A 262,831-nucleotide genomic window follows, 5' to 3' on the forward strand; every position below is an offset into this window, starting at 1 on the left:
GCAAGGGTTGCTAAAGAAGTGACCAGCTATGTTTAAGGTAGCAGGTTGTTCTGCAGCCAAATTCTCCCATTGTAAACTCATCAGGCCCTGCTGATAAGCAGATTTTAGCAATTCAGAGGCACCTCTCATTGGGTGTGTCCACACATGCAAGTGCATGCACTTGCAGCAGCTCAAACAGAAGTGGTGCAAATTTGAGCTGGGGCTTTTTGCTTCAGCGCATGTGCTCAGACATGCACTTTGTCGTGGAACAAATTGTGCCACTTGGGGCAAAATAACTGCCTGGCTCCTCCCGGATCTGCAGCCAGGGGGAGCTAGAGCCCAGGGCCAGCACCTGTGCTGTCCCCAGCAGTATTAAAAGCTGCCCTGTCCTGGTCCCATCCGTACAAAGAGCTGCCCTGGCAAGCAGCTCAGGGCTACTCGCTCTCAGGAGCTTCTGGGGCCTGGCCACTTGGTGCCTGGGGACACTACCCCTTGTGCCAGCTGGACTGCTGCAGCAGCATCCCAATTCATTTTTAAAAATACCCCAAAATATCCATGTTTTTCCACAATTAAAACAAAAGACCACTCTAGATGCCCCCCTTCCAGAGAGAGAGAGAGACAGAGAGCCACCAATCAGTTGGGCAATGCTTTAGTGGTATATTTACAATGTTAAAGCAATGTGGAAGCCTACCAGTGTCCCTATCATCATGATAAAATAAATTCTAAATACCTATGTGTGTTTGTGTACTTTTGGTTTTCTTTGCACATGATGGGTGTGTGATGGTGTGATGTGGTGTTTGCAGGCAGGGGCTGGGAAAGGGTGTGGGGGAAGGCGGGTGTGTATGTGTGGAGGGATGTGGGTTGTGTGGGTAGGTGTGGGACAATTGCTGGGGGGACTGTGGGTGTGGGTGATGTTGGGGGGCTGCTCAGGTGGGATGGCCCCCACAGGATGCAGCCCCCCCCCCACAGCACATGAAATGCCCCCGCCCCCTGCTGGGCCCCAACTCCACCCTGGAGGGCCACAGCCCCCCTACCCACTGCCCATAACTTACCTTTAGCAGCAGCAGCAGCAGGAGTGGGGCACTCTGAGCCATGGTGGCAAGACCCAGTGCAGCATGCAGGGACCAGGCCCAGCCGGGTCCTGCTGGCCCTGGGGCCTCTCTCTCACCTGGCCAGGCTGAGTCATGGTGGCAAGACTTGGCGCAGCACTTGGGGGACCATGTGCCGGACCCAACCAGGCCCTACTGGCCCTAGGGACCATCTGCCACCCAACTGAGCTTGGCCCTTGGTGCCAGGACCCAGCGCAGTCCGTGGGGACCATGTGCTGGGCCCAGCCGGGTCCTGGGGCCTCTCTGCTGCGTGCCGGGCCGGGCCTTTCGTGGCAGGACCTGCCACCCTCAGGGCCCCTCTGCTGCCTGGCTGGCCAGGCCCATGGCAGCAAGACCTGGTGCAGTGTGCAGGGACCGCGCGCTGCACCCACCAGGTCCTGCCGACCTGGCAGGAGCATCCCTAAGGCCAGCAGGACCCAGCAGGCACACCGCACCAGGTCCTGTTGTCATGGGCCCAGCCCAGCCGGGCAGGAGAGAGGTCCCAGGGCCACCAAGACCCAGCTTGGCACCGGGTCCTGCCTCTGCCCTGCTGTGCCTTGGTGGGGGGGGGGGGGTGCAGCGTGCGGCAGGACCTGGGCCAGCCCCTTGTGGGTCCTGTGCATGCCTCCCAGAGCCCTGTGACCTACTCTGGTGCAAAGCCAGACCAGCGAGCCACATGGTGCTGGGTTGGGTCCGCACCCCCCCGCAGCCCCAGAGACATCCCCCCTGCCACTCCCCAAACCCCACATCCCCCTGCCACCCCCCCACCCTTCCCCTTACCTTGGACAGCGCCTGGGGCCGAGGCAGCAGGAGAACAAAAGAGACGCTCTGGCTGACACCAGACCATCTCTTTTGGAGGACTGACTTCCTGGCACGGTCTGGGACCATGCCTTGCTCTACTCTTCTGCGGAGTGTTTTTTTAGACCCCTGGATATCCAGGTGTCTAATTTTCTCCTTGTGCTGCAAACTTGCACCACAGGGAACGAAAAAACATCTCTTGCCCTGCTTCAAAGGAGTGTGAGGCAGGGCAAGAGACATGTGCACACTCATCTGGAAGCGCCCATTAAAGGCATGCAACCAGCTAGTCACAGGTAGGCTACACTAAGTTAACACCCTTTTTATGTGTGGGATAGCACTCAGGTCTCCTGGCCCCTGAATCTAATGTTAGATGGTTTGCTTCTATGCTAGAAGCTGTAAATCCAGGTACCAGGCATGGTGTTATCTGACTTAGCTGAAGCCACTTTACTCACTAGATAACTTCAATACCAGGCTGAGCCATGGCACAGCTGAAGCTGAGGGCTTCTCTGCAGTAGAAATAAAGGTTTCCTGTCATTCAGAAGAAAGGGTTCAGTTGGCAGGATGGCTAATGGGGATGTTTTCATAAACAAGTCTCTGCACAGTGAAAAGCTCTCAAGCTTCCAACAATTAGGAAGCTAAAAAAAATACTGATTATTTTTTTTGCACCTTTCTTTCCTCTGAGCTGTCTAAGTTTCCCTACTTTGCTGTTCCTTGCAGTTTTTTACAGCACTCTATTCTTCCAGCCCCTTGGTAGCACTGGGAGGTTGGGCCTGGCATCCTAACTTTGACAGCAAGAGGGAGAAATCTAAGTGGTGTGGAAATCAAAGCAACAAGAACCAAAACTAGCAGGGAGTAGAAAGATTGAGGAGAGGAGGGTGGCAAAACAAACCCTGCTGCCAAGATCCATGTGGTTCTTAGATGGAAACAGGGTCTGTACACACAGAACTTACCTGTAATTGAACCCAGGGCAATCCCACCAGCTACAGGGATTTCCCCAAGGACTTCCACTCTGAGAGCTACAGAGAACTGGGGATTGAGTTTGAAATGAGCCACAGCTCATGGACCTTGCTTTTTGAGGGATCTTCCTCCTGTACCTTTCATTGGAACCAGGCCTCTGGAACATCCTAGAACTGGGGCTGGCAACTTAGGGCCCACGGACCAGATCTGAGAGCAATGAGATCCAGTCTTGCTCGGAGGATTGGTGGCATGAGGCTGCCCTGCACTGCTTATCTGCTCCATAGGGCCCCCCGCCACCACAGAGCCTGCTGCCCTACAGTGTCTGAGTGTACGAGTGCTGCTAAGGGGTTGGTCTGAAAGGTGGCTGATCAGAGGGGCAGAGAATAGTTTGATATGCATGAGCCTCCCAGGTGTGGCCTCCAGGGCTGTGCCCTTTGCGGGGGGCCCAAGCTCTCAGCCTGATTCCACCTTCTGCAGTAGAGTTGCCTGCTTCTGCATAACGAACACTGCCACAGGCTTGTTAGGCAGGGAGGAATCAGGGCTATAATCCCTAACGCTTCATAAAATGCCAGCCTTTTATTTATAAGTTGCTCCCTATCAGTGAGTCTTCTCCTCTAGAAAGAGCATCATGTCAAACTAATCTGACTCGAGTCTGCCGTAGGAAGAATAAACATAGTTTGACACTGAGGCTCTTTAATTCCTATGCACCAATGGCCCCAGCACGGCCAGAGGACAGAGGCTTTTCCTGTGGAGATTCTGTCTTGCAGAATTTGGGATTGCATAAGAGATCTGCGAGCACGTGCCCTGGTTGCTCAGGAGTTTGTGTCCTGCACACACACAAGCCCTCCAAGGTTGCAGGTATCTTGCTCTCTAGCACCTCATTGCGTAGGTTCAGGGACACGTTTAGGCAATGGTCTGCCCATATAGGACACCGATGATGACGGACAACACGGTAGAGATGGGACAAACTTCATGGCTGTGTGAACAGGCCCGCAGGGGCTGACCTGATCTATCATGGAAGGAGTCCCAAAAGGCCCACACCAAATCCCTGCAGTTTTAAAGACCCCAAGCTTTAGCTGCTTTGTGCCTATAGGAGGCAGACATACCCATGAGGATTGTCCAAATGCACAATGCAGCCCTCTTAAGCGATTTCTCTGCTGCCTTCACCTGTTTGTTGGAGTAACACTTTCAGCATGTGGCCAGATACATGCCCATCAGGAGCTGCAAAGAAAACACAGCATCAAAACCATTAAGACTCAAGAGTCAGATCTAGTTTGACATGTTTGTGCAGCATGCCCTGGAAGCAGAAACCTTCCCCCTGCTGCCATCGGTAATGTCACTTAGAAGAACAATGTTTTCAAAAGCCCGCTCGTGAAAGAGGAAGGAATCGCAGCTTATTTTGGGAGAGTGTCATCTCTGCTCCGTGTGACAGAAACCCCATCCTCTTTGCGCTGAGTGCAGATGCGAGTCTTAGGTGTATTTCTTTATTTAACACATTTCAGCACCGTTCTGGTGAATGATTCATTTTTTTAACCACTTGTGCACAGGCAGCAGACAGCACAACAGATCATTGGTTTTGGCTAGGTCCTACACAAACAAGGCCTTAACGAATATTGGCAAAGTGGGGGCTGTTTTAATTGATGGGGCAAAAAAAATCTACAGCTGTACTTTTAATGTGTAGCTCTTATGGATCTGTATCACCCGTGATTAGCAAAGGAAGATACAGCTGGAAGGGACATGAAGAAGGTCCCTGAAGAGGTCCAACCCCCTACCCAGACAGTTTAGATATCTCTATCTAAGCCATCGTCTGCACGTGCTTATCTAAATCTCCAGTAACAGATTCCACAACCTCATCGTGCGTCCGGAGTTAAGAAAAAAATCACTCCAGAGTAAATCATGCCGAATCACGTGTCTACATCCTTAGTTCTTGTTGTTTTCTTCTGGACTCTTCAGGTTTCCCGCATCTTTTTGAAGCATGGTGTCCAAAGCTGGACACTGCTCCAGACGACATCTCCGCGCTGCTGAGTGAGTGGCAGAACTGCTTCCTGCAACTTGTACATAACGCTCCTGTTCAAACATCCCCGTCTTAGTTTTTTCAGGCACAATAGCACCCAGTTGTCTCCTTCAGCTTGCATTCAGATCTGCCCTGAAGTGCTGGTGACAGCGTAGCCAGTCATTCCCCCATTTTGCACATATTTCTGTGTTTGGTTGCTCCTTCCTAAGTGCAGTGCTTTACACTTCCCCTTACTAAATTTCATCCAATTTATTTCAGACTATGTCCCTAATTTATCCAACTCATTTTGAACCCTAATTCTGTCTTAAAGTATCTGCTACCCTACTGAACTTGGTATCATCCGCAAGCTTACTCCATCCACTCCTGCAAGTCATTAAGTTGTGAAACAGAGCCAGACCCATGACAGACTCCTGCAAAACCCCACTTCATACCCCCCCTCCTGTTTTGACATTAAGCCAGAACTATCCAGTGGGCACGTCTACACAAGATGCTTACGGCACAGCAGCTTCATAACACTGCACAGTAGCGTGCTGATCAAAAACTACGCCAATATGCTACTGCGCAGTGTTATCAGGCTACTGTGCAGTAACCATCACAAAAAACTATGCCTGTGCTACTGCGCAGTAACTAGTTACTGCCCATTTAATTAGTACTTCATTGAATAATAAACTAAACGTGCGGCAACTACTATGCATTAGTGAACGTGTAGATGTGCCCAGTAAGCATGAACATCCAACCTGTTATATGCACATATGACCACAGTTCCATCTAAGCCATATTTCTTTAGCTTACTTAGGAGAACCTCATGGGGAGCCCATGTACAAAGCCTTATATACATTCCCATGTGTATCTTTGAAAGTATATATGTATATAACATTCAGCTGGGTCTCTAGCAAAAGATCTACAAGTTCTAGAGGCAAATACAATAGATTTAAAAAGTTATCTGGCCTGGGGAAGGACACTGGTCTGGCAGGTTCACTATGAAAGCTCTCACAGCATTTTTGTGGGGAGGAGCAGTAACAGTTTTGAACAGCGGTTTTGTTCAGTACCAAGAAATACATCTTTAGTGGAAATGTTCAGAGCTTTCTCTACAACAGACTGTTCCTCCATAGCCGGGGGTGTAACTTGTCACAGACCAGTGTGTAACCACAACTGGCTGCTAGCCTGATGAGGGGAGGAAATGAATGAGGTCCCTTGACAGAAGCATTTTGTCTGCACTACACGATTTCAAAATGCAGAATGATGGCAAAATCAGGACCTGGCTACATGCACGAGGGCTTCTGCTTTATCTATTGCACATGATTAAAGCAGGAGAACTCTGCTACCTTATCCCCAAAAGTGAAGGGTAGTTATATTGGTGCAACATCCAGTATGATACAGTTATCACTACTTCAGTAAAAAGCTACCCCGTTAACTAAGAGCCATGCTGGCCCCAAGCCTGCCTGTAGATCAGACGCAGGCCCTTAAGAAGCACATTAACAGAGCTGGGACTGGATCCCAAGCTTTAGCTGGCCACAGGATTTCACCTGTGGTAGGGCTGCCACCATTCAGTAAAGGACTTTCAGCTTTAGTGCTCAACAGGTGTGAATGACAATGACGCTGGGGACCTATTTGGATTTCCAGTCTGCAGTCTCCCTACATCTTGTGCCTAGTGATTCCAGTAGCTCCTTGTACTTTCAAAGTATACAATGGTAACGCACACGCACAAAGCAATGTTCAGTTGTCAAAAATTCCAGGAGAATCAGGAACGTAGCCATCATCGCTGTAGCGAGTTTCTTTCCCTGGGCTCAGAGCTTTAATCTGGCCTTGCGCAGTCTCTGACCGTATCAGCTCTCGATCGTTATTACCCTCCCCTCAACAGACAGCGATTCTCAGACTGTCTGTCCTCAGCCACAGATCAAAGCTGAGAGCACCCAGTCTTGCCACTGCAGGCTTCAGGGTGGGGGAGTTCGGGACTTTGCAGCGCTGCACAGCACTGGAAGCGTCTGTCGCATTCGGTCTCCTGCTACGCTTCTCACTCCCGGGCAGCCTGCAGTTTTTTCCACTTTCAGAACATTTTCCCAGCTCGCTCCCGAGTTGTGCTGACACCTGCGCGAAGGCAGTCGGACAGGCGGACAGGGTGCACCAGGATTGTGAGTTCGTTTTAAAGCACGACTTGCCCTGGCTATGCTAAAATCTTGGCAGTGTTGGCCAAGCCATTTCCCCTCTCTCGCCATGGTCTACGTGAATCCCCTCAGGCAGCAGAGCTGCAGGTGAGCCCCCGAGTCCATCCCTATCACAATCACCCTCCAGGAGCACAACGTGCAGATTACGGTTCGTCTTCATCTCGTTATCCCAGGACTCTAAAAGCTGCTTTGCAAAAATGGCTGTAGTTGCTAAGTGACAGCATCTGCAGAAACCTATCACATTCACACCCCCAAGCTCTGAAAAACAAAAGAGATGAATAGTTACAGCTGGCATAAAACTGTGCGCTGCCTGCACAGTGAAACGGTTTAGTGAGAACAAAGGAACAGTGTGTTGGCGGTGGCACGGCCACCTTAACTCTGACCCACCGGGACTGCAGTGGAAACAGGCCTATTTCCCCCCGAAATCCATGGCAGCAGAGAGCAAAGTTTGCATCACAGACTTGTTATCTTTGTTTAGTTTCACCTTTTTCCCCCCCAAAAAACGCTGCCAGGGAAGATAAGGTGGAAAGTTCAGCAGTAAAATCCACCTTCATAAAAAGAGACAAAAGTCAGTCTTTTCAGTTGGGTTCGTTTGTGTGTTTGTTTAAATTACTTGCACTTCAGTGATCCCTTCTGTCTTCAGTGTCAACCTGACAATTTTAAAACTAAACCAGTTTTCCAAGCCAAAGCTTTCAGGGCTCTAAAACAGCCTTATCATGGATGCCGACTGCAGCCTTCTCCCAGGCACTGACTTCTGCACGGTGCTCTGGGGGAGCCACGTTTAACCATCAAGATTCCTGAAATATTCAGGACCAGTGATAAATATTTCAGAGCTCGAAGCAAAAGCATTTAAACTCTTATTCTGCATGCCCTTCTCTTGGGTCTCCAGACGCTTTGAGGTGCTCAAGCCTGTTTGACACCCAACACCCACTCTCCCAGCCAACGTTTATAAAAGGATAGCAATTAAACCAAATGACGCTTGCCCCAGGGTCTGATCCAGCCCTTCAGGGACTTGAACAGAAGCTGGCTTGGACTCTTAATGCAACAAGATTTTGAAGGGAGGGAAGAAAGGGCATAAATGAGCCTCCTGACACACATGGGGCATGTGAGGGGAGGGGAGGCAAGGCCATGTGGCAAATCCTCTGCACCCAGGAAAAAATAAATCTCTTATTGCCCACCTCTGCAGCTGTGTGCTTCCAACAGTGCGTACACACACATGCCATGGGCTCCTAATATAGCTATTAGGCAATACTCAATGGCTTTGATGCTGTGGTGCAGTGTTCACCGAAACCCTTCCTTGGAATAAATAATGAACTTACAGAGGAGAGGAGGACAGCTACTCCTCAACTACAGGAGACCACCACAGCACGCTGGAGCACCGGCCGCTGGCTGGGGGCTGGACTAGGACTCAGGAGAACAGGTTTCCACTTGCATCCGTGCTGGGATGGGTTGGCTGAGGGATGCCGGGCTCAACATTTTGCTTCTCTTCCATCCTTTCCCCTCCTCTGTCTTGTCTGTCTCGACAATCTGTCCTTCAGGCCCCGGCTGCCTCTCGCTGCTCATTCTTTCAGTGTCTGGCGCAGTGCTGGGGGGGTCTCGAGGTGCCACTGCAATGCAAATATCATGTAGCGAGACTTCCCAACAGTTGGCTGCTACTGCGGGCTGCCAGGGGCCCATCTCCTCCAGCGAAGGCAGCCGCCGACCTGGAGGAAGTGGCGGTCGGTTTCCCCAGGCGCAGCAGTGCAGTTTGCCGGCAGAGACCTGCTCCACCCGAAGAGACAATGACCCGAGGAGTCATCCCCACTCTGACGGCAGCACCCCTCAGGCAGGTACCCAGGAACGCAGCGGCAGAGGCTCAGCATCAGAGGACAGAAGGCAACCTGCCCACGTGGGCGTTATGGTCCAACAGAAAACTGTGCCTGACACTAGTGGCCGGGACGAAGCACATAAGGGAGGTGAATGTATCCACAGCTGATATGAGAAAGACAGGACCTGGCCCAGGAAAGGTGCCAGCTCCAAGTCAGGCAACCTACAGACAGACTTGCCTGTGTGCAAGCCCATTGCACACATCCAAGAATCTACTGGTGTGAAACACATGTGCAGGCATTTGAACTGATACTCCAAGTAGGCCGGTAGGCCCTTATGGTCATGGTCACCTTATGGTCATGCTTTACTGGTGATCGCTCTACTCTTCAGGAAGAAAAGTAAGGATGCAGATATGCAAATGATTTCTGAGCTCACCTGTCATTGCACATGTGAGAAATACACAAGCAATGGGCACAAAATCAGATTCATATTGGGTAGAGGCCCCCGGACTGGAAAAGCCCATTATTTTCTTATGCCTAAAGGACTTCTCCTTTTTGTCAACAGGTAGAAGCAAATATTTCCATTACTAAAGGCTCCAGATCCAATCCTGCTAGCAACCGTGGAGCATGCTGGTGTATGGACCCATGTTCATTACAAATGGATGCAAGAAGTAGACCCAGGCCCTCGCTCACCCCCAAGTGATCATATGACACGTGTTAAATTCTGCCTTGCAGTAGAAGTGGACATGCTTCTACATACTACATATGAAGGCAACCACTTCCCTCCAGCCTGGAAGAAAATGAGGAAGCCGCAGAGCAGGCATCTGTGCTCTGCACAGTGTCACGAGGATCCTGCAGCACAGGATGGACAACACCCTGGGAAGCGCAGCGCATAGACCTGGCCTGCCTCCCCCATGGTAGTGCCGACTCACAGTAGCCACATGGTGTCTGCCTGCCTGAGCAAATGCCACATGTCAAAGTCTGTCTGCTCTCCCTGTCTGGTGTCGGCAGGGGGCACGTCCCAATTTAACCCCAGCTACAGGCACTGCAGAGTCCAGAAAAGATGCTTGTTTCTCTGACTCCCAACAACAAGTACTTCTGCCCTTCGGCTCTACTTTGGGACCATCTTCCCCACCCGCTGTTTATTACAATGAGATCAAAGACACATCTCCATGGAAACAGCTTAGCGATTTCAGTGCAAGAGCCTTAGATCCTGCGTCTTGTTTTTGGCTCGGATTTTCCAGCCGAAGGCTCGAGATGAGACCTATCAGCAGTTGCTTCTCTCTATACATGAATCAATTAGTAAGAGCTGATAACACGAGCGGCATGCATATGTATGATCGTGTTAATTAATATGGATGCACACATGACAGAACGGAACGGGGCTGCCGTCCAAATCCAGGGGAGTCTCAGCGCAGCTGTCTGGAGGGAGACCCAGAGGCAGACAATATGAGCAGATGTATGCAAAGGGGGAGTGGGGGGAAGAAAGGGGCATGCCCAGTGTCAAAACCTGCATGTGTTTGCATTTGGGTGTCGGGGAAGACTGCGACTGTCTCTGCTCTGCAGTGTGCATTTCCACCTCCCCATGGGAGTGGAGCACCTGCCGTTGGCATCGAGTGCAGCCGCCCACCTCTGCAGCACAGCCGCCGACACCCGGACTTGCAAGCAGTGGTGGCGATAGATAAAGCTATAGAGGGTCCAGGCACTGGGGTCTCAGGCACAGCCTGTCTCCCAGGGCTTTGCCCCACAGTGGTAATCCAGGTGAGTCTCAACAGCACTCAGGTCATGCACCAGAGGGATGAGGGTAGGACCTCTCAAGGAGGTGCCTTTCACTTACTAAACAACACCATTACATAGACGATAGCAAGCACAGACCCAGCAGAGGAGGGATGACATGGTGCTGCACCCACTACACTGGGTAGAGCAGGGACAGGCGCACACATGATCCTTCTCTCATCAGAAGCTGAACCCATCCAGCTGTACCAGGGCTGCCCAGCTGTGGACTTTCTCCTTTGCAGCCAGATGCCCTCAGATGCAGACCTTATACTGGCTGAAAGAAGTCAGTGCTGGGATCATGCCAGATACCAAGTCCTTTGTGGCTTTTGAAACCCAGGGGAGATTTTGAATTGGGTTTACACCACCAAGCTCTCCAAGACACTAAAGGCTCTGAACAAAGGGAATGAAATTCAGTAGGGAGGCTTGCGTTTTAGCATGCGCGTCCCGAGATGAGCAGGCAGGCAGGAGAGAGCAAGCTATTTAAGCAGCTGATCAGAATTCCAGGCCATGCCTAATCAACACCATTCACTACTGAATTAGATAGCATTCAAGGCAACGATTCTGCACCCGCTGAAGCCAAATGAAACCTTGCTACTGGCTTCAGCAAGAGCCGGCTTGCGACTGCCAATACAAATGCATTTGGAAGCACGGTAAGGGATTCCAGAGTACAAACCCTGCACTGTCAAATCCAGCAGCTAACACTCAGCCATATCCCAGTGCACAGGCAGAGCCTGTGAAGCATCAGTCAAGGCCACATAAGCTGCACCCTGCTGGGTCTTAGAGCTTAATTAAAAAATAGAAAGCAAAGAACCAATGGATCTGTTGGGTTAACAAATGCTTGGAGAAGACTGAGAGTGGCAGAGAGTTACAGACAGTGGAGCAGGACACAGATGGTCACAGCTGAACAGCACAATATTTTATAACTCTACGTTCTGTATTCATTCACTTCTGGTTCTGTTACTAGTCCTGGACCTATACCCTCACACCTGACACCAGGCCAGACCAAACAGGACAGTCATTCAAGCTTGTTCCAAACTAGACTGTGGCTTATTTATAAGTAAAGTCACAGCATGGCCACCGCACAGCCACGAACAAGGTCAGGTCAGACAGACAGATATGCAAACCACTGCAGACCACGGTCGTTCCTCATTGCCTTGCGTGCTGCGGGGTCACGTGTGCACGCAGAGGCAGGCGGTGTTCCCACTGCGAACACTCGAAGCGTGCCGGTTCAGTCACATCCTGCACCCGCTCTGTGTGCTGCAATGGACTGACTATGTACAAGCAAGGCTGCCCTCACCACGTCCTGCCTGAACACACACTCCCCGTCTTCTCTGCTGGACAACAGCCCGAAGTCCAAGAGTCTGCAGGCAGCTTTTCTCGCTGCTTTTCCTATCTCATTTCCCACCCAGTCTCATTTACAGACAGGTGCTCATTGAGCTCCATTTCCCATTCACAAGTCTCACTCCTTTAAAATGAGTTTTCTTTGGACCAGGGCCTTCCTGGCATGGCACCTCACCCATTCAGGCCCCGGTGCTAGAGGAAGTGTCAAGCCAGAGATGTCATTAGGCAGAACCCCTCCACTGGCAACGTACCCCTAAATGACTTTTAGACCGAATGTCAGGAGCGAACGCGGTGCAGACCTCACCGTTTATCCAAACGTGACACTAGGAAGATATTCCCAAGGGTGGCAGCGCTGTAGTGCTGATTACCAGTGGATGCTTCATGTAAAGAAACCAAAAATAAATCTCAAGCATCTGCTTGGGCTAAATAATGTATTCAGGATGAGGCAGTTTCTTTGAAGCAGCTTTTCATCCTTTAGCTTGCTACAAAGTACAGGACCCCTCTTGTAAGATCTCTGTGCAAAGATCTATCCTCAGGCCAAAGGACTTCAAACATCTAATCCCAAATGAACCACATCTGACTTAATACCCCAGGATGTGAAACGTTATAAATCTAATACATCAAGACATGAACAATGGGCATTTCAGCTGGCCGTGACAAGCAGGCATCTGGGGTTTCCATTTGCTGTGGGAAAAAAACATGGACTTTCTCCTTTAATGGAGAAAAACACAGATTTTTATCTTTTAAAGGAGAGAATCACAGTTTTTCACCTTTAAAGAAGAAAAACATGTAAAACAGTGGGTTTTCCCTCACAGGCTGGCAGACTTCCAGCCTGCAAGGGGCTGCTTGGGGCTACGGGAAGAGGGTGATCAAGCAGGGGGCACCATGCACATGCACATGGCAGACAGGAGGTCATGGAGAGCAGCTCCTGTAGCTTCCTCCAGGTAAGTCTATGGGGCCAGGGGGAGGGGCACAGGCCACACATGGGGGGAAGGGAGCACAGACCATGCATTGGGCTGGGGGTGGAAGGGGTACAGGCCATGTGTTGGGAGGCAGGGGCAGGGGGCATGTGCCCGCTGAGATTTCTGAGCCCACAGTGGGGTACAGGGCTGCAGTGGGGTAAGACCAGCTCTGGCCATGAACCATTGCCACAGCCCAGTGGGAGGACCTAGCATGGGAAGGAGACCACACCAAGGGGTACCAGCAAGACTAGAGGAGCTGTGGGTCAGGAATGAGGGGCCCTGGCAGGGCCGGGGCATATGGGTCAGGAGTGAGGGGCACCAGCAGGGCTGGGGGGCTATGGCTTGGGAGTGAGGGGCAACAGCATATCAGGGATGCTCAGCACCACAAAGCAGCGGGGGGGGGGAGGCACACGACAGAGCTGCAGCTGGACCTGCATCCTACTGAGCAAGGGGGCAGGGGAAGCCTGATTTTCCTTGATCAAAATCCCCAAATCAAATGCCAAAATTTATAGGTATCTAGAATTTATTTAATTATAGTGATTGAGGCACTGGTAGGTTTCTACATTGCTTTAAAATTGTATACACATCGATAAAACATTATATTCAATTGATACCTCTCTCTCTCTCTCTCATGTATACACACACACACACACACACACACACTTACTGGCATTTCATTTTAATTGTGGAAAAAACATGGATTTTGGAGTTTTTATCAGAGAATTTGCAATTTTTAAAAAGAGAAAACCAGGATCCCTGGTGATAAGTCACTGTTAGAGACACCACAGCTGTAAGCAAAGCAGTTTCTCAGAAAAGACATGTGCAGCTTTGCCTGGGTGTCAGGGACCATCTGCCCACCCAAAACCATTAACTCTCTTCTCCTTCCCCAGTAGGGGTTAATAATGAGGTGCAAAAGCTATCACTTCTAGGATGAGGATGCTGCCACTTCAACAGCTTGGCTGCTATAGTAACATGTATTATAAGAACCTGGGTCAACATTGGGCCAAATCCGGGGCAGCACCTCTCTCAGGGGACGCAACCCCTGCAAAATGCTGGGCCTGACTCTTGTTCATAACCTAACTTAGAGCAACCTCAGCAGCTGCTCCAATTCACAGCAGCTTCCCATGGGTGTTGTGAGTCCCACCAGCCCAAAGCAGCCAGCGAGAAGTGAGCTCTAACCACTCTCCTTCTTCCCCTCTACACAGACTACACAAGGGTCAGGACAAATGCAGACAGCACTGGCTACATATCACCTGGGAGGCCTCCAGCACTGGGGATGTTCTCAATGTGTCTTCACCAATGGTCTGGTCTCTTCACACTGCTGCACTTCAGAAGAGGGAGAATCAGGTCCCGTTGATCGTCCCATAGGTACCAGTCACTGTGGGGTAAGGGATAAGTTCCCAGCTCCAGATCAGCTCTACTCCAGACAGGACCCAAATGACTGGAGGCAAAGAAGACTGTGCACCCCTGGGCAACCCGCGCCATAGAGCTGCCAGGAGAGTTCACACCACAGCTGGAGCAAGCCCAAGGGGGCTATTCTGGTAGATGGGGATTGTGAGAACACACAACCCTTGGCCCATCTCCCATGCCCTACACCAGGGGGGCTGAGCGCAAGCTGGCTATGGTGCCTTGCTGCTCCCAGAGCAGTCCCCAGGTGACCAGTGAAGCTGCCTTCATGAACCCTCTGCATTGTCAGAGCGGCCCAGAGCAGCCAGGATCTGAGAAACCTATACAGCGAAACCTGCCATCGTCACGACCAAACTGTTCTAGCTGGCAGCCTCCGAGAGCACCACGGACTGTGATAGACTGAGCCATCCTCGACAGTGCCCCTGTCAGACAAAGGCTAAGGCCCTGGGGCAGAGCTGTGCATGGAAGTCTGTGCTGCAGCTGTGCCAGTTATGCCTTTCTCCCTCTCCCCGCGACATGCCAAACTCAGAGGGCACATCTAGATGACCGCGCACATGCTTCTTGCCCCACCCCAAACCCCGTAGAGGCGGGGCAAGAGGCACATGCAGGAATGAAAAAATGTTCCCCGTGCTGCAAACTTGCAGCATGGGGAAAAAATTAGACCCCTGGATAGCCAGGGGTCTAAAAAAAAAATGCTCCGCAGAAAAGCGGAGCAAAGCACAGTTTCAGACCAGCCAGAGCATCTCTTTTGTTCTCCTGCCGCCTCGGCCCCCCGGTGCTGTCCAAGGTAAGGGGTGTGTGGGGGCGTTCATGGGTGTGTGTGGGTGAGGGGTGGCAGAGGGATGTGGGGGTTTGGGGAGTGGCAGGGGGGATGCCCCCAGGGCTGCAGGAGCTATGGACTCTGAAGCACCTGCTCTGTCCACACAACTCACTGACAGTGGGCAGGAGAGGGCACTTGTAGTGCCAGCTGCTCTCTGCCATGCAGGCCTGCCTGCCCGGACCAGGCCAGCACAGGTTCTTTATACCCCACAGGTCTAATCAAGACACTGAAATGGGAACAAGCCCCCAGAGCTGGTTTTGTCAACAAAAAGCAAAACTTAAGAAGTTGGGTAGCTGTAAGGGACACAGAGGAACAGGCCTGGATATTGAGGGGGGCACAGCAGAGAGGGAAAATGGAGACCCCGATTCCATCTTGCACCTTTACCAAATGCTTCCCAGGTGCTTTAGGAAGATGAGGAGAGGAAGGATGACAAGGGACAGTGTGTGCAGAGAAGAAATATGACAAGGAAACCAATTATCCAATAAATACATGTGGGCCTCTGCGCTCCGTGTCTGACCTGCATTCAAGGGCACAGACTACCTGTGTTTTTGTTAGCCAAGTGAAATTCATATCCATAGCATATAAATTGACACACATATAGGCACAGCATACAGGTCAGTGTGCTAACGTATTTCATGTAGACTTTCCTGCTGCTGCTTTGTAGAGTTGCTGGGGAAAACCCATTAGGTAAAATTCATTTACGTAACATTTAAGAGGAGAAAAATGAAAAATGACTTTCAAAGGGTCAGAGTGTGCCCCTCTCTGACCTACACTAGGCTTAATCCTGGCCTCACTGATCTGGAATTTTATTTCCATGGAAGTTAGCATCTTCAGAAAGTCTTAAGGGTCCCCTAGGTTGCTGTGTCCATAGCTATGTCCCAGGTTACTGCAAAGTCTTTGAAGCAAGGTACTGACAGATGCTTTTCAAACTCATATCTGAGCTTTAGCACTCATGTCCAAGCTATATACATATCCACTGAGCACTGACTGCATTACCAAACTCCTCAGCCCCCATGCATTGGGCTCAGTCTAATGCCAGGTGTAGGTTATCTGGACAGCAGACTCTTTACTGGTCACCCCAAAGCCCTGGCCAGGAATCTAAATGGAGCACTGATAGGATTTTGCAATGGGAAAATCCAAGAGAATTGCTATGCAGCATCCCTGGATTTGAGGCAGGCAGAAGTTGTGCACTTCCTGAGGCTTCTTCCTGGGCTGCAGAGACCACGGTCTTGCTACCTCACCTGTTGTTAGGTTGCATGAGGTTCCCTGGAAGCATCACGGGCTGCACTCAGCACCCTCCAACACAGCATCGTAACGGACCCTGTCAAGGGACAGCCTGGGAGGAGCCCACAGACAATGTGACAAGGTGGCATGAGCCAAGGTTAAACAAACCCATCGGGAGTGGGTTCTCAGGGTTTAATTTTGAATCAGGTGTTGCCTGGTTTTCTGTAGGTCTCACACTTTCTCTACTTACTGTAACATCAAGGAAAAGGTCAGTGTATCCTAACCACCCCATGGCAGTACAAGGAGCTCAGCAAGATGTGGGAAGAAATGATCTGGCAATGGACCTTTATATAAATATCCTTCCTGGAGGTTTCTGGCTCAGCTTCTCCATTTTCTGTTTATAGCCTATCTCCTTCTCCATGGTCCTTCATTATCAGTTCAACCAGGTTGACTCTGGTCTTCCAACAGCCGACTGTTCTCCATAGCCCAAGGAGGGCTGCCTCTGCTCTGCTTGTTTCTTTAGCTCCGAACCACTTCAGTAACACCAGCCAGCACTGCAGCCAAATGCTTGCTTGTCATTTTGTTTTAAAGACATTTTTTGTGTTCCCAGCCAAATCCAGTCCAAATCCACGAGTTAGTCCAGAACTATAAGTGGCCCTACAGTGGGTAAAAATCCTCCACCCCCACCAGGGGCTTCAGATATTTCCAAAGTCTTTTGGCAGGCATCCTATGTGCAGGCCCAAGCCTGGAGGCTTGGAGTTTCGACGCCACCAAGTTTGCCTGCCCTCAGCCATACGACCGCAGGAACAAGCTAGGGAGAAGCCTCCTACTTCCATAAAATGGGCATTAAGCCTCAACAGCTCAGTGGGTACTAAACCACGCCAGAAGAACAGTTATCCCCAGGAGGCTTAAGGAAAATTGCCTTCTTGGCCCCAGATACATGGCGTTTCCCTTGCCAGGCAAGCTTCCTTGTCATTAGCACCGTTCCCAAGTCTGCAAATGGAGACCAGGATTATGCCAGGACTCTGGAAGAGATGGAGGGGGTTGCTGGTTTAGCTATCTTCAGAGTGAACGCGAATTGACCGAGGCATGTTAATTCCTTGCATCCACCTCCTTGCCATCACCAACCAGGAGGCTCCCACCACTCTTCCTCTTTCCGTTTCCTCAGCCTTTAACAAGGAACAATGCATTTTCTTGCTGCTGACCTGGAACTTCCACCATATACCACAAGGAAGGTGCTATGTGCAACACCCCACCTCCACGTGATCCACTTCCCTCCCAGGTCCACGGCATGCAGGACAAGTCACTCACTCACCAGGGAATATCCTGGCACACAATGCGTAAAGCCCGTGTTAGCAAGCCCAGAACAGCAGCTGTGCACACCAGAAGCCTTTCCAAGAACAAAAACAAGACACCCTGCACTTTCAAAGGCATTATTGCTCATTTCAGAGCAAGCGTAGGATATAATGAAAAGCTTCATCCCCTTTCCCATCCCTCTTCCTTTGTATCTATCAAACCAAATCAGCTCCTTTCAGCTGGAGAAGCACTAAATCTAGCAGCGTTATCTGGCACAATCCTCTAGCCGGAGGCGACAGAGCACTAAGACCAGATCCACCCACTTCAAGGAAAATTCCTGCTCTTTTAATCCTTACCTCCTGCTTCAGACTGGCTGCTGCAAATGCACCATGAGATGCTCAGCAGGCAGGAAATGCACATTCTTCCCCAGCCATCAGAGGGTTGCCCACCACTCTAACTCCTGAGACTCTTAGGAGGTGGGCATCTGACAGGTTTCCACTGAAGTAACCAGCCTGACACTGGTACAATACAAGACTGGACACAGTGCAAACCACTACAACAGCTCTAAACTGATGCTGCACAGAAATCCCTGTGGACTGAAGGGAAAGGTGGATTAGAAGATTTAATCATTTACATGATGATAGTGCTGGGAAGAACTAGCCTAGACATAGGCAGCATTTTGTCAGACACTGCATAGACCCACAGCAGGATACAGTCTCTGCTTTGAGGAGCTTTGAGCCCAAATAAATGAGGCAGACAGCAAGTGAGAGAGTAAAATGAAGCACTGAGGGTGGGACTTGCTCAAGAGCTGCAGCAGAACTAGGAAGGACCTCCAGGTACCCAGATCAGAGTCCTGCCCACTAAGCCACACTACCTCTGCAGTGAGGGACAGGTGAAACACACCGCTCCAGCTATGACCAGCGCTGTAGCTATATTGTCACCTTCCAAAGCCGCTGAGCTGTGGGCACCCAGGGTGAGCCCAACAAAAGGGCCGTGCTCCAGAAAGGCAGTTCAGCACTACAGGGAGTGATACAGGGCACTAGGCAGGACTCTGGACCAAGTGAACATCCATGGAGTTTAAGGCCAGAAGACATGATTAGGTCATTCCACCCATTATCCTGCATATCACCTGCCACCCAAAGCCACACCTTTCACCCAGCTGTTCCCACACGGGGTTTGTATAACCTGGGTTTGCAGCCTCCAGAAATGCACCTGATGTTGACTTGTAGGGATGGAGAATCTAGCACTTCCCTTGGTATCTTGCTCCAAGTCACCCTCCTGGTTAGGAATGCATGCCCCACTACCAGCCTGAATTTATCCAGGTTCAGTTTATAGCCATAGGCTCTGATTACATCTTCCTCTGATAGACTGAATAACAGGTTAGTGCCTAGCACTCCCCCCCACCCCCTGATGAAGTTACTCACATGCTGTAATCACGTCACCTTCCATGTCCTACACAAGCTGAGCTCCTTAAACCCCATGGGAAAGCGTTTCTCTCTGACTACTGAGCTTCTGAATACTGCTGTTCTTTGCATGGTCTCCAGTGTTTCAACACCTCTTAAAACAGGGACACCAGAGCTGCAGGCAGAAATGTACATTGGGTCCCATTCTTTCATCGCTTCCCTGTTTAAGATAAAAACCTCTTAGCCTCAGCCTCCCAATGCAAGCTCATGGCCAGTTACTTGTCCACTGGAACCCCCAAGTCCTTCTAAGAGGTGCCGCTTTGCAGAATGCAGTGTCCCTTTCTGCATGTAACTATGTTTTCGGCTATATTAGAAGCATTTTTCTTGGAAGGGCCTGGGATATCAAGAACCCAAATTGTTCTCTTTTCATTATTTACCACTGCCACATTTATCAGCAGTGATTTTATAATTCCTTCTAGATCATTTATGCAAAAGTTGAATAGCACCAGGCCTAGTCCTGATTCCTGCAGAACCCAACTCCAAAGCCTCCTTCAGTGATGCTTCTGGATAGACCACTACTTCCTTGGGTAATCTATCAATTAGTCTGTCCTTAAGGTAATGAATGCTTTGATATGAGATAATGCTAATTTTTTAATTAGAGAATCTTGTAAAACATTTCAAAGTCTATTACATTCACCTCTATCAATCAAACTTTTAACTGCTTCAAAGAAGGAAATCAGGTTTGACAAGCTCTGTTCTCCGTAAAGCTATGTTGACTGGCATTAATTACATTCCTATCCCTTAATTCTTTATTGACTCAGTTCCATGGCAGCTTTTCTCTGATTATGGCTTGGAGTGATGCGAGAGTAACTGTCCTAGATTTCCTCAGGCAATTCCTCTTGCCCTCTGTGAATCTTGGCACGACACCGACATGTTTCTGGTCTCCTGGGACTGCCCCCAGATTCCAAGAGTTATTAAACATGAATGTCAGTGGTTCAGAGATCTCTTCAACCAGCTCTTTTAGGACTCTTGGATGGAAATGAACCAGGTCTGCTGATTTAAAAATAGGTTTCCCCCTGGCTGATGTTGTCTGAGACCTCCTCCAACAAACTGGAAGGTGCCTCATCATCCCTACATAATCACCATCCTACTCCCAACACGGAACAGAACTGCTTCTGAAATTCTGCCTTTTCTGCAGCATTATCAGCCATTTTGCCCTCTCCAGCAAGCAGCAGGCCCATACCCCAGCTAGGGTTTCTTGGGCTCCAAACAGACTGAAAATAACTCCTTGCTGTCTATCGCCCCATCAGCCACAGAACTTCCCAAACTGTCCCTCATCCATTTGACCTTGTCTGCTCTAACCAATGCACAGCAACTTGTTCATTAAAGAAACTACAGAAACAGACTTCTCTGCTGCTCACACCTCATCTTTGGGGAAAGGATGGAGAAATAAACAGCACGTAACAAGCATTAGTCACATTACTGCACTCCGGGAAGGTGCTAAAACACTGCGTGAGGGTTGTGGTACCAGAACCTATGAAGAAAAGAACAGAATACAAGTGGAGCCGTCTCCCCCTCCCACTAGCTCCAGTCTTCAGGGTCCAACTCCTACTATCCCATTAGCTCAATGTAGGCATCTACACTCTGTCCAAGCCATCCCGTATTTACTAATTTTGATTCCTTGCTTTTCTCTCCCTGAGGCTGTGCTTATTGCTGAGGGCTTCACAAGTGTGAAGGGCGTAAGTGGAATGGATGCTGCTTTAATTACCTGAATCTACTGCAACTTGTTAACCTTTTCCCACACTGGCCTAATTTCTGCACTCCAAGCAGGGGTCCAATAAGAGCACTTAGCCATAGGAAACTGGAGACCAGGCAAGCGGTTCTTTCTTTGCTCCAGGCCTTCCCTCTTCCATTATGTTTGACTTTTAACTCGTCCGGTAGATGGAAGAAAAGGAGACAGGCCGTGAAGCTCCTGCTAAGCACACACTGCTTACATGGAGCTTCTTGGCGTTCACGCACTGACACAGCGCTCCTTCACTTGTTTCAGCACCCCCACTTCAAGGCCTGTCCATTATTCAAGACCCTGTATCCACTAGGAAACTGGAGTGCATGTAGAGGATTGAGCTAAGTGAGGCAGCATTCACTACAACACATCAGCCAAAGCAAAGGCAAGTTGTGTTTAACATCATGTCTCTGAGGGGACCCGCTTTTATTTGCAGCTGGTTCAGCGGATGCCAACACAAACATGTTATAGATCAGAGAAAACTGCCATACCCTCACCCTTCTTGAAGCCCTTTCCCTTCAGCCTCACTGCACCTCTCCCTGATATCCCCTGCTGTCTGCCCTTCTTGCTTCTCTCTTCCTTTGTCTTTCCCTTTAGTCAACTCCTCTCTTAATAATTCCCTTCCCCTCCAAACCATAGAACACACACGTTGCCTTTACGCTGACCGCTCTGCTTGGATGTCCTCTCCTTTCCCCCAGCCGTAGCTCCCTAGTTTTTTAAACTGCAGGGCCAGTCCTCCACTCTGTTTGTATGATGGAGAACTGATCCCGCTTGGCCCCCTGTATTATGATAGCAAACATGCTTCATCCTAACAGCACAACTCATCTCTGCCTACGCTGACTACTCAGCTGTGCATCAGCCAACCTGAGTGCTAAATATTGAGCTTAAAGAGGATTCAAGTTCTCAGTAAAAACAAGGCCCTGACACATGGAGTGTCTGAGCATCATTCCTTGACTAGTTTAGATGCTGGCCTCTTTGGGGCAGGAGCCAATTCTTCCTCTGCATTTTATATGGAGCTGAACACTCTGACGGTACCCAGTAAACAACTGGCAAGGAGGCAATTTATGTTAATTAATATATACAGCCAGCTTCAGTGACAAGCAGAAATGAGTTAAAGGCAGAGGCATCCTCAGTCCTTGCAATGGTGAACCAAGTGGGAAATTCTGCTACTGCAGTTCCTTTGGGACTCCCCAAGCTCTGCTACGATAGCTGTTTGCCAGGAAGCCCAAACCGCACTCTACCCACTCCATGTGGGGCCAGATGCACCACCTCTCATCTGAGTGGCAAGCAGCAGAGAGGGCAGCTTCTCACTTGCTGCACCTCAAGGAGAAAAGTGCAGCCCATGGAGAGGCAGGCTCCAGCCTGCAGTGCTTGGATCGGCTGTTCTGGCCAAGAAAAACCGCTGCATGTTGCCGTCTCTCTTTTTCCTGGGCCACCTTGCTTGGTGCAAGTGGGGAGGCTGCTTGCCAACTCCTGAATCCCTCATGGGTTACTGCCGTGGAACCGGGGGCACCATTCAGCTAGCTTGCAGGCTGGCAGCCCCCGGCTGCCTACCCACACTGCAGTGCAACCCGCAGCAGGAAAAAAGCAGGGCACAGTTGCTCCACCATGCACAGTGTCTGGAACAGCTATTGAGTGGTTCAGTCTTCCTGAGCCACTCCATTCACTGCACAGAGATGCTCCCAGACCCACAAGGGACGGAGGCTGGGGAAGGAGCTGAGCCAAGCGCACGCACCAGCACTCCCGCTCCTGGGGGAAGGCGCCTTGCCATGCTCTGAATAACTTCTCCATTTAGTGTTAAAAAGACAGGATTATAAATGGCTTTAGTCCTCCCGGGCACCATCCTGCAAGTCACGTCTGACCAACCTGACTGCCTTCTACGATAAGACGACTGGCTCTGCGGATGCAATATACCTTGACTTCAGCAGGGCTTTTGATACTTTCTCCCACCACGTTCTCACAGGCAAGCTAGGGAAGTATGGGTTGGATGAATGGACTCAAAAGGTGGACAGAAATCTGGCTGGATCATCAGGCTCAGAGAGTAGTAGTCAATGGCTTGATGTCTAGCTGGCAGCTGATATCAAGGAGCGCCCCACTTAGTTTTGTCCAATATCTTCATAAATGACCAGAAAGATGGCATAGAGCGCACCCTCAGCAAGTCTGCAGATGACACCAAGCCTCGGGGGTGTAGTAGATAGGCTGGAGGGTAGGGCTAGGATTCAGTGACCTAGACAAATTGGAGGATTGGGCCAAGAGGAATCTCATGACGTTCAATAAGGACAAGTGCTAAAACCTGCGCTTAGGAGAGAACAATCCCTTGCACCGGTGCGGGCTGGGGCTGACTGGCTGGGCAGCAGCTCTGCAGAAAGGACCTGGGGTGACAGTGGACAATACGTTGAATGTGAGCCAGCAGTGCGCCCTATTGCCGAGAAGGCTACCGGCATCCTGGGCTGCACTGGTAGGCGTGTTGCCAGCAGATTAAGGGAAGTGATCCTTCCCCTCTATTCAGCACTGGGGAGGCCACATCTGCGGTCCTGTGTTCAGTTTTGGGCCTCCCGCTATAGAAAGGATGTGGACAAATTGGAGTGAGTCCAGCGGTGGGCAATGAAAATGGTGAGGGGGCTGGGGGACATGGCTTATGAGGAGAGGCTGAGGGTCTGGGCTTATTTAGTCTGGAGAACAGAAGAGCGAGCGGGGACTTAAGAGCAGCCTTCCACTCCCTGAAGGGTTTCTCAGTGGTGACAGATGCAGAACAAGGAGCAATGGGCTCAAGTTGCAGCAAGGGTAAAGTTCGGTTAGATATTAGGAAAAACTCTCTCACTAGGAGGGTGGTGAAGCACTGGAACAGGTTACCCAGAGGTGGTGGACTCTCCCTCCTTGGAGGCTCTTAAGCCCTGGGTAGATGAAGCCTTGGGTAGGATGATCGAGCTGGGGCTGGTCCTGCTCTGAGCAGGGGCTGAACTAGATGCACAGGGATGGGGTCCCCTCCAGCCCAGTTTTCTGTGGTGCTAGGATCCCATCACCCAGCCCAAGGCTTTCAGGGGCTTGGCTTCCTAAAGGGACTCGTAGCTTCTCTGGGACCCCCTTTCCCCCTCCCCTGCCTCAGTCCTTGACCCACAAACACAGCTTCCCCGCAGGCCCGGGAAGGGAGGGCGGCGCCCAGCCAGGTCACAAAGGGCCTGGGCACGTTCTCGGAGGAAAGGGGCACGGCCTCTGACTCAGACCCGAAACGCTGGAAGCTGCCAGCGGGAGAACAGCGGAGAAAACCCGGTCACTCCCCGCCGGCCCCCCGCAACACCCGAGGCTGCCCAGGGCGGACGTAGGCTCAATCCCAGCCAGGGCGGCGCTCATGATCTTCCAGGCGGTGGTCAAGGGTGCCCCGGCCCGGGTGCTGCCCCCCAGCCCTCCCTGGGCGCGGTGCCAAGGACCAGCGCTTTGCCCTCCGGCCTCAGTTGTCCCGCCTGGAGCATGGGGAGAATGTAGGGGGTGCGAGTCTGCGCAGGGCCCCCCCCCGCGCGCCGGGGTGCGAGTCTGCGCAGGGCCCCCCCCCCCCCCGCGCCGGGGCGGGGCGGGGCGGGGCGGCGAGACCCCCCGCCCCGCCCCGCGCCGCGCCGCGCCGCGCCCCTCCCGCTCTGCGGACGCCGGCCCGGCCCGGCGCGGCCCGCCACCAGCCCGGCTGCAGCGGCGGCGGCTCCAGGTGAGTGCGGCGCGGCGGGGGGCGGCGGGCCGGGGCCGGGGCCGGGGCCGGGGCCGGGGCGTCCCGCCTGGAGCATGGGGCCGGGGCGGCGGGCTCGTGGGAGACGGAGTCTGGTCCACAAACAGGCTGCATCGCTTCACGCTCCGGCGGTGCTGCGCCTCTCGCACGCCTCCGTATATATGCACGCACTTTGCAGCCTTGCAGCATATATAGTACATCTATTTTACACACACACGTGCACGTGCACATTTACATACATACAGACACTTCACAGCATATATCGCACACATGCAGGGGGCACACGCACATAGACACACTTTGCAACCTTGCAGCATATATGTATTACACACACACGCATGGGCACATTCACATACACACTTCGAAGCATTTTGCACACATGCCTATGTACATGTACACGTGTGTACACACATGGCAACCTGCAGCATATTATATATTGCATTCAGCCATGCATATGTACTTGTACACACACACGCACGCTTTAGCTAGTCTAAAAGCTGGAAATGCACCCTGCTTTCTACTTGACTTCGGACTACCAAGGCTAACAAAGTCTCTTCGCTCTAATAGTGGCTGAGCTCAAAGGACACCGCAAACATTTGCACAGAGGCTTGTGCCTTACAACTGCAGCATTGCTTTACTGGGCAGTTTCGCTTCTTAAATCTATCTAGGCAGCTCTGAAAGTTTCACTTTAGAAAGCATAAGGCCCCTGGAGAGGAGGTGAACAAGGGGCCTCGAGCTAGGAGTAGTGGCTTGAACTTGGGGCGTCTCCAGAGAATTTTGTTGCAAGATGCTGCTTCTCTAGAGAGTGGGCAAACCCCTGCATCTCCTATAGGAATGTGGAAGGGACAAGGCAGCTGCATCCTCCCTGCATTTGCCAAAATAGGCACAGAAAATAGCATCTATTAGCGGCAAATTGTCCAGCTCTACGCAGCAGCGACAAACAAATAACTTTTCATTTAACCTACCTTCTGGAGAGATTCAAGACTTAATTCATTCAGGTCCGCAAATCACGCTGAGATGGTCAGAGGGCAGGTGCTTTAAAAGAACAGTATCTTCCATGTTTCAGGGGTGTAGGGTGTAGCCGTGTTGGTCTAAGGACATAGGCAGACCAATGTCTAATAAAAGATATCGGATTTACCCGAAGAACCATATTTGCTTAAAAGAGCAAGCTATTGTTATAATAAGGCATGCATCGTATAAAGCCCTTAGAAGAGAAGCATGAAATTAGGGAAATGGATATTCATGTGAGATTGAGCTTTGTCAGAATCCACCCTTTTCTGCTTTTCAGTACAGACAATATTAAAAAAAATCAAAGGGGATTGGGTACCTTTGTGCTTTCAAACATGCCTCTAGCTACCTACGTACCTAAAAAACTAACCCCTAATCTTGCCAGCCTTTATTTCTGCAAGTCGTTCGACTGACTTCAGTCCAACTTGCTGCATAAGAACAATTCACCTGACTAGAAGCTTGCAGGATTAGGCCTTCAGGCAGTAATAAAGCCAACAGACCAATCGCAGCTACAAACTGAAGGGTAAAATGCCTTACCCATAAGCGCATATATGTTTGCAAGTCCCTGGAGGTTTCCGCAGAGCTGGGGATGACTCCTGCCAGGGGGACTAAATGAAGCACGTTTCACAGTGACAAACATTTCCTGGAGGCATTGCAAATGAGGATGAGCAGAATCAGATGGCATTTGTGGTGACAGGACCTACAGCTTTATGGCATGAAACGCACCCAGCCTGACCAACTGCCACCTTGGACCTTACTTATCCAGTTGCTCCAGGGAACGGTGGCTTGCGTAGGTCTCCACACGCAGCCAAATCCAGCCTATTTTCTCCTTCAGCAGAGATGGATCTCGCATGCTTGGAGGAAATGGGTTTAAAGGAATGTGAAATTTGGTTTGCAGAGGGGTTCAACATCCAAGCGTCCTTCCCTCTCTCTCCCAGGTCTTGACTTTCTTCCACATTATGAGTTCAGTCTCTTAGTTGAGCAAAATCTTTCTTTAGTCTACGTCAACAGACAAATTGAGAAAATTGCCCTCAGCCTTGCATCCCTGTTTATCCTGGTAACAAGATGATCTGAAAGCAGCACTGCTTGCAGATCACTAACTGGCTAGGGCATTTCTCCATGACAAGCTAATGCTTGTTATGTGCACTTGGGGCTTTTCATTTAGGCTGACGGGCTATGAATTTTCTGCACTATGGCTGCTTATTTACAGGACAGCATCCAATTCAAGCAATTAATCAGCTTTAACAAAGTCAGCTACGGTTCCCCAGACGCACACAGCGCCCGGTTTAACGTCTCTCTCTCTCTGAATATCTCAGAAAAGTTCAGAGGTGAAGAAACAGAATCCATAGGCCTCCTTGAGGGTCTGAAGCCCACCGTTCGCATGAAGAAGGCAGCACGCAAAGACATCCAGAATTTAAGATTAGCCGGTTAGAGACAACATCGCCCAGTTTAAGGCCAGGTTGTTTTTTTAAAGCACTGAACAATGAGCATCTGCACACCCGTTTCTCCCCCTGGGACCAACACACCCTCTGCACACCCTGGGCGGCTCGTCTCCTCACCAGATTCCAGTGAACGTGGGCTGCGTTACGTCGGCAGTAATTATGCTATTGCTGTCAGGCCAATGTCACTGTAACTGAGAATAAGTGACACAACCGTGAAGTACAAAAAGAATAATTCATAGGTAATTGTCAATCACAGGGAGTCATTGATAGGTAGCTGATTTACAAAGGGAATAATTTACGAGGAACTGAATCGCATTTATGCGGAGCTGTCAGGGAGGAGTGCATTGGCTGTATTCTGCTGTGTGATAAGAGGCGGCTCCATTTTGAAAGGAAGATTTCTGGCGAAAAAAGTTAAAAGCCGTCAGAACTCCCCAGTAAAAATAGTTGCAAAGGGGACTGTCTCAGCACTTCCTCAGCCAGACAGGACAGCGCAGACCGGGTCCCTAGAGCCCCAGTCCCAAAGGCTTTGTCCTTGAAGCCCTCTGCAGCTACCTTGGGCAGCGTAGGATCGATGCCAAAGTCTTGGGGTTCTGTGTGCTACCTTGTACACAGCGTGTGCTCGTGTGTGATGGAAAAGGTGAGGACAACCTTTTTACAGGTTTCTAAATGCTGAATACATAAATCCATTGAGGGGCTGTGGGGGCACACCGGCATACTACGCCTTCAGTGCACAAATCATTTACTCCACACACTAAAGTTTAGTGACCAGACTAGGGCTTTACATTTCTTAATCTCTCCTGTAAATCTTAGGAAACTTTGCAGTACTTCAGATTACGCTTGCTCTGCAGATTTTAGGGCTTGGGGAGTTTTGGGGAAGAGTAGGGGAAGGAGGAGGAGGTACCCCCCCACACACACATATTGCCTTTACCTTTCTGCAGTTTGCTGGTATTCACAGATGTCATAGATTTTTAGGGGCAGAAGGGACCTCAGTAGGTCATTGAGTCCGACCCCCTGCTCTGGGCAGGAAAGAGCGCTGGGGTCATCTGACCCCAGCGCGGTGCTTGTCCAGTCTCCTCTTAAAGACCCCCAAGGTAGGTTGCTCCATGGGAGCAGGTGGGAATATGGATGCAGCGATTGCTACTTTTATTATTCAGGTTTTTCTTATTAAAAGAGCCTGCTGGAGTCCACAAACCAGCCCCCATTGTGATATTACATCTGAAGGTTGTACTAAGGTTTCCTTGACACAAAAGCAAAGGATTACATAGCCCTTTTTCCACCACTTCAGTTAGTGAAAGAGCATGTCCAGATATCAGAGCAGGCACAAAATGCATTTCTTATAGTTCAGGTTGTAAACCAGCTTCTGTTTTAAACTTAAGGTGCCCACGAGCCTTTCCTAGCCATTAATTTTCTCTAGTGAAGTGTTTTAGGAAAGCTTGTGAAATGGAAGCAATCAATCATGCTGGTTTTGCACAATGTAACAGGTTGTGGCCATTCTGCTATAGGCAAAAACATTGAGTGCAGGAGAACTAGGCAGGAATCACACCAGGCAAATATGGGATAACGAGTGAACTCCTGCACTGGATCCCACAAGATGCTAAGTGCCTTCAGCCAATACTGACCGCTCTGGAGTTGTGTGTGGTCAACACAACGCCCCTTTGAAAGTCTCTCAGTAGGAGGTTGATCAGGTTTGCTACAGCAGGCATTGTGCAGACTACCCACCGTACGGACAGTTTTGAGAAGCCGTATATCTGTATCCCACAGCTGTAGCATGCTCGATATCCTGTACAGGAAGCTAGGTAGCTGCACTAGAGGGCTGTGCACACAGTAGTATTCACAGTCACATGCTACAACTCTTCTCTCTTGACATGTTGATTTAAAAAAAACCCATCTTTTTCAACAAAAAACTTCCCCAACCACCCCTTGACCCTGCCTCTAATACTAGATTTACTTACCAGGGAAGTACTAATAAAAGGTAGTTCGTGCTTCTTAAAACCTTTCTTGCCAAGATTAGTTTCAACCAGGACCACAGCAAAGACACTTAGAAACCCCCTCTCCCCCATCTTTCCCGTCTCCTCTTGCCTGCCTTGGTGGGGGTGGGTATCCATGATCCCTTAATGCCTTTCACATTGCTGATAGTTTCTACATGTAGGTGCTAAGTGTGACTAAGAAACTGGTGTTTGGATTATGGTTGTGTATGATTATTACAAAATTACTGAATGGGTGAAATCTTGGCTTCCATGAAACTAATGGCCAGATTCTCATCTACTGCAATAGGGCCAGCGTGTGCAAGGAAGTCAGACTGATCTTTTAGACCAGTCTGGACCAGGGTATGGCATAGCTTTCACTATATCTGCTAACGCACAAGTGTTTGCTTTGCTAATGTAGGTTGTTTGGGGCTTCTGTGGATAGTAATTGCAGAATGGAAAGTGCCTCCATGTACAGGCTTGGATTGCCATCTGTAAAGGGAGAGAAGCAAGGGTTCTTCTGACAGTATCTTTCATTGAATCAACTGTGTATTTGGGAGAGTTGGCAGACAAGCCAGACACAAAGGGCACGTCTACATGTCGCTCTCTGTCACAGTAGTGATGTGCTACGGTGACATAGCGATCACATGAGTCTACACGTGACCAGCAGCTACTTCGCCGTAACGGCACGCTCCCCCCATTTTAACGCACTGCTACGGCAAAGTCGTGGCTAAACCAACCTGTGTGCTGCAGTACGGGCGGTTACCGTGTTGTGTTGTAGTACTTCCTTATAAGTACTAAAGCACAGCACAGTAACAACATTGCCGTAGGGTGACGTGTAGACATGCCTAAGGTGCCCTTCCTCAAGTCTGAGAAGAGAACAGGTACAGTAGAGACACAGGAAGGACAAAGAAAAGTTCCCTCCTCTTTTCGAAGACTTTCATTGTGTTGTGTGTCAGATGATGGGGAGCTATTTAAAAACAAGGCCCTGCAAACCCAGGAGAAAGGCCCACATTTGCTCTGAATGGGTACAGTATTTCCATAGCACAGACTGGAGGCCTAGTCCCATCCCAGCATGCGCTAGGCTCAGCATAAACCCAGGCTGGAAGCCCCCTCTTTCCTTCCCCAGAGTCCCAAGCAGGGATCTTCCAGAGGAACCTATGTTGTAATGGTAATCAAATGCCTAATTCCCGAGTCTGGGATTTTCCAAGTAAGGAACCTGGAGGTGCTGTTCCCAGGACACTAACAGCATTTCCTTTCAGCTGGATGCTTTGATTTGTACTAAGTTTACCTTTTTGTATCAGCTCCAGGGTTCTTGATGTTAATCCACGGTGGTACAAAGGTTACAAAGGTACTCGGGCATGACAGAGCGGGGCCATAAGTGCCTAGCTTGATGGGCAGATAGAACAAATGAACACGAGTCATTCACCACGTCCATTCACTCATCTGAGCTGGCAGTCTGCCCCGGACCCAAGTTCTGAGGCTGCTCAGATCATCCAGCAGATACTCTGAGTCAATATTGTCAAGAGCAGAGGTAGAAAGGTGCTAGGAGAAGCAGTTGGCAGTGCACAACATGTATTATTCACGTTACAAAACACAGGAACTAGGCTACCTGTTTTGAGCGTCATCTGCTGGTACATCATCAGCTACTCCTGTAAACAGAGGGAACCGGCACTTCAGCCCAGACTGCAAACTTACTCGAGAGCAAACTGTTAAGGGTTGCAGGTGCCTCACAGGTCTAAAAGACAGTGGTTGTATTCACTCTTCCTAGGCAGTATCACAGTCCCTGGCCCCATCTGCAATGCTGCAGTGCAGACATGCTCAGGAGTTCAGCTTTGGGCCCCGTGCTTTGAAGGATGCCCTCATCTCAACCAACCCTGCCCTGCAGGAGCTCTACACCAAAGCTTTCTCCAGTGCAGAGAAGCTGTTCCTCTCTGAAGCCTACAACCCCCAGAGGACGATCTTCTGCACCCTGCTCATTCGGACAGCTTTTGACTGGATCCTCAGCCACCCAGATGCCCCCGAGGACTTTGAAACCTTCTATCACTCCATGCTGAGGAGGAAGCAGAGTTTCTATCGAAAGCACATCTACCTGCAGCCTATCGGTAAGGCAGGTGCCTGCACAAGGAGGGGAGAGGGGGGAACATCTTTAAAGAGATGTGGGGGTGATTTATAAATACCAACAACTTCCTTTTCAGCCTCTTATGAGCGAAAGGCTGGGAGGGGCTCCCCAGGCCATCATGCGCAGCAACTACTTACTCAAAGACACCTAAAACCCATCTGCTCCAAACTTTCAACTTACTACAAAGCCTAAAAATCAGAAATGCCAAGAAGAGCCCACAACACGCTTCAGGTAGTAGCAGTGGAGGTGAAGGCATGGCCAGCACCCTGCTACTGCCACGGCAGTGAAGTGACAGGTTACTTAACTCTTCCATCCAAGAGCAAAGCCTGCAAATGGCCAATGCCACAGCAAGGCCCTTGTGTTCCTGTGATCAGATACTGGGATGCCAGGGCTGGCGTCTAGCTTTGATTCAAAGCCATGGGTCACTGACAACAACTGGAGGGAAGGGAGACCCTGGAGGCAGCTCATAACCCGAGGGGTCCTGTCCCGTGTGTCCTCTGATATATTTACATTCAAATACTCACAGGACCCACAGCTGTAGGGTGAAGCTTTGAGAGGCCTGCCACAAAGAACCTGCAACTAAGATTACTAAGCAAGCACCCTCTCCTAGAGACCCATCTCTCCCCACCCCCAGGCAAACCTTGATAAGCAGCCAAAAACACAGCTGCACCCCTACCTCATTCCCATTAGCTCTAAAGAAGTCCCTTCAGGTGTTTTAGCTTCTCTCTAGCTATAAGGTTTGACACTGGTGCTTTTGTTCTTAGATCTCATTGAAGGATCTTCTGAGATATCACTGCTGGATTCCCTTAGGAGCTGTGTTGAGTCTTTCTTCCTGGGCCTTCGGGTAAAGTGCCTTCCTTCCATTCCCATCTCGTCCATTCGCTGCTGCTACCGACAAAACCAGGACTCAGACAGGGTGCAGCTTCACACAGGTAAGGATGGGGGAGAGCGTGGAGTGATCTGCCAGGCACACCGGCTCCTGACGGCCTCTCGGCCCACACCCACTCCCTTGGGAAACATCCGAGTATTCATCTCCCTGCCCAAACAGGAGGAAGGAAGTGAATAGGGAAAAATCCTGTTCCAGTGGAAAACCGAGAACTTTGGGGCTGGAAAGAACAATAGAAAAAATAGACAAGGCAGCAGTTCACATCATATTTTCCCTCTGTTTTTATTTGTCAGAGATATTTCATTTAAGTTTTGCAAGATAAAATCTGCTCTGTCCTCCCTAAGGGAACAGAATACCTTTTGGCCCATGTTTCCCCATCTGCTGCTGAAAGCCAAACTAAACAAATGGCCTGGGCAGTGCAAGTGGGGTGGGTATTTGTTAGCCTCATGTTAGGAAATGGGGGTTCAGATGTCATTTTGGTCCCAAGCAAAATGGGCTTCTTGGTTGCCAAACTAGCAAAGCCACCATGCTGCCTAGTACTGCAGGCAGTACTGGAGCTATCACAGGTCAGGGCTGAGATACCCACAAGGAAGTTCTTACAGCAGCAAGAACTAGTGCATCCTTTCGTTCATCTGCCTTGGCATTGAATTCACCCACTGGCCCAACAAGAATCCACTTCTTTGTCCCTCGAGCTCTCCTTTGGTTTCATTCCGTGTCATAGCGTCATCTCCAGGACAGCAAAGTCTGAAAGTTCCCCGGGTGGAGGAGACAGACGACTGGGCAAGGAACTCTGCTAGCTTGGATTTTCATCCTTCCAAACCACAGTGGAAACTGGGACTCTTGCCTCATCTTCCAGGCTGATTTGATATTTACCCTCTCTCTACTGTTTATCCAGATGGGATCCTGAACTTCCTAAAGAACAACAAGCCCATGGATGCCCTCTGTGTCCTTGGACTCACACTCGTGGACCTGTACCCCTGTGAGACCTGGAGTTTCACTTTCAGCAAATTTCTGCCAGAACAAGGTGGGATTCACATTGTATATTCTTCCCATGTTGGGCACAAGCAAGAAGGGTTTTGTATAGTGTAGTGGGCCATGTCCACTGGGAAACTAAAATAGCCAGGTCCTTCCCGGGATTGCTGTTCATCTCCATGTTGATAGGAAATAGGACTTCTCAGTTTAAAACTTGGAAACTCAAGACTCAATGCTGCCAGCAGCTTGCTGATGTGTACAGGCGAGGCTGACATGGTACAAGCCTTTTGGGATATATGCTCCACCCCATCCAGTGCAGTGAGGCATACAGTCACTGGATTGTACTTAAGCAGCTTTCTCACTGTGATGCCTATAGGTTAGGGGCAGCTGCAGGCAGCTGATAGTAGGCCAAGAGAACATCTCTTTCTTATTTGCCTGTCTTCACAGAAGTGGGAGTCTGCAGCTTTGCCAGATTTTCTGGCGATTTCCCCCAGGCAGGCTGTAGCGCCTTAAATCCAGCCCCGCGGAGGGGAAAGCTGTGCAAGGTCACAGAGAAGACTGGAGACCGGACATTGCTGTTCAGTGTGCTGGAGATGGTCCAGTGTTGCAAGGTGCGGTAAGCAGCCTACACAGACCCAAATGTCCTGCAGCAGGAGGGTTATGTTACAGCAACCCACAGATCCTGCCTTCATGTCTCAAGAAGCAGAAGTGAGAGCGACCTAACCACTGCCAGTGAAAATGGAACAAAGCGTTTGTGTTAACACATCTTGCTCATCACTTTGCACCTTCCAATCCTGTTCAGTCATTCATTAATTCACAAGACCCCTGAGCAGAGTGAAGGGGTTTCATTTCTGTTTCACATACAGGACAGAGAGCAGCACCGTGAGAGTGCGAGACCTGCTTTTATCATCAAGTCTGGGTTTCTGCTCCCACTACTAGTCTCGTGCTCAGGGTGCCGCCTGGAGCGCTGCCTGTCAGGAGCTGGGTGGGCAGATAGGTGATCCCCTCTCTGTGCCCAGTGCTGTCACTAGAGAGTTCCCACCAGCCTAGAAAGCACTTGTCTCTAATACTTGACAGATGTAACAGGTGCATGCAATTTTAATCCCAAACCTGCAGCATAGAGGAAGGGATTTGCCAGACCCTACATGGACCCACCAAAAAGTTTGCACATTTTCAAAACTCCTTGTAACCCAATCCTCCCCCCTGCATACACATCCTCTTGCTATTTCTCCCCAAACTTCCTTCTATAGGGCTTCTTACAGGGCTTGGCTCCTTCACTGACCAGCTGTTGCAGCTTCATACTTCTCTGCATTCCCTGCTGACTGCTCAGTCTTTCCTGCAGTGCTTTGCCAGTCCCCACTGGATCTCTGACTGGGAGAGGAAGGCAGCTAGATTGGGTGGCTGGAGCATTTTCAGGTGGCTATCTAGTGTTTCTGACCTATGACTGTGTGCCACCAAAAGCGCTCTCCCCCCCACCAACTCGAGTTGCTTACAAAAACAATATCCAGACCCCCATTCTGTAGAAGCAGAAAGTCTGCATGTTGGGATAGACTGGAAGTCTGGGAACTAGGCTCACTCACGGCCACTAGCAGACCAGCCTGGAGGGAGCCTGTAGTTGAGTTGACAAGGAGCTTGGATTCCTCTTTCCCTCCAGATGTGGAAAGGCAGAGAGAAGGGAGGTTGTGGTGGGGGCTGGAGTGACCCTTTTCTTCTGTGATTTTTGCTTTCCTGGAAGGTCATGTGCCATGAGATCTGCCACCTGATCGGCCTGGGGAACTGCAGGTGGCTGCAGTGCATCATGCAAGGCGCGCTGAGTTTGGACGAAGCACTTCTAAGGCCCCTGGAGCCCTGTCCCATCTGCCTTAGGAAACTGCAGTATGTCGTGGGCTTCAAACTCGTCGAGCGTTACCGGGTGAGAGACAGACTGCTACAACTGCATTTAGGGCACTGGGGTGAAGAAGGAAGTCCAGTAGCTTGGTAGTCTATCCCTGAAACAGCATCCTGTGAACATGTTATAGGAAGGACAGGCCTAAAAATACACACAGCTCAGCCCCAGGTGTCAGTGTGAGTTACCATGGGAGAGGGGGCATAACATGACAAACTGTGACTAATACTCTGCGCTTTGTAGGCAGCCTCCAGAGCTGTGCACCAACACTAAGGTGGTAACTGCTATCCCTATTGCACTAATGAGAAGGAGGCAGAGCCAAGGTCAGAGATGTAGTCAGAATGTGAAAGCTTCTGGATCCAGTCCTCTGCTATGGGACAATATGATTTTGTCTCAAAGCAACCCCTCCTAGCACAGCTACCTTTAGACATCACTCATAGGTCATTCCAGTATTAATGACTGCTAATGCTATCTGCCACTAGTGGCTAAACAGCTAGTCTCACTAGCGCTGAGAAGAACACACTGCAGTTCTTGCAAACCGCCCATCTTGGTTTTGATTCTGTTCTCTCCAAAGGACATACATCTTGTTCAGAGACCGAGTTTTCCAGAACTGCCCATTTTCAATTCCACGCATTGTGTTTTCACCATGTCTGTAGTTAGCTGTGCAATTCCAGGGGGATTTCTAGGTTCTTTTCCTTAGTTCTTGTTTGTTCAGTTTGGAAGGAAAACCTGTTTCATACAGAAAACAGTTTTCATTGCAAATGGAGCCAGAACACACTATATCTGGTTGTGTTGCTTGTCGCTGTGAGGAGCAGCTCACCAGCCTCATCTTCTAGATCAACTGTCTGGATCTAAAACTGAGAGATCCTCACACCCAGTAGCACTAGGCTTCAATTTTTACAAGTCAAGGGGATAAGAGCTGCAATGCAGCTACTCCTTTTCAAGAATCGCTCAATTAATGTTTCTATAAATGGCTTTCTTCAACACCTGTTTCACTGCAGTGAATATTGCGATTAGTTCAGCCTCCCCAATGCCACAGCAAAAGCTGCATCAAAGAGAAGAGACAACCCTCACCACCATGCATCATGATTACCTCTGAGCCCACAAGAAAATAACTAGACGAGGTACAGGCTATGTATTATAGTTGTACTCAACTCTCTAAGAGGCTTGATGCAGGCTGCACAAAAATGTAGAAAGGCAGATGAAATAGGAGAGGGCAAAGAATGTTTGGAAGCAAAATCTGATCAGAAAGCCAAGCTGCCGGCAAAACTCATTTTGCGAGGCCACAGCAAATCAGCGCCAGGCATCTGGAGTCAGCCTTACTTTTTGCTATTGGTTCTTCCAGTTGGAGAACAACCAACCTGCCTAAATCACATAATGGCTCAGGTCCCAAGTAATAGATCTGGGGAATGCCAGGCACAAAGCTGCTCTCCCGCCTGGAGCAGACAATGCTGCCAAGGTTAATGACTGCAGCGCAGGTTACGGGCAGGGCACCCAGAGGAGGAAGATAATCTTTCTGTAAGAGGATGAACACTGCAATTAATCTGAGCTGCCCTCATAACTGTGAGTTATTTAGACATCAGGCAATTAAGAGCCTCTTGTTCCAGGGTTTAGTTTATCTTGCAACTTAGAGCAAAAAAATCCACAGGCACATAATGCAATCTGTTCCCCTTACAGCACTGGCATATCCTGCATCTCTGACCTTGATTTGTTTGTAGTATTTTTCTTCAAGGCTGCAGTGAGGAGAGCAACTGGAAAGGGACCCAGGCTTGTCTTCTCAACACATTAGTTCCATTTAGTTTCTCAATTTAGCCTAGCTCAATCCCTTACCCTAGAGATTTATTCTCCCTGCCCTTTGCAAATTGCTCTGTTCTACGTGACTGCATAGAGGAAATCCTCACTTATAACCATGTCAAACTCACCCAGGGATTTAACAGATGTGGGCAAGGGCAGGATCACCCTCTGCTACAACCCACTGGCCCTAGTGTCAAACAGCAGGCTTGATGCCATGCTCAACAGTATATTGAGCAGGCCAGGTCCCTGCTGCTTCTCCACAACCATTCATTTTGCAGTAACAAGTGTGTGCAGAGGCTCCCCTGTCTGGTTAGGCACAAAACACACAGCCAGATCTACCACCACAAAGTAAAAGAAACCCTGCAGACAGAGAGACTGGAAAGGATTCTGCTCTGTAACAGTGATTTTGGAGAGAGCTATCTCTCTAGACCTGGAAAAAAACAGCCTTGTGTGTTTGAATGTCCTGGCCTCAGCTCACTTTTGCTTGGACTCGTGCTTCCCTCAAGCACTGTGGCTTGGGCCGGGCAGCAGTTTTGGTTTCTTTGGAGTTTCATTGATGTGCTGTATTTTAAAGAGCCATTATAAAATCCCAAGCATAGCTGCAGCTCTCAGGCAGCCTCACTGTCATCACCCCCTGCTCTGGCCCCTGCCACACTAGCTGATACGTGCGCCTGTGTATGGAGGAGGATAGGGCTGGCTTTAATCATACAAGGCACTGCATCAAGGCAGGAAGGGAAGTCTTTCCTTCTGGCCAAGAAAAATAGCAAGGGATCTCAGCTGTTCAGATACAGCTGAGCTCAAAGGGACAATTTCTTCCCTGTACAAAACTCTTCTCCAAGGCTTTGCTCTCGGACTGAAACGGGAAACATGGCAGCCTTCTCCCAAACACTCAGCCCAGTCTCTTTATATCACTGGCCTGCAGTAAGGAGACAACAGGGGGAGGGAAGAGCAGGAAGAAAGGAAACCTGGGGGAAAAGCAGCTCTGCAAATTGCCCGCAGAGCTCGGAGGCTTAGCCAGAGCGTGGCACTGGTGCCCTCTGCTGGAACAAGCCCGGCACAAATCCTGCCCGGGAGCACAGTGCAGTCCCACCCTGAGCCCGCCTTAGGGGCTGTGCCGCGTGCTTGTATGTCCCGGCTGTCTCCACTGGGTGTCCTTGAGCAATTGTACAACTTTGCAAAGACACCAGCTGTGGAGTAACAGGAAATGTAAAGATAAAAGGCACTGGTATGTAAGAAGGTGGGCGCGGGGATGTGGAAAGCCAAGCAAAAGAGCACCCCACACATAGCAATGCACCGCATAAGGAGACTGTTATCAAGTGGTGACTGTCAGTTGCTACACTTCATTCCCAGCCGCCTAAGGAATCAGTGTGCCGGGAGCAATTCGTTGTTTGCCACGTTGTTTGCAGCGTTTAAATATTTAAACAGGGAATCATCTCGGGCATTTCGCTTTCCGTGACTTCTTTCCTGGAGCCCAGCTTTTCCTCATGCATATTCCAGTGCGAGAGATGAGGAACGAAATTGCATGTTAAAACAGGATTTAATAGGCTGCTGAAATGAGATTCTTCACACTTTTTCTCAGGAACATTTAATATTCATATCACTGCCTCTAGAGGGGCACGGGTTGGTATGTTGCTTTTACCCTGATCAAAGGCCCGCAGAGGTGTGCGGATGAGCACCAACTGCTCAGGAGTGGTCCAGCCCTGGCCTCCTCGTTTAACCATCAGGGCAGGGACTGGGCGGGGGCTTTGCAGGCCGCCAAGGTGCAGATACATCTTTCGCACCCAGTCCCTCCCAAAGAGGAGTTCAGTTTGCAGCTCTGCTCTTCTCTCTCTCCGCTGCACCACTGGGACTGTTAAGGGTGCTTCTGGCTGTAGGCACCCGCCTTGTACCATCTGAAAAGGGAATCTCTTTTCAGAGATGAAGTGTTCAGTACTTCCCGAAAACCTGAGCCACTTGGGTCTCAATTCTGAATGGGCCCTTTGAATATCCCGGCCCCCTGGTGTTTGCCGTTGTGCCAAGTTCTCTCTCATTCTCCAAAATGAAACCTTTCTCCTGTCTCCACAGAAACTGTATGCTTGGACACAAACTGTACTGTCAGCCTGGGCCAGTCAGGAGCCAACAGACCTGTCGGCCTCCGAGGACCTCCTGCCATTCAGCTCGGACTCGGGGATGTGCTGCGAGAACGACTCCGAAGCAGTCACTTCCCTGTCCGAGCCCCTAACCCCGGACACATGCAGCCAGGCCCTCTCCATCGGGCAGGAGCTGGAGCACGATGAGCAGTTGTGTTCTCTGGCCGACACGCACAGCGAGCAGGAACTGGACGGCACTACCAAGACCACAGACATCATCAAGGAGTACGAGCTGTGGCTGGAAATGTGCATTGCTGCCTTGGAGAGGAATGTCTCTGAGGAGGAACTGGCCCAGGTGGATGAAACTGTGGATGCTTTTGCCAGGTGGGAAATGTTTACAGGGCAGCTCCCCACCATGAAGGACTTGTCCTTGACCAGGGGCAGCGTAGGGTTAAGGAAAGTCCTCGGAGACAAATTCTCATCCTTGCGGAAGAAGCTGAGCTCCAGAAGACTGCCGAAGGGGGAATCCTCCCCTCATCGCTGGAGATGGGAAGAAAACTAACAGTGGCCTGACCTGTGTGTCCATCTCTCACTGTCCTTCTGGCTGGGAAATGGCAGCCTGATTTAAGTTTTGTTCTATTATTACCCTGCGTCAGATCTTTCCCACCAGAAGTTACATCCCACCAGAATTAAGTGTTTCTTTTTCCCCTAATGTGGAGTTCAGTCAGTCTGTCTATCTCCATCTCTAAGAGCTTGTCTGAATGAGAGAGTAACACTGGCTTAATGTAAAGTATCAATCCAAACCTATGACAAGTCCCATGTGGATGCTCCTACTTCAGTCTGGCTTACAGTGGCTTGGAACAGGTTTAAGTTAAAAGCAGCTTAAAACACGTTCATGTAAAGGTTTACACCAGTTGAGGGGAAAAAAAAGGAGCAAATTAAGCCAATGCAAAACTCCAATATAAGGAAATCGCCAATCTACTGAGAGCTTGAGCCATACAAACATGGCCATGATTTTTCATCTCACGTAATGCCAAGTATCCATTTCCAGCCAGATCTCTGATCCAGAGGTTGTAGGAGAAGAGCTGAGGCTTTCTAACCACAGACCCATAAGAGTCCAGGTAGACAGCAGCAAGCAGGGTCTGGGAAGTCAGATGGTAATGGGCACTGGGTACAGCAATAAGTAAAAACTGCCACTGCTTATCCATCACAAACGGCTTTATGTTGGCTGCCACTTGGTTGACGCACAGGGGATCTCTAGGAGCCGTACAGCCAAGATTGTAGCCATGAGCTGTAACAACTCTTATCCTCTGAGCATTGGCACAAGAGAGAAATTCCTAACACAGTCACGGCTTACTTTTGCTTGCAGAGACTTTGCTTCCAGCAGCTGACACACCAGCTTCTTCCTCTCTGGCCAAGGTCCCCAAGTCCGATATGAGTGCATTTACTAATAGGAAAACACTGCAGAACCTGCCTTTCAGTTGATAGCAACTCTCCAGCTATTTATAGCTGGCTGCTTGTGAGGCTGACAGTTTTTCAAGCCTTGTAAGAGCAGGGGCTGGCTCTCTCCATCATGGTTTCCCTCTGAATTCTGGCACTGATAATGCAGTCATCAACTTACTCTTGGTGGCCAGACTTAGTAATTTTAGATCCAAAAAATCTATTTAGTGTCCTGCTGCCCAAGACAAGCAAGCAGGTCAAACTGAGTCATGAGACTCCCCCCCTCCCCCAGCTGAAATTTTGGGCTTTAACAAGGGTACCAAAATACAGGCCCCAGCTTTCTCCATGCAGCTGAAAACTGCAAAAACCAAGGATTGCACTTTGTGGAAGAGGGCAGTGAGACAGCTTGCTCATGCAGGTGACTGGAGAAAACAGGGTGGCTTTTCCAAGAGAAGCCTGATGAAGGGCAGATGTCTAACGAACAAATTAAAGTCAGCACGGTTCATAGAAAGAGGAAAAAGGGGCCAACTTCTACAAGACTAATGAAGTCAGTGACTGGAAACGTTCCCGCCCTCTCCCCTCCCACAGCCCCTACATCTGGAATCCATGTTAGGGGAAAGCGGCTGCTGCCGCCCCCTGCCGGCTCCGTAAACCCGAATCACTGGTTAACGCTTGCTTTTCATCTCTCAGCTTTTTCAGACCTACCGAGGCTTTTGAACAAATCCTACATGGACGATAAACCCAGTTGCTGTCCACATCCTGTTCTCATCCTTTTTAGAGCACTGTTACTATTTTAAACATGAGCCGACTCGTTTTCCAGCCTGTTCATTCTTGCTTGCTCCTACAGTGAAGTCATAGGGCTAAATGTAAGGCAGTTCCCAGAAAGATCATGAACTCGAGATGATGGCATTGCTATAGAACCGAAAAGGAAGAGGGAGGTGGCAGCCCTCAGCTGTGATTAAATTGCAGAGGGAACACAGGAGAGGGGTGGCTAGCTAAAGCAGAGATGTGCTTTTAAACATCTGACTGACATGGAAGTCTCCCTTGTAGGAAGTGACAGAGGAAATGCAGGGCTATTCCCACTCACTACTTTGAAGCCAAACATTAAGGGGGGCGGGGAAGAGGGCAGGGAAATGTGGCTGTAGCTGATTTAGCTTATATATAGCTTTTTGTTAGACAATTATACCATAAAAGCAGACACTTCCTTTGAATAGCTCAGCTCCCAAACTCCTGACATGCTTGCAACATTATAATCAATAGTCACCCACTTACCAGTTCAGAGTCTAGGGCCAGTCTAGAAAAGGACGGAGGCTGCAGTGGAACTTGGAGCTTCACACACCTGGGTAGGATCCAGGATGGGATGGCACTTCAGGGAATGAAATATAAAAGGATGACTACTCTTCTAAGCTCTCAGACAGTTGTGAGATAGTCTGTACAATCCTGGTGTGCAGGTTTCTTGTGCATCAGGCTACACTTAGCACCTGCAAAGAGGTTTCCCACAAAGTCCTCTTCATCAGGCCACACAGTCTTTCATCCCCAGTCAGATAAGTGGCCAATTAATATTAGATACTACATGAATTGTGAAACAGCTTAACCAAATGCTGCACAGCCCAGGTCTGGCTCGTGGAATCAGGATGTACAGGTGACCAGAGCCAGCAGCCACCAAGTTCTGCTCAAGGTAGGTGATGGGCATGAAAGGGGCAGAATAAGTGACATCCAGTTTAGCACACTGTCAGTATATTGTTGTCCATGTTAACAATTGGGAAACATTCACATAGGAGAAAAGTACCTGGCAAAAGGTTTTGTAGATAGTGTCAGACCCAGAATCAGGGCAGATACCATTCCCACCTCTCTGCATGTATCCAAGCTCTGGAGGGGAGGAGCGCCACTGCTGGGAGAGCGAACCTGACAATTCTCAGAGGGAAGCAAGCAATTATCAACATCTGATGAAGGTGTCCCTGTAAAGAGTTAGTCTTCCCTTTTAAACAGCACCCACTGCCGTTAAGATTTGATTAACCTCGCTGCAAGACATTGCTGTAAAGGAGAGTTCACCAATAAAAACGCCGGCTACAGTGATTAGCTGCTAATAGGCAGGGCACAAGAGGCGGCCTTTGGGTTTGTTTTTAGAAGGTTAATTTGAAGGACCCATAAATCAGTGCAAAGTAGCTTAATACTCACCACGGGCTGTCAGCCAAGAGCAGTCACAAGCCCTGGTGAAGCCACGGACTGCTACATGGGGTAACGCATACAGCTGCATCGTCTATATATATTGCGCTGCAGCACCTAGGCTTCCTGTACTAGACAGTACTTTACCCTGACTTGGGGAGCCCTTGGTGCAGGATGTACACTCCAGAGCTGCACCAGCAGAAGCAGTGGTAACTAATGACCGAGAACTCTCCAGGTCATTCAGCTCCTCAGCATCTCCCTCAAGGAAAGCAGTCAGTAAACTGGGGTGGCCTGCAATCCCCAGGAGATGAGCTTCGGTGCAGGGGACAGGGGTCGGTGGGGGGGCAAACAGTGGTACAGGGTTCAGACACAGCTATGTGAAGCACTGGCGGGAGGGCAGCAGTGTCCTCAGCTGCATCAAAGCAGAACTTTGCTTCTTTTGGTGTCAGCAGCTCCCTTACCTGCTGTCTAGCTCCTAACCACTGCACAGGAGACCTACGCAGCCAAGAAGGAAACAAACGTTTAAAAGGACATAAGTAACAAGGTAGAATTTTACCCCTTGCCATAGCACAGCTCCACTTGTCTACTGTGTGTGAACTGTGGGGCACTCAAACTTGGGGGCAAGACCGGATGTTTGGAGCCAGTCATGCCCTGTTAGGAGTAAGGCCACATGCACTATGAAGTATGCTTGTGCCACAGTCTTCAGGCCACTGCTCCAGGTCTCGCCCCAGAAGGGGCCCTCTTGCATCTCCCCGAGGATCAGGAGGCATCCAGATACAGGCAGTCTGGATGGGGCTGTGCATTCCAGCTCCTAACAGGACTTCTGGCTAGCAGCCCCTCTCTGCCACCCTTGAAAGCCAATGCGCCCATCTTCTCAGAAGGCACAGAGTGAAGGGAATGTCTTGCCTTCCTGACTAGGGGGAGACCGACAATAAATGGCGATTACCAACCCATTTCCTTCATGGGAGCAATGCTAGGGAAACTCCCAACAGCAAACACAGGCAAGGAAAACAGGTAAGATAGCGGCTTTTAGTGCACTCAGAAGCTGAATGGAGAGAAGAATACTATACCACCGTTCTGGATTTGCACAGTCACTAGTCCACCTGCATCACATCCAAGGGTCCTTACTCCACTTTGCACGGGTGGGACCCAAAATGCAGCTTCCTCAAGAGTGCTGTACAACTAAATCAGCTTGGGTGAGCTCGTGCACAGGGACCATTTTCAGAGCCTTTGACTCCCAGTCTGCAAAAGCAGTAATGAGCAATCATCTCTTGTCAAGTTAGACTAATTGGAAGCAAGACCAAGCTTAGGCCTCTCTCTCTCCCTTCAATGACCAAGGAATCAGCATTGCATAGACAATTTTACCAGCTGTAGAACAGGCAGCTTCATGCTTTATAGTCCCATGCGTATGGGCGAATTTCAGCAAATAGTGCAAGAAAGGCAGAGATGTAGAGCGGGATGTGTCCTGTCCTACTCAACAAACAGTAGCTTGAGGGAAGCACTAAAAACAGTACGAAAGCATATTTAGGACAGCTTCAAGCCGAGTCAATGGGATAACTTTGCCAGGGAAAGGCAGCAAAGTGTCTTTATTTTTTGGCGGGGGGGGGCGGGAAATCAATCGACTGCCCTTTGTTTGCGTTCCCCACTATTCTATAAATTGCTCCAAATAATACAGATTTCAGCATTCTCACGAGGAAGCACTCTTCCTTCACATTCCAGTAGGAAGCCCATCCTGCTTGTTTAACATATCACCTAATGGGAGTGGGAAGTCACAAACATATTTTTGGTCCTAATTGTTCATCAGCTTGCTGGGTTTGATCAACAGAGTATTTCCACATGCTCATCTGCACACTAGTTAGGGCACAGATGAAAGGTCAAAGTTGGGTTGCACCACTCGGGTGTCTGTATCTTCTTTCTGGCTCAGAACTGAACTGATTTTTGAGGCGTCTGGCATCCACAGTGCCCAAAGAAGGTGCAGGTGCTTAGAACTTCTTTAAAAGTAAATCAAGCAAATTAACATGCATGCAGAGAGATTTTAGATATCAAATCGGAAGCAACCAACCTCTCAGCTGCTTGCCAAAATGGCTGAGACTTCTTGGTGAAGCGGTTAAAACTGTGCACAATTGCCCAGGTCGAAGTAATCAACAACGTAGTGTCAATTCAAAAGACTTGCAACAGACATGTCACCTCTCAAAGCACAAGATGAAAGGTTAAAGGTACAACAGTTAAGAACAATGCTAACAGAATCAGCTGGTGCCAAGATTGCAATACTGCAGGAAGGGGCCAGTTAGATCATCCTGGGGTCAACACTTCTACGCTGGTGATAAAAAGCAAGCAAGGCTGACAGGGGAGAAACACCACCCAGATGAGGGCACAGATGAAGGTCAGATTACTCTTACAGAAGCTAAATCAGTGGAGGGGAAAAATTACTTTTAGCAGGTGCTGTCAGCCAAACTAGTTCAAAATCTTTCTTGCTTGAGCTTAAAAATCCATGAGCACAACTGCTTCTAGCTGTCTCCCCATTAGGTTTAATACCTATACCAGCTACTAGAATTTGCCAGAATCAGAGTGGGCTTAAACTGAGCTCTAAATAGGAGAGCAGTTCACCAAAAGTCCCTCCCTGCACTGTGCTCAAAGGCTCATTCCTGGACAGAGTAGAGCTGAGGACGAAGCAAGGAACCCAGAAAGGTTACAGAACGTGGACTCCTTCACCCCAGGTCTTGTTGCATGATAACCCAGCCTCATGTGGCTCGTACGTTACTCACTCAAAGCTCAGATTTTCTCCTCTCAGGTAGAGAGCTCTTTCCCAAAATAAAAGTATCCCATTTAAGACATGGTTGAAAGATACAGCAGGCCATCCTGAACAGTATAACAAGTCAAGTTTTAATAGATTTATAAAATTCATATATACAAAACAGTAAACTAATTCACCAAAGCTATAAAATACACTTTGTACACATCACAATATAAATTTTATCTAGTACACAGTTTTCATAAAATTGAGACTATCACAGGCTGCTTCTATTGTGGATGCTGTTTTGGTGCTTTATAAAGACACTTCAATGGGCAGTCTGACACTGTGCTTTTACATTATGCAATTTTCACCTTAACTCATTTTAGTTTGTCACTGTCTTTTAAGTATGTACAAGGTGTTAGAAATTAAGGCTAAGGCCTTTCCTGCCCAAGGCAGCGAGCAGTGAGCTAGTTTAGAGTTGCATGGCATTGCATAGGATGTGTGCTACAATGCATAGGCACCGCAGTTAACTGCAGAGTAGAAGATAATACTTTGCATTGATTTCCTGGCTACATGATTGTGTCACAAGATTAACTAGTGTTTTGTCAGTTCATCTGCACATGTATCAAACCATATTAAAAAAAAGCAGCTTGTCAAACAAATGATAGAAATTGGCTGTTTGTGTTAAGCGTAGTCTTTGGAGATACCGTTTAGCAGATATTTAGTTTAATTAATAAAAAGGTGTATTAGCTCTTCTAGTCCATTGGGCAAATTCAAATAATGAAACATGCTCATTTGCAAAAATGCTCTTTATCCCATAGACTGTAAAGGCTACGAGGCAAATGCAAGTTTGAACATGCTCACGCACACAACTTGCGAAGAATTTACTGCAGTGCCTTGAGTCCTGTGGTCTGCTAAGAGATCATCCTCGCACTATTGTCTAAAGCCACCTGCCCAGCAGCTTACCATGATGCATGGTCTGACTGAAGCAATTACTGGGCAGAAATGCTAAGAGACAGTAAAGTCATTCTGAGTGAGCGAGCCCCACCCCCCCTCAGGTCTTAGTTACCAGAAGCAGTCACCCTTCTCCCATACCAGGTGTCTCGCTCATCTGGCAATCTCTGTTTATGCATCAAACCCTAGAAATAATCTTTCTTCAAGGTTTTAAACTGGCGTAAGACATGCTGCCTGTCAAAGACTTGCAGACCACATATGCAGGGATTAGGTGTCTATAGCACAATGAAGAATAGCTGAAGAGGATCTTTTGAATGGAGAAGCAGGCAGGCAGAGACGTTCCAACTTGCTGCTGTAACACACAGCCAAAAAGCTCCCAGGAGCCAGTCACCCGAGCTCAGAGTCACTGCTGCGGGCTTTTGTTTGTTCAGTACAATCAGCCTTAACACAGCAGCATTTGGGATCTGTTTAGAAACTAGAGTCCCTTTCCCCTCTACCCCCCACCCCCTTCTTTCATGTACTTTGGCATTTCACCAAAAAGCCCATCTTCACGTTGGCCAGAAGAGATGAAATGTGGACGTGTGCCAAGAAGGAAACTATAGCAATTTACAGAATACACCAAAGCAGCCCTAGATCTCCTGGCACTGGAGTCATCCAGTACCTCCCCCTCTTCCCACGGAAAGGCAGGCATGTCAACATGCAGACAAACCTAAACACTGTGTTTAGGATACCCTTTAAAAAAAGAGACAGTCAGGCAATTCATAGTTGAGGCCCAGCTGTCTGACTCAGTGGTGTGAGCAAACAGAGGTACCACCTGATTGGTTCATGGGGTACCCTGGCTCCAAATATTTTGGCTTCTCATTCTTGTTTGTGTAAAACAATGTAGTGTCCTTTAAAAAAATGAATGAAGCCAATGTAGTGTTTGTTACAAAACCATGATTCATGGCACCAAAGTGGAGATCTCTCCAGGTAGCCACAAAAATAGTCTCAGACCGGGCAGGAGCCACACAAGCACTGCAGTGCTATGTTGCCCTGTTGGAGGTCATCTCTAGGCTGGTGTGACCTTACATAGAAGTGAGCAGGCAGTGGATTCAGCCTAAGACTGGCATAGACTATCCTAGTTAAAAACATGTCCCAGGTTTGATGTTAGCTAAAAATCTGAAACATTGCTCCATTTTGTAAGTCAACTATTCTCCAGGTGATCTGCTAAAACATCCCCACTCACAATTTTTCTTGCATTACAGGAGAAGGGGCACAAACAAGAGGGGCTTAGAATGGAAGAGTTATAAAGCACCCCTCCTCCACCCCATTCATTTTGTACTTGACAACTGCTAGAGAAGGACATTGCTATTCGTTTGCAGAAATCAATACTGCCTCCATCACAGACGATGGATACTCGAGTAAACAAATGGGGGTGTTCTTCAGCCTTTAGTTTTTATTGCCCCAGGTGGGCATTAAGCAGGTTGCCTGACAGTACTAATGGCCAGCTGGACATGAACATGTGTTGATAAAGTGTCAAATCTAATTCAGGCCTCAAGGTTCATTGTTTGAAAGTTTGGGAAACATATAAAGGCTACTCTCAAACAGCACTTGGAGTTTCCCCCCTCCCCCACATACAACCCCCACCAAATTTAAGGGAAAAAAAACAACCCAAAGCCTTGCAAAAAAGGTCAAGTGTCTACAATGGCATCTAATCAAAGGCAAAGCATAGGGCATGTCCTATTACTGCAATTGTGAGCTGCCAGCTACAACCCAATTGCACAACTTACACGGTGGTTACCCAACTTACTTGCATGGTTCAGTTTCGAGCAAGAACACAAGGAGCATCGGCAGGTAAACATTTACATTTCACTGATCAGAGCAACCCAAGAGCTAAAGGACTACTGCAAACCTAGTCTGGTATGACACAATGAGAGTTTGGTTCCCATTGTCCTGCTCAGTGGTCCAATAAGAAAAGCCATACAAACATTCATTACCTGTACATTTCAAAGTGCTGTCCCTGAGCTGTCAGCTTAGGGCACAAATGAAGTGGTCCTGCGCCTTCCAGCTTGTGCCTGCTCAAGGAGAAAGGATTACTACTCTCTCCAATGGCTCCATCACCAATTTACAGTTTCTCCGATCACTGGACTTCTTTGCAGACTCCCTCTCTGCATGCACTTGTCCACCAGGACTGCTCAACACCAGGTAGTTTATCAATTCCCACTTTCCTTGGCTACAGCAATTGGCTTCAGGATAATAATTCAAAAGCAACTTTTTCCCCAAGTCAGCAGAATTCAGGACCACAGCTGAATTTTGAGGGGCAGCTGCTTGAAACACCATTTCCTACTAGCCAGTTTAAAGCAGCCTCACCCCAAAAGCGTAACAAGGACTGCCAGCAAAGATACTGAAAAGAAAGGAATGCAAAGAGAAGTTCCTCTAGACTGAGACTTGCTGAGCAAGACTCCCACTTTTGTCAGCCTTGGATAAGATACACGTATGGGAAACACAAGAGGGCTCTGAAGCACACAGAAACCAGGCCCCATGTAAACAGTGATGTTAAACATCCATTTTCTCTAGCGTTTAGACAGTCAGCATTAAACAAAGGCTAGACTGTAGAGGGAAGGGGAGGGGAAAGGAGGGGGGAAGGAAAAAGCCTGTGCACAAGACACGAACTAGAAAAATTAAAACTCCATCAAAATGTGACACCTTCTCATTGCTTGCATAGCCCCCTACAATCCTTGTGACACCCCTCCCCACCCCTCCCTGGGAAAACAGGAATTAGTGCTGCAAATGCATTGATGGGAGGCTGCTTTTCACACCAAGGACTCCGTTTCAGCTGCTGTTGGGGCTCCAGCACAGCGAAACTGTAGCCTGCATGGGCACATAATCAGCTTCCCGAGCTCCTCCCACACTCCCAGAGCTCCTTCCAAACCAGCACCTCTGAACTACAAATGCTCCCAGCTCCGGCTGAACCTCAGCCAGCAACGTTAACCCATTGTTAGCTTTGAAAAAGCTGGCAGGAGGGGCTGGCTTCAGAAGCTCCTTTGGATACGTCTGAGCCTCGCTCAAGATTTGACAGGAGACTTAAACGTGTAATTACACAAAGTCGGCACGCTCAGTTCTGCTCCGCTGTATTGTATGAAATGGGAATCAGATGTTTAACGGTGATGGGAACTAGACACATCCTAAGGAGCTGTAATTTAAAGTCGAGTGGCTGTTATGCTTAACTCCATTAAACCTTCATTGTCAAGACCTCTTGCTCCCTCCGCATCTCAGGAGTCTGGTTTAATGGGTTGTTAAAAACAGCACTGACCTATTAAATGCACTGACCTATCACTTAAATACAACTGTGAAGTAAGCTTTTAAGTAAACAATCCAACATTTAAAACCAATCCACCAAGTAAATCATTTGGTAATTCTGGAGTACTAACTGCCCCCAAAACGTGGCTGGCTCAGGGTACAACTTCCTGGTCAGCTTTTTTGAGAGTGGTAACTACCCATGACAAAGGTGTCTTGTGCCAAGCTCACCATTTTGAAGATACAGGATAATAAAGCCCTGTTTAGTACAAGCCTCTAATCTGTCACTGTTTTATTTATTGCTAGTTTACGTAAGGGTTGCCTCCTTTAATATGCTGCAAGCATTTCCTCTCTTTGTCCACATGGAACAACCCTGTCAATGATCTACAAGTGACACAAGAGGAACAGTGAAGAGATCTGTATTTTTTTTTAAGATACATTCAAATCCTCCATCTGATTATGGGTTACAGGAAAAACTGTTTCCTGCCTACTTGGATACTTGGAACAATAGCTCAACAAAAGTTCATAAAAGAGCTATCTTGCTCAGCTGTGTTTACCTGCAAGTGGTCTCCAGGATGTCAGTGGAAAATAAAGCTACTACTGGTTTCTTATAAGAGAACTGAGCAGGAGATCAAGTTTGGCTGCTTGAATTCAGCATTAGTAAATTAATTACAGACTTCTGACTTTGCTGGGCTGTAGCTCTGGATAATCCAGTACTGAAAAAGCAGGGCGTGTATCTAAGTAGTTCTTAGCCAGGTAAATATAATTTGCCAATTAAACAACATTTATTAATCCAGAATCCAGCCAGAGAAGAACCTGCTGGGGTGACTGCTGTGGTCTTCCACTGAAATTCTTCAAGCAAGTCCCATTGTATCTGGCCAAAACGTTCTGGGACAAAGTTTGCCTAAGTTACAGATCTACCCAATACAGGCTGCCTCTGTAGACTGCTTTCATAAGATATTTGAACTGTGCACCAAATGTACTAGGTTCAAAGCAAAAACAGCCATGTGCTGGACTCCCTGCAGCAGTCAGTGAAATACCATAACATCTAGGCTTACCCTATTCCAGTCTCTCTTTTTAAAACCATAACCACAAAAAAAGCAGCTAGACCAACTTTTCCACATGTGTACCCAAAGCCACTGTGATTGCTTTTGATTAAGTTAATGAATTTGTACAGCTCTTGCTATGTAGCACCTTCACAGTCAGGTCCAATATCAAGCTTGTCAACCAACTGCAGGGAGAGTCAATGATCATCAAGGATACTGGTTTTCTTTGTTAAAAAAATTCCAAAATTCTGATAAAAACCCCAAATCTACATTTTTCCATGATTAAAATGAAATGCCACCATACATATAGGTATCAGATGAATTTATTTTATTGATATATTTACAGTTTTAAAGCAATTTGGAAACCTATCAGTGCCTCAATCATTATAATAAAATAAAGTGTAAATACCTACATATTTTGGCCTTTGATTTTGGTTTTTTCATGGGGGGGGGGGGGGAAAATCAGAGCTCCCTTTACCCCCTTCATTCACCAGAATGTGGGTCCAGCTGCAGCTCCTCCCCCCCAACCTGCTTTGTGGCACCCTGCTGGTGTTCCTCGCACCCAACCCGCAGCCCCCTGCCCCACCCCAGGCCTGCCAGAGGGGGCCCCAGATGCCCCCTACCCTGACTCCTCCAGGCTCTGTTTACCCCAAAGGCTGTGGGAGGCAAAATGAGTCTGAGTAAGCTCTGGACAGGGTATGGGGTTTTGCACCCTTTAGGCAAGCAGCTCATTGCAGGCTGGAATGCTTGTCAGCCTGCAGAAGGCTGTTTGCAAAAGGGGAAAATCCACTTCTTCCCCATGCAGGAAATGGAAAACCCAGTTCCCTGATGATCATGTAGTACTGCTTGACAGAAGGCTTAATTACAGATCTATGGAGATCATTCAGATCTTAGGAAACCCAAGGGCACCGACCATGAGAACTACACCAGATCCTCTACCAAAGCTGAGAGGGATGCACTGCAATCTTGATTTGTGGAGTAAGAAAAGTTCCTTGGCAGTTCCCTGCTCTTGGACCAGCTGTGTGAAGAAATACCCCCAGATTACAGTCAAAGCAGCCCAAGGGGCTGAACAGTACCTGGGCATCAATGTCAACTAGATGCATTGGAGCTATGCCCCTCACTGCATCAGGAGGAAAGTGGGGCTGAAGTGATCCTCTTGGATCCCTACATGCTAACATAATGGTGCAAAGCAGCCACATCATGCCAGAAGGAATGGCTATTTACTAGTAAATTAAACCAGCTTGTTAGCAAACTGTCAAGATTATACGTGGGAAACCCAGGATTACACTTGTCAGGGTGCAACTATAGTAAGTTAAACGTTACCTTACAAACTATACCCTGCATTTATTTGCTTTTTAGTTCTTTTAAAGAGATAAGGAGACCAAGAATACAAAACTTTAAGCACTCATTAAATGAATAATTCAGTCTCTTAATTAAAAATTACAGTAGATTTCATATGTAAAACAAACACCTCTAGGAAAATATTAAAGGGAATGTTTTATCAAATAATTTAAGCAAGCACATTTTCCCATCTAGAATGCTTGTGAAATAGCGCAGCAGACACATACCCCCCCCAAAAAAAAATTGGGACGTGACGTTACTTCACTGCCTCCTGAAGTCCTCTGTAGAGCAGAGGTTCCTGCTGGCAAAGTCTATACTTGAATGCTAAAGCAAAAAAAACTTTACATCTAGTTTAACCAAATAATGAATGGACAAGATCAGTGAAAATACATTTCACTTGATCCCCTAGCTGCTATTTGTATCAGTTCATGTTAAAAGCATTTACCTTTCCAAAATATAACAGCTGAAGCAGTTCTCTCATCTAAACCACTGCAGAACACTCCCAATGGGACAGAGACTTGCTCCCTTTCTCAGTTAAATTGCTAATTATAGTCAAGAGAGTGGGAAAAAAAAAATTGGTCCTGGGAAATGAGACTTCTTACTAAAGCAATTAATTGCTGTTTAAATGTGCCATGTAGAAGAAGTGTAATTTTAACAGAAATAGATTTTTGTCAGCAGTTCCTTACCAGTTTACTTTACCAACACTTTATTTGCATTATACAGCACTAACGCCACCACATCCTTTCCCACTCCTGAGGCCTGCAGAAAGAAAACGACAAGTATTTTTCTGCATTAGGAAAATCTATTCACAAAACAAATCCTGATAGGAACATCTGCAAACCACAAAGGAAACAGGATTCCAGATTTTATCCAAGCTAAAAACACAACAAGACCCTGTCCTGGAGTTCTTTATAGAAAAACATTTCCCAGGAGATTTAACTGCAGCAGTTATGGTTGCTTATTCTGACATACCATTCCAGCCTAAAAGGGGATAAGACTCAAAGGGATATTGCTGACTTAGTACAGGTGGAGGCAGCCCTTAAAATGTTATTACAGAACAAATATAATGGTACCAATTGCACAGTAAACATGAGTTCGAAAGTTCCCTGAAAGACAACACTTCAGCACTGAAATAAAGGCAGATCTGAATTTTGTTCATGTACCTCATTGTAGCAGACAAGTTTGAAGTATTTGTACACAAAGAAAGGCACCTGACAGGTAACTACAAAAGTTTAGAGAGCTAGGAATTGAACAGTTCACATCAACATTATTCACAGCCTCTTGCAATTTCACTCATACACACACACACACACCATTGCCTAAAATGGGCAATTGTAGACTTGACTGCTTATTTATAAACTATATGTGCATTAAGATAGGTTAACGATCCCACTAAGAGACAGATTAAGGGCTAGTTTTACAGCAGAGTCCTGCTGCGCAAATATAATCAGTGCAGCTGTAGAACTGGGATCTCTATAGTGTGTTTGGTTTTCCTATAAAGGTAAGCTGCTAGGAACAGATCAAGCAGCTCCTGTACTACCAAAACCGTTTTTTTTTTTGCAAAGCTTAAATCAGCTGCCATACTTTGAAGAGAGATAAAGCCCTGCCATCTGAGATGGGAGCTTTACAAATACTGCTAACTGCAGGTGAGAGAAAAGTGAAATTTCTAGAAAGTCAACACTGAACTAGAGCACCCACTAAGTGCAGTTGTGTGGTCAAATATTCTAGTAGAGGCCTCAAAGCTGTACTACCGAAGTCAGTTTCCCAATAGATGTAAAACACAGTACACGTAGTGCAAAATAAAACTTGTCCACATCAGCCAGGCCTTAGTTCTTCATTTGACCCCAAACTTGCCTGCTGGGTTTCCTTTACACAGTCCTAGACTTGTGTTTTTGGATACAGATGCTAGATCTTCAGACAAGACGTGTGCATCCACCTTGGCAAAGGGACTCCAGATCCTTGGCAAATACTGCATACGCAAGCAGATCCGGTTATGTGTTTAAGGATTGGGTGTAAAATTTTGATCAACTTGCTGCTTATTTTTCAATACAACTACCAATCTTGTTATGATTTATGTCAGACCGATGAATTCAGCACCTTCTAACTACAGAGGAAGGCAGTTTGTATGGCTACTGTCCTTACAGAGTAATTTCCATTAAAAAGTGTCTTCCTTACATGGTTTGTCAAAGAAATTAGATGATTCTATAAAGGCAGAAGGTAACTGTTATTCAGTATTCCACCTGGGCATCAAACCTACAATGGCCACTTTTCAGTAGTGTCATTAGTTCAAATGATTTCAGTAGCTAAGATAGTTTGATTTCTTCTGCCTATAGCGCGTTTGGACTGGCTAATTTACAGCATTCCTGAGCCAAGTAAATAGCATGGGTCTTAAACCACACGCAAGGGCCATGAAGATAAAAACAAAAACAGAACAAAAAACCCCAACTTTGAGCTATAACTCTGGTAGACTGCAATAAAACAAGGCTGCACTCTTTCACTGCAACATGATATCCTTCAGATTCTCTTGAAGGATTGTGTCCTTCACAGCATGAAACACAAAGCGGATGTTTTCAGTGTCTATGGCAGTGGTGAAGTGATGGAAGAGTGGCTTACTGCGGTTTCGCCTTTTTCTGTCAAAACACTGCACCAGGTAACGTTGAACATCTTCTAGCCGATGAGGATCACCCCTGAAGTCCGAGAAATGCTTCTTAATGCTGACAGTCTTTACCTTCTCTACAAGAAGATCCATTTTATTGAGGAACAGGATGATAGAAACATTAAAGAACAGCTTGTTATTGACTATTGTCTCAAAGATATTCATGGACTCCACCAGTCTGTTTGTGCGCCTGTCTTCCATGAGAACTTGATCATATTCACTAGAGGAGACCATGAACAGAATTGAAGTTATACCATCAAAACACTGGAACCACTTCTGCCGCTGAGACCTTTGTCCACCCACATCCACCATCTTGAAAGGTATTTTTTTAATGATGAAGTCGTGCTCTACAATTCCCTTGGTAGCTTTCCTAGCCAGCAAAATATCTTGCTTGCTTGGTAAATAATTCTGTAAAAAAAACAAGAAGAGTGGCAAATGTCTCTGTTTACCATTTTAAAATATGAACTATTAGCTAATATTTGAAGTGTAATGACGTGTTATTTTTGTGTTATGACGACTAATAATGCTGATGTTCTAAGAGGCTCTAGTTTAAGAGCTAAATGTTCAGTGCCTAGGTAAAGAACTTGAAAATTAAGTCCAAAATAATGGACTTGTTGACCAATGAACATATACTGAGAAGCTGCTCCTGGAAGATCCTGATGAAACAAGTCTGTAGGCCCACTAAGCTCCTTCAAAATGTCATTCTTTCTGCATCCATAAATTCAACTCTAATTTCCTGACCAAAAACTTTTGCATCTTTAGGATATTCTTGCCCACAAAATGACTACCAATTAAGAATGCAGACATCCACCACCACATTAAATGCCTGTTTTAAAACTGAATCTACCAATACATTTGTTTTCAAGATGTTAAACAGTTTTGTAAGCCAAAGCATTTTCTTGAAGCGGATGCTTATTAACAAGCATTAAGCAAAATTCTGTTACACATACTGACTGGCCAGTCTCACCACTATGTACTGGGTCTGCAAATTCCTTTTTCACTGTTCTCCTTTTCAGAAGACTGCAAGTGATAAGCCAGAAGGCATTTCACTCTTCCTCTCTTTAAGCCTTACAAGAACCTAATTTTTTTTCTTTTTTTGCTACTCTAAACATTAGCAACTAATATAACAAGCCATGGTTAGGCAGCAGCAACTACATGGTGCGAGTTTCCCATGAATGTTCCAGGCACCAGAGCAGTATAAAACTGGGTGTGCTCCTGCTCCTGACATTGCGTGGGAGGAGAGAGAAAGGGAGAGAGATGTGTGTAAACACACAAGCTGTATTCCGTCTTACCATTTGTCAATGAAAAAAGTGAAGCTTAAATTTTAAAAATCAGCCAAGTTTCACAGGTCAGGGTTTAATATGCTTCAAGGTGCCATGATTTTCTAAATTAGAGCATGCAATTCTTTTATTACAGTTTTTCAACTGGGATATTAAACTATAGCATCTGCAAATTTGCATACCCTAACTTTAACCTCAGTGAGATATAAAGTTATGCCTCACCAGCTGGCCAATCCGATCCAGATTATCCAGGAAGTATTTCACCGATTCACCCTGTAGAAAAAGAGAGAGAAATCAGTCTTAATCTCATATCTAGGGTTGCAAATTAAACAGCTGAAAAGAATTATGGTTACTTATTTGCTTTTCCACAGGATGACATTTAAAAGTTAATAAATTAATGTTTAGACTACACTAGGCACGTCTACACAAGACACTCATGTTGCAGTAGAATAACTCTACTGTGTATTAGCACTGCTGGCAAAAACTGCATTAATATGCAAGAGAATTAATCTACTGCTCGTCAGCATCACATAAGAAACACTTGCCTGTGTTAATCTGCAGTAGCTCCAATTATAGTGTATTAAAGGTAGTACCTGTAATTAGAGGTACTAAATTTGATGTGCCATAATCACAGTGCATTAACGAATGTGTAGATGTGCCCACTGTGATATATTCAAAGGGGCGTAATAAAAACAGCACTGCATATTTTAACTTGAAGCAAACTTTCAGGAATGCAACTGAAGCAGTTTTAAGATGACAAGACAGTAGGCAACAGCATCACTTGTGTTATATCTCCCCTGAATACCATCCTCTACATATTACCTAAAGAAACTGAGAGACTTGGACTTGCAGGGATAATTATTTAAGTCTTGCCAAGAAGAATTCTCGAAGACCAATTTTTCCTTTAAAATGATTCCCTCTGTCAGCTCCACTGGTTTTCAAAATCTAAACAAGGCATATTATTAAAAAAGCCTAGGTTGGTATTTTGGGAAAACGCATCAACACCACTGTGGGATATTGTAAACCTCGACATATTTAAAAACACATTTCCATCCAGGAGTGGACAAGACCGTTTCAACAGGACTTCTGATGAATCACATTTAATAACAGTCAAATCAAATGTCATTTAGTGTTGAGGAATCTGCAAGGCCACTGCATTTTGTTTAATGGTGTTCAGGGGTGGAAGTGTTTCTAGTTAACAGGGAGCTTCTATTGTAGCTCAAAGAGAAAGCTGGCTTCTTTCAAGAAAATCTTCCTCTAACCTCTCTCTCTTTGCATGTTTTCAGTGTTGAGCACAAACATGATCTATAAAGTTAGCACCTATTTCTTGCTGCGTTTTATAATGTTATCCTTGGAGCTATAAAGGGATCGAAAAACTGCCCTCAAAAAAGCCCCAACTCAGACATTTCTGGAGGATGAAACGAATAACCTGGCATCATATTACCAGCACTTGTGAAGATCAGCACCAGTTGATGAACTTGCCAAGTAGTTAAATTCAGGTTCGTGGCCTCTGGAATATTACCTGGTATCTTCCATGCATAATCTCAGTCCAGGTATGTAATTCCCCTCCATTGCCACAGTCCTTGAGGGGAAAGAACCATATTCCTTTGCAGAATAAGTGAAAGGAAATACCAGGCTGGAAGCCATTTAAAGTGACTTAACAACGAGAGTGAAGACTGATGTACTCTATTATGGTACTATACTTAAATGTAAGGCACAGAGACAATGGAGTTCAAACTTGTCATTTCCCATCCTCACATACTACTGGAGGCATTTTTCATACAGGAGTTTAGCCTACGTACTGAAATAGGAAGTCACCACGTAAGTAATCCTGAGGGATTTACAGAAAACGAACAATAGAGAGAAACTGAGTATTTCCAGCAAAACATTTTCCAAGGAACAACTTGTTAAAAATGAGAGCTTCCTTACAATCCTAAACTATCAGAGTGTGACAGTAAACTTCCTGCAGTCTGATTTGTGCTAAGTAAGTAAGTAAGTAAGTAAATAAATAAATAAATTCTTGCCACGGCAACAGGAGTTGGAGCAGGAAATATAATTACACTACATGAATAAGAAAAGTCTTCCTATACATCACAAGTCATATTTAGGAAGTAGAGCAGCCTTGCAAGGGAAAGGTCACCAAAAGGAAAGAAGTCCTTTCCCTGCATCTCCTTTATTGCATAAAAGGCCTTCAGATGGTGCAGAAGACTGCAAATGAGCTGTAGCTTTCTCTCCCCACAAACACAGTGCAGGAAATAGCTGTATGTGGGTAAACGCCTGGAATATGCAAGCAAGTTTACCTGATTTATTGCTGGTTCCTCTCCTGATCTCCTCCCTGTATGAGTAATCATTTTGTTACACGTGTGTTACAGCTTTTAAGCAAAAGAATTTGAAAGGCATGGCAATCTGTTACCAAAACTTACATTAAAAAAAGATTCAGTGGAAACAGACTACCTTTAGCCTAATTTCTTATGGAGCTTTTCAAAAGATCTGTAATTAAGCAAAATGATTCATTTGAGGGATGTCCAAGAAGTACTTTTAAGCAAACTATTCTCCACATATATTCAGGGGAGGAGGCTGATTATACCAGGCTGTTTGCACATGCTGAAAGAAGTGGATGGATCAGAACATGTCTGAATAGTCTCTCCTAGTGAAATGGAGAGCTCATTACAGAAGCCAAAATTTCCATGACCCCATAGAGCTCTTAAGTGTTTAAAGCATTTAACTATAAAACACCAAGAGAAAGCTAAAGGCTGCATGTTTCACCTGAACAATATTTTGCCAGCAAAATTAACAAGTTTTTCTAAACATACATTACATATGAGAGAAACCCAAATATAAATCCAGACTAATCGCACTAACTAGATTAAACTGCTGTCAGTGTAAATTAATGTAACATAAAACTGGGCAGGAAGAATGAGTCAGTGGCTAAAGCACCAAGGGCTGCTCTACATATGCAGGTAAAGGCATGATGGTATCTAATGCATGATCCACACAGTTGCACTTCCTGCCATGCCACACTTGCATGGTGGCATAACTGTGAGATCGCAAATCAGATCCTCTCACACGTTAATGCTGGTGCAGGGAGGCTGTATACCAATACAGCAGAACACGTCTGCATACTGATGATGTAAAAAAAAGACTCTAAACATACCAGATATGTTGCATATACAACAGAGGCCCAGCTCCATGTATTATTAGTCTGTCTGGCCTGTAGCAGAGCTTAATCCCTAACTAGAGTCCAGATTCAGTCATGCCAACTTTGCATATAATTTAACAAACTAACTTTTTTTTTGCAGCATCAAGATCAACCTTAAATGACAAGTCCAAACCCTTATTTTATCACTCAGGAATAAGGAATTTGAGAGAATGAATAATATGCAGTACTTTAGAGAAAAGTATGCATGGCAGACTCCCACTGGCTTATTGCTATGAAAGAGCTCATCAAAATGAATAAATGAAGAAAAAGGTGGGCAGGCCAAGATTCCAGTGCTGAATATATCATAATAGATGCATAGACATCAGGGCTCATAGGGACCTTGGAAGATCATTGAGTCCAGCATCTCAACCCTGATTCTGAGGAAAGCTCCCATATAACAGGGTAAAACCCACCAGATTGAGAAGTGAAGCCATGCTAGAATAACAGACTGAAGGCTACAAGATTCAGAACTGTCACTTAGAAATTGATTTTTTTAAGTACTTATAGGAATTCCCAATATTTTGGTTCATTAAAAAATATATCCTGGAACACACAACTGCAAGCCAGGGAACTGATTTAAAGCAACACAATTAACCTTTTTTAATTCCAATTAATTGTGTCTACATATTTTCATCCTGCCTAACTGCAAGTTCCAAAACAGAAAATAAAATAACCAGCCTTCCTTTTACCCAATAGTATATATGAACCGGCCATCATGAAAGGTATTCCAATATGACAAATTTTAAAAACAAGAGTAATTAGATTCTCCTTTTACTTGACAAGACAATTATAGGATGAAGACATTAGGAAAATGCTTGTACCAACTGTCTCATTTGGTTTTGGGGAAAATAACATGAACCCACACATGGAAGTTTCAAAAGTTTTCTTACTCGGTAAGGGAGAAACTGGTCATCTATTTATGACAATTTAAACAAAGTTGCTTTGAACTTTTTGAAATATTCTATTACAAGCTTATTAAAGATAGCAGTATTACTCATGAGTCCTTAAAAATTAAACTTGTTTTCAGCTGGCACCATAGTACTTGGGTAATGAAGCCAGACTATGCTTGTTACAGCCAACAGTTCTGGTAACCGAAAGTGCAACACTAACAGGAATGTTGTTTCATAACAAATCCTGTGCTCTGGTTTTGCATTAAGGCATCCAGAATTAGGCAGTCAATTTTACGAACCATTGCATATTACTCTATCGCTACAGACCAGCAAACTCTGTTTTTCTTCTCTGGGAAGAAGAGACACTGTCTGAACGCTGGCTCCTCCACCATTTCATTTATTAAAAACAGTCGAATGTAAATTTATACATTTGTACTTTCTGCATCATTAGGCAACTCCCTGAGAGTTCTGTGTACAAGAATATTTTAGTCTTCCTTAAATCTTGTGTGGTGAGCTAGGAGTTATCACAAACACTTGGATGATTCATTTGAATATTGCAAATCTCTTCTCCCTCTGCAACACATATCCTCTGAGTAACAGTTTTGCCAACTGGGACCAAGTGAAGGAGTAAGAGATGCTGTTCCCATTGTTCAGCAAGCTTGATGAGTCATTGCACATCTGGGAACAGAGAGAGCAAGAAACGCAAACAGCAGGCCTAAATGAGCCACAAGTCCCACAATTCAGCATCACTCTGCGTTTCCCATGTCATTCTTCACAGATTTTGGTTTAGATTGTGAAGCAAGTTCACAGCTGTAGAAAACAGCGTATTTACCTTAAAAAGTGACCTGCAAAGGCAAAAAAATTGACCATAAAGGGGCCTATCAAAGTGAACTGAAAATATATCCTTGGGGTTGAACTAAATAATTTCTACTCCTTGCACTCCCAACTATGCTGGAAATGGAGTCTTTTCTATGCCGAGACAAAACCTCAAATTAGTCGAGAGATTCTTCTGAAACAGAAATATACATCCCTCCTTCATGAAATCTAGGGGTAACAACTGAAAAAAGAAAGGTGGGATAATCAACACAGCACTTTACTAATTCTGGGGTGACTGGACAATTGGGTTTAAAATAAATCACAAAAGACTTAAAGCTGCAGAATTTAGGTATTAATAAGAACAATTTCTATCTGCCTACAGCACCAATCCCAAATGAGTACTTGATAGGCAACAGAGGATACTGGCACAAAGGAAGGAAGCAAGCAGATAAATCAACCCCAAAACACAAGTTTGAAGGAGGCAGGGACCAACTTACTGAAGTACCACTGACTTGTGCTGTCCATGTAGCCCAGCAAAATTGGACCTAATCTTAAACAAAACAGGGCCAAGCTGCTTCAGTTCAGCTTTCACTTACTGTAGGATAAGTACAGGTATGCAGACGGTTACCATGTACCAGCAGTGCCACAGTAAGTCTCCATTCCTCTTAACTCATGGTAAGGAAGGCATTTTTTTTTCATACCTTTAAAAATCCCAAACTTCATAGCTCCTTCAGGTAAGAGTAACAGTTTACAGAACTCCTCAAAAAATCTCCAGGAAAAAAAATATATCAGGAGATGCCATCTAATTTGACAAGGCAAGTGAACTATTTTACAACCCTCGCCCCCACCTTTACTTCAAACAATTCACCTTTAAGCCAAATAAAAATAAATAGACAACAGATTCTTTATGGTCACCTTTAACTTTCCCATAAAAGCTTTATATTAAAAAAGATTTGCTACAGAAGGAAGCTCGGGCTTGCCACTTGAAACCTCGGCCTGATATTTAAAGTGATGACGAGTTGCTTAGTTCTATAATGATGGTGAAATACCAGACCCGTATCAAGCTACCTAAAATACTCTCATTCCAACTTGCTACCTCTGAAAAAACATAGTTCTACTGAACTCTGCTCTGAACCCAGAGGACTTGAAATGGGACCCTCTGTTCTAAAATAGCTGTTTTTCCTTTGCTTATCCCAGGGCCCTTTTGACACAAGATTAATTTAGCCCTTCCTGATCATTCTGTCTCTATGAAGCCTCACTGCTAAATCGAGAGCAGGCAATTTAAGGTAGATCTGTCTGTCTCTGCCTAGCTCAGATGAAAAATTAAGCCACAGGAACAGAATAAGGAAAGACTGTACTTCAATGAAGCGTATAATATGGACTCACCAACAGACTCCCACAAGTTATAGAAAAATTCTCCTCGCCATTTTGTGTTCTTTTTTAAGACAGACTGGAAGCAATAAAGACATCCAAAATAATGCTCTTAGCCTGCAGCCAATGCTGCAAAGCTCAAGGTGGATGGAAGCTATGAAAACCATGTTTATATCATGCCTTCCTTTTAAAGGGAGTCCTGAGTTGCATAGAAGGGGACACATTTGGATATTCCAGGAAACAAAAAGAAAGCCAAAAAAGCTTCAAACAAGTCTGAAAAAAATAATCTTATCCTGCAACAACGTTCAAATGTCTACACATGTGACTGCTAACCCGATGTCTGAAAGATGCTCTATGAGCCCACTGTGTCAAACTTTTGTGGGATAATCTGCCTGAAGTAACATGGTAGGCAATAGGGCTGTGCAAAGCTTCGGGTTGTGATTCGATTCAGAGGAGATCTGGCCCAATTTGGTGGTCAAATCTCCAAATCTGAAATGAATCAGGGGACCAATTTAAAGGTCTGAATCGATTCAAAGCTCTCTGAATTTTTGGAAAAGATTCGGAGAGCTTTGATGATTCAGGCAGTTCCCAGGGAGCTGCAGCCAACTCCAAGCTGGTAAGTAAGGGGCAGGGGAGGGAACCATGGGGGGACCCCTGCCAGCCCCCTGACCTCTCTCTCAGCCCCCGCCATGGCTGCCCCTGCCCACCCCAGCTCAGTACTAAAAAAAGCCCCAGTGCTCACCAGGTGCTGCCGGGCAGGGGGGCATTCCCCGCTGCCCTCCACTGCCACATGCTGCATTGGGGGGGCTCTGCATGAGCCCCCCTCTCCCCCAGCCCACCCACGAGTGCCCCGCCCAGCTCTGGCCCTTTAAGAAAAAACCCCAAGAAACACCCTGGGACTCACAGCTCCTGCAACAGCCTTGGGACTTCTGGGGGGGAGGGGCTGTGGAAGAGCCCCACCATGTGGCGTGCAGCAGCAGGGATCACCTCCACTGGCAGCAGCAGCGAGTCTGGGGTTTGTTTGTTTTTTCTTAAAAGGCCGGAGCAGTGAGGGGGGGCTCATGCAGCGTGGGGTAGTGGGGATCATCTTCCACCTGGCAGCACCTACTGAGTTAGGGCTTTTTTTTTTTTTTTTTTTTAAACAAATGCCAGGAGCTGGGGCAGGCAGGGCAGCCACTGCTGGGCTGGGAGAGCGGGTGGGGGATGGGACTGCATGATTCAGAGGTTTGGCAACAGCCGAATCTCCGAATCAGATTGGGACACAGATTCAAATCACCGAATAGAATCGCTGTCCCCCGAATCGGCTGAAACTGAATCTGAAGTGAATGCTAGCTGCTTCACATAGGCCTAGCAGGCAAAGGCGGTTGGGGGAGGTGATATTTGGTTAAATTTATTTAAGGAGAAATCTGCCAAGACAAACTTAAACAGGTCTGAAATAAGAGTCCTGTAACTGAAACACTCACTATTTCACGAGGCAGAGACACTGAAAGCTCCATTCCTCCATGATTCCCATTTCTTCCACCTTTCAAAATTAAAGCTGGATGTTATGAAAGAGTTTAAAAGCATCTGCGAAGCTGGCCATCTGACTCAGTAACCTCAAAGTGTAGACATGAGTTCTTAAGACTAGTCTCTGAGACCCAAGACACAGAGCAGATGAGTTCTTTTGTCAACTAGGATGAAAAAGAATTGCGCTTTTCCGACTTCAGCAGCTTAACATCCTACCACAAAAGTCACAATTAAGCTCTGAATAACATACAACCATACTTTCTTCTAAAGGACTACTACCCTGTTGTACTTGGAGGCAACAGCATTCTAAAGGATTGTCATTTTAAAAAGGCAAATTTGGAAGTATGGTCTTTTGAATGGATTCAGTGACCAATTAAACCAGAATGTTCATCTCCACCATGTCACACTGGTACCAGGTTTGGATCTACTGGAAAAGAAAGCTATTCAACATATCACTGTTTAAATACATGTTTGAGTGGAAGTTGATAAACTCTAAATTACTTGTCGTCTAAGGCAAGAGATAGATAAAACATTATTGCATCTACCTATTTATATTGAGTTAACTCTGAAAACTGCCAGTTATTAAATATACAGCTAAAATGTCTAAGCTGAGTTTGTATCTCTCTGCTTCAATACATCTGAGCTCCTGTCTGTGCACCAAAATGTACTAGCAAAGTTTAACCACTTGGTTTTTCAACCAACAATTAGGAGGGGGAGATTAACCATTTCTCCCTATTTAAGCTGCAGAATGCTTCAGATCTTCTGCAATGCCTTTTAGGTTTCCTCCTTAACAACCAACTACATTTTTGGCTCCCCTCCACTGGTCGCTAATACTGATCCAAGTTGCTGCTAGCTGTACCCTGAAAACAGCAATTATAAAAAGAAAGAAAGTCTGTTATGTTCCCAATTCTTCCCAAACCTAGGTCTTGTTTCCAGGGTCCAGACAGTGCACTTATCAAGCTTCAGCATCCAAATATATTAAAATGTCACATACTAAGAACTAAGAATCATTACAAATCAGCCCACAAAGCCCAGTGTGCCCTGCACAACCAGCAGGTCTGTTTGCTGATTCACCCTGGCTGTCCTGTCATTGGAGAGGCTCTGACTGATAATACTACATTCCCCATATGGATTTCAGTATAGGCTGCAAGGACACTGTTTTTTCAGTTTTGCAGTATCCAAGTTATCCTGCACAATACCCAGCAAACAGATTATGAAGGCTTTCTTCCTAGGGAGAAGGTAGATGAAAGTGGCCAGGTTGTTTCCATGGTAGCCAATTCATTTCTACAGAAAAGCAATGAAAGCAGCCTGGATGCCAAGTTTCAAGAAGGGCAGCATTTTCCTACAAATCAAGCTGAATGTCTCCAAGAAGGCAGAGAGAGCTCTCTGCAGCACTAATTAACGGAATAAGTGACAAAGGTGTCAAACAGTTAAGAGCCAATAACAAAACTATGGCCTCCACAGTTAAGCCACCAGCTGCCTATATTTTGGAAGCCTTAATGTAATAACATCTCCAACACCACCACAAACACCCCAGCTTCAACACTGTTACTGCCTACTATTGCCCAGTCTGGAAGAAAACAAGTTAAGTGCCAAAAGCAAAACAGTACAGCTGACAACCTAAAATCCTATTATATACACAATGTGAGCCCATGCTGAAAAGTTCTTTAATTTTTGTTCTAGTAAATTGAGAGCTTGTAAAATAAGTGCGTTTTTAAGTTCATGTGCTCCTCTGAGTAAAGCAGGAGCAGTTTCTATGGTGGAAAAACACCACCCCGCTCATACTGAAGGAAGAACAAGATGACATCTGATGTTACTTCACTGGATTCTTTGGCTTCTGTTGTGCTTTTAATTATTCTATTGTTAACAGATCTTTTTCCATTGTAACATCAAATGCTAAGAAAATCCTACATCTACAATTTATGCTATTCCATAAACCACAAGTGTAAAAAAATACAGCCTGTGGGCTGGATCCAGCTTGCAGAGCTGTTTTACCCAACCCACGGGGCTCCGAGAGCCAGGACAGGACTCTAGTAGGGATGTATGTTGACTATGGGGAAAGGCAGGGCTAGAGACTGCAACAAGCCCTGTGCCACTGCCATCAGTGGATCTGGATCCAACTTGCAAGGCTCATCATGGTCTGGATCCAGCCTGGGGGCCCTGGCAAGTTTGGCGCCCCTGCTAAATACAAACTGGATTCTTAGCCAAAATTAAAATCGGGCATTTTGTAGCCTGACTAGCAATGAGTAGGGATTCAAGGAGCAAGATTAGCACCTTCAGGTGGGAAGACATGACATCCTTTTACATGTCAGAAAATGTGAAAGTGTTTCAGGAGCATTAAAAGCTTCATTGCTTTAAGAGCAACTGTGCGCCCAACTCACCCTGGCACGGACTGCAGGCCTAGTCATAAATACCCCATGAAAAGATTCCTTCCTGTTGCCCTGCCAACTGTCTGAGCGAGTACATTGTCTGCAACTACTGTAAGTAGCCTTTCATGTGAAGCACCGGAGGTGCTCTGCAGAGCCGCGCCGTGCCTGCCAACGCGACTTCTGATTCTAAATGGCACCGACAAACAGCCAACGAAGCAGGGAGAGGGAACAGCCCAAAACAGCTGAAATAAAACACCCCGGATCGGTAACGTACAGGGTGGGTGTATCCTGCACGCAGGTGGATGGATGGAGAGCAAGTCTGATGTATTCCTAATGGACAGCTGCCATGGAGAGAACACATTCCACCTCCTCCTCCAGCATTTCTAAGCAATTACTTGTGCTAAATGCCCATGCATAAAGTTTACTAAATGAACTTAATTCCATGCTTTGTATCCAGTGCCCAAGAGCACAAATCTAAAGGCCACACATCGAGACACTTGGAAAGCAAGAAGAATTTAAGACAGAAAAACACTGCCATATGAACTGAGAACTGCATTACTGACATGGAGATCAAACGTAAAAAAATTATGTGAAAGCTTATAAACCAATTTCCTTTTCAAACTCATTAGGCAAAACGGGAGGGAAATATATATATAGGGTCAACTCTTTTCCTCATGGATTGAAAAAAACCCAGTTGAACACCAGTCATGAGACCTCTGAACCTTTCCATGCCAGAGCCCCAGTTCACAAGTCAGTGTTTTCAAGTTAAAAAAACAGCATGCACATCCTTCACTATTCCACACACTTCTTGCTAACACTCTACTTCACCCACTGTTAGAGGATCATCATCTCAGGCTTGACAAAGTCTGTCTGCATTTAATCTTTGTTATAGTAACCTTAAGCACAAACAGTAAAGAAAGTCTATTTTTAAACAGGACATTTTTAAAAGAAATTATTTTTACTGCTTTTTCCGTTTCTATTTGGCCTGTCTGTACACGAACGAAAAAACCTTTACAGTCCTGTCTTGTTGTTCTGAAAAGTTCACGATCTGACTGGAAGATTCAGGGTAAATGGATTTGAAATCTGTACAATTTTCATTGGGCAGTCAGCTTACAATTTTCTTTTTAACTGCTTACAGCTTACATTTTCTTCTTATCTACACCCCATTAGTCCTACTTGTGCTCAGATGCACTGTCTAAAGCTCATTTCTCTCCTTCGTGTTTACACACAATTACTTTTAGATGCAGGCAACATTTTCAAAACGTGCCCAGCTCTTTTTGGAAAGCTCTAACTTATGTTGTACAGTTACCACCTAACTAAGCTATCCCATTTCTTCTTTTCTTTAAAACCTTCTCAGGTGTAAATCCCTCCAACATATTAATCTTTTCACTGCTTTTCTTCTCCTTCCACTGACCAATATGAATGTGTTGTTGTTTTAAAGCAACCTCAAGCCTTGCTTTCTTAAACCTCAACATACATTGTTCAAATCTGTTTTCTTACTACATAGAATTCAAATACCTTTATTTCATGAGGGAGAATCGATTATAAAAATAAGAGATTTTCTGCATTTTTCCCTTCATATCACCACTATGCAAAAAATTCCCAGCCTGGGCCCTGGCCCTGGCCATCCTCCTGCTCCCGGATGCAGCTCCCCACGCAGCCACGGCCCCATCCCCATCCCCATCCCGTCCACCCGCCCGCGCAGGTTCCAACCCCAGCCATGGGTGCAGCGCCGACAGACCAGGGTGCCCAGACAGTGGGGCTAGGTCCAGCAGCGGCAGTCAGAAGGAGCCAGCACCAGGGCTAATGGGAAACAAAGTCCAGCTGCTGTCACCCCAGCCCCACTGTGTGCCCGGGGGCGGTAGGACCAGCTGCAGCACCATAGCCCAGGCTGCTCCCAGGCCAGGTGGGACCATGGGACATGCAGTGGGCCAGACAAAATGCCTTGGTGGGCCAGATTTTGCCCACCCCGGCTGTAGGAAGTACTGCATGCAAGCTTTAAGTTTAGGTGGTAAGTTACTTCAGACACTGTTTGGGGAAAACTAAGGGCTTGGGCAGGTTAATTCAGTGAACCAACCAATCATTTTAAAATACTACCTTCCAGTGATGTTCATTTACAAAGAGTTATTTATAGAGAGAGATTCGGGACAAATATTCAAATCAGAAAGCACTCATCTATTCCTTCTAAAAACCACCCATAGCACATGTCAAGAACTACTTCAAATACGAGTAGACAAGATACCATTTTGATATCTACTAAAATTATCTGAGGTTAAAATGCTTCAGCTCCTGCTGGAGGACTCCACTGACATTTGTACTTTAGACAAGCCATAGTTTGAGCAGAAAAAGATATTTAACAAAGTTTAGGTTAGCTACAGGGGAGGGAAACCTATTAAAAAATTTAAAAACCCTAGCTAAAGCCCTAATGTGGGGGTCAGCAACATATAGCCCTTGGGCCAGATCCAAACCACAGAACACTAGACCTGGCCCATGGAGCCGCAGGGCTTTGTCTGTTCTCATACCCACGCTGGGACTGAGCGGCAAGGAGCTGTGCTAGGGCCCGAGAGCTGGAAGCTGGGTTCACGCTGCTGCCACTTCTCTCCATGCCCCATTCCTCTCTCTCAAGGCTGTGGCATGGGTGTAGCATCCCACCAGGGCAGGGCAGGGCAGGGCAGGGCAGGGCTTTCCCTCCGCCCACTGCTGAAGTCGCCCGGCTCACAGTTTGAAAAAGGTTACTGGCCCCTGGCCTAACTAATCCATCTAACCAGACTGGGCTCTAACCAGCGCCAAACTACACGGAGCCAAAAAGTCTTAAAGGGACTGAATTCTGAGCTGGAACAGCACAAAAAGAAAGTGGCATTAGACACCATTTCTTCAGTTTGAGATTTTACTGAATTTCCCAAGTAGAATTAAGGGAATATCAAGAAAAATAGCCCACTGAATGAAGAGGTGGAGTGGAGAGCAGGCCTTCTTCAGACAAACAACAAGGGTTTGTTCAGGAGAGGAGCCAAGTGAAGCACAAGTCAGCCACAGTCTGCGCTGCAGCAATCTGTGTTGCACACAGAGGAGACATTTGAAAGGTGTCAATAAATTACTCCTCAAAGCAACATGTTTTCCACTTTCTCAAACAGAAAATCTTGCATGATGTTTCCAAGAGTTTTTTTTTTTAAACCCCAAATCCTGTGTAAATAATAAAGTGAATTATATGTTTACTTCACATAGTGTCATTCTCCAAGCATAAACTGCAGACTAAGGGGAAGATACAAAGTAAAGAAGAGATAGTTCATTCAGCCTTTATATTAAAGATAATTCCCCCATTTAGACACTTGAGAAGACAACCCTAAAGAAGGGAGCAGAGCTATATCACCACTTAGTCTGTGCCAATATGAATATAGATTTTTCTGAGGAATGAAAAAACTTTGTTTTTTCTGGCAGACTGGGACCGATGTCTTCAAAATAAAGAATAACCTCACAGCATTGATATCAAACACTACATGAACATTTAGCATTGGGAAGGGGTGGGGAGGAAGTGCTTTTTGTATGGCAAAGGTGGTGACTGCCTGGAGGGAGAAACAGATGGCTGAGGTTTGAAACAGGGTTATTTCCACTGCAGTCAAGCACAGGCTACTACTACATGCAACTTCCTGAAGGATATCAAAACTGAATGTGCTTGAGTGACAATAATGGGGTGGATAGAGGAGGAAAGGGAACTAAGTGAAGGCCATATTGGTAACAAGAAACTTGTAGCAAAAGATCAAAATGTGACAGTTGGCAGGAGTACAATATATACAACTGGACATGTGATTAGCTTCTTATTCTTCCGCTTGCTTTGTAGCTATAAAACACCTAGCGCACTTCCAGCACAGCTAGTCAGCACTGACCCTGACCCTACTAGTCAAATGTTTCACATATCCATTCTCATAATTAAATCAGCTTCTAAACAATAGCCATGTGATAAAGGTAGGCCTACTTGCATGGAAGATCCTTGTTGCTTACAAGTTCATCTCTGCCTGCAGGTCGTTTTTGGCTTCTCCAGTTGCAAACTCCAAGCTGGTATTTTCCAAAGGAGCTTTTCATTCCTGCATCCCAGTAGTCTATTTTCTGTACCCATCCCTCCCCCTGTCCACCTCCTGATCAGCCAGCCCTCTCAACCCCCATCCCACAAGCTACTTCAGGTGCAGCCACTTTTATCAGTGTTTGCTGCTGCTGGAGCCAAGCAAGTAAGCCCCGGTTGGAGGGGGGGAGGGGTTAGCTTTGTTAAGCAGGGGAGCCCACTCTACACCATCCAACTCACAGGCCATGCCTGCCTTCTCCATCCCTTGCAGGTCACACTTGCCCTCCCCATCCCACCCCTCGAAAGGTTGTGCCTGCCCCCTGCTACTCCACCAACAGGCTGCACTCCCCCAATCCTCCAAATGACCCCCAATCCCCTCCAGCTTGCCCCCCCCATCCTAACTTACTTTATATTGGGCAGCCATTTTGAATCAACTTAACCTCCCCTTAAGACCCCAAATGTCTGTACTTAGCCCTAGTTTCTTTAGAGAAAATGCTCAGGCTTCACCATAATATATTAGTTCAAGAAAGAGACACTAGCAAGTGGGCTAGACTTCTGAGAACTCTAACAAGGGCCTGTGAAACTAAAGGAAGCACAAAAAACTGTTTGGCTGATGCTTTGCATGTCTCTGGCCTTCTCCAAAAAGACTGCTTAAAGAAAAATGAACTACCCATCAACTCTCTGCTTCCCACAGCACGCTGTAGACCTCAGAGCCTTCATCCTTGCCACAACTGCTCCTCCAACACTCTGCTTCAGCTTCCCATTGAACAGGGCTGGCTTTCACTTTCCACCCCCTTCACATGACAGCAAGAGATAGTGGAGATGAAGAGCGACCAGTCACAAGGGAATGCTAATTTAGCTAGGTAAGTGTACAGATGACACACAAGACCTTGACTTTCTGGAATACATCAGTGGGGCTGGGTAGGCATCATGCTTAATGTTTTTGCACCCTTCCTGAAAATTACAGGGTAAAACCCCAGTAGTTACAGTTCTTTCCACTGAAGTTATAATGGTGCTTGCAAAAAGCAAAATCCAGAACTACATGCACAGTTGGACTTCAACAATTTACATACAGTTCTATAAAAAGTCATAGAAAACGGTCCTTCCAAAAAAAGGATCACACATGTAGGTAAACATGGCATTCGAGTCTTTGAAAGTCTTAAACTGCTCCATGACAAACTACAAGCAAAGTTTGGGACAAGAGAGCTTCCCAAAAAAAAATTCTGATGTAAAATACAGTGCAGGCTCTTATGGGCTAAATCACTGGAAAGCAAGAATGACTATAACAAAGTTAGTATTAGGACATTACATATCCAATTTAAAAAAAAAAAAGGCAGAGCTGGCATAACTAGGTTACTCTATGGTCCCTGAGCAACGTGTTTCTAATTGAAACTCAGTTAGTAAAGCTTGGAAATGTTACAGAGAAAACGCTTTCTGTAGGTTGGAATAAATTATAATTAACACAGTAATCTTTATGTAAATAAAATAATGGCAAAGGTGAATTGGTTTAGGAGACTCCATAGATTTTAGAGAGATCCTGCAGAACTGCATTAGGTCTAAGGTACAAAAAAGGAAAGCCTTAAAGGAACTGATGGCACAGGAGCAGCAAAAGATAGCAGCTTCCACTTGCAGACGCCAGTTTCCTAGCCAGTGCTTTGAGATTAATGTGGTCAGTCGGCAGTCTGGTTTATTTTAAAACGCCAACCTCAGCACAGTTGAACCACATTTTATCTGGATCTCTAGTGCAATTATGTGGGAAATGAATAACAAATACACATAATTAAAAACTGCTACACCATTGTTTAATGGGATTGTGTTCTGACAAGATCAAAAAGTTACTGATACCTCTGATTACATTAGGGGTGCAATGGCACCTCATGTTATCAAATATGGAGAAAGGAAGATGAACAAGGGAAGGAGAGGGAACAGAGGAAACACCACCAAAACATGAAGCTGCAACACTCCTAGATCAATGAAAAGGAATCTTCTCTTAATGAGAACTATCAATGCAACTTTTAATACCTTCTAGTACAATTCTGATTTAAATATATTTTTAAGGGCTCCTAGTCCAAAATGTGGGGACAGATCTTAAATGTTTGCCATTATAAAAGGCTTTAAAGACTTCAAAATAGAAAAAAAAATAGGAATTTTCCTTTTACATACATTTTCCTTTTCTGTCAAAGCTATGACACTAGAGTACTGTATGCTTTATGTGTGTTCACTGATTTCTGTACCACACCCATTCCCTGGATGCTTCTATTATTCTTATTTTGTCACAGTTCAGAGTGAAGCAAGAACATTACCACTATAAGTAGTAAGCCCAAATCATTCAGCTACAGCACTTCAGTTTATACTTCCCCATCTGATCAGCAAGTCTTGCTTACTATTAAAGGCTGTTTACATTGTGGTCTAAGTGTCTGTCTAGTATAGTTAATCCATGTGTGCATAAAAGGGAGACAATCCACAACTCCCATTGCATTTCAGTGGGAGAAGTGGACCTAATTCCATTAGTTACCCAGAACTCCCACCTTTAAGTTGTACTCATTACCCTGCTCCCGAATGCAGCCACATTCCCAAAACGGGAGTCTCTAGAAAAAGATAACTTGCCAATTTTGGAGCCTCCGTTTTAAATCGTTTTCCGAACAGATGCCTAACTGCTTAATCTAAGTTAAGATCTGCCCACCAAACCAGATTTCTAAATGTACAGAGTTGAGCTTCATTACACACAAGAGAAGACCAGAAACTACTCCAGTGGTTTTTAGCCACAGTTGGGTACTGGCTCACAGTCTGAGCTGAAGTTTCCTCCCTTGTTTCTCACAGCGTGTGCCAGCATTTTCTTGGTGGGAATGGGAAGATTAATTACAGCTGTAGTTGCTCAGAACAAATCCTTATATTCAAGAAAAACCTGCCAGACTTAGACTAGCATCAGTTAGGACTTAGAAAGACACTTCTGCAAAAATGGAATATAGAGTGTTCCTGTAACTGTTTTATGCCTAATAAAAATTAAACCCTGTTCTTTTTTCTTTTTTTTGGAGGGGGGCAGGGGGGAACAAGAGGGAGGGGAAGGGAAATGCAGCTACAGTCTCAAAATCCTAAGGTAGTTCTTCTGTCTCAGCAGAAGTGCTGGACCATGCGCTGCTGTGAGACTCACACTGCAGCTGCATGAAGAAAGATCCAGGACTGGTACGGTAGGTACACTTGAAGTTTATAGAGCTGTCCAGCCGGCCTTTGCAATGGTCTTTAGAAGTAAGCTACAAAGACAAACATTCTTGAAAAGGAGCAAAAGTCAGTAACAGTAAGAAGGAATACTATGACTGGAAGTACTGTTGCACACCAACACACCCCCAAACAAAACATGCAGCTTATTTTTGGAAGGCAGAATGGGACACTTGCCAGAGTCATGGCCAACTGGGTGACATATAGAGTAAATACTCCTGGGAACATATGGTGCCCAGGAAGTATGGCATCAGGAACTTCCCAGTGTGGCAGCCTCATCTCCTGCAATACCACACTTCCTGATCATGCTAGATTTCCAGGAGGACTTGTTCTAAATGTTACACAAGCTTAAACTCCAGACCTTTGCAAAGGACACTAGCAAGACTTAATTCTTTAAAGTAATTTTTTTAAATAACTGCCTGTAAATAAAGTGCTATTTCTACATCACAAGTCTCATCAAAATACTACCAATGGCTTGCTGGTTTGGGCACAAGCTACAGTGCTCAGACAATAGCTATGGCTCCAACAGGCTTAACACAAAAGACTCAGCGCTTGCAGTTTGCTGACTAGACATAAGCAGCAGCCACCTTGGCACCTGCATGACATGTGCAGTGTCCCCAAACCTGATCATTTTTCAGCAAAGAAAGAAGCTTCCCTGCTTCAAACATGCACCCTAATTTTAGGGGGCTTATTGTCAGGTAATTGCTACATGTGAGAAGATAATGGTACTTTTCAGAGAAGTGTGGCCATCAAGTTGCAAGACTCAAATCATGGCCACACATTCCCTAGGTGGTATTTTTCTGACAAACTTCACTTTCTGTTCACTTTGATCACACCAAAAAAATCAAAAGTAAAAAATTGGTGGCCCTTGGGAAGCCAGAAGCAAAAATACCCATCTACACTTCTGTGTCTGGGATCACAACTCATCAAGCCTTTTCGCCTTCAAGAACCTACAACTTAAGCAGAAGCGGCAAAGCTTTATACTTGAACCCTCTGGAAGCTACACATAAGAGTTACCATCTATCCTGAATACCGCTGAAGGATTACTGGTATCCCCCATTCCCTATGCACTATTTAAAAAAAAACAATAAAATCTCTCTGGGATGCTTTTACCCGTAAATTTACTAAGTGGCCTTTGCTAGTGCAGGGAACAGTCACACTGGCTAAGGACAGACATTCAAAAAGCCTAAGTCTGAACTGATTCAATCTTTGCTGGTTAGATTAACCTGCAAACATTGGACCAATTTGCAAGTGGACAGACATTCACTTTTGATTCAGGAAATGCAGGCACATACATGCCTGTAGTGGCTCAGGCTAGAAGCCAAGGGGTGCTAGAGCAAGCCCTCCCTTCCATTCCACAGTGCTGAGTAGAGGCAGGGTATGGATGGGCCCCAGCAGGATGCTGTGATTTGGGAGGGGTTTAAACCCCCACCCTAGTCTGCACAGTCCCCAGCCAGGGTGTGCCTTCAGGGGGAGGTGGAAGCAGCCCTCGCCAGGCTCAATTCCACCCCCGCTTCCTTCTCAAGGGGCAGGAGTGTTGCCAGACCCCAGACCCCTGCTAGCAATCTGAGACAAAGGGGGAGTTGGGAGAAGGTAGGACTGCTTGTGTGGAATGTGTGCATCCATTGATGATACTGAGCTTTTCCAATCTCCCTCTCCCTGCTTCTTCATACGGTCTGCAGCAAGCTGACTGCACTCACAGTCCCATGCATTGCAAATCAGGTCATTACTCACACCACTATGTTCCCTGTTGAACAATGTCAGATTGCGGCCTTTGAAGCTAGCCAGCAGAGAGCTTATCAGAACACAAGGCTCATCAGCCCATCAAGAAAACAAAACCTTCTCTCATTATTTTAAACTCTTCTTAAACAGCATTTTCCAAGGCATTTGTAAGGAAGAATGGTGGGACATTATCAGCTGACCTGCTGATTAATTCCAAAAAGCCCTAAGTGGACACCTTTTGGTCTGCTTTTGTTCCAATGAAATTGGACACCCCCCACCCCCAGGCGTAGCTAGCACGGGGGCAATGCGACTGTGACCAGATGCCAGCTGGGGTCCACACCACTGAGGGTCTGTGCTGTGGGAGAGGGGAGGGAGGCAGGGAATCCCAGCTTAAGCAGTAAGTGGGGGGGGGGGGGGCGGCAGCCAGGCAAAACCTGCTGTGCTTGCAGTCTCTGCCAGAGCTCTGGCTAGGGAGCGGAGGGGTGGGGCCAGCTCTGATCTCCAGACAGCCCAGCCCAGCCCAGGGCTGAAAAGCTTGCTGGGAAGCTGGGGGACGCTGATTTAACTTAAACCAGGAAGGGTCTGGGACAGCAGTTCCATAAACCAGTTTGACCCAAATCAGTTAGTCTAATATTACATTTAACCAGGTTTATTTTAAGACAGTTTAGGCCATTCTGAAACTGGTTTAATGTGCACTGAACCTCTGTTCTGTTACCAATTTAAATCAATTTCTGATCACTTAAACTGGTTTGTGGGTAACTTCTGTCCCTAGCCATTAAGACTGCTAGGCTTATTAAGCAGTTCCATATTGCATGTGCTCCAATTTGGGAGGCAGGACAGAAGCTTCCTATCCACAGGAAAAATACTGCACTCGTATTTTATAACCTGTCTGGACTCCGGCTGATTTTCACCAGTATTATTTTGATCCTGCAAGATCTCTCTCCACAATTCTGCACAGCACACATGGTAGAAGTGAGATGCCTAAACCAAGAGTTCTTTTCTTTGTAACAGGCAATATGCAGAAGTTTGTACAAAGTGGCCAGGAGGTACTTGACTGAAGTCTCCTCTGCATCATCTTGAACCCAAATCTCAAGAACCTGCAGGACATACTAGAAGGAGAATTTAAGGATATTCTTGGGGTGGCTGAGTAAGTGCTGGCAACAGCTGAAGAAATATGCTACTAAAAGGAACTCTTCTGTTAGCACTGAACTGGTTTGCTGAACCCACTCCATGATTATTCTTAAATAATAAATATGTTGGGAGGTTGTTGAATGTCAGCATTTGATTTCTACAGATACTAATTGGCAAAGCTAGTCAATAATCACAGTAGTCTATGCAATGGTTTGCAGTTTATTCTGTCTAAAGATATTTGGAAACAGAACACAAGTGAAGACTTTCAACCACTTCTTCCTCAAACATACCAAAAAGGCATTTCCACTTCAAAGTTCATATTTGTAGGATTTTAGTGCAAAAAGCCTTCCTGGACTGTCTCAGAGACAGCTTGATCAAGCCAGAAACTCCAAATACTAGTACTACCTGCCACTGATCAGCCACAATGTTCTAAATTGTTATACAGGCAGGCCTCAACTTAAAATGTTTCGAGTTGCAACATTTCTAAATTGACACCCTGTTTCAACTTTATGATGTCAGCTTTGATTTTACAATGCTTGATGATCTGATGTGACGCCATGACAGCAAACAAGTTGCTGTGTCATCCATCTCCCTGGAGAACATCTGTTCAAACTTCCTTGGACACTTTCTTTAAGAAAGCAGACAAGACTCCAGAAAAACCTGCAGTCGAGACTCCCAAGAAGAATCCAGCCAAGAAACCTTCCAAAAGTCCAATCAAGAGCCCTTCAAAGAGTCCAGCAAACTCACCTCAAAGAAGTCCTTCCAAATCAATACGATTGCTATTTACAATATAAATATCTTAATGTAGCTATATTACTCATCTATAATTGATCGAGTACAAAATTCTGAGTTATTTTTGGTGAAAACAGGGTATCGGGTCTTGGTTCAAGAACCAATCCCCCATTTATAACATGGTTTCCTATGGCAAAAAAATTGGTTCCGAGTTACAACATTTTGACTTAAGATGCCGTTTTCAGGAACCAACTGTGTTGCAAGTCTGAAGACTGCCTATATACAGGTAAGTAGTTAACCAACTATAATTTTGGGGCAACTCGTGAGACAAGCTAGGTAATGTCTATGGAAATACTATGGCCTTGTAGACCCAGGAAAAGGACTCAGAAACAAGATTTAAACATAGCATGGGTTTAAATCCCACTCTGCAGTGGCCAGGACCACAAACCACAGGTACCATAGGTTAACCTGTTAGAGGCCAGATACGGTCTGCCAGTCCAGCAGTTGAACAGCCCTTATCTAAAGCATTCAATACCTTAATTGCTATGTCACTTTGGGCACATCACACCAGGGACCAAACTGAAGAGTAGTGGTACTTGACTCTACTCCATTTAGAACCCAAACATCATCTGCCAGGGATGCCTGAGAGAGATGTTATTCAGCATGTAAGCTCTTCATAAACATGAAAGAAATGCTGAACTAAGATGCTTTGCTCAGCAGTTAGCATTCCCATTTTAAATTTCAGCTTCAGCGTTAATACCCCTTTAAATGAATAAGGGCAATTTACCCATTCTAAGCTACAGTTTTAGAGCTTTCTACAGACATGATAACAGGTTCATATTCTTCGTGTTCTCATCACAGCTACCTGGGACAAAACATTATAATAGTTGAAAGCTTGTAGGAATACCACGGACTTTCACAAGAATGTGTCCCACATAGACATGGATGAAACTGTGCAGAACTTTACCATAAAACTGCAGTTTCAAAGTTCCACGAACTCCAAAAAAACGGGCAAATTCCAAAATAATTTTCCAATGAATAAATGATTGTCCACATTCTTAATTAAAAACACTAAGCATGAAAAAAACCTCATTACTGGCACCTTGTCTACCAAGCTAAAACTCAGATCAACAGTAGCGTGGCTATCTGTCCTGCAAATTTTTATCAGAACTGGTCACGTCTCTATGGACTTATATAAAAATATAATGTAACTGGGCTAAAAAAAAAAATGCCAAAGCTACAGAATAAGCAACATTACAAAGTCTCCTGTGTAAGTTTAGGATCAAGTAGTAGCTTGGAAAAGAGGCGTTTCTGCTAGCATTCAGCGCCTCTAGGTTATCTGCTCTCTACAAAAGGCACCACATGGATATTTCCATTAAGAGCCTAAATACAATGAGCACAATAGAAAGTTTTCTCCAACTTTGCAACCCTCACATCTCCTACTCTCAGACTGCTACAAACACAGAAAAAAATAATGTTGGCTTGCAAGAAGGAAATCTCTAGGTAGCAAAATTTTCCTGCAAGAGGGCTTCTCAATTGTGGTGAATTATGTTAACATAAAGAGTTACACAACAGTTGCATAAGAACCAAATGATTGCTTAAATTCTGATCTATGGACAACTGACCGCTGGTCAGTGCCATGGTACTTGTTCTTCCTCTCCCACACTTCCAGATGCTTCCACAGGGTAGATGCTTCTACCAGCAAGCAAGTCAGTGCTGCTCCTTGTTCAAGCACAATTAGGATTGTTTGCTCACAGTAAGTGAACCTGAATGGAAAAGTTAGCCCAGAGCATAAAACATTTGTGGTCCATGTTACAAAAGAGGTCAAAATCTTTGAAACAGATTTAAGTGAAACCCCATCAAGACCACAGTGAAGGCAGAGAACTCCAAGTTGTTTAAATAAAGGTGTTCATGTATTCTTTGGTTTGGTTACAAACCATCAGAATTGAGATTAAAATCCAGTTTACCATATGTTCTATACAATCAGTGTTTTCCAAATGAAGCACACCAGCTTTTATTTTAAGAAATAATTAATGGAGATGAAAAAGTTCTCCAGTCTGAAGTTAGTTTGCTCACTATCACTTTAATAGCAAGGCCTGATGTGCTGGGGAATAGTTAACGCTGTCACTGACCAAAAATCAAGAGTCTCATTTTTCTTGTTTGACAAATGCTGTGATATCTAGATGTGTTAGGGACTTTGCCATATTATAACTAACTAGCCCAACTCAGCTGAGCTACGTTTAGTTCATACCACAGCTCGTGTGTGCCAGTTTTGCAAAATTTTAGAAGGCACCCTATAGCCAACACCACCATACAGGGCTGGCTGTTGCTAGTCCACCCAGCACTTTTTGGGCGCAAGTGCAGCGGGATAAGAGGGGTGAATCATGCTCATCTTTTTTTCACAGGGAGAAAGAAGGTAGCTTCCAGGCCACCTCATTGCTGCTGCCATGATTTGTTATCATAACTAGTTTTTAGAGCAGGAAAAAGGAAAGAGTAAGCTGGCCAACACTTCCTGTGGCTACAGGAGAGCTGTTATGCTATAGAGCCTCACTAGTGCTCTTCTGCTATAGAATAGCGTTTCCCTGATGGTGTTTAGAGCCAGTGCTGTTACAAAGCAAGCAAAGTTATTCTCATAACAGCCAAGTGCCATTCCTTTTACTTGGGAAAAGACAAGACTCGGCATATCCAAGGAAATTAGGACTATCAGATACTGAATCAGGTAACCTAGAGACTCTAAAGAGGAATGGAAGCATTTATCTGTACTGGGACCCCACCCCCCCACCCCACCTTTCTACCTTCCTCTGAACCTCTGCGTTAAATTAAATATTTCACCATAACATTAGGCAAACTGAAGACCCTGTATTCATAACACTTCCTACATCTAGGTCTCAACCTCCACATTTTGTGGTCTAGAAAGGCACACTTATTCATGGGAGCGGAAATTCAAGGGATGTTGGTACGTAAATATGTCTGGACCGCTCATACCCTGGGCTCCAGCTGATGTTTCTTCACACACAGCAACACTGAGGAGCTAGTTTCACACAGTGGAAATACATGGAGTTTTATAAATTAATTGCAAGCTCCTTTGTATGTAGAAGTCCCTTAGAATATGATCTCCTCCTGCTGGCAGGGGGAAAATTTAACGCAAGCATTTGGGCTTGCACTGAAGGCCTCAGAGAGAATAAATATTACAGGATAACTCCAGGAAATGTATTCCTTTCAAACACATAGACAGAAGATGTGTGGAGGGGGAGGGAAGTCATATACTGATTACAAAGGAATTCTTATTCTAGTAGCTAAAAAATGAGGACAGAGACCTGACAATGTAACCAAACAGACAATGAAGCTTTTGTCCCAAAACTACTTGCTTGCACACAAGGAACAGAGGAACTTTGGGGGTGGGGATGAGAAGAGAGAAAAGCTGGTAAGCCTGCTTTAGGGAGAGAGACAGAGAAGCAAAGAAAATACTGCTATTGTAAAATCCACCCACTCAGTTCTGAAAGATTCAAAGACCCAGACAAGGATTTACAGCCAGCACTTTTATGCACAGAGTATGAAGCAGAAAAGTTGTGGCAAATGCCTAGAGGCAGCTCCTGTAGCCCTACAGAAAAAGCTTTCAAATTATATTAGGTTATGGTCACTCATTCTCTTGCCAACAAACTTTCCATTGCTAAACTTAAAATCTTCCATTATATTGCAGCATTACAAAAGGGAAGCGTCTGTACACTAGAATTTTCAGGTGAAATGTATTCAGCCAGAAGGCAGTACACCATGCTGTCTTACAAGAAGTTGTGCTTTTCTTTTTTTTTTGCTTTTTTTGAAATAAAGAGAGACAATTCAAACAAGAACTGCGCTACAACGTGGGTTGGTGGAGAGAGAGAGAGAGAACACATAGGAGAGTCACAACTCGAAAAAAAAAAACTATTACCAAAGCAACAAGTTCAAAATAGCTTTTTCGGAACCCCCCGCCCAGAGAGGTAGTGTTCAGCTAATAACGCCACTTCAAGAACAATTCCAAATGTTAAGCAAAGTCTCCACTTGAAACCAAACATGGTCTAAAATCAGTCATAAGGCTTCATTTACACACAAAGTTGTATCAGTACAATGCCAGATGGTAAACAGATATAAGAGGCTGTGAACACCTACTTCAGGCCTATTTCAGTTAGTGATTTAAGCGAAACAGCAGTATCACTGGATTTAGCCAAATCAGTTAGTGATGTCTTTAGTTGAAAAGGTTTAACTCCTCAATTTAGCTAAACAACACCTAGCTTTGAACTATTTGGACCTATTTAAGTATCTATGCTCTAACTGAACCAACACACAGATGCATAGGGACAAGCCCTAGACCATCATTTACAATATGGGATCAGATAAAGGTTTCTACTTTAGACTATTTGCTTGCTGAAAAAACCAAACAGGCAGGAGTTGTTTTTTTTAAAGGGAATAGACGGCATATGTTGCTCCCTCTCTCCCTGCACTCAGCTTTTTATTGTAAGCCAATTAGTTTAGGCACTGCAGGAAGTTCGTGGCCACAAGAATAGAGAGTGTATTCAAGGAGCAGGAGTTCTGAAAGAATTTGCTTAGTGACATCTTAATCTGAAAATTGTTACTTGCAGTGCTAAGAACATTTTATTCCATCTCCAACATTTATAACATTCTAATGAAATCAGCTACAATCTCATTCACAGCTTATTGAAATATTCACAGTTTACTGAAATAAGCTACAATCTCATGTAAGGCTTTATTTCTGCTCTACCTGTGTGACGTATCAGGCCCTATATTTAAGATCAGGCCCAACTCAAAGTTGTGTCACTACAACTGTGAACAAAAAGGCTGAGTTACAAGCAGTATTTTTTGTTGTACGGTATAGTTACGCACTATTAAACAAGAAACAGTTGTGGGCTTACAACTTAGTTTAACTTTCTCTAGTCTCCACAACCTATTTTTCAAACATCAAATGAAAGGATGATTTAAGAACACTACCCTCTTCAACAGAGGGCTGAAGTTCGGTGTCATTAGCATGTGTCTCTGTCTTCTGTTTGCTTTGGCATTTCCTGTGTAATCCTGTACTTGAAGTTGGAGACTACAGCTATAGCCTTTATCATTGCAGAACACTCATTTTAATGACTTAGTCCTTATCCAATTTGATACAATTTTGATATCAATCAGTAAAGCAAAAGCAGGTAAGGAGGGGAAGCTACTTTGTACCCATCCTCTTCTTTGCCCATGCCGCTTACACACACCACAATAATTACCACACTGATGATATGTAATCACCACAGGCTGTCATCCTGACCTTCCACTCATCTCTACTGGTCATATACAATTATATTTAGATTGCAGGTTTCTGGGGCTGGGCACACTTTTTGGTTCGATGTTTGTGCTGTGCCTATCAATGTGATCTCCGACCATGCCTAGGGCTCACAGGAATTATGATAATACAAACTAATTTAACTTGCATAACAGCTTTCTAGGCTTCACCCTTCTCTGTCTCAGCCTACTCCTCATATACTTAGTCCCACGTAATGTAAAGATTGTAAGGTTTTCCTTTTGCCATCTTGAGCCACATAAAGGGCTGAGCTTCTAATCCAACCACCACTGAACTAGTCGCTCAGGGGTTCAGAGACTGTTCAAGTCTAAAGGAGTTCCCATTCTTCAGGGTCATGGCCAAGATGGTATTTTAAGAAAGACAGTTTGCATGTAATTTAGTTTACTGGACACCTTCATGAAAAAAATTCTACCCTAAAATTAAATCGATATTTATTTGTAAGTAAATCTATGCTTGCAACATAAGGTTGTTAGAACAGTTAATAAAAGCTTATACCAACTAAATCAACCCTATTAATACCGGGAAATGTAGGTGTATTGGACAAGCACCCAATATTCTTTTAAGTACAAATCTCAGGCAATACCAAATATTGTGAAAAATAAAGCATATTTTTTTCAGGAATGCAAAGAAACAAATGTATTTTATACTTATTTTAAAGAAGCCATTCTTGGTATGAGAATTTGTGAATCTTACCGTCACGTTATGAAACTTGGCATCATGGAACCACTAACTGTAAACTACAAACAGCCCCAAATTAAAAAACAAATTCTTACTGCTAGAACACAGAGCTAAACAGAAATCACTGTTTCATCTTGATAAAAGCTATTCCATCAATTCCAATAATTCCTTTGGATCCAAAAGTGAAAGAGACATCCTTAAACTTCTTGAAATGGAATGTGCTTGACCTTCAGTGTTTATTTATGCCATTAGTTTTCATAAGCTTTGCCAGAAACAAGACAGACAAGTTGAAGAATGGTATTGTATTTCTAAAGTCATTTAGAATTAAACAAAAAAACCCTCACTCTTTTGGAAGAGAGCAGAGTAACAGGGTCACTTAACTTCCTTGTACAAATGTATTAACAAACGTAACCATACACTCATTTGTCTAAACGAGAGAACAGCACAGGGGAAGGAGCAGTAATTTCTGATTTTGCAAAGGACAACGTGCTTTAGTATTATATCCATTATAAACTAGATTATGGTGTTACACTGTCAGGACTGTATTACAGTATATGCTGTGGCTATATCTTAAGCACTATTGTGTATAAGGAGCAAAATTAATTTGGACTTATTTCCTCCTTAAGTAACTATGAACTGATAGCGCAGACTTCCACCCACACAAAGTAACAGTCTCCCATTCCAGACCTTAAAAGTACACAGACTAATCTCAAATCTGCAGAACTACAATCCTGACCGGATGGAAGAGACAGCCACTTAGATCTCACGTTTAAATCTCAGATCACAACAGTACCAAGTGGATTCTCTTAAAATTTGAGCGTGACAAATTTCTCATGGTGTAAAGCTCTGTATTTTACATCACCCCATGAAGCACTACTTATGGCTTTAAGGTTGATGGGTAAAATACCTAGAAGTCCCCTTTTTCCCCCATTCTTTCAGAGATGAGGCAACAGTGATGTCTTGACAGTGGTGCTGTAGAGACCCCAACCTGGAGTTCATTTTACTGGGCTCACTTTTGCTTTTGGCAGTGCTTGGACACAAAATCATTTCTCAACTGCAGAGAAGTGAATTTTTTGCTTTGAGTGCTTAACATGCTATTTATAGTGTGTTCCTTACTTTGCTGCTATCTTGAAACACTAAAGTAGCCTTTTAAGCCCACATTATAGATTCACAACCTCTCCATTCAATTAATAAAAGAAATATTAGGGTGAAGTAACATGAAACATAAGCACCAGTTATGTAAACTGCTTAGCTTCTGTGCCTGAATGACTGGTCAGATTTTAATTAGCACACCAGTGTTTGAACTTGAATAGATATCCAAGTCTTAAAAACACAGTGAGTGAACAACAAAATGTCCAGCCAAGCAAAAAAAGGATTAGAGTCCCTCAAGGATCTCCTCATTGTCTGGGGTGGCATGGAAGTGTTGAGAGAGGAAAATATAAAGGTACTATCAGCTGCTTATGAGGTCAAAGAGTGAGGGTGTGTGTACGTGTTTGAAGAACAGTCACATTCCCCACCAGAAATGTTCTCTTCTATTATGCATGTATAGTCTACCATGCATTGCAATTTGAACTCATTTCTATTCCAAGGAGGAGAGGAGGGAACACATTTAAGTTTTTATTTTTAGGCTGATTGCCATCCTTAAGTTGCCACTCCAAAATGTAACTCACAGATATAATAATGAAAAGGAACAGTCAAAGAAGAAACAACTTGGAAGGAAACTGCATTCATTTCCAGAGACTTACTCTGCAAACAGGAATGGACTGCCAGCATCAATACAGTGTGAGCTGGCAAAACTGGAAAGTTACAAGCAAGTGTGCATTAATCAGTGACCTACTATGCAGAAATCTACAAAGCAGCTCAATTTTTAGTTCAAGACAATCCCTGCCTTTTTTGGTTTCTCTTGTTGCTCTAGTTTATCCAGTTGCGTGCACTTATTCCACTCCCTCTGACATGCAGTTTTTCAAGTTTGGCTCCAATTACGGCTCATTCCTGCTGCTATAATGCTCAGATTTCTAGCAGTGCTACAGCTTGCTTGTGTTTTTATTAAATCCTGCATGTGGCAAGCTGCTTTTCCAATTGAAAAAGATATTCAGATACAAAAAACACCTTTTACAACTCCTCATTTACCAGATATTTGCATGTACTCACCAACTGATACTCGCTTCGGCGGCTAAAAGCTTCCTTGATCCCAGAATCCCTCCACAGTGCGCTCAGTGCAGGTACATACAACTGGAACATGGCAGGCTCTACAGGCATTCCAGCTTTGTTCTCAAAAGCCATCAAAAACATTCCATGCTTCTCATTCTCCGTGTACTGCCAAGGGATTCCTAGTTTGTCCCGGGCATCAACCAAAACCCTGCAACCCTAAAAGAACAATTCAGGAAAAAAAGAAAAAGAAAAAGTCAGTGATCAAAGAGTAAACTATAAAAAGGAACACGAGCCTAGAGTACATAATGTTCTCTGTGCCACATAAAAATCAGTATTCTTGTAGGAAAACAATTCAGAAGGGGGTCCAATACATACTATGTTCATTCTTGCAATGGAGGGGAAAAAAGCTTGCTTGTAGCAGCTATGTAGCTTATATGTATTTCTAGTGAGGAGCTACATTAAATACTAGGAGGAAAAACCTGTTACAGATAGCAATACTAGATGCTTATTGGTATATTTTATGTTTAGAAATAACATATGCCCCCCACTTCTGGCACTGTAGCACTGCGTAGAGCAGAAACATCCCAGACAGTGAGAAGAAATCAGAATCTCCTTCTACCTTTCTGGTACATATGTTCGTTGAAGTGATGTGCTACTACTGAAAAACCTCAGTGGAACGCAACTTAAGAGTTTAACACAAAGCTGTTGCATACGTGGCCCAGGGGCTGGATCTGGCCTGCCAGTAGTCCAGTGAACCAGAATTCAAGGTCCCTGGACCTCAACTGACATAGTTACCAGCAGCAGCCCCCCAGGTCTGTGCTACTGCACCTCCCTGGCTTTGCAACACCTCTTGTTTTTTAAACCAGGGATGTCGCATGGTGCTTTTTAAGAATAATGCTAACCTTTAAGCTTAGTCAAGTTTTTTTACTTATTATTCCAATTACATATATAACTTCAGTATGACACAGCCCTGCTGGTCTATTCCTTTCACCGGCTTGGACCTGAAACACTGTATTTAAAGAGCTACTACAAAAGTCTGCTCAAACACGATACTGACTTACAAAAAAAAGAGGGAGCACCACAAGCTACCATTTAAAAATTCAAATGATCAAGCAATACCTTACCCAATTATTATTATTAAGACACCAGAGATGAAAGAAACGAGCAATAGCTACCCCAGCTCTTAGAAGGACTCGGATATACACTTGCATGCCAAATGTTTTAGAAGGGACACTGAGCTCACACAGTGCCCAAGAAACAAAATGTCAAATGAAAAAGTAAGTTATGATACAGCTCATGGCTGCTTACAGACATGAAAAACACATCACAGCCATGCCCACAAGAGACATCATGTTAGTCTGACTCGGCTCACCCAACATCTGTACAGACTGCGCACTTCAATGGGGTTTTTTGGTGCCTTTATCCAATAGCTGACTGAATCAGCTTTAGATAAAAGTGCCAAAAAGCCTTGCTGATGCGCACTATCTATACAGACACTGGAGAGCTGGGTCAAACTAATGCGCTGCCTCGTCCAGTAAAGTGCTGGTTTGGGGGTTTTTTCATGCCTGTCAGCAGCTGATATGCCTGTGTTGAGGAACCTTGAAAATTTAGTGCTATTTGGATTAATCGTGTAGCTAGAATTCACCATGCAAACCACAGTTCAGTGGCTCTCAACTTTTTTGGATGAGGCAACCTTCCATTACTTTTCTGAATTGAGTGGCACCCAATTTCAAAAACTAATGTATAGATTACGATGCTTAACTCCTTGCAGAGAAGCCTGGCAGTGGGAATGGGGGATAGTCCAGGAAGAGAGACAAGCCTAAGCCTGCACTTATCTGCTTAGTTTAGCTGCTGATCTCCTAACACCTCACTTATCTCCTCATACCTCACAGCACCCTTCAAAAGATCCAGTGGCACCCCAGGGTGCCTTGGCACCTGGGTTGAGAAATGCTGCTCTAGATCTGTTAACGTCACCAGGAACAATTAGTAAATATGACCGTCTTACCTTGAAACAATTTTCTGGCACTGGCAGAGTGGATCCAATATAAAGTTTCATCACTTTCTAATGGGTTAAACTGAAAAGCTATTTGAATTTCCAACATTCTTTCCAATTTGGTTTGAGACAAAACTTTTTTCCATGAGGTTAATCTCTGCAGTATTTGAGCCCAATAGCACCCACAAGTAAACAATTCATCTTTTAGATTGTGCTCTTTCCTATTACAGGTGAACAAGGCAGGTGCAGCTTTCCTTCGAGGGTAAGGATGTTCTAGTTTCCAACAAACAGTAGGATTGGAGGTAGAAATGACAGGCACAACTCAGAAGTTCAGGAACTTAAATCCAAGTATATCAGTAACCATTGTATAGCCATGTTTTTACAAGTGCTGTTGCCCCCAGTGTAAACAGGCAAGATTTTTGCATTACTATTTATTTCTACAGTCCTTCAGATTAACTGTTTAAAGGGCATGTCTTCATCACACCAAAGAAGAATACAATTAAACATCTACAACTTTGTCAGAGGAGGCTGTACACACATACACACATACACTTATTTATTTTTTTAAAGATTTTTTTGCTTTACAGTACTGGACTGCAACCAAAAAGCTGAAAAGCCACCATTCCCAATTAGCTTGTGAAGCCTTCAGGATTTGCTTGTTTTTGAAGCTCTCACCATAACTAAAAGCAAACAGACAACAGCATAAGGCCACCTTTCTGAACTGCAGGGGTCTGCACTGTCTCATGACTATACAGTCTTTAATTCTTCTACATAATACGTTCCTGAATAGCATTCAAAGTCACTATAAAAAAAAAAAGAGACTAAAAACACTGTTTTAAATTACTTGCTCACAAACAAAATCATCCTTCAAAAATCTGAAAAGTTAGGGTTTTTTAAGAAACAGTGCAGTGCTATTATATTACAGACCAACTGATAGAAAGTTACTATTTCTACATATTTAATGTCAAGTTTGCATTTTATAATCTTTATCAATAAGTAGAGCAGTTAGCATAGTTGATTTGGGCTGTTCTCCAGCAACACTATCCATAATACACAATGTCAGTTATTGCCATTTATCTCCCACATGCCTCTTAAATTTGGCAAATATGTATGTAGTGCTCCAGCCCACACAAGCCAGTTGTGACCTTTCACCTGCTTAGGCTCCAGCTCTCAAAACTATCTCACTCAGCCATTTACTGTCTAGCTTCTCTATCTAACAGCTTTCAAATTGTTTTAACCCTTAACCATCTCACTATTTCAGTATTTCCTTAAGATGCTCTCAAATGAATGTCACAGGAGTTGTCTCTCAAGATCGTTTCACTTCTGCTCATCAGCAACACAACTGTAGCTAAATACACAGTTCATCATCGCATGGTGACCTTTTGCTTTTCATGGCTTCCATGTAGAGAAGGATACCAAATTATGGAGTTAATTTTAGCTATGGTTCATTTGCAGGAAAAAGGACCCTAGTTTTCCCATTTCAGTAACTCCATGAAGTAGCAATGTTGTGTAGACACCACCCACAACATTGCAGCCATCTAATCAGTTTTAGAGCAATTCCCAAAACACTTCCCCAACAGCTGTGCGAGTTTTATAGTTTAGAGTAGTGGTTCTCAACCCTTTTTTGACCAGGACCCATTTGTAAACATCAAGACCAGTCCCGACCCAGTGCCCCTCACTCCCGACACTCTTCCCCCAGTTTCCCCGTATGTGGGGCAGGGGGTTGGTGTGTGGGCTGGAGGGTGTAAGGCAGCCCCCCACTCCCCCCAAGCAGTCCCTTGTAAGCTGGACTTCTGCCAGCCTGTAAGGGGGGAAACCACGGTTTCCCACATTTTTCTCCTTTAAAGGAGAATGCATTTTTTAAAATTTGTTTGCAACCCTTTCATATATTCTTGCGACCCACTTCTAGGTTGTGACCCACGGGTTGAGAAACGCTGATCTAGGGTAAACTTTTCAAAAGTATTTAAGCTACTTTAAGAGGCTGTGGTCCTTAGGTTACAACCTGAAAATTGTACTTAAGAAAATCTAGTGCTAAATGGAGCACTGCAATGCCTCCCTTTTATACACCTGGCCTGCAGGAGGGTCTCAAATGTTATGCGAGGCACAGTCTGCTTATACAGGGAGAACAGCAACAAAGGCCTGCAGCACACTGTGCAGGAAGCTACCTGGAGCCAACCAATATGGAAACTTGGTTAGGTCTGAAAACCCACCCGTTTCAGGACTCTGGTACTATACTCAACAGTGCAGGGAGGTTAATGTTGGTGGGCTGCATTTTTAGTATAATATTTGTAGGTCGGTTACTTTGTTCAAACTTATTTATATTATGGGCATATGTGTGTTATGTTGTTTTTGGGAGCATGGCATTTAGCCAAAATCCTTAATAAACTGAAATTGAATTGAATGCAAGGATGGCACCTCCATCTACTTCAAACTCACAGGAGAAAGCTCTGGACCAAAAAAGGAGGCTATACTATTTCTTCCAGAAACCAAGCCAGGGTTCCTCTTATTTTATAAGAGGACCAGAAGCAGTGAAAGTTTAGATGCCCCTTTTTTAATCTAATGGCTACAATTACACTACTTACCCTACATGTACAAAACGCAGGTTCAGTTCCCTCCTTTGCTTAATCACTACTCCAGACTCTTCTGGGATGCAAACGCTCTTCACTTTTTATTGAAACTGGTCTACAGTCTAGCAAAGATCCACTGGGCCAAAAAGAGAACAAGACTCCTAGTCCTGTGGGTAGATACACCCCGAGGTAGTGGGGTCAGGACAAGTCCTGGATTCCTGTCCCCACTCCAAGAATGGTTTATGCAGAATTTAGGCAAGTGCCCTGGTCATTGGGTCATGAAGTCCTGTCTCCATGCTTTTCTGGAAAATCTCAAATTCTTTCCTGCACAGCAGAAAAGAAGCTTTACCAGAGAGGACAAAGACTGCTTCAAGCAGAACAGCCTACAACAGAGGTGCCCAACTCCTGGCCCACAAGCTAGATCTGTCTCCCGGTCCCATCACCCAGCCTGCAGGGCTCCCCATCGGTCTGTGGTCCTGATCCAAACATGCAGGGCTGAGGAAAAGCACAAGGGCATACAGGATCCAATCCAGCCTGTGGACCAGACCAGAGTCCCCTATCTGGCCTATAGCACCGAAGGGTTGAATGCCACTGGCCTACAGTCTAGTGATCAGTGCATCCTCCCAAGCGATAAGGGTTGAACCCAGGTCTCCCACATCCTGCCAAGAACTCTAAGCATTATAAAAGTAATGACACTGGTATCATCATCTGCTTCCCCATCTATGTTTCATAAGCTAGGGGCTGAGACCCTATTGTGCACATAGCCTAATCTAAGCATTTTCAGCACGTTTATCACTATAAGTCCCTCAAGAGGACAGAGAAACTCATAAATTTCCAGGTCCCAATCAGGCCTATGCAAAAGACAGAGAATGAGTTAATTAGCACTAGTGAAACTGAGGCACTTCAAGATGCAAGGAAAACCAAGATACCTCTGGCATTAGGAAGCAGATGAGTACAGGTTTGCAAGACTGCAATTTGGACTTGCACATGCAGATCCCATGTTAGACCAAATTCTTTTTTTGCATCTAGGCTTTAATGCCTACCTGTAACTTACCCCTACCTGAAAGAAAATGGATACTAGTCAGTTCAGAAGTCAAATAACTTTTTTCTTTAAACACAGTAAATTTAGAGGAAAAAAGTCTTCCTTCAGACTTATCAGCTATTTTCTTCTTGTATAAACACAGCAGCAATAAGAACATATTTACATATCATACATGAAGACTGTTCATCAAGTCTGAAGGGCTGTACTAAGTTTAACTCCCATATGAAGTTAGCGATAGGTTCATCACTCAGATAAATAGGAAGTACAAGGAAATGTCATTAAGTTGCAACAAGTTGGGGAAGAGCCTGAACCAGAACCAGGACTATTCTTCTATCCGATCACTATAAGGGGAATAAATACCTTTTAATGTCAAAAGGCCACCCCAAGTGCAATCAATAATCAATGGCGAGTCTGGGAGAGACTGCAAGTTTGCAGCATTCCCTACTGCAGGTTGCCTGCCCAAATACCTATAAAACAGTCAATAATGCTAAAGGATGAATCCCTGATTAACCTTTTGCTCAAGCGGTTTCTTTGCCACAACCGCTGTCTTTGAAAACAGCAAAAATGCAACAGAGACTAAATATACAGGTGACCCTCACCATTCACAGGGGATACATTCTCGTGATCCCCGCGAATGGTGAAATCCGTGAATAGGGCACTGCATTCATGAACACACTGCCCCTGGCAGCTGGGGGGCAGGGGAGGGGAGCATGGCTCCAGCGGTGATGGTGGGAATGTGGCAGCAGCCCGGCGGCAGCAAGCGTGGAGCTCCTGTAAGTCTATAAAGTGTATTTACAAATGTGCGTTCAGCATTTGTGAATACCTGAAACTGAGAATAGTGAGGGTTTCCTGTATTTCAGTGAGGACTGTAGGGATTTTAGTTTTTAGTGAGAAAACTACACTTAGAGAAGCAAGACCTTATCCAAAATTTGAGTTTGTCAATCTGGAAACAGTGGATTATGGATGCACTGAATCAATAATCACTTATATGAAGCCAGAATCTGAACCCCCAGACTACACTCAAAGCATGTAATGCATGTCTTGTTTTAGGAGGAGATGGAGAACATCATTTGAAACTGTAACAGGCCTGCAGTTGTACAGGGTGAAAAGCATCCATAGGAGAGGTAAATTGGTGCATGAAAAGAAACTGTTACAGAATAATGAAAATCCTGGAGAAGTCTATAATTAATACCTGAAAGAAACATGCAGAAAGAGATCTTGCACCATGTCTATTAATTTGGCATAACGAGAACTGGGAAAGACCATCATTTCTGCCAGCCCAAACCAGCCTATAATACATAACCAACACATCCTGGTGGGGAGGGGAGAAGGGAATTTAGTGCAATTGTTTTTTCATTATTTTCCCTCACTTCCTCAGGTTTTCTTCTATTTCAACAAGGAGAAGAGAGAATGACAAGAAGTGAAAGAGGTGGAAAGAATACAAACACATCACTGCAGTAAATGAGACCTGGATTTACAGCATGTGTCAGCCACTGCACAATAACTACAGATGTGCATGCACCCTGCAGTAAAGGAAAGTAGATCTAACCCACAGTAGTTTACACTCAATGAAAAGTGCACATGGGCAACTGCTGCACAATAGCTGATATGCTATAAATCCTCACCCTTATTCAGCTCATAAGAACTTGTCAATATGTCCATGTCATAAGAAAAGGCTTTTGACTAAGCTGAAGAGTGATTCTGAATAGCTTGAAACCTGTCCGAGGGCTTTATCCACAGAATTCAAGTCAGAAGACTGAAGCTTTCCTTTTCCCTGCCCTCCCTTCCTCCTCTCACTACTTTGGGGGACTTTGCCACTCACAATATCAAAAAAAGCAAAAAGCAAAGCAAATTAACTGCATGCTGAAATTAACCGTTTCCTAATGGGCAGAGTGTTCTGCAATCTTCCTGGCTACGTCATCACTACTGCAAACACTTGCTTCTGCAGATACCGTTTCTGCTACTTACTCTTTGAACTCTCCCTTGAAGATGTGGGAGAATAATTGAGGGCAGGAAATGAGTAGGAAAAAGATGAGCATGAGTATTAATGACACCCCTCACTTAGGCAAGCACCTTTTGTATGTCAAACATCTTACTGCAGGACCACATCCAGATTGCCCGTGGGAATAGGGCCATGAGCTAGACAACTAGCCATATTGCTTGAATTAAAATTGAAACAAGCCAATAAGATGGCACGTGCCAAACTGATCTTCCTCCAATATCATTTCACAGGCTAGAAAAGTATGATTCTACCTCTAGCTAACAGTCTGCTGGCACAAGTAGTATTATCTGAGCTGCTCTGATGTCAACACGTATGGTAAAACAAAGTATGGACCAGTGACTGCCCCTGCCCCGCCCCAGGCTTCACACCACGCACACATGAGTAGTCCCACTCCCTTCCTGCTGCACCCCTTCCCCAACCACTGCATCTTACATAGCACCTGCCCCGGCTTGGGCTCCCCCACTACACTACAGAGGGGTTGAAGTTCCCATACATGCATGGCATGAAGCCCAAGAGGGCTTCAGCCTCCATTGGTGCAGCCCCCATGGCACGTGGTCCCCAGTGGTGCGGCCTACGGGGCACATGGCCCCTGGTCACTTAGAAGCTGGACAGCCCTGCCTGACATGCAAGAGTGGAAGCCAGACTAAAAACTGGAAGTTTGCTGCAATAACGGATTACATGATGGACTAAAATGGCTCTGCTGCTTCATATGAAAGGCAAAAAGAAGTGGTATGTGGAAGCAACAGCAGGACAGGCCCAAGACAACTGCAGGAAACACAAGGTAAGTGGCAGGAGTTGTACAGCAAAACAACTTGGTAAGCCGGGCAGCTTAGATTCATCCTAAAGAAGCTGGAAGGAAAGTGATAATCAGAGAGTACAATCCCCAGGCTGACCTAACATAATGGTATCTAGTTCCCACTGCTAGAACATCAAAGAAATCCTAGCTTGAGTTAAATTTTTGTCTCTTTTTTTAACTGGCTCTGGTTTCAGAGCCCCTGTGAGTCAGAGCTGCCTTCAGAGATAAGGAGAGATGCCAAGTTCTTGAAGAAGCAGGTTCCCTGGATACTAGCCATGAAGAACAGGACGCTGGAGATAAGACTTCTCTTTAGAAAAGAGTGGCACAAAACACTTGGGTACTGTGGCAGTGTAGATTTCTGGAAGCAGTCTTTTTCCTACCTTGCTGCACTCAGAGGGTGGTTGGTGGTGGATGGGTCATATTCAACCAAACTGGCCAGTTGTGGCCTTGGCTCCACCACGATCTGCTGGCTGGGAAACTGGCTCCGTGGTCGGACCCAGAGGGTTGTAATTGATGGCAGTCAGTCATCGTGGTGCCCTGTGACCAGTGGGGTCTCCCAAGGCTCTGTCCTTGGACCCATACTGTTCAACATCTTCATTAATGATGTGGACATTGGAGTCAAGAGTGGACTGGCCAAGTTCGCCGATGACACCAAACTTTGGGGCAAAGCATCCACGCCAGAAGATAGGCGGGTGAGTAAATTGGATGCTTATCTTGCTGGGATCCTATGACCCCAGCTGACTTCCTGCCCTTTGGGCAGGGGGCTGGATTTGATGATCTCCCAAGGTCCCTTCCAGCCCTAATGTCTATGAAATCTATGAAAACCTGGGGAGAAGTGGGCAGCGGAGTCCCCCAGGGCTCAGTCCTTTGGCCCGCGCTGTTCAATCTCTTTATCAGCGATTTGGATGACGGGGTTAAAAGCACCCTGTTTAAATTCACTGATGATATGAAAATTTGGGGTGAGGTGAGCACACTAGTAGGGAGGGAAGGACTGCAGCAAGACTTGGATAAGTTACAGGGGTGGGCTAGCAAAAACAGGATGTGCTTCAGCACTGACAAGTGCAGGGTGCTGCACTTGGGCGGTAGTAACCAGCAGCACACTTATAAGATGGGAAACTCCCTTCTTGAGAGCACGGAGGCAGAAAGGGATCCGGGAGTCATTACTGACTCCAAGATGAACATGGGTCGACAATGTGAGGTCACGGTTGGCGGGGCTAACTGGGCCTTGTTGTGCATCCACAGGCCCTCTAGCAGGGCCAACGAGGTGATCCTCCCCCTCTATGCAACACTGCTCAGGCCACAGCTGGAGTACTGTGTTCAGTTCTGTGAGCCCCACTTCAGGAGGGATGCGGACAACATTGAGAGGGTCCAGAGGAAGGCCACCTGAATGATCCGGGGACAACAAGGCAGACCCTACAATGAGAGACTGCGGGACCTGAACCTGTTCAGCCTTCACAAGAGAAGGCTGAGGGGGGACCAGAAGGGCTTGAGAGAGACCTTGTTTCCCCTAGCACCGCCTGGCATAACAAGGAATAACGGCCACCAGTTGTTGGAGAGGAGGTTTAGATTAGACATCCGTAAGAACTACTTCACAGTCAGGGCGGCTAGGATCTGGAACCAACTTCCAAGGGAAGTGGTGCTGGCTCCTACCCTGGGGGTCTTTAAGTGGAGGCTTGATGCCTACCTAGCTGGGATCATTTGAGCCCAGTTTTTTTTTCTCCTGCCCTGGCAGGGGGTCGGACTCGAAGATCTATAAGGTCCTTTCCGACCCTACTTCTATAATTCTATCATTCTTGTCAAGACACTCCTGGACACTACAATCTCCTCCCCTTAGTAAAGAAGGGAGAAAGAAACTGACCAGAGATATCAGTTGCATATTTGAAGTGAGAATCTCCTGAGGACTTCTTGCCCCAAACCATTTAAGGTTTGCCGACCATGTAGCGGACAGTCTGGGATGATCCTCATTCAGCGCAACTGGATTGCCAGCAAGGGCTCCTTGGATCCCAACTGAATCTGCTGAACTACCATTTTGTCTCTTTAAATACTGTTTTTCTGCATTTCTAAGGAGAAGGTTCTTCCTAGTAGGCAGGATGGGTGGATGGAAAACCCTAAAAAACCTACCACACTGGAAAAACCTCCTGCCTGGCCACATACACTGGTCTGACACCAACATAAATTGACATAGCATGGCACTAGGGGAACCACTTCCTGTGTACAGCTTCCGAACCGTTGTGCTGATTTAACCAAGGCCTGTGTCGTTAACACCTCACCTTAGAACAGTGTAGCATCCAAGTTCAGACAAGCTCAGAGAGAAGGGAGCCTTTGAGAAACCTCATGGTTCTCTTGATCAGACAGACATTTGGGAGGTTGAGAGAGTTACGTGAATAGTTCTGCTGGATCTACTTTTAAAGCTAAATGGTATAAAAGATAATCCCTCACACTTCCATGCCTAAAAGATGCAAGGGCAGGGGGAAGTAATCACTCATAATGGATCACAAAATGCTTGGTGCCCAGATGCTTAAATCAGCAAGTTCCTCCCAGTACAAACTTGGCCTAGCTCCTTATCAACTGCCTTTGAATCAGTAACCTGGGTGAAGCCTGAGAAGTGGTTCTTCTCTCCTCCATCTCCCAATGATCAAACTGAAAAAACCTCCCTTGCAGAACCTATCCTACAGCCTTTTTAGCAGTAGGAAGGGCTGAAGGAGTTACTGAGGATGGCTTTAGAGCAGGGGTGGACAATTATTTTGGCTGGAGGGCTGCTTAATGAGTTTTGATGAGCTATTGAGGGTCACAAGGGTAGTCCCACTCCTTGACAGGTGGCTCACCCCCTGGTTGCCATCTTGGGACCAGACATCCCGCTCCTTAACCCAGCCTTTGCCCCCAGAAGTACTCTTTTTGGGAGGGGGGTTGCCATCTTGGAACTAGAAAAACCTCCAAATCATACTAAACAGCAAACATCTACCATGATGTATTTTAATTTTATTTTTAAAATATTTTTGTCATGACGTGCATTTGCATAGTGTATATAGACATGGTTACACAATAGCTCCCTTCTGCCATGTGCAGGTCCTGGGTCTCTGCTGGAAGTAGAGGGGAGCCCCACTCCCTGCTTCCTGGTAGAGTCCTGGCAGCTGCACATGATGGCAGGGAGCAGGGAAGGCAGCTGGCTCCACTGTGCAGTGCTTCGCCATGGTGAGGCATGAGTGCTGGGAGCTGCTCGTGAGCCCTGCATGGTAGAGGTAAGGAGGCCTGGCTCCACTCCTTGCTGCCATGTGCAGCTCCCAGATCTAGCTGGAGCCAAGCACCACAAGGCAGCAGTACCTGCATTGGCCACAAGCACCCCAAGAGTCCGCTGCCTGATGCTGCCACCGCTGGCAGAGAGCAGACTTGCCAACTCTTTATTAAGAAGTGCATTTTTCACACAGGATAGCCTCTTCCTGCATTAGGAGGAATCTCAGATCATCTCCCTCCTGTTTTCAGTCTTTTATCATCCTTTTTCTCCATGATCTCCAGTGTATAGATATCTCATTTTTTTCTGTTGGAACCAGCTTCCTTTTTCTTCCTTGCCAGCCTCCCCAAGCAACCTGCCTCACCCCCTTCCCAAACACTTCTCAGCTTCAGTCTGTTTTTCTTTCTTCAGTCTTGAGAGTAGATCTGTTGTGCAAGTGTGCACTAAGTGCTGGCTAATCTTCATGGTGCCCCTATTCCTTGTGCGACCCTCCAGAATCTCTTGTTAAGAAGGCGTCTCCTGATTTTGAGTTACCCAGTCTCCTCCCTTCGCTCCTCCATCATGACTTCAGTCTTTATCCAAACCCCACCATAGCCTCCAACTGCATGCTTAGGTCTCAGATTTTTCTCTGGCAAACTCTTTACATATAAATTGTTATTGTGTTACTACTCAAAGATACAATAATATGTATCTTGCAACTCCTAAACCTTATCAGGTTCATAATCCTCTCTCTTCTTTAGGTCATCTTCAAATACTGCTTAAGACACTATCATTGTCCTCTTTTCCTGATCTTTTGCCTTAAAAAAAGAACAAATCCTGTGAACTCATTTGTACAATGACTAACAAGTGGCTTATAAACCCTTTTCCCTTCATCAGCTCTACCCTGTGTGAAGGCCTGGCAGCTACCAGTCCACCACCAGCAGTGATCACAGGCAGGAAGCCCCCAGAACACACATATGCATAGCTGGAAGGCTTCTGGCTCCAGTCTCAATAAATACTCCACCAGACAAAGTCATTTATTCCACAAAGAACTCACTCCCTTCCCACCTAGAAGTCCTGCACAAACTCCACCTTGCATTTTAACAAGTGATGAGCAAGTTTTACATACCCCTGAACAATATGGCTCTCAATTCAATTTGGTTCAAATTAAAGTTTAAGAAATCCTTACTATTCCAGAATGTGTCACAGTATTATGACTGCTCTCTACCAAGGCAATCACTCATGAAGTAACTCCTTGTCTGTCTGTCCCAGGTCTTGACTGATGACTAACGTTCCTCCCATTATCTTCAGCAGCATATGTTCAACATCCATCTTAGTTAAGAAAGTTTGTCCCTAAAGAAGCCAAAATACACTAAACCTAGATTAAAGATTAACCCCCGCCCCCAAGAATCACATACATATGCACACTCCCCAGCAAGTCTTAGTAAGTGAGCAGGCAATACCACACTATTTTTACTTTGGCATCCATTTTATGGTGAACCTACCCGTGAACAAATGATTATAATTGACAGTCATTTATTTAGAGATCAATACTAAAACTTTAAAAAGTATCACTGAAGTTGAAAAATTTGGCTTCAGCCTTTCACTGAAAAGAAATGTAACTTATCTATTACAATATTATTATTGCAACATTTTTCCTACATTCCCAAATTTAAAGAATAGACATTCCTTGCAAGAAGAGATCTTTGGTAAGAAATTGACTTCTGCACAATTCAGATGAGCTTTCAGGTGTTTTTGCTGAGATCAGAATACTACAAAAATTCAGAGGTCCAACATATGACATATTACAACCATTAGTGTCCAATATATACAGTAACAACGCTCTGGAAGCTGACTGTTTACTACTAAGGGAAGACAGCTTTTCAATTATCTGTACAAGCGTTCTTATTTGTAGAACTAACCGAACTCCCTGATTTTCCAAGCTAAAACATTATGCACATTTTGCTATAAAGAGGTCCCAAAACTACTTGCATTTCAACAGAGGCTCATGAAATGCATGGTATGGTAGAGCTTACCAGCTACTGGGCATAACAGGCATCTTATTAAAATCCAAACTAGCAAGAGAAGGTGTCTGTCCAATATGAATGGTACCCGGTCTACAAGTTTTGTAAAACTGAGAAATGACGTTTCATCCATCTTGCTATGACAATTAGTATAGAGATGGGAGCTATTTCCATTTCCATGGTAAGTTAGCATAGCCTCAAAAAAGAAGTAGTAAAAATCACTTACTGATGATGTTTCCTTACATAGCATCAACCTAAGACTAGGCACTTTTTAAAAAGAAATGCATTCGTTTGCCTGTTGCAATAGTTAACTGTGATATTAAAAGTCAATCATGACAACAACAACATCAACAACAACAACATCAGTAAATATTAGTGGTTTAAGAAAACTGTATATTCCACTGAGCACAGTCAGGCTCATACTTGTTGCTGAAGTCTTCCGCATAGATAGACATGAAGGAGAGGAAAATGCAGGTAACTATTATGGCTAAGAGAAAGACAGTTAAAACCACTGAGGGTTGCTAAATACTGCATGTTGCACTAAAAATATGTGGAACACTAAATTATCAAAAATGTGTTCCTCAAATTCCTGAATCTGATCATAGGGAAAATTCACAGATTTCTCAATAAAACATTTCCAGAAAGATACTCTTTGGTGTTGAGTACAGTACTGCAAGCATTCTTTGTTAAAAAGAAAAAGTGAACAAATCGTGGCCAAACCTGACCTCTCCCTCAGTTTCTGGTTAGCTTACTTGTGCCATGATTAAAGTCTCAGATTATAGAGAAATTGCACAAACGAATAATTAAGTGTAAATAATAATAATAATAGAATCCTCTCCAATTCCACCTGGATTATTAAGGGAAAAAGGAGGAGTAATGCCACCAAGAAGACAGTTATGATAAGCAATCAGATTTTTTTTAGGGATACCAATAAAATACCGGTGTTAAAGAGTCTGAATCAGAAATGAATAGACAATACAACCTCAAAGTTAATTAAACAGATTTGCTTCACCTCAGCTAAAAGGTGGTTTTTGGGGACTAACATACTTCATGGAATGGAAGCACAATCCAGGCCATGATATTTACTGTACAGAGCACCAGTTCTCAAACTGAAGTTGTGACTCGTAAAGAAGAGGGTCACTAGTGTCACAGACATTCAGCTGTGTAGACAGGCTCACAGCGAGTGGGATCGGAGGCCCAGAAAAACAGGGTATTGCTGCCGCAGAGGCAAAGAGCCATGCACCCTCAAATATTATAACAAACTTATAACCTGGAACTTGTATCACACGCTTCAAGAAGTTACATATATCTTTTCACCACCTAAATAACCCAATGCCACCCAGATGAGAGAGCAGGGTAAACAGTAAAATGACTGCTCTTCCCAACTGCTAGTCCACTGTACAAATAAAATGTGTGAACAAAGGGAAGTAGGAAAGTGTCATTTACTTAGTCCAAAGGAACACAGACATTAAGAAACATTTGGATTAGCTGCTGAATCTCTGTACTGGCAGAGGCAGGGATGTCTGCAAACCCTGAAAAGACTCCTTGTCTCCAAATAAATCCAGTAAGATGGAGACGGACACAGATGAATGAAAACATCTTGTTGCAAGCAAGCCTAGCAACTGAAGAGCCAGGCAAAGGACAGATGAACCTACCAGTCCAGGTTGAAACTTGTTCTCTGAGGCTAGGAACAAATATTGCACTTATCCTTGGGTAAGCTGTACCCGCACTGGTCCTGGAATAAATATATCCTGGGATATTTACAGACATACTTTGGAATATTCCAGGATAAGCTGTTACTACCTTTTATCTTGGAAACTTTAGGATTTATCCCAGGACAATGGACAAGGACATCTGGACAACTGCACTTTGTCCTGGGATACAATAGCTTATCCCAGGATAAATGTGACATCTCTTTGCAGCCTGAGACTTTTTAGAACAAACCCTTTCAGAATGACACCAACACTTTTCATGTAGGTGGTATCTTTAGAGACTCGGTGTTAAAAAGCTTACTTTACTGACCTAGCTGGTTACTAGATCACGAGCTGAACATTGCTGAAGCAGTTTCTGGTGCTCTAAATTTACAGAAGTTAGGTTTTGAACTATAAAGCTCAAAGTAGACCAAAAGTGCCTCTCTCTTCCTCATACTATACTGCCAGATCCAATAAAAGATATTACCAAACAAATCCTGCTTCTCTCTTGGTTACACTCAGCTGAGGTCCTCAGAAAACCTTTCCCTTGACCTGAAAGGGAGGGAGGTGGTAGCAGAGACCTCAGTTCTAGGAGACCACTTCCTTCACTCACCTAAAATCCAGAAAGGTCTAGGTCTGTTTACCAGCAGGGCATAATGTGTTTGATTTGCTGAAATAATGAAGCTGAATTCTGTTGACAGTTTAATTCCATTTCCCTGACAGATAAGATGTCTACAGCCTTATAAAGGCACCCCTATTTAAGTCCCCAGCTCAAGCCCAGTATTCATGCTACTAATGGATGGGACTAGTCACCACTGAACCGTTTTTCCATTGCTGGATAATCGAGTATTGAGATGACTGAACTTCCTTACTCCAGGTTTTGTTTTTTTTTAATTAAACGGGGGGGGGGGGGGGGGGAATCCAACTGAAAAAGCCATTCCACTTCCATTCTTTAAAAAGAAAATCACAAGGCCACCAGCTCAGCTTAAACCATAAGACAAAGAATGTAAAGAACAATAAAGAAGGTGATGGTAAAAAACCTCCTCTTTTCATTAAGCCCACATCTGCCACATGCAAACATACTATTGATGGTGTACTGACAGTTTCCATAGCTCTTAAGTGTTTGGAGTGCAGTACAGATATTAAGCAATAGGTCAGCAACCCGTGGGCAACATAGAATTGTGTGTCATTAGAACTACGAGAACTGTGTTTTATTTAAAGATCATTTTACAGGAGAAATTTCAAAGCCATGATAGTCTGCTGGTGATGTCAGAGTTGTGAAATACACCTCCGTAAGTTTACGACGCCTTTGGAATTGGGAATATTTATTAAATCTATATTGAGAAACATGCACATGGGAGTGGGGGGGGGCAGGGAAGACATTCAGGAATTATAGTCAGTTTTTCCTCCACCCAATGCTCCACATTCCAGTAATCTGCACTGCTATTAAATTTAAAAAAATAAATTAATGAGCAAATGCCAAAAATGCGCCTTTGTTTCAAAATTCCTTCTCATATATTCTAGGTCCTATGAACCAGTAGGAAAACTGTCTAATGTCTTTGCTAACATTGTTTAGGGCTGGTTTTTGTTTCCAAATTAATCCCAAAAAAAATTAAGACTGCTGAGCAGAGTGCCAGCTCCTCAAATTGAAGCCACTGATGCTTTTCCTGGAAAATACTAAAGCTTGCATTTTTTTTCCACCAAAGTCTTTAATTTATGTTCTTCAAAACTGGTCAGTTTATCACAGGTTCTCTCTGACTTTTCCTTTGGAATGAGAATGAATATTCAAGTGAACAACCATAATTACAAATGGCATGGATTAGATACTATTAGATGTAATGTAGTCAACTATATTAACTACTTCCCTCCTGATGCAAACAAAAAGCCATCCAGATCCAAAACAACCAGCATCTCAGGGATGACAGAGTCTAGGATTAAGGCGTAGTAACTTTACATTCTATTGATCGCATGCACTTGAAGTAGGAAGAGCACCTACAGCTACCTGCTTTCTTCATTTGAGAAATGATTTCGAGTCAGAAAAGATGGGAGGAAGCAAAAATGTAATAGTTTTACTATAAAAAGACCCAGTATACTGTATTTCAAAAGTGAAGTAAGAGTAGACTTAATAAAATTAATACTTTACTTCTGTTACCTTATGTGGTGTCTTTGTATATTAATGCTGCCTCTAATTAAAACAAAACTATTCAACAGCTAAACTTTTTAGTTTGCCAGCTCTACTGGCTGTGAGCTCTTACAAGGGTACAGCTGTGACAAACAGAAGGGATGATACTGTCTTAACCCTAATCAAGAATAATATTTCAACCCCAGCATGAAAAATTATTGAAACCCAAGGATTAGTAATTTTTAGATACTACTTCATTTGCATGCAAATTAAAAACAAAACAAAACAGTAGATCAAGATGAAGGAATGCAGGAGTTTTCAGAGTTCCCTGTGACACGAAGCCCGTCCTCCCTGGATTCTCAGATTAATAGAAGGATTTCTTTGCGTTAGGAAAGGACTGTCTGAATGTATCCAAGCACAAAAATAAAACTTGCTTATGTAAGCACAAACTGCAACTAAGTACAATGGTGCTGCCCCCTCTACCCGTTAGGCAATCTCACAATTTGTGATATATGCTTCAAGCTACATACAACCTTTTTTACTTGTTCAGTCACAAAATGTGTGCCTGGAGTCAGGAGACAGGATTGCAACACATTTAAGAATACTCAAATCAGCCTTAATCTAGATAGTCTGTATACAAGCAGCAGTAAAACTGCAACAGTGCAGACATGAGAAGGCCAAATGGAGCCCTGGGACACTTCAAGCCAGGCTACCACATCTTCACAGCAATCCAAGATGTTTGCTTAGAACTAAATTTGGGTATGCCTGTAGAAATTTAGTTCTAAGCAAACAGCCTAAGAAAGGCAATTACTGCTTTGCAATATAATTCCTGAAATTTTTCCATTCAAAATCCTCAGCTTCAGTGACACAAGATTTCAGCAGTAACTTATCCAAAATCTCATTCCTGGGCAACCCTGGACTTTTCACTTCTGTGATCCAGTGGTACTCAAACCTTTTTGCACCCCTTCCCAGGCCAAATACGTGATTCGGACCCTGCACACCAGGATTGGGCCTCTGCACCCAGATCCAGACTATACCGCCCTCCTTGTGCCAGCATCAAGATTGAGGGGACCTTGTACCATCTCTGCCTGGCCCCATGCCACCACTGTGTGTGCCAGATCTAGCGTGCAGGGCTGCAGCCTGCTGCACTCCCCACAGACCAACAGGAAGCCCTATAGGCCAGATGACAAGGCACTGGGGGGCTGGATCTGGCCCACCGGCTGGGTCTTGTGTACCTCTGCTTCAGTCGACTCTTACGACTATCATCTGACAATTAAAGTTTCAGTGTAACTTTAGTAAGTGATTTTGTCCATCTCAATATGAACGGCATGATTTCAGAAAGGTTACAGAATTTATCTGATACTCATTTAGCTTAGTTTAGCCATCAGACATGTACAAAGTAGGCTAAACATGCTGACAGATATTTCGTCATTAATGGATTATTTATAATAGCCATCTCATTCAATAGGGCTTGTTTTATTTCAAGCAATGCATCACTGTAATACTCGAAACCAAAAAGATAATAAGGAATAGCAAAAAAATTACACAAAAAGGACATCAGAGTGGGTGACTCACAAAGTCACTGTATACCTGGAAGTGCACAACATCTTCATTAACTGTAGTCTGAAACTGCAGAAGTGGGAACAGCTATCAGACATGTTGGCAGGTAAGCCATTCAGTTTTTTGACACCCCCAGCAATAATTCCAAACGAAACTTTTTACAGACTATGAGAAGCCTTTCATGAGATTTGGAACTTGCAATATGCAAAGATTTCCTCGGTCTTCATATATTTGAGACGCTTCTTTAACATATACCACAGTGGCAACTCCTTGTACTCTCCACTTTCCCTTTCCAGGTGGGTGTGCTGAAGTCATGGAGCTTGTGTACTCATACCAGAACATTAACACTACTGCTTTTCACTTCAAATCATCAAAAAGTTTCAAAAAGTTACTTTGAAACTTAGCCTTCATTAACAAGCAAAACCCTCGTTAACCAATGACTATTTACTTTAAACCAAAGCTAAACTAATGTATTTGAAGATTGTCCCACAAATGCCAGAAAAAGCTAGCCTGGCTCTAAACCATCACCTGTACTAAATGGAAAAGTAAATTTTGGATCACAGATTTACTTAGTTAAAAAACAAAATGCTGAAAGTATGTCCTCCCAAAAGGGTGGGGAAAGAAATCTAACAACTCAACGTTAATACCGAATTTGCAACAAGATACAGGAAAAGCAAGAGGCTGAGAAGTCTTAACAGAAAAGTGGAAGTTTTGATAATGGAGGAAAACAAGACTGTTGACATCAGCCAACATATACAAATTCCATTATTTTCAGACAACAAAATTTGAGGCTCATCTAAATCAATACAGACAGTAGATTTCCAAGCAATAAGCACTTTAGAAAGAATGCACTCTAGACCACTGAGAGGGAAGTAATCTACTCTTCAGAAAGAAATTTAGTCATGGTAGGAAATGAAAATTGACCACTTAATCCCTGAGATTTACACAGCATTTCTCCCATAGATCTCAGTATTGTAGAAGCTTAACAAAACAGCTATTTGACAAAGCTATGGGGGGCATGAAAAAAGAGCTAAATGTGCAGCCCTACTAGCAAGAAGAGTTAATATTAAATTACTGAATACAAGTCACCTTCACCAAATGTGAACAATACAAAAAAAAATTCAGACAGATACTGTCCAAGTGGCAGGCAGGTCAAGCCAGGGGGGAGTAGTAAGGGCCAGAATGAAAATCTAGTACGACTTGGGAGACCTAGGCTCATTCGAAGTTATTACAACTATGTAAAATTATGACCTCTCTCTCTTCATAGAGCACCATACAAGAGCCAAGTGTTAGGATTAAGCCAGAAATCTCCATGCAGGTCTAAAATAAAGCAATCCCAATGTATTTCCTATTCTTGCAGACCCCTTCACTAAAAGCTGCCTCTTACCAGTACTTTAAGATATGTTTAAGTCAGGTTAAGGTATTAACCCAAGGCTCACACTTGACTTTTGAGTATACCTGAAAGCCTAATACTTCTTCCTACTCAAATCTTATACCAAAACACTGGGGGAAGAAAAAGAAAGATGTGGTAGAGCTATTTTTTCCAGTCTAAGGGCTCCTTGTGCATTGCACTTACTAATTTCTTCCTGTTCCAAAAGAGGAATGAGTCACCCCCTGGAACCGGTGACCACAGGGAAGTCCCTCCTGTCAGCTGCCCACCCCTCAGCACCCATGGCCCAGGAGCATGCCTCACGTTCTATAATGCTCTTGAAAAATATCAAGGGACAGGAATGATCTCCTAATGGAAGATGAAGCTTTGGATGGTACAATGGAGTTCACCAACCGTAGCTTCCACCAAGCACTTGGTAGATGTTTCCTGCAACCACAGCTGGAACCAAACGTGGATGCAATTTTCCTTATTTTGCGATGCATACAAGCCCCTACCTATATTTGGCAGTGAATCCCATAGACCTGCAACCTGGCTCCATTCAGAACAGAGAAAGATCCTATACCGTTACCTTTAAAAGCAGAAGTTGCTGTCACACAAGCTTGCCTGTAGGAAATACTATGGTGGCTTATCACCTGCTCGGGAAGGGGCCTATGAAATGACTACACCATGAACTGTACAGGGGAAAAAAATCCAGACCCACCAAAAAACAAAAGCTCAGGGACCCACCCTACCCTTTTTTTATGGAGACAGACAGAAGCAATAAAGAAAGTAGTGCAGGCGAGCCCTATCTGCCACAGCCTGCGCACTTCTCCTACACCTTGGGGGGAATGCCTTGCTGCTCCCCTTTATAGATTCATAGATGCTGGGGTTGGAAAGGACCTCAACACATCATCGAGTCCAGCCCCCTGCCTGGGCAGGAAAGAGCACTTGGGCCCTATGACCCCAGCCAAATGCCTAGCCAGCCTTCTCTTAAAGACCCCCAAGGTAGGAAAGGGCACCTTCTCCCTTGGAAGCCCATTCCAAATTTTGGCCACCTGCACAGTGAAGAAGTTTTCCCTGATGTGTAGCCTAAATCTTCTCTCCGTCAGTTTGTGACCATTGTCCCTTGTTACCCCAAGATGTGCCCGGGGAAACAGAGCCTCTCTGGCCCCTTGCCGCGTCCCCTCCGAGCTGCCCTTCAAAACAACGTCAGCCCGAACCCCACCGCGCTTTTCTACAGGGACAGGCCGATTCCCGGGATCGGGACCTCCTTCCCCGCGACAACACACACACACACACACGTGTGTCACGGCAGGCTCGGGGCACCGTAAAGACGCGCTGCCCAACACAGAGCTGCGCAGCGCTGTCACGGAAGAGACCCCCTCTTCCCCCACCCCGCTTCCAAACCGGGAGGACGAGGCTGGGGCCGGGCCGGGCCGCGCCACGTACCTTGAGGATGTTCTCGTAGATGGTGGCTCGGAAGTCGAGCAGCGCCTTCTGGTCGAACTCGCGGCCGTGGATGATGCGCATCTGCTTGAGAAAGGTGGACTTCCCGCTCTCGCCCGCGCCCAGCAGCAGGATCTTGACGAGGCGCCGCACGGCCCGGCGCTCCCGGGCCAGCATCGCGTCGATATCCCGGCTACGCCGCCGCGCCTCGCGCTCCGCGTCCCGGCCGCGCTCCTTGGCCTCCCGCCGCGCCTCCCCGCGCCCCCCGGCCTCAGCCGGCAGCAGGCAGCGACTCAGGCTCCGCACCACCCCGGCCATGGCGGCGGGGCCCCGGCCGCTCAATCGGCCCGCACCGGGCGGCGGCCGCCGGCGCTGAGGGCCAGGCGCCTCACGGGGGGGGCGGGGCGGGACGGGCGGCGCCCCCCTCCCCATTGGGCCGAGCGGTGTCCGTCACAGCGCAGCCACAGCCGATTGGCCGTTCGACGGGGCGGGGGGGCGGGGAGAGTGCGGGGGGGCGTGAACAGCAGGGAAGGGGGCGGGGCGAAGGGCAGGCGGGCCAATGAGAAAGGGGCGGGGGGAGGGGCATCTCTTCTAGGGGGCGCCGGTAGACAAAGCCGGGCCTGCGGGGTGGGGCGGGCTGCCCCGCCCCGCCCCTGGGGGTGTCGGGCTGCAGGTGCAGCTGTAGGGAGAAGCATTGAAACAGGCGGCCGAGGAGGAGGGGGCTGGTTCCGCTTAGGGTAAGGGGCGACATGGAGGGCTCTTGGCTCCAGGCCTCCTCTTGTAGGAAAGCAGAGGATGGGCTGCAGGCCTCGGGAGCAGCCAGGAACAGGCGCCTGCCCCTGCCCAACCACGAAATAACGGGAGCAGAAAGAAAATGTTGTCAACTACCGGCCAGCAATGTGAAGCGGCCGGCGGCAAAGGCACCCCCGGCGAAAAGCACCAGCGCCGCTGCCTGCAGGCGGTCGCCGCTCACCCCCAGCTCCGGTCAGCCGGCCGGTCCCCGGTGGACCCAGCACCGCCAGTCCCCGACCAAGCGGCACCGCCACCGCCACCGTCACGGCTGCCTGCAGGAGCTCGCCGCCGCCACGCCCACGCCGCCTGCGGGCAGTCGCCGTGCCCCCAGCCCCCGGGGGCACGCGCTGTTCATGGCCAGCGGCTTTGGAAGTCATCTCGAAGCTGACTCCGGCCGGGCCCGAAGAGCTGCAGAAATGCAGAGGGAACCACAGCCGGACGGGAAGTTTCTTGTCGTGTCCAGCGTTACTTGGAAGCGTCACGAGAAGGAAAAAAAGGTTAAGGTAGCATCAGGACGAGCACTGCAGATCAGTCATTTAACAGCACAAAAAAGGTATAGGCGTCCCATCGTTACGGCTGCAACCAAGCATTATACAGGCGACCGCCGCTGAGCACTCTTAATCGGGTCCTGAAGACCCGACCGTCAAGCGAAATGAGCGTTAAGTGAAACCGAAAGTATTTGATGACGCAAGATGGCGACCGCGAGCGTTATAACGAAACTCGCTGAGCGCTAAGTGAATTGAGTCCCGATTTCAAATGAGCGTTATTGCGAAGTAGCGCTACGCAAAAAAATCATTAAACAGGGCTTGCCTGTACCCCAGGAAATTCGGAGTGAAGGTATGAAAAATGGAAATGGGTATACAACATGGTGTAGAAGGTATAGGTATAGAGACAAGCCTTCCATTCCCAGTGTATAATAGCCGTATCACTAGGATTAAAATACATTTGCAGTCACGGATGAGAGAGAATTGATTTTTTAAGTAAGCGTTAGGGGTTTTTTCATATTTTTCTCAGTGGTGCCACAAACCAGCTAAATGTTATCTGGTTGCTTTAACTGTGCATCCCTATGTGGAAATAAAAAGAATTAAAATACAAAGAGCAAACAAGCAAGATTTTGAGGTCCCAGCATCTCTCAGCAAGACAAAGCTTAGTCCCTCAGTCCCTGACAGTCTTCCTCCCTTCCTAGCATTAGTTTCCATCAGGACCTTTCCTCCTTCAAAATCCTAGTATGCAGACGGGCCTTGGCAAGTTATCGTGAAGAGCAACACTTCAGTTTTGAATTCAGAAAGAACCGCTTTCTTTTTCTAATGGGGAAAAAACCCTGCTTTGTATCTAGTTCCCTGTGAAATGCAGGAGGTTCAAGGTCAAACCCCTCTCTGACTGCAGTTGTGACAGACTGGTACAAATTGAGAATTCATTTCTCAATCGTGTAGGCCCCGCACTATTCAGAGCCCTCTAGGTCAAGGCCAACTCTTTAACTTCTACCTGGAGAGTAACAGTCAGCATGTGCAGATCAGAGAGCACTGGTATCGTGTTCTCCCACTGAAAAACTCTAGCAAGGAAATTGTTGCTTTCTGCATCAGATTTAACTTCTGGATTGACTTCAGATGTAGTTCCACACAAAGCATGTGAGAGGAAGCCAGTGCTGTACTGATGAGGAACAGCCTGCAGTAGCAAGGTGCACATCTGAAAGAAATCCCATTCAGGCATTGGTGGAAAAACATTCTCAGAAACAATGGCTGAATGCTGGCCTAACAACATTTGGTGATGCAATATCTTCTGGTGGCAAAATGAAGTAACAATTAATATTCCCACACTCTCAGTGCAAGAGGGAGCTATCTTTTCTGTGTTTTCCTGTTGCCACAGACATTGCCAGCATTTTATTTAGATTTTGCTTCAGCCAGGTGGTTTTCATCCATGGCCCAAACTCTAGGCCTTGAGTGCCATAGTCTATGCAGGGGCCAATAAGACAGATGTATGAAGACCTAGGGAAAGCTCCTAAGCCAAGGGGAATTTCAGTTGAAATTCACTGGAAATTAAGACCCAAGAATGTTCATGGAATACCCAGACGTAGAACAAATATTTGAAACAAATGCATTCTTCCTGAAAGCAAACATAAAGAATATTAACCACACAAATTAAGCTATCAGCACTTTTCAAAACAAATCCTTTTGTCCTTAGCTGGTGCAGTGACTTACTGAGGTGCTGCCAGAAGCAGGAACAGTAGTGCACAAGAACTGTTTGTCAAAAATTCTTCCCTAATCACTTCCAAAAACCTTATTTGAGGAAAATTAGTTGTCTTATGTGAGCTTTCCTTCTCGTAGGGCACATCTACATGAGATGCTGTGTTTCCACAGCGATGAACTATGTTGCTGTAACTCTTTGCTATTATGGTGACATAGTATTGGCAGGCAGGATGCCAAACCTACTGTGCAGTAGTAAATCAGGACTCTCCACAGCAATGCTGGTTGCTGCTTAATCATTTAGTACTTGCTTAAGTACTAAAGAATTGCACAGTCCAGCACTTGTGTAAATGCACATATGTGGTTTGATCTCCAGCATGTAACCCAGGGGTGGCCTGCCAAGGGATTGTCCGGCCAATGGCAGGTCCCTCGGCCCTGTCTGGCCCAGGTGTGGGGGGCAGCCCGGGCCCTGGCACATGCAGCTGCTGCTGCATGCCCAGAGGCAGAGGGACAGCTGGGGTGGCATGGCAGCCAGCCTTGTTCCCCACCAGCCACTTCTGAACTTGGCCCCAGTGCTCAGGCTCTGTCACAGGGGTGTGCAGGAAGCAGGTCACAGCTCTGCCCTGGGCCTTGGCCTTGCACCGTCATCACACTGCGATCCACATCCTGGCCTCAGTCCCACCCGCCCTGCTCCCAGATGCCACTCCCATCCCACAGCCCCATCCCATTTGCCTGGCCAAGCATGGGGCAGAGCCACTTAGGGAGTTTTGGTGAGCTTTTGGGGGTGAGGGGCAGTGGAGGGAGGTGCTGACCAGCCCCACAGCTCACCAAAACTCCCTAAGTGGCTCTTTGGCCCAAATAATTGCCCAACCCATATCTAACCCAGTGTTTCTCAACTCATGGGTTGCAACCCAAATGTGATTGCAAGAATATTTGAAAGGGTCACGAACAATCAGAAAAATGCAGGAAAGTGCAGGTTTCCCCTTGCAGGCTGGCAGAGCTCCGGCCTGCAATGGGCTGCTTGGGGCTGGGGGAGAGCAGAAGGAGGCTGATCAGGAAGGGGGTGCCACATGCATGTGCTCACACACATCCACATGGCAGCCAGGCAGGGAGGAGAGCAGCTCCTGTAGCTCCCCATAGGTAAGTCTATGGAGCGTGGGAGACATAGGTAACACATTTTCGGGGGGAGGGGAGGGGAGACACAGGCAACGTATCAGGGGGACAAGGGTGAGACACATGTCCCTTCAGATTTGTGCACCCACAGCGGGCATGGGACTGCAGCCTGGCCAGATCAGTACATGCAGGAGCCACCTCTGTGGCCCAGCATGTGGATCCCAGTGCAGGAGGGTGGAGCGGGGCAGCTAGACTTGTTGCTGCCACTGCCATGAACCCTGCACCAGCACGAAGAGTGATGGACAGTGGGCAGCCCACGCTGCCCTCACCTCCTCCTGCTACCAACTGCTTGTATGCTGGGCTGTGACTCTGTCCCGCCACCATGGCCCAGCAGCTGCTGTTGCCACTCCCCTCAAGCCACATGTGCTGCCTGCCATCCCACCTCCTTTTTGGGACAGAACCATGGCCTAAGGGGAGCAGCAGCAGCTAGGCCATGGCACAGGGTAGAGCTGTGGCCCAGCGTGCAAGCAGCTGGTGGCAGGAGGAGGTGAGGGCAGTGTGGCCCCCTCCCCCCCAGTCCATTACTCCTCATGCTGCTGGTGTGGGGTTCACAGTGGCAGCAGCAGCAAGTCTCACTGCCCCACTCCACCCTCCCATGCTGGGACCCACCCACTGGGCCACAGGGGCTGCTCCTGCCATGCTGGTCCAGCCAGGCTGCAACCCCATGCCCACTGTGAGTGCACAAATCTGGTGGGGAACATGCCTCTGCATGCCCCCCACCCCCCACCCTGTACACCCACCCTCAGCACCACACACTAGGGGGTTGGAGGTCAGAAGTGAGGGGCAATGGCAGATCCAGGGGGCTGTTTTCTACTTAAACTGTCTACTCGGTGGGGACTCGGCATCAATGTTTACAAATGAGTCTTAGTACAAAAAAGGTTGAGAACTGCTGATCCAATCCGTCCTGGGGAAGGGCACCTGTAAGATATTACCTGTAATTCCTGAATGTAGCCACTAGATGCCATCATTGTCCCACAAAGAAACAGCAAACTAGGACAAGAGCAATCAAACCAAATCAAACATCCACATCTTAGGAACCTGATTTCCAGAGCAGCTGAGCACTCAGGACTCCTGTTGATATCCCTGGGATCCACAGGTGCAAGCACTTCTGAAAATCAGGCCCTACCTGATCATGAAGTGAGCAGACTATTATTTTCTGATTAGTTCTGTTGCCCTCCTTCAGTACAACACACAGCCCCCACCATTTCCTCGCCTTGCTGACTAAACCATTGCTGTCCCTGAGGATCTCTTCAGATTCCCAAAGGATCCTGGGGATTTCAGCAAATGCAAACAAATATCAAGGCTAATTCCCTTGATATGCTTGCTTCATCTGTAAGTGAAAGGGAAACCACAGTCCCAAATGAACTGCTCAGCAAATAAATCAGGCACCAGACAGTCTCAGTTCCTATTCATTCATCCATGCTAACAGCTCTCAACAGCTCCCTTCTGTCCATCCATCCAGCTGTCAGAAGGAAAAGGCTTTTTCCCCATGCTGATAGTATAGTGGCTGTTTCTCTAACCATCCATAAGCTATTCTGGGTGCAATTCAAAAGGAGGATTGTTTGCCACTACAGAATTGCTACAACTCTGTTCCCTGCTGTCAAGCTGCATGGCCAGGGTAGATTATCCCTATAGCTAGCCATTAATAATGTAGCCTCCTATTAATCTCCCTGCTAATTTCTTTCCTATAAGGATAACCAGTAAGTGTGTGAGCCCACAGGGTTAAGAGGTTGTAGTCAATATACAGGTGGTATTCTCCTCTCTTGTCCCAGTGAGTAGGTAGGGACAGCGACACGAGGCCTGCGTTGGCGAGGTCAGCCGGCGCTTATGCAGTTGGTGCCACCAGGCAGGCCTTGGGTTCCTAGATAATGACCCATGCTTTCGGGGGGAGGGGAGGGGACTTGCTGGGGTGGGATCAGCTTCACCTCTCTCCTAAAGGCAAGCATGTCTTCTCTTCCAGGTTGGCTGATGTCATACAGTGAGCTTTAAATTAGTGTCGCCGGGGGAGGGGGCTGCAGGAAGACGAGGAGACACCACCCAAGCAAGACAGGTGACAAATGCAAGGAGTGCCCAGGTAAGAAACAGGGGTCCAGACAGTCTCCCAAATCGGGGGGTGGCACACGCAGCTAGGCAAGGCCTTAAATGCCTATATACCAATGCTCGTAGTATGAGGAACAAACAGGAGGAACTTGCCCTCAGAATAGCCAGTTCAAACCCAGACATAATAGGGCTTACAGAAATGTGGTGGGATTCATCCCACGACTGGGCAGTTACATTAGAGGCTATGGGATTTACAGGTGGGATAGAGAAGGAAGGAAAGGTGGGGGCATGGCGCTCTATGTCAAGGAGCAATACACATCCTCTGCCAGCAGAATGGGGTCAGAGGGGCAAGCCGAAGTGCTCTGGGTCAAGATACGAGGGGGCTGTGGAGAGAGGTTTAACGGTGGGAGTCTACTACAGACCCTCCAGCCAAGGGGAGGAGCTGGACCGGGAATTTTCGGGCCAGCTTGCAGAGGCACTTAAAGCAAGGGATGTAGTTGTCATGGGTGATTAAAATTACTCAGACATCTGCTGGGAGGAGCAGTCAGCCAGGTCGGACTGTTCCAGGAGGTTCCTGGCCGAGATACAGAACTTCCACTTAATCCAGGAGGTGCACAGTCCCACCAGAGGAAATGTCCTGTTGGACCTGGTCCTGGCCACAGGCGACGACCTGGTAAGGGGCCTCCAGGTCCTTGACCACCCGGGTGATAGTGATCATCACTTGCTGGAACTCACCATTCAGCGCAGGGTGTCAAGGACCTGCAGCAAGGCAGTAGCCCTAGACTTCAAGAGGGCCAACTTCAATGAGTTGAGATTAGTGGGAGAGGTGCTGGGGTTCTCGAGCAGGGGAGCTCAGTGCCCAAGATGAGTGGTCGTTCCTTAAGGAGATGATACTCAGGGCCCAAGGGGTGACCATCCCACCAAGAAGCAAGGAGGGCAAGAATGCCTGAAAGCCCCCTGGCTCACCAAGGGCATCTGGGAATGCCTGATTGCCAAAAAGGTGGCGTACACCTGGTGGAAGGGGGTGCTATCACTAAAGAGGAATATACCTCCTCTGCTCTGGCCTGTAGGGGGGCTGTCAGGAAAGGCAGACATAGAGCTAGGATTAGCATCAAAGATAATAAAAAGTTCTTTTTCAAAATATATAGGAAGGATGAAAAAAGCAGCGGGAAATGTGGGGCCCCTGCAAGATCCTCTGGGCAATCTGGTGGTTGCGCCTGAGGAGAAAGCAGATCTCTTTAACCAATTCTTCACCTCAGTTTTCTTGTTCAGGGACCAGGACTTCCCCACCGCGATGCAAGAAATACTCGAGGGGAACGCCTCCAGACCTCAGGTTGGGGAGGACCAGGTTAGAGAGCTTCTGGAGGGGCTGGAAGTGTTCAGATCAGCGGGTCCAGATGCTCTCCACCCCAGGGTGTTGAGGGAGCTAGCAGGGGTTATGGCAGGGCACTTGGCACAGCTTTACAAGCACTCATGTTGCTCGGGCCAGATGCCAGATAATTGGAAAATAGCCAGTGTGGTCCCCATCTTTAAAAAAGGGAGGAGGGAGGACCCGGGCAACTATAGGCCCATCAGTCTTACCTCAATCGTAGGGAAACTTTTTGAGAAGATCATCAAGGAGCACATCTGCGATGGGCCGGCTTCAGAGACGATGCTCAAGGGCAACCAGCATGGTTTCATTAGGGGCAGGTCATGTCAGACCAACCTGATTGCCTTTTATGATCAGGTCACAAAAGCATTGGATGCAGGTGTCACCGTGGATGCAGTCTTTCTGGACTTCAGCAAGGCCTTTGACACCATCTCCCACCCCATCCTCATTAAAAAACTCACTAGGGGGGACCAGAAGGGTTTGGGAGAGACCTTGTTTCCCCTAGCGCTCCCTGGCATGACAAGGAATAACGGCCACCAGTTGTTGGAGAGGAGGTTTAGATTAGACATCCATAAGAACGACTTCACGGTCAGGGTGGCTAGGATCTGGAACCAACTTCCAAGGGAAGTGGTGCTGGCTCCTACCCTGGGGGTCTTTAAGAGGAGGCTTGATGCCTACCTGGCTGGAGTCATCTGAGCCCAGTTTTTCTCCTGCTCAGGCAGGGGGTCAGACTTGAAGATCTACAAGGTCCCTTCCGACCCGACTGCTGTGGTTCTATGATTCTATGATACTGCCTTCAGCCATCTACCAAATACACTGTCATTCTCCTTTTCCTTGTCATCTGCCTAACTTATAGCCCTACAACCTGTTACCTTGCTCCATCCCTGGGCTCACAACAGAAACAAAACTATTTTTGTGAGTGAATTAAATAAAAAGTATAAGCTATAATGCTGATGTTTCTAAGTATAATGCTGATGTTTGTTTTAGTGCACTCCCTTCATTTTCCATCTTCATATTTTTCTCATCCCTATTCCCTTTTCCCTGGCTGTTATATCTGCATTGCTCTTCTCTTTTTTCTGAGGTGAAGAAATCTCTGTGATGTTGGCTTTATTTCCTCCCTGTCTTTCACTTGCAGATAGCAAAAGAGAGAGAAGGACGGACAGCAAAAGACGGAAGAAGAACTGAAAGGGCTAAAAGAAAGAGAGAGGCAATGAAGGGAACAGGCTCTCAGTTTTATCTGTTGCCCACATAGCAATTGTGTTGTGGTTGGAAAGATAATCTGTGGGGAGCTAGGTTTCTGAGGCAGCTGGAAGAGCTGTCCAATGGCATACGAAGCCTGGAAGGTCCTAAAGCAATTGGGAAGGTTGGGGCCGAAAGTCCTGTGGCAGTTGGGAGTGACAGTTGCGCTGCTAAGTGAGGAAGGTGTTTAAGGGACTCCAACACCAGCAGTCTCATTTCCGTCTTCCAAGTTGATCCACAGCCCCTTGAAACTTGGCTCATCAAGCATAACATAGCCTCAACCATCCTCATTTCAGGTATCATCTTGCCTCTCACCAAACTAGTACACTGATTTAGTGAACCAGAGAGGGGTGTGAGACAGGGTGCCTCTCCAGGGCTGGCCATGAAGCCCCTGGACTCCTTTCAGCCCTCACTTACCATGAGCAATTATCCCTTCAGTTGCCCATCACATCTTGATGTCTTTTTTTTTAAATTTTTGTATGAGGGAGGTTACCGCAGGGCTTCCCAAATTGCTCTCTCAAATGACCACCAGGTGCACTGTGGTCCCTGCCTTATGGACTAATTGTTCTTTTGCTTATCCCCTAATGGTATATAAAAAAGCGATGCAACTTGCAGGTAATTCTGTAACACTAGAGGATAGATTATATGTTTTTTAAGCCATGGCCAATATTGAGATGGATGTGGAGGGGCCACCTGTAAATGGCATTCCCAGGAGGAATGCATGGCTCTGTTCCTTCCCTACACCATGCCCCATGCCTTGCAGATAGCATCTTCATTGATGTTCTCTTCGACTTAGCCCTCTTCTGGGGTTGTTCCTGGGTCTTCTCTGGTCCCACAATCGCAGCCCCTCAATCTGGACTCTGGGTCCCTCCCTGAGTCCATAGGAACCTCCTCCTCCTCCCCTTAATTCCTCCCCAAACCTCCAGACTGTTTTCGGTATTATTCTCCATGTTGACCTTCTGCAGCTGCAGCCGTCCTGCGGAGGTGGTGTTCTCTCAGAAGGATCCAAGATGTTACTGCTGGCTCATCTCAGGGTCTGGGTTTATATCCAACCCTCACTTCTGGGTCAGATGACTGCAGTCAGTCCAAGCTGCGCCTGCAAGCTACTTCATTCCCAACCTGCCTACTCTTAAACTGTCAGGAGCATTAAGCCTTCCGCCTCAGGGAGTATGGCCTTGTAGAGCTTCTAGGACAGGAGTGGACAGAATGACAGATCCGGCCAGCGGCCAGACTCCATTTCCCAGCAGCCCCTCCTCACATCGCTGCATCAGTTTCCATGGAGACCCCAGCAGCAGTGCTGCCGTAACCACATGGGGCTAGCGTTTCCATGGAGATTGGCCCCAGCAACACTGGCAGGGTGCATGATAGGGTGGGGAGCTACTCCATGGCTGGGGCTGGGATCTTGCAGTGGTGACAGCATGGTCTGGAGCTAGGACCAAGCCATGATCTGCTGTCTGCATGCCTCTGCCCAGGGCATGTGGGCAGTGGATTGCCCCAGCTGTGGACCACGCTGTCACCACGCCAAGATCCCAGCCCTGGAGCAGCTCTCCGCCCAGCCAGGTGCCCTGCCAGCACTGCTGGGGCTGGTCTCCATGGAAACCCTGGCCCCATGCAGTCATGGCAGCCATGGCCAGGGTCTCCATGGAAACTGGCTGCAGTGATGCAGGCAGGCACTGCTGGGAAATGGAGTCCACTACAGGCCTGATCTGGCTCATGGGCCAGACTTTGCCTGCCCCTATTCTAGGAGACATTTTAGCCAACAAAGCCATAATTCCTCCTGGGAATGCCATTTACAGGTGGCCCCTCCACATCCATCTCAATATTGGCCATGGCTTAAAAAACATAATCTATCCTCTAGTGTTACAGAATTACCTGCAAGTTGCATCGCTTTTTTATATACCATTAGGGGATAAGCAAAAGAACAGATGTGGCTCCAGCATTTCAGTGAAACAAATAGAATTTGAGAGTGCTATTTTCATTACACCTTGATTGCTTGCCCATGGTGGAGACACTGCTGTTATTACTCCAAGGGTTGGCAGTAATAACTCGCAGAATTCAGAGCTGCTGCAAAAGACTTGTTGAAACTGGCCTTCAAACTAAGTGACGGTACCTTAAATTTCTGAGCAGATAACTATCATATGGAGCTACAGAGCTGGGAATAACAAAGTGAAAGAAAGTCAAAGAATATACTAATGGAATCCCTGATGATAAATCACCTGAATTGTTCTTTCTGACCATTGGGTTAGACAATCAAACTGAATCCAATATCAGACTATTATTACTTCTGGGTGATAGGATTCCTGAAGCTAGTTTACCTTCACTTCATTAGAGGAACTGAGCCCATGGCAGGGGGAGCCCAGGGGCCCAGGGGGTCCTGTAGACATGCTTGAAGGCTGCTCTGAGACACTGGAATTACAGCGTTGGAGAAGATTTGATTAACTGAGTCTGCTGGAGCGTGCTAATTGGTGTACTTTAGCCAGACTTCACGTTCCATATATCAGCCTTCCTGCACTTCAAAATGACGGTGGGGGTGCGTTAACTAAACCTCGTCCAATGAGCTTTAGTTAAAGCCCCGCTGTTGCCATTTTGATATGTGGGGATGCTGATACATGAGATGCTGCAGGCATTTTAATCAGAATAGCTCTCAGAGCCACGCTATTTAAAGCGTCCCCTTTCTCACCCTGGAGTACGTGTAAAAATGCCCATGTATTGTGCATTTAAATGGCAAGGCTTAGAAGTCTGAAGAAAAATTAAGAACTAAGCTCCCTTTTCTTCTTTTCCATCATGCAACTATCAGTGCCTATTTGACAAGGTGTTGTGTTTCTGCTTACACTTCACACACTTGCTATCAGGTAGCCTTGTAATATTTAAAAGCCAGGCCCCTAATCTAAGCTGGTGTTTCCAGAAGCTTTATGCGACTCTCTTGGTGGCCTTCTCTGCAAATTTTTGATCTCTGATCAAATAGAAAATAGACTCACGTAATGAACAATGATATTCTTATGGAGGAATTAAACAGAAATGGTTTCAATATAGATAATATTTTCTAAAGACCTCAACATCCAGACCAGGACTGTCTAACTTTAAAGTGGCTGGGAGGCTGCATGTTGTGGGGGCCTGAGGCTAGAACCATGTTGCATGGTTCCTCCCTCCCCCTGCTGCTCCCAACATGGGAGTGAGTCCTGGTGTCAACTTCAGCTCCCTGGCTGCAGGCCCCCTCGCTGCGCCATGCTGCACAGGTATCCCCTGACATGTGGGTTGCACCACGCTGTGCTGCCCTGCCTCCTTGCAGGGAGGTGGATAGGATGTTGAAGCCAGAGGAGGGAAGGGGAAGAGAAGGCCTGAGATCCTGTTGCAGCCAGAGTGATGGGGGCAGCAGCAGCTAAGTTGGAGCCCAGGGGGCCACATGTTAACCTCTCATGGCCCAAATACAGCTCACGGCCCACTGGTTGTACAGTCTTGACCATGTGTTTCCAGTACTTCAGATTTCTACCACTAGCACTGAGGCCATGACTGCATATTCCCCACATCTTATGAATCCTACCATAAGTTATCTTTTTCTTTCAGGCCCTATCCTTTTGAGATGCTAACACTATTGAAAGGAAAGGAAATAAAAAGTATTCAGCACCTCCCCAGATAATACTTCTTTCAATAAATTTGGATTGTAGCTACTACTTTTTCCCATTTATTTTTACTTCCTCTAACCCAATATTAAAACCTCACACATTCTCTGAGCCCTGGATTCTCCCAAGCTATAAGGGATTCTGGTTGATAATTGATGGTTTAATTGTAACAGGACTAGACAGAGCTCCAGGGACCTGGATGCATTCATGCCTTGACCCCAGTGATGGAGAGCTGGATAAGCTAGCAATTCCTCCATCTCTAATTGCATGTTTTCAATATGTTCCTATGCTTAATTATTCTTTCTTTCCCTTCTCTTTTATTAGATCCACAAGCAAAGAGCCAGAAGTGTCTTATGCTCTATGCAATTTCACTGGCATGGACTCTGTCACTGATGGCAGACACTGAAAAACTGAGGATGCCTGAGGTTGGCCTGGAGGAGCAAAGTATGTCTATTTATGAAATTTGCAACAGAATCCTTTGTTTTCCTTGTAGCCTTCTCATCTTCTCTCCCACAAGGGATAAAATACGAACAACAGAAATATGCAAGTTGTGACTCTACCCAATTAATCCTCACCATTTCCAGACTACTTGGCAGCAGCCTGTTCTCCTTCATTACAACACCATTCAAAGTCACTGAGCAAACAATATTACAGTCAGAATGCTAAACCTCTTATTAATCTCCAGATTATTAATTATTGCAGAAGTTGATCTTGTGTTTGAAACCCACCTGGGACTATCCAAACTAATCTCATGTAAGGAGGTACACTTTTGTAAGTTAAAAAGTATCCTGCTGAATGGAAGGATACAGTCTGAGTGCTCAGAAAGGCTGTGGATTTTGAGTGAAGGGATATTTTAAATGCAAATATAAAATGTTGGTTCTTGGCATGGGATTGTCTTGAGAGTATACAGGGATTGTACAACTAAGTTCTGCCTATGAGGATGGGTCCTCAGAGTATGTAAACTTAGACCCTTGGGGTCCTAGTATAAGGCTATATCTTGAGACCTCTGGATCCTGGGATCTAATATGTTCTAAATGAATGCAATGATTAGATTTCTTTTTTCTATATTCTACATGAGAGGATTTGTCTTGAGAGGTTGTAGGAATTACATATTTAGAGTTTGAGAATGGGCACATTCTGAAAGCAGACTGTGTCCTGTGAGAATACAAATAGCTTTAGGCCTCTGCTTTCTAAGTACAGGAGCGTTTCAGCACTAAGTAGAATTGTTGGTTCAGGCTTATGCCTTGTTCAGACTTCTGCATCATAAAAACAATCACTGGGTAATAAAATGAGAAACATTAAGAGAAAAAACAACATAGCAAAAGACACAAAATATACAAAAACAAGCCAAGGAAAATGGAGCTCCCTGAGAATGGAACCCATTGCATTTACTGCCAAACTGCCCCCATTTTTTCTGCAGTGTTTTTATAATGACTTTTCATGTGGTGATGCAGAGCCAAATATCTCTATGGGTAATGTACAGCTCCCCAAACTAGTAGGAAATTAGCACAGCTTAATAAAATTCATGCATGGCTTGCTATTGCAGTTCCATATCTAAAGGGAAAACAGATGTTCTCTTCAGTTATTCTCTTCAGGTCCAAATGAGGACTCTGTTAGTTACTGTTGTTTTAAAAAGCCTAGTTCTAAAAAGGTTACAAATGATGCAATTTTTAATATTCTGCTGCAGAGCTATCAGCTAAACTGAATTTGTGGAGGTGACGCTTGCAGTTACCTGCTTACCAGCCACATGTTTCTAAACACCTGCATTAAGAACGGATAAATAAAACACTGCCCTCAGTATTAACAAGAGATCAGGGCTGATTTAGTAGAGGTCCAACCTTCCCAGGTCTGGTGCTCAGTTTAGCTGTCCATATACTGTACCTAATTTATACATACTGTACCGAAGTTAATTTTGGAGAATGGTGGGGGAGTGATCGCAGCTTGGAGCTTGGTGGTATTTGAGCTTGTACTAGAGGAGAGGAGAAATGTACTAGTGGAGGCCCACAGAATTTGGCACTGAAAACTGTTGATTGACAGGCTTTTGTCTTTCAGCATTTTACACAACTATTTTAAAGTGATGTAAAAACATTGGTACTTTCAGTAAGTGATTGCCATTTGAAAGAAATTGTCGCTGCCAATCTGTGTGCATGCATCCACACAAAAAATCTAATGTATCCTTCACTTTATAAATGAACATCTGTCACAGGATCAACAGTGCTTTTGGGGGCAGGGAAAGCACTGCCTCTAGCCTCCCCCAAAAGCAGCCTTATTCAGTGACCCTCTGAAGCCAGCCCCGGTGTAGCTTCAAAAGGCACAAGCCTCTGGCTTGGAGATGTGGCTCTTGTCAAATGATCCCCGGCTTCCCTGGTAATCTGTAGCACCCGTACCTCTGAGATCCATCTTTCTGGCCAGGTGAGGAAGAGGGGCTGCTTTCTTCTGCGAAGAGGAGGGGTCAGAGTGCCAATATCCCAAACAGCACAGCAGACTCTGCTTCAAAAACAAATGGTCTTTATTCTGCCACTCCAGTTCCCTGTGTCCTCCCTGAGACCTTCTCTCTCAACCAGCTAGCTCTCTCATCCTCACTCCTGCCCTCAGGCCCCAGACAGCCCCGCTTGCAACAAACCAGTTACCAAACCTAGTCTTAACCTAGGGACAACACTCACTGAATAAAATGAGACAATATCGTGGGGAACTAATCAGGGAGCAGTCTCTGGGCTCTGGTACCAGGCCCAGATGGCCATCTCCTCTGGGGTGAAAAGAGCATATAGGGGTTTGCTTATGAGACGACTTGCACCAACTATGTATATCACCATTGCCACCCCTCAAGCATTCCCCACAAGACCGACAGGCTGGAACGCGGCCCGCTCCACCCTCCTTGTCACATCTAACACAGATTTCTTTTGAGTCTGAGTGCCTATTTGGCGCTGCAAGATGTTTACTCATTGCCCCTTGATGAGATGATCACAAGCCTCCCGCAGTCTTCTTCAGCTATTGGGTTGACATTAATGTGAAAAGGAGACTTGTCAACAGAAACACTTTTAAAAAAAGACATGAGAGCGTACTTAAATGTCCCTTGATTTTTACTTCAAGTACTGACCTGGATCAACCCTGCTTAGCTTGCGATCACTGATGGGATAACAGATAATATGAAAAGATAGACAATCACATGAAGTGACTACCAGCTAATTTGGGAATTACTGGTCTCTGTTGGCAGTAAAGAGGTTTGTACAATTTAAAGAAATGTAAAATCTGGACAGCAGGCAAGCAGAGGAGAGCTGGCAGGAACCTAACTAGATGACTGATCAGCATTTTATTGAGACGGTGTTTTGAGTCCACCAAGAGGAGATTAAGTATCCTGTCCCCTTAATGTAGAAAGGGAGAAATAAATCAGGCTTTACCGCAAGCAGGGTGGCAGGGAGTTAATTAGGAATGGAAAAATATGTTTCAGTTTACAAAGGAAAAGAAATGAATGAGAGAAGGAACTGGAATATGCAGAAAACAGGTTGGAGAGCACCTGGGGAACAGAGACTGAGGATCTGGCAAGCAGCTTGGAGCTACTGTAATAGCAGGAGCCTGCAACGCCCACGGAGCCCACACAGCAGGTGCTGCAGCCACTCAGTTAAGAACTGAAACCCAGTAGCCAAGTGCAATTGCTCTGTATTGCTACATGGAAGCCAAAGTTACCCCCTTTCCTCTCATCTTGAATTCTCACCGGAAGCAAAGATGGTAAAAGATCACAGTAAAACCAACCAGCTTTGGGTTTCACCTAAAATAATTAAAAAATAAAGAACTGCAAAAAGAAGATAAAGTTTTGCTTGGGGATACACTCATTTCACCAGAATATGAGCATGTTAAGCTGTGTTCTAAGCAAAGTGAACAGCATTGCTTCATACCTCTCAGTGGTTAGCCCCTTGGTTTTAACCAAAATTACAAATATTTTCAGACCAAAACCAGAGAACTAAGTTCATTATATACTACTTAGCGGCAGGGGCTGTCAACATTAGAAAGGCAGCACAAGAAGCATACTGTTCATCACTGAACAGTAAAGGCCAATTAATGAATGGTCATTGACACTATGCTGATTTATACCAGCTGAAGAGTTGCCCTGTCTATATACATCCATCTAGTGGTACAGGAGCCCACGTGTGGATTAAAGAGGGCTAGTCAGCTTTTTGTGCTCATACCATGTTGTGGTTGACTTACCAGAAAGGCTATAAACCCTACTACTACCTACCTAACTAATGAAGCTTTTCTTTTGCCTCACCTGCTTTCTTGGCAACAAGTATGAAAGGTAACTAGTGACTGTTGTGTCCCCGTGGGTGCTGACAGATGTGCAGCTCCCTGTTTTAACTCATGGCACTTCACAAAAAGTGCCGTGAATTAGAGCAACCCTTCCCCTGCCCGACCCTCCAGATGTTCGCTCCACTTTGGAGCCAATCCAGTGGAGGGAGAGGAAGCTGGTAGGGGGGTGTTGAGCCAGGGAATTCCAATCTACCCTCCTCCCCTCCAGCTCAGGCTGGGCAAACCCCAACCCACAGCACCCTCCCCCTCTCCTATCCTCCTTCCTTCCTGCACAGGTATTGACTGAAGTTACCTAAGGCGCTTCACTTTGGAGCGCCTTCATCTGATCCTTCATTAGATAAGGGTTAATTTGTCACACAGTCAGCCACTTCTAAAGTACTCTGCAGCCATACAAGTGTGTCATAGGATGGCTACAGAGCATTTTCAAGGGGCTGATTGCACAACAAATATCACTTCTGTCAGTGCCCTGCCGGTCATGCAGTGCTATCACTCAATAGTGCAGGCGCACAATGAGAGAGAAAATCTAGGTCAGTGATTCTCCACCAGGGTGTTGCAAGATCCTTTTAAGAGTGGATCACAGTATTTACAAATTACTCTGTGAACAACTATACATGATTCCCAAGATAAACCCAGAGATATCACATAAGAATCTACCGTGTCAAAAATATTTTGACCTGTTATGGGCTTGCTGAGTTCTTTGCAACAGAATTGCTCTGTTGTTTTATCTGTAGTCAAGAAGTGGAAGTAAGATAGGAGCTGGTATTTTCCAAGGAATACCTTGAGTCTAACAAGGGGCCCCTTAAATCTAAAAAGGTTGAGAAACACTGGACTAGGTTTACCTCCTCCTCTGTGACTGCAGAGCCGGGTGGAAATTAGTATCTAGTAGTGCAGTAAGAGAGCACAAGTGCAACTGTGGGTGGAAAGGAGCATGAGGGAGGCAAGACTGCAGCTGTGCAGTGATTTTTATTTAGACCTTTAATATATACCCCATGTCATTTTGATCTTGTTGTTTGCTTGTAGCATTGTGCTAACAATTCCATGAATCCAAAGGCATTTCAGCATCTGACATAAAGCAGGAGAACAATGCACCGTTCCTGTAAAACAACAGGGCTCCCCCCTGCTGCTGTCAGAACGCAGGGATTAGATGCAGAATAATGCAGTCCCTGATCAAACCCCCAGCTGTAATTCAACCTCTGGACACTGCCAACGCTATAAATTTGTGGGGAAAGTGCAGATCAAGCAGTTTGTGAACAAGAGCTAGTGAGTCCAATTGAATTACAGCTGTGGGAGGCAGTTGGGATCCCCCAGCACAGCATTGTTAGTAACCATAGCCAGGGAATGATTACTTACAATTTTAATGAAATTGAACTTTAATTTATAACCTTGGCTGGAGGAGGAGCAGGCAACACAGAAGGGAACTTTTATGGGTGGCAAGAGAAACTAGAACAAGGAACCCAAAATATGCGCGAACATAAATGCATCCTGCAAGATGACATGGTGTCTTCAAAAAGAATACGCATATTCGATGATGTAGTGAAGATCCAAGGGAGAAGTTTCATGAAGGAGTTTAGACAACAGACTAGCCCATGCAGACAGAGCACAAGTCATGAGGCACAGGCATTTTTCTGTGAGGTACCAAAGCCCACCAATGATATTTTTAGAGCAGTTTGGCAAAATGGAGTTTTCTGTGAAGTCGCAGGGTGGGAATATGACCCTTCAGAGAGACCAGAGGCAGGTATCATTGCAATTAAGTGTTATCTGTGTCTATCAGAAATTGGAGAGATACAATGCTGCTCAGAAAAGTTGTTTAAATAATTCCACAACCAACATGACCATTATTCCCGCATCCAACTGGCAATATTGATACATTCTGAGTACTCATACCCAGCTTGTTATTTTATGAATAGGCTTCCCAATTTGGAAAATAAAGAAAGATTTAATTGTGGGGGGAAAGCAGACTTAATGTTAAATATCAATGCAAGCATGGCAGGGCAATGTTTCTCACACTTCCCAGTCTTAGAATATCTACCCATAGTTTCACTATCCTTTCCAGTGCCACACTAGGTAATACAATTGGACTTGCATCAAGTCTCACAGAGATCAAGGAAAAAGAGATGTGGACTCCATAACAGAGACATGGAGGTGCGAAGACTGAGAGAGTAATAACGGATTTACAGAAAGAAACACATGATGGATGATTACAAGGTTGTACCCTGGGGCTCAGAGCGTAGGCTTTGAGCTGTGGGGCTCACAGTAGGTGGCTTGAAACTCAAGGAGGGTTACAGTCATGTGAGATGCACAGCAAAAGTATGAGACTTGGGACTCGCAGCAGGGGGCACATGAATCAGGCAAAGTACAGAAAAGGTGCTGAAAAATGCTTAGCTTCTTGACTTTACATTTATTTTAGAGAAAGTAAATCAATATTGCCTCACTCCAGTGCACTTGTATCATATGGCTCTCTGTTACAAGGTGACCAGGGCTTGAACATGTCTCTTCTGAATTGAAAACAGCTTAATCCAAAGAGATTTTTTTCTATAAAATGTATCAAGTATTTTACTTCCTCATGCCATGAAATGATAGGGCATGACCCAGTATTTCATCCTACCTCTGGGAAGTTAGGGGTGGAAACATTGTATCGTACGAATAGCAGAATGTACAAATTAAGTGGAAATCCTGTGAAATGTGCTCCTTTTAAAGGATTTCATTAAAATGAGGGATGTTAAAAACGGGGTTTAATACACAGTGGCCAGAAAACACAGATGCAGTTTGTTTCTTTAGGGGTGACTGTTGTAAAAGAAAGCACTCAAAATATCAGGGCATTGAATCAGATACAGCCTATAATTAGTTCACATATCTAACACTGGCTTGTGCATTCAGAGCTATACAGCCTAATTGTTTCTAGAAACTAAAGTGAACTCACTTCACCACTAGAGGGAGATATCATTCTTTAAAAAGCCCAGTATAGTCTCTCCTGGCATAAATGCACCAAAAAAAGAAGATAAAAAAAAAAAATCTTGAGAAATATACAGTAGTTGATTCTGATCCAAAACGACTGCAGTAAATCATGGGCCCTAATAACAATAATAATAAAGTATGAATGAAACACCGCCAGATTAACAAAGATATTTAATGCTTCCACTCTCTGATCAATAGTGCTCACCTGAATTTTATCCAGAGTTTTGACCTGATCCTGGGTAAATCCATTACTAATATCTCTGCATGGCCCTCCTCCCTTCTGCTTTGCCCTCTCCCATCACACACAAAGCTGTGCTTATAAAAACACGTTTATGATATTAACACCTCAAACTGATGTTTCCTAACCCTATATCTAACGGTGACCTTAAATCTGACCAAAAATTGGCCCTGTAGATTGGATCATCTTAGTTTTCATTTAACCCCCACTGGCCTGGTGCCCCTTTTTACAACCATTCAATTACTCCTACTGCTGCTCCAGAAAACCAGTCAGAAAATAATTATTTGGTGCAACTCAAGGGCATCAGCTGCAGGAGGATAAGAGACTATCATACAAGCTCAAAGTCAGCCTGCTCAGCTGCTATTGGACAACAGACAATTGTATATATGTGCTATCAAGAGGAGGCTAGAGCATCCAAACTCAGCATCAGCAGCTCCCAAAAACAAAGGCTTCTGCCAGTAAAACTGAAGAGGCAGCTCTGCTGGATGAACCAGTAGAGAAAGGATAATTATACCTCATTAAGCCTGGCATGTTTCAGCAGAGGGTAATGGTGCATGGATGTTCCCATGTGTTTGTTCCCATGCACACACATGTACTCGCATACACTCGTACCCTACAAAGCATCATCTGAGCAAGATAAAGCATGTGATAAGAAACAAATTCCTGTATGAAGGAGTCTTAAATTTCCAGTAACAGTGGGGAACCATGGAAACTCTTGGCTCAGCTGACTATTTGTGGTTTCTGTTTTGAACCTCATTAATGACACACAACTAAAGACCTTTGTCACCTGCTCGCTGCCCCCTCACTCCGCCAACTGGGTTAGTTATAAAATTCAAGTAGGAAAACAATTTTTTCTCTATCATCTATTCTCATCATCTCCCCACACAGTTGCATCTTACACCCACAACTGTGACCAACCTTGAGCTTCCTGTTGTACTCAGTGAATGGGGCAGTTTCAGAATACAAATGCCAGAGACTCAGATTGAGATAAACACCCTAGGATGAAATCCTGACCCTAGTGAAGTAAATGGGAGTGCCACTAGGTTCATGAGTTCTCCCCTAGTCTCTAGGGCATAGTTAGCTCTCAGCCCCTTGTTTATGGGGGCCAAAATATCTACTGAAAACAAACTGTAAATCCTGCTGCAGCCTCTAGCATCCTTCACCTTTTTTGACCAAATGTCAGCTTCAGTAAGAATATTTCATTAGCCACCAAAAAGACCCAAGCCCTCAGCTCTGATCATTGTGATCTCTGCTTCTCAGATATCTTAGATAACAAGGAGGAAATTTGCAAGATTTTTTTGAACCCATTTTGGAAATTGAGTCTAAATTATCAGGAATGATGTGGGAGATTAACGTAGGTAAGAAGAATAAGATGTTTCACTGTCAGTCACTATCATCATTGTCTCTATTCTTTCCACTTCAGCAAGTTGCCCAATGTGACATGCAAGTTTTATAGATGCTCTTGCCTTATCCCACCTGGTCGTTGATCCTAAGGGCTTGTAAAACCTATAGTCTTAGGTCCTGGTGTTCAGTGGTGCTAGGCACCCACAGTCCCTACTCATTTCAAGAGGGCTTGTAAGTAGGGCTGTGCAAAGCTTTGGGTGGTAATTTGATTTGGCCCAATTCAGTGGCCGAATCTCTGAATCTGAATTGAATCAGGGGACCAGTTTAAAGGTCCAAATCAATTCAAAGCTCTCCGAATCTTCAGGAAAGATTTGGCGAAGTTTGATGATTGAGGCAGTTCCCAGTGGCTGCAGCAGGGAGCTGGAGCCAACCCCAAGCTGGTAAGTACTAGGTGAGGGAGGGGGGCTGGGGGAAGGGACCATGGGGGGACCCCTGCCAGCCCCCCTACTCCCCCTACTCCCCCTTCCCATCCAACCCCCGCCCACTCCCCCAGCCCCCCTGCCCCCCCAGCTCAGTATTTTAAAAAAAAGCCCTGGTGCTCACTGGGTACTGCTGGGCAGAGGTGTGATCCCCATTGCCCCCCACTGCCCCATGCTGCATCGGGGGGCTCTGCCACGAGTCCCCCACCCCCCTCATTCCCCCAGTCCCCCCATGGGTGCCCCGCCTGGGCCAGCTCTGGCCCTTTAAGAAAAAAAAGCCGAGAAAAGCCCCAGGAGTTACTGCTCCTGCAGCGACCCCAGGGCTTCAGGGGCTCATGCAGAGCTCCCCACGTGGTGCGGGGCAGCAAGGATCGCCCCCTGCCGGCAGGAGCGGTGAATGCAGGGGATTTTTTTCCTTAAAGGGCCAGGGCTGGCCCGGGCAGGGTACCCATGGGGGGCTGGGCAACTGAATTGAATCACTGTCCCCCAAATCGGCGGAAGCCAAATCTGAAGCAAACACTAGCCACTTTGCACAGGCCTACTTGTACGTACTCAGGAACCCTGAGAATAAAGACTTTCATACATTGGGACCTCATTTCTTCAGTTCCAGTACCTTACTGCCTAGCAGAAAGGTTTGTGACACCAATCCATAGGAGAATAAACTGTTTTTACTGCTGTAATAGGAACAGCAGTGTAAAAAGAAGAGTAAATCAAATATGCAGCCCACCATGTAGCATAGCTTAATCTTTCTGAGGCACACAAATAATAATAATAATAAGAAGAAGAAGAAACCGCGATGGGAAAATGAGTTGGAACAAACAAACCACTGTCTATGCTGTTGTCCAGCTTCGTTGTCACATTGTTACCGCTCCGATTCATAAACAGCAATGATTCTAACAATGAGCAGAGGAACTCAGCACCCAGACACAGGGAAGCACTACCTGTGGCAGCACTACTAGGGCAGGGCCAAAACTCACCTGCATAAAGCTGTCTTTGGAGAGATGCTCATTTCATCCAGATTTCTGGTGAGAAAAAAAGCATTAGGCCGGCAGAGCTGACCTCATGCTTGGGAACAGAGCTCACCATGAGGGAGGGGGGTGGGAGCCACTTTGTTTGCAGTTACATTTATAAATGTATATTTAGAACAATGTTCAATTCCCTCGCCACATTTAATAGCCCCACTCCAAGGCTCATGCAGAGGGCATAAGTACAGGAGCCAGCATTTGGCACGTCATAATTTGTGATTCTGTCTTTTAATCCCAATTTAATGTTGGTATCAAGATGTCCCACTAGATTTGAGAAGACAGCCCGTTTAGTCCTTCGCATCCACATGCAAACCAGATTTTATCAGCTGCAAGGCAGTAGAATTGTGCCCACATGCACCGAGAGTGGATTTGGCCTTCTCTCTCCCACCTTACTCTGCCTGCTTTGGAATTATTCATCCCTTTCTTCCTGCATGTTCTGGCTCACCTTGAACATCGCTGGGGGACTTGAACCCCATACTCAAAGGTTGTCTTTGAACGCCATGCTGGGACTTGGCCCCTGTATGCTCTGGTGCTTTCTAAGTGCTATGCTGGGCCTTGACCCTGGCATGGCCTAGCCCTCTCTGCAACAAGCACCAAGACGTGGGCTCTGTGGGCACATCTGCAGCCAGGGGGCAAGTTGCTGGGAGCACACACCCCACCTGCTCACTCCTGCTCTGTGCATGCCTGATACCAGAAAAGGGTAATGGAGCTGCTATTAGGCAGGATTACTAGAGCCAGACAGGGCACTCCCAGCACCACTCTGAGACTCAGCGCAGTGCTGGGTACATGTTGGATGCACACCGCAGAAACAGCGTTGTTACTTTTCTTTGCAATTGGTGGGCATGGAGTAGCAGTGAGCGGGCAGGACTTGTTTCCAACACAGTGCTTCCCAGCTCAGTCCACTGTGGTGTAACATTCCCGCTCCAGAAGAACTGTTACGGGAGTTAAGTGAGATGCAGTGCTATAGCATCCTTTTCCTTGCCATTCTGCTAAAGCCACATTAATGCAATGGCTGTAGGCTGTGCTGGGGATTCCTTTCGGTTTTCCCAGTTGGAAAAACGAACAGGCTCATGGAGCACCGCTGCCCTCCCCAGAGCCAAAGTAGCAGTATGAATTAGTGAGGCACTTGTTGCAAAAGGAACAGTTGTAGAGACTTTAGATCTGAAAAGGAGGTCCATTCTCTGGGGGATCAGATATACTTGCCCCTCTCCATCAAGAAAAGCTTGCAGGCTCTGATAGCTGGCCAGTGGAAGAGCTAGTGACAAAAGATGCTAATGGGAGAGAGACCAAGATAGATAACATTCTTGCCACAGCTTTCAGATTGAATTCTGCCACTATCTTGCTCTGCATTTTCTTTCTTCCCCATTTTTTCCTGCAGCTGCCTGGTATTTTGCAGACTGAAACTGAAACTTCAATATGATATGAATCTTTCTGGACCAATACTGGCAGGCTCTGTAGCAGAAAAGGGGAAATGGTAACGCTTTTAACCCCTTAACCAGGGGACCTCTCTGTGTGATGAATCATGTAGGTTGGACTAGCCCACGCATCCTTCCGATAACCCCTAACCTGCTGCCTGATATTTAGCTACTAGCTGTGTGGGGTGCTGCAGTTGACTTTGCTCTTTGGCCAGTCCTGTTCAGTCTGGATCTTGTTCAGTCTGGCCAGTCTGGATCCTAGGACTCTCTATATGAAAGAATCATCTCTTCATCTCTCTCTCTCTCTGCAGTTTGGAATAAAATCAATACTGCTGCTTGTTGCTAAATTGTCAAACAGCTTTTGATGCTAATATCTGATGAAGCAGCCGTGCTGGTATAGATATTTACACTCAAACAGTTTCTCTATCATCCACCATCTGTTTTTAAAGGGTCTTTTTTTCCTTTTTTTTTTCCAGTGACTAATGGTGCATTTAACCCCGGAGAGCCTGCTTGTGATCTGAACATCAGAGGGTTTTTGCAGCAGAGGAACAGAAAAAGAAGTGGGGGAGGGAAGATGAACGTGTGAAACAGGACTCATGTAGGAGCTTCCTGTTGTTTTAAACTTGGCTTACTGGTAGGGTTGTTCAGATCAAACTAGAAATCTCACTTCTTAAGGCAGCCACCACCCAAACACTAGGTATGGCCATCAGAATTACCCCATCTTATCACTAAAGCCTGGAGCTTGCATCAAGGAATCAGTTTGCATAGCTATGAAAGGCAGTGTTGTTGTTCAGGGAATAGGGAGTCAGGAGATGTAGTCACTGACCTACTATTTAAATTTGGCCAAGTCGCGTCAACTCTTTGTGTCTGTGTTTGCTTTTTCACTGTAGTGGCACCTTCCTTTGTAAAGCTGTTTGGATTCTATAAAGGAAAATCATAACAGCTAAATATTATTTTTCCTTTTGGAGGCTAGAGGTTAGAGTCTGTGGCCAGCAAAGCCTCCAGGAGCAGAAAAGGGTTTCTTATGGAAACATCTAGGATATGCATCAGGAACACCTACCTGTTCACCAGAGCGCCCCAAGGGATGACAAGGGCAATGGTCACAAACTCCTCCAAGACCATTTCAGGCTGGACATTAGGAAAAACTTCTTTACTGTCCAAGCCCCGAAGGCCTGGAATAGACTCCCTGCAGAGGTGGGGCAAACACCTACTCCGGACTCCTTTAAAATGTGTTTGGACACGTATCTTGCTGGGATCTCTTGACCCCAGCTGACTTCCTGCCCTTTGGGCGGGGGGCTAGACTCGATGATCTCCCGCGGTCCCTTCCAGCTCTAATGTCTATGAAATCTATGAAATCCGTGATCGCTCAAACTACGTCTGCAGGGAAATGAAGCACTGCACCTCCAGGAAGGAGACCTTTGTGCCTCCTTCAAGCTTCTAAACGGGAAACTGACTGTCAGATTATTTTTAGCACTGCATTGGTTTAATTTGGCTTTCTGTTCAAGGAAGTGATAGACAGAACGGTTCCATGGGTCCCACCAGGTATTGTGTGGGCAGACACACTGAGCGAGGTCTCTCAAACAGGCCTGCCAATGCAACGGCTGCTATTCCAGGATAAGTGTATAAGCGGATGACTATTAGCTGTAGGTTATTAAAATGTAGCTAACTGGCTACTTAGCAGCTAAAGCAAAATAACCAGATTTGTTTTTACAAACAACAAAACTCACACTGGGACCCAGCTCTCCAAAGGTGAAAGGCTTTCCATTCAGCCACTGTACAGCCTCCCTCTACTTGTGGGGATAAGTCTCCTAAAGCCAGTACTTTTCTGGAATTGATGTTTTTTATTCTCTCCCACCTCCCTCCTCCCCAGTGCTCCTTAATCATTTGCTTCTGTAGATCCCTGCTCAGAGAAGCTTTCTAATGAAAAACCCTAGGACAACTTAAGTGCACTATTGGCCTTGATTCAGTACATTCATGAAGGGGCTGGCCTGCAGGACCTTTGGGAACTGGACATTGCAGAACAATTGGAAAAAAGAAAATAACTTACAAAGAAGAACTATATATTTATTGGCTGGCAGTTTTCTTATTCATTTTGATGTTGTTTGGTGAGTACCTTACATTGAAATGGTAACTATGGTGCCATGCCATGTTTTCGAGCCGTGTTGCACCTTACACTGTGAGCTGCAAAAATGTTGATCAGCTTAGTGCTAGCTTGAAGCAGTTGCACTTTCGACCTGAGCAGCACATCTGTGAGGAATGGCTACATTTTAATGGATCAGGAGCTGATCAAGAGATAATCCTTCCCTGGAGCGGCATAACTTTGAGCCACATATTGAGTGCTTCAAGCCACTTTAAGGTGTTGATCTGTGGACAATCCAGGGGATAAAAGCTCCAGAAGCCACCCAAAATCACTTTGTAGCAAGGCCTTTAGAGTCAGGCAACAAAAACCGTTGGGGGTGTTTCTGAACATGTGTGTGACACTCCTGCTCTGTATTACAGAATGGGAATACACATCAGGGTAAGTAATCATCACAGATATTGCAAGTTTCCAAATCTGTTAATATACTAGCAGGGGGAGGAACAGGAATTGCAGCAATAAACACATTTGCTAGGTTTAACAGTATAATTAGAACAAGTGCACTGAATGATCTGGCTCCCTAGGCTTCAAATACAATTGCGCAGTCCTAGACTAGTGCTGTCACAGAAGCCCTGACCCCTTGTTTGTATCCTGCCTCCACAGAAGCATCCTGAGTTTGGTAGATCTTAATCCTCCTGACAGCAATAGGGTTACATAAAAGGTTTGACTTCGACAGCACTGAGTTCAGGCTGCTAGATACAGCCTTCTAACTTCATCTCATGGTTCCTACTGAAGAGTCCTCAAACCTCAGGCCATGAAAATGATTCAGCATAAACTAACACAGAAATACCTAGCTGGTTTACCAACACTTCTACAATAATTGTAACCGATCTCCACCTAAAATTTGTAGAAAGCAATCTACTTACACTCCCTTACAAACTGTGCTACCAGAGCTGTCTGCTAGTTCAGAACAATTGACAGGTTAGCCTCCAGCCAGCACGCTGATGCAAAAAGAAATCAAATACAGTGTAATAAAGTTTGCATGAAATTCTTACATGCAACAATTCCCCAATGTGCTGAACTGCATGATACTGCCTTCTATAATACATCTTTTTAACAGTTGGGCAAAGCAGAACAGAAAGTTGAATTAAGTTTTTCTTTATTTTCATAGACACTGCATCATGACTTGTGACGTAAACCAGTATTTAAATTATATTAAAATATATAAATAACCTTTAATATCCCATTCCCTGCTTCCAACCGAAAGTATAGTAAACTTAACATATCTTGATAATAAATGCAGCTTTCTGATGGAATGATCCCAGAAGAGGCAGAACTGAAATGTCCATTTTACAGAAATAACCATAATTCTGAAATATGATTTTGGTTTGAACTGGAACCAAACATCAGATATTAAAAAATTCCCTCAAAACGACATTAAAAAAATCCAGTGTATCAAATTTTGTTTTGTTGCAATTTAGACTTTTCATTTTAAAAATTTTCTTGCCATGTAAACTGGAATAAATTTCAAAGCAAAGTGTTGTTTCAGAACAACAGCAGCAAAAGAGAAAGTCCTACCCTCAAAAATGTGGAAATGGAACATAATTATACTAAAACACTTTGTTTCAATTATTTAAAATGAAATTTCATCATACTCATGGAAAGTTTTGATCTGACAAAATGGCATTTTCCAACAGAAAATGTTCCCTTGAAAAAGTTTTCAATGGGCTTTTCAGTTTTGTTCTCATAAAGGAATGAGGAAATAGATTTTCTAACAGTATAGTTTTAAAAAGCCTGTTATTTCTCTATTCTATAAGTGCTTTTATTGACAAATAGTGTGTCAAGTGGCATGACATGATATCTTGAGTTTTGGAAAACTCAGTCTAACTTAAGATATGAACGAAGTTGAGAAAAGTTTCCAGCTTTCATCTAAAAACCTTCAGCAGATTGATTTCAAGAGACTTTGCTGGAAACAGAGCTTACCTACTGTACATATATTCAATGGATTTTCATATGTGTCTTCAGTAGATGGGCGTAGTCCAAATCCCAAATTCCAATTTGAACCTGGTCCTGCAGCTTGAATTTCTCTCTTTAATGGACTGAAATATTATTAATCTGTATAGAAGTAGCAACTAGAAGCCCCAGTCATAAAACAAAATCCCATTGTGTTAATTAATAACTGCTGTGCAAACACAGAACAGCGATGATAGTCTCGGATCTATAGGGAACCCTGAAATTTGGGAAAACTTGGTTTCAAATCCTCATGCACTGGGCAGTTTAGACTGGGCTCATTTCTATTTTATAATAATTGGTACCATTTCCAATTCACTTTCTAGTGGGCAATTGGATTAGTCATTGCTTCTGCTCCCTTACAATCACTGCTTTATGTTGTCTGCTACCCCAGGATGATGAACAGGTTGGCCATACCTAAAAGGACATGCATCTATGTGTGCATGTGTGTGTGTGTGTGGGGGGGGGGGTGTTTAAAACAATACATCACAATGAAAAATTAACTAACTGACCTGTAGATCTTGTTCAAGTTTGCACCTCACGCCCTTCTCTTTACCAGGCTGAATCCAAACACTGATGCCAACAGTTACCCTGACAGGAAAATCCACAGGCACATTGATAGCCTGTATGGCTGAATATGTTTAGATGGGTTTCAGAGGTGTATGGCTCAACTAGTATACATGAACAGACATTCACAATAGTATCACCAGGGCTTGAGCAGTATCAGCAAGGCTCAAAACTCACAATAGGAACTTAAGGCACAATGAGATTCTGCCTCTTCATGAACTCACTCCTGTCCTGGTTTATAAAAAAGTATTAGGTCTATTGTTTCATCTGATCGCAATTGCTATTCCTTCTCTTCCCATTCATTCTCTCTGCATAAAGAAGGTTCAGCACTAAGACCTGCAATCTCAGGATATGGTGAACGTCCGGAAAATGACCGTGGAGGACATTTGTCCTCTCCTAAATGGTATTTTCTTTATCTCTTGAGTTACAGGGGAGTCATGTTTGCTATGTACACCAGCTGGCTATCACCATTTGCCCCAGAAGGGGCTGCAGGTCATTGCACATGCACACTGTAATTGTTATCAACTGCAAAATAGAGGTAAGAGTAGTAGTAGTAATATCATCTCTCTCATCCTGTTAGCTGTGGAGGGCAGCTTCCCAGGAGAGAGAGGGGCAGAAAAGTACCTATTCTTTGAGAAATACTTGCTATGAACAGCCTTTTAAACATTAATGATATGATGGGAACAGGAGCCGTAAGTAAGATGGAAACTGACACAAATGAATTCTAAAAGATACCGTGAATTAAAAAATAATGGGCACCATGACAAGGATAGGCATGGTCAGGTAAGCCAACAGGGACAGACCCAAACACATCACAATGTGCAGGCACTGAGCACACCAAGAACATCAGACGCCTCGCTCAAGGACACACTGCAGAAGCTTGTCTGGTGTGGGTGACCATGCCAGATGTTTTGCTTGGACTCTGTGATTTTTTATTAACAGCTGCTGTGTGCTGGCCTGGAGCACTGGAGCCAGGGATTTAGGATCGGCACAGGATCAAAGACCACTTACCATATACAATCCCTTTGGAAAAACAGAAAGGAATGGTTGATTCTGGGGTAGCTGGATACACAACAGACTGGGCACATCTACACAGGATGCTTACTGTGCATTAGCCTAAAAACTGCACGGTAGCGTGTCACGGCAAAAACCATGCTAATAGCCTACTGTGCAGTGTTATTAAGCTAATGTGCAGTAAGTATCACTAAATAACTGTGGACTGGTGCTACTGTGCAGTAATTTTAGGTACTGCGCATTTAGTTAGTACTTTATTAAGGCAGTACTAAATTAAATGTGTGGTATCTCAGATGCATTAATAAACGCGTAGATGTGCCCACTGAAAAGCTAAGTTGTTGATTTGAATTCATACCATGTCAATAATGGTGTATGTCACTCCTCATGGCTGCTGTGAAATGAAATTTGGTGGTTTCAGTTCAGTGCCTACTGTACAGGGCAACATTTTCCAAAGGCTTATGTAACCAAGAAGCTTAAGTCCTATTGCTCTGCAGTGGAACTTGACTGCTTTGTGACTTAGCTGCTTTTCAAAATGGCCCTTGGACTCTTAAGCCACTCAAGCATTTTTGAAAAATTTACTCCGAGCACCTACAGCACTTAAATCACAGCACAGTGACATGCTCACTGGCCATTTTGCTGGTAATCATGGCAAAAGGCACTGGTCCCTCCTGCTCAGAGCACAGATGCTGGCAAGCAGCAGTGCTGGGGAAGCATGTAGATGTCAGTGGTTAAATGGAAACAGCCAGTCTCCAGGAGGGTCAGTTTGATTCTCTCCATCTGGAATAAAATATATTTGTTAAGGCCAGAGGTGCTTGAATGAGTACAGGAGCGCAACACCCAAAACAGGGATAGCTTACGTGAAACATGGACAGACCTGTAAAGGTTTGATTTGCCACCGGGAATTGGGAGACTGCTTTGCTGAGAGTGTCATGACTACAAAAGAATACTGTGCACATTGTTAAGCAGAGGTTTAAAAATAAAGAGTAGACTGTCATTTTAATTAATGCCAGGAACAAGGGCTGGTTTCTGTCCTTCCCTTCTGACTGCACATGCACATACAAACAGGGCTGCAGAGCCGCCCAGGCTATCAGTGGCAGTGTTTCTGTTGCTACTGGGCAGCCTGCAGCTTCTTTAATGGCATACATTCAGCAACTTCACTTCGGCTGTAGAGCACATCGCAGGTTCCATGTCCTTTAGCCTGACCCTCATCCTTTTTCTCCCCATAGGATATACTTGTCTGGTCACGTCAGGAGTGTTAAATGAACCAGATGAGATCTGCATTTATATAAAATGAATTCTTTCAAACTCCCTCTTGAGATCCCTGTCCTTCTCGCGTGTTAAACAGCTGCAGTCTCTGAATGGAGGGTGGTGGGTCAGAAGCTATGCTGGTGGCAGCATTCTGATCCGTGTCCTAGATCCCTAGCATCTGTGACATTCACTGTTAAACACACAGCTCGAATTCCCATCCACACATACATTCTGCCAGCAGCAAGAGTCCTCAGCCAGCAAGGATGGAACAGGAGTCAAGGGCACTGTATCAGAGACCTCTGAAAGCCCCAGTTCCACTTTGATGTGTCCTTTCATTACCAAAGAGCTTCATTTGTTTATTGTTTTCTATAGCTGATCTTCATCTATCCAGATGGTTTTACGCTGCTCTTCTGCAATCTTCTCTTTGATGACTCGGATGAGATCCTCAATGCTACTCCACGTATCTGTCTCTATAGAGGCATAAAGACATGGCAATGCCTCTAGTTCTTTTTCCTTTTGTCGGCACATACGTAGGAACTCATCCTCAGTCTCTGGTTTTGGCAGTAGCTTCCTGCATCAGATGACCAAGTAAAAAAAGAAACAGAATGAATTTATGGTTAAAACATCCTGACAATCTTAACTGTCCCATCAAGAGTTGTTAGACAGAAGGTAGGGCAAGCTAGCCCTTTAGAGACTAATTGGTTGTTACAGAGAACAACTCTCACAACAAAACTGTCATGGGGAAGAATGAAGTGGCACTGTGCATAGGGAGATCTGCTCCAGATCCATCACCTCCCAGCTGGAAACACTGTAGGAAATAGCATGGGAGTGCTGCCTAAGGGGAACCTCATAGATCCTCCAAACCCAAATTCCCTCAACAAGCATTCATAGATTGTAAGGCCAGAAGGGACCTTGAACGATCATCGGGTCCAGCCCCGTGCACCAAGCAGGAAAGGTAACTGGGGGTCAGATCATTGCTATCATGAAGAGTAAGGGAGTTATGGACCTGTTGGAACTCATAGTTACTCCATTTGTAATACTTCAGGGAGGAATCACAGAAGAAAATAGTGCACAGAGTAGCCCTAGATGAGAGAAAAGAAGTAGAAGCATGCGATGAGAGAGAAGAAGCTCTGCTTCGCTCAGAGATAGTCACGGGACTGTAGTTTTCTTCAGTGAATTAGAATATCAAATGTTCAAAAGGTTTGATACGTTACCTGAACCTCTTGATGTTTTTCTCTGAGACTCTGATAAAGAGAACAATGGGATATATCTTGGCTTTGATTAAATCCTTTGTGCAACTTATTCCAGCTTCCAGTAGACAATGCTTATTCTAAAAACAAAGTGATAACAATGTGATGAAGGAACATTCATAAAAATAATGTCTTGAAATAAGGATATATCCCCCCTCAGCTAGGTCAGGTGAGTTGTCCTTTATTTATCACAGCACAGATTTAACTTCTTTGTAATCAACTGCACATTTCAGGGCTAAACTCCTCCCACTGATTCACAACTACCCACTGACTGGCAACAAGCAATACTCAAAGCTGATCTAGTACAAGAACTCTGTGTCTGCAGGTTTAAAAATGGGAAGGAATTGATCTAAAGATGAAACACAGGATAAAACACTTAGGTAAATTTTAGATAGAGAAATGAACACGTTTAGTCTTTGTTCAGTGAGAAAATATGTTACAGCTAGTTGCTGGAAAAAACGTTTTAATTCTCCTTTTTCCCCCTACTATGCATCAACTATACTGTAATTGATGTGATCTGTCTGCTTTTGACATGTTATCTTTTTAGTGTATGTCACCGTCTCTGTGTCTCAGTCTGTTCTTTCCTTGTAAGTCTTCCTCTTTTCACATTCACATATACATATGAAAAAGGGGGACTGACGATGGAAGAGCGTGTAGAAAATAAAAGGCTATTTCACTGTATCAGTGCGGGTCATCATAGAAAGTGAGCGGAAAAGTAAAAGGATATGGCTTAGGATGGAACAGAAAGAAAAAAGTGATTGCACAAAGCAAGTGCTATTTGGGGAAAGGTAAATATAAGCTGGGGCCTGAAAGAAGAGAGAAAGAGAGACAGAGGAGAGGAGAAACTACTCATAAAACTTCAGTCCTTAATAATGTGGCTGCTTTTGGAAACAGACTGTCTGCATTCCTTTCTAATCACCTTGGCAGTGACGGCCTCAATATTGGCAGGTACGATACATTCATAGGTGTGGGGATTCTTTTCTCTGGAAAATATGATGGTTTCTGTCCTTTGCTTCCTGAGGAACTCTTCCTTTGTTACAATATCTGGAGAGAGAAGTGGAGGAAGGCAAGGTTAGCAGATTCACACATTTTGTACAGCTACGAAATCATCCAGCAGTATTTCAGTTAGGATACAGTGAAAGAAGATCAACTATGAGCTGTCTTCTTGAGAGCTCATCTCATTTTATTCATTTAATTCAGCTAAAGCCCAGCTTGATCTTGGCTCAGAACCTCAAATATATCCTGCACCACTGAGTTCCCAAGCAATTAACAGAAGACAAAGGACACGAAAGCATCAAACGACAAGAACACAATTCAGTAAATAGCATTCCAGTACCTAATGTCAGCGAGTAACTGGGATCCGCAGCACCCAGTCCAGGATGGACTCTCCCCCGCTGTAACTGGGATAGCAATCTGCTCAGTACTACGCTACTGTATTGCAGTGCTATTACTTACATTGCAGTAGGGTCAACATGCTTCAGTCTCATTGGGCTAGGCATTGTTCAAACACATAATAGGAAGATGGTCCACCCCCAGAATAGCTTTCTCAGCTCAGCATACACACTGAATAAACATTGTAAGACACATCCTGAAGCACTGTGCTAAAGCAGGAGGATCCAAAAGTAAAACCGACTGGAAGCAGACCAATTTCGGGGGCCACTGAGGGAAATGCTGAATAATAAGCAAACCACAAAAAACTGCAATAATCTGAAGATTCTAATTTACTCTTCATGATTTATCAGTTTAAAGTCTTAATAATTACTCAGGTATGGGTCCTGGGATTTCAAACCAATTATTCTTTAGCAGAACAGAAGATCTTTCAGAGGTAGGAATCACAATACTTGGATGCTGGCTTGAACGATAAACAGTAAAAAAAAAAAAGATTTCACTCAGAAGCCCTGTCTTTGGAGAAGATCAGATGCACGATCACAGCACTGGACTGTATAAAACTGTATGACTGGCTGTAGCACCCAGACACAAGCTGATCAAAACTTCACACACCCGGACTGGAACATTACAGAAGCTAGACCACTCGTGACACCCCAGTCACAAAGTGTGAAGCATGTTATGGCAGCTATTGAACATACAAATGTGCAACATTTCACCAATATGGGCCTTCAGAACTACTTACTATGGCTAATTCAGAAACCTTCAGCGCTTCTCACAAGTTCACTTCAGAAACCTTCAGCGCTTCTCACAAGTTCACACGTTACAGTATCCAGACCTACACTTCACTGTGACGTGGATGAAGGTGACCCAAGTAGCTGCAACATATGCCCACGCATTTGCATGCACTTGCATAATACTCTTTTATTCATTACCTGGCTTACACATGTTGAATTCCAGGGCGCCTCCAGAGTTCAAAAGCTTCTGCACCAGGGTCTTGGCAAGCATAGTGGGAGTAAAGAGGACGGGACGCCTGCGATCACAATGAATTGGTCGTACCAAGCTATAGGGGATCAGGCTGAGGCTCTTATTTATTTCACTTTCAGAATCCATATCTGAGAAAAGAGGAGACTGTTTATAAACTAGCTTGTTTTCAGTTGTGGGACAAGAAGATGGAAGAATTACAGTACTAGAGAGGGGAACGACATGTTTCGTCTTGTCCACTCCTCTACTGTATATTCTCCAGTGCGATGGTTGTAAATTATTCAAGCAGTATCTTCACCATTTTCCTTAGGAGACTGACAGTTTAACAGGCCATTTAGTTAGAAAATTTCCCTGATTAGGAGCCTAAATTTATTTTGAGTGAAGTGTCCTAAGAGGGAGGACCTGAGGAAACCTAAGAACAGTTGTCAACAAAAGAGAAGGTGTAAGTGGATCTGTTGATTTGTTTCCCAGGCCTATCTTCACCCAGACCCTTCAGCAAAATATAAGCCTTCAAGCACCAGTATTATCTAGCTTTCACATGAATATATTAGTTAGATACGAGAAAGTCCTAGGACCCAATCTCCATTGGCTTGTATTTGCATAGTCTTTTACATCTAGGTACAGCAAGCATAACATTTCTGTCATGTCCATACCTTCCAATTTATCTGGCAACAGTTTCATTGCTTCAGAAGAGGTCCGTGCCAGCCCAGAGGGGTAGCCAGTGACAATACGGACTCGCTCGTTGCTGTTCATACGCTTATATTTGTTTTCAGACCTGCTGACAAACTGAAAAAGAAAGAGAGAGGCTTCATCCTCATTCGTTCTAGGGATCAAATTCTGTTTTCTTTCTATCATTTGTCAGCTCTCCACACCCTCTTCCATTACCTGTGAGATCTGAATCGCCTGTATGCCTGTCAAAGATGAGACTACAGGTTGTCTAATTCCTCCACAGAGCTGTTGTCTGAATCCCAAGTCTCTTTACAGATCACAGATCTGACCCAGAGCCTTTTCAAATCCCCTGTGAAATGATTTTACTTTGCTCACTCTACTTATGAGTCATGTTTTTTTTCTTCCTTTCCAAAACCTGCTGACAACAACAGCCTCAGCACTAATGAACTCACAGAGAGCAGCGTGGTTACTATGAATGTTAGTACAATGGTACCACAAATTACACCCAGCAATCTGCCCCTTCTTTCTTGCAACACCCATTGTTCAGACTGTTGAGTCCAAAAGCCTTCACCTATGGTAGAATTTCACATCCTGGAATATGCTTCATTCATTCATTCATCATCCGTCAATCTATCCTTGCATTTAAATATTTACTCCGGCAGTTGCATATCCCCAACCAAACAGCCCATATTACCTTTCCATTGCACTCACCCACATGTTCTCCAACTCAATCAGCAGAACTGACCCTAGAATTGAAGGATCATTTGATGCTGAAACATTACTCTCCTAGATAACAACAGACTTGGTTTGGCCAAAAGGATTCATTGTCATGACTCAAATCAAATACATTTCAGCCTTCCAGGGTATGGCTGTATGCTAGAGTTGCAACAGAAGGAAGGCATAAAAAGATCCCACACAAGGAAGGCAAACCAAAATTCATTCCACTTTTCTCATATATTTAAAGCTCCTTGTGGCAGTCAGAAACTCTTGTGCAGTTTCTGAATGGGAGAGTAGCCTCTCAAAAGTTATGATACTGGAAACCATCACAAAGAGAAGTCAGACTCAAATGTCTCATTTAAAATCATGCTTAGCAGTAATGTAGAGGAGGATTTGAGCTTTATTACCTGTAAGATTTGGCCCAAAAGAAAGCTTGCTCGGGACAGGCGAGGGCTGGTTTTGGGGTCATTCTGTGGGACAGGCTCCTCTGGCTGCAGCGTGTGCTAATAAGAATTGCACAGGAAAAGATTTTCTTTAAAAAGCTGCAGAATGAAACAGATCTCCGGAAGACACACAATGCAGGTATTCCCAGACAAGGGCATCATTATTCATTAATATTTGTACCAATTATAAAAGTCAGTGCAATTCTGTGCCAGCTATGGAGCTAGCGCTGCTCATACTGATAAACTCCACGCTTGTTATTACTTGCCCACATCCCTCTCTCCGTGGGAGCCTCTGGCTGTGCCTACACTGTATAATTGACCAGAGAGGTCACCTGTCTAGTGACCCGTGCACTGTTGGTTAAAAGGACTATTTACATTTATTGGAGCTTACATGACCATCATCTCCATCCATGCTGACCTTTGATCCATGGACACAGGCGTACTACAGAACTATCTGGTGCTCAGCTTTGAGAGAAAGACATTAATTCCACTTCTGGGCAGGGGGCATATTTTGGATGGAGACAAAACCTTCCAATATGGGTCACTGAGAGTTACTTGTTCAAGTAAAGAAGAGAAACAATTCTGATGATTAGCTCGAAGGACACGGCTCTTCCCTATGCAGCACTGAAGGAAACGTAGAGCCAGCGCAGCTAGAAATGGAATAGCTACCAGGTAGAGCAGATCCTGGATCTGTGGAGACTGGCCCTCACCAGTGTGAGGGGATAAAGTTACAGTGAAGCAAGACCTGCTGCAGGGAATCCTGTTGGTTGAAAGGTATGGAAATGCAAGGCTGTCCCCCGCAGGGGTAGCACAAGACAGCTTACGGAGAGTGTTTCAAATCAGGCATTTAATGCAGTGTTAAGTACTGAAACATGCAGAGCATAGGATGAGTTGACCCAAAAAGGCTGTGGCCGTGGATACCTACCCGGAGCGTTCGTAAAGTATTGTATGAACTTTCTGTCTCGTCCCTGCTGCCTCTGTGCATCAACCGCTGCAGCTTCACCAAAAGGAGTTGCTGGGCTCTAAAAAAAACAATGTAGCTATGTGGATCAAGAAGAAGCAATTGAGACCATCTAGAGGAGGAATGAATGCAATGGGTCAGTGCCTACAGAAAAGGTCAAAGAGAGGGATAGCAAGGAGGAGTGGCTGAACCAGACAGTAAAGGCAGGGAACAAAAGCAGCTCTGTGGTGCCGTTAAGGAAAAGTGAGTCTTCACTGTATATCTTTCTACTTTGCAAGAAATACCCCAGCCTCCTTTCGGCACCATTGGGGGGTCTCCCCTCAAAGCCCTACGGCTCACTGTGCAGCTCCACCAGTTTTGAGATGTGAAGAGAGGAGAGGCTTTAAACAGTTCAGATGGCGACTGCTCATAGTTACAGCTGTTTTTTTGCTTCAGCCTAAATTGTGCTCACCTGCTGTAGCTGGGAATGGTCCCTGTTTCCAGATCCCGGTCAGTGAAAGGATCAACTCTGGCACACAGCCACTCGCACTTCCCCTGGTACATTGTGTCAAGAATATGCACGATTTCATCACACTTCACCGACAAGGAGCAGCAGTCCAGCTGGCTCGAGATGTTCAGATTCAGGCGGATGTAAAATGAATCCCCTGATGTGATCAGCCCTTCTTCCAGCTCTGACAACAGTTTCCGGTACCCTGTGGCAACAACGGAGAGAGATAAGTATACACAGCGGGGGGCCGAGAGCTGCCCGCTGCGGTACTCTTAGCATTCGAGGAGTGGGCACTCTTGAGGGAAGATGCTTGCGGCGCTTACGTTCTAGTTTATACTGACGTGAGAGACGCTGGCCCTGCTAGATTGCTACTTGGAATGATTGTGGCACGGCTACAAGTCTGGAGTCTTAAAGAGAGTGACAGGACACTCCTCTGGGAACAGTTCACACCGCGCGTCAGAGACTGCCAGGGGAATTTTACACCGAGGCAACCTCAGTTTTGATCGTTACATACAAATGATCCATAAAACAATAAACTTCCTAACCAAGACAGAGGCAGAAAGCAAAAGTTTCATCCTGCAGATACAGCATGAGTTCTGCCAGGTTATTTTAATAGGGGGTTATTTATTTTCTCATTAGCTCTAATTGGCACTCCCACAATTTGTAGTACACTTTATGCGCAGCCAAGTGGTGCTTGAAAAAAATTGTGATATTCTTATCTATTTTTTAAAACATCAAAGAAAAAAAATCACCTCCTGCGTGAATTTTCCTGACAAGTAGAAAGAAGGGGAAAATATCCCTGAACCAGTAAAAGTGGCTTTTGGGATGTAATTTTTTATCCATACCACCAAATTATCACTACAAGTCCTGATCACTAAATGAAAGTCCATTCACCATGAGTGAACTCCAGCTGTTAAAGATAAGATGTATCTGCAGAGCTAATAAACAAGACGAACTCCTACGTACAAATTGGATTTCAGCTCTGTAAAAATTAAAAAAAAACCAGCACGCCACGTTCCATGATAGGAAATAGTGTGCAAAAATAATTTGACATGTTGTAAATACTGTCTCTAATGATCCACCCAGTAAGCACTTCAGATGGTTCCAACGACAAATGTAGGGGTTATTTCTGATCTCAGTTCCACTGGTGTAAATATAAGTAACGTTACAGATGCCAGTGTAGTTGCTTCAGATTCAGGCCCAACAAAGAACTTCCTTTGTACTAGAATCCTTGCAAAGCCAAACGTCAGGCCTTACCTTCATGATTTGGTTTATATTGGAGTGTTACTGGGCCACTACACCTCTGAATTGTCCAATGAACTTCTTCCTTGGTGCAGGTGTCCAAGGGAACACTCTGATTTTCCCCTTTGATGCAGCCCTCCAGCTAGATAAAAAAGAAAGAATTCTCTGTTGTGCGCTCCATGTGTGGCAGTTATACCACCCGATAAACTATGGACTCTCTTTCGAAATTAAAACAAGTTATTTTTTGCTACCAGCATACAAATATTACATTTTTATTATTTATCTCTGAATTGTTTTCTCTTCTGCTAGACATACTAGAAGTTGATGGACCTGGAGCTCAGTGACAATCCATGTTTCTTCCGCAGGGACCATTACAGGGAATGGTGTAGAAGGCTAGTTTAAGGAGAAGCTGACAGCCACTCTCTCACTATCTTTTCCCAGCAAAAGTAGCAATAAATAAGGATGTAGGAAGGTTGATGGTGGGAGAAAACTCATAGCATATCTAGTCACAGCAGGAGTCACTCTAGGGAATGGTGCAAGGGCAGCAGTGCTGAGCAAAGCACAGAGCTACTGGAGTGACAGTCTCTCCAGGCAGGAGTTGCTATTGGGCATAATACTGTAAGGACACCAGCTGCCAGAAAAGCTCACAGCCACTCTAGTCCTAGCCTCTTCAAAGGGACGTCACTCTAAAGAATGGGAAGGGACAGCTATTTTAGTCCCAGTCTCTTCCATCAAGAGTCACTGCACCATTTAATGTGCAGGTGGGTTGGAAATGCACAAATAGCACACTTCCAGTCTCTCTCAGAAGGAGTCACTAGCAGAGCCAAAGAGGTAGGAGTCCTGGCTGCAGAAGATACCTGGGTTTTCTCATTAACATAGGAGCAAAAGAAGAAATAAGAGACTACAAGAGACTACTGCAATGAGCTCTTGAGTTCTCTTTTTCTTCTCTGTGGCATGCATGCACACACATGCGCATACATGCACATGGCTGTTTATTTAGTACTCACCAGAAGCAGCTGGTATCCCTCCCGGAGGCCTGCTTTCTCTGCTAGGGATCCCATCTTGACAAAGCTGATAAAGCTTCCTTTGTCATTGCCCCCGAGCAAAGTGATTTCAGAGTTGAGGCTGTCTCCATTCAGTGTGATTCGCTGGACAGTGTGGCAAGAGTTCCTAATGCGACCAACAGATGTGACAGAGGGACGGAAAGGTCTGGGTTCACAAAAGAAATAAATGGCTTAGACAATGCTGGCCTCATCTTTCCTGAACTAGCTTGGGTCTAAAAATAGGAATGCTTCATGCAAGATAAATGGGGAAGGGGATATAACCACGCTTTCTATGGTTATCAAATATTATATTTTAAAGCTTTTAAGAGAAATCTTCATTTTAATTCATAAGTTACATTTGAAAACAGTATCTGGACACCATTAAGCGCTGACACATGACTGAGTAACCTCAGATGTACAACAGCACAACATCTAGTAACCAGCAGGAGTGAGATAACAAGCTTCCTAGGATGAAGCTACTCTCTTCATATACAGTTGTCTCTTCTGAAGGTTACGGGATAGGCACCGTTCTGAGGAAGCAATCAAATACTTGCTTTGTAAAACAGAAAACGGTCCAAAAATCCTATGGTGAGCTGCTGCACTGGAACACATGAATGTAAGAAAGCAAAGTTCAGTATACTATGAAGTACCCGCCAGACAATAACTTGCCTTCTAACATTTCTGCCACACTATCACATCTGGCCAAGCAGAGATTACAAGGTGACAACTCTACCTCAGGATCCTTTCCAACCCTAGGTCAGCCGTAAGCAGTTAAATCAGTGGCCCCTTAAGTACCTCTCCAGAGAGAACTTCCTAAAGATGGAGCTGACATGCTCAAGGTCATAGGCTTCCATGCCCTCAGACTGGTGCGAAGAGGAGGAGGAGTGCACTGAGGGAGCGCCGTGCGAGTATCTGTCATGACCGTCATCTGAAAAGGGACACAAAATAAAATGCAGTCATGGATGGGGTGACCAGCTTAGCCGAGGCCAAGTCCAAGTCCAGGGTCAAGGCATTCTTTTGATCTGGTGTAGGATTAGTGGCCACTGGCCCCAGAGGTAGCAGTAAAAATCCTGCTCCCTCTAAGTTTATCTGGTCACTGTTGGCTCCATTGATGCTTTCTGCCCATTCAGTGCGTATGAGCCATGCACACACAGTCCCTCTACCCTACCCAGTATAATCTCCCTCTGAATTTGCTTCTTCAAAGAATAACTCCTCACTATGTTGGGGTTTTTTTCATCATTCCTCTTCTGAAGTGCTGACTTGAGATTTTTGTGGGCAACTGTAAATTTGTGTAAATCTTCAGGACAGAGCATGCATTTATGTTTGCAAAGCACCTTGTAAATTAGCAGCCTTACAGAAATGTTTTTGCCATAAATAATCGGAGCCTGCAAAAATAGTGAAAGAATGCTGGACTGCAAGTTTCTTGCAAGAAACATTGTATATACATTAATTAAAATTTGCAACAGGCCTGTAAGGGAAGCATCATTATCCCCTTTCTACACAGAAATAAAGTGGGATACAGAGTGGTTCAGCAAATTGCACAAAATCATACACCTGTTCTGGGTCAGAGCCAGCATGAGAAATTAGGAATTCCTGGTTCCCAGTTCCACGCTTAGTTTATTGAAACAAAGTGTGACTCCATTCACCATCCCCTATAACTCCTTCAGGGAAAGGCTGCGACCTCTGCCAAAGCCGTACCTCCAGCACAACTGATTGTGACACCTGCTATGGAAGGCTTGGATTAGATGAGCTCCTACACCATGTAAAGGGAAAAGGCCATTTATTTCCTTTTCAACATTTCATTCCTCTCTCTTCTGATCCCTGCATTCCCTGAATTTAGAGGACCCCAGCAAATGGCCTTCCTATGAATGAAACAATGGATCTGGTCTTTGCTTTTTGTATTTCAGTGGGCGAAGGGTAGAAGTCCTTCTACTCCTTATTGGCTCTGCCTGTGTTAATGGAAATGGGTGAATGTCCGGTGCCACTCTTCTGCCCTAACTTTGCCTGTATTAAAAGAAAGCCAATGCATATCATTATCCTTCTTCCCATCCACCCGGTGTGTGATAACAGGGTCTGGTGGGCAGTCTATATGGTTGGTGAATTAGAGGACCAGGATCATGATACATAAAGCTGCATAAATGGTATTTCTCACTTACCATCTAGCTCCAAAGTATCACAGCTAAAGCTGTCATTGTCCTCTTCAACAAGGCTAGAGTTAAAAAAAACAGAGCAAGAGAGAATGAGACTTTTCCTTTTCAACAGATCCTGACAGTCTCTAGAGAAGGAGCACTGTTGAGATGTGGGCACAGGGAAGAAGCAGGAAGGTTGCATGGGAAACTTCTGGAGGGGGTTATACAGGGGAAGGAAGCATGAGAAGCAGCAAAAAGTTTCAGAAGGAGGAAGTGTTAACAAAAGAGAAGTAATGGAGGTTCTGATGGGAAATGCAGGGAAGTTGTAGTCTCTGGTGTCCTGAAATGGTTGATCTGACTTCTGCTGAGCATTTTGATATGATGCCTGCACAATACCTGCTTTCTACTGCCATGTTCTTTATCCCTCAATGGGTCCAAAATGTCACAGTGTGTCACTGATGGGAATAGTGAATGCAAAGAAAGCACTTGAGGTACAGCAACGGAGAAATGTTTTACTTTGGTTATGATTTTCAAGTATACTTAAAGTAATGAAACAGCATTTTTGAGGTGTCCTTGACACGGCAGAATGCCTGGTGAAATCGGAGGAATGTCAAGGTGAACAAAGCTAGGTATGGACCATTCTTCTCTGTCTGCTTCGAATTCAATGCCATTGCAATCAGTCAGATTAATCCTTTCATTTCAGTTGGAGTGGGAGTGGGCACCAGGTCCATAGTCCATATTCATCCCAGGGCTACCTGACATCTATGTTAGAAAAACATTAAGGGCCAGATTCTGATCCACCTAGTAAATAGCATCTTCAAGAAAATGCCAGTGACCGCAAAGAACCAACATATGGATTAGCAAGTTCCTCATCATGAAATTTAGACCCAAAGGAGAAATGAAGCATCCAGCCAATGGCATTCTCTAACGGGGCAGTCACCTAGAAGGGATTCAGTATGGCACATATGCAAACTGATTTAAATAATTCCCTGCCTTTACCCATTCAACCCTTTCTAAAGTTCTCCTTTCTGGCTCACATGGGTTTTTTTTTAAATCTCTGGTCCCAAGTGAGGGGTGAATTTTTGCAGAAAGTGTGAGGAGAATCAATTCAGTTATTTCTTATATTATGCAAGACACCATGGAAAAAGCCAAGTTTTCCTGCTGTAATAAATTAGCCTCACTTCTCTTTCACACAAATAAATAAAAAACAGCTGAAGTGTAAAACCTGAAACTTGGCATGTAAATAGTGATTAGTTTGGAGTACCTCCATGAACAAGTTCAAAAAAATTTGGCAGGCTAATTATAAAGTTGTAAGCTACTGAGAAATCAGTACTGAGCATGCTCCAGTGAGATGTGACTTCAGGGATTTTTAACTCAGCTAAATGAGGCCATATCCCTATCCTGCTAGACACCATGCATCTTCTGCTCTTGTCAGACAGAAACAGAGCTGCTGCTGGAACAATTTGTGTGAAGGAGATTGCAAATATTTCAATGCAGTATACACACAGCGTGGTCCTTCCAAAACCCCCAGCACCTGAATGTATGAAACAGGGGACTGCCATGGGGGTGAGTGTTTGGATGCTATTACCGTTTTAAGACATCTTTACCGCTTTTACCGCAGCCTGCAATATTCTGAAAGATGTAAGTGCTCGTTAAAAAATTGGACAGACACATTTCCAAAAGCTGCCGCTGCTCAGGGGGGCCACTGATAAACAGTTGCCTGGCACCCAGTTTTAGCAGGTCCAGCCTTAAGAAGAATGGCTCCCTGGGCAAACTTACATTTTGGCGGCATTTCTTTGGGTTTAAGTATGTAGTAGTATTAGTGAAAGTTTCAGAAATAAAGCCCTGGGGGAGCTGCTGGGCTGGATCAGGAGACTTGCTTCCCCGCAGTCAAGCCCTGCTGCTGCTGTTTGGGAGCGAGGCAGGCGGACTAGAACAGGTGCCACCCTGCCCGCACATGCCTGGCCAGGGTCCTCCTGAGCAGCGGCTGGAGGTGGAAGGCAGGCTGGGCTGGGCACCACTCCTCCTGCCTGGCGTGGGGCGGTGCTGGAGGAGAACATGCTGCCGTGAGCGTGGGCTGCTCACGTGTATGTGTGCGTGTGTTAGGCACCCCCCTGACCATGGCACCCTGGGTGGTCGCCCACATCGCCCACCCATGAGGCTAGCCCTGTGTTTTAGGTTTGATTGTCCTATGTGCTGAGCATCCTCAGCTTCCAAATAGTAACGAATCGGCTCCTCTGAAAAGCAAGTGCTAAGTGCTTCCAGTTAAGGCACCTGAAAAGGGAGGCCTTCCAAGGCAGCGACTGCTTTTGAGAAATGTCGCCTACCCTACTCTCTTTTTCACATTATGAGATGCAGCCAATGCTCTGTAAACAGATGTGCTGCTCTGCGCTTAGCCTGACCATGCAGAAACCTGTTTCAGAGGCGAGAATTTCAAAACATCGCTGCTGCCATAGTTAGTACTAACAGCACCCAAGCATTTGTAGTTCTCATTCTTCCCAGTTTTTCTTTGTAAAACAAGCGAGAGTCAGGAAATGTGAAAGTTAAGGTAACTACAGCTACATGAACAAAGCCGTGTCATACATCTTGTCCCTTTCAGAGCATATATATACTAAAATAGCCAAAAAAATGTATTGAGCAACAGATTTTTAAAAAATAGTGAAATGCTGTCTAGACAATAAGCCAGCTAACACTAAGTGGAACAACATTTCCTTCCCTCTTTATTAAAATGTCCACTGTGTAACTTTAATTACTATTTTTAACTCTTCCTAACAAATAAGCAATATTTGTAGCAACAACAGTAATAGGTTGCATGCTATAATATAACAAGAACTCATGTCAAGGGCCTTGTCTTAAACAGCACAGCAACTGAACAGATGTGAAGGACATCTCTGCATAATTTGTTATAAAACCGGTGCAGACAGCTGCATGTTTGGTTCTGATGCGTTACTAGCTATGAAATTAGATTAAAAGAAGTTAGTAAAGGAACCAAGCCAGACAAGCAGCCAGGTCAGATGCAGAAAAAAGACCTGGATGAGACAATGGAAAAGCCCTTTATTGGCTCAATTTGGCTCCAGACAAACTAGAATGGCTTGCACTTCTCGCAGATATAGTTTGGGGTTAAAGTGGATCCTAAGTCAGTCCATTTTACCCTGCTAGAGATGGGGTTAGCTGGGCTGAGGGCAACAGCAACTATGTTTGGTTTCAATTATTTTTACCCATTGCTCTATGCCTTGATAGTTTGGAAAAATTAGTAAATAAGGTTGTGTGTGAAGAAACCTTATGCTATTACATGCGCCCAAAAGCAAAGTCTTATAAATATCAAGCTGACTTGGACCTTTGTCATCAACATGGCTGAACCAGGGCTAGGACCTAGAGATCCAGTCTGGGAGTGGACATGGCTCCAGTCTGTGTGAGATACCAGAAGTCAGGCCTGATACCTAAGGGATAGGCTCCACTTGAGAGACCAAACAGGATCTAAGGCACAGTTCACCTCTAGTTACGACACTATTTCCAAGTAGTTACCCACCTGCTATGCGGAGCATCTTCTTTGTAGCGTCGGACTATTGAGTCATTTCCAGGTGGTTCGGGAGTGGTGGACATGATACTGTAATTGCGATTTCTTAGGGTTTGCTTTTTTCAAAAAGGGAAAAAAAAAATCTGGTTTTAGCAAAGTCTAGTTTCCATTTCTTATTTCAAGAAGCATAAGAGTTTTGCTGTGGTGGCTTGCTTGTAGAGATCTTTACAGTACATGGAAAAGCACAGCGGAGACTAGAGCAATAGCATTGGGTGCGCAGAGAGCCTTGTGTAAATGAGCATACGTCGCCATAGTCTGATGTTTTAACTTTGTATGCGCTGAATGGGGCAATGATGTGGTTTGACACCACAATGTGTGTGGTTATTTCACTGCAGAGTTTTCCCTTTAAGCTTGAAAAATGTGGGATGCATGTCGCATTGTAGATACATATGCAAGGGCAAAGAGAACAAGGGGGAAGGAGGCAGGTTTACTTGCTATAAATAAACAAAGTAGTAACTCCAGTTGAGACACTGAAGTCTTAAATGCATTGCAATCAAAATAGTGTAATTCATCAATATATCAAACTAATATTCCCTAGGATAATCCTATAAAAGCAGCGGAGTTTATCATGAGTGGCACAGGGTCCAAGGGACTCTCTTAATTTTCTGGGAGCAGCATTTCTTACTGTGCTCCGGCAAGATGTTTTGTTCTTCATCAGGTCCTTTATTAACACTCTGCAAGATCATGCGCCTCTATTTACCTGCACCTGCTGTGGCAGTGCTCACGATGTGCATATCACAAATCTACCTTGGGAGATTATGGGGAATCTGCAGGCGGGGGAGAAATGGATTGGCTGGTGTGTGCAAAAATTTCCAGCTGCTAGCTACACCCCTTCTCTGACCCGCCGTTGCTTACAGACACGAAGGGCATGGGAAACTCCAACAGAATTGTCAATGTTTCACTAAAATCAATTCCAAAGCAGTTTTCAAGGACCACTTCCTCTTCTCACCACTAAGTGTTAAATGGGTAGAAGAGACGGCGAGGGGCCGTAAATAACCTGTAAAGCCCTGTTGAAATATCTTTAAATAAACATAAGCCAATTATGTGATTTTGGAAAAGGTTAATAACATGGTTCTAATAAAAGGCTTGTAAAAGGATTAGGGAGCTGCTGACGGGGCCTTGAATTTGATCGCAGCTGGGCTGCTAGTGCAGAGCTGGCACTTGGTTGTGAAAGCTGTGAACCACATTATGGGGAAAGGTCACAGACAGGCAAGGGGCAACTGAAGGCTCCTTACAATTTTGCCGACTTCACAGCTGCTGACCGAGTTATTGATGGAGACAGGGTTGGAGGAACTGGTGTCGGTGCGGCTGTTGCTGGCATCAGCCCCATCTTCATCCTGTCCTCTGATTGCTGCGCTTACACATGACAGAGAGAAACAAAGAGGGGGATGGCACAGGAGACAGACACCAGAAATACTGACTTTAGATCTGCTTCTGATGAACTCTTCCACACGTTTCCAGCAATGCTGAGAATTATCCAACCATTCTGGCTGCTCTCCTGTTTGCTCACTGTACTGTCCTACTAGATGGAGGATTCAGGGAGGAATTCACTCTCCCTTTTGTCTTCCAATCCAACACCCTTTCCTCCCCACTGAATAACCAGAAACAAGACTGCACAAACCTCTGGAGAGAGCCTCGCCTACTTTCTCTTATTCAACCTCCTCTTTAAAAACACATTTTTTCCATTAGGTATATGAATATTAATCCCTCAGTTGAAGAAATACTGCTTTATTGATATTAATATTAATTAAGTCAGCTGGATCTGGTCTTCTGCTACAAGGACAGTGATCAGTCTCTCTGCTTATCTCACATATTTTGTGTCTGAATCCTAATGGCTGTCTGCTTAACATGTGAGCTCCATGGATCAGTGACCATGTCTTCCACTATACTTTGTGCCATACTGAGTAGGATGCCAGCACACCACAAGAAATGCACATGTTCCTTGCTTAGACTGTTGATCTTTGGGAATGGTATTTGTTAGATAAATGCAGGCAGTGTGGAATACACACGCACAGTAATTTGGTGAGACTACAGCCAGCTAATGAATCTCAAAAGATACATTGTAGCACTGGATTAGAGTTAAAACTGAACTTCCTCTTGCCAAAAGAAGGGGGACTGAATAGGTGATTTACCTTTCAACTCCTAAATATTCCCTCCATATCTAGAAATAGAAGCAGAGTATGATGATTTTGAATAGAGGGCTAATTTTGGCTTAAAACTGTGATTAAAGATAAAAGTTAAGTAAAGTAGCTGGAAAGCTTAGACAACTTATAGGACATGATATGGCTCTGCAGTGTGACCCAGGGTCGGAAAGGGAGATCAGAAAGAGCTCCCATCCCTTTCCAATTACGCTTAACATTGTTTAACGTAAGTGAAAATATGTTATTTAAGCATCTCAGATGTAGTTAAGAGTTTGCCTTGTTGGCATGTTTGTTAGAACAATTGGTAGCAGATGGAGTGGATGAGACACACTGACAGAAAGGGAATAGGGACACTGGTGCTCTCTCTGACCTTGAAAATCTGATGCTTTGTTCATACCGACAGGGGATTTAGCTCTCGGTAGCTGAAAGAAAAAGGACAGAAATCAAATTGAACTCCGGACATATGTCACATTCACTGTAAAACAAACACTTTCTCCCTTTTCCATCGTCATGCTGCAACCTCTCATCTAGAGAGGCAGGGAGGAGAGTCATTTAACACCAAGTCCCAGATTTTTCAGTGGGAGTTAACTGCCTGAATACCTTTATGTATCTGGCCCCAATGCATTGCAGTTTCTACTTTCTGAAGAGAGAACAAAAAGACAAGGGGGGCCCTTGGGACTGATCTTAGGCGACTGCTAATACAACAGGCGTCCCCTTCACCAGGTACAGTGTAAAAATGCAGCTCTGTTGCTTTTGGCAATAACAGCAGCCAAGCCTCAGAAAGGTTAGGAAGGGCACAGGGAATTCAAATATGGATATGGAAAAATAGCCGTTCATATATCATGCGTGAATCTTAGATAGCAAGCTTTTACAGTTCATGAATGAAGCAGCAGATGCAGTCAGTCAGGGAAGTCAAAGACCTGAGTCATGCTTCTCCTTATTCTTAAGGAGAAGGACATAATTTAATTCTAAATTAGGTAGTTAATTTTGCTCTAGATAGTGTCCATTTCTTTCTATTACTCCTTCCAGCCAACGTGAGCGTTTTCATCAGAGCTGCATTTTCCAATCAGCCATTTCATGTGTGTTGGACTTAGGGCATTACACCAATTTTGAAGACTTACTCTTTTTATTTTTGCTACTGTTAAGAAGGCAAAGAACCATTTTATTGAAGACACAGCAGGAATGTAGATGAGCAGCAAAGTACTACGAGCATGGGGGAAGGAGAAAGGGGATGGCAAATACCCAGTGCAGCCCGACTGCGTCTCCTCCACAATTTCTAGGGTACAAATCCCCAGAGGGTAAGATTTTAAGTCTTCCTGTCACATACAAGGCTGTGCCTTGTTATTGCAGAAGGCTCAAAGGCAGAACTGCTTGGTGGGCCGGGTCTTCCAGCACAAGCAAGAGCCCCTGAAACGCAGTCCTAGCCTCATCCGCACACATACCTGGATTCCCTTCAGGTTCATCCTTCGCTTCAACCGAGACTGATCGGGGAGGAAGAACTTGTTATCTTCTGGAGACTCTTCAGAGGTGGAGGAGTCATCTGCTTCCTGACCATTAGTTTTGGGGGCATGAGCTCCAAAGGTTTGGGAAATAATGGTAATTGGTAGATTCCTCGGTAAACTCTAGAGTGAAAAGTGAAACAGGCTTTAGTGACGATTTGCCACTGAAAGCAACTTACTGCAACTGCTAGCGGCCTCCCGTTATTTTCTGGCCAAAGTGCAGAGCAGTTGAGGCGGCAGGCCTATAAAGTCACATACCCACTGCTCAACAGGGTTGCTGCCTACTGACCAGGTGGGATGTGGTTCCAGTCTTATACTAGAAATCAAGACTGTGATTCACGGGGATTTCTGCTGTCCTTAAACACTGGTCAGTAGGGCAAGCTCCTCAGAAGGAGTTGTTTGGATGGGTGATGTGGGCGATAGCCCAGGGCACTGTGGTCAGAGGGGTATCACACACACACACGAGCAGCCCACACTCACGGCAGTGCCCTCCCCCTGCCCCACCTTGGATGATCCCCATTCCAGGCAGGAAGAACAATGCCCAGCCCAGCCCAGCCCACCTCCTGCCTCCAGCCACTGCTCAGGAGGAGATGGACTGGGCAGTCAGGGTGGCAGCAGCGGTGCTTACCCACTGCACCATGCCGCTCCACCTCCCCACCAGACTGTGCCCTGTGCCCTGCCCACCTGCCTCTGCCTGCAGCAGCACCACTGACTTGAGGGGAGGCTTGGGGGTGGGGGGGAAGGGGTGCTGAAAAACAAGTTCGCCCAGGGTGCCATTCTCCCTCAGGCCGGCTCTCTGGAGTGTTTTCCCCAGCGTCTGAGCACTCCAGACCTTTGCAGCTCCTTCTCATCCATCTAATGTCAAGACCCAACAGAAGTGAAATATCAAGTCTTTGAGAATCCGAGCGAGCAGCTCAGCTGGCTTCCTCCCATTGGCCCCAGAGAGTTTTTATAACACTGAAGTGAGGTTCCCGTTCAACAGAACTTATTTTTTTTCTGGCTAGCGCAGTTTACAAACGGAATAGAAATAAAACTCGCCCCTTAATGCTATGCTTCCCCTGAAGAGCCTTGAAGGGAAAGGAGGCTTCCCTGGCCCTACCTGATCATGGCAGTTGTTGTCTTTAGAGAGTCGGCGGAGTTTGCATTCCAGATTAACGATGCAAGCCTCTTTGCGGACCACCTCGATCCGGAGTTCATCGTTCCTCTCCTCCAGCTCCCGGATCTGCTTCCTGTACTTATCTTTTTCAATCAGGCACTGAGAGTACTGGGTCTGAGCCTCATCGCGGGATCGGAAGGCCTACAGTGGGGCAAAAGCACTGCCTTAGACACCCGTGGCACACAGATTCTCGTTTTTAATTGCTGGAGAAGGACTTCAGGACAGGCACTACCCTCTTCCTACATGTTTGTACACAAACGGACACAAATTCTGGGACCTCTGTATAGCATAGCAATATAATTAATAATGGTGATGGTGGTGGCAGAATTTCAGCTCCTTCTTGGTTGGTGGCCATGTCCTCTTATACTAATATATAGTTGCTGGCAATATACTATTATACTAATAGCAAGCTAAAACCTTTGACACTAAATACAGTGGCTGTTGCTAAAAAGTCAGCCTGGAGATGCCACCCAGTGGTATTAGAAGAATTATAATATGCTTAGACTCTTAGATAAGTGGAGCACAGCAAATACCACGAGTCTGTAGTAACTGTAAGCTTTTGCCTTCTAATGCAAATTACTACATGTAACAAACATAATGACTCTTTGGGTTCAGATACCCATGATTCTCAATAGAAGCGGAAAAAGAAAACATCCATTTTTCATTGTTACTTTTCCCAGCCTTAAATGTCAGATACCTGGTCACGCTCCTTTTCCACTTCTTCTAGTTGAATCATTACAGTGTTCATGCGGTGCTTATACATTTCACAGTCTTTCCCCAGTGTCGAGCACTTTAATTCCAGGTCTTCTTTCTCCTCGAGGTACTACAAATGACACAGGCCTATCAATAAATGCAGCACCTCAAAGCAATCAATCTCTGCCTACCAGGAGAGGATTCCTGTTCACCACTGTGAGCCCACTCATCTGTACATTTGGTTACACAAAGACGGACACATGAGACCGTCTGGCTACTGAAAAGCACCGTGGTGAGAAAGCTCAGACTGCTGGATGGTGTTGGGGTCTTACTGTAATTTACTCTGCAGCACTGAATGCCATGTGAAAATGAATTGGTATGAAGACTTTGTACCATCTGGTTCTGCTTTGTCCTAAACAGAACCAGACGTACAGTTCAGGATGGGAAATAAAGGACAGACCCAAACTCCTACTGGATTTCTACTGTACCAGCATCTGTAGCCACCCACAAATATAATGAAGCCCCACTGGACAGTCATGAGAGGTTCTTCATGGACAAGCACGTGGTCTGATCTCATTCCTTCTGTCTGTCTCTCACCTTGTCTCTCAGATCCTCTACCTGACGGATTTCCTCTTGGAGATTAAAGATCTTGTTGACTAGCTCATGGCGGTCTTCTAGAGCCTCCTTACGGTCATGCTCCAGTATATCCAGAATGGCTTTGTCTGAATCTGGCAAGCTACGTTTGTCAGCCTGAGAGGAGAATGGAGATGGTTTAGAGGGAGAGGAAGGGAGAAAAAGAAAGAGAGAAGCAGAGGGGTACAGAGAAAAAAAGAAACAGGCAAGAAGAGAAGACAGAAAATGAGAATGGAATTGCAATGAGAAAGCAGGAGGAGAGATGAATGTTTGTTAATGTTTTGAAGCAGAACCAAAAAAGGATTGTTTTTATTGTACTGAATATAATTTGAAACATTTTGGATGCAGTGACAATCTTTCATTCCAGACTCTGCATTCAAAACCTCTCTCTATTAATCAGCCTGTGCTGAGCATAGAGCTCACCCTTTGCCAAGGAGCAAGGCCCAAGAAAACATGCAGAGGAATTTTTAAGCCATGCACAGACTTTTTGGGGCTATGCACAATGAATATTAAACATGCCTAGAGTCACTGGAATCACTGCTTAGAACTAATACTTCATTTCCAAGGATGTCCAGAAACTTTCTTCTTTAGGAACCGAATTTAACAAGCTTGCTATGGGAGTTCCCATAGAAATAAATTACCATCCAAAAATAGCCACAAAAAGCAGAAGTCAAAGGGAGAAAAATGAAAACAAGAAAATGGACTTTTATTTAAAAAAATTCTTAGATTAGGATGGACAGCCTCATGATATTTTGGTTAACTCTAAAAGTAGCTCTAAAATGGATGTTGTGTTTCTTCTGTGGGGGGAGGGGGAGTTGTTCCTTTTTCAGGTAATTATTTCATTTATTTCTCTGGATGTTGTCATAATCATCATGTTATTTTTCCAAATAATATGAGTCTTTGCTTATTCAGGTTATTCTAAGTCTCAAGGTACTATACCGAGTTTGGAGGTGGACCTTGCACAGAACTAAGAACGGTTTGTTAGGCGCTGCCAGAGACTACAGCTATCGTGCGGAATAAGGATATGCTGACAATCTTTAAAAAGTATCATTCTAAAAGAGCACAAGTCTTTTCCTGCAAGAGGCTGAGTTCCTGGATATAGATCCTCAGGTTATCTCCTGCGGATGGGGTTAAAAGTGGCTGTATACCGCCACCTTTGTGTCCCTCACTGTTACAAGTCTGGAGCTAGCAAGGGCTGCATAGCCCCCAGTGCAAGTCGCAGCAGCCCTGCTAGGGGCCGTTCCATTTGCTGGTGAATTCCTGAGTGCAAAAATAAATCTGCTATGCCTCCTTTCTTCATCCAGTCCCCTTATACCAGGAGTGGACAGTGGTACAGAACTGACAGTGGAGACCCTATTGCAGGGGAATCCAGCTGACTAAGATGGCTTTGCTGTGGTGGACTGCGAGGGGCCAGGATGTTCCCCATTGGTTTTAATGGAGTTAATGCTCAGCACCTCAAAGAAGCCCCTTTGGCCCATGTGAGGTGGAGTCCTGCATCTGTATTTTGATTTTTTGTTATTTCTTGAGTTAGAAATGTCTTCTTTATAACTCTATCTTGGGTCCATACTTTTCTAAGAAGTTATCTGGAGAAAGCTGGAAGCTATATGACCTTTCCATTTTTTCAGGCTTTGTAGTTTTGGGGATAGAGCTTGCTCCTATATTTCCAATCAGCATAATTGGAGTGGCAATTGGTTTTTGCAGTAGAAAGTAGTAATATAGTAATACGTGGGACATAATCTCTCATCTCGCTTACTTGAATAATAGATTGTAACTCCTGGATTTTAGTCTTCATCATCTCATTCTCCCGCTCCAGTTCCAGAACCTGTTCCTTTTTCGGTCGGTTTTCAATGTCATTCTTCAGCTTCAGTGACTGGTTCCTTTCCAGCTTGCATTCCTCCTCTACCTTATTCAATCGATGCTTTAGCTGGTCAATCTGGGGCACCCCCGAACCATTGAAAAGGGAAGAGAGAAAAGAGAGAACATAATTCAAAGTATACCAAGTCTCCAGTAGATGTGCTGCTAAAACAACCTCCACCCTGGGTAAGAGCAGATCCATGATGTAGCCTTCGTACTCTTGGAGCAGTTCCTTTCAATATCCTGAACAACCCAATACAGTGCCAACCTGGTATGCTGGAGCCCTTGAATAATCCGCCAAGAAATGATAGTGGCCATGAACTTGACTATCTGCCCCAAAATATTATTGATGCTAAGAAATGAAATATCACTTATCGCTTCACAGGGCAATAAGTACCACCCATCACAACTCTGTATCTTTTACTAACACGCAATACTAGCACAGGCATTTAATTAAGCTATGAACCTCTAATCACTTGGATAAGCAAAGCAAGTGAGAGTGCCACACTCTCTACTGTCATAAAAGAGTTCATTAAGTCAATGACCACTGCCTACCCTCCATCCAAGCATTCAAACCAAGTCAGTCCCGAGTGTTTCTCTCACCTCTAACTGGAGGTCCCGGCTCCTCATTACTGCCATGTTCTTCTCTTCACTCAGCTGGGCATATCTCATGGCCAGGTTGTAGTTCTCATCCTTCACCTTAATCAGCTCATCGTTGTAGTTGTTCCTCTCCTCCTTCATCTTGTTGTACCGCTCCTGGAACGTCAGCAGCTCTATCTTGTTCAATTTCAGCTGCTTCCTCTCATCCTCCAACTGGCGAGATTTAGCCAAGAGTTCACAGCGTTGCACATCCTTTGCCTTCACTTGTTGCTGCAGCTTAATGATCTCATTCATTAAGAAATGTGTGAGGCCCTCATGTCCCTCCTCCACTGAAAAGTATCAAACAGCCCATCAGCTCCAAAGCTCCAGCATGCTTCACTGGAGTACTTTAGAAACGGTGCAGACTCGAGCAAACTTACACGTGTATGGAGTATGCATATGCATGTAGTGGCACTCATTAGCAGACATGCAAATATTATGCACATGCAATACAAATCTTTGCGGGCTTTAGGGGTTTTTTGGAGGCACCTCCTAATGCAACAATTCCAGCTAGGGCACTTCAGGCTTACTCAGTCAGGGGTGTTTCTTTCACCAAACTGCTTAGCCGTTTCCAGCCCTATCAAAACAGTAAGTGAGAGGCTGGGAATCTCCCATTTGGTCTTGCAGAGGGCTACCACCATACTGACCATCATTAACGCTCCTCATGATGAAAATAATCATTCTTATTTCACATCTTCCTTAAATTAATTTCTCCTGGGACTGATTCTACTCACCAACAATAGTGGAAAATCTCCGTGTAGGCTCTTTCCCCGTCACCAGTTTGTAGAGTTCAGGGTAGTAAAATTCAAGGCTCTCTAAGAAAACCACGTAGCCCCTTTGGCCCTTTGTGTGCAGAATGTCCAAGAGTCGGCCTATCCAAAAATAATACAATGAGAAGAGAACATGGAAACCCTGAAAACAAGATATTCAAGCATTGTACCTTTGAGGTTGACCCTGTTATAGATTTAGCTGTCCCAGCTACACCATGTGCTACGGAAAACTATTCGTAGTTCGGGGACACTAAGCTCAGATAGTCTCATGAAGCTAAGCAATGTGTTCTCGGTGCTGGTGTTGGCTGTTACCTTGAAGGACTGGAGGAAGGGGAAGGCAGCATTTGCAACCCAGCCTTAGAGAGACAGTGCTATTTACTGAAGCTTTTAGTGTCCTGTCCTGCCAGGATGGTAGACCTCGCACTGTTAAGTGGCAAGAGAGCTCAGTTCAAAAGAAGGCTTTGGGCCAGCAGTGAGCTCCATTGATAGAGATATGTGGGGACCCCCATCCCAGTGGCTGCTGTCTGTCATAACTGAAGTGTACCGTAGCATACCAATCTGCACAACACTAGCTTGGCAATAGTTACCATTGCTAAACAGCTCGTCATCTGCAGCAATGCCAGATTTTCCCAAGACTCTAATTTAAAGGGCACCTCTGACAGGGGGCCCTTGATAAACTGCAGTTTGATGCAGGCTTCCCGTCAGGTCCAGTACAAGTGATGCAGCGTGCAAACCTGGCTGCTTGGGAGACAGTTACCTGCTCGACTAATTTTGGAGAGCAGCATGTGCGAGTTGAGCACTTCGTCTTCATCTTGTTCGTCGATCACTTTGCACTGACGTAGGTATGGGGTCAGCTTCGCCGGATTGATGTACCGGCTTAGCATGTGCCGATTGCACTCAACGTTCTCCCACAAGGCTTCCTCCTCATCTTTCAGCGTCTCCAGGCAGTCGTCCATCTCTAGCTCTCCTCCTTAGCAAGGGAAACAAATCAGCAAATAAATACCAGGCAAACTGGCTCAGGAGGGTTTCCATTCTGCTTAGCATTTTGAGCTGCCCTGTCACACAGGATGAACTTGGAAGCACCTCTCAGGAAAGCTGAGTTTGCCCTATATTCAAAATTGTTTGTGCTGAAGTGCAACCTGTCCGCAGCTCATCTGAAAAGTGACAGCTTTGAGAGGTGCTATCTAGACTCTATGAACTATTGCATATTACTTGTGAGTGATGATTCAGCTGCCCAGTTAACTCTGTGACGGCCCGTAGAATCCCTCTTTAAAAATGGTTAGTGTGCCGCATGGTGCAGTGGAGACAGATGCAGCACAGTGGAAGGAAGGGACTTGAACCTGCAGTGCTCAGCACAAAGACATGCAGTAGCCAAAGTTTTGTGGGGCTTTCACTCTCCCACCTTGGCTTGTCTTCCCTTCATCCCTGCATGCAAGCAACAAAGGTGCATCTGGCAGTGACTGCAACTGGATGCCAAGGTTAGCTATGTGCATGTGCAAAGAACTTACTGTTCACACCTGCTTGATGTGGCTGTGTGTGCATCAGGCAGAGCATGCATGTAAGTAGCTGTGTGTGTACAGACGCCTGTCTGTATGGTTGGGTGGGTCCGCGTACGTTATACCCTCAGAGACTGGAAATGTTCTCGACTCAAGTAAATGTTGTCATCTGATCTTTTAGCTGTTGCTAAGCAGTTTCCTGCCAACTCCTGCTTTGTGGCCAGCTCATCTGAGAAGGTTACATATAGGGCAGGCAAGAAGGTGGGAAAGCACGTATTGAAGCACATCAGCAAACAACAAAGCATCTTCCCAGACACCGCTTAAGGAGCTCTGGCACTCCAAATGTTACATTTCTATAATAAACTCTAAGCCAGGGGGAGGCAACTCCTGGCATGGGTGCCAGAGTGTGGCACATGAAGGCATTTTGCTTGGCACGTACACCTCGGTGCACCTCGGGGTAGACAGCACAAAAGGGGCCAGGGCTGCACGGCCACAAGAAGAATCAGTCCCCTTGTGGCGCCCCTGTCGTCCACCCCGGCAGGCTAACACGAGATTGCAGGTGTTTTTGGCACGGTGCTGACCCCTGCTCTAAGCTTTGTCTTCGCGTCTTATCCACTGTGTTGCTGGGTGGACTCCACCTCTCACTAGGACTATGTGAACAGTGCCCCTATTTGCTGATATTACAGTAATGACAAGAGACCACGACCGAGACCTTGGCCACGTTACACTGGACCGATACATATGCATAGTAAGAAACAGTCCCTGCCTTAAGGAGCTTGCAGTCACAATGGACAAGATGGAGAAAACCTGAAAGAAAGGGAACACCCTCATTTTACAGATGGGGATTGGGGAGCACTGCAAGATTCAGTGATGTGACCCACACCACAAAACTGTCAGACATGGAAAAGAAAGGCTGAATCAGCTCCCTCCGGGGTGTTCAGCTCAAGGAGGTTTTTGGATGGAATTGTAAAGGTGAAAGGCATTGCTGTAATAACTCCCCAAAGGGCCTTTTGAGGCTTGAAATCCTATGGGATATAAAGATCCCAGGCTTTTATTCAGATTTCCTTTAGGTAAATTTTGAAGGAACGCACCCGTGTGCTGTTCTGACTCCCTGAGAACAAAAGTACACTTCATAATGTGATCTGTTAATCAGTAACTAACTAGTTAAAAAGCAATATACTGTTTCTCTTCAGCCGTAAGAGTACTCTTCAGTGTACTATTTCTCCCCTCTGCAGCTTCAGGAATCTCAAAGCTGCCCGGCTAATGCTGGAAGTCGCTGGGTTGAACCAGTTAGGTCTAATTTGTGAGGTCCTAATTTGGGGGAGGTGGAAACGCAAGGCCTTGTCTGCAAGGGAAGGCTTTTTCAGACGTTTTTCTATTTTAATTGCAGATTAAGTAGCAAAAGCATGTGCCACGCTGCTCGCTGGTGCTTTTTGTGGTTGCTGTGGTGCCAGTCTAGGCCCTCCTCCCCAAACTGTCCACAAACCCATACTGAAGTCCGGTGGTTGCCTCTCACAAAAGATCTGGGTCCGGCTCTTTATAGTTTGTGCAGGTTAGGAGAGCATTCCTAACGGTCCATTTTTGTTCCTAGCACTCCCATAATCCCTTCCCTTTGTAGCAGAGCGGGAGTCATCCTTTGCTCTGTTGTTTGCTTGAAGATCTTGGCTTCCCACCGACTGCTGTTCAGAGGAGCCTGCATGGGCTCTTGTCCTCAGAAGGTGAGCAAGTCCAAGACTTTCTGGTGAGATTATCCACAGGATATGGGTGTAATTGCAGATATGTGGCTTTGCATGTGTGAACTCGCACAAGCCAGAATTTCGAAGGGATATGTGTAGCAGAGTTTCAGCATTTAAAGGAATAGGTGAATTCTTGTCAAGATAATGCACAGGTGTACAGACAGGCAGATAGCAATGAAAATACGCAGTGTGGACAGCAGTGGGAGGACTGCTAGAAGTGAAATAGTTAATTTAAAATACAGATGTTTCCACAAAAAGCTTACTCCAGCTAAAAGAGCTGTTTCACGTCAAAACCAGATTCATTAATGAGGCTCAGGCACCAGATAATTTGACAAGAACTTGTGCATGAATTCAAGGTAGTTTATCCTCCAAAATCTAGTTATTCGAAAAACATGCCACTGAAAAACAAGGTCTAAGACGGGGTGGGCAATATTTTTTGGCCGGAGTGCCAAAAAACCCCGCAATGTCTACCTCGGAAGGTGCTGAAGTGCCAACATGCCGGAGCGCAGAGCAGCTGTGTGCAGCCTCCCGGCTGCGGCCGGCCCACGGAGCCCAGTCTGCTCCCAGCAGGGCTTGCAGCCTCCCAGCCGCCTGCTAGGAGCAGCCTGGGCTCCGTGGCCTGCAGCAGCTGCTTGGATCCCGGGCTGGCGGTGGTGTGCCGAGCAAAATGGCCTTGCGTGCCATGCATGGCACACATGCTGGGGGTTGCTGACCCCTGGTCTAAGAGATTCTTAGCTTTCAGTCACTTAAATGTAAGTTTCTGGCCTTTTTCCTTGCAAGGGTGGAGCAAATGTGAACCAAAGCTTGGCACAAAATATCACAACGTTGGCACAATATGTCACTACTAGCCAACTGCCCATCAAGAACGACTGGGGGGGGGCAGGGGTGGGCAGGGACAGAGCACCACCATCCATCACCCCATGCCACCACCTCCCAGGAGTGGCGGGGGGAAGCTTGCCTCACCATCCTCCTCCACTACCACCCTGCACTGCTGCCACCACCAGTGCCACTGGCCTCGATCCCCCCCACCCCCGGCCCTGCTCCTTGGAGGCGGCAGAGCACTGCCATGACAGCAGGGACAGGGCAGGGGGGCAAAGCCAGTAGCGCTGGCCTCGCCGCCCCACTCCGTTCCCTCCATCATGGCGGCGCTCCACACTCTAATTGGTTGTTTCACTAACCAATCAGTGTGCTCTGAGAGCATTACAGACGGACAGACAGATGGACTAAGCCCTTTAGTATATAAGAATTGGTAGCCCCCCTCGTACCCATGCAGGCCTGGCCTTCTGTGTCTACAAAAATAACTCCACAGATCCCTGCTTTTTGGGGAGGTTACCACAATATTCACAGCTGCACCTCTGAAAGCGCAGCAAACTCTTTTTTGGAGTTCACAACAAAGCACAAATTCTTTAAGCCAGCTCTCTTGACCCAGAAGCCATTAAATCCTTTGCCAGGACTCCTTTGGGATCTCAGTAAAGGATTTCTCCAAGAAATGATTCAGAGAAGAGTTCACTTATTACTGCAACTTTCACCACAGATACATTTTTCATGACATTAAAAATGCCTCTATCAAGCAGACCCACGTCTAGAAGCTTAAAGTTCCTATCAGCCAAAGATTATGAGGTATATACAGGCTATTAAAAATCCAAGCAGAGCGGTCTGGCATTGCCATTGCAGAAGCTGAAAGAACTCTCCGTTTGCTTCCTTCTTCATACCTCCCGCCTTGCAATCCCACATCACAAACAGTATCCAATTCTTTCCAAACTTAACCGTATTGCTGCTTAGTGTGGTGGTGAGACGACTCCTGAGGAGCGCAGCACTCCTTTCCTTTTAGCTACTGAGGGCGTGGACTCTGCAGGACTCTTCTGCCACATCCTTTCATAGCAACAGAAGCCAAGAGTAACTCAGTTGTCTTTTCCAGAGGTGCTCCAGATGTTTACAGTAGATATGATGGCAGCACCCTGCCAGTGATTTCACATCTATTTAATTTAGTGTAATGCTGCAGAGGGAATTAAATGCTACTGAGAGGTTGGAAGCTTGGTGCAGTGGTCTGGAAACAGATGAGGGCAAGGAAATCCAGTAGGAAACTAATACATATATTGCATTAGCCATGAAGGGTTTTAAATAGATATTCCCCGCAGCGCACATACTTTCTGCTTGCCTGAAGCACATTATGCCTTGCCTCTATCCTTCCTTCCTCTGACACTTCTGCAGATAGGCTGTTTTCACTTAAAAAAAAATTAAGAATGACAGATTTAAATAGCTCTGAAATGTGCAGCCATTTCCTCTATCTGATCTTTTTGGGCACTATCTAGTTTATGATCCCAGCACATGTGGAGCTGTAACCCAACACATTCAGAGGTTGTGATGTGCCATGGTATGACTGTGGTGTCAGTCATGAATTGCAAGTGTGAAGTCACAAACTCGGACTGACTTGAACAATTGCTTGGGCTAAAAGAAATAAGAATTATCGCAGCAGTTAAAGAATGGCTTCCCTACCAGTGGCTTTTAGTGCTTAGTATACAAGACATCCTTTAGCTGTAGGATTTAATCCAATAATAACCACCAGCTAGTCCCGACTATTTCAAAGGTTTCTGTGGATGCAGAAGAAAGAAACAGTCCCCTTTTACATGAAAAGAAACATTCTGCTCCCTTCTTCTCCCTTCCTCTCTCTCAGGGAGCACCCTTCTCCTGGCTGTTGCACATAAACCACTCTTTCTACATGTTTCCTATTTTTTGCTATATTTTTTGACTGAAGAAAACACCTCGCAGTTAAAGCTCTGCTCTATTTTCACTCAGCCTCCGTATTTTCATATGCTGGCGACTCTCTCCACTGATCAAGGATAAAAAAAAAACCCCTCCAGGCTTCAGAACCAGGGTTCCATAAAATGCTCATCACCAGGTCAGATCTAAAGCTTCATTTTGGCACAGATAAAACACTCGGAGTTTATTATTATTCCAACAACATCCGCTAAGCAAGTTTAGCTTTGAAACCTGGGGTCTCTTCGTTAGGTGGAATTCCAGAGGCAGGCCAGGCAGCGAGCTTCTCGTTGCGACTCCAAGAACAGCGCGGGAACAGGCCTCTGGACGGATGAGTTGTTATTCAGCTGTCAAGCCAGCACTGCCAACACACTGATGTGAAGAGGCTCCCACTGCCAGAGTACTAGTCAGGATTGGCAGTGCCAAGAGGAGACTCGCTGTGATGGTACAGAAATCAATCCTGCCAGTGCCTTGCAAGCGCTTCCATTACCTTGCTCCGGATTCCTGCCAACGTATCAGGACTGAGCCAAGCAGAACCCGAGCGCCGTACTTTAGACAGCGAAGTTAGCACAGGGTTCAGCTGTCTCTGTGGATCATTTGGTTGTTCCTTTATGAGAAATAGAAACGCACAGGATGTTGTCCTCGTGATGAAGAGGAGGAAGTTTATTTTGGAAGCGGTGAATTATCTGGGTCCCTCGGACTTCCGCATTTTGTTTGCAGATGTTCGCAGGCTGGTGGTATTCAAAAAGAAACCGCAACACAGAAAACGCTGCCCTTAACCGTATGATAATATAGAAACAGCTGTGTGAGCGTTAATATAAATAATATTTATACAATAGAAACTGTTACATATAAATGATAACATTTTAAAGCTGGAAATAGCAGGTTGTGTGCCTATAATTACTGTGAGCACTGAGCACACGTTGTACCTCATTCTCTTTCTTTGTATATGTCTAGATTACAAGGGGCAACTGCAGCTGCCTCTCCCCCTGCGTCTATACGGTGCCTACTACCAAAATTAACAACAGCAAGGGCAGAACGGTGCTTTTCTGCATGGATAAATGCAGCGCGCAGAGTGCTACCGAACCAAAATAGAGGGATTTTTGTGCTGTTTCTTTTTTTAAAATGAAAAGCAGAGTGCAAAATGCAATAGGGAAATCATTATTTGCTTAAGAAACCAGGTGAGCTTGTTTTTTGTTCCTGGATCTGCCACCAGTTCTTTATGGCTTTTAGCAAGGCACTGAGGGCTAAGTTTTCAAAAGTGGCCTCTAAGTTCTGGGTGATGAATTTTAGCTAACAAGGGGCTGGTTTGCAAAGCTGTTGAGCCCTCACTCCTCCCACTGCTTTCTGTTGGGGCTCTGGGCATGCAGTGGTAACACAACCAGACCTTTTACTTAGATGCATAAAAATGGATTTAGATGCCAATGTCTGGGCAGGCACATTTGAAAGTTTCGTCCACACGGGTGTCTAAATTTGCACACCCAAATCCATGGTCTGCTTTTAAACTTTTGGACCTTCATTGTTTTGTGCCTCAGTGTTCCCATCTAAAAACGAGGAAAGGTTTGCATACCTACATCACCACGCAGGTTTTGTTCACTATAGACAGCACAGCATTTTGGAAACTTTGGATGGAAGGGCCACAAGGGGTATCAATTATTCTTGCTGCAGTCTTGCTTCATGCCTCAGGGTATTTCTCTAAGAGTCATAGCTCTGCTGAATGGCTTGGACTGAAGGTAGCTGTGTTCTGTTTCAGATACATTAGATGGACACTGCCACCAACCGTTCTAAGCAGAATCCCACCAGCTGTCTATTGCCTCAATATCAGCACAATGTAGAAGAAAGATACAAAATGAGGGAGACACAAATTATAGGACAGGAAGCATTAACATGAAATAAGATCCCTTTAGCACAAATATATTCTACCTACTTCACTTAAGCTGGACTTCCTGCGACAAATGACTTAAAAAGGAAAAGAGAACCACTGGCAGCACATCAGTGATATATATAGTTAGTTCCACAATGGGGATGGCTCACACATCACTTGGTCTCCACTTCAGTACGCAGAGACTCATCCATTATGCAGCTTTCCTCTTGGTCTTCAGAAGACACAGCTGTCACTCAGTCTCATGCCCAGTACCCACTGGAGAAGAGGAGACAGAGACAATGCAAACAAGAAACACCAACGCTGTGATACAGAACGGTTTGGAAGCCAATTCAAGAGAAATCCTCTTCATATCCACACTTATCACCGCTTCCTTATTTGATACAGAATCAAAAAATAAAACGAAGAATTCTACCAAGCTATCCTGCCTCAGCATCCTTGTCCTTATAGAAGACGAAAACATTAAGATACTTCCCAGAAGATTTACTCATCTGCCATGGTAGGACAGAGGCACTGAATGACCCTGCAAAGAATCCTACTTAATTCTTTCTATTCTACTTCGAATAAATCGATCCACCTAAAACCCCATCCTACCAAAAGGGAAGGTTTAAATATGGATGATGTGACTATCAGTTATCATTATCATTATTATTGCACAATATCCAACAATGTGCTCAGAATCTCACAGTCCAGAGGAGACTGCATGCTCGGAAAACAGAGCTCTTGCCCTTGTGCAGCTTGCCAAGATAAAGTTACTTAGTATCTGTGTGTTTTTGCCTTGAATACAGTACTTCCTGTTCCATTTAGTTTTTTATCTCATTTGAGACTGCTTGGGAATTCCCATAAAATATGCCTCACTTCAATCCATTTTGTGGAAGGACAAATCACTCCCTTACTGAGAACATCGGTGCATCCAGTGAGACACTCATGTATTTTCCTAATCGGTGCAATAAAATTTAGCGTGTCTCTGCAGCAACCTCTGCCTGGTAAGCGATTGAGAGCCACGTTTCCTGCTGTGATCTCCATCTGGTAAGCTATCTGAGGGCCAGGATAAACCTACTGTGCCTTCCACAAGCCTGTTAGCTTTAAACTTCAGAGTTCTTATCAAATTATCGTACAGGAAGCAAAATGACTAATTTTGTCTTAGCAGCAAAACCCACAGCAGACTGTGATAGCCCAGACACGCACCATCCAATCAGTGTTGCTCATACAACATCTATTGCCAAAAATAAACAAAGAAAATGGAAAAAAAATAAGGCTTCCTTCACCAATTATATAGTAGCTGCATTCAAGCTTTTTGCCCCCATGCGTATGTTCTGCGGTCTTTCTTAGGTATAGATTTAATGGTCTCACCAACATTGAATTCAAATGCTGCCTGTTTGGGACAAGAATTTTCAAAAGGGGCTAGGTGACAAAAGGAGGCAAATCCCATTTTCAAAAGTGATGTCAGCACTTGCCAGCCAAAGTAAAGACCCTAAAGCTCAAATCCTTAGAGATGTTTAAGGACATAACTCCCAAGAAATTCAAGGGGCATTAGTAGGGACCTACTCAAATCACAATTCTGCAGAAATCGTAAAATTGGGCGATTTCTGTGAAATCCATGGTGGGGGGGGGAGCTTACTGAAAATAAAATCCTGGCTCCCCAGTGGGAGCCAGCAATCCCCACGGCTGCTGCAGCCCAACTGTGCAGCCCACCATGGGGGGAAGGGGAGCAGGCAAGATGGCAACCGCCACTAACCCCCACAGCTGATTGCCTGAGAGGGCTGCCTGTCATGCAGCCCCATCCCTCTCCACCAATCAGTAGCCAGGGGCAGGGCCACATGACAGACAGCCCTCTCTACCAAGCAGTGGTGAGGGGTAGGGTTGTATGATGGACAGCTCTCTCCACCAAGCAGTGATGGGGTTGGGACCACTGAGGCCCCTTGGCCAATCAGAGGTACGGGGGCAGGAGCTACTATGATAATGGCTGCCGGTTCCACAATCTGCCCGTGAAATCGGCTGGCCGCCTCCTCAAGTTCGGTAAACCCCTAGGCCAGGGGTGGGTAAAATGTGGCTTGGGGGCCAGATGCGGCCCACCAGGCCATTCTATCTGGCCCGCAGGGCCCCTAAAAAATTTAGAAAATTAATATAAATCTGCCCCTGGCTGCCTGGCATGCGGCCCTCCACGGCTTGCCAAAACTCAGTAAATGGCTCTCCACTTGAAATAATTGCTCGCCCCTGCCCTAGGCATTAGGCACCTAAATACTTCTGAAAATCTGGGCCTTCAAAGCCTAAGGTATTTCTAATAATTGAAATTAGGGTTTTTTGAAAATGCTATATATGGATTCTCCCAATCTACGCTTCAAGAAAATGGAATGAATAAAATGGAGACCTACACAGACAACTAGGCAAACATCTGAAAATTGGACAACGGACTTTTCAAATGCGACCAGTGTCTGCCTTGGTATTTAGGTGTATTTGTTGTTACTCCATAAGCCCACATCACGTAACCAACTGACATCTGAATGTGGGAGTTTAATGCAACTAATGTCACCATCTTTTACAATGTTTTCTCTAATGATAATACAGCAACAGAAGAAAGGGAATGAGAGAAAGAGAGATGAAGAACGAGGGACTAAAGAAGAGGCAGCGAAGAGAATCAGAGATGAGACAGAGAGAGGAAGAGGGATAAGGATAGGGGAGGAGAGGAGGACGAAGGAAGAGTGAGTGGGAAAATGCAGAAAGAGAGAGAAGTTAAAGAAAAGTGAGATGGAGATTAGAGTAGGAAAGTTGTAGCAAAAAGCGGGGAGAGGAGTGGGAGGCATCAAGCAAGGGGGCTGGGGAAAATAAAGGCAGTGAGAGACAGAGGGAGGCCCTGAGATAGATCTTGACATATTAAAGATTTGTGTGAGTGCAGAGCATGCAAATCAAGCTAATGGCACAATAATTTTAATAATTTACCATAGGAGTTTAGTGCATCTATTTAAAAGGATCTGAGGAGTAGCAAGTGGAGAGATGAAAGCTTGACATTTAATACGTGCTTTAATCTACACATTCTCCATGCTGTTGTGCATGATGATGAGGAGAAAGAAGATGACAATGACGGTGATAGCACAGCACAAACATATTTATATGACTGGACCTTTTTATTGGAATGCAGCATTAGCTGCTGATTAACTAATGCATGTTAAAGACAAAGATAGAAAAACAAATGTCATCCTGAGATAGCACATGGTGCATGAGACAGCCTGTCCACAGGACATAGCTGAGATCATGGGGAGTTCACTGCTGAGTTTCACATTTATTTTACTGGTGATTATCTCACGGTTTTTTTTCAGATTATATCTAGATTCCAACAAGACTGAAAGGAGCAGGAGGACTTGAAGCCAAAGGGATAGATGTAGTCGGATAATCCACCAATCGGTCAGCTCTGCGCATGCACAAACATACCTTCTAGCCACTGTCGAAGGGGAAAGGGAGCTGCTGCTTGGGAGCATCAGCTGTTATGATCTAAATGTTACTTCTGCAAGATCCCCAGACAGGATCATGGTGAAACTTAGTGAAAAGAGGCAGCTACGCTGCACTAACTTTGACCTTGGAGGATACAGAGTTCAAATTGCAGTGGCTTTGTTATGCTTTGGTATCACTAATGAAGCATGCACATGTAACACGTACATCCTAACGGTGTCTACTGATATCTTTTGGCATTGACATGATTGCTACATCTCTCTAGATCCTTTAGTGATCTGGATTCCAAATTCACTTAGCTATAAGCAAAAATGAGCCATAGTGCATGTCTGCCCACAGATAAAGCCAGCATATCTGATGCAGAGAGCCTTGACTTTGTGAATAATTTGCATTGACAGACTGTGGTAACCTGGGTTGTGACAGAGGTTCATTAGTGGAGCTGTACATAGGAAACTCATACAACTCCTGTATACAGTCAGGTTCTCAATTAGTGATTTTAACACTTCCCTTTTTTACTACAAAGAGTTGCACAAAAATTGAAAGGAAAAGATCTCTCATTAGGGTATCATACAGTCCTATTTCATTTAGCAATTCTGACCTGAAAAGACCTTCAACATCACCACTGCCCTGAAACACAGACCCAAGATGATTGTGGCCTTTCATGAGCCCATGGCATAGCATCTCAAGTGCAATCTGTTTAGGTGTTAATGACTCCAGGCTCAGCTCACAATGTGTAGTCACTCAGTTCTACATTTACCTGCTAACTTTTTATCTTTTAATTTATTGAACCAAATGCTGTTCAGCTTGTTATAGCCAATGATCATTAGCATCATGTATTACAGAAATACTGAGTACATGGGGGCCCGAGGGCCCTGGCCCTCCTTGGGACAGAGGGCTGTCACCTGAAATGCATAAATCTCTCCACCTGTCCATCATCTTAAGTCCCCCTAGCAAAATTAAAAATGCTGTATTACATCCTGTTTTCTTCATTTATCTATATAACCTCAGGTACATGGTATATACCTACCCAGTTCTTATTCAGCTTTGCACTTGTTTGTACTCTCTGAAATGCCGTTGTGATTTTAAAAAGTGAAGCCAGTGGTTGGGGCAGCAAAAAACAAATCTATTCTTCCCTCCCTCCTTTCTGAGCTCTGCCAGCTGAATGCAGCATGTACCCTGTGTAACACCAGTATTAGTGGGCTTTCCACCCCACAGCCAGTGAGAGACATCATGGAGCACACCGTGGTGCTGCGGAGGTAGTAGGGCATGGGTTAGCCTGTTAGGGAAGGAGTGTGTTCAGTCCACCCAGAAAGGCTCCTTGGAAATGCGACTCCCCCTCCTGTGCAGCCTTGAGGCTCGCAAATCTCCTTCTACTCCTTGCCTACAGCTGAGTTCAGTACTGCGTGCTCCTCCCAGCCAGCACAGCACACAGTAGAAACTGCATGCCTGGCAAGGAAAATCACACAGCACATAAAATGCAATCTTGCTAAGGAAAGACAGGAGTGAGAAGCAGAGCAGTACAAATCTGCTGGTAATAAAAATGAGTCTTCCTTGTGAAAGCAGCTGAACCCAGTGAGACGAGCTGGCTTTTACTTGTTGTCCTACCGGGTCCCCCTCTCCTTCCCCTGGTTCTGCGACCTGTCCCTTCACAGCCTGCTGCAGCGGGACTGCGTGACACAGGTCCGGAAGCACACACCCACCATCCTCTTTCACAAATGCTGCGTCTATATATAGCAGGTGGAAAGGTTCTGGGGGCTGCCTCACTTCCCCTTTTCTTCTGAACGCAAGCTGTGGGTGTCTTTCAAACGCAACTCCGCTGTAAAGGAAAATCAAAGAGGAAGTGTCCTCATGGCTATAGACAGCCTAACCCTGGATGGGGTAGGAGAGAGAGATTACCTGAAAACGATAGGGCGGGAAAGCCACAAACGGAAAGCACAGGACCAGTCACTTCCCATCCTGAGAAAATATTTCCCTAAGGAACTAGCATGGTGACCCTCAACATAAAAAATCCCCACCTCTTACTAGCAGGACTGTAGTTTATCCTTGGAAGCAGTGCTCTCCATAAAGCCCTTATTCCGGAGGCAAGGAAAAGAAACAAAACAACTCGGCAGCACGTCCGCAGCATTTCTTGCCTTCCAAGTTCTTCACAAACATTAATGAATTAAACAAGACAAACACCTTTTGTTGCTTTGTGCTCAAACTGTGCCCTCTTTGCTTCAGCAGAGTATAATAAGATGAGCTGCAATTCCAGCTCGGTAAAGTTTATCCTAGAAAACTAACTGGCCTTGCCATGCAATAGAATTACATTACCACAGAAGAGGGGCATTCAGTGCAGAGCCGAGGTGCACAATTGGTGAGCAGCAAAAGAAACCGGGAATTTGAAAACCAAGATACCTGGCTACCCGTCTTCTCTTAACACAGCGTAGTCCTTCAGATGGGTTCTTACAGGGAGAACTATGGGTAAGCCCAAGATGAAGGAGCATTGTTGATCGAATTTCCTTTTCTCACCATAGCACATAAGTAGTTAGGGACACAAGAGCGGTCGTGCCAGCTCAGAACAGTGCACGTAGAGGAGTATCCTGTCTCACACTCCAAGTAGAGCCCCCTTAACAGACACAAGGGTAGCAGGCTCTGAGAGATTGCCATGCAACAGGAGTTACGGGGTTAGCCAGAATTTGCTTGCAGAGTTGACGTTTCTTGACAGATGGCACGAGGAGCGAATGCGATCGCTTGTAACCATCAATGAGCAGTTGATTAGAAAATTCCAATAATAAAATGCCTAACACCATTAAGCTGGTAGGATGAGTATGAGTATTTCTTCTCCATCTAGGTATACCATGTTCAGCTGTACAAGAGAGTGAGGCCAATATCCCTGTTTGAAGAATTTTAGAATCGCAAGCCCAGCTAGTGCCGGTCAAGTGCTGAATCAAGCAAATCAATGTCTGAATCGAAGCCTCTGCTTTGCGGCTTTTTTATTACTTGTGGAAAGTCAATGTAAACTGGATACCAAAGTAGGCTTTATGTCTTTGAACATTCTCCGTGCTTGGCTTGTGTTCTGAAGTGCAAGAGGCAGGAATCCTTCCGCATTTTTATTCTACTTAGTTTGACAACAACGATTGTTATTTGTGTATATATTCAATTATTTTTAAATTCCTACTAAGTTATCTGTGTCGATAGCACCTCCTGGCATACAGCACTGTAAGTTAACCATGTACTGGGCTGTAACAGGGAACCCCTGCCCTTGTCACTAAGAGGGCTTGATTAGGTAAGGAACCAGGGGTCAGGCAGCTAGTGAAGCAATTATCTTCTAATTAGCAATTAGCAATCGGCCCTAGGGGAGAGGAACAGAAGGGCCAATCACATGTGACCAGCAGGAGGTCAGGTTGGGGAACAGAAGCCCAGTCTCTGAGTGGGCAGGGGGGCACCCCTACTTGCAGCAGGGAGAGGAAGTGGAAAGAAAGGAGCTGCTGGGGGCAGATGTAGGCCCTCACAAATTGCCCTGGGGAGCTGCAGGCGAGACAGCTCCAGCAAAAGGTAGGGTCTATGGGCAACACGTTATCCCAAGTGAGGAAGACTATCCCCTTGTGAAGGACTTGGCTTGTGTTTTGTTTTCTCATTTTGGACTTGTAAGTGGAGGACCGGGTTATGGCTATAGTGGGGGAGAAGTCCATGGCCGGGGTGCCTGAGGGTGCTTCCCTGCAATAGATACTGGAAATCAGCCCCAAGGCAGAGGCGTAGAGACTACAGAGGTGAAAGTGGACCCCCAGGAAAGGGGGGCTGTCATCAGGGCAAGGCAGATTCCCAGAGGCTGAGGTCTTGAACAGAGGGCCAGGGTGTTTGGAGAGAAAAAGGGGCCAGTGCAGTGATACCTGAAACCCTGCCATGTGCACAGAATTCTACACGAGCACCCGCTTAGAGAGGAAGCACCAGACGGAGAGCAAAGGCCCCAAGCTGGGGCTCGCTTGATCAGGTGAACCAGGACCGGTGAGGTTACGCCCAGCCCCTGGGACTGCCTCCCCAACAAGCTTCAGAGCAAAACCAGCGTTGTGGCAGGAGAGGGACTGGAGGTGAGGTCAAAAGGGCGGGGGATGGCAAACAGGGTGGACCACAAGGTGCCAATGTGGCTACTCCCCCACCCATCCTTTGGGTCTTACAGTGCAGAAAGGCACTGATTCCTTTGTGCATCATTGGAGATCACATTTTTTTGTAACATGAGAGCTAGTAAACATGTGAGGCTTGAGTTCCTCCATTTCTTATCACAATTCAAAATTAGGGGCAGATTTCCAAAAAAACCACTCAGGTGCTACTTCATCAGCAAAATAGGTGGTCAAGTATTGGACAAATATAGGCCAGAACAAGGGGAAATCTGGTTCTAAGTGTCACAACAAAAGTTGGTGGGTGCTGAACACGTCCGAAAATTTGTTTTTGCAGGTGTTTAAATTAGGAGTTTGGCTCTTCTGAAAAACCTAATTGCTGGTGCTAAGCACCTGGAAAACAGGCCCTTAAAAGGCTTCTTCAGGGACTAAGTGGTGCATGAGCAGGAAGTAACCCTTCACACTGCCTGCTCTCGAGGCATGCTGGGTGTAGTAGTCGGTGCAGTAACTCTAGTTTGCTGATGTTGTATAAATGCCCCACTACTGTAGGAAGACTACAACTTCCAAGCAGCCGCAGCTTGGCAGCGTGTGTCAATGCTTCCATTTTGTCATTTTAAAGGGGGGGAACCCAGAACATAAGCATTTTACTGGTGCGTAGCTGATGATAATCAGGGTCAGTGCCCCTAGGTTGACGCACCCAGTGAAACCTCTCACATCACAAACAGCATGTTGACAGAGCCGTTTTTAAATGCTTAACCTTCCCAAAACAAGGGGAAACAAGCTCTTTTCCATCTCCTAAATTATGTCACTTTCTGAGAAGAGCAAACACAGAATTGTTTTCTAGTTCTCCAAAACTAATACAGTGTAGAAACTATATGGGATTTTAGATTAGACTCCTTCCGTCATAATTTGTTCTATTTATCTTCCCTATGAAAGCGGGTAAGTTTCAGCTTTGCAGACCCTCTACTGCTGACTCAGCTGCCTGAGCCAAAACTCATAAAAATCTATTTAAAAAAGGTCCAATGATTTTATTTTCTAATCATAAATATGAAATTTAATTAGCAGCTCACTGCAAACGAAGTCACCATGGAAGATGAGACTGAGGAGATGGGCAAAGGGAGGAAACTTCAAGCATGAAACAAAACAACTGCTTTGCAGCAACTTGTTTTAACTCCTGCTCCCTCCCCACCGAACTTCAGCTCTTTTAAAACAGATGTGTTGCATTCAGGAATTCCTCTCTGAATTGGGAAGGGTGCTTTGTGCTGTCTGGTAGTGATCACTCCAATGGAGGAAAATGAAAGATGGTGCAACATGCTTTGGAAAGGAAGGGATGGAAGAGCAGGCTTGAATTCAAGACTCCAGTCCAAGAGCACATGGGTTGAGCTGTCCAGAAGAAATGTACTCATTCACCCAAGGAGTGGAATAGCAGCTTCTGTTACATTCCTATGGCTGACCAACAAGCCTGAAAAGGCCCAGATTGCTGCAAGGGATTTTCAGAATTAGGATGGGGAGAATTAGAATAACCCTCTTAAAAGAAGAACTGAGAAAGAAGACAACTGGGCACCTTTCTCGGTGAGAAATTTTAGCTCAATCAAAGCTTGGTGCATGCATCCCTGAGTGAAACGGTATGCCTTCTGTGCACTGTTCTACCAGCTCATCTATTGGGCTGGTCCTGGAACAAAAGCTCTTGCTAATTTGTCTGCATACAGCTGGGTGTATGCGAGTGCCAGGCTTCTGCACAACAGTACCCTGTCACCTGAGGTGAGTGCAAAACACAGATACCCGAGGGTTTTTTGAAAGCTCTCCCACTAGATGCCTTGATGAATGAGGATAAAATGCAGAAAGCCATTAGACAAATTAACAGAAGTTTAGGGCTGGAAAGGGCCTCATGAGGTCATTGAGTCCAGGCCTGCTGCTCTGGGCAGGAAAGACTGCTGGGATCAAATAACCCCAGCAAGGTGTGCATCCAGTCTCCTTTTCAAGATCTCCAGGGTAGGTGCCTGCACCACCCCCGCTGGGAGTCTCCTCCAGAGTCAGGTCACAAAAACCATGAAGAAGTTTTGCCTTATATCCAGTCTGAAGCCTTCTCCTAGGAGTTTATGATGGTTGCTCCTGGTTTTACCCCTGGGGAGCTCTGGTGAAATTATAGTTGTTCATCTAGCCCCTGATGCTAGCCCCTGATATATTTGTAAGCTGCCACCAAATCCCACCGAAGTCTTCTCTTTTCTAGGCTGAACCATGCCGTATCTGTCAGCCTTAACTCGTACGACTTGGTCACTGAGAAGTGGGTAAGCACTGAAAAGGCCAGTGAATGAGTGCAACCACAAAACCTGCACTTCCCACCTATATCAAAACTGAAATGGCTTGATGTGCATTGCTGTGGGCGGATGTGTTTACAGGACTGATGCTAGAGCAATTCCTGGATTGCCCATAGAAGCTTGTCTTGAAAGCTGGATATCAAGGAATGAGGTTGCAGCATCAGATGCACTGTCTGACCTTTGAGTGTTTCCCAACCCCATGTTCTATGAAGCACCCATTGCCTCGCAACATGACATAACTAGGGGCAGTTCTTACAGTCAGGAATGGAAAACGGGGGCTAAGAACAAGTAACCTTCCACCCAGGGGACACAGTTACAGAGGAGGCTTGGGGCTGCCGAGGACTTCCCAGGTGTGCTATTCACAGATTACATCTCCCTGGAGAATCAAAGCGTCTTACCAACATCACCCATTTCTCACAGCAGCCCTAAAGCACACGTAATTATGACAGTAAGTTCTGCTTAATTCACCACTATGAGGGAGATGCAAATAATAATGAATTAGCTAGTAATGACTAATTACCAGAAATTCATAATAGAGGGAAGTGCACTGGCAAGGAATTGGAACAACAGCGAATGTAAACCATCCATGGTGGTGAATTATCCCATGGACAAATTTACCAGATCTTACTGTATTACGCCTATTTTATACCTTGATAGTCACAAGAACAGTGGGGGGTAAGTGACTTGCCGTGTGTCACAGGTGCTGACAGATATGCAGGCCCCTCACTCTAACTCGTGGTGCTTTACACAAAGTGCCATGAGTTAGAGTGGCTCCCCTGACCCAACAGACATTCACCTATTGAGTCAGAGGTGGGAAGGAAAAATTGAGCTCCACTTTGGAATCAGTTGAGTGGAGGAGCCTGCCTGTAGCCTCTCTCTCTTAGCCACCACTCCAACTCCGGTGCTATCTGCAGGAAGGGAGGGGGCTTACCTGTCCTGAGCTGGAGGGGAAAGGCGGTGGGGGGAGGCATGAGGCAAGGGGCTCCAATCCACCCACTCCCCTCTAGCTCAGGCCAGGCAAACCTCAGCCTGCAGCACACTTCTCCTCTCTTTTCCCCCCTCCCTTCCATGACAGCACCAGGGGCAGGGTGGGGAGGGGCTTATCATGTGATGTGTTGACCCTAGGAAACAGAAGTTTCCTAAGGTGCTTCAAAGTGGTGTGCTTTCATCTGATCCCTCATTACATGAGGGTTAATTTGTCACATGATCAGCCACTTTTAAAGCACTTCGCAGCTGTCCACGTGGCACAGAATGGCTGTAGAGCACTTTCAGAGACCACAAATGTAATTTCTGTCTGTGCCCACAGAGCCAGGAATGGAACCAGGAGATTGTGATGCTGAGATCAGTGGTGCGCAAAGCGGGCCCTACTTGATTTGGTTTCAGATTCGGCCCAAATCAGGGACAGTGATTCGATTTATTGATTCGGATCGCTGTCCCCAATTCAATTTGGCCAAATCTGAATCTGAAGATTCAATGCTAATTTGGAGAATCAGCGACTTGGACATAGACACAGCTTTAAAAGTTTTTTCTACATACCTCAGGGTACCAGCACAGCTTGTGAATGCTATGATGCTGGCATGCATGGAGCATCCCACAGGAGTGCAGGGGGGAGCGGGGTGCTCCACATGCTTGGTGACAAACCCAGAAGTTTCATCGTTTCATAGTAGCTAGGGTCAGGAGGGACCTGAACAAATCATCAAGCCCGACACCCTGCCACAGGCAGAAATGAATGCTGGGTTCACAACCTCCTCTTGAATTTGCCCAAGATAGGGGTGAGGACCACTTCCCTGGGAAGTTGGTTCCAGATTTTGGCCACCCTAACTGTAAAATATTGCCTTCTGATCTCTAACCTAAACCTATTCTCCATCAGCTTATTACCATTGTTCCTCATCACCCCAGGTGGTGCTGGGGGGAATAGGACCCTTCCTATTTGCTGCTGATCTCCCCTAACAAGTTTGTAGGCAGCCACCAAATCCCCCCTCAGCCTCCGCTTGCTGAGGCTGAAGAGGTTCAGGTTCTGTAGCGTCTCCTCATAGGGCCTGCCCTGTTGCCCTCCAACCAAGCAGGTAGCCCTCCTCTGACCCCTCTCAAGACAGGCCACATCCTTCTTAAAGTGTGGTGCCCAGAACTGGATGCAGTACTCCAATTGAGGCTGGACCAATGTCACGTAGAGGGGGAGTATCACCTCTCTGGACTGGCTTGAGATGCATCTTTGGATGTATGACAAGGTGCGGTTGGCTTTGCTGGCTGCGGTCTGGCACTGGAGGCTCATGTTCATCTTTGAGTCAATAATGACTCCGAGATCCCCTTCCGCCTCTGTGCTCACAAGGGGGGAGCTCCCTAGCCTGTATGTATGTTGTGGGTTGCTTCTCCCCAGGTGCAGCACCCTCCATTTATCTACATTGAACCCCATCCTGTTACCATCTGCCCACTTCTGTAGTCTAAGTCTAATTGCAGCCTCTCTCTCCCTTCTAGTGTGCATCTCCGCACATCTTGATGTCATCAGCAAACTTGGACAGTGTGTTTTCCACCCCCTCGTCCAAGTCGCTGATGAAGATGTTGAACAGTGTAGGCCCCAGGACCGAGCCCTGGGGGACCCCGCTGTTCACACCCCGCCAGGTCGAGTACGACCCGTCCACCTGGTCATCACACACCACCACTCTCTGGGTGTGCCCCATCAGCCAATTTTTGACCCATCTAACTGTGTACGCATCGATGCCACAGTTGCTCAGTTTATTAATGAGACTGCGGTGAAAGACCGTGTCAAAGGCCTTCTTAAAGTCCAGAAAGACTATTCACGGCAACACTGTCATCCAGGGATCTAGTTACCTGGTCATAAAAGACCATCAGGTTGGTCTGGCAGGACCTGCTTTTGATGAACCCATGTTGGTTTCCCCTGGGCATGATCTCCCCTGCTGGCCCCTCACAGATGTGATCCTTGATAATTCTTTCAAGGATTTTCCCCAAAACCGACATGAGGCTTATGGGCCTATAGTTTCCTGCGTCCTCCTTTCTCCCTTTCTTATAGATGGGGACCACATTAGCTAGTTTCCAATCTCTGGGCACCTGGCCCGTGGACCATGATCACACATATAGCCAGGCCAAGGGCACAGCAATGACCCCTGCCAGCTCCCTCAACACTCGTGGGTGGAGGGCATCAGGGCCCGCAGATTTAAAAACATCCAGCCCTTCCAGAAGATCCCTAACTACTTCTGTGCAGACCCGAGGCCTGGCAGTGTTATCCTCAAGATTGCCCCTACCTGTGGTGGGAGACCTGTCCTGTTCCCTGTCCAAGAAAACAGGCAAAGAACTTGTTAAAGATTTTGGCTCTCGTCTGGCGTAGCCACAAGATTACCACTTGAGTCTAACGGGGCCCTATATTACCCGGTGCCCGCTTCTTACTCCCAATGTATTTGAAGAGGGGCTTTTTGTTGTCCTTAATCCTGGTCGCTAGCCTGAGCTCCACCTCCACCTTGGCCTTGGCCTTGGCTTTCCTAATGGTCCTCCTACACTCACAGGCCAAGGCGTATTCCTCCTTGGTGATAGCCCCTCTCTTCCAGCAGGTGTACACCTCCCTTTTGGCTCTCGGGCATTGTCAAATGCCTTTGCTGAGCCATGGGGGTTTCAGAGCACTCTTACCCCCCTTCTTTCTCTCGGGGACTGTCACACTTTGAGCCTGGAGGATCGTCCCCTTAAGGTATGACCATCTCTCATGGATTCCCATATCCTCTACCTTTTGGGCCTTCAGTGCCTCCCCCACTAATCTCCCAAGTTTGTTGAAGTTGGCCCTTCTGAAGTCAGGGGCTTTAGTCTTGGTATAAGCCCTCAACACCCTGTGCTGGATGGTGAATTCCAGCAGGCGATGATCATTGTCACTCAGGTGGTTCAGTGGACCGGAAGTACTTCCAGCCCACTTTTGGGTCCACTGGGGAGCGCACTGGGAGCCCCCAGCCCTTTGGCTCGGTGATTGGCTGAGGGGGACCCTTGGTGACCCCCCAGAACCAGGAGGCACCAGTCACCGATCTGGGGAGGCATGGGGGTTCCCCCCCGGTGAGCTCTCCAGCAGACCAGTGCTTCTGGTCCACTTCTGGGTCTGCTGCCAAGCACACTGGGGAGCCCCCCGTGCTTCTGTGGGATGGATGCTCCATGCACCCCAGCATCACAACACTCATGAGCCCCTGCTACCTAGAGGTATGTAGAAAAAACATTTAAAGCTGTGTCTATGTCTGAATCTTTCCAAATCTCTTTGAATCAATTCGGACGGTACTAGTTCAACTCGGAGAGATTAAAGGGTCCTCTGATTCGATCTGGATTCAGAGATTTGGCCACTGAATCAGGCTGAATCTCCACTGAATTGAATCAGAGACTGAAGCTTTGCACAGCCCTAGCTGAGATACTGTGTTTTAACCACTGCAGTGCCCTCTGTTTCTCAGTGGAGACTTTTCTCCTGTTCAGATGAGTATGTGAACCCAGATGAAAAAAAAAAGCAAGGAGCGTTCTTTAGAAATGAGTCATTTTCTTGGTCCTTTCTTCACTTCCGTCCCTACAAGTCAAAGTTCAGCAGGTGAAAAGTAAAGAAATTACAGTAGCCTGCCTGCTCCAGGTTTCTTACCAACTGAGGGTGTTGGGTGAGGGACACCTGGAAGAGAGAGAATACACCAGGAATAAGGAAAAAGGAGCTAACAAAGATAGAAGTGACTTTTCAGGTTTCCACTCGACAGCAGTGATTAATATGCAGCTTTTTACATGTTAATATTTTCCTGCCTACTGCTGGTAATAAATAACCAATATACTTTAATAACCAGGTATTTTTCATCCCCTTCAGATATTTGGATTTTGATTCTTTGCTGCAGCTCAATCACATTGAATTTCTTTAACCAGGACAGCTCCATTAAGAAACCTCTCCAAGGACACACTGGCAGGACTGGTGACAGTAATGGATAATGTGGCACATGAAGAGAGGAAAGCTGCAATGCAAAATATTACCAGCCATGGGGAATCATAAGAGAACACTTCAATATCCAATATATCCCAAACTACATTCAAGTAATGCTAGAGATGTGACACAAGCCAATAAAACCAGAAAACTCACAATTACTCCTGACACACAATTCTTAACTTGCCCGGCAATGTATAGGTACTACAGCAAGTGTTATGCTACTTAATCATGCTTTGACATCCTTACAATTCCCTGGTACAATGTAGTGAAGTAAGAATGCAATGATAGCGTTAACTATAAATTTCCTTAGGATATTTTCTTTAAACTCATTTGCATCACAGCTCTGCCTTTCCCAGTTCATTTTTTTCTTTGCCTTTTTAAAGGTTTTTAAAGATTTATATAAGACACAAATGAACAAAGTGGAAATTTTCAAAACTTCAGGCCCAGAAGTTCCACTGTTAGAAGTGACTTTTAAGAATGTGGGAACCTAAAGCCTCATTGAAATAAATGAGGTAGGTGAAAATGCAGATACGTGAAACCTGGATATCAGAAAACGAAAAGAAACAAGGCACATTTATCCTAAATGCAACATGCCCCTTGTTTGCTTCAAAAAGCTATGTTTAAAGTGGAAGTTTGAGGCTTCAGAAGTGGCTACTGCTTTGAGATACCTCAGTTCTGGGGGTGGCAACTTTGCACCATTTGCAACATGCTGGTGTACCAGCAACACCGCTGCCTTTATTTGGGATTGGGAGGCCCCAAGTGCCTCTCACTGAACACCTGAAACCTGGGGCACCCAGCATGAATGGCATCTTTTGGGCGAGTGGTGATATTATCAGCCCTTGGAACAGATAGCAACATGGACGGGGCAGTCAGCCCCAAGCAGCTTGAAACAGTCAGAAATACAAGGTGCAAACTTCCCGGCTCCTCCACCAGTGACCGATTTTCACCATTACCATAAATAGTGGCCTGATAATCGTTCCATGCCAAATCTGACTGAAATCACCCCTATTTCAAGCATGTCGCACCTCTCTTGCTCTGGTAGAAAAACGCAAGCAGTACAGTGATCAGATTTCTGGCGATCCAAAAAGGGCGATTCTGTTAAAGCGTGTGGCTATTTGCAGTTACCAGCAATATAACCACTTTCCCTTTCTGGACTCTTACAGAGGAGCTTTTAACAAGCAATGTTGCAGTTCATTTTCCAAAGCAGCTTTATAGCTCAGCCCACTGAATCCAATTCCGCGCAGCAAGAGCGAGTTCTCCACAAGAGATGAAACACATCACTTTCCAGACAAGGACAAGAACCCCAACTAGTCCCCCAGATAAAAGAATTGCTTTGCCAGGGACGTCTGGGAGCCTGCTGAGAGTGGGGCGGTCTGTTGCTTTTGCTTTTGCCTGAGTCTTTCTGCCGTCCCTCTGCCGTGTTCAGTGCTTCACCTCACTCTCCTCTGCATCAACCACAGAGTGAAAGTGACCTGTGGCCCAAGCCCGAAAGCGTTCTCGGGCAGAGAAAAGGATGTTAGTCATCATCACTCATCCCATGAGGCTAGCACACGTGAGACAGAACTGGAGCAAGATCACCAGGACCAGAGAGGAGGAGGGAAGCAAAAGAGAAAAGAGGAATGGAGATAAAGAGAAGATGACAAGTGGTGAGCGAGAACAGAAAGGAGGTGCGAGTCTCCTGCAAGGATCCAATTTGCAAGCCACCTTCGACATCCTAGGGAGGATGAGCCAATGGCCTGTACTGTGCCCTGACATCTCTGCGTACACTGGATCCCATGCAGGGTGGGCAACATCTGCAACTTCACAGGCTTATATGTCATTTTCCTAAAGTTGGCCCTGCTGAAATAGCTTCAGGCTGGTGCATTCTCATCAGGTCACGACTGTGCATTGCAATGGCATACCAGAAGGCCCTGTGATTTCCAGACTACAGAGAGGGTGTCTGAGCCTGTAGCCAGCATTTTATGTCAACAAGACAAGCCTCTCTTAGGGCTGGTTTCTATCCCAGACCTGAAGTCACTATTCCATAATATTTCAGTTGCTCCACTTTCAAGTGGAGAATTGAAGCTTTTCTAGCTCACGCCTGTGCAACTGCTCTGAGTTCAACAGCAGTGTTTGGATGTGCTTGTCAGCAGTACCTAACACAGCACAACAGATTGCCTTGGCTGTTCCAAAGCCCAGCAGATTCAGGGAAATCACATGGACCCCAGCATGCTCTGTAACACTTCCCATGGAGATGCCTCAGAAGCCCTACTCCCTTCTGCCCATAGAGTTTCAGAATAAAAGAAAAACAAAAACCTGATTCAGTGTTTCCAGCCCTACAGGAAACATGAGGCTCCTTCATTTCTTCTAACAAGTAAAGCAGCTGAAAAATACAGCCCTTCTGGCCTGTGGCAAGAGTCTGAATGCTTTTTGTTTCACATTGCACCAATGCCGTAAAAAAGGTAGAATAAAAGACAGAAGGAAAAGATACAACAGCAAAATACGTAGAGTAGTAATTAAGAGACTGCTTGAAATGTATCTAGCTAAGAATATGTCACTGGCAAGAAGAAAACCTCTCTTGAACAAAACAGCGTCAAGGAATTATAACTGCTTTGTCTTCTTGACTGGAGCGGAAGGAAAAGGAAAAGGGAAAAGTAATACATATATCAGAGGAAGCTATAAAAATGAACCAAAAGAAAAAAAAGCAGCCCAATAATGGTAAAGAAGGTGGAAGACCACAGTCTGGTGTAGTCCAAGTTGGGACAGGTCATTAATGAAATGAATTGGATAGGAATTCTTATCCCAATTAAAAAGCTACTGAGGACTGGCAGAATTGCAACTTTGTTCAGAAGTCAATAAACAGAGGTTGCAGACTTGAGCTGCTGTGGGAAGGCCGTAGTCTAGTATGGAAGAGCTTGCTTTTGTTCAGGACCAAGATTTAAATTACCCGGACATCTGCTGGGAGGAACAGTCAGCCAGGTCGGACCGTTCCAGGAGGTTCCTGGCCAAGATACAGGACCTCTATGTAATTCAGGAGGTACACAGTCCCACCAGAGGAAATGTCCTGTTGGACCTGGTCCTGGCCACAGGCGACGACCTGGTAAGGGGCCTCCAGGTCCTTGACCACCTGGGTGATAGCGATCATCACTTGCTGGAACTCACCGTCCAGCGCGGGGTATCAAGGGCCTGCAGCAAGGCAGTAGCCCTAGACTTCAAGAGGGCCAACTTCAACAAGTTGAGGAGATTAGTGGGAGAGGCGCTGGGGTTCTCGAGCAGGGGAGCTCAGTGCCCAAGATGGTTGTTCCTTAAGGAGATGATACTTAGGGCCCAAGGGGTGACCATCCCAACAAAAAGCAAGGGGGGCAAGAGTGCCCGAAAGCCCCCCTGGCTCACCAAGGTTGTACGGGAATGCCTGATTGCCAAAAAGGCAGCATACAACAGGTGGAAGGGGGGGTGATATCTCCAAAGAGGAGTATACCTGCTCTGCTTGGGCCTGCAGGGGGGCTGTCAGGAAAGCTAGGGTAGACATAGATCTAGGACTAGTGTCCAAGATCAAAGATAATAAAAGGTCCTTTTTCAAGTATATAGGGAGGATGAAGAAAGCACCAGGAAATGTGGGGCCCCTGCAAGATTTTCTGGGCAATCTGGTGGTTGCACCAGAGGAGAAAGCAGACCTCTTTAACCAATTCTTCACCTCCATTTTCTTGTGCAGGGACCAGGACTCCCCCACTGTGATGCAAGACAGACTCGAGGGGAACACCTCCAGACCTCAGGTTGGGGAGGACCAGGTTAGAGAGCTTCTGGAGGGGCTGGAAGTGTTCAAATTAGTGGATCCAGATGCTGTCCACCCCAGGGTGTTGAGGGAGCTAGCAGGGGTTATTGCAGGGCCCTTGACACGGCTTTATGAGCGCTCATGGTGCTTGGGCCAGGTGCCAGATGTTTGGAAGGTAGCCAACGTGGTCCCCATCTTTAAAAAAGGGAGGGGGGAGGACCTGGGCAACTTTAGACCCATCAGTTTTACCTCAATCCTAGGGAAACTCTTTGAGAAGATCAGCATGGAGCACATCTGCGATGGGCCGGCCTCAGGGATGATGCTTAAGGGCAACCAGCATGGTTTCATTAGGGGCAGGTCATGTCAGACCAACCTGGTTGCCTTTTATGATCAGGTCACAAAAGCCTTGGATGCAGGTGTTGCCGTGGACATAGTCTTTTTGGACTTCAGCAAGGCCTTTGACACCATCTCCCACCCCATCCTCATTAAAAAACTAGGTGACTGTGACATTGATGCCTACACAGTCAGATGGACTGCAGATTGGCTGAAGGGTCATACTCAGAGGGTGGTGGTGGGTGGGTCATATTCGACCTGGGGGGAAGTGGGCAGCGGAGTCCCCCAGGGCTCGGTCCTTGGGCCCACGCTGTTCAATTTCTTTATCAGTGATTTGGACGACAGGGTGAAAATCAACATGTTTAAATTTGCTGATGATACCAACATTTGGGGTGAGGTGAGCACACTAGTAGGGAGGGAAAGACTGCAGCAAGACCTAGACAGGTGCTGCACTTGGGCAGTAGTAACCAGCAACACACTTATAAGATGGGAAACTCCCTTCTTGAGAGCACGGAGGCAGTAAGGGATCTTAGAGTCATTATTGACTCCAAGATGAACATGTGCTGACAATGCGAGGTCACGGTTGGAAGGGCCTTCCTTGTCAGACCTTGTTGTGAATCCACAGGTGCATCTAGTAGGGCCAAGAAGGTGGTCCTCCCCCTCTACGCAGCACTGGTCAGGCCACAGCTGAAGTACTGTGTCCAGTTCTGTGTGCCCTGCTTCAGGAGGGATGTGGACAACATGGAGAGGGTCCAGAGGAGGGCCACCCGCATGATCTGGGGACAACAGGGCAGACCCTACAATGAGAGACTGCAGGACCTGAACCTGTTCAGCCTTCACAAGAGAAGGCTGAGGGGGGACCAGAAGGGCTTGGGAGAGACCTTGTTTCCCCTAGCGCTCCCTGGCATGACAAGGAATAACGGCCACCAGTTGTTGGAGAGGAGGTTTAGATTAGACATCTGTAAGAACAACTTCACAGTCAGGGCAGCTAGGATCTGGAACCAACTTCCAAGAGAAGTGTCGCTGGCTCCTACCCTGGGGGTCTTTAAGAGGAGGCTTGATGCCTACCTGGCTGGAGTCATTTGAGCCCAGTTTTAATCCTGCCCAGGCGGGAAGTCAGACTTGAAGATCTACAAAGTCCCTTCCAACCCAACTTCTATGATTCTATGATATGATTGTATAAGATACACCAGTAGTGTTTAAAGGAGGGTCAGAGGTAGATATAGGGGAGGAGGTTTGCAGTGGTGAGGTTTGCACCCCACTTTAATTGCAGTGGTGCAGTTGCACCCCACTTTAATTCCTACTCCTACCCAAACATTAAAATCAACTATTGGGAGGGACAGCTGCGTTTTTATTCAGGGTCTGCTTAGACAGTCAATTAAATTCATGAATTGTTGTCATCTCTTTAATTCCCGCTAATCTCTCTCCACTCCACAGGTGTTAATGGCACACTATCCTTTCTAATGGTTTTGATGTTCTGCTACTCATAGTTTCATAGTTGGTAGGGTCAGAAGTGACCTGAGCAGATCATCAAGTCTGACCCCTGCCATGGCAGGAAAGAGTACTGGGGTCAAATGACCCCAGCAAGGTGATTGTCTAACCTTGTCTTAAAGCCCCCCAGGGTAGGAGCCAGCACCACTTCATCTGGAAGTTGGTTCCAGATCCTAGCTGCCCTGACCGTGAAGTCGCGCCTCCTGATATCTAGCCTGAATCTACCCTCTGCCAGCTTGTGACCGTTATTCCTGGTCACTCCTGGCGGTGCTCGGGGGAACAGGGACTCCCCCCAATGCCTTCTGGTCCCCCTGACTAGTTTGTAACAGGCCACTAGATCCCCCCTCAGCCTTCTCTTGTAGAGGCTGAGCAGGTTCAGGTCCCATAGCCTCTCCTCGTAGGGCCTGCCCTGCTGCCCCCTGATCATGCAGGTGGCCCTCCTCTGGACCCTCTCTATGCTGTCCACATCCCTCTTGAAGTGTGGCACCCAGAACTGGACGCAGTACTCCAGCTGCGGCCTGACCAGTGCAGCATAGAGGGGGAGGATCCCCTCCCTGGACCTGCTCGAGATGCATCTGTGGATGCATGCCAAGGTGCGGTTGGCCTTCCTGACTGCATCCCCACACTGCCGGCCCATGTTCATCTGGGAGTCAGTGATGACTCCAAGATCCTTTTCTGCCTCTGCCCTGATGAGAAGGAAGTTCCCCAGCCTGTAGGTATGCTGCTGGTTCTTCCTCCCCAGGTACAGCACCTTGCACTTGTCAGTGTTGAATCCCATCCTATTCTCATCTGCCCACCCCTGTAACCTGTCTAGGTCCAATTGCAGCCTATTCCTCCCTTCTAGCTTGCCCACATGCCCCCCACATTTTAGTATTGTCAGCAGATTTGAACAGGATGCTTTTTACCCCCTCGTCCAAGTTGCTGATGAAGATGTTGAACAGTGCAGGCCCGAGGACCGAGCCCACATCCCACTGCCCACATCCCTCCAGGTCGAATAACACCCATCCACCACCACTCTCTGGGTGCGGCCCTCCAGCCAGTTGGCGACCCATTTGACTGTGTGGGTGTTGACACCACAGCCCCCAGTTTCTTAATGAGAACAGGGTGAGAGACAGTGTCGAAGGCCTTCCGAAAGTCCAGAAAGACTACGTCCGCTGCTACCCCTGCGTCTAAGGATTTGGTGACCTGGTCATAGAAGGCCACCCGGTTGGTCTGACAGGACCTGCCTCTAACTCAATACTCAAACTATCCTTTCTTCTGCAATTTTGCCATCTGTTAGCCATTCCTGGTAATGTCTCCCTCCTATTTCACAGCATGGCAGACTTTCCTCTAGCTAGAAAACTTAACTCAGGTGTAGTAATATAAACTCAGGTGCAGAAATGGCTGACAGCAAAGTATTAGAGGCACTGTCAAGATACGCGAGAAGGCTAGTTTTGCTTGATGAATCCAAGTAAGAGACACACGTTTAATGATCATGACTACAGCACTGATGATGCAATATCTTTTGACAATTTTGAGTATTTTTGCCTCGTTTGTTTGTTTAAACTTTATGTGTAATCTAGCAAATTAGTGCACATTCCCCTAGTTATATTTGTTTTTGCTTTCATCTTAAACTGAATAATATAGTGCTAGCTCCCTAGCATATTAGGAATGCATCTAGTTTCTCTTTATTGGGAGAAAAATGTGTGTTGTGTTTTATGTGGTGATGTGCCATAGCATCTGTATCCCCGTTTTCAAAATCCTAGAACTGCCCAATGAGGCGGGCCCATGATGCACTGCCAGGAAGGAGGCGATAATCCCAGGTCCTTAAAAAGCAGACCTCATACTTCAGCCTGCTGCTGTCACTAAAAGAGAACAGTCAGAAGAGTCCTAATTGACAAGCTAAAAGATAAACCTGAGCAAAGATCTTATAATGTTGATAATATTTTTCAGTTGATGATCAAGAGAAGAATATTCACGCATCAGTTGCACTGCAGTTCAGAAATGAAGTGTATTCAGCATAGCTCTAGAGAAAAACAGTTGAACTGACTTCAGGTGTTTTCCCAGTTTACTTGTGCTCAGGATTCAGAATTTGCCTGACAAAATATTGTAAAAAGGTTTCTTTTTTGCTGCTTCAGACCTTTAGGAAACTGCCTCTTCCACTCGAAGTTATTAAAACAGCATGCAGAAATCCAGATACAAATCTGGAAAGCCATTAAAAAAAATCCAGAAATCTATTAGACCCCACCATATCTATTAGCAGTATGTGAAATGCTAGGCTGTTTCCCCTCTGCTTTCTCCCAAATTGCATGTGCATACAAAATAATCTATTAACTGTTAACTGCTTTTCTATATGTTCTACCATACAACCTTACCATAGGCATACAGCAAAAGCTTTAAACATTTAATTTCTACTGAAGTTGAAAGCTCACCAGTAAATGACCTGTACCTACAAAAGTCAGTGGGAGTCTTCAGTGTGTTTTGGATGAGGTGCAAATTCTGCTTTTCCCACAAAAAAGTACTTTTTGTGTTTAGGATCTTTAACCCCAGCAGGACCGAGTGTACTTGACAGTGTTTGTTAACAGAGCTCACAGCTTTCCCTGACACTTGCACACCCACAAAGTATCTTTGTAGAGACCTAAACTGACCTTAGGGATCACAACAAAGGCGTGTGTCAATATTACCCAGTTTTGCTTTACACAGATTCATTCACTGACACCACAGTTAATTGCATCTCCAGTAACGAGCACATGGTGCTATGTATATTTGTTCTTACAATCAAAGTAGGACAGTAAACATGGTTTTGCATTTCTGATGACTTTTTAGTGACGACTCCTCTTTTTTGTAGAGTTACTAAACAGCCTCTCAAAGAGATGGCACTACAAATTGATGCCTCAGATGGCAGATTAGATTCAGCAGGACTTTTATAACAAGAACAAGAGCTTTATAAAATGTGCTAAGCTTGTCATATGAAAAATGTAGGGGCTGTACCTGCCAGTGACATTTGAAATGCAAACACCCTATTGTTTTCAGCAAATAGTTTCACATGTGGATTCAAGGCAGGTTATGGTACTCACTAAATTATGTCACTTCTGGAGCCCAGATATTGGGCAGAAGAATACGGAGGGTGAGAGATGCTTTGATTCAAAGTTTGAAAAGCACATTTAACTGAATCCCACATGACAATGCCCCAGCAAGAAGTGATTCACTGACTAAATGCAGGAAATTCATGAAATGGGCATAACCCAGTTTTGCCAAAACTGTGGTTTAAATAGATAGGCATGCGTTGTATTCCCTTTTTGCCTGCAAGGCGCTAAGTGAAAGGGGGCATAGGGAATGAAAAAAGTGGCTGAAGAAGCCAGAATGAAGACTCTCTTATTACTCATTGGATCTGTGCCACAGATACCAATTATATAAACCTGACAGAACCTATTATAATTCCAGAGTCCTTGAACAAATCATAAGCAGAAAGGTTACCCTCCTGGAAAGGTTCATCCCCATTAAAACTACTGACCCAGGCAGGAGGGCAAAGGCAGCATTAGTGAGAGAGTATGTGGGAGGGGGTGGGGGGGAAGAGACTAAAGCTGGTTTTGCAAGCACACCTGTGAAAATCCCATCATTTGTACTGAAAAGGAACAAGCACTATAAAACTCAGCAAAAAAAGGGTAGCATCTTGTGGACCCAAGCCAGTTCCCGCAGAAATTCATGGGTAAAAACAGTACTGCTGAAATCAATGGCAATTTCCCACAGATGTTAGCAAAGGCAGGATTTTGCCCTTCATGGTTTCAGAGGTGCAAGATCAGGCCTCATGTTTCTTGCTCTGCTGCACTTCCAAATTTCTATCATACACATGTTACTTATTAAGCACAATGTAAGAGGCCAAAAATCAGGTCCCTTATGACCATGCAACCATAATAACTTCAGTGAAAGTACTGCCCATGACCAGAGAAGACTGATATCTTAGGCACTGAGAACCTGTCTGAACCAAGACAAGAATAGACGGGGGGCAGGAGGTTAAAGAGTGGCTGGTTTGTCCTTTCTCAACCACAGGAACATAGGATCAGAGGAAACCCTCACACTCACAGAAGCTAGTGTCCTGGTACCACATGGCCTATTTATTAGTCCCCTTGTGCCAATCTTGTCCTGCAACTACAGAAGCACTTTCTTCTACCCCCTTTTAAGTGAGTGTGCGGTCTGTCAGGGGGTGCACCAGCGCTCTCAGGGAGTACCCATGCACCCCCGTGCACCCTCTATGCATCGCCACTGTCTTAACCTGAAATAGTCTGGCTTATAGAGTACGAGCCTTCAAGATGTCAAATTGAAGAGGTTTCTTCTCAGCCAGAATCCAGCCTAAAACTGCAAGTGTAACTCAGGAGACCATGCCAGCTGGTGTCACTGGATGTAGCTTTTACTCCTGTACCTAGATCTCCGAGACTAAGCAAAACAGTGCAGAAAAAAACAGGTGGGCTCTCCAAAGCTGAACTGCCACAACGTCTTTGTAAGAGTGGTGCCCATGCCACTGCTTTAGTGAGGAAAGCCTTCACCGTTGGGATGTCATAATCCAAGGGATTTAATAGGACCAAAAACTCTTGGGGGTGAAGAAAGCAGAAGTTCTTATATAGGAGTATAGAGAGGCCAAGATACAGTGAAGTCACTTTCTAGTTTCTGTATTATTTGCCACATTTCTTGGTCAGTGGCAGAAAGAAGCGACTTCCTCTCTTTTTACCATTTTCCCGGGACATTTTGCACTAAACTGTTCCCTTCATCTGCCCACCACCCACTCCAAACACTCAGCTCTGAGCCCTGCTGCAACCAGCAGAACCTGCAAAGGAAAGAGGAAGCACCAACACTGCAGCATTTCCTCCGACTCCTCTGCAAGTATCAGTGGGGATGCTGAGACAGCCTACAGCTGAGCAACCTCCCCGTGGGCTCCTATCCCCAAAAGCAGGGCAGCCTCAGCAGTACGTTATACTGGGAGCTACAGGAGAGAAACTGCTGCAAAAAATCTGAGGAAGCCAATGGAGAAATGACCAAACAGCAAGAAGCCTGGCGACGGGGAAAATGGATAGAGAGACTAGGTCAGACCTTGGAGACAAGTGGGAGGAAAGACCTGGGAAGGACACAGAGAGAAACCGGGGGGAAAGCAGAACAAACACTTGTGGGGAGAGAGCCATATCAGAGGCTGCACTGGCGTGCAAATGTGAGCAGAGATGTGGCTCTGGTGTGTTAAGGGAGGTGAGAGATAAGGGAGGTACGAGAAGGCCGCACATATGTGTTGGTGTGAGAGAAAGTGGGGGTGGCAGGAGGCTGTTTGTTGTGCACGACGGGCTGTGGGGGTGGCCCAAGAGTGCGAGCTGGAAGGAGCCTGCAGGCATGTGCCAGTGGTTATCACGGGGCAGGAGCTTCCTGAGCAGATGCTGCAAGTGAGGATGGGGATGCAGGGAAGCAGCAGGAGCGTGGCAAGCTGGTATTCTGGGGGGAGACCCCAGCAGTGGTGCAGGGGCGTTCTGCAGAGCGGGCAGCAGCGTGTGGGAGAGATGGGGGTAGGAAGTGGGAGTACATGTGAGAAGCCACTGAAGAGATGGGAAAGGGGAACACAAGAGAGAAAAGGAGGAAATCATAGAGGGGGAAGGGTGAACAATTATGCATGTGGGGGAGAGGTAGCTAGCCGGGATAGTCAGGATAGAGGTGCACCTTATAGACTAACTAAATCAGAGCTGCAGCTTGATGGAAAATGGACAAAAAAGTGGTGAGACGCTACTCAGAGACACACCACGGCCAAAGGAGGCAGAGCCAAGGAAGCGGGAAGAAGCAATACACAGGGAGAACATGTTCAGAAAGGTGTTACTGCTTCCTAGGAAAAGCGTGAGCCCCCAGCAGACAGCGCATGGGGAGCCCGAGCCAGTCACTTTCCTTCCCTTCCCCCCACCCCGTGACATTTTGGTAAGCTCTTGCCCCTACGACTGTGGGCCTGTCTGCTCCTTCTCTGCAACCTGGGCTTCAAGTACCTGTGTCTGCGGAGTGGAACGAGACCTGTGGAGCCTGCACAGACGCGAGCAAAGACATTCAAGAAATAAAAAGAGTGAAACGGGAAGCTGCCAGGACCAGGCGGGTGCTGTCCTGCCTGCCAGTGGGGTGGTGCTGGCCTTTGGGCCGCTCTCCTTACCTTGGGTGCTCATGAGTGACCGAGCTCGCGGCTGGGCTGCAGCTGCTGCAGGGTGAAGGTCGCTAGGTCGCCTCCATGCACTTGTCCTTTCCCCTCCCCAGGAGCTCCAGTGAGGTGAGCCGGGCAAGGGAAAGGGCCAGGACTCTTTGAAGAGCCAGGGGTTGAGGGAGGAGAGGGGGGAACGGAGAGACTCAGGAGGCAAACGCACCCGTGTCGGAATGAACAAAGGACGACACAGAAAGTAAGAAAAAGTGTGTCAGAGGCTGGGAGGGGCGAAGGAGGAAAATGCAAAGATCTGACAGGAAACCAGACTATAAATCTGCTCACAGTTTGAAAAAAAAAAACCATTCTGCTCCCTAGTGATACTGGCTGCTTGCAAATGCCTCTGCACACAGGTGAGAGCAGAGCCCAGGGGCAGCACAGGAAGCAAAGAAAGGGACGTCTGTCCTCAAGCCAAAAAGCAACCAGATAGCCTCAGCAGCTGCACAAACTCCAAGTCCAAGGCCAGGCAGAAGATTTACCTCGCCTGCCCGGCCTCATAGCTGAGATCCTCTGTGTCTCCCAGTCCTCAGAGCCTACAGCCGCTCCCCTTCGATGCAAAGGCAGAAGTGCTGAATACCAGCAGGCAGGTCCTGCCCCCTGCCTAGCACCAAGAGACAGCCCTTCCCTGACCGCTGTGCTGCCCAGGGAGGGCAGGGGAAGGAAGGAGAGGGCGGGGAGAGGGAGGCGGAGGAGCATCCACAGTGCTCCCTGCTCTGCAAAGAAAGTACTCAGAGCAGCAGTTTTAGGCAGGGAGTGTTGGCTTCTCCTGCTTGCCCAAGCATTTCAGGGGCCTCTCCAGGTGCTAGCCAAGTTATTGACTCTTCTCACTGCTGTTTCTAAGAAAGGAAAGTTAAATGTGGCAATATTCATCCAGGTTTTTTTATTTCGTTAGGTTGTTGGTTTTTTTCCAACAACTTTTTTCCAGCGAACAGTCCCTGCTGATATTAATAGGCTGTGGAGCCTTGCCCTGCAGAACCGAATGCTGGGCTGAGGGCTGAGGGCCAGACCTGGGCCAACCTACATACAGGGGGATCACAGTGGACCTTCACCATCCAGCACACAACTAAGAAGCTTTTTACCAGAGGCACAGACAACTGGGGGGGCAGGGGGGGATTTTCCTCCCTCTCCTTCCCTTCCCTTGCTGCTGTTTGTGACGGGCTCACACCCAGCACTGCTGCCCCAGCATCATGGGCATGCTCTGGGCCCCTGGCTATGTCACACCTGGCCTGCTTGCCCGCCATGACTTGATATGTCAAAATGACCCTGTGCTTGCCTGGATGTGATCCAGTGGTCCTCTGTGAGCTGGATGTGACTGTAGATGTGTCTTCTGTGGGACTCCTCCCCTACACCCCTGCCCTTTCCGCTCAGGTGTTTTTGCTGTTTGTTCAGACATCGGAGGCATTTGTCACATGAGCTGCCCCCGCAGTATTAGGCTGTAGTCTGCATCTGTCCCTGGCTCAGGTTAATGTAGGAACATAAAAGAATGACAACTAAACAGATAAGATAAAACAGCTCAGCTTGGCAGCCAGGCAGGACACTGGTGCCTCGCTGCCCCCAGCTTCTTCCCCCTTTTGGGGGCACGAGTTACTCCAGGCTTTACATCCCCTCTTGTCTTCTTATTGGACCCTTTGTGTCCCTTGGCAAGGTTGCCCCGTGCTGGTAACCTGCCAGCAGTATTTCTTTGGTGGTCCTGGTGGGCACCGTACTCACTGCAGCCCCATGGGCCTCCTTCAGGTGAGGCGCAGCTGGCTTCTCAGCTACTGCGTGGTGATGCACCTGGCCTGTGCCTCCTTCCTTCGCCCAGCGCCAAGGAGAGCATTCCATGCTTCGGCAGTGGGGAGAATAGCCAGACCCATTTCCTGTCCCTCGGCTGCCATACCCTCTTACCCCTTTCCACACCCTTTTGGCCCACTGCCTTGGGGCTCCAGGCTAATCAAGAGTGCACTTCTGGCTGGCACAGTGCCAGCTCAGCCACATGGGCTCTGTGCATCCATGCTACCGTGGGCAGGCGAGTCAGGCAAGGGCCTGTCACACTGGCCTAGCACAGCTGGTGGACAATACTCAGCACTAGAGTCCTATCCCTACTGCCATCCTCCCCCAGGCATGCCCAAACAGAGCCCCTCTGCAGCTAGTGAGCCCACATTGTGCTGCCACTACCATGGACTCCACAGATGCTGATGTTCTTCCATCAACACCTCAGCAGGACCCACGGACCCGAGTGACACACAGACATTTCACTGACCTCTGCAGCTGGAGTAAGGTGGGGAAAAAGGAAAAAAGGAGTTGGAAGAGGAGGGTGTGTATGCGCCAGGGTGGGGATGGGGGAACAGGTGTAGGAAGAGAGGGAGAGCACATGCATGTGCATGTGCATGTGCATGTGCATGTGGTGGGGGGAAATAAGAGAGATGCTGCAAGAGGGGAGAATTCAAAAAGACTGGGAATGAGGAACATAGCTGGGAGAAGACAGATAGTCAAAGAGTTGGTGGGGATGGGGAAGGGTGTGGAGGGAAGTGGGATGTGGGGATTGAAAGAGAGACCACAACACAGTAGTGAGGAAGGTGATGGAGTGGGAGGAAAGGAAAGGAAGGAACAGCTGTTACACAATAGAAGAAAGCACAACAGATGGGAAATAACAGTATAAAGACAGTAGACAAGATACCTAGAGATACATCAGGGTCAACGAAGATGGAGGGAAAACAGTGAGATGGGACCATGAAAAGAACAAATGGAAGAAAATCAAGTTTTACCATTGATCTGAGAGCTTATATCCCAAACAAACAGGCATTTTCTAAAATGGAAGTGACTGTATCTATTGAACTGAGCTGGCAACATTTCCTTAGCACAGTGCTGCTGGCCAGCCCAGCCACTTGCCTTTTCCCCAGACTCTCCCTGACTCTGACTCCTTGACCTTGGAATGGGCATCCATGTCTTTTTCCTCAGTAGCTATGGAGTAGATGAGTAAGGTGAGGCAGTGAATTCATGAAGGCTCAGACTAAAGGAGAATCCAGCTCTCCAGTTTAAAAGCATGGTAATTAGTTTAATAAATATAGCAAGAGTGAAAAGCCAGAAGGATGCAGGAGTTCTGCTTTTCCAAGAAGCACAGAGCATGTACATACAGCCCATGTTATCCCTGTGCGCTCTTGTTTTTAACGAGGGCTGTTTACTGAGGTGTTAATTATATTATTCCAGACATCTCACAAACCTTGCCTCGTTATCCCATGATAAAAACCATGTGCTTAACAGGTGGGTGTGCACTTACAGGCAGGAATGAGGAGGGGCTGAGCCGCTGAGGCTACATCTAAGGAACAAACAGCAGGGTGCTGCTCTGGGCAGATTGCTCCTAATCTGGAAGCAGTGTGCCTCTGTCCTGGCAGTGCGGTAGGCAGACAAAGGAGCACTTCTGAGTGACAGTGACCATTAGCCTGCCCCTGTGCTAACTAGCAGTGGTGCCATGTGGACACAGCTCTGCTGTTGCTGCTTCTTAAAGATACAGCTCACGGAAAAGAGCATGGCATGGCTGAGGGCACTGTTGCCAGGCATAGTAAACTTACCAAGTTGATGCAGCCTGCGGATGCTTCCTTCTCTGAGCAGGCACAGGCCTTTCCACATGACAACTGCACAGATGGTGTTTTGCAGCTTTGAAGGAAGTGCAGCCATCAGAAAGGGGAAAAGCCAGGAAGGAATACCCAGATACCTTGGAGAAAAAACAATGCCATAATATGGCAATAACCAAGGCCACCAGTAGTGATACCACCTCATCACTGTTTCGCACCTGGTTTTTTTCCCCAGAAAGGAAGCTGACATGCATTTGCAGCACAGGAACAATTTGCAGCACAACTAAGGAGAGGATCTAGGCTCTTAGCTGGCCAAAGGCCCTACAACTCTAACTTCCATTTAGAAACCATATAGGTAAGAGTTGAGACTCCCCACACACCTTCTACCCCTTTGTGAAACTGATACTCCCTCTCCCTTGCCCCTGGAGGAAGAGGCTTAGAGATCTGGTAAGCTGAAAACCACTGGGCATTCTCCTTCCTTCTCTGAGTTTAATATAAGGTTCAAGAGGCAGAGCTGAAGCTCTCACCCTGGACTCAAGTAGAGAATTAGTTGTTAGGGCTGTGCGAAGCTTTGGGTGGTGATTCGATTCAGAGGACATTTGGCCCAATTCAGTGGCTAAATCTCTGAATCCAAATCAAATCGGGGACCAATTTAAAGGACTGAATTGATTCAAAGCTCTCTGAATCTTTGGGAAAGATTTGGAGAGCTTCGATGATTCGGGCAGTCCTCAGTGGTTGCAGCAGGGAGCTGCAGCTGACTCTGAGCTGGTAAGTACTAGGGATGGGGGAGTGGGGGCTCAAGGGAGCGGGGAGGGGACCATGGGGGGACCCCTGACAGCTCCCCTGACCTCCGCCCACTCCCCCAGCCCCTCTGACCCCCGCTGATTCCCCCATCCCCCACGTGGCTTCCCCTGCCTACCCCAGCTCAATACTTTGAATTGGGACAGTGATTCGAATCCCCAAATCGAATCACTGTCCCCTGAATTGGCCGAATCCGAAGCGATTACTAGCTACTTCACACAGGCCTTGTAGACGAGATCTGTTCCTGGTTTTGTTTTGTTCGCAGTGTGCTGGTTGACATATGAACGGTATTTCAAAGACTAGATCTTAATCAGTCTTATAGACAAATTAACTAGGTCCTGACGCTTCACTAACTTTAAAAATCCTGTCATTAAAATAAAATGCAAAATAACCTAAAATTGGCTTTCATAAAACTTGGAAACTAGGGCTGTGAGAAATTTCTCCGGGTGTTTTGTTTTGACACAGTTTCGACCTTGAAACAGCGAAATTGAAATGAAATGAAAGGCTTTGAAACAGCCTCGAAATGAAACAAGGGCACTCAAGATGTTTTACAAGGATTCAAGTTCTGAAGCTGGGCTTGCCTGCAGGGAAACAGAAAGTAAGGAGTGGGACGGGGAAGAGCAGGGAAGGACTGCTCTCATCTTGACCGTGCAGCTGGCCAGTGACTGTGATCCTTCCCTGAGGTCCCTGCCAATCCCAGTGCTCTGGGGGAGGGACGGAAAAACAGCTGTGCCTTAACACACACACAGTCACATATATCATGAGTTTTGCTTGTCTGCAGCTTGAGGTGCGGTTCCCCCCAAACCCCTACACCAATCTCCTTGAAACTTCACAGGCTTCGTGGCCTCAGCAGGGGCTACCCTCCCTGCTGTTTTCATTCATATCCGGCAAGAAATGACAAAGTTATAGGCAGTTTTGTGATTCCCCATTATAGCCTATGGGCGAAACATCGAAACAGCAAAACAGTTTTGATGAAACGAAACAGAACAGTGCTTCAAACCTGAACAAAACACTTTCCCGTTGAAACGGGGAAACGGAAGCTGAAATGAAATGGTGCTGTTTCACACAACCCTACTGGAAACCCAGTAAATAGAGATTAGCCCAGGTGGCTTTACCCTTCAGTCACAAAGACATATTCCATTCCAAATGCCATGTTCCTTCATAAAACCCTCTATTTTTACCCATAAATCCCAGTACCTTGGACAAGTCCCTCAAGAAGAGCTGCTGTTCTAGACTGGATTAAGCTGGTGCACACAATTCCTACCTTTCATTTGGGATAAATGTAAAAAGCAGGGTGGGGAAAGAAACAGAGGCTCCCGCTGTGCAGACCTGTCCCCCCCAGACCCGAGCCACTACAGACATCTGGCACATGGTGAGGGTAGGTGCCCTCCGCCCCCCCCCCCATCTGCCTTGCTGCTGCTGACAGCTGGCTGCTCGTGGGGGGACAGGGCTGGGGAGAGGAGCCACGTTAGCCAGCCAGGCTGGGCAGTGGGGGAAAGACCCCACCATGCAGGCCCACCCCCCGCTGTGCTGGGAAGGCTGGAGCTAGGGCCCCCATTCCCCCCTCCCCATCACTGCTACTGCTGGTGCGTCGGGGTGGCCGCTTGCTTGGCTGGGCTCAGCATTCCCTGGCAGCTTGTGGGGAGGCATGCAGAAGCATCCCCAACCTGCTGGCCCTGGCCAGTGCAGGCAGCCTGCATGTCCTCCCCACCAAAAGGCAAACATCTGTTCTGTTCACACCCAACCTAACCTAGGGTGCTTAGAATAAAGCACAAACTCAGCCTACTTCTGCCTTGGGCTTTTTGAATGTCTGTAGTTAGCCCTAATCTACCTGAACAAAGGAGCTGCAAGTTATTTGCTCTTGTGCCTTTATTTTAAATTTGAAATGTTGCTGTCTCCTGTATAGGTCAACACTTATTCTAATGAGTAATGTATGTGTGTTTTTAATTTAAACACATTCAGAACACCTGCAGAGTCTTAATGTCTTTGCTATTTTGTAGTTTCTCTCTTTTTATTCCATAAAGCGTGTGGTAAAGGTCAGGAAAGAGAATCTTTGCTAAGTACTATGCACCAAGGGATCTGATACATCTCAGTAATAACAATAGCAATTAATAATAACCAAATAGTATAATACCCGAGGCAAGATGAATATAATAATAATCACAATGTAGACAGAAAGGGGAAAGTAAATGTAGCAGAAATGACAGTTGCATGATTTAGGGAGAAGCGAGGTCTAACGAGAAGAGCTCAGAACTGGGAGCGAGGGACCCCTTAGCTTTCATCAGGGCTGACACCGAGACCCCATATGAATTTGAGAAAAATCATTTAACCTACCTATGCTTCAGGCTCTCTTTTGCAAAACTGGCCATGAAGCATTGGAAAGATGGCACCTGGTGTATGAATTACAGATGTACCAAAACCAGAACGTCTAATACAAACTCATTCAAGTGCTACGGGGAGGCAAGGTTCAGTTTGAAATCCCTGGTTCTGAGACCATGTCTATCGCTTTGGTTCTAGCTTGGATCTGAAATCATTTATTTTATGAGTCCGCTCAAAGTCAAACGGAAGAGCTATTCTCATGTGATTCCAAGGCTATGAGCGGAAAAGTCTCACAAGATTAATTAATTCCATGAAATACCTGTTGTCAGAAGCCAAAGTGCCAACATCTTCACACAGTTTGGCATGACTAGATTTAATCTTAGCCCTGGGCTTTCATTTAGTCTCTAATCTGAACCATAGTTGAAAACTAATTTTCTCTATGAATGCAAAATTAATATTAAACAAACAATAAAGCATACGGAAGACTTAGGTGAGAAATAGCTGATGAAGACATATGAGGTAAACCCTTCTACAAAGGTATGTCTAAGGCAACTACATCATTATGTTGGGAGAGAAAACTGGACAAATGTCTATGACAAACTGAAAAACAAATCTTATTACTCATCATGTTCAGTCTTGTCCTGCGAATAAAGATGGTTCACATGTCTGTCTTGAGCTATAAATGAACGCACTGCTTGACCTTGAGGTTTATAATAAGAAATATCCCCTCCCCTGTGGATCAATGAACTGACCAAGAGAAGGATATACAGGTAAGTCATGGTTAAGTTAAGACCCCTGCTAAAACAGATGGGACATCTGACAACTGATGCCCAGGAAAAAGCAAACTTGCTACATGGGTACTTTGTGTCAGTTTTTCACCAGTTCCATGGGATGGCCATGCTCACTATGGGGATGACCTAAATCAGCAACCTAACAATCGAAGGGAAGCTGGGTGACAGTGATCACGAACTGATCACCTTCACTAACTGCCATAAAGCTGGCAAATCAGTCAGTAATGCAGAAGTCTTTGACTTCAGGAAAGCTGGCTTTGACAAGCTAAGGAGACTTGTCAGAGAGGCCCTAAAAGGTCACAACCTAATGGAGAGGGGAGTTCAGGATGAGTGGTTGCTTCTCAAGGGAGCAATCCTGGATGCGCAAGCAAAGTCCATCCCGTCTCGGAGGAAAGGCAGCAAAAGGGCACAGCAGCCCCCTTGGCTCTCCAGGGAACTGGCAGACCTCCTGCATCTTAAGAGGAAGACCTACAAAGGATAGAAGACTGGAACCACCACCGAGGAGGAATACTCTGCTTTAGTCTGGACTTGCAGAGCGCAAACCAGGAAAGCCAAGGCTGTGATGGAACTCCAGCTAGCTACAAATATCAAGGAAAATAAAAAGTCCTTTTTTAGATATGTGGGAAGCTGGAGGAAAAGCAAGGGCAACATTGGACCCCTGCTAAAACAGATGGGACATCTGACAACTGATGCCCAGGAAAAAACGAACTTGCTAAATGGGCACTTTGTGTCAGTTTTTCACCAGTTCCATGGGATGGCCATGCTCACTATGGGTCAGGGGAGGGAGATTCCTTGCCCTCCATAGAAGCTGACCTCGTGACAGAACACCTTGACAGGCCGGATACCTTCAAGTCAGCCAGCCCTGATGGGTTACACCCAAGGGTACTCAGGGAGCTGGCGAGCATCATAGCTCATCCCCTGGCACGGATCTCCTGGCGCTCTGGTGTAGTGCCTGATGACTGGAAGAGGGCCAATGTTGTGCCTATCTTCAAGAAAGGGAGGAAAGTAGATCTGGCAAACTACAGGCCCATCAGCCTGACCTCTATCCTGGGGAAGGTTTTGGAAAAGATTATCAAGGAGGCCATCCTTAACAGACTAACTGAAGGCAACATCCTGAGGGATACCCAGCATGGGTTTGTTGCGGGTAGGTCTTGCTTGACCAATCTCATTTCCTTTTATGACCAGGTGACTTACCACCTGGACAAGGGGGAGGAGATCGACATTGTATACCTTGACTTTAAAAAAGCCTTCGATCTGGTATCCCACGATCACTTCTTCGCTAAACTGGCCAACTGCGGCCTTAACCTCACCACAATCCGCTGGCTGGGGAACTGGACCCAGAGGGTGGTGATTGATGGGAGCCAATCATCTTGGTGCCCTGTGACCAGTGGGGTCCCACAAGCTCTGTCCTAGGGCCTACACTGTTTAACATCTTCATCAATGATGTGGACATTGGAGTCAGAAGCGGACTGGCTGAGTTTGCTGATGACACCAAACTCTGAGGTAAAGCATCCACACCTGAGGACAGGAGGGTGATCCAGGCCGATCTGGATAGGCTCATGAAATGGGCGGATGAGAACCTGATGGTGTTCAACACTGAAAAATGCAAGGTTCTCCACCTTGGGAGGAAAAACCTGCACTATGCTTACAGACTTGGTAGTGTTACACTGGTTAGCACTACAGAAGAAAGAGACTTGGGGGTCATGGTTGACCACAAGATGAACATGAGCCTGCAATGTGATGCTGCAGCTAGTAAAGTGAGCAAAACGCTGGCTTGCATCCATAGATGCTTCTCAAGCAGTTCCCGGGACGTCATTCTCCCGTTGTACCCAGCCTTGGTGAGGCTGCAGCTGGAGTACTGCGTCCAGTTTTAGACTCCACAATTCAAAAAGGATGTGGATAACTTGAGAGAGTGCAGAGAAGAGCCACACGCATGATCAGAGGTCAGGAAAACAGACCTTACGACGACAGGCTGAGAGCCATGGGACTCTTTAGCCTGGAAAAGCACAGGCTCAGGGGTGATCTGGTGGCCACCTATAAGTTTATCAGGGGTGCTCATCAGGATCTGGGGGAATGTCTGTTCACCAGAGCGCCCCAAGGGATGACAAGATCGAATGGTCACAAACTCCACTGTGACTGATTCAGGCTGTACATAAGAAAGAACTTCTTCACTGTCCGAGCCCCCAAGGCTTGGAACAGACTGCCACCAGAGGCGGTTCAAGCACCTGCTTTCAATGCCTTCAAGACACATTTGGATGCCCATCTTGCTGGGATCCTGGGATCTTGCTGACTTCCTGCCCCTGGGGCAGGGGGCTGGACTCAATGATCCTCCAGGGTCCCTTCCAGCCCAAATGTCTGTGAAATCTATGATTTTGAGAACGTTTCAATATCGGTGGTGAATACAGAGATTGACTTACAGGCCTTGATAGCCCTTCAGGAGGGTGTTCTATGATCTTGAGCAGGAAAAAAGACACAAACAGAAGCACAGAACAAGAAGAAGCTTCCTGGATCTTTCATCCTCTTCACCAACTCGCCGAGCTCCAGCTTAAAAGGAAGCAGAATTTTGCTCCTGCTGCTCCTACCAGAAGGCTGGTCCTGAACCTCCCTGCTCTAATGGTTAGGAGTCTTCTAAATACACTAATGACCATTTTAGGCCTATTTGTTCTGGTGCTAATGCTGCCCTTCCATTAAAATAGCTTTTTTCCCCTTTTTCAGGGTTTACCCTCCTCACATATTTATAGACAGCAATCACGTTTCTCGTCAGACTTGGGCAAATCAGCCTGTCTTGTTTAGTCGTGTGAAACAGAAGCCAGTTTTAGGACCACAGGAATGTGCCATTTATGTTTGGTTATTAGAGTCCCTTCTCTTTATCGGTTCATTAAAATAGGATGAGGATTAGGTAACAAATTGTGGGATATTGAGAAGTCTGTTTAATAGCTCTATGACTTGTTGCTTGCGAGAGAGTGTATTATCTTTAGTTCTGTTTGTTCTCTTCGGGCTTTGATGTTCACTTTCTGCTTCACCATGTACCTCCCCAAGGAAGGAGGCTGAGCATACCTATGGAAGAATTCTCAAATTGGTTATAAATAGCACTCATGTTGCAATGAAGATTATACTTACGTGAGATTAAAACATAGCTATAAAATTGTATGCCTGCTATTTATTAACCCCTAAATATAATACCTGGTTTTGAATTTTTAATAGTTCTCTTTGAAATGATGGGATAGCGGAGCAGAAACTACACTTTCTTTATGCTGGAGCTGTGTGCTATGAAACTAAATAATGACATCTAAGTATATGCGACTATGATCCAATGTGATGCCAATGTTCTTGCAAATTATGGGCTAGATTTTTATCTCCGTTAAATACTGTAATTGCACTGTCGCCTGTGGAGTTATTTCTGATTTTCACTCTGTCAAAGAGATCAGAATCTGTACCATAAATGCCACGTACCCCCGGCAGCTGGGGGGTCATGGCGAGCTCCCACAGGCAGCAGCAGCACTGGCAGCGACAGTGGGGTGGGTGGCAAACACTGACTGGTGGTCAGCAACCACCCACAGATACCTCTGGCAGCATTGGCAGTGGCCAGCAGCGATCGCAGAAGACCTCCCGCAGATGCCGCTGGCGATATGGCAGCGGGAGGGGAAGGTGTGGCGAGTGGTGACTACCTGCAGGTTGGTGGCGCCTTTTCACAGGGGGTGTACCGCCATGCTCAGGGGGTGCATGTGCAACCGCATGCACCCCCTATGTGTCACCAATGATCTGCACCATGTTAGAAATCTAAATAAAAAGAAACATACTGGGACTGAGCATATTTTTGTGTTTGTTAGATCACTGCAAGTGGCTAGGTTAGAACGATTTATTAATTGTATTACATGAGGATCCAGAGGGACCTCATCACAAGTGGAGCTGTATCACACAAGGTACTGTACTGTCGAAGGCCCTGGTTCAACAATTTATAACACAAAGGAAGATTGCTGCATCCACTGGGGTTCCACAGAGAGCAATCTGCCTGCATATTGTATATATAAGGTTTAAGAGAAGAATACGACACAGTCCCTTTACTTAAGCGCTTATTTTTTTAGATTAAATTTGTCCTTGTATTTATTATACTAAAAAATATTTTTAATGAGGATAAAATATTTTGAAGAAAACATGAAAATGTCTACTATAATTATTCCTGAAATGTAACTGTTTTGCATCCATCTTATTACAGCCCAAGGGTTGCTGGGCATCAAGCTTCCGGTGGGTGTGTCTACACGTGCTTTTATGCCAGCTTAAATTTACTGCACAGTAAATTATTGCGCAGTAAGTGGGAATAGATCAGCATTAACACTGTCTGTGGAATGACTTGGGACTAAAGTTAGTCCCAAGTCAGTCCACACATACTGTGTTACTGCGCAATAGGCGTCTACAAGTGTGCTACTGCGCAGTCACTAATTGGAAGTAAATTTGATACCTGCATGATGCTCAAGTTAGTGTAAGCCACCATATTTACTGTGCAGTATGGGCATGCACAGGTAGCTGTGCGCCTGTAGTGCACAGTAATTTTGGTTACTGCACAGTAAACGCGCGTGTGTACATGTGCCCAGTGAGTACAAACAATATATATCAGAAAACCCTGTGACCCACAGTATAGATTTTCTGTAGGAGCAAGAGAAACCTACCATTTTATAGTAGAATTTCATGAAAGTCCCCTCCCATCTACTGCTTTAAAGTTTTATCTTTGCATGATGATGAATCAAGCCATATTCTCCTATAATCATTGACCCACAGTGGCTTCTTCTTTTACTCCAGCATGACTGAGGACTCCAACTGCATTCCCCACACTAATCCTGAAGGTTTATCCAAGAGGAAATAGCTCTCTCTCAGCATATAAGCACAATATATGCCTTTAATGATTGCAGCTCTGTTGTTATAGGTTTACCTCTAAGAGAAGTCATGCAGGGTTTACTGTGTGTGTTATGAAGTTTGTTTTACTGATTTGTAGAAAGGATGTGTGTGCATGTGTGTGCGTATGAGAGAGAGAAAGAATCTTTGCAATACATTTTATTCAGCACAGTACTTAAAGGCTAGTGTCATGTGGCTGGCAACCTAGTTGGTGGTAATACCCTCAGAGCAGATATACTAGTTCATTGCCAGCTGTACTTACGATTCTCTTTCAAGTGAAGTTCAGTTCATCTTAGAGAGAAATCTCTAGTTCCAAATCTGGCCCTTGGAGAGATCATCATGCTTATCCAAATCTGGATTTAAGTCTTCAGTTTTCCCAAGGTCTCCAGAATTATCTGTCCTCCACCTAACACCTCAAGGTATCTCAGGAGTTTGCTTCCCATTCTTCTGTGGGAGAACCTGACTTTGCTGACCCTTAGGTGTGAGGGTCAACATTGCCTTTAGACCTTACCACTGGTTTTTGTTAGAAAGCAAAAGAGTACTAAGAAGTCTTATTTTTCTTTGACTTTTTGCTTTGGAAAACTTATTTGTCACATTAGAACTGTGCTCAGTAATGAGCACATTTTATAAATTAAATACTGACCAGGCTGAATATGAGAATCATCCAAAAGAAGCTGATTAAAAAAAAAAAGAACAGGTGGTTGCCTGAGATTTAACTGTTTACTGTCCAAGAGATGCAGAGCTTTGAGGGGACCGCATTTTCCAGTTTCATTGTGGTAACAATATCCAGATGGGCTGTAATGTAGGAGCCCCGCAAAGGCAGGGAACTCATAGTCTGCTCTTTCCTGGAAGCACAGAGATGGAAGTGCAGTGTGGGGCAAAACCTAAAGTCTTCTTTTTTGGTTGGCAGTTTGAGCACTGTGCATACATGGAGAGTAGGAAGGATTTATCTACATGAAAATAAAATGGTTCGCATTTCTAATGAGGTGGGAATCATTAAGCTAATGCCATCTTCAGTCTTGCCTGCCAGAGACACAAGTGAGACAGATGGCAAAACTGTGACCAGCTTTTGAAACTAAGAGAAACTAGTACCCAAGCCCTGTAAACACACCAGCAGATGCCCTCTCGTGGGACCCCTAAAACAAACAGCGGTTTAGTTTATGGCTTTATCTGAATCTGGATTTGTCCAGCAAGATGTTTCTGAACAGCTTTCTAATATGTGACTAAATTTCTTGAACATTTACAAATTAGGGGAAATGACTACTCACCGGAAGAGCCCTGCACACTAAACCAAACAGGATTCATACTTATTTTCAAGAGTACTGTAATACCAGCAGAATTAACCTGGGTAAGCAAAATGTTACTCTAACGGTGAGCATGCATAAACTGCTGCCTTTGTGGAAAGATAATTCAGGGGTGGCAAGTACCCAGTAATTAAGAGAGAGATCACCATTTTCTTGATTCTAATATGACAGACATAAAATGGTGGGAGGAGGGTGAAGTCCTTCCTGTGGGGGTCCAATCCAACTCAGCTTTGTTTTGCATAGCATCCTTCATAAAGAAGGCTAAGAAAATTAACCACACATTATTGCAGTCTCTCTATACAGGCAGTCCTCGACTTACAACATTTCGCACTTACAACATTTATAAATTGACCCCCTGTTTCAACTTTCTGACATCAGTTTCGACTTTACAATGCTTGATCCAATGCAACGCCATGCCAGCGAACAACTTCGTTGTGTCGCCCATCAACCTGGAGAAATTCCTTGGACGCTTTCTTTAAGAAAGCAGTCAAGTCTCCAGAAAAACCTGCAGCCAGGACTCCTGAGAAGCAGTGGCGACATGTAGGAGGTGCATGGGGGTGCATATGCACCCCCTGAGAGTGCCAGTGAACCCCCTGGCTGGCTGTCCTCACCGCAGGTGGGAGCACTGGTGCCCTCCCTGCAAGTGCCAGCCGGGGAGTAAAGTGCTCTGGCGCTCCCAGAAGTGGCTGCAGCGATTGGTTGCAGTGATAGGTTGTCTCGCAATCAACCATGGTCAGCTGTGGGGGGACACCTCCAGTCACTGACTGGTCGCTGGGGTGGCACGTGCCCCCCCAACTAAGTCACTCATGCTGAGTCCAGCCCTTCAAAAAGTCCAGCAAAATCACCACAAAGAAGTTCTTCCAAATCAATATGATTGCTATTTACAATATAAATACATTAATGTAGCTATATTACTCATCTATAATTGATTGAGTACAAAATTCTAGGTTATTTTTGATGAAAATAGGGTATCAGGCCTTGGTTCAGGAACCAACCCCCCCATTTATAACATTGTTTCCTATGGGAAAATCAGTTCCAAATTACAATGTTTCAACTTAAGGCAGTTTTCAGGAACCGATTGTGTCATAAGTCCAAGGACTGCCTGCTTAAGCAGATACAAATATACAGACTTTACGTTAGACTGTAATGGGGCGGCGTCCTAGGGGTGGCCATGATCTCTCCTAGCGCCCCCTTACCATGCCAAGTTTGCCTCAGAGCACCCTCAAGTCTTGCCCGCCACGTCTTTGATGTTATTGTATAATAGGGAGGCTGCCTTTCCGTCCTCTTGGACACGGTTTTCTGCTATACCCTGGCCCCATCCAGTAATGGGTGTCTCATTGCACCCCAGCCTTATGGGCTATGCATGGCTCCAACCACCCCTTTACCACGCCCCAAGCCTCGCAGATGTACCAGACATTATTTGGTCTCCAACTGTATCTCACTGGTACTTGGGCTCTCTGCAGCCCTGTCTCTTTCTGCGCCTCCCTGGGCATTTGGTGCCCCTCTCTGGGGCTTCCTGCTGCCCCCCTTTCTAGGGCTGGGGTTCCCACTCCGATGTGGGTCCCCTATGAGGCCTCCCCCAACCCCTAATAGCCTCACCCAAACCTCCAGTGTAAACAGTAAACACAAAAAATAAGCCCCTGGGCTATAACATAAATTCTAGCTGCTTAGCTATAACATCATTCAAGTTACCCCAAGGGTGCTCCATCCCTCCCCCAGTATCAGCCTGCTCATGCAGTCCAGCCTCTCCTCTTTACTTACTTAGGCAGAGCTCCTTCCCCCTTGGCAGCCAATAGCCAACCCCACCATTGGCCTCAGGCTTGTGATTTATATAGGCACCAGGCCCTGCCCCTTCCAGTCAGCTGACCAGGCAGATGTGAGTCACTACCCTCATTAACTGGTTGTCCCGGCAACCTGCATTTGGGTCCTTATCTCTGCTCTCGAAGTAGCAGGCGCCTTAGTGCCCTGCTACATAGACTATAGCCAAATTCCTTAAGTATTTGAGAACGATCACTGTCCAAGGAGAACTGGGTCTGGGGTATGGATGAGCACTCATTCCCTAAGTCAGCATATATATATATATATATATATATGTATAGCTTAGTCTATCTGTCTGTGTGTCTGTCTCTCTGTCCATAATGCTCTTGGGAGGCATGGGTCCAGTTAGCGATGTGCACAGGGCGAACTGCCCGTCAAGAATGACAGCGGGGATGGAGCGCCACTATGACGGCAGGAATGGAGTGAGGGTGGGGGTCTGGGGGGTGGGGTGCAGGGCCAGACATGAAGAGCAGGGGGAGAATGGCAGCGGAGCAGAGCAGAGGGGTGAGGCCAGTGCTGCTGGCATGCTCTCCCCTCCACCTCCAGCCCTGCTTCTTGGAAGTGGCAGTAGCACGGGGTGGTGGCAGAGGGGGATGGAGGGGATGGAGTGGGACTGCAAAGTACGGCCATGACAGCGGGGATAGAGCTGGGGGGGTGCGGGGCCAAACATGGCGGGGGGGAGAATGACAGTAGGGACAGAGCAGGGGGGTGAGGCCAGCGCTGCCCTGCCCCCCGCTTCTTGGAGCAACTAGGTGCAAGTACCAGTTGCTGTTGTTTCAAAACAAGAGGTGTCTTAAACACATGAAATTAAAAGAGAAAAAGTATATATATGAAGTTATGAAGTCTTTAAAGGAATGTTGACAGAGGACTAGTCAAGATTAGATTTGATACTATAGCTAGTGGCTTGTAGTTTAATATAGAATAGCGAGATGTATGAAGCAAAAGATAATTCAGAGTCAAACCAAATTCCTATGTCATGTTTCAAGCACTAGGGGAAAACCTGGAAGCAAAGCGGGGTTTATTAGGAGTACATTTATTGCCATTCGGCTGGATATTGATTTGAATGAATTAGGCCAAGCAATAAAAAGATACCACTTGGGGTATGTTCCAAGGGATTTCTGTAGGAGAGATCTATGGATTAACAACTCAGCCTCATATTTTATCAACTACAAATAGAAGAGGGCCTGATATATCCTTAATGATACACATAGAGAATCAAACAAACCATTTTGAGCCTGCAATATTTATGGAGAATACTCTACAGACATGTACACATAAACCATGAATAGCCTAAAGATGTGGATCAACTGGCAATAATAACAGATCTGTTCAGGCAAAGAAGCAAAAAAAGGGGATGCAGTTGTTCCATAGAAGGTTACAGGTTTCCCTCGCTTTATGCGGGTTGGGGTCTGTATGTGCAAATTCACTCTTATGCGATGACCTGTTTTATATCAAAAATTAATTTTATGCGACATAAATTCACTCTTATGCGATTGGTGTGGTGGAAGCCCGCAGTCAGCTGCTTTGTGCAGTGCATTGTGGGTGTGACACACACCAAAATATTGTCTCCTATATGGATCTGTGCTCCTTGCTTGTTGTCTGTGACACCTGTTTCTGTAGCTGCCATCCCCACCAAAACAGGGCCCTGTGCTTGTGTATACCGTCTGCTGTTGGTGAGTACCAAAATTGTCTTGTGAAGGTGATAGAAATGGGTCTGGGGTCAGTACAGTTGAGGTCTTGAAACTTATCCCTGTTTGGTACAGGCAATCCCCGCTTAGCGCTCTTAATTGGTTCCTGAAAAACTGAGTGTTAAGTGAAACGAGCGTTAAGCGAAACCGAAAGTATCTGATGACCCAAGATGGTAACCACAATTGTTTTTAATGACCCAAGATGGTGACCATGAGCATTATAACAAAACTCACTGAGCACTAAGTGAAATCTGGTAGCAATTTTAAATGAGTATTATAGTGAAATAGTGCCAAGTGAAACAGTGTTAAGCGGGGGTTGCCTGTATATTGTAAAGTGAGCTCCCTTTATGCCAATTCGAGTTATGCGCCATTTTCCAGGAACACACGTACAGCATAAAGTGTGGGAAACTAGTATTTCCATAAACCGTTAAAGCTGCTCCTGTTTAAAAAGAGATTTGAGAAGGTCAAGGCCCATCATGCTTACGGCTTATCCCAGAAGTGATATTTTGAACCACAGGAAGAGAAACATTAAGCACAATTTTCCTTATCATGCTCTGATGATGAGACAGAAGATGAGACAGTGGTCTCCAATTTCTCAAAACAAAAAGAAGTGATGCTACTGACCTACATACGTAGAAGATTGAGGCCCAGTAATCCAGTGCCTTTATAAAACAGGACACAGCTTAATCCCTATTACCACACAGTAATGGCCTGCCCTTCCTTCCATATGGGAAAGCGTTTTTGATGCCCCAGAGTGCTCAGAAACAAAACCAAGACTCAGTGAAGAAGTAAAAGATTAGTAATGGTGAATTAACAAAGGAAAGAAAGTGAAGAGAAAGACTAAGAGGATGACGGTGCTTTTGGCAGTGACTCTCTCTTGGCTGACTCTAGTCCAGAGTGACAGGACTGGCTGGGAGCTACAGTGCAAGTGTTCAGAGGGGTGGAGAAGCAGCTCTCACTTTTATTTTTTGCTGAGTTGAAAAGTGTCACTTTTCATTTTGCATTTATAGTTGCCGGAGACCATTACAGCTCACCACATATTGGATTGCTCTGCCCTGGAGAGAGTAGATGACATCTGAGAATACAGTAACTGTGTGGTTCATCAGCCCATTACATGGTACCCTATGAAAACTACTTCAGGCTTATCTATAACATTTTAGTTTTATGTCATTTGGATGAATCAGTGTACCGGGGATGGTGACTTTTTGTTTATATAAATCTCAATAATTTTAAGAGAAGTAGGAATACAATGTCAGCTATGACAAGTCTAATAGGAAACCACGATCACCACTGAAGACATCTTAGGAGCTCAATGTCCTTGAGGGGTGGTGGAAGGTGGGGCGAGGAAGGGAAGGGAAAGGTAGAAGGGATGTGTAGCGGAGGATATACATAGTATAGAGATTGAACCAACTTTATTTTTGAAGTCAAGAACATGTATGTACTTTGGCAGCTTGGAAAATCTCCACATACAGGGGGGAGTGGAGGGGAGGTAGAAGATATGGTAATACAGTAAGAAAAGACTTACTGATTCTTTCTGGCATAACCCTGAGACAAGAGAAGAGGGCACTGGAGCCATTGACTAATTCTTTTTGATTATGAGCAGATCTTGGCTTGATGCACTGTGGAGCCTTTGTTAGAGACGGCATATTTGGGGGTAATGGTACTTCTCTTTTGCTGAATCAATTTTCTAGCGTTCCCAAAGGAGAGCAAAAGGGGTGATGCCTGGCCCTGCCATCACAAAGGTCATGAGTGAAGGTGAATTCCTTCTGTCATGGTGCAAAGGGAGAGAGGAAAACTAGGAAGGAGAAGTGTTGGCAGCTACCTGGTACAATTGAATGATACCAAGGCTGTGTTCTCAGAGAAGACAGGATTCGAGCAGAAGCACAACCTCTTACTCTGAAGCTATCTTGCTATGGTAATGCTTCAGTGATGATGTAGGCATGATGGTCCAGGAATTATGTAAAAGCCAAGGATTTTTTTGGGTGATGTATTTAATTTGACTAGCTGCATAGCTGGGCTAAAATTAGACAAGGTTTTGAATGCAAAGCATGACCTGAAGAATGCTTTGCATTTAAACACTTGTCTAACTTTATCCTAGCTATGCAGCTGGTTCAGTAAAAGATATCACCCCAACAGAGGTGGAGGAAAGGAGAGATTTTTTTTTTTTTCACGTGGCAGAGAGGTAAAGATATAGCTGTTTCGTGCTGAGTTTGTAACTGTGGCTCCCTGTATTTCACTGTCTCATACACAAGTTCTCTCCTGCTAGCTTTCTTATAGTCACTACCTCTCTAGAGATATGCCATGGATCATTTCAGATAGTCTTTTTATTCAGATAGCTAATGATTTTAAATATATAAAAAAGCACTTTAAAAACCCCCAGAAGCTTTAAATTGCAAGTTTTAAAAGGTCAACTTAAATTTATAAAAAATTGGAGGGTCAGAGTCAAAAGAAGAATTTTTGGGCCAAGCAAAAAACCCTCTAGGAAATGATGAAGTATCCATCTATTCGTTTCTAGATTTAAATTAAATTAAAACCATTTTCTTTCCCACTTTAATGACTATTAAAAACACTTACGCATTCAAGGGCAATCTCGCCCCCTCCTTTATTTGACCCTGCAAGACTGTGCAAATCTGTCAGCTCCCACATAACATCACAAGGAAGAAGGGGACTTACCTTTGCATTATCCAGAATATCCTTTCCCTCAAAGGACTGAGGTATTATTCCCCTCTTTATGGCAGTGCTGGAGTGACAGGAGCAAGTAACTTATTGAACAACTACAGCCCTTGGTGGTTTACATGCAGCATTTGCAGCTTGTGTTCCCCCTCCCCGAGAACTGGCAGTAGAGTTTTTTCAGGTGCCTTGGTGCCTGTATCAGCTGCACACATGGCCCTCATGCATTCAGCCTCTGGGTATCCAAGGCCTTGGCTGCCAAGGGCTGAGGGCAGCTTCTAGGGAAAGGAAAACAGTTCATTGTCATTTTACTCCATCAGCTCATGTTTGTCTTGGCTAACCCGTTCCACGCTGTACAACGGGAGTAAAGAAAGGGCTTCCACTGCTGAATGTGTGACGTGGCAATAGTTCCCATGGCCAAAAGCAAAATAAAACCAGCAGAATCTCCTGGACTCTCATGAGCTAAACCAAGAACTGATGCATTACTGTTAGAAAAATACTGTGGAAAAATACCCTACTTTACAGCAAGGCTGTGACAGATGAGAGCCATGGCATGGCCTCCTATCCCACAGAATCCATTGCTTCTACAGAATTCACTGCAGCACATTTACTAGTGCGCTGCAAAGTGTTATAAATAATTAAAACTAAACCATTCGTGTCAGAAATAAATGAACAAAGCCCGTTTTGCAATGCAGCATTGCTGATTTATTCCTCATTGTGTTCGCTTACTGCACTTGCTAATTCGCAAAACTCAGCAACCCACAGTGGGTCTCCCCGTCGCAAGCGACAATTAGCGAGGCTCTGCCATACAGGATTATGTCTTCACTGCAGGCTCAGATAGGAGTAGACGACTTACAGACTGGAGAAGCTATTATTCAGAAACATCTCTTCAGGAGTAAAGAAGGAAGACAGAAACCGGATCAGCTAAATGAACTGCTTCTGTAGAAAGCCTTCTATTTCTCCCCCCCGCATTTGCACCATTCAGAAAGCCTCTCTTTTAAAGCTCTTATCTGATTGCATTGTGCCCCTGGCTACTGCAGTCCATATGAAACCATGTAAAATCACGTTCTAATAAATCGCACACAATATTAAATACAACCACAACAGTACTTCTACCTTATGAGACTGAGAATCTTTAACCCTGAATCTCCTGGCTTCTCCCAGACCTTTGATATATTCATTTGCAACCAATAGAAAAAAACACTGCTCCTTTTAAAAGTTTTGATTTCACAGATGATCTTTTCCCTGTTGGTGTTGTTTTTATTGTTGCCATTTATTTCACTGATATATATTGTAGGACAGCTGTGCTCGGATCTAGGCGCCGATAAATAAGCATATTGTGTCGCTGGATTTGCCAGCAACACTAAGCCCTCTCGCAACCAGAACTGGGTTTTTTCCTTTGCTCCCATTTTATATGAAGCAGATTTTGTTCAGATACTTTTGCAAAATCAGGGTCAGACACTTGCATAAAATATTTGTATAAGGCACTGAAATGAATAAAGTGGCTCATGTGGAAGTGAGTGGGGAAACTGGCTACTCATCCTTTTCTTAACAGGGATGTACCAAATGTAAATCCATATACCTCTGGGGCCAGATAGGGTCTTGCAATAACATGAGGTGCTTCCATCTCTCTCTTTGCAAAGCCAAACCTGCCTTGTCATTGTGGCTTACTTCCTGGCAGCAACTACTCCTATCTCAGGAAAAACTCACTGGACCCAAGCAAACTACAAAGACCATGAAGCCCGTGTGGAAAACATGGGAAATACAGATTGTTACTTTCTTCTTTTTCTGCCCAAAGATTCCAGTGCTGCAGCATGCATTTTTAAATACTCTAGATTGAATCAGTTCACTTATTTTATTCAACCCCCCCCAAATATTAATTATCCTACAAGAATTTTTGGCTGCTGCAGAATTATCTTCGGTGAGGTTTTTCAGACTTATTGATTGTGCATCAATAGTTCAACTACACACATTTTCACAGACAGCATCTTTATAAAGCTTTCCTAAAGTTTCTGTAGGCTAGTCCAGAATGCCAAGTAGGGGCCCTATTCAATTCAGATTCGGCCTGAATCGGGGCAGTGATTCAACTCGTTGATTTGGACCACTGTCCCCGATTCGATTCAGCCGAATCCAAATCTGAAGATTTGATGCAGATTTGGAGATTCAGTGATTAGGACATAGACACAGCTTTAGATGTTTTTTCTACACACTGTCACAGTGCGGGGTCCTAGGAGCGGCCATGATCTCTCTGAACACCCCCTCCATGCCAAGTCTGAGATAAAGCACCCTCGTTCTCACCCGCCATGTCTTTGATGTTAGGTATTTATAAGGGAGGCTGCCTTTTGTCCCCTTGGACAACGGTGCTCTGGTTTATCTGGGGCCCTGTTCTGTATTGATTGACTTGGTGCACCCCAGCCTTATGGGCTATGCATGGCTCCTATCACCTCTGTACCACACCCCAAGCCTCGCAGATGTACCGGACGTTGTATGGTCAATCCCTTTCTGCGCCCTCACGGGTGCCCCCAGGCTTGTCCTGCAATTGCCCGCGCCCTCATGGATGCTCTCTGGCTCTCCTTGCAGCCTGCACCCCATGGGAGCTCCCTGGCCTCTCTCACGGTTGCCCGCGCCCTCACGGACGCTTCCTGGCCTCTCCTTTCTCATGGTTCCCCGCACCCGTGCCCGCACTGGGGCCTCTCACAATTAGGGCTCAGGTGGCTGTAGCCGTGCCTGGCCCCCAAATCCCTTCCTTGGGTCTTAAATTTCCTGTGGGGCTCAGGCAGCCTCGGCCTTACCTGGCTCCCTATCCTCTGTGCCCCTTCTCAGGGCTGGGGTCAGTGCACCCCTGAACGTTGTGCCTTCTCTGGCACCGGGGTCCCCACACTACTGTGGAGCCCCTATGAGGCCTCCTCCAACCCCTAATAGCCTCACCCGGTCCTCTGGTCTTATAAAACTACAAACAGAAAACTCAAGCTCCTGGGCTACAATGCAAACTCTAAGCCATCTGGCTAACCATCATTCAGACCCCTACCAGGGCTTCCTCCACCCGGTATCCTCGAACAGAAGCTGCTCAGGCCATCAGGCTTCTCTACTCTGCTCACTCCAGCAGAGCTCCTTCTTCCTTGGCTGCTAGCGGGGAACTGCCTCCCTGGCCTCAGCCTGGATTACATTTATATAGGTCAGGCCCTGCCCCCTTCCAGTCAGCTGACCAACTGCGGTTGCCCTGGCACCTGTACCTTTTGATAGGAGCAGGGCACTGAAGTGCCCTGCGACACACACCTCAAGGCACCAAGGTGGCTTGTGATCGCTGTAGTGCTGAGGCTCATGGAGTGTCCCACAGGAGCGCGGTGGGGGACCGTGCACATGCTCGGCGGTGAACCCAGAAGTGGACCAGAAGTACTTCCAGTCCACTTCCGGGTCTGCTGGGGAGCGCACAGGGCCCTCCCGCATGCCCCACCATGCCCCCCTGGCTCAGTAATTGGCCACGGAGGGACCCTGGGTGCCCCCCTGACCCAGAAGGCACCAGTCATTGAGCCAGACATGGGGGGGAGCATGCACTCCCCAGTGGATCCAAAAGTGGACTGCAAGTGCTTCTGGTCCACTTCTGGGGCTGCTGCCGAGTGCGCTGGGGAGCCCCCCCATGCTCCTGTGGGATGCTCCATGCACCCCACCATCGCAGCACTCATGAGCCTCTGCTGCCTAGAGGTATGTAGAAAAAACATTTAAAGCTGTGTCTATGTCAAAATCGCCGAATCTTTCCGAATCGATTTGGAAGGTTCTGATTTGATTCGGAGTTGGAGATTCAGCCACCGAATCAAGCCAAATCTCCACTGAATCGAATCAGGAACCAAAGCTTTGCACGGTCCTAATGCCAAGCAAAGAGGATACATTTTCTCTGTACTTGGTAAGGTGCAAGAATATAGGTCCAAATATATAGTTTGAGCACACCCAGGCTTACAGGGGCAAGAGACCAGAGTTTCTAAGGTGCCCCCCTACCCTGCCTTCTGCCTGGGTTAAGATGTGAGCAGACTGGGGCAAAAGCGATCATCCTGTCATCTCACAGAGAGTAGCAAGGAGCTGTATAAATGGCTTCGTCTGGCCATTTGACTTGAGAAGTTTCATGGATTAGTTGCAGGGTTGCCTGCCTCCTGTGGGAAGCAATTCAGCCCTCCCTTCTGTACAATTTGGACCAGGACTAGCTCCCCTTAAGGTCAGCAGAAAGACTCCTGAAGACTTCAGCAGGACTAGAAGCACACACTTGCTGAGTACCCGCCTGGCTACTCACGGCGGGTGCTGGGGTCAGGTCTGAGCTAATGCACATAACTATTATTCCACTCTGGTAATCTTTATGCAATGCCTGGATTTATTTCATTCTCACAAACCATTACTCCATGGAGCAGGCAGTGTAGAAACTAAGAAACTAAGACAATCGCTGCTGCCACACACTGCATGTTTATCTGGCTGCAAATGTAAAAAATGTCGAAATATATGAAGTATATTAGATATGCTGCTGGGCCTGTTTGGTATGCACCAGAGCAGTGCAGCAGTTATTTTATTTATAAAAATTATATTTCCCTCAAAATTATGTTTTCCTTCAATATTCCCCTTCCTGCATTTTAAACCTCTATAAATAATGCAAGCCAAACATTTAACAAAATTGCAGCATGAGACTCGAAACATAAGCAACAGTCTTAAACTGAGCAAGCATATTGTGGCTGAGTTTCTATACGACCCTCAGCAGTTAAGGCACTTGCTATTTCTTTCAGGTGAATCTGCTCTGACATCTGCTTCAAGCTAATAATATTAATGACTCCGGTACTGAAGCTCATGCTTCTCAAATGCCTCTTCTTTCAAGGGGGGTTTCTCAGTTTTAGTCCCAATGCTCTTTACATTCCACACATATATAGTGTCCCTTCACTTTCAACGCTGGAACTGGTTTTTTATCAGAAAGGATCGTGAAACTAAGGTTACAGGAAAGAGCTAGTTATGTTAGATGAATTAATCCCAACACTGTACGTTTCTTACATATATAACTTGTCCCTGCAGGCTACTCAGCGGCTCATTTCAGGGCTTTGTCATGCACTGCGTTCTGCTGCTGGGCCTTGAAATGTTAACAGGTTGGCCGTGGCGATGGTTGCCTTCTTAGCTGAGGCAACCAGGAATGAACCAGTGACAGCCAAAGCTAGCCACGAGTCATGAAAGCCTGAGCAAAAGAAGCAGGGTCATTAGCAAAGCATTGTAATAGATTTTATTCCTTAATAGATAAGCGCAGAGCAAGAACACATAAATCACGTAGTCTCGCCAGAGTTTCTGAGGTCCTCATCAGTTAAAATCCCATATAAGCTCCCGCTTACGCAATAGCTACATATTACTGGTGGCAGGTCCAGAGACTGAAATGGGGACTTCTCACACTATATGTAGTTTGAGTTAAAGCACTTGCCTCAGATCCTCTGTGGCTGAGGAGCAGAAAGATCTAATAAACTCCGACCAGAGGTAGATTGAAACTTCTAGTTAGTCGTTTTGTGTTTTACCTTCTCTTAACCACCCGTGTCAGCAGGTAACATCATTCTTCAACACCATTCTTCTTTAGTAAAAGGACGCTGCTTTATATAGATTATCATTTTTAGTGCATTTTTTTCTACCGCGTTAGAACAGTGAGAAGAAGTCCCACCAAAGTGGTGGCCCTCTCTCCTTTGCTGAACATCAGTGGAGCACATCTTTAGCTGATGTAAATTAGCATAACTCCATTAAAGTCAATGGACTCTTACAATGGTCAATTTACACCAGAAGAAAATTGTCCATAATAGGATTTTTCCCTTGTATTTTTGTAATGATGCTTGAAATGAACAAGCCTTTCTCTTGCCTTTTTTGCATTCTTGTTTGTGCATCAATATAGTAAATTAGGCCAGCTAAATGAGAGGAGGTCGTCTATCTAGGCTCTAAATAAATATTAGTTTGGTTTCATTTAGTTTAGTTTTTAAACCAAAAGTCTCTCCGTACTGTGGTGATTGATTAGAAATCATGGAGCGGTTTGGAGTTGGTTATCTGATTTTTCAGGTCAAATTTAGGGCATAAACTATCCACATTCAGAAATCACCCTTAAACTTCTTATCAAATGTTTAAAAAATGGGATTAAAAATAGAAAGGAAGACAAAAAGGGGCCCAGATTCAACAGCATTGTACAATCAGAGCTAAAATAAACTATGGTTAATCAAAGTGTTTCAGAGTTATCCACCGGCTCCCTTTCTGCAAGGCCTCCACAGTATTCTTTCAATATAGAGAATCTCATAGCTGGAGGTATTCAGCCAGCTACAGGGTATAATTTATCTTGCTCTAATTTATTAGAATGTCTCTCTCTATCATTGCTTTTATTTGAAAAAAGAAGTTTTTAAACAAATAGAACTAAATGTATGTTTAATTTATTTTGCCCAGTAAAGAATCCTTGAGAAAAATCAATTCTCATTTACAAGGGTCTCCTGGCAGGTTGGTAGCCGCATTATTGCAGTATTGTATCTTTTATATCCAGGTTTATGTGACACGTGGTATCATTTCTCCTCTATGATTCCATTACTTTCACAAAACTGCGTTTAAATAGCATCAAAGGTCTAACTTAAACTCACAAAAGTCAGGGGAAAAAAATTGAAGTTAGCACAGACAGGATGCCCTATTGTAGACAGAGGGAAAAAAAGCCAAACTGTAAGTAAAAGGCTGAGTGACTTCTGTCAACTCACGCTGAACGTTACATATCATTTCAAAAGAGAGGCATTTTCTCTTTCTAGTGAATGAGGACTTATGCATTCATCTCCCATCAGTATTCACCATCATATTAGGTCCAGTTTTGCAGATCTGATATACTGGTAGTTAAAATTTTCAGTGAAGTGAATGAGTGGTTTGCCTGTGTGTGGAATAAGGTTCTGACTCAGGAAGCCATCCTTACCCAGGGAGTCACTAAAGCACAAGTTTAGGAGCCACTGAAACCCAGTGGAATTTAAATGCTGATTTGAAGTTAAGTACTGCTATCTTGAATATGGGCTTAGGAGCTGAGGAGCGATCATTAGAAGCTGATTATCACCAGCATCTTGGTTTTACACTTGATGATACACCAGTTTCATTATTTCAGTAACCACAGGGTCAGGTGATTCTGTTCTGTGACTCCCCCCTCCCCGCTGCGCTCCCTCTGCTAATGCATCGACACCAACGCTGCGTCTCGCTTCCCAGGGCTCTGCACTGCTCCCCACAGCTGCCATTTCATGTAATCCAAAAGACCTACCAACAAAAAAAGTTTCCTCCTTTTTTCCCATAAGTTTCATTTCATTAAATGCTAGAGAGATTTGTCCCGAGCTGGACTTGAACAGATAAAATTGGCCATCAAAATACAGTATCATTGAGCTTGTGGTCCAACTACCAGTGTGCTTCTTACTGTTTCTCAATCCTGTGCAGAAACAGGGTAGTTTTTTGTGTGTAAATGAGAGAACAAGGGGGTGTGCATGCGCGTGGCCCTCAGAAATGCTGTAATCAGAGCTGGGGCTCTCGGAGTTTCCTCCAGCAGCAGAACCACTGCAAGAAACGCTCTCATCTTCTAAAAATGAAGTTCAAGGATGAAACCACTTCACGTTTTGATCTAGTTCAGTGGAAAACAGCAGAAGAAAATCTTAAAGACAGAAAAGAACTGCTCAGCACTGCCCTTGTCCTTCAAGCAAGCACAAGCACTGTGGCTGGGGTGGCACAGGTGCTAAGGTACATAGTTAGCAGCCCAGAGGTTGCAAGTTGGAGGCTATAGCAGAAGCGTGCATGGTATGGCCTGCTAGATTTCAATGAATCTGTGACTTCTGCTAAACACCTTGTTATAAGGACATGAAAAAGGAAAGGGTTTCCTGCCAAAAATGATACTGGTCAGTGGTTCAAGATAGACAAAACTTAGTGCTGGACCAGTGACAGGTTTAAGGTTTGTTCCCTTGCAAACAAGAATAGCTAGAAATATGAGCTGCATCCCAGCAGAGAGCTGAAACCCCCCATTTTCCAGTAGTTTATCATGTTTGTTTTTAAGGGTGTTTTAATCTTATTGGATTTTTCCCATCTTTGTGACCTGGTAGGTGATATTAAGATAGCTTGGCTATACAGGCAGAAGCATATAAAATAATGCCGGTAAGAGAATTGTACAACTTCTAAAACCCCCCACATGAACTAGTCTTTGCTCTAAAAATGGGGCATGCACAGAATACAAGTTGGCATGTAATGGCATGAAGACTTGGCTGGACTTTGTGCGCTGACTTCATGTAACTTAAATGGCTCCCCCACTCATGACCACTGCAGCCAATATATCTATCTCCTACCAGGATTTCAGAATTAACTGGGCCCTCAAAACACTTCATAGCTCAACCATGAAGGTCTCAGACCTAAGCAGTAGAATGGAGCATCAGTTTGAAGAACTGAACTCTAATTTCATTTGGAGCTTGATTTGAGGAATATCTCTGCTCTCCACTTGTTTTAAATCTAAATTTCCATTATCCATTTTCAGTGGTTTTTCACCAGTTTGAAACAATTATTAGCTTTGCACCCTTGAATAGCGTTTCATTTTAATGTTATTGTAAAGCAGATGCCTTGGGAAGATAAAGTTCTATAAAAGCTTGTTGTTTTTGTTACCAACAATATGCAGTTGATTGAAGAATAAACCCAAGGCATGGCATGATATTATCTCATTCTTCGGCTTCATATAATGCTCTGGTGAGAAAACCACTGTACAAGGGAAAAATAGCCGTGTGATGCATACTACTAAATCTAAAAAATGTGTGTGCACATAATAAAGCGCAGCTGTGAATTACAGAGCTATAATTCCATCAGCCGGTTCTGATGACATCATAAACCATGGGAGAGGAGCTCAAGTGGATTGTCTAATCAGCAGAACCCAGAGCGGGAATTACAGCCTTGTAATTCAAACTGGCCTGCTTTATACCGTCTATAATACAGTGATACAAATCCCAACCATCCTCCCTCCCCCAGAGTCCTGTATTATTCCTGGAACAACTGTTTCTGCTCCCATACTCTGGGGTCACTCCAGTAGAGACTCCCCTTCCTCAACAGTTTCTGTTGCTACCTGCTCCCCAGCAAATGAGCAACCATCTCCCTGAATAAAAAAGGGTGAAGTATCTCAGCAGCCACAACTGCTGCCTACCTCCAAAAACAACTGATTTCTAGGGCTTTCTTCTCTCGTCATTACCTTAATTAGATACAATTCTGCAGTCACTGCAAAAATGTGAGAATATCACTGAAATCAATGGATTGAGTCTGAATATATATTGGTGTATATATTCTACACACACACTCTCTCTATACACATGCACACACGTGTATGTGTGTGTATATATATATATATATATACATACACATACACGTATATACACGTGCATATATGCATATATACACATACACGTATGCATATATATATACTGGTGTAACGAACAACAAAATCTGGGCTCCTGACTCTTTAGTGCTATTGTACTACCTCCAGTAGCACTATTGTACCTCTCCAATAGCACATCTCTGACAGGCGGTAGATTGGCTGACCTGGACTGCTCACGGCACTTCTTCAAACACTGTGGGAGAGATCTCATACATGCTGGTTCGTAATTTATGAGTAGCACTGCACAGAGATGAATGTTGATTTGTGTGCACACTGTCACACCCATGAATTACAATAGCTTTTTCAGAAATTGCAGCGTGAACGGCACTGTAATCAATATCTCCTAGCCCATTTGCACACAAAACTATGATTCAAGTCCTCACTCTGCCCCTCCAAAAAAGTTTTGAGAATGTGTTAAGGGTGTCACTATCTAAACATCCAAGATACAGAAAACTATAGGGGTACGACTGACATTGCAGGCTTCCTGAAGGTTGGAACAGCAATTGTATGGGGGATAATTTGAAGGGTGATACCAGAAAGCTTCCAGAAAGGTCCTTGTGCTTGGAGCTTGTGCAACATCTCTGAGCACGCAATGCACCAAATTGGCTACAAGCAGCAGCACTGAATACGGTGCGCTTAAACTAAAGATCCAAGCTGCTACAGACCAAACAGAGTCCCTTTATTATTGCACAGAGAACTGTGCATGGAAAACATGCAACTTTAACTCAACCCCCTTGAGTATATCCATTACCCGATAGCCTTTGTAGAGGGTTTTTAAAGGCATCTAAAGGAGTGAGGTGTCCAACTCCTGTTGAAGTGCCCTACTGAGGTAGGAAGTGGATGCTTAACTACTTGGACCCATCATGGAGTTTTAAACTACTTCTTACAAGTAATTCCCCTCTCTGATCCTTTCCATGGCTGATGAGTTCTAACTATGTTACAAAGAGCTATAACATCACCCATTCATAGCAGAACTTATCAGGGTTTCTTGGAAGAATCCCTCTTCCCTTTCAGATTAAATAATAAGCAATACCCAAGAAAAAGAAAACCATGGACATAATTCAATCTTGCGATCAAAAGTCAGAGTGCTTTGTATGGAGGATCTTAGAATGAAAACTAAGACAATTAGAGTCATTTCTATATAATATTGTTTCCAGGAGTGAGGTGTAGAAAATAATAAATCCTTCTTATGGACACTTTTTTTCTAACACCCTTCTACTAAACATTGTATTGCCAAAGGTCTAGATGTGAATTCTGTAGAGTTTGAGAAGCATGGGTGGAAGATAAAGTAGTAGTCTTACAGACCTCCTCATAGGATGTCTGGAGTCTCTGATGCTATAAAATCACTACATATTAAATCAGTACAGAGTGCATATCCATGACATAGTTGTGGCTAAGCTTTTGAATGCCTCTGCCTTGTGTGTCTGTATACACAGACACTTCAGTTATAGGACTGTGATGACCATGATAGAGTTCTGGTTCATATACAGAACTCTAATTTTTAATACAACACGTAACAAGGGTTACATAAAGAGCAAGTTTTTGCTGCTGTTTAAAGTAGACTTGTAGAGTTGCCTTCAACTAGTCCAACCTACATGAACTTCCCCTTCCCATCAGTATCTTACTTTGGGGCCAGTGCACCTTGCTTCCCATTCCTCAATATAAACCAGACTACTTCTCTAAGTAGTGTTGAAGGTTTTCTGCCTTCCTACTACTTCTATATATACTATGTTTCTTTGCTGAAAAGGCAGTAATGATCTTGTTGAACAGTAGCATGGCAGCTTATTTCATATCTCCTATCTGTATCACGTGCCACTCCAGTCACCTGAGAATACCGATGGATATCTCTTACCTGGATTCTGGTACCAGTAATGATGACCAACTTCTTTGAACTGAAAAAGAAAAAAAACCCCATCAAATACACTACACCCTCATCATTTCCAACCCTGTTGGCACGTCTACAGAAGACACTTCCTGCACATTGGCCTAATAACACTGCACAGTAGCATGTCATGGCAAACACCAGGCTAATAGCCTACTGTGCAGTGTTATTAAGCTAATGCACAGGAAGCATCACTAAATAACTGTGCGCTGGTGCTACTGTGCAGTATCTTTAGCTACTGCATTTTTAGTTAGTGCTTTATTAAGGAAGTAGTAACTAATATCTAAGGCGCATTAATGAACATGTAGACGCTCCCTGTTTCTAGTAACTGCATTTTTATCAATCCCTACAGCAAGAACTGATTTTTATTTTGTCACGATGCAGTAATTCACCTAATTATAGCAACCCCCAAATTAACTTTTTCTCCTGTTCTCACGTATGTTTGTTGCACAAGAATGTACTGTGATATTAAGAGCGAATTCACCAGGAAATGCTAATGACTGCATCTTTATTAAAGAGTATGCCGCAGATTTAATCTTGAAATAATGACAGCCTCAGTCTTTAGGCACAGATATGTTTCAATACAGTATTCCCTTTAAAACATGGCCGCATGGACCAGGTGAGTAAGACCTACAGGGTTTGTCAGCTTTGACGTTTCATTCTGCAATATCATAAGTACCTGGGAAACCTCACCTCCACTCAGGTTTAATTTTGGGATATGTAGTTGAGTCTCCGAGATCTCACTCAATATTCGAGGATGCAGAGATCCCTCCTTGTCTTTGAAGCAGTTAGAGGGGAGATGTGCTCATGGTGTTGCCGGCACAAGGTGCCCGAGGGAGGCAACAGTTGGGTTCGTTGTCCGGTGTGCGTTGCGCCAAATAAACACACTGGGGGGAGAAGTAGACAGAGTTTATTTGAGCTTAAGTAAAAGGCACAGGGAGATTGTATGGTCTTAAATTCTGTGCGTTTAACCCTGCAATAGCGGAATTTTATATTTCGGTTATTTTCAGTGATTTTTTACTAGCTGGCCCCCCTCTTCCTCCTCTTTTTTTCCTCCCTTCTCTCTCCGAGCGGTGTTCTTGCATTTCACAGATAACAGTTTTAGTTTGCCTGTTTTCCAGAAGGACAGGAGATTGCAGGCGCCATAGAAAGGGTTACAAAGGTTGGGGAAAGGGGGGGTCCTGGCTTGTTTGAGCCCAGAGCAGAAGGACTTTTTCAGCCGCGAGAGTTATTATCCATGCATTTTTAGGGGGCAATGTGAGGGTTATTTCATCCTGGGTAAAATGCAGTGATGCACCTAATTGACAAAGCAGGTTTCGTTCGAGCAGGGGTGTTGGGCAATCTGGAAGGTAGACCAATTTGTGAGAAAGAGCCCAGTCTCCCAGAGCACATTCTGCAGGAGCATATACAGGGCACTGAGTCTTTTTTCCCATGGCACTTATTACGGTGAGAGAGTCCGCTACGGGAAGTTGAAGAGGTTGATTTATAGCGGTCCGTGCTGCCCCAGAGTCTACCAAAAAATCAATTTTTGAATTTTTTACTTGCATTTGTATTTGGGGTTTCAGGGGTGGGGTGGTTCGTTTTTTTTGACACCCCTACTCCTGTCCTTTTGCTGCCATTACAGGAGTACAGTTTTTTTCTTTCTCTGGGCATTTATTTTTTTAGTGTTTTTCTTGCCAGCATAAGGCACACTGGTTTCATCTCAGGCGTTTTTTTTGTGGGCCAGGGCGCCCGCGCCCACGACCCCTTATATTTCTGGGTTTTTTATTTTTTTGTGGCCTTTCTCTGACTTTAGCCTGTATTGCTGCTACTAGCGTTCTAATTTGTCTCTTGTTTTTTTCTCCTTCTCTGAGAGTATACGCCCTGTTTGCAGTCTCCAGTATTTGTGCTACAGACATACCCATTAAGTCTTCCTTCTTTTGTAACTTCTTTTTTATATCAGGGGCTGCGCGGCTGGTAAAAATACCCTTTATAATTGCCTCCGTCGCCTGGTCATCAGGGTTTGCATTGGTATTTTGTCGAATGGCGTCCCGGATGCGCTGTAGGAACGCAATTGGATTTTTTTTCGGCTCCTGTACTATTTCATACGGCTTTGCCCAATTATTATGTCGGACAGCCGAGTGCCTGAGTTTATGCATAAGCAGTTCTTTGTAAGAGGTAAGACGGGTATGATCCACAGGATTGTTAGGGTCCCATCTAGGGTCTGCTGGGGGAACCACATCTGCCGGACCAGGAACATTGACAGGATCCCTTTCATGCCTCCGCTGTGCTTCCTCCCTTGCTTTGGAAATAACTTGATTTTGCTCTACTTCAGATAATAAGGTTTGCATAAGGATATTACAATTGCTTTAATCAGGCTTGTGACTAGTTAAACATTTCTCAAAGACAGAGATAAACTTATTTGGGCTAGTTGAAAATTTTCCAGTCTGTGTCTTAAAAGCCGCCAGGTCCACCGGGTTAAAAGGTACATGGGTGTATATTTGCATGGTCTGGGCTGCACGCCCATCTGCCCCAGGCCAGGCTATTACAGTTTTAGTAAGTAAAGGATAAAATCCCACTGAGGGAGGGATTTCTGGAACCGGGAGCATCTGATCTTTATATGGTGGAGGTCTTAAAGTCGAAGGGGATGCCGACTCTGGCATTACACTGGTTGGGGGGGAACGCTGAGACTTAACACTGACAACGACCGATTTTGTCGGAGTTAAATTATACTTTTGCAAAATATCTGTCTTATTTCGTAAAGCCGTAAACAATTGTGCATACAAATGTTCATTTTATTTACCCGTCCGCTAACAAAACAGGAGTAATTGGAGGATTGTATTGTAGTTAATTGATTTTTCCAGAGGCCACCTTTTCTGATTTTTTAGTTGATATTGAGGCCATTCCACTGTATAGAACCTTTTAAGATTATTTTTAGTTATTAAATCTGAATTAAACAGTTTCTAATTAGTTAGAATGCATTTTAAGGGTGTACACCATGCCCTGCCAACTGTACTTTGTTTTTGCCCATTCTCCAGGGAGACACTGGGCGTCCCCAGGGAGACACTGGGCGTTCCCAGGTCTTAACAGGCAATGCTTAGACTGCTGAGCTTATCTTATTTTGTTCGAGGGACCGGTTCCACACCATCGTCCACAATTGCTTTTCTACTATTTGAGCACGTTGCACCGTTGTGCCCTCCGGGGTCGATTAAACTATGTCTCTGCCGAGGCCCCCGATGAAACCACCGGTGTGTGCTGGGTGTCGGTTGTTGCCGCAAGTTGTCGACCCCAGGAGGGATTTGGGCAAGGCGAAATGTTAGCCTCGAGCCCCATGTTGGGCGCCAAAACTGTTGCTGGCACAAGGTGCCCGAGGGAGGCAACAGTTGGGTTCGTTGCCCGGTGTGCGTTGCGCCAAATAAACACACTGGGGGGAGAAGTAGACAGAGTTTATTTGAGCTTAAGTAAAAGGCACAGGGAGACTGTATGGTCTCAAATCCTGCGCGTTTAACCCTGCAACAGCGGAATTTTATATTCCGGTTATTTTCAGTGATTTTCTACTAGCTGGCCCCCCTCTTCCTCCCCTTTTTTTCCTCCCTTCTCTCTCCGAGCGGTGCTCTTGCATTCCACAGATAACAGTTTTAGTTTGCCTGTTTTCCAGAAGGACAGGAGATTGCAGGCGCCATAGAAAGGGTTACAAAGGTTGGGGAAAGGGGGGGTCCTGGCTCGTTTGAGCCCAGAGCAGAAGGACTTTTTCGATGCTCGTGGTTTTTTATTCCTCTGAGTTACTTGGGGTTATGTTTAGTAACACCAACAATGGGATAATAAAGGTTTACCTGCCCCTGTAAGAGCTGTTTGCTAACAGTTTCTTTCACTGGTTCTTGGGCAAACCCCTGAGAGAGAGGGGAAGGGGAAGGATTGTTACCAGGCAGACTAAGAGCCTGCAGAGATGTATCCTGCAGGTCTCCCTGAGGAAGACAGCAGTTGCTTTAAGATCTCTTGTGGGACGCAGGCTGGAAGAAGGAACTCAAGTCACTTTACCGCCTGCTCCCTGCTGCTGCAAAGTGTGGCCAGCCGCGCGAGTGAGCCAGTGGCACTGGAGACAAATGACTCATTAGTATCAGGCAGGCTGCAGAAGCTGCCCTCTGCCATGTGGCAGGTACAGCAATGTGTAAAAGAAGTACCGCTCATACTGTGTCCATGCTCTGTGCTTCTTCTATGGGGAACCTCTAATAGCTGCCCCAGGTGGTAGCGATAATGACCTGAGTCCACCAGGGCCCCACAGCTGAGCTGACTCTTAACCTTTCCCTTCACTCCCCCACTCTTAGAGGGGACTAAGAGGAAGCCTATTCTGCATAGTATAATGGCTGTGGGTCTGTCAGCATGAAAAACAATATTTATTTTTCCCGTGGACGTTACTGTAATGAAATCAAATGGCTATCTTGGCATTCCTTTACAAATATTGGTATACTTCAAAAGCATTCTTGTTATTTGGACTATTTAATCAGCACACCTTTCTTTGGTTGCACATTGAAGGCCAACCTCAGCTCTTAGTTATACTCTTGTAAATTCACCTAATTGGAGTGGTGGATATGGTATAAAAACCGAGATCTACGTGCTGAACTGACTCTTGTAGTTGTGAATGGAGCATGGGTAAGACGGTGGCACCGATGCTCTATCTTATTTCCTATATTTTCCTATTTAGACATTGAAGGAGCAAGCCTTAACCTTCCGGCAGCCCAAGGTTTTATCAGTGTTGCAGGGACATAAATTTTCAGCATGTTACAAGCAGTTTGGGGGACAGCTGCGTTGTAACCAAGTCCCCTGGCTCCATTACAGCTGCAATGAGCATATGACTTTACAGAACATTTTAGTGTTGCCAACTCTCATGACTTTATTTGAAGTTTTATGATACTTCATATTATTCTTAAATCCCTAACTCCTGGAGTCATAGGATTATAGAAGAATCTCAGCCTCCGTTTTTAAGAAAGTGAGATTCTAGCTTTTGGTTGCAGAGAAAATGATGGAAACATGTGCCCTAGAATGGCTCATAGAGCAATAAGCCAGTAAAAAGGATACCAAATCTATCTCCTGTGACAAGCTCATAATTTTTTTAATCAAATCTTATGATTTTTTTGCAGGGCACAACTTCATTCCTGAACATCTGGAGCTGTCAATACTCTTACTGTACCTGTGTAGACACAGGTGTTAGATCCTTCTTCTGGCAGGCTGTACCCTGGGCTTGCTCTCATTAAGAACATGGTATTAGGCAAAGTAAGAAAGGGAAAGGGCTGTTGTTTTCAAATTGGGAAGAGTAGTTTTCTCTTGGTTGACTCCTGGGAATACCACCCAGACTACACAATAGCCAGGTCTGTCTTACATCCAGGGTAGTCACTGCTTTTTCGTTTTATATTTGGTGCAGCAATGGAAGAAATGCTTTTAAAAAAATAACCACTGTTAAGCCTGTAAAAGGAGCTGCTCCAGTCAATAGATAATGATTGGGCCATGTGACACAGGGCTTTAAACTTCTGTAACCCCGATCTATGTCAGGTGGTTGGGGGCAGGAAATCAAGAAGAGCCTGCTGCCAGCGTTTCTGCATGTCAGGCTTTCATTACAAAGCCCCACGTCTGCAGCCCTGGGCTGTGATAGCCCTCAAACTATATCCCTCTTCCCTCATCAGTATAAGAGTAAATTCCAGCACACCGTTAACTCCATCAGAATCGATGAAAAACCAGAGGGCAGGCAGTATCTAAAGAAGATCAGAATTTCCCAAGCACTCGTCCTATTTATAGACTCGCTGTGTTAATTCCACACTCAAGTCTGTTATCAATTCTCCAGCAGCTCGTCAGAAATGCCAGACAAGTTACCGCCAGCTTTATCTCTGTCTTCATCGTCCTCCCCTTTGTCACTTCCAGACTTAATGGAAAACGCAATGACTATTACACCCCTCGATGTCACATTAGGTATTTTTGGTCACTAAATAATATATACCAGGTCTCAACATGAAGGCTTGTTTTGGCAAATGTTTTTCTTTTGTTTTGCTTTTCTCCTAATTGAACAATGCTTGAAGAAATGCAACACCCTTGGGTGGGCAGGGGCTGCAGAAAGAGAAATGGTGCTTCTGTGCGGGGAGAAAGAAGCAGATAGCAGAAAAGCTAGGGAGAAGGGAGAAAGAAAGAAATGAGTAGTACCGTTCTGGATTAGGGATGAAAGTAGGGGAAGAATGAGGCGGGGAAGACTTGGTTTAGCTGGACTGGGGGTCAAGGAGACAGAAGAAGGATGAGAGGAAATGAGTACAAAATGCACATGTGCACACGCACATGCAAACATGCACGTGCACACAAGAAAAAAAGAGGGAATGAATTCTGCAAGCCCCAGCTCTTGTAGGTAGCGGCCCTTCAAGAAGTTCTCATTTACACACTGGAGAAAATGGGGATAAAAGAAAAGGCCAAATCAGTCACAGTAAGAAATGAAAAAGATAAAAATATGAATAAAATATATGGGGAGGAACAAGCCCTGTTTCTCATGTGTCTTGTGGGACAAAATGATCGTGTCACAACATGGGCCATGGCAAGGCAGTGTCATCTGTAAGCAGCCCAGCATCACCAAGGCCAGATGCGGCATCGCCATTGACTTGACAGACAACATATTCTGCCTAAAAGGAGCTGCAAAATGCCACATTTTTCCAAAACTAAGGCTGCAAAGAACCTGGGCTTTCACTTCAAACTGCGCTGAATGATTACGTGCAGGCTGAAGCTCTTTATGCAAGCATTCAGGGGGCCCCTGCACATCTGCATTTTTGTAGCCTTGCTGTGGGATCACTTATAATGCCTGTGATACAATGTCATGGCCTGTATTACAAAATACATCACCGAACTATAATCTCTTCCTTTCCACGGTAAAAAATGTGACGTCTATTAATATTTCAGATCCAGCAACATGCAAGTTAAAAAAGCACTTCTCCCATCAAGTTCCACGCAGCCTGCCCATGCTCGCCCTGCATCCCATTAAAGAGCTGTGCACTCCTGACATGTTCGTGCCACAGTTCATCTTTATGGCCTCCTAGCGGCTGAGGCCTGAAATCCCCACAGTCACCCAGAGGGACTAACTTCTGATGAAAAACAAGACAAATTAATCCCCGGGGTAACTCCCCTGGTTTCAAAGGAGTTACACAGGAGACAGATTTATTCTGCTCCATCTAGCAACGTGGGTTCCAGCCTTTCCCACAGCAGCCACACCACAGGTTGTGATCTTTTTTTTAAGATTCGACAAGCTCAAACAACACTGAACACTGTACCTGTGCAAAATTCATGGCAGGACAGCCTGACGAGAAAGAAAGCTGTCATGTTTCTTTTGGCACTGAAATGCTTCCAGGTTGCCTGCAGCATTTCTGAAGGGCTCCCCAAAAGCATCGGCACACTGTTGAGTAATAAAGGGCATACAGAACAAATGTTCTCCTCTTCCTCAGCATCTGGGGCTCTAGGGTCTAATCTTTCTCATGGTAAGAAAGTGAGCTCTGCTGAATGGTTGCCTGGTGCCACCCCGGCAGCCAGCGCATCCTTTCCAGCAGCACGACTGGGTGGGAAGCCTCTCTTGTACCCCGTTCTTGCTGCGTACGAGCTGCTGAGCTCACTTCTAATTAAGTTTCCCTCCTGGGCGCGTGCTGAGACAAGGCCCCGGGGGAAAGGACTCTGCACAGAGGTGGAGAAGGTTACAGCAGCTTTTATACAAAGAGCAAGAGGACACGCAACAACTCCTACCATAAACTTCCCTCCCACTGTCATCCAGGGCTGTGCGAATACAGGCTGTGTGAACTGGAAAGGAGAGGTCTATTGTCTGAGAGGATGACAAATTTCAGCGAAGAACTGGGTCAGGATCAATCTCTATTTGCATGCAAATTAGCTGATGTTTCCCCCTTCTCGCGCAAGCTGATGAAAGGACAACGTCTCTCACATTTGCAACACAACCCTTACAAGTCTTTCACCGTGGGCTCTAGGTTTTATTTTTAGGAAAACTGCTTCGGTCTCACAAGCTCCATTAGCACACGCTAATCCTGATGAGCAGCGCCTCTTCTATTTCCAGCTCCATCAGCTTTGTCAGCACGCCTCAAGCGCCTCCGCCGCAGTTCAGGATCGGCCACAAGTAGGGCTGGTCCGACCATTAGGCGAAGTAGGTGGTCGCCCACGGCGCCAACATTTGGGGGGCACCAAAATTACATGCAGAACAAAAGAACGGGAACATCAGTCTAAATAACAGCCCTGGCCAGCTACAGCTCCATCTGGGTCCAAGACCTTTGGCTCAGGAAGCGGAGAAAGAGGGAAAAGTTCATTCTAGACTTCTTATTTTCCTCTCTGTTGGAAGTGGTGTGGGCACTGAGGTACACGGTTCGCCTAGGGCACCAATGACCCTTGGACCAGCCCTGGCTGGCCACAAGGAGCTCAGTCAATGTGCCTCAGTCCTGCTCTGGGGCACTTCTATTTTTCCTGCCAGGCATGCCTCCTTTCTCCCCTTTCTTCAGCTCCCTCTGTGCAAAAATGAAGTTTATTTCCTACCTGTGGGCATCTTTTACACTGTCCCCAGAGCGTGATGAAGGGCCTTTGAGTCCAAAAGCTTTCAGAAAAGGACAACTTTCTTGTGATTTCCCAGTTGGTCTAATAAAAGGTATCATTTTGGCACCAAGAGTTCTAGTTTTTTGTATGCCTCCTTTCCCCCCAGCTTTTTTGGCCCATTTTGATTTGACCTTTGTAGCTCTGCTGCTATTCATGTTCTGCTGCACATGTAGCAATCTCCCAACATCCTGACTTGTCACAACCCTGTAATGTCAGAACCAGGTCAACCCTAAACAGAGGCTGAATTCTGCTATCCCACTAAACGTGGTAGCTTTTTCTGATGGAAAAATGATTCAGAACATTTCTTCTATGAGTTTCTAATCTGTTTCACTGATGTGCTTCATTTTCTGTTGTGAGATGCTCTCAGCAGTTTGGGAAAAGAGGAGAGAAAAGCAGCTAGATGGAAGCTTCTGAAATGCAATGACAGTTCTTGTGCGTATTGATCTCCGCCTTCACTCAGCCTGTAGCCATTTCTCCAAGTTCATGCAGCAGATGGACCAGACCGGGAAGCCGGACACCGTGTGATTCTAGTGAGTGCAGCTGCATTAGGGATGCTATAAATGGGGATTTGGAAAACTACCACTTCCTGGAAGGTTTTGTAAGAAGTATTTTAAGATTTCAAAGAATCCCGTCTAAATGTTTTAAGAGCTTTAAATTAGGAGCCATTAGCCTGATCATAAAGTAGAAAACAGGCCCTACCAATCAAAAGCACAAAACAAAAAAGGATTCATTTATTATTTATTTCCATTCCTCATCAGGATATTCTCCAGAGACTATGATGCTAATTTCCAAATGCATTTGAAGACAGAACACAACATTTGTGCTAAAAAATCGCCCAATACACCTGCTGAAAGTAGTTGCAACGATAGCAATTTTCATCATGCACAAACAGCCACCCAGCGAATGTGAGACTTTAAATATGAATAAGTATGCCAATGTCCACCCAAGGAAAGGTACTGCATTTCCACATCAGGATGCAGACAGGCAGGAATACACGTGGACAATATTCACATCCAAATGCAATTTCAAATGGTCTCGTCAAATAAAAAGCCCTAGGCAAGCTGTGGGGAACGCAGGCCTCTCTCTCCAGTTGAAAAAGAAGCGTGAACTCGGGATCATGCAAGCAAAACACAATTAAGATGTACGCTATTATTATTTATTATATGGTACCACCTACAGACTGCATCCGGGTCCAACTATTGAGCTTGAGCCTTGTAAACACATAGTAAAAGAAACTAGTCAACGGTAACCTTCAACAAGACTGAGCAGAGGCTGAGATGAAGGCGAAAACCTGAGGAACTTGCCTCCTACTTTATATTTCCCCTACTGAGGGTGTTAAACCAGTTCAGAGCATTCAGGTTTGATGGTGCTCCTCAGTGCTAACAGCTGCCTCTTCCACTGGGGACTGGCTGGAGGATTGTACTTCATCCATTTGTATGCCTGGCCACTGTCATCCACATATTCCTGTCCTGCAGATTGATTTCTGCAGCTCAGTCTCTTTAGTAATGACAAAACATTGGTGCCCACCTCCTTAGGAAAATAAGGCCCCATGGACACCCCTACTGCCTCCTCTGCCACCCCACCCCGCCCCACCCACCCTGTCCCGCACGCTCTGCTTCTTGCACCGGCTCTCCTCTGAATGCAGAATCCAAGTCAAGGTCCCTGTCCTGGGATTCAGAGCTCTCCGTGGGTGTTGCCTTAGCTAATGGAGATCCCTTTTCTTTATAGTTTTGACCTTTCCTGGCAGTTTCTGGAAGAACTTTCTAACTGGATGATAAGCTTGAAGTAACAAAACACACTGTTGGCTTTTAAAAAGCCCCACCTTTCTAGGCACGGAGGCCTAGATTGTCCAAGGTATTTTGGTGCCTATTGCCTAACTCCCATTAAAATCAATGGAAATTAGGTGCTTCAGTAGGAATTAGGCAACGGAACAGATTGTGGACCTCAAATACTCTGGTGTTGGATTCACACAAGTATAAAGACAGATCAGACCTGGGCACAGGCATTTTTTTGTCTGATTATTATTACCATCATTATCTCTGGCGAAGCCAGACCCAACACTAAAAGTTTGCCTGGGGCCGCTAGGAGTCTAGGTACCATGCTGAGTCAGGTAGATAGAGGGAAGAATTAGTAGAGACATCATTTTTCATTATGTCATAACAGCTGTTAGAAAGCCACACTCGTTGGTTTGCCCACTACAAAATATTTACAAGGCCTCGTGTTTCAACATTATTTTATTGCATTAAGAATTCTCCCTCCTTTGCTCCTTATAAATTAGGAGGCCTATTATTAATCAGTTCTAGTCTCGGTTCCACAAATAATTTCGTGGCACACCCCTGCCAAACCCACAGCCCAAGTGCGCCACCTAATGGCCTCGGAGCCAAGCACCCGTTTGTAAGATTTGCATAGCAAAGGAAACCTGGAGGAAGGGAGCCTCCCTTCATTGGTCTGGCATCTCATTTTCATTTTTGGAAAGGATTTATCCAAACTTCTGGTATTTTATAAGTAATTCTGAAAGTCTGCCGTGAAATAATTCCTTGGCGGGCCCCTTAAACTTGTTTGATAAGCAAGTGTGCTGAATGTGATAATGAGGTTAAAGCCATAAAGAATGATATTATAATTAGAGGTTACAAGCTGCCCAAAACTTTGCTAATCTAGCTGTCTTTGCTTAGGCCTTGTTTGATTGCCAAACGACTGGAATTTCAAATGCGCTTGTGTTGAGTGGCAGTGACATCCCCAGCCTGGCTAAATTAATTTCAGTTATTTCTTTTATTTATTACAATATTTGTGCAGGGTAGGTTCAATTTAGCAGATATCATCTACTTAGCAATGCAGTCCTGTTATCAAGGTAGGTTTGTGCCTTAAAAGGCTGAAGGAAAAATACATACATATTGGAGCTGTGGGATAACATTAACTGCTGTGATATAATTCATAGGAACTACCAGAGAAAATAATTACATTACAAAAGAAATATCACAGTAGCATACTCTAATGCACTTCGCTGTCAGACAAACAAGGTTCTTTAAAATGATTGAGCATTGAAAAACACTATAAAGAAATAAGAAGGATAAATACAGATACAATTTATTTTATGTAACATCATTCATGCTAGGGATCACAAACTACTTTATAATCATTTTCAAAAGCAGGCATTACAAATGTGGTGGAAGAATTACAGGTAAAGGAAACAAGTTGCATATTTGCATACCCCGTACCGGAACAGTGAGAGCAAGGTAGGGTGACATTTGAATGTACGGCACAAATCAACAAACAGTGCCAGCCCCTGTCATTCAGGTATGGGGTTACATACTGGGTAGCAGGTTGAAGGGAGGATTGGGAAAATAGTGATATTTAAGTGGAATTAAATGATTTGAAAGCAAACCAGCATAAGGTACTGAATACTGGGGGGCGGGAGTGTTTTTTTCCCCCAATATATTTTTCTTGTAAGACTATGCAGGAAATGCTTCCCTTTTGTTTTCAGTAACTTATTTAAACCTAAGCAAAGGGCGCGCCATCTCTATATCATACTATCAAACTGATACAAAGCCACATAGTAGGATACGTCTACCTTGCGTATTATGAAGCAACTGAAAATTGTCTCCTATTTCCTTGCAAGCTGGTGTGGGTTTGGTGTTGCTCTTGTTGAGACTTAACGCCACGATCAAATTGACTTTGATCATCCATGCCGTCAGACTGCTTTTTTACCCGGTGCTAACTATATAACAGAGCGCTTGTACCTGTTGCAGCATTTCAGTAATATCTGCAGGATGTGCTTCTCTGGTGTTCTAGGAACAACGATTACTGCGGAGGGTGGTGTACTCCATTTACAGCGCAGAAAAAGGAACAGGCTAAATCCCATGCATTCCAATGTGTGTATTATAAAGTCCATGCATTCCAATGTGTACTTTTTAATTCAAGGTCTAGTGACTTTTTTGCTTATTTTGATGTTTTTCTAGGGAAAAAATGACATTTTGATTCCAGGTCTAATGACCTCTTTTGCTGCCTGTGGAAACAAGCACTATCTAAGTTCTAAGTCTAGTGACCCCTTTCCTGCTTATTTTGAAGTTCTTCTGGGGGAAAAAAATTACATCGTTATAAGAAGTCCCAGCATGTCTCGAAGGAAACAAATGATCTTCCCTAAAGGGGCAGTTGAAAGAGAGAGGCGGGATCACACCAAATTAATCTCATAGACACCTCGTGAGATATTTGCCTAAGGATTATTCACTATACTCTTCGTTGAGGTTTCAGACTGGAGCAATGTGGGCTTCAGCTGAAGCTGAGGAGTGCAGATAGTCAGGGCTAAAAAACTGATTTGGAGACATGTTCGCATGCCCTTCACTCGGAGCTGGTTCTGCAGAGTGGACCAGTCCACCCTAAACCAGAGCATGCCCGAGACTCCACCTCAGTCCCTTTGTGGGCGCCAGGGGTCACTGGAGGTTTCTGCTTGCATTGGAATGATGCTTGTGGGGTCAACTCAGGGGTGGGCAAAATCCAGCTCACGGGCCAGATCTGGCCCACCGACTGATTGCATCTGGCCTGTGGGCAGGCAGCTCCAAACCCATCCGATCTGGCCCACGGGCAGGTGGCAGCTCTGGCTCCAACCTCTGCATCGTGGTGGGTGGGCAGGACTGCTTCCACCTAGCACTGATCCGGTCAGCTGTGAGCCCAGGCGAACGCCTTGAGCGCCCCCCCGAGAACCTGCCGGCCGCATCCTCGCTCAGCTGATGCTGGTGGTTGCCCGGGGCTGCTTCAGGGGATCAGTGGGAGAGGGAAAGAGAAAAGAGATGGGGAGGCGACAAGAAGAGAGAGAGAAGCGTGGCCCTCAAGACGACCAAAACTCATTAAGTGGGCTCTGTCACCGTAATGGTACTGGAAAGAGAAGAATGTGGCCAAGACTTAATTCTCCGTAAGGCAGAGCCAGCAGAGGTCATTTCAAGCACCCTGAAGGAAAAAAGAACAGAAAGAGAGAAAGCAGAAATGGGCCGAGTGCAGATTACAGCTCAACGCCGGGGCTGGAACCAGCGACTCAGCGGGGCCCGGGACATCTCGGCTGCGGGGCAGAACTGGACGGCTCGGCACTGGCTCCTGGTTCCCTTCCTCCAGCTCCTGTTCCCAGAGGTTGAAAGAGCCCACCCCCAACACCGTCTCACTGCTAGGAGGGGGCTTCAAAGCAACAGATGAGGTCTCATAAACTGTAAGCCCAGGACTGCTTGTAAACCATTAAAAGACAAATAAAAGACAGCTAATCCTCAAGTACTGCTATCTTAAATACTGCCAGTTAAATTAAAACCTTAATTTAAATACTGATTTGAAGTTCAGGAGAAGTGCTGAGAAAAAAACGTGATGTATCCCTCTGTCTTGTCGCTTGCTCACTATCAGCTAGTCCTGGCTCCACAGCCATGTATATTAAACCTGGAAATGACTGCAGTTCACCATTCAGGAAGAGCAAGAAGCCATCCCACTTCCCCTGCCCCCAATCTTTCCCGTCTGCTGTGTGTTGTTTGACTAGTATGTTTTGCTAACAACTGGAAGATGCGTTAGTTAGATCACTAATTGCAACAGAAATTGACTGAAATGCTTAGTTTTAGTGGAGAGCGATTTCCGCTGCAGGTGTTGGTAATTAGGAGAGAATGAATCAGTTGATGTTTGCAGATGCAACCTTTCCAACTTTTTATTCAGAGATAAACTTCCTGAATGTAAAACTTCCCCTCAATATGCATGTGTATCTCACTACTTGTAATTCTGTATAAATATTTTAAATCAATCAATAAAACTTTCCTCCAGTGACAAAAACATAAATGAAATCTGCAAGGAAAAGAGAAAAAAACCCATCTTTTTAGTAAAACCCACAGAAAACTACATGAGGTTTGTATGGAAATTCTTCTCACCACTCCTTCTCACATTTCCTGCCATCATATAAATAATTCACCAAGATCCCCATCCTGAGCAGGGACTGAACAAATGAAATAAATAGAAGATGTTCAGATATCTATAAGCTTTGCAAAAAGCATTAAAAAATTCTCCTTAAACTCCATATTCACTTGTTAGCAAGGCAACTCAGCATGCAGGGAGGGGGTGGGTAGGGAGCTGGCATATAGATAGAATTGTGATTGAGAGGCTTAGATTTGATTCCCTTATCAGGCTCAGTAAGTTGGCCAGCGCAAAGAAAAGTGCGTGAGCCGCCAGCTTCAGGATTTGAAGCACGGGGGGAAGGAATGGTAATTGCACTGTGACAGTTCTCAATTCACAGTAAAATAAGTCACTAAAACAGGTGAATGGTTCAAATATGACAGATCTGCCAAGGCAGGGAATGGACTAGGCTGTCTGCTATCCACTGCAAGTAACTAGCCCTTCCTTGCCTCCCTATCGTGCTCCAAGGATCTTGAAGCCAAAGAATCTTCTTATCTAAATAATCCAGTTTTAGCTCAGTGGAACAGGATTTGCAATTACAGGATGTTGCTCTAAACTTTCATGCTGCTTGTGTCAATAATATTCATCCCCCTCTACCCCTGAGCTCAAAAATCATTTCCAGTAGAAGAATCTCAGCAGTCTAGACAGAGTACAGTCGCATCACATGAGCCTGCTGAGTCTGCTGTTCCTACAGTGATTTCATTCCCGTCTCCGGGGCGTAACTTGTGAATCACAGCTAGCCAATGGGCGAGTTCCCTGGCCTGGCTGATTCGGAGATTCAGCAGCAGCCGAGTCTCCAAATCAGATTCAGAATCGAATCGAATCACTGAATGGCAACACTGTCCCCCGAATCAGCCAAATCTGAATCCAAAGCAAACACTGGCCTCTTCGCACAGGCCTACTTAGACCCTCTCACAGGGCCTGATCCTTCACATAAGCTGCAGTAAACCAGGAACTGAAGTCAGGAGGAGAAGTGGAGAAGTCCATCCTACCAGAAACAGTACTATGGGTCACTCAAATTGAAGGTGATAAATGTAGAGGATCCAGGTCAGGATAGGTTGTAGGATGAGGCAGGAATGATTAAAAATGATCTGGCCTGGAAAATTCACTTGAAAATAATAAATGGAGAAGAGGCAGAAGGATATTTTTCTTGCAGCACAAATGTTCTTCCTGGCTGCATCAATTCTTTTCTAGGAAGGCTCCAAGAATTCAGCCCACAGCCCCAGAATTAAGATTCAAAGTGCTAGCACATGCATACTTGTTAATTGGCTTGTTTTTCTTCTTTCCTTATTTCAGCGCGAGTCAACTGCAGTGCTAACACCTAGCCAACAAGGTTTTGCCCCTAGAACCAACTCCATTTGCCTCTCAGTCCCCTCACCCTGTGTTTTTAACAACCTGCGTTTTGATTCCTGATTTAAATCTTCTCAAACTACCCATATGCCACGGTACTGGGCGCAATCAGCACTTACAAGTAATTTGATCCCTAACAGGTCTTTCCGTAAGTTTTCCAGTCCTAAGCTATAACTGCTAGTTGCCATCAGTGCCTAGGGCAAGAGCTTCTAATGGTGTCAGTTGACACAGCCCCAAGAAAGACCATGGAGTGATGTGGATTTACAGCAATAGACATTTTGTCTTGTTAGAAAACATGCTGAAATAAGAAAAATGCTATGGGTTAGATTATAACCAAGTTCATCCTCCCGAGACCTAACCTAGGTCTCCCGAGATAAAAGGGCTAGGCATTAAATCCCAGTTCATCTGCTTCTACCTGGAGATACAAATCCAAAAGACAAAAGTTCCTCATTTGGGGGTCAGGCCATCCAGGAACTTACCCAAATGTTAGGGAGAAAGCACTGGATGCTAAATTATTCCACTGGTGCCCTTGTTTTTTATCAAAATAGCCTGAACTGAAAAGCTACTTCACATGTATTATTCTGGCAGCAAGTTTCTTATCCATCTACACCGTAAAAACACTGAGCTGAAGGACCCTGACTATAATGTGGTGGGTTATGACCTGTATTGAAGAGCCCAAATCATGCTATAGCCACCTTATCCAAGTGTGGGGGAACTGCATGAAGACTACACTGTAGCAAGGTTACATTATACAATTGTAATAGTTTGGTCCCTTCTACACAAAAAAGACCAAAATGTTGTGATAACATCATTGCGGGGTTGTTAAGTTATAATACTCTTGAACTTGTCCTGAGTGGTTATAGGTGCCGGGCACGTGCAGATCAGTTTGCCGTTGGAGGAGAAATCCATGCCATTGTCTTGTTTATTTTCTATACTCTGTATAGACTTCTGTGCTTAAGTGGTAGTGGTGAAAAATGGCATGCAACCAACCCCCTGTTCAGCCCAACAGCAATGCCCGGCTTCCGGAGAACAACCTGCCTTGAGAATTGATGCTGGTTAGAGAAATGAATGCAGCCAGCAAGAAGCAGCTCCCCCTTCTCTTCCTCCCCCCACCAAGGAAAAAGGAAACTGCATCACAAAACAAACAAGAATACAGTATTTCTTCAGAGATGGTGCACTACTTGGGAAAGTGGTGTCGTCGCAGGATACGCGTCTCAGCGTTGTGAACTATCTGCCTGCAAAATCCTGTCCTTTGTAATGGTACATCCAGTACCTCTGTGCAAGTCAATCAGGGTGCATAAGTACAACTCAGAATAGTCTCACCTGCAGTTTATAAACCGTGCTGTATTCTGCTGGAGTCTGCAGGTGTGTTGTGCTTATATGTAGCTGTTCTTTTGTGAGCATCTTACTATATGAGTAAATACACCAATGATAGAAAGCATAGGCAATGTAACTCTCAGAGGGTCTGCAAAGGGGTTTTTTTGGTTTGGTTGGTTGGCCTTCTTTAATCGCCTCTTTTGTGGTTTTATTTTGGGGAGAAGGATTCTTCTTAGGACTCTACAAAACCTTGATGAAAATATCACCTATGTTGCTTTCTGAGTTATTTTTTTCAAGCTGCTTGAATGCAGGATAATTAAACTCACCTCACACTAGCAAATTCTATCTGTGCAGAAACAGATTTGAGAGACTTTGCTCATGAAACAAAATAAAACAATTGTGAAGAAGATTACAGATATTGCCAGGCTCTGCTGCAGCAGGGATCTGTGGAAGACAAGCAGGGGCCCATACCTCCATCTCCACATTTGCAGGGGAGAGGGCACATCGATGACCTTGTTTTTATAGCCTGGAGGTAGCAGAATCAGAGTGCAGCCTATGTACACTATGCTCATCTGCTACCTTGAAAAATGTTGCATGGGAAGCAGTCACAAGATTCATCTCCAAAACCAGCCTCACCTGAACCTGATAAAGCAGAAACTTCGCTAAATTAGGTAAGATATTTTTACTGCCCCCTGTTAACACTGAGGCATCCTAGAGCCCAGTACAAAGTATTTGGGGTTCATGTCAGTAAACAGTGTGTGCTAGTGAATTGTTGTGCAGTAAGGCTATTGACTGCTTGGCAAATTTAAAAAAGGGGGCTGAATAGAGACTTAATGGTCTCTGGTTGCAGAAGGTTACCTGAGATCTGTGGCCAGAGCCTGAATCTGATCCAAAGTCCCACTGAAATCAAAGGGAAGGCTCTCACAGCATGCATCTACACAGGGCTGTCCTTGTGGGGGGGGAGGGTGAACTGGGGCTGTAGCAAAACCCCCCGTTTTTCTGTTTTTCTTTATTTTAAAATGCATTCCCTCTCCTTCCCCAACCATTTCTGACTTTTTCTCTCCCTCTCTATTCCCTATAGATAAGTATAAGTAAGCTAAGGTGTACCCCACCATTACAGACACCCGAAACTGCACATCCCTGCATGGAGCACACATGCTCAGTACACCAGGGGCTGACCCTTGTCTGGGCATGCCTCCTGTCACTAGGGTCACACAAGGTCTGCCCCTATAAAAAGGGGCAGTGAAGACAGACCCAGTGGGACGCCCTCTCGGTCTGGACCAGCACCATGCCACACTACCTATCCACCCAGAGGCCCTGCTGGCGACCCCCCTCTGGACAACGCCTACTGGACAAGGACCCCTTTCCAGCCTGGACAGGTAGCTATCACCCCCACCCCCTCTTCAGCCAAGGACTTGGACTCTGCTTCTCTTCCCTACCTGGACTCCAACCCCTCCACTGAGCCTCTTTCTCCTGCTGCCATTGTAAATGTGTGTGTGTGAACCAATAACTTCATAGGGCCGTGTAGTGTGTTGTCTGTCTAATAAAACTGTTATTTGGACCCCTAAGTTGGGTTTTGCTTTACTATGGTTTGGCCCTGCTCCAATCTCTGCTCCTCGCCCCTCTAACTTCTGTCTCATTTCTCCCTCTCCTGCTGCTGGCTCACTGCCACCTCCAACACCGGTCCTGAGCTCCTCTCTGCCTCCAAACCCCTTGTTTCTTTGCCACTGTCTTATGCCCACTGCCTTTTCCTTTTTCTCTTACTGCTCAGTAAACTTCACTAATCACAAGTAAATTTGCTACCTGCAAATGCAAGTAGCAAATTTATTTGCAATCAGTTACTGCATGTAGTGCTTCTGTGCCTGACCAGGAGCAAATCTGCTCCTGGTCAGCCAGCCAGCAGAGGGTAGGAGATTGCTCCCTGCCCCACAGAGCCGCCTGCTGCTGGGGCAGGCTCTGCCACTAGGGCCCAGAAGGGGACTATGTCCCCCGGCCCCAGCACCCGGGAGCTCCAAGCTTCCCGCTCCGAGATCGCAATCGGAGACCAGGGCTCTGGGAGATCCTTACCTCCCAGCGCCAGCTCCATGACAGCGGGACTGGCACAGGGAGACAAGGATCTCCCCATGCCTGTCCCGTGACCACAGAAGTGGCACTGGGAGATAAGGCTCTCCCAGCCCGAGCCCCATGACCATGGAACTTGGGCTGGGAGATGAGGATCTACCAGTGCTGGCTCCACAGTCGTGGAGCTGGTGCTGGGAGCTCCCTGCTGGCGGAGGGTGGGGAGCCTATGCCCTGCTCAGCTCCGTGGTTGTGCAGCTGGGTGGGGAACCAGTTGCAGAGCCTGTTCCCTGCTCAGCTCCGTTGCCTGACCTGCTCTGTGATTTCTCCGGCCTGTTCCCCACCCAGCTTCATGATCACAGAGCTGAGCTGGACACGGTCTGGGGAGCCTGCTCCCTGCTCAGCTCTGTGATCGTGGAGCTGGGTAGGGAACAGGCTGGAGAGATCACAGAGCTCTTGTCCAATGAGCCTGCTGCTGGCTGCCACACTGGGAGATCAGGGCAGGGGCCTAGGGCCTGTGCCTCCCCTGCAGCTCTTTCCAAGTCCCTTGCCCCTAATTGGGGAGCTGGGGCCAGGAGCTCCCTGCTGCTGTGGCAGGGGGATATTGTCCCCAGGAAGCTCCCTAGGGGCAGGGTGCAATGTCCCAGTCCCTGTCTCCCGGCCTGGTGCTCTCTGCCAGCCCCTGGCCTAGAACCCCGTTTGCTTCAGCAAAAGATGTATTCTTTTGGTCAGGGTTAGAGGTTCACTGATGGGTCAGGGTTAGGGGAAATCAGGACTAAATGTACATCGAAATCAAATTATGTTTCACCCTTGGATCAGGGGAATCTACCGAGTGAGACCCGGGATGCTAAGATGGAACAAAGCAGTGCAGGAGATGGCATGTACTTCCCAGCTAGCAGGGAGCGGTCACTTTGCATGAACGGTGCAGCGCACTGAAAGAGCAGGATGGTAAAAGTGCTCGAGGCCCTCCAGCTGGTTGCATACGCTTCAGCATTCCTTTATCTGCTTCGTCTACAACCCCAGAGAGGAGTGAGCTCAGTGTGACAACAACACTGGACTTGGATTCTGTGGGCCCCTGTTTCACTACTGTTTTCAAGCTTTTCTTTGCTTGCCAGTCTGCGGCACCAGGGCAAGTCTGCTGCCCCCCTCTCTGCCCTCTCTTCTCGTCCAGGCGCAGCTTGCCCTTGAAATGGCCCATCTGAAAGAGTGGAACATTTTAATTTCTGCTTGTCCTCTCATGCCGAGCCACGACATCAAACTTCCCCGCCAGTTCCACAGCCCTGCTGTTACTGTACTGCGTGCAGTTTGCCTGAGTCCTGCAAGATGCTGAGCTCTAGCGCATTGCAAGATCAAACCCACAGAAAACAATACTAGCCGGCTCTTTCCATATTGAGAAATCTGACCACTTCCTGGTATAAAATAGTCCCTGGCCCCACCCATCACCTCAAGGAGCAGGTATTAGAGCCTTTTTGTCTGTAAAGCCCCATGACACACCAATAATAAACAGCAATGATCTCACCTCATCCTTTGAACTTCGATCTAGCCAAACCAGAAGGCCAATAAATGTAAAATTTTAAATATAAAGAAGGGAGCAAGGGCTGATCTGTAATTTGCTTCCAATGAACCCATGAATGCTGTCTTTCAAGACAGCATTAAACTCTCAGAATACTTAACTGAAATCAAGGGATTACCCGCCATCATTATCCTATAACAAACAGAATAGGTTAATAGCTGTCATTGCCATTTTTAAATAGAGTACTGTATCATTATGTGTTGTTAGCACTGACAGACGCACATCCCTATCACAGCATATCTATAACCTGACATAATCATCACTGTTACGTTGCAGGAGAGGTTTTCATTGTTTTTGTAGCCTTTATAAGATTTTAGCAAACACAATACTTAAGGCAAAAGGAAGAAGTAATCCTTTTTCTCCTCCTTTCCCCCTCCCCTCCCTTCTCCTCCTTTTTTCCCATTAAATTCTGTTTTCTACATGGTGCTTACAACTTTTCTGACATGCAAGAGCTGCCTGGGGGAGGCCAGTCTGTCAGCAAAACAACCACTAAGCAATTTATTTATGGGGGTATAGTTACAAAAAAAGACACGATTACACGCACCTCTGAAGTGAGATGTAAGGCAGTGAAAATAAGAGCCAGGCGCCAGTCTTTTTTAGTCTTCTTCTTTCCCTTCATCTCAATCTCTTTTTCTCCATGGAGCTTTCAGAGCACACACACCTTGAACCTTTCCTGGAAGAGAAAGAGGGAGAGGTGCCAGCTGACTCCTGTTATCCGGGCCTTGGCCCCTTGGCTCCTCTTGCCTAACAGGAACTGTCCTGCAGAAGACGGGATCGGTAGCCAAATCCGTAGTCATAGTCTGCCACCCAAGATCAAGCAGAGCAGTTTACATGCCTGTGTAAAGGCTACCCTCACTTGCCCCGTGCTACCCCATTGACTTCCCTAGGGTAATACAGATAATAAAGCAAGAGCAGATTTTTAGGCCCTAGTAGAAAATTGTTGGGTATGTATAGGACCTGCATATGTTGCCTGGGCCTAAGACACCAGAAGCCTAGTTCTTGCACACAGAGAAGGTATATAAAAATACTCTTTGGCTTAGAGAAGTACAATTTTGCCCCTCTCATCCAGCACAGAGTAAAGCACAAGAGCTCTTTGTATAGTCCGGTCACGTAATGATGAGGGGTGAGCTGAAACACGTATGAACAATTCTAAAAGGCAAGCGTGGTAGCATCCAAGAACCATCACTACTTTCCCTAAGAGGGAGGAGGCAGTCTCTCCTCAAGCAAAGTGCCCACTACCTACCACAAAAGGGGTTACTGCTGGCATCGATCTGTAGTAGCCCAGGTGGGTGGACACAATACAAGGAGGGGGACAGGACGTGGCTACAAGCAAGGGCATGCCTTGTGCCATGATGGGGTGGATTATATCTACTGCAGGTGGCAGTGAGAGACAGCTGAGGGCGGATGGCAGACCGAGAGGGTTGAAATGTTTCACTAATTGTTTTTTCTCTGAAAATATACCCCATTTCATCTTAATCTCACGGGAGACTTTGAAATTTTGGTTTTAAAATTCCACACAGGAGTGTTTGCCCTTAACATGAAGCCCTTAACAAAAGTGTCTCCTCTGCCTGGTAGTCACTGGATCATGGGCCTGTTCTGGGAAATGTTCTTCCACAAAGAGAGCAAATTCAGACTGGACATCAGGAAAAAACTCTTTACAGTGAGGGTTGCCAAAATATGGAGTATGCTTCCAAGGGAGGTGGTGCTGTCCCCTTCCTTGGAGGTATTTAAAAGGAGATTGGACAAACACCTGGCTGGGTCATCTGGCCCAGTGCTCTTCCTGCCCATGGCAGGGGGGCGGACTCAATGATCTAATAGATCCTTTCTGACCCTAACATTTACGAAACTATGAAAACAGAAATATTTTGTGGAAGGGCCTTGGTTTGGAGGAAAATTACAGCAAGGAGATCTCAGGTTCAGGATGGGATTTGAGGAGAGGGTGAAGCAGGAACCCAAGAACATAAGAGTCCAGCGTTTAGGGCAATCACTGTGTTAAAGACACTATTCCAAAACAAGCAGCAGCAGGGACTGAGCCTGGGTCTACACCCTCACAGGACCCCGGGGCTAAGGGCTGTTCTTGGTCCTGCTCTCTCCTGTATGGTTCTTCTCACTGTTCTTGTTTTCTTGCAAAAAAATGCTTGAAAGGTTGGAATATTTGTTTTCTGGCCAGCCATGCTGCCAAGCTTTCCCCCCATGCAGCAAGTGATGGATCTGCAAGACCACAGGTCTACAAGGTTATTGCAAGACATGGTATCTGGAATACACCATGTTCCCTGTGTTCCTTCAGCCAAAGCCCTCTGAAAAATGACCTTGGGAAGGATGAGTATGTCCATTTCCTCTCACTGCAAACCCCACCAGTTCAATATGGACAAATGCAAAGTGCTGCACCTAGGAAGAAGGAATCAACAGCACGCTTACAGAGTTGGGGGGGAGGCCTTCTCAGCAGCACGGCAGCAGAAAGGGATCTTGGAGTCATTGTTAACTCCAAGATGAACATGAGCCATCAATGTGACAAAGTGATCAGTAAAGCTAACTGCACTTCAGCGTGCATCAGCAGATGCATGACAAACAGGTCCAAGGAGGTGATACTTCTCCTTCATGCAGCATTGGGCAGTTGGAGTACTGTGTCCAGTTTTAGGTGCTACACTTCAAGAGGGATATGGACAACTCTGAGAGGGTCCAGAGGAGGCCACTCGTATGGTTGGGGGCCAACAGGCAACACCCTACAAGGAGAGATTTGGATCTCTTTAGCCTCCGCAAAAGAAGGCTGAGAGGTGATCTTGTGGCTGCCTATAAATTCATCAGGGTGGGGGCAGCAAGGAAAAGGAGATGCTCTGTTTACCAGGGCACCCCTTGGAGTAACTAGGAATAATGACCACAAACTGGCAGAGAGCTTTAGGTTGGACATTAGGAAGAACTTCTTTATGGTGAGGGTTGCCAGAGTCTGGAATGGGCTCCCAAGGGATGTGGTGCTCTCCTCTACCTTGGGGGTTTTTTAAGAGGAGGCTGGACATTATGGCTGTGCGAAGCTTTGGGTGGTGATTCGATTCAGAGAAGATTCGGCCCAATTCGGTGGCCAAATCTCCAAATCTGAATCGAATCAGGGAACCAATTAAAAGGTCCAAATGGATTCAAAGCTCTCCAAATCTTCAGAAAAGATTCAGAGAGCTGTGATGATTCAGACAGTCCGCAGTGGCTACAGTAGGGAGCTGCAGCTGACTCCGAGCTGGTAAGTACTCGGCGGGGGGGAGCTGGGGGAGGGGACCATGGGGGGACCCCTGCCAGCCCTCCTTACCCCTATCCACTCCCGGCCCTTTAAAGAAAAGCCCCAGTGCTCACCGGGTGCTGCTGGGCTGGGGGGCAATCCCTGCTCTGATGGTAGTGGGAGGTTCAAAACTGTACTCCAGATGTGGCCTCACCGGTGCAGAATAGAGCAGAATAATCACTTCCCTTGATCTGCTGGTAGCACTCCTACCAATGCAGCCCAGGATGCTGTTAGCTTTCTTGGCAACAAGGGCACACTGCTGGCTCATATCCATCTTACTGTCCACTGTCACCCCCAGGACATTTTCCGCAGAGCTGCTCCCCAGCCAGTCAGCCCCCAGCCTGTACTGGTGCATGGGATTGTTCTGTCCTAAGTGCAGGACTTTGCACTTGTCCTTGTTCAACCTCATGAGATTTCTTTTAGCCCATTCCTCCAATTTGTCTAAGTCTGTCTGAATCCTAGCCCTACCCTGCAGTGTATTTACTACATCCCCCAGCTTGGTGTCATCCACAAGTTTACTGAGGGTCCACTCTATCCATCTTCCAGCTTGTTAATGAAGATATTGAACAAAACCAGCCCCAGGACTGACCCATGGGGCTCTCCACTTGATACCGACTGCCAACTAGACACTGAGCCACTGATTACTACCTGTTGAGCCCAACAATCCAGCCAGCTTTCTATTCACCTTATAGTCCATTCATCCAACCCGCACTTCCTCAGCTTGCTTGCAAGAATGCTGTGGGAGACCGTATCAAAAACCTTGCTAAAGACAAGCTCTATCATATCCACTAGTCTCCCTGCATCTATAAAACCAGTTATCTCATCAGAGGAGGCAATCAAGTTGGTCAGGCATAACTTGCCCCTGGTGAATCCATGCTGACTGCTCCTAATCACCTTCTTCTCCTCCAAGTGCTTAGAAATGAATTCCTTGAGGACCTGCTCCATGATTTTTCTGGGGACTGAAGTGAGGCTGACTGGTCTGTAGTTCCCTGGATCCTTCTTCTTCCCTTTCTTAAAGATGGGCAGTATATTTGTCCTTTTTTAATTTTCCAGGACCTCCCCTGATCATCATGAGTTTGCAAAGATAATGGCCAGGGGCTCTGCAGTCACATCAGCCAACTCCCTCAGCACCCTCAGATGCATCACATCTGGCCCCATGGACTTGTAATCTTCAACTTTTCTAAATAGTCCCTAACCTGTTCTTTCACCCCTGAGGGCTGCTTACCTCCTCCCCAAACTGTGCTGCCCAGTGCATTAGTCTGGGAGCTGACTTTACCTGTGAAGACGAAGGTAAAAAAGGCAGTGAGTACTTCAGCCTTTTCCTCAACCTGGGGATCAGCTGATGGACTATTTGGATGCAATATCAGGACTTCAATAGTAGCTGCACCCACTGGTGCCAGGACCCGAATTTAGTCTGGAGTTTCATCTGGCCCATTTTGAAGAAGGGGCAGCTTGGCTGCAAGGAAATGCACTCCCGTATATTCGCTCTCTGTCTATCTCTCTCTGTCACTCACACCCTACAAATGCTTCCAGCTTCACATGTATCTCTTGCAGCATACTAATTAAATGTTTCAAATGGTTTTATCCATGGTTAAGCGAAGATAAAATTTTAATGATTTAATTAGCAAGCTCCAGGAAAAAAAAATAATGAAGAAAGGAGGGGGCAAAGTGTATTCGGTTTTCAGTCTCTTTCTCTCTCTCTCATGTTGCATTAGCATTGCAGGAAGATGCAACACTTGTCAATCCTTCTACTGAGCTCCGCAGTGCAGACCCGAACCCAGGCCTCTGGGGAGATTGCACTGTAGCAAGTTATGCTGGTTCTCTGCCGTTTTGTCGAGGAGGGTATTTCCCTAGAGCAATGAGGTGGTTTTCCTGCAGGGAAAAACCAAATCAGTTCTCATTTGGCCCATTAGCCTTGAAATCAACTGGAAAAGCCTCATGTCATTTTCCAAAGGGTAAACTGAAAACTGGTTCATTTTTAACATCTCCTCGTGACTTCTTGTATTTCTCTGTTTGGTTGGCTGCTTCACCCTGGCCGACCTCTGCATTCATGGCTTATTAAAGAAAAATTCAGCTCCTCTACGTTACACATTTGAGAAGAAAAAAATAATTGCCCTCTTTGAATAATTTACCTATTCCAATTTGGATGATGTCCTTCTACTCTCTTTTCCCCGCCTACATTAGTTTCTTGTGAAAACAAGTACTGAGTTGGTAGGTATTACTGACGCAGAGCACGACGCAGAGGCAGTGTGAGTCTGCCTCTGGGATACAGCCATCTAACTGCCCCTTTCTCCTCCCCGAGTGCCAAGAAGTCTGTCACGTTATTCTTCTTCGTATCGTGTGCTGTGTTCTAATACACTTATTGAATACTGAAAGTAGGCTTGGGAGAAGGAGAGAGGAGAAGAGAATTTGGATTGTTCACTCATTAAAAAGTGTCATGTATACCGAGAAGTAAAATATGTCAATAGGTAGACTCAGTACAAGTCAGAATCATTGGTGGTGTGCGCTAGCTACAACGTTACAAATGAGACAGGAATTTGGACTGGAAGAGCGCAGAAAACATGTATTTTCCTGCAATTAAAATTTCAGCCCATTGTAACGTAATCATTGTTTTAGTTCACAAAATTTGCAGATGGCAGAGCTCTCATTCTGCCAGACACCACTGAGCCTGCTTCAGAAAGGCCAAGGCTGCCTTCACAATCAGCTCTTGGCAAAAGTGGTCGCCGTGCAGTCATTCAAAGCAATGTGATATCTGTATCTCTATCTCATTATCGCCATTCTCCTCAGTCAGATACTACAGAAAGAAGGAATAGCTGGCCAAGTTCTAGGGTTGTGCATGTACGATAGCTGAGCTGTGAAACGGAGTAGATATGGAGTAGATATGGGGTTCAGAGGCTGAGCCACTGATAGAGACTCGGGGCAGAAGCTAAGGAATGAAGTCCAGGTCCAGGGACTGTGCGTAGCTCTGTATTTAGCTCCATGGGACTCATTTGTCTGGAGTGTATTTCATTTTACCGAATCTGCTCTATTCTGTTCTATTCAGATTCTTAGCACCTTAGTATCCAGGCACTGCTCATGCCTTCAGTTTGCAGCCCCTTGGAGAAGGGATTCTATGTTACACTTAGTATATTCACCTGATTGTAAATCACAGCATACAATTAAAGTCACTACATAAGTGACTAACAATAAAATAGTGTTACCACAGTGTATGGGGAATTCGAGGACATAAAGAGTGCAGTGAGACGCTGTAAGACTATTATGGGTGTAGACAGTAACTAGACCTCAATACCACAAGTTCCACTTAAAATTCAGACATCTGTTTATTGATACTCAGATTCAGAAACAAATTCAGTGATGCGTGCGTATTGAAGAGTCCCTTTTCCTGGACATTTTTTAAACTGTTCCCTATCTCTACTCCACATGCCTTTCTGTATCATGCATTGCCCCAGCAAGACACTGACTATAAGAAATAATGGACAGATATCAAAACATATTATTCATATCATGCACTGTGCTATAAAAAATATACTGAACAGCAGGAACAGCCTTGGAAGGAGATGAAGGAGCAAAGAGTCAAGACTGTTTACTCATTAGAAAACATCATCTATTCAGAGCTGATATTTTCCGCTAGCCTGTGTTCCACTCGTCCTGCACAAAATCTTGGGCCAACAAAATCAATGGGTTGGAACTTTTGGAATCAATGGAGTTACCCCGGTTTGTACTGAGGAACTGGCTCTTCATGTTTAAATATTAGGTAAACAAGAATCTCTGCTTATGTTTCCAATAATTAGAATGTATAAGGCAGCAGATGTTGACTATTAGTTTTAAAATCCATACAAGTTCAGAAGATCAATCCAGCCTAGCACAACTAGCTTATTGATCACGACTATAAAAGGCCATAACCAACAAGCAACATGAACTAACTGTACATGGCCGATCTTTGATCTGTTATGGTGCTGCAGCAATGAAATGGAGTACAATCAACTCACAATCCCTTTTTTAGTTAACTTATTTACAACCTATAACACCATAAGATTAACTCATGCATATGTGCAGAAGCATGCCAAAATTATCACAACACACGTTATTCTTACAGGTAACCATCTGGCTTTTAAAAAAGGGAAGCAAAAAAGTGCAAGGTACACAATTCAACCAATGCAATAGAAAGGAAAAAGCTCTTATTCCCAGGGATCCTGGTTTTCTCTGATAAAAAAATCCCCAATTTTTTGTTTGGAAAAAAGTCACCACAAATCCACATTTTTCTGTGATCAAAGTGAAACACCACTATATGTGTATGGTAAAATATGGCCTGCCAGGCCATTCTATCTGGCCCACGGGGCACTTAAAAAGCTTAAAAAATTAATATTTATCTGCTCCTGGCTGCCTGTCAAAGGAGAGAGGAGCCAGGGGCAGTAGGACCCAGGGGAAGCTGGCAACACCCAGCACCAAGGCTGGCCTGGCTACACCCACAGCCCCCTCATACTCCACCCCCCCAACTGGAAGCCTTTGCCTGCAGCCTCTTTCATTGCTTCCCTGTGCACCCACCAGCCTCCAGCACCACATGGCCCCCGGCTGCATGGCTGAACCATGGAAGCACGGGGCCAACGCTGGTACCCCAGGGCCAGAAGCAGGAGCAGTGTGTGTGTGCGTGCGTGTGTGTGTGTGTGTGTGTGTGTATACACTGAGGGAAGGGGGGAGAGAGGCAGAGAGAACAATGAGGGAATGAGAGTGTGTGTGTAGTGAGGGAGGCACAGAGTGTGTGTGTGTGTGTGTGTGTGAACAATGAAGGAGGGAGAGGGAGAGTGTGTGTGTGTTCATAGGCCAAGATCCACAAGCATGCCCCACCATAGACATGCCCCTACACACCCCCTCACACTGCCATACACGCAGACCCCCACACCCACCCCCTCACATACCCCAGCCACCCTTCCCCCACACAAAGCCACCCACAAACCCCAAACCCACCCACACCTCACATATCCATACACACACCCACATGCTCCCTCACCCCACACCCACACCCCACATACCTATCCAACCCCCACAAAACCCGACACCCACAGAACCCCACAAACCTATACCCACACCCATGAATGACTGGTGCCTCCCAAGACTTGGAGGGCACCATTTGTAGCTGGCAGTGAGCAGTGAGCGGGGACTTCCCGCAGATGCCAGTGGCGTGGTCAGTGGCAGGGGGCAGGGGGGAGCAGTGAGCGGGGACCACCCACAGATGCCGGCAGTGACGTTGGCAGCAAGGGGGGAGGGGGCAGTTGGAGAGTGGTGGCCACCCAAAGAAGCTGGCAGCAGCTTCAGAGGTAGCCAATCTCAGGCGAGGCACATGCTTCCCCATGGCCCACCTACATGTTGCCTATGATCACAGCCCCATATCCCCCACCCCGCCACAGTATCCAAAAGAAAGACTTCATTTTAAGCTATTGTGTGATCACCTCTGTGTACACTACACAAACACATGTAAATCAGGTCAAAAATATTTTTTGAAATCAAATTAATGAATGTTGTAGAATTTTAGAATATAATTTGGTATTTTTCTGGTTCTGAGATGGCAAAACCCCTTGCTGAAAGGAGTATTTCTGGGGGCAAAGGTCGGGGGCTAGGGGGTGGAACTTCCAGTCCCAAGATGGCAACCTGCACCTGTCAGGAGGCGGGGCTACCCATGTGGCCCTCGACAGCTTGCCAAAACTTGGTAAGTGCCCCTCCGCCTGAAATACTTGCCTTCCCCGATCTATATATTAGTGGTGTTTCATTCTGATCACTGAAAAATGTGGATTTTGGGTTACTTCTTTACATCTGAAAAGTGGGGATTTTTTAATCAGAGAAAACCAGGATCCCTGCTTATCTCTGAAATATTCTTAAAAATTCCTTAAGTTAGAGGTTATACAAAGTTTAGCCCGGGCCTAGACATAACTAACATAGCACCATAGGAGTTTGGTTAACACTACAAAAGCCTAATGAGAATAAGAACATAAGCTGTAATGAATATTTAATAATAACCTGTGTCAACACAGAAATGTTACCTAAAAGATCCTCAACATCCTGTCTATTTTCTGAGATGAGCCCATATATTCTCCTTCTTATATACCCCAAACCACAGCTACAGTTTTCTACGTGAGAAAGGTTAGGTCCAATTCCCTTTAAAGCGCTTCAGATCTAGTCCTTAATCATCTGGAAGGACTGCAACATAAGACTTGCCCCATTCCTAAAGTAGATGGGTATAATCTGTGTGTCATTCCTAACCTCTGCTGACCCACAGATGAGAAACAGAGACAGGGAAATGTATTGAAGAGTTTTGTGCAGTGCCCATCACTGCAACTTGCAATTATCTGTCACATGGCATTGTCCGGCTCTACCCTCACCTTTCACTGATGCTAACAACAGCCTGGCACTTGTTATAGGTAGACACACAACCCTGAATGTCTGCAGCCTCATTTTCAAAGATCTTCCAGAAATCAATTAAACTTGCCGCTGCTCAGGACCTCTGAATATCTGGCTGTCAGAGCCTTTAAGCATTCTCTGCAGTGGAGCTGGTGGTGGGTAGGAGGGGAAGCAGCAGCCACAGACATATTAAATCTATTTGGGATCTCTTCGTTCCTCTGTGGGTAGAGCTGGTAGGAGAGGAAGAAGCAGCCATGGAAATATTAAATATATTTCGGCCCTCTTCATTTCTCTGGCTTTGCATATGATTTAAAACACCAAGATGCCTTTCAACTCTTTTGAAAGAAGAAAAATCCCAGAGGTGAGATTAGTGCTCTTCTGAGCACACAGTCAGGGCACGGAGGCTCCAGGCTAGAATTACTGGCTCTAATTTGCTGCATAGGCATGACCAGCTTTTAAGAACTAAGCTGGACAGAACTAAGCCTTCAAAGTTCAGCAGGAGCTTTAAAAACTTCAACCAGAGGTTCTCATGTCGGTGCAGCCGTAGTAAAAAGTCTATCACTCTTCCATTACAGGCCCTGCTTAATTCAACTGTAAAAACTTGCTCCAGGCTGAGGCTTGTAATATAAATTCTTAGCTCCAGGAACAAATTTTGACAACACATTTGGAAAATAAATTTGGCAGTGTTTCAGGTGGAGGAGAACAAAATCACCTCCTCAAAGTTTACCTGTCACCGAAGTGGGGAGGAAGCAGCTTTGCGCGGCGGAAAAGTTGACAAAATCCTGTTGCCAACAACAAGGCTGACAGGTCTGTCCACGTGCATGCTTGATAGGATGCCTCGCAGAAGAAAATAATTTATAACTGGCTAGGCAATGTAGTTGGTGTGTCGGAAAACAAGGAGTCTAAGAATACTTAATTAGCAATTCTGGTGACTCCAGAGTCCGCACAAGGGCACACAAACGAATTACCCTGGGGCAAAGGAGGGCAGGGCTTTACAGTATATTACCTGCTCTGTGGTAATGGCTCGTATTATTACCCCATAGCAAATGAAGGTTAACCCACTCAATTTACTCCACAATGAAAGGTATCCGGTAGCAGGGGCTACAACACCAAGCTCCCCCGTTTCAGGTAAGTGCCCTAATCACCGGGCTACAGAGTCAGGCTTCCTCTTACTTGCTCTCCTTATGGTCTCGAGAATATTGCACTCATTGGTGCACGGCGGCCTGGATCCGACACAAAGCTACCCTTACCCACACTAGCTTGTAGCCTGATGAGTTAGCGCTCTCTTGGAGACAAGAGCCGTGGGTTAGAGTTCCCTCTGGCCGAAGGAATGGAAATCAGGCTGTCCCATTTCCTGGCTCTCACCCGCATGCTATTCTGCAGAAGGTGGGCAGCATCCCAACCAGGTAAGTCTCTTCCTGTGATTTTAAATGAAAGTGGCCGTGACTGTTTCATGAAGAGCTCGGTGCTGTCAGTGCACAGCGATCAGATTGGGTCCCACAGGGAATTTCGGTGCCACTCAAAGGTTCTGGATTCAAAGGACCCGGGCTGGAAAAGGCAGCCAGCCGCCCAGACTAGAGTAATTCTGGACACGTACAGCAGGCAGCTGGGGAAGGAGCTTTAAGGTGACAGGTATTCAGAAAGTTGAGCCCCCTTAAAGGTCAGGCAGCTGCGGAGCATGGGATCTTGGATCACAATTCAATGCTCTGAGCTTGGGATACATGAATAGTGTTTAAATTTCCAGGATGAGTGCAGAGGTCAGCAATTCCCCTCCTCTGGCAAAAGGGATATGGTGGGGTTAGTGCTACCGAAATGCTCATTGTGCCGAAGAAGGCTCCATCTTAGCAACTAGTTCAAGAAGGTTGCATGAACTACCATGGGGTTTAAGGCTCATCACAAACCTCCTTCACTTTGGCTCTTGCTAAATAAAAAGGTTACTGCCATACCTTTTTTAAAAAGGTTAGAAATAAAAATATTTTTCTATATTCACTGATTAATTTTCCATGCAGATGAAGGAGAGGAGGAAAAAATCAATGAATCACACATGACAGATGCTAGTTCTTTAGTTAAAGGACTTAAGGTACTTGGATACTGCAGTGATGGCTGTAAGCACGGGAACACAGAGTGGAGTCCATTTTTTCTTCTGCTGCAGGGAAAAACACTCTGTGACTCTTTTCTGATTTCCCTCTGGAAATGAGTGGGGTGTTGCTTCCATCCACCCACTGGGCAAGGTGTACTACTGCCTCATCTCTGGGCATATCTGGGAGTTCACTCTCAGGTGACTGGCTTCAAGCTTGCATCTCTCTCAGGATGGAAATCACACTTTGACCAGCTTGACAGAGTTTACTACCTGTGATTGTCTCCGGAGGACTATATCAGACCACTGATGCTTGCAGATCTGTGGGTTGCGACTGCTGATATATGTCGAGTGACTATGCAATCCTTCCAAACCAGTAGTGTTGATTAAAAGCAGTAGGGACATCACTTAGATAAGAGGTCATAGATTTTGAAATAATGGAAGTCTATAGCAATGATTTTCAACCAGGGTGCTGCGGCACCCAGCCTTCAGATCCTTTCAAGGGAGCCATGGAGTGCCATGCAATGTTAGCACCATGACGTGTGCAAACATGATTCACCTGAGACCCCCGGAGATTTCAAATAAGAATCCGCAGTGTCAGAAATACTCCGACCTGTCGCAGTCTTTCTCAGTTCTTTGCAACACAACAATTGCTTTATTCTTTCTCTGTACTCAAGAAACAAGTGAAAGCTATAGGGGTGCCTTGTGTTTAACAAGGGGTGCCTTGAGTCTAAAATCTTAAGAACCATTGGTCTACATGCAGGATTATCTACTTACAGCTTACCACCCTCTGATGATCTTCTGGTAAGCCGAGCATCTTTAGATGCCTTAAACACAGCCTTTCTCTTTATTCGTTCACCCTAAAAAGCCCCTGAGAAATGACCTCAGCTTCTCTGACAGTGAAAGACTATTTAACTGTTAGTATTCCTTTGACCTTACCCCTGCCCCCCCTCCAGCCTGGCAGAATAAGGGGTGCTGTATTTGTGTGCATGGGGGGGTGATGACTGGATTTTGCCCTAGGGCCTCTGTGATGCCCCCTAGTGGCTGCCCTGATTCTGCCCAGCTCCCACTCCAGCCTGCCAGGGTCTGACTCTGCTTCCTCACCTACTACGTCTTGGTGTGAAAAAGTAATGTGGAGAGGCTGCCTGTGGCACGGCACTGTTTGTGCCTGCCACTTTAAGGGCCAGAAGACAGCAGCCAGCAGGTGCCTGATTGGGGCAGCCATTTTAGATTCAGGGATGCCCATATAAACAGGGCATTTTGTGGCAACATTGCCTGGTTGCTGGTATCATCTGGAGGTAAGGGAGGAGTTGTAGGGGATAGCCAGGAGGCTCCTGGTCCTGGGCATGACCTAAAACTGCATCGTGCCAGGAGTGGGTGGCCTGGTGGGGCTTTCAGTGGTGTGGGAGCCCCCAGGAAATGCCAGGTCAGTTGCTACCCTGGTGAAAGGTGGGTTGGGGTGCCTTAACCCCCAGCCCCCACAACTGGGTGGGTTACCCCTTTTGTAGGGCCTGGAAGGTGGACCCCAGAGAGAGAGAGAGTGGGGCCATAGACTCACCCCTGTCTGGACATACCCTGACTGGCCCATGCTGGGGCCAGGACTGGAAGGGTCAAAGGGCTGGGGCCCACTGCAAGGAACGCCTGAGGGCCTGGGGCTCTGACTGGCCTGGGGGTGGGCCAGGGCTAGTAGCCAAAGGTACCGGGGGGACATGCCCATAAGGGGGAGCAACTTGGGGAGCTATGCAGCCAGGAACAAAGGCAAAATAGGTCACCTGAATGGAGGGATCCAAGTGGGGTTCAACTGGTAGGATTCTGGGGCCCAGTGTGGGGCTGGTGATATGGATAACATCTGGATGCCATCTGTGAGGCTTGTGCTGCAGTGTAGGGGAGAAATGGAGCTGCAGATAGTGCCCCCTGGCATCGGGGCAGGAAATGGGCGGCCTCCTGCTTAATTTACATCAACTAATTAATTATCATCAAGGTATGGCAGGCGGTTAGCCCAGAAACAGGTGAGCGGGACACAGTGAGATTAGCCTGGAGCTGGTGCCCTGTTGCACTGCTCTTGGAAGTTGGTGAGCCTGGGGTATTCTCTCTCTTTCAGTGTTCATCCTCTCAGGCTCTACTTACCTTAAGGGGCAAATTCATGGCCTCCTTCCACCGCTATAGCCATACCCATGCCTTGCAGTTGTCCCTTTGTTCCTTGTGTAGAGGCTACAGCCCTCTAGGTTTTAGCCCCCTTTTTCTCTGCTGCAAGCCTCTAGCCCTGGCCCACTGATTTGGGCCTTGGCCTGTACTGCATATCTGTTCTCTGGGTCCCTCAGTCCTATTTTACACCTTGTCTCAGCCCCCTCTGGCATCCCTAACCAGGGGCAAGGCTGCCCTTGGTTCAGATCAGCCCTCCCTGGCATCCCTGGCCCAGAGAGAGGCTGCTTCCAGTTCTGCCCAGCCCTTCTTGTCATTGCTGACCCAGGGCAATGCTGCTCGCTCCACTCGGCATCCCCTGGCATGTCTGACCCAGAGCAAGGCTTTATACTGGGTACCCCTGCAGCACCTCTGTGGTCTCCTCTTTACTCGTTACAGCAGGGGTGGGCAATTATTTTGGGCAGAGGGCTGCTTACTGAGTTTTGGCAAGCCATTGAGGGTGGCATGGAAGGCAGCCCAAGGCAGATTAATATTAATTTTCCAAAATTTTTAGGGGCCCCACAGGCTGGATAGAAAGGCCTGGTGGGCCACATGCATTTTGCCCACCCCTGCCTTACAGCCATACCCACTCCACTAGTTTTAAGCTTAAATCGCAATGCAAATATACGCCACGCTTCCCAACTAAAAACCTACCCAGCTC

General features: G+C 45.8%; 4 protein-coding genes across 6 annotated transcripts; 2 read left to right on the forward strand and 2 right to left on the reverse strand.

Annotated features, from left to right (window-relative positions):
* The first annotated feature begins 24,425 nt into the window (after positions 1-24,425).
* On the forward strand, positions 24,426-40,928 carry AMZ1 (archaelysin family metallopeptidase 1). Its single transcript, XM_090024364.1, has 7 exons — positions 24,426-24,515; positions 30,719-31,052; positions 31,834-32,001; positions 32,851-32,979; positions 33,375-33,538; positions 34,663-34,839; positions 38,671-40,928. The coding sequence occupies exons 2-7, from the start codon at positions 30,749-30,751 to the stop codon at positions 39,235-39,237; spliced, it is 1,509 nt and encodes a 502-aa protein (XP_089880490.1). The 5' UTR covers positions 24,426-24,515; positions 30,719-30,748; the 3' UTR covers positions 39,238-40,928.
* Positions 40,929-45,143: 4,215 nt separating this feature from the next.
* Positions 45,144-106,943, reverse strand: GNA12 (G protein subunit alpha 12). Its single transcript, XM_090023414.1, has 4 exons — positions 106,556-106,943; positions 84,733-84,948; positions 55,791-55,841; positions 45,144-54,696 (listed from the first exon to the last, which is right to left on the reverse strand). Exons 1-4 carry the CDS (start codon positions 106,868-106,870, stop codon positions 54,127-54,129), a joined length of 1,152 nt encoding a protein of 383 aa, XP_089879540.1. The 5' UTR covers positions 106,871-106,943; the 3' UTR covers positions 45,144-54,126.
* A 254-nt stretch (positions 106,944-107,197) lies between these two features.
* Positions 107,198-121,252, forward strand: LOC149855029 (uncharacterized). Its single transcript, XM_090023415.1, has 3 exons — positions 107,198-108,181; positions 112,661-112,774; positions 119,293-121,252. Exon 1 carries the CDS (start codon positions 107,302-107,304, stop codon positions 107,953-107,955), a length of 654 nt encoding a protein of 217 aa, XP_089879541.1. The 5' UTR covers positions 107,198-107,301; the 3' UTR covers positions 107,956-108,181; positions 112,661-112,774; positions 119,293-121,252.
* A 12,693-nt stretch (positions 121,253-133,945) lies between these two features.
* CARD11 (caspase recruitment domain family member 11) lies at positions 133,946-197,014 on the reverse strand. Of its 3 annotated transcripts, none has more exons than XM_090024075.1 (24): positions 196,826-197,014; positions 162,673-162,885; positions 161,880-162,017; positions 161,110-161,435; positions 160,406-160,585; positions 158,617-158,769; positions 158,024-158,149; positions 157,270-157,467; positions 156,114-156,293; positions 155,042-155,093; positions 153,766-153,881; positions 152,483-152,586; positions 148,981-149,033; positions 147,620-147,752; positions 146,789-146,951; positions 145,797-145,923; positions 144,504-144,744; positions 144,017-144,113; positions 143,056-143,151; positions 141,916-142,048; positions 141,214-141,393; positions 139,812-139,936; positions 138,857-138,972; positions 133,946-138,213 (listed from the first exon to the last, which is right to left on the reverse strand). In XM_090024075.1, the coding sequence occupies exons 1-24, from the start codon at positions 196,842-196,844 to the stop codon at positions 138,009-138,011; spliced, it is 3,474 nt and encodes a 1,157-aa protein (XP_089880201.1). In that variant the 5' UTR covers positions 196,845-197,014; the 3' UTR covers positions 133,946-138,008. The 3 variants fall into 3 exon arrangements, with proteins under 3 accessions (XP_089880201.1, XP_089880199.1, XP_089880200.1); XM_090024073.1 differs by having other exon boundaries at positions 146,789-146,990; XM_090024074.1 differs by lacking the exon at positions 196,826-197,014 and adding an exon at positions 196,305-196,550 and having other exon boundaries at positions 146,789-146,990.
* Positions 197,015-262,831: the final 65,817 nt, after the last annotated feature.

This window comes from Crocodylus siamensis, chromosome 12 (genome assembly GCF_052110815.1).
Source record: "Crocodylus siamensis isolate JL-2025a chromosome 12, ASM5211081v1, whole genome shotgun sequence".
NCBI lineage: Eukaryota > Metazoa > Chordata > Crocodylia > Crocodylidae > Crocodylus > Crocodylus siamensis.

Bases quoted from the DNA above. Each gene is read 5' to 3' on its own strand.
- AMZ1 (XM_090024364.1), top strand. From the start codon at position 30,749: ATGCTGCAGTGCAGACATGCTCAGGAGTTCAGCTTTGGGCCCCGTGCT. The intron at 32,002-32,850 runs GTAAGGATGGGG...CTGTTTATCCAG, and splicing joins CAGGGTGCAGCTTCACACAG to ATGGGATCCTGAACTTCCTA. The intron at 33,539-34,662 runs GTGCGGTAAGCA...CTTTCCTGGAAG, and splicing joins AGATGGTCCAGTGTTGCAAG to GTCATGTGCCATGAGATCTG.
- GNA12 (XM_090023414.1), bottom strand. From the start codon at position 106,870: ATGGCCGGGGTGGTGCGGAGCCTGAGTCGCTGCCTGCTGCCGGCTGAG. The intron at 84,949-106,555 runs GTACGTGGCGCG...TTGTTCTTTTAG, and splicing joins TCTACGAGAACATCCTCAAG to GGTTGCAGGGTTTTGGTTGA. The intron at 55,842-84,732 runs GTGAGTACATGC...CTTTTTCTACAG, and splicing joins GCCGAAGCGAGTATCAGTTG to GGTGAATCGGTGAAATACTT.
- LOC149855029 (XM_090023415.1), top strand. From the start codon at position 107,302: ATGGAGGGCTCTTGGCTCCAGGCCTCCTCTTGTAGGAAAGCAGAGGAT.
- CARD11 (XM_090024073.1), bottom strand. The intron at 145,924-146,788 runs GTGAGTACTAAA...TTTTTTATCTAG, and splicing joins AGGGATACCAGCTGCTTCTG to CTGGAGGGCTGCATCAAAGG. The intron at 138,973-139,811 runs GTGATTAGAAAG...CTTTGTTTTTAG, and splicing joins TTGAGGCCGTCACTGCCAAG to AATAAGCATTGTCTACTGGA.